The sequence below is a fragment of the Cygnus atratus genome, chromosome 1 (genome assembly GCF_013377495.2).
Source record: "Cygnus atratus isolate AKBS03 ecotype Queensland, Australia chromosome 1, CAtr_DNAZoo_HiC_assembly, whole genome shotgun sequence".
Lineage (NCBI taxonomy): Eukaryota > Metazoa > Chordata > Aves > Anseriformes > Anatidae > Cygnus > Cygnus atratus.
The window spans coordinates 59,600,733-59,844,525 of record NC_066362.1 but is presented as its reverse complement, the minus strand read 5'-3'; the positions used below and the strand labels follow the sequence as shown (position 1 = coordinate 59,844,525).

The 243,793-nt window shown below is 39.0% G+C and overlaps 6 protein-coding genes across 10 annotated transcripts in view; 4 read left to right on the top strand and 2 right to left on the bottom strand.

The window, feature by feature from the left end:
• The first annotated feature begins 2,075 nt into the window (after window positions 1-2,075).
• SPIC (Spi-C transcription factor) lies at window positions 2,076-9,030 on the top strand. Its single transcript, XM_035561436.2, has 5 exons — window positions 2,076-2,114; window positions 2,221-2,314; window positions 4,023-4,135; window positions 5,079-5,187; window positions 8,603-9,030. Exons 1-5 carry the CDS (start codon window positions 2,076-2,078, stop codon window positions 9,028-9,030), a joined length of 783 nt encoding a protein of 260 aa, XP_035417329.2.
• A 10,034-nt stretch (window positions 9,031-19,064) lies between these two features.
• Window positions 19,065-129,781, top strand: MYBPC1 (myosin binding protein C1). Its single transcript, XM_050709615.1, has 28 exons — window positions 19,065-19,216; window positions 68,376-68,452; window positions 77,867-77,971; window positions 79,382-79,530; window positions 79,730-79,847; window positions 81,099-81,150; window positions 82,799-82,855; window positions 86,481-86,647; window positions 91,468-91,600; window positions 93,323-93,447; window positions 94,455-94,560; window positions 94,872-95,038; window positions 96,695-96,857; window positions 98,199-98,305; window positions 99,554-99,687; window positions 100,857-101,013; window positions 101,836-101,940; window positions 102,547-102,735; window positions 104,059-104,193; window positions 108,877-109,044; window positions 109,523-109,611; window positions 110,893-111,088; window positions 111,874-112,013; window positions 113,876-114,035; window positions 115,543-115,679; window positions 116,460-116,646; window positions 125,242-125,312; window positions 129,635-129,781. The coding sequence occupies exons 1-28, from the start codon at window positions 19,065-19,067 to the stop codon at window positions 129,779-129,781; spliced, it is 3,693 nt and encodes a 1,230-aa protein (XP_050565572.1).
• Window positions 129,782-130,294: 513 nt separating this feature from the next.
• On the top strand, window positions 130,295-151,871 carry CHPT1 (choline phosphotransferase 1). 3 transcript variants are annotated; one of them, XM_035561412.2, is made up of 9 exons: window positions 130,301-130,637; window positions 139,361-139,508; window positions 140,458-140,599; window positions 144,156-144,240; window positions 145,877-146,008; window positions 146,396-146,554; window positions 147,800-147,925; window positions 148,378-148,488; window positions 151,712-151,871. In XM_035561412.2, the coding sequence occupies exons 1-9, from the start codon at window positions 130,395-130,397 to the stop codon at window positions 151,754-151,756; spliced, it is 1,191 nt and encodes a 396-aa protein (XP_035417305.1). In that variant the 5' UTR covers window positions 130,301-130,394; the 3' UTR covers window positions 151,757-151,871. The 3 variants fall into 3 exon arrangements, with proteins under 3 accessions (XP_050569981.1, XP_035417305.1, XP_050569980.1); XM_050714023.1 differs by lacking the exon at window positions 145,877-146,008; XM_050714024.1 differs by lacking the exon at window positions 145,877-146,008 and having other exon boundaries at window positions 130,295-130,637; window positions 148,378-151,871.
• Window positions 151,738-161,714, bottom strand: SYCP3 (synaptonemal complex protein 3). Its single transcript, XM_035561424.2, has 8 exons — window positions 161,254-161,714; window positions 159,629-159,704; window positions 159,201-159,235; window positions 156,673-156,790; window positions 155,558-155,657; window positions 154,635-154,733; window positions 151,928-152,032; window positions 151,738-151,791 (listed from the first exon to the last, which is right to left on the bottom strand). The coding sequence occupies exons 1-8, from the start codon at window positions 161,381-161,383 to the stop codon at window positions 151,738-151,740; spliced, it is 717 nt and encodes a 238-aa protein (XP_035417317.1). The 5' UTR covers window positions 161,384-161,714.
• A 3,922-nt stretch (window positions 161,715-165,636) lies between these two features.
• On the bottom strand, window positions 165,637-217,497 carry GNPTAB (N-acetylglucosamine-1-phosphate transferase subunits alpha and beta). Of its 2 annotated transcripts, XM_035561403.2 has the most exons (22): window positions 217,279-217,459; window positions 212,474-212,559; window positions 201,800-201,919; window positions 199,749-199,790; window positions 198,680-198,885; window positions 197,927-197,991; window positions 197,514-197,648; window positions 187,919-188,080; window positions 185,987-186,166; window positions 184,795-184,965; window positions 183,026-183,149; window positions 180,530-180,733; window positions 177,981-179,107; window positions 176,801-177,000; window positions 176,321-176,540; window positions 175,216-175,329; window positions 173,386-173,471; window positions 171,505-171,603; window positions 169,354-169,521; window positions 168,031-168,121; window positions 167,398-167,455; window positions 166,750-166,899 (listed from the first exon to the last, which is right to left on the bottom strand). In XM_035561403.2, the coding sequence occupies exons 1-21, from the start codon at window positions 217,393-217,395 to the stop codon at window positions 167,408-167,410; spliced, it is 3,765 nt and encodes a 1,254-aa protein (XP_035417296.1). In that variant the 5' UTR covers window positions 217,396-217,459; the 3' UTR covers window positions 166,750-166,899; window positions 167,398-167,407. The 2 variants fall into 2 exon arrangements, with proteins under 2 accessions (XP_035417286.1, XP_035417296.1); XM_035561393.2 differs by lacking the exon at window positions 167,398-167,455 and having other exon boundaries at window positions 165,637-166,899; window positions 217,279-217,497.
• Window positions 217,498-231,095: 13,598 nt separating this feature from the next.
• DRAM1 (DNA damage regulated autophagy modulator 1) overlaps window positions 231,096-243,793 on the top strand; it is a 24,180-nt gene continuing 11,482 nt past the window's right edge. The window contains exons 1-3 of one of the 2 annotated variants that reach the window (XM_050710971.1): window positions 231,096-231,614; window positions 240,669-240,736; window positions 241,969-242,111. In XM_050710971.1, coding sequence (XP_050566928.1) covers window positions 231,457-231,614; window positions 240,669-240,736; window positions 241,969-242,111 — 369 coding nt within the window. In that variant the 5' untranslated portion in view covers window positions 231,096-231,456. The remainder of the gene's footprint in view (window positions 231,615-240,668; window positions 240,737-241,968; window positions 242,112-243,793) is intronic. The other variant, XM_035561380.2, reaches the window with a different exon arrangement.

Below are 243,793 nucleotides of genomic sequence, written 5' to 3'. Positions count from 1 at the left end.
CTTAAAATCAGCTATTTAATGCAGCCCCTTTGCCAGCCCATTGCTGTGGGAACCCAGACCTTCATTTATTTATGAAACCAGACAGTTTCTTCTATTGTGTGTGAAGCTGAAATTCTAGGTAAGTGTTTTTATTAAACTTACTTAAGGTGTAACATATTTTTTTTACCCTATGAATTCAACAGTGTAAATGGTATGAACATTCAACTGTGTCTTGCTGATACTGATGTCTTTACAGGCTTTGAAAGGCATCATCAGTAGCTGCTGATGTTCTGTCAAGGTTACCGTTTGTCATTTTGGAGTTTGAGTTAGACAAATGCATTTTAGAGAAAACAGTAACTCTACACTAGGATATTTAAGGAGATTCATATCTTTAATTTATACAGCTCTATATTCCAAGAATCTGGGGCCAGCATTGCAGGTAAAGTATTAATTTGGTTTGTTCCGGTTTTATAATTAAATTAGTTTGTTGAAATACTTGCTGCACTGAAATCAAAGAGAGAAATCCCATCAACTTCAGCAAGATCAATTGACTGAATCACCAAGATTTCACTTCACATGCTGATATCCTTCAACCAGGTATTCCTGGTCATCAAGATTTAAAAAAACTTTAATAAATGTTGATAGTACTTTATAATGTACTTTAAGATATTTGTATGCTATGTGAGGCATAATTAGCCAGTTAGAATATTTATGGTGAGTCTTGGCTGAAAATATTTCTCATTTATATTCAACCATCTTGTCTCTTCTTTGCATTTAAAACATCACACATAGACAAATTTTGTCTGCTAAAATTACTACCAAAATGCCCAGTATTTTTCAATAGACTATAATCAAATCTTCAAATAATAAAATACTGATTTATTATTATTATTACAACTTTGAAATAAAAATGTAAGTGAGAACAGGAACAAAGATGCAAGGTAAAATAAATAAATAAATAAATAAATTATTATAGACAATGCCAAGAAGAGTTACTAAGGAATTGTTTCTGAGTAATATTGTATATAAAAGTATACTCCATGCTAAGCTTGCTGAAAATTTGTCTATTGTCACTGTTTATTAAAGAACAACATTTGCTCCTGGAACTCAAAATTACTCTGAGGGTGTATTTTCAAATATATTCAGATGCTAAACTGCGCTATGGAAAATGCAAGCTTGTTTCTACTAGGTCTGAAAAACAAAGGGATTTAAACACTTGATTTTAATTCTGGTCAGTATTTTTTGGAAGAAAGGAGTAGTTGAGCTAACTAGAACAGAATGTCAGCAATAACTCATTTTCACTTCATAATATCTATAAATGTTTATACAATGGTGTGGATAATAATTTAAAAGTTACAAGGTTAAAGGTTGGAAACATTACTAATGAAAAATAGTATGAATTATAAAAAACACAATGCTACAAGAATTTAATTGCCTTAAAATGCCACTTCCTACGTAGATTACTTTTATCTGTATTATTATCTTTAATTTCATCAATGGAAATAATATGGAGGTATTTCATTTAGCTAATTTTATTTATGCTGAGGTAATTATTATTTATTTTGAGATATATAACAATAATAATGTTTATTTTAAACAGGATTGAAGCTTTGATATCTAAATAATGGTAAGTCTACAGAGCCTCTATTCTTTCATTACTGAGAGCTTCACATACCCTATAGAAAACTTTTAGGCAAACTCAGATTTTGGGGGGATTTTTTTAGCTTTTACTGAAATTATGAACTTCTAGAATGACAATAAAGTTTTCTGGAAATCCACATTGATTCCTACAATGGCATAGTATAGCATTATGTCTACGTAAGCAACTCCTATTTTTTTTTCATGTCAATGTTACTGAATGATAGTGTTGGCTTCATTCATCCCATTAAACAAGTAACACACACCTCTGTACTAAATACTACAAAGCAGTCCAATAACAGTAACACCCTTTATGTGAACTTCTGCTGCAAATGAAGGAAATGAACTTTGAAATCTTTGCACGAGTGAGTAATGTTACCCATGAGAGCTCTCCCACTGACCTCAAAGAGACTACACAAAGGAGTGAGAACTTTCTTATAACAGCAATGATTCTGGTAATGCTTAATTTTCTGCAAAATACATATTCCAGGAGGATGGCATGATACATATGTATTCCGTATAATCACTATATTTTCCAACTGTCAATGTTGAAGGAACAAGCCTGGTCTTTTCTGACTCTTGACAGAAAAAATGTTCTTGCAGAATTTTCCTGATCAAGACATACTGGGCCAGGCTTTTGAAGATGCACTAGAAGTACTGCAGCAGCAATCTGACAAAGAAATGCAGTATTCACAAGGTAAAAGGGGCCATTATTCCCTTTCACTACGGCTTTATATTTTTACAGGAGAGTATGTCTTAAAACACGTAGGTGGGAGAGGAATTTGCCAGAGGTGGATTAATGCCACAGTACAGGGAAGTTGTTGGACAGCTCCCCCTTTCCCTTTCCCTTCCCCAGGTGTACTGAGTTCAGGTTTCCTACAACCAAAAGATATAAGGCCACAGTGCCACAGCCATTTTCCAGTTTTAAAGTTTTAATTGAAAAAATGCCCTTCTGTTACGCTGTAAATTGCTGTAAATAAACTCATATAGCAACAAATTCCAGAATAGTATTAATAAAAAAGACAAAGAATTCAACATACAAAATTCACTTCCACAATTACTTCCTCAATTACTTTTTTTTTTTTTTTTTTTTTTTTACATTAAAATACAACTTAAACATTTTTAGGCAGAAATGTTAGTTTGAGTCTGGGTAATTAGAAGAAAAATTATTTTATTGACTTCTAGACTAAGATTTTTACTTTACAAAACTTAAAGTATATGAAAGCTGTATAAGGTTCCAGTTCAGGCAAGACTGGCAATTAAAATGCTGTAAAACGTAAAGTCTATCTGTGTTTGGTGTTTTCACATCGTGAATAGAATTGGGAGGAAAGCAAAGTAAAAGGCTACATCATGAACGCTCTAAGTCCAGAAGAATATGCCTACTGTCTTCTGTGTGAATGTGTTTCATACAAGGAAGTTTATTTACATATTTATCTATGATATACTGAAATGCAAATATGAGCAATCAGGCCACACCCTCAGCTGTTGTAAACAAGTTTTTGGCCCCACTGCAGTGGTAATTTACACACTGAAGGATCCTCTATATATAACTTCTTGCAATGTTCTGGCTTGTATCTGTTGTCAGGGCCAACAAAGAGATGTTTAAACACTTGCAACTCAGTGTGTAGTTATGTCCCATTGCTCACACATATTTCCACTTGCAACAGATGTGCCCTCCAAAATCTTCTTCTGACCACCCACAGTGCATAATGTCTTCCAAGTGCCGTGGTCCAATATCCTTTTCTGCTTCTTTTAAACATCCTGAGGTCTTGGGCTCCTTCTGTGTTGTTCTTTCAGGCACTGCAGGTACTCTGAGATTTTTTTTCCCTGTAGCTGATTTGAAGCAATCATGTTTTTGGACAGCTGAGACAGTATTGCCCAGACTCATGTTTACCAGCTCCTCTCCTTCACTTCATTCACAATTCTAGACTCTTACTTGCATTGTACTAATGACCTGCTGAAGAATTGCATGACATTCCCTTTTTCTTTCTAATACATGTATTATAATCTTCAATAATTCTCCCATTCCCTAAGCTTGGTGATCTGTTTGGCTCTCCCTTTTTCTATTTACCAAACTACTTCACGATACTATGAAATAACTGAAATTTTATCTTAACAAACATTTCTTTACATAATGAAGGTAAGAAAAAACAGCCTAGGGCATGGTTACCAGTACCACTATACATACCTCTGTGCAAATTATATTGGATAACCTCCTGGTTATATATTGGATAAACATCCTGGATCTGGAGAGTTTATTATTTAGACAGCAGCAACAGGATAAATGCATTTTGACAGGCCCAGTAGCATGTTAGGTTGTTTGCTGCTGCTGTTCTTGTTTTTGTTCTCGCCTTCTTCTCTCCCTTTTACTCACAAAGTTTTTGCTCCTTCCTCGTAATTCTCAGGTTATAAAAATTGCCTGACTCTGATCAACCATCACTCTCACCTCCGAGCAAGTCCCAGCTACTCTGCAGCACCATCTACAGAAGACCCAGGATATAGTTGGAGAAATATGATAGTAAGTGAACTGATTACTACAGACATAAATGGAAAATTAGATGAGCATCTATGATTTCTAGTAGAAATCATTATGCTAACTCTAACACAAATTTAGTCTGGCCAGGCATAATTCAGATAAAACTGCACTGGGAAATATTTGCAAAACATATTTAATAGGCTCTTTTTAGGAATCATCTTAGCTGTTTGGTGCTATTCTGTGGTTCATCACGTAAAATGACAACTAACAAAAAAAACTACTAGTACAGCAGGGAAAAGGTCTTCTCTCTGTTACCCAGAGAAGAAGAATATTACACAGAAGAGGCAGAGAACAATAAATTCCAGCCCCTACACAGCTTCTGCCCCTGTGAGTAAGAACCATGCTTTTGATTTCTCCTCCAGTGATCTGCTTTAAATTGACTGGAAAGACCAGCATGGTTTGCACATCGAGCTCAGCTTCAGCCTGCAAAGCCCATCTTCATTCTTAAAAGCACTGGAAATGTGGCCTGCAGGAGTGATGGAAAACGGGTAGTGCAGGGGAGAGAATTTCAGTTAAACAAATTCCACAAAAGCCCGTTTTCAACAAGCAGATTAGCGAGAACGTTAACACAAGAACTACAAAGCCTGTCGAGAGGCACAACCCAAGTGGCCCTTGTCTTTTATTAACTCTGGAAAAGGAGTTCACAGCTCCTCCAGCAGAAAGGTTGAAGCCTGTGGAGTGAGGTAATTACTCTGTTATCCCTCTTAACTTCTCCCCTTATGGGCCATCATTCCCATTGGACATGCTGGTGGTGCTCTTTACTGATAATGTGCACTGCAGGCCTTTGTGGGTGCGAAAAGTCTTCTGTGGGTCAGGTGATAAAAGATTGCATTTCTTCAGGCTTCAGGCAAATAATTATTACAAGCTTCTTTTTCCTCAGAGATTGTACACTATTGCTAACTCTTCATTGTCTTAATTCTTGAAGAACAGTTCAGGGGATCTTTATGCAGATGAGACTGTCTACCGTATGCTGCAGAATACTCCAGAAAGCCAAGTGATGCATGCTGCTGGTGGCCAGCCAAAAGCAGGGAAAGGTGTGTAGAAAGAATATATCTTGACAAGTGCATTGCGTTAATTTAAAACTCCTTTGGTGAATTGTGCTTTCTCTGTATCCTTTTTTTTTTTTTTTTTTTTTTTACTTTTAACTGGAAAAAATAAGTCAGTTTTTAACAGTAACTAGAATACAACTGCTAGTGTTCAGTTCCTATCTACTAACAGTAAGATAAATCTGCTAACTTCTCATTCTCTCCTCTTGTTTATTATATAGAGAAACAAACCAGAGATGGGTTCACTCCAAATCATCTGGGTTGAAGTCTGATGCGAAGAATTACAATAACATCTTTATCCACTTTAATAACTCATTTTATTTCTTTTGGTCAAAGCAGTGGTTTTCTTGAAGTTTTTCCATATATGTTAATATGTTTGTACTAGATTTTATGCCTTTCTCTGTTTACTGTTCAAATTACTTCTTAGCTTTTGTCATTTCCAGTGAACACTTTGACAGCTGTTTTTATGCTCCTTTTGGTTGACTTTACTTGAGTGGATATCTGTTCTGCCAAGAGTAGGTCAGGTGCCATTGGCCATCACTGTACATCAGTTGTTGCATTCATTCTTTGGCTTTCATTTGGGACTCGGCATCCTTTGTATGACTCTGCTAGATGAGAGATGCACAGCTTCCACTCCGAGTGTTGTACCTACTTCTGACTGTGAGGTCTTTTTGAGTAGCTTCCTGATTTTATTGCTTTTTGAAATCCCCTTCTCTCAATGTTAACCACACGGTGTCAGTTTTTGTATCATCCCTTACCATTGATGCTGAACACTGTGGTTTCTGTTGCTTAATAGCTCAGATACTATGACTACTACAAGTTCCTTGGGACAATGGGAAGACTAACCTCTCCTTTTAAGTTCTGTACTTCTAACTCTTGAAGTTCACTACTACAAATGCAAATATGCCAATCAAAAAATGTTACTTTTCTAAGTCTTACCCAATTTTACATGATGTTAGCTGAAGCCACCTTCAGTTGTTACTGCTCTGTTAAACTTAATTTCCTAATTCATCTTCCTTTTATATTATTATCAGTCTTCTTTTCCAGAAGGCTATACTGCACAGCATTTCATAATGGCTGCCTATTCTTATGTTTTTTTTTTTCTTTTTTTTCTTTATTCTTCCTTTTTTTTTCTTTTTTTTTCTTTTTGTCTCCATGATAATATCCTGCCAGAAACTATGATTTGGGGAACTATTTCCCCTATACCTAGATAAATTTAGTCCTCTTGTCCTCTTATTTGTGCATGAGAGGTTATCTGTACACTAGCATGTAGTGTTACCCTTTAGGAACAGATCTGTAAATGAAACAATTAGCACTGAGGATGCAAAGTCTGTGTTTAAAGTGTTTCATGGGGGTTAGGGCTATCTCTAGGATGGCCACAAGTTCTGAAATCTGCAGTGAACTAAATATGCTTCTGGAAAGCATCTCTGAGTTTGCTTTCTTCTGAAAGGAGTCCAACTCATGCATTTCAAGGCCAGTCCTTGATAAGAACAAAAGCTCAGTAAGTGGAGACCATCAAGAGATGTATTTCAAGAGACATACACAGAGAGAATTAGGCTGCTTCAGGCCAATTTAGTGCAGTAACCTAATGCAGGTGCTCTGAAACACCTTCTGGAGGAGCTTCCTCTCTCCAGTGACTACATAAGCAACCTGCAGAAACCAGGCAGCTGGCTTGGACTGATGTTGTGCAGTGGTTTAAAGGCAGGTAATGAACACTGCTGGCTTATGCAATGCTATGCAGTGCAAAGATCCATGCACTAACCACACCTCAAACAGGTGTGTCCGCATGCTGTAGGGCTTTGGAAATAATAGCTGGAATCTAGAAACATAGCTTCATTAGCACATATAAGCCCATATGCCCTCTCAAACCAATGCATCAGCTGGAGAAGTCTAGACAGCAGAACTGAGGCTGGACAGCATGACCTCTGAGATGCTGGTAGAGAAGTGGCTACACTATTGTTTTCCTGCAGAAACTCAGTCTGCAGTAGCATGAGGCTCCGATGAACAGGAGAGACATCCAAATGTCCCCCAGGTCTTATTCATTCTAGCATTGGTTCGTAGGATTATGGGATGATTCTGGTTGGAGGGGACTTAAGAATGTCACCTTCTATTATTCAGAATTGCTTACTGTGACCAGGCAGTCTCCTTCATGTTTCTTTTAAGCTTTTCATTTTGAAAGTATTATAGGTATTTCTAGTAGAATATGTGCTTCTAGCCACAGGCCAATTTTTATTTAGATCGTGAAACTTTATTATTTTTTTGGAAAGTACCTCTGATTTCAGGATCTTCTTCTTCCTAGTCTGGCTGTCACTTCTCTCCTATTTCCTTATCACCAGATGCAGAGTTACTGTCATCCCTAACAGATGTTTTGGCCTGACCTCAGTGTTCCTTAGCTACTGCCGCTTTTCCCCAGCCCCTGTTTTAAAATAGCCATGCAAGACAAGACTTTATGAACTTTAGGTGCAGCTGCTTGTATCCACTTTGGTTAAAGTGGAAGCCGTTCTTCTGCATAGACTCTTCTTCCTGCAAAATGTTCCTCTTTGTCTCATAATCTTCAGCTCTTCCTCCTTATGGCAGCTTCTTGGTCACCCTTTGCTCTGTGAAGGGAACTGGGAGCACTTCAGAGAGAGGGACCCACAAGACCTAAGTGAAACTAATAAATCTCACTAGTAAACTTGAGTGTGAGAGCTGAACCTGTGGGGAGAAGAACTTACTTGACTGACAAATATTGCTCACTGAGCTTCCTTTATTCTGCATTGGATGCAATTTGACATTTCTGCATGTGTTTAGAAAAATACAGTGTATGAGAAGGTCTAGCTCCTTAGTGACTAGGTGAGGTTTACAATTCAAAACTAGCTTGCTCTTCCTGAGCATTCACTCCCTCTTTCTTATATCAGAGACTACCTTGCATCCCCAAAACAGTCCTGAAATGAATCCGACAAAATCAATTCATCTCAAAGTCTTTGAGTTTTGATTAAGTGGGGTAAGCATTTATTAAAAAGCATTCAGATTGGCTCTCCAGGGTCTCTTTCCAGCGCTGCCTGAGGACGTGATTCCCTGCACAGCATGTGTCTTAAGATTGCTAAAAGTGGCTCCTCAGTCCTAACACACAGCAAAGTCAACACATATTTGTCATGATCCACTAATAACCTGCTCTTAAAACTCTAATGACCAAATCCCTTCCTGTCACCACAGATCTGTACATTGTTTCAGAACTATCATCCCATTTGCTACTGGTAGTCTTCTGTTGAATAGTTTATATCGATCTTTTAATTTCAAACAGGATATTAGGTTTACATATGCTTTTTTCCCTTAAGATCCTTTCCAGGAAAAAAGACAACTGCTCATCTTTTAAAACCAGCATGAGTTCTATTCTGACCTTTTGTATTTTATTTCTTAATAGGTAGAAAAAAACTCCGTCTGTTTGAGTACCTCCACGAGTCTCTGTATGATCCAGCTATGGCAAACTGCATTCAATGGGTGGATAAGCCCAATGGTGTCTTCCAGTTTGTCTCCAAAAACAAGGAGAAACTTGCAGAGTTGTGGGGAGAAAGGAAGGGAAACCGCAAGATCATGACATATCAGAAAATGGCCAGAGCACTGAGGAATTATGGAAGAACAGGTGAAATAATCAAAATTCGAAGGAAGCTGACATACCAGTTCAGTGCTGTTGTTTTACAGAGACTTGCTCCAGCCTATTTCTTGGGAAAAGAAACTGTTTATCATCCATACATTCAGCCTAATCAAGAATATCAGTGTGCAGACGACTGGATTAACTACAACAGTTACATGTATAACAATGGTTATGCATTACAGCATGCTAACAGCTAGACATCTCTCTCATATAACCAGGTCTTTGTTAGCTTGCAATACTTTCCAGCACAGGAACTCTTCTCTGCACATAGCTTTTCCTATATGATATCATACAAACAAACGAAGAGGAGGGTTTTAAAAATTACCTTTACCTAGTTTTGTTCCTTTTGAAGGTACTGATAAAGAGCCATTGAATATTGAAGAAAAACAGCAGCTGTAGAGTAGCTTCTGTCCTGACGTTAATGAAAGGAATGCTTCAGATTCAAGCTCGTATATCCAGAATGGGGATCAAGACTTTTGTCTGCTGTCTGGATCAAAGATCCCATTCTGATAACACTCGCTGCCTTCATTGGAAGCTCTGTGTATATCCTCATCATTTCCAATCAGAAATTAGGTGCGGTTGTACCACAGAGCACATGCTCCCTATCAGTTGGATGCACGTGAATTATAAAGGGGAGAGATTTGCCAACTGCATGGAGTTACTGTCTGCTTTTTCATCAGTGCTCTTTATTAAGAGCAGATTTCTGAGTAAATGCCTGGCTGAACTATAGAGTCCACATGAAGGTGCACCTGTTGGCCAAGTTGTTAATCCTTAATCGCTTATATTAACATATTTTAGCATAGATCCTAACATATGGTATTAGGATAGCCAGGTGTACATTTCACTGTTGGCAGTGGATTCTTTGGGAAACTCACCATACCATGACAGGGTTAGTAAAGGATTATGCTTTTTATGAAGTTATTTACAGTTCTGCCCTCACTAATACATGAAGCTGCACTTTCATCCATCAGTTCTGTACTCAGCTGACAAAGACAGCTTTGTTATTTATAACCTCTTTTGGAGTTATAACTTTATATATAGAAGATCAGTTTCACTTCCCCAGCTCTTTTTCTAGATGGTAATGTTGCTGAGAGGCTCTGATTTTACACTCTCTTCATAGGAAGAAGGAGTAAATTTAGGTAAAAAGAGAGTGCTATCCCCTTATGCCAAGATGATACCTGTAAGTCTACATTTTCTGATACTTCTGTTCCTTGATCAGCTTGTATCATCATATGAATTGGGTGTTGTGCCAAAATGCTTCCATTTGACTGCATTCAGTTCCATGTTCTGCATTTTGCTTCAAGTGACTTCAGGTCCAGGTAGAAATAAAGGCAAAGCTGATTGCTGTAGAGAGATACAAATGGTGTCCTGATACGTTTCGTGAAATTCACTGATTTTGATTGTTACCCCCTGTTCTAAATCCTGCTTACTTCTATAGGAAAATTATTTTATGTAATAGACACAATGCAACACACTCCACTCAAGCAAAATTCAAGTTTTGTAAGCTTGAATCCAATGCTTTGTTAAGATGAAAGATGTGTACTCTCAGAAATCTGAGGTTTGTTAAACAGCACTAAAAACAGGCCTAGATTTTATGTCAGTGAACATCTACCAAAATAAGGTCATAACTGTGTTGGTAATACTTCAAGTATAGTATTTCATAACATGTAAATTTTCTACAAAATAGATAAAAGATGTCTCTGGTTTTATAGAATTAAGCCTTGAACATGCTGTAGCACTGAATGTGCTAGGATTTTTACTCTTTCAAAGGACTGAGAAATTTAGGTTGGGATGTCTTCACTGTGTGAGCATGTACCCAACTATGACTTTTCAAATAATCATAATGTACATAAATTTGACAAGAAACTGCACATTTTGGTTACTCCACATCTGTCACTCATTGCACACTGACTTTATGCTTAAGGCTGGTAACACACACCAGGATAAGAGTTTGCTTTGTGTAAAATGTTTACTTTATCAGTATGTTTAGTTTCACTTTCCTCAGCCTCATCTACTTGTTAAGGAAATAAATACCTGTTCAGATTCTGTGTTACCTTTTTAACCTGTATATAAACATTAACATTTGCTTGCTATAAAACTGGTAACCAGATGAGAAGTTACAGCTGTAGCTGGGAGAGCAGTACAGAACTGGAAAAGAGTGCAGGGGTAAGAAGAACTGGCAGGAAGTTCAGGCAGAGAAGAAATGAGGGAATCATGGTATCAGTGGACAGAAAGAAAGGGAACTTGGAGTTAAGTAAAGCTGAGGAAAGAGAACAGTACGAGCCAGAAACCTAGTGGGAGAATCAAAAAAATAAAAATAAATAAAAATAAATAAAAAATAAAAACAAGGGAACGTCAGGGTCTGCCTTTCTCAGCTTGTGATTGCAGATATGTGGTAGGTAGGAACCAAAGAGCTTAGGTATGTGGATACTATTGGAAGGGAAGAAAGATAAAGGCTACAGTGCACACAATGGAGAGGACTGATTTCAGTCACAGGAATAACCATGTGGACTGGCAGTGTTAGAAAAAGATTTATTTGAAAAAATATATATATATAAATATAAGTACCTCCCCAAATTAAGTACCTGGAGAGATTTCGGAAGTTCCTACAGTAGTTCTGTGACTATACAGCAGGATATTTAACTGTACAATAAACCAACATTGGGCACACATACAGAAAATATTCTTGTCTGTTAGCAAGTCTTTAAACTAGCAAAAACAGGTTCAATCATAAGCAAAAGCATAATAAGACCATATAGAATCATAGTCTATCCCGAGTTGAAGGGCCTCACAAGGATCATCGAGTCCAACTCCTGGGTCCCCAAAGGACCACGCAAAAAAATCAGACCATGCATCTGAGAACATTGTCCAAATGCTTCTTTGAACTGCGGCAGGCTTGGTGCTGTGATCATCACCCTGGGGAGCCTGTCCCAGTGCCCGACCACCTTCTGGGTGCAGAATCTTTTCCTAACACCCAGCCTGACCCTCCCCTGTCCCAGCCCCATGCCGTTCCCTCCGGTCCTGTCGGTGTCGCCAGAGAGCAGAGCTCAGTGCCTGCCCCTCCGCTCCCCTTGTGAGGAAGCTGCAGGCCGCCATGAGGCCTCCCGTCAGTCTGCTCCAGGCTGAACAAACCAAGTGACTTCAACTGCTCCTCGTACGTGTTGCCCTCCAGACCATTCAACATCTCCATAGACATCTCTCTAACAGTTTTATATCTTTCTTACACTGTGGCGCCCCAAACTGCCCACAGTACTCGAGGTGAGACCACACCAGTGCATAGCAGAGTGGGACAATCACTTCCCTCAACCAGCTAGCAATGCCATGCCTGATGCACCCCAGGGAAGGGTTGGCGCTTTTGGCTGCCAGGGCACACTGCTGACTCATGTTCAGCTTGCTGTTGACCAAAACCCCAAGATCCCTTTACTGCAGGGCTGATCTCCAGCCTCTTGTTCTCCAGTCTATATGTATAGCTAGGGTTGCCCCTTCCCAGGTACAGAATCCAGCACTTGTTTTTGTTGAATTTCATATTGCTAAGACTTACTGAAGTCTGAAGTAAGGCGTATCTATTTCTGAGTGTTTAACTACCAAAACAACACACCAAAGGAAGTGGTGGATTCTTTGTTGAGAAAATCTTGAAATAATTTTTTTTTTGAAATCTTCAAACCAAAGCCATATCCATTTCTGAGATGTATAGTAATGGTGTTATCCAGGAGTTAAATACACAATTGGTGGTGCATAAATCTACCTGGGGATGATACATCTACCATTAAAATGGAGGGCTGAGATGGCTGGGTGGCAAAGTCATAGCCATATCACAAGACACAAGATTGAATGTAGGAAATTGGACTGCTACTAGTCTCAATATTTGCATGAGTCTGTCATGTAACACCATGGAATAAATCCAAGGTTACACACAGAGATCTAAGCAGAACCAGGATGGGTGCTTGTAGCCAGGTAAGTCAGTTTGATGCCGGAAAAGACAACACCCCGTGCATCTCTTACCCTCCAGCACTGTCCTCCCATCCTCAGCCTCTGCATCCATCCCCTCCTTCCTGTCTGCAAAGGCTTGGACACGAGATGTGATGGTGCCAAGTACCCAGAGGAAACAAAAGCAGCAGCTCCTGGAACAGCAGCTTTATCCCAGATGTGTAACTCTTGATAACTGGCCCATTGCTGCCACTGCTGACTTCATTTTTATCTTGCTCTTGGCTCCCTCCTCCTCACCCCAGCAGACAAACTGGGCCAGAAAGCAGACTCTCTGACCACCCACCTGCCTAATTTATGCACACACCTCTGATTTGGACACTGCATCTTGAAGAGGTTTCCTTGATTCAGAAGAGCCTGGAATGGGGCCTAAGGCCTGGAATAGGGCCTAAGAAGGAAGCTGTGCTCCTCCTGTCTCCCACTCTCAAGGCTGTCCCAGGCAGAGCTAGGTGCCCTGTAATGAAGTAATGTGTGTGCCTCCTGATGCTTCAAGCACTTACTGAGGACATGAGCCTGCCAGAGCGAACTGTGCCTCTTAAAGGGATGACAGAAATCCTCTCATGCAAGTGTGACTAAGCATTTGGATGATCATCTTGCTCATCCCCTCATTCTGGGCCAGTGCCTCTCTCTGGCACACATTTCTTGTTCGCTTCAGCGAGCCTACCTATGGAGGAAGCATATCACAGGTAGGGTGTCTTTTCTTTTTTATTTGCTGTAGCTTCAGCCTTATTCCCTGATGGAAGGTCCCTATGCTACGAGCCAGGATGGTGTTAGGTGGGGTCACGGCCTGTCCGGAAGAGCTTTGCCTCTGGCGTGGGGGTGGCTCTAGGCCCACCAGATGGCACCAACACACAGCTTTTCACACTGAACTTGCAGGCATTGCAGTCCTCATGGTCATTTGGTCTTCCCTGCACGTGAAGAATACATGAGGAATAAAAGAATAAACAAAGCTATTTTTTTCAGATTTAGGCTTCTGAATTCCTGTGAGTAGGAATTGCAATTGATAGCCTTACAAACTCTGTGAAGGATACAGAACCAGACTATTATTGTTACATACTATATTTACTCCATCTCGCTCTTACTATGCCATATATCCTTTTCAGCAGACAAAGGCAGGAGGGGTTCTTAGCTTCCAGCAGAGAAAGGTTTTGGTTTGATTTGATTTGATCTGCTTTAATTCAAAGTTGATTTCTGTGAAACTTTTCCCTCCGGTAGCACTTTGGGCATGCATCAAGTACTTACCTCCACCCTTTCAGATGCTTACCAGACGTGTGTTCTGGTGGCAAATGGATCACACTTTCCCACTGTGCCAAGCATAGATGGATGCACTGGGTTACCAATTCCTACCTTTACAAGCTGAGATATTCTCCTATCTCATCATACAGCTGCATGCACTGGTTTTCCATTAGTACATTGCCAGGTGAGTATAAAAAGAATGGAAAATACTACAAACAGTGATGGGCTTTTTTACAAGAAACTGCCTCATGGATTGTTTAAAAAAAAAAAAAAAGTTTCCTGGCTACCAAACACAAATCTATTAACGTTTTTTTTTGGTTAATGAGAGCTGCCCCTGCATTCTTGACAACATCTAAACAACCAAATAGAAGAACAACTGCAAACACACTGATGTATCGGGATAACACTTGAGACCAACTTGGTTGTTCAGGCTCTTCGCTAGTTAGGTTTTGTTGACATTGGCAATTCTTATGGTTTCCTAGTTCAAAAACATTCTTTTACAAACAAAGTCAAGACAAACTCTCAGACTCTCTCTAATCCACAGGAGCAGACTCCTGCATCTGTGCACAAACTGAGGGTAATGGCTTTGCATGTTCCTGCTGCTGTCTGCATGAACAGATTCAGTTGTGGGACTGGAGGGACACTAAGACCATAAAACACAATTTGTATTTTTTTAATCTCTTTTTGTACAGTGCCTTTCAGTTCTGCTTTCATTCAGGTTTACAAAGATGCTGTATTTCAGACTGAAATATTTCCTGTAATAATACTCTATTAGACAATGCAATTAAGGACTCATATTCTACAGAAAAGTTGGAACACTGGAGTCAGGGCAGCATGAACAAAATCACTTGACAGTGACAGCAGAGGGCGCTTGCCCAAATGTAGCATTTTCTTGGTGTTTTGTTGTTGTTTTTTGTTTGGTTGGTTTTTTTATGCCCACCAGAAGTGCCTCTGGGTTACCAACTGGCCTGCAAGTGGCACTTCACATGCAGTCACTACCTACCTGAGTAAGGCATTCTGCTGAAATCTGCCACTGACGTATTTTATCTAACTTCTATCTGTTTTACATGGAGGCATACTGTCAATTTCCTCTGGTGTCTTTTGGACCAAAAACTGTCAGAGTTACCTGTGAACTTACCATTGGTTTACTCAAAAGAGGCCTAGATTTTTAAAACTGGAGTAAAGTGCCTCGCCACCACTACAGTTACTATCTTACATATGGTAGTTTTATCATGTCTCTTATTATACCACTTTCACCAGGAGATTTCACAGTGCTCTGAAAAAACACCATTATCCCCACTATATATGTAGTGTTAGAAGAGCATACTTGAGGTAAGGTCTGTGGGCTCGTGGCAGGTGAGCAATCAGGCAGGAAGGAGAATGTCAAGACCTTGGGCCCATCTTGCAGCCAACAGCCAGGCTCAGTTTGTCCTGGTCTAGCTTTCTGGTGTTCCTGAAGCATCAGAAGAGATAAGTAAAATAATTAGCAGAATCCAATCCATTTGTTAAAAGTGCCCAAAAGAGACAGTAAGCAGCCCTCCACTGGCACACCTGGAGGCAGTATAATTTTTTTCATATTACTCAACAACACACCCCAGATTTGAGTTGCTGGACGCACTAGAGAAGAAGGGAAGTTCTGGAGCAGATGGGCACTTTTTGCCAAAGCAGCGTTTCTTCTGCTTTTTCTGATAAAGGGAGATATTTCCACATGTCCAATTATGACAGCAGGGAGCTTCAAGTCAGACAGCCTGGGTGTAGGGGGAACATCTTAAAATGCCACTCTCCCAAAGCACTATAGCGCCTAAGAAACACCAGCCACCTTGTTAGGAAGTTGCACATTGAACAGTCAGTGTTGATACAATGGATTATAAGGTGAATTACAGTGCAACCAGGCTGTATTAGCAAGATGCCATCAAACTGCATGCAGAGTGTAAACTGATGGATGGAAAAGTAAATTCCTTATTTGACATTCCAGAAACACATAACCTAATCCAAGGGTTCAAGAACCACAATGAAATAAAAAGAAAGACAGCTGGTAGTTTGTCATGATATCTCTTTGTAGATTTAGAGACATTCATTACATATGGGGAATATTAATGATAGTTTAAAGTGGAATGTAGCTAATCATTATGATATGATCTCCAAGCAGAATGCTGGTGAAGCCATGTAATATTTTTCCTTCGGGCAAAAAGAAAACTCAGCAAATCTATGTGGAATACTATCAGCTTGTACTGGCCCAAGGGTCTAGGCTGACTTCTTTGCCTCATGAGAGCAGAATTCAACCACAATTAGAAGACATTTCTTACGGATTTGGCTAAGCCTGTTAGTCTGGCTGAGATCCAGAAAACACAGGAGATGGCTTAAAAACCTTGAGAATACCTTAAAAATAATAATATTTGAATTATTTGATTTGTCTTCCAGTTTTTAAGCCCCTTGATTTTAGGTTTCCAGTCTGGACCCAACAATGTTGAGGCTAAAATCTTTTCAAAAAACACCCAGACTCTCGTAGAGTTGGGGTGGTTGGAAAAGTAGCACATTTGGAGAGATGCAGAGTAGTAAGGAAAACTCCATCTCCTGTACAAACAGCAATGTGCTTCACAGTGGAGATAAACCCATCTGTCACAATGGGTTAGCTGCTTGCAGCCAGAGACAAAAGCAGAAAGATACAACTGTGAGATGGTGAATGGCCAGTAGAAGATACTAATTGCTCCTTACAGTGTTTCAGCAGTCCACAGTAGTTAAACCAAATGAGAATCAGGATTAAACATTTCAAAAGGCCTTGGAAGGTCTAAGCTTATCACTAAGAGCAGTCCTGCAGAAAAACTGTGGTTTTCACTTGGTGTCACTGAAAGGTTATGCCACGTCCTGTGAAAAGACCAATAGAGCATTTTGAGAAGATGCTGAATGAAGTCTCAGCAGGTGCTCCCCTCTTTATCTGGGAGTTGCATTTAAGCTGAGCACCAAACTCCCGGGTTCTGCCTGAGCTGTGCTACAGTCATGCCCTGCCTGGCCTTGTACCTTGCTGATCCAGATGCTCACCCTAATCCATAGACTGATTTCTTGATGTGACTTCAGACCTTCCTCATCTCTATGAACGTGTCTGGCCATCACTGAACTGTCTGACCTAGTTACTGCCACCAACCCTGCTCTGCTCACCTCAGTTAGGTGCTGTCTGGTCATGTCCTTGTCTGTGAGGTCCCTTCTTGTCCACCTTGTTATGCTAAGCATCCCACTCCCGTTCCATTGCAGATTGTTGTCATACTAATATTATCTTCTCCTCTTGAGAATTCTTCTTCCTCTTAGGTCTCTGACAAATCCACACTTGCTCTAGAATAAGATTACAGGAGTATAGTTGTGAGTAGTGTAAGAACCTCCTTATGTACAGTAACCAAAGAGAAGCTCTAAAGAAAAAGCTCTGCAGGATTTGGGCTGTTGCAGGCTGTAAGTAACAGGAAACGTAAGCCTTTCTGCTTTCTGAATCGATTTCACTCAGATACAGCATGGTTTAATTTCCAGTGTGCATCCATCGGTTTGATTTCTTCTCATGTTTTGGAGTCCCTGGGTAGCTGTAATTCACCCCTTGGCTTGCCCTCTGACATGGTGAGGACAGCAGCATATAATCAATGGCAGACTTGCTACTATTAATCTTGTTCAGTAATGGCCTGATCTTCTTTCTGCGAAAAGCAAGAGGACGGTTCATGCCGACGTCAGTGTAGGAAGGACGGTGCCCCAAACATTAATGGCTTCAGCAGCAGGTGTTCCAGGAAACCCACATCAATCTTCCCTTTTGTTGAGATTAAGACTTTTGCCACCCTTTGCTGGGCTGGAAATCAAATACCCGTGCAACCTGACTCTCCAACATTAGGTGTGAAAGGTGTTGCATGCAAAGCTCTCCATTCATTTTAATTGAAAGAAAAATGAACAACTAGCCTTCTTGAAAGATGAACACCTTTGAAAGTGATCACAGTTACCTACAGCTCTTATGTTTAATGATATTTCAAGACTGGAAATAAGAAACACCATGAGAAAGCTGAATTTCCTATTTTCCAATGGCAAAAATCTCCCTTTCTTAGTTTCTTAGGCATGAAACCAGGTAAAGATGTGTTTTGGGGAACAAAGAAATGACTTGATTTTCTCGACCTGAGTCTTGGATTACAGCAATTTGGAAGTACAGGAGTCCTCATTTTAGATTCTCAGTCCGCCAAGACTTTGAACTACCTTTAGCGGGTCTGGATGTAAGTCTTTGTGCTATTGTGTCATAGTTATTTTTTTAACAACAGCTGTTCAAAGCTATTCAGAGGCCTGGAATGCTGCAGTACTTCCTGAGAAGGTAGATTAAGCTCGTCATACAGGGATATTGGTCTGCAAGTCTTAATTTTTTATTGCATAAAACTCATGTGAATCCTTCCGGGCACGCCCTGGTACAGAAGATACCCATGGAATCAGTTAAATGTAGATCAGCTAGTTAGGAGCTCAAGAAATTTGCAAGTTATGTCATTACACAGCAAAACATGCCATTTATTGCAAAGCTGTAGAGTTCTAAACATTTAGGGGAAGATATATATATATATATTTATGCATATCTTAGTCATCTACGGTTTTGGGTTTCCAGTTTTTGTAGGCTTGTATCATTTATGTAATAATAATGCAGAATGCAGAATGTGTATGCCTGTAGAAGTTTGTGTACACAAACAGGCACTTATATAGTAAATATTTTAATTTGCTGTATAGATTGAAACAGAAAGAAAGAAAAGTATGGACTCTGCAGACTACTTTTACTCCTTTAATATGGTATATGATTGTTGAGGTTTGATTAACTGTAGGGAATGAAGCAGACAGGTGAACTGTATCTCATAAAAATATTTTTCATATCACATTGCCTTTTGAAAACAAATCTATTTAAGATTTTGATATGATTTATGCCTGGTTGACAGGATCAATTTTTAATTTCAAGGTAGTGAGAGGTGTGAGTGACTGCAGAGACATAGTAATTTGCTTACAGTTGGGCACAATGCCCACGTGTGAAGAAGCTGCCAGGTTTACTTTTATTCCCAAGGAGTATTTAAGTAATGGTCACTTTACTGCTCTGCCCCTAGATCCTGCATTGGCCCAGAGAGACTCTGGTTGCCCTCCTCCACTGGGAGAGAGCTCATCCAGCACCAGGTTTGTAAGCAGGAAGGTGTCTGAGAGGGGAAAAGGTCCAGGCTGCACTGAGATGCTCTGTCTCAGGGATGTGGTGAGCTGAACCCCCAGATGTCTTCTGATGACTTTTGTTCAGACACTAAAATAGAAGTAGGAGTTTGCTCCGGTTAACTAAGTGTTTTGGAGGCACCAAGATATTAGTTCAGGTCATGTTTTGGGAAAGAGATGAGATGGTAAATATCCAGTTGTGTTTCGTGTCTCCCCAGGATGCTGAGGTCCCCAGCAGCACTGACAGGGCTCCCAGGGCAGCCTGTCAGGGTCAGACACTGCAGTTTGGGGATGCACAGGCACAAGCATTATTTTTCAGTTGTTTTTTTCTGTATGTCAGCAGTTGTGACCTCCTCTTCATGCTGTAACCAACTCTCATGATGGGTGTCATAGAGACTGTTAGTCTGGGCTGCTTCTGTTTTTTCCTTCCAGCACTGGCCCATGCCAAGACTGTGGGGAAAGGTGCAAGAAATGCTGGCAGTGGTTGATGGCAAGGATAGCCTCTTCATCAGTGCTATTTAGTAGCAGCTGCATTGCAGGAGGGTTGAAGTTCCTTCCCAATTCTGGAGAAGTTATGATTATTCCATCAGCATATTTCATAAAGAGATGTACAAGGGCTTCATATAGTGCTTAGATCATGATCTGAATGATCCCAGTTAATTAATTCTCTGGTTACGACTGTTTGGCCTAGAAGTCACAAAATCAGCATTCCAAATTCCAAAAAGCAGTGTTGCTCAGGCTGCTCCAATTAGAGATGAGCATGCCGTGAAGTCTTGTTATGGACCCACTTCCCTTGTACTCCATGAGATTTTGAGGGGTATTAAAAATTGGTAGTTGCATTTGAGCCACTCTTCCACTTAATTTCACTGTGGAGCACTCTTTTAGATAGGGGTGTTTATCGCTGTTTGTTTTTCACCCTTTTCCTCTCTTGCCCCGTACTGACACTTGTCATGCTCCTAATACCTCACAAATATACTCACTAGGTAACAGAGAAACAATGCAGACTCTTGCCAGTTGTCAATCATATGATCAAAGAGCACAGCACTGTATGTCCCAGGTCAGTGATGAATTTATATCCAGTCTTGTCTAGCACTTTCTTACTCTGGATAGTAAAGAGAGTATTTAGATGTGGAAAACTGGACCTGAGAGTCTTTGTCACAAATTTATGAGCCTAAATTATTCACAGGTTGCAGAGATCATCACTTTTTTTCCCTGAGCCAGGTAGGAGAAATAATGTCACCTTCACCACCTCATCCTGCATGTGACTTCAGTTGATCTTGACCCACAGCCAAGATGCTAGCTTTATGATTCAAGCTATGGCACGCTAAAGATGGGAACAAAAATGTAAGACTTCAGATTACACTTTGGCAAGGCCTGTAAAATTCAACACTAACCCCCTTTAAATCCTTTTTGCTAAAGCTTCATTTTTTTAAAGCTTAACAATTATTTGATCATCAGAATGAGTTGCTTTGTAACTGAGCATAAGTCAGGTCACAATGAGGTAAATAGCTTTTCTTTCATGTTCTTTGTTTCTAATTCAAGCTTTAGCTTTAAATGATTCTTTTACTCAGCTGGACTGAAGACTTGCTCTACTTTCCTCTTTAGGAAAAAGGCATCTAGCTACTTGACAACTCCTGCTTGTAGTGAGCTGAGAGCTCCGTTACAAGCTATTGTCTGGTGACCTTGGCTTTAATGTATTTCCAGTACGTAGGATGGATAGGATGCGAACAGTGCTCCTTTGTTTTGCAAAAGATTTAGCTCAGAGGTTTAGGAACATAAATATCTGTGGCAAGGAAAGATTCTCCTTTTGGTATAAAGTAATTTTTGCAGTGTTATAACTGTGTCCATGAGCTCATGTCTACGGCACTTCTATGAAGAAGCTTAGGCTAATGTATGCTTGGCTCACTGTACTGTTAACGTTGCTCCTAACAGCTTTCCCTCCATCCTTTCCCCTCTGCTCTGGTCATCTCCCATGCTTTGACATTTCCATTCCAAGTCCCCTTCCTCCAACAATAGCTCAAGCTCGCTCTCTGCAGCTCTCCCCAAAACCCCTAGTCTCACTGTCGCCCAGCCTTCAATAGTATCGGTTCATGTTCAACATTGGATGGACAAAGTTTTAGCATGTCTTTTATCCACGACAAGTGCTCGGTGTACTAGCAATGCTAACATATCAGCTTTTTACTTTTCCAGTAACTGCATCACATATCTATGTGTAAGGTACACCTCATCTGTTTCCTCTTGCTAGACATGAATATTTTATAGCTTTGTGCAGAAATTTTTCAGCAATAAAAATAGAAACACTGATGTCAGTTCTTGATAAGTAACTCATATCAAATCACATCCCACTGGTAATCTGGCATAGCTCTTTCTTACAAAAGTATTATGTGAATGGATGTCCAAAATAACATTTGGTGTTATTAGGAGTACCGAGGTCTCATCTGTAATAACAATAACTGCTGAAAATCCTGCAGGAATAAAACAGATGATGGTACTTATATAAGAAAACTCATGAGTTTCTTTTTTATTTCCTTGTGCAACACAACTTATTGAGATTATTCAAACCTCATAATTAAATCATTAAAAATAATCCTTTGTGAAGGTTTTCAGGTCTTTTCTCTAGTTGTAAAAATATATATAAAAGGTATTTCACAAATACTGAGATGAAGTAAAAATTGCATTAGTCACCTTCTTTCATAGTTCCTCCTTAAGTTTTCCCTGAAACCATTATATCTGCCACTTATAAATCAAAATTTACCACCATGTTTCCAGGTATGTTAGCACAGAAGATTTAACTGAGACATTAGAAAAATGGTGGGAGTGTGAGGGCAATGAAGCAATGCAATACATCTTCAAGGAGGGCATACATTCTTCACCATTGGAGGATTTTATGGTCAGTTTAGAAAGAAAATAATAGGAATAATACTAGGGTAGGTGATCTTGCTTTAGCATAGGAGATGCAGGAAATCATCCTTTAAGATTTTTTTCAGCTCTATTTTCTTACAATTTTATTTTGTAGCATTTCCTGTCATGAGTACGTTATAGGAGTAATAAAGTATTTCTGGACAGGAGCTGTCAGTAACCATTGAAACCTCTCTAGGTACTAGAGAAAAAGTGCCAAAAATATGAAAAGACTGTAATTAGTTACTAGTGTAGCTGACTTGTTTGAAATGAAATGAAATCCAGCCCAAGAAAACTGAAATATAATTCTGAGGAGACCTCTAGAAACTAATTGGTGATTTTTTAAGCAGTCACTGGAATATGTGTACACATATATAGGGATTTTTATTTGGACCAGATGTAAGGATGTAATTATATGAACATAGGTCTTGTGAGACACCTTTGATACCAATTTGGGTCTCAGATCATAGGCTGGAGAAATGAATATTCACACAGTTGTGGTTCCTTGCTCAAAATACACTCAGGCCCTGCTCTACTCAGCTGTGTGATACATGTAAGAGAAGGCTCTCTTAAGCCTGGCAGGGCTCTGACTACTTAAGAATGGTTGGGAATCAGTCTGGGGTGAAGGCTTAGTTATTTAGGGAAGGTATTGCTAGGCTGCAGCTAAGAAAGCAACTTGATCTTACTTGAATTTGGCAATTTAATTTCCATCATTGGGCTCTGCAAATGACAATGTACCGACAATGAAGGAGTCTGCTGCTCAGAAATTACTAAGCAAACCTTGGTGGAGAGGTAAAATGCAATATACCTGTGTGGTTCATGGTTATTCTTAACTGAGTACTTGTAAGATTTCCTAGAACAGGGAAATACTACACTTTTTTTTTGCCAGCTTACTATTGTTTTGGCTTCGCTACCAGTTTCTGGAATAAAGTTTCCATCTGGAAGAACTATTCAATGTCCACCACAGCCTCTAGCCTGAACTGTCACTTCCAATTTTTACCGTGTTGCAAGTCCTGCACTGAAACTGCTAAGCAAAGAAAGCAATTTATATTCACACCAGGGCAGAGGACATGAACTTTCCTTCACGTACCATTACATCTGTTACAGCTGTGACAGCTGCTCACACTGTGGTTCTGCATTAAATACAAGACAGAGGGCACCATCCTGCAAACATTTGCTCTAGTCAGCATAGCTGTTCCTATAGAGAGTCATTAAAGCTGATTTTGCACAGGATTGTCTGCAATAAAGTAACACTGTTACATGAGGCAACCAGATGGAAGAGCTCCCAAGAGGACCCATCCCAAGGGTTTTCTGCAGCTCTCTACAGCGTTCATAGAAGCAACTGGTGTGATAAGTCACTGCATACATTTTGCAGGTGCTGGTGGGGATTCGATTCTCTGTGGCAGACAGAGTAATTTTTGGAACCTTTTCCTGTGATTTTTTTTTTCTTCTTTCATAAAGGGCAAAGAAATTGATAGGCAGAGATTAAGCACAGAATTATTTCTAATCAGACAGTCTCTATGTATTAGATTTCTGTATACAAATTCATAAGCAATGATGACAGTTCAAGGGGTTTCCTAGAATTTCAGTAACCTTTCTGTCTGGATCGACTGTGTATGCCCGTGGAGACATGAGTATACTCGCTGTAACACCAGCATGGCCATTCTCTGGTAACTCTGTCCGTGGTTTCACCCGTCTAGCCTTTAGAGGTATCCAGAAATCCTAGAGAAATATATCAAGCTCTCAGACTCTCTCTGGGCAAAAATACTAGAGCAGATAAGTTGTGTCAAAGAAAGCACAGATATACGAGAAACTCAATTGTTCAGAAATACTTATTAAAATGTCTTGCACCTCAATAATGCAGGTGTAATTACCTTGTAAAGCGAAAGCAAAGCAGAGCACCTCAGAAAGAAGGGTAACCTCCTGGAGGCCTGCTGTCCTCATGGCTTTGTGTGAGGCACCAAGCTGTACCACACAGATAAAGCTTTGTTTGAGGAGAGTGGGGTGGGGGAAACTAGCAGGCCCACGGGTGAGCTATGGTGGCAGCTGAGGCCAGTGCATTCCTTTTCGATTGAATTTTCCTGGCATGCAGCTTCTAATGCATTCTCCTCTAGAACTGCAAGAAAAATCAAAGTGGTTTTAATAACTTCCAATATGAATTCCAAAAAAAAAAAAAAAAAGAGAGAGAGAGAGAGAGAAGGCATTACCATGCCATTCCATTGCTTTATTGGCTTAGGAAAAGAAAGAAGAATTTCTTTTGATCCCACGCAAGAAGAATCATGTCTGTTTCTCATTTTGAATTCAAAACCCATGCAAAAGGAAAAGGAAACCAAACTTACCTTATCTCTGATCAAGCATACGCAGAGTCACGCACACAATGCCTGATTTTACTAGGAAATGCTTCCTTCTGATCCCCTCCCATACAGAGAAGAGCAGAGGCTGTCCTGACTTAATTCTGAGTCACTTCAGTAATGTTGTGCGTTTATCTTAACAAAAAGTTTGGTATGACCATTGTATCCTCTGGGTGTAATTCCTTAGTAAATTATACATTGATTCCATCTCTTGAGACTCTGAACACTGAGCTTCTCTTTATCCCAAGTTCTTGTAAATGTCAACCTTTACTGTAGCTGGTCTCAACAGCCTGCAGCCAGCATCTCAAAAAAACTACTAACACTTTTCTGTCAGGATAAGCATGAAGGTATGTGTTTATATGCAAGAGTGTGTGAGAGAGGGAAAGTAAGAGAGGAGTAAGACAGAAAGAGAAATGCTGGGAGAGTGGGAGAGTCTGCTGTCTGTGGCCTCTGTGTTTATTTGCTGAATTATTTCGAGTAAAACCCATTTTGTCTTATTGTAAAGAAAGCACCTAGGTAAAAGGAGACTATTTAAGGAAGTACAAGGACTCTCTGTAAGGACACAGTATGCATGTGGAGTTCTTGCTAGTCCCTTTATTGAATTCTTGTCTAGGCATTATTTAAGCTGTTTCCATATGGCACAGGTCTTTTAGAAAAACAAAAAACAACAACAAAAAAACACAACACCCACTCAGATTCCACATTAAAAAGCCTATCAGATTTCTTTGGCATTGTCTGATTTACAAATCCCTCATGGCTTTAAGCCAATAGGTTTGTCTGCCCTGTCCATCTAAAAATAGGTGCTCCTCTCAGGTTTTGCTAATATTTTACCTGGAACTGAAGTCAGGTTGCCAGAGCTAGAGTTACCCAGTTCTCTCTCTAGTCTTTTTAAGGATTGAATCATTTATTTTGCTTCGTATCTTTTCCAGGTTTTGAAATTTACAGAAATTAAGCATTCATGTGGGTATGTTTAGAAATGTTAGGGTTGCGAGAATAATTGATATCACCTCTTTTGTAAGAGCTTTGGCTTCTTTTCTTCATTATTAGAATTAGAGCTGATGTGTTCAAAGTCTCCTATTGTTGTCATCTTCCTGTGCCAGTGCCATGCTGTGCTGTTGTCCTCCTCAGAGCAGCAAAAAGTCTTTTCCGATTTCCCAGTGCCTGTGTAATGTAAGAGTTTCCATCCTTTTTCTCCCTTTCCCTTCTTCTGATGTAAGTGGATGGTACTGTAATTGCAGGGCAGAGCTCTGGGGAACTGATGGCACCTAAGCTGGGCTGGGACAGGAGAGAGGTGGCAGTCTAAGCTGGAGGCAAACCTCCATGCAGGAGGTTCCTTCTTGCATCATCCTTGCTCCCAGGTGTTACAGAGAAGAGGGGAGTAATTTGTTACTAATCTTCTTTCTCATGCTAGCTTAGCCACTGTGTGTGGCAGATAGTGGGGAGGGGACGGAGCCAACCATCGCCTGTCTGCTTCTTACTCACCAGCTCCAAGTTCACCCAGTTAAAGTCTGCTGTCTGAATTCATGGACACAACTGCCTGTGCTGAGTGGAGAAGGTTTCTCATTTCTCTGTGTAGATATTCAGCGTGAATTAGACAGCAAGAGAAGTGTCTAGTTTACGTAAGTGCCAAAGTTGCAGTGCTTATTCAAACCTTATCAGAGCCTCTTGATGGGAGTTACCATGAAACCTCTCATGGAATAGTTGATCTTGTGTTTTTGGCATGGTGTGTGCTTTTGGCTTCTAGCAGGGAGGCCAGAAATAGCTATCCTTCCTCCAGAGCTCAGGCTATGGCCAGCAGTGGGGAATACAGAGATAAAAGAAAATTAAAGACCTTTAAAACGGAATGCAAGAATGCCAAGGGGTATTTTGAATCTATTCCTATTTAATCTGACTTCAGATATATTGCCTCTGATTACTCCATTTCTAAGAGTACAGTGGCTACTATGCAAGTAGCAGCCCTTGCCTAGAGCTGCCCAGAGAGCAAGTGCCTCCTGCCTTGCAATTCCAGGGACAGTATGAAGACTTCAATCATGCCATCACCTTGACGTCATCAGGAACAGCAACTGCTTGTTTTCCTTCTGATATATTACTCTGAAACAACGTAAATGTCAACTTGCTGTCTGCACATCTTACTCCAAGAGACAACAGTATTGCTCTGAACCTCTAGCTTGGTTTACTTATTTCTTGTGCCACTTACCTTTTCATACTGCTAGGATGATAGAAACTTTCCATACGTTCTTACCTCTTGATTCCAGCCAGTTTCACCTTGCTTGTGCTGGTCCTGACCATCAGCAGAAGACTGTATTTATTTGCCTCTAAGGAATATTCATTTTTGAAAATTACAGTCAATTCCATCTCAGAGAGGATACAGTAAACTAAGTTGTTTTTTCTCAGACCTCTTTTAAAAAATGCCGTCTTACCCCCCTCACTGTAATGGGTATCTTGAAAATCCATTTGATTTTATGGAAAATGGCTTAGGAAAAAAAAAGGTGAGAACTAGTTTCTGTATTAAACTTCAGAAAGAAAAACAGCCCAAGGCTCGGCTTGAATGACAGGATTCTCCTTGGCAGGAGAATATATTAAATCACTGAAATTAAATAGGAAACTTTGAATGCTCCGGCAAATACTTGTTATATTGTTGTAATGCCTCTCATAATTTTGTAAGGGAAATGTTCTTTTACAGAAAGATGTGTTTGATCCAGAATTGTTACCTTAGTTTGAAATCGTGTAAATAATTGCACATGATAAATGCAGTTAACTTTAAAGAGTGCGCTTTGATTCAAAAATATTTTTAAAATTAATTCTTAAGAAGGCATAATCTGTCTTCTAGCTTTGAAAGTATATCTGTCTTCTTTAAAAAAAAAAAAAAAATCTGCCTGGAATGGTAGAAATAGATTCAAGACTATTCCCAGGAGAGTTTAGAAACAGAAGTTAGAGGTGAACCACCATATATTCAAGGATGTATATACCCTGTTGGGTCTGCAGTTTTAAGAAAACTAATTCAAGGGCTGATTGTGGTAGTCACAATATCATGGAGCTCTGTACAGCCTGCAAAGCCCATCCAAATATCTATTCAACCTCTTGTGTGGGTTTTGCAGCCTGTGTTGTGTTCCTGGCTACCACAGCAAAGCCTGCTAATGCTAGCAGGACCCATTCTTGCAAGCCAAGTTCATACACTTATATGTTTGCTAGCGACTGATATTATACATGGGTCTCTTTTAATAAATGGACTTCTTCAGCATTTCTTGGAGTGCAGTTTTCATGTACTTATCTGTAATGTATACGCATATGAAAACTTTCATTCACTGTACATAAAAGAAAGATATTAAGGCTTCCAGGAATTATGCAGAAGGTAGGAATTGTTGTTTGTCATTGTCCCCTTAAAAGGAAATGATAAATTAAAGGAAAAAATAGTACACTCTTGAAACACTCCCAGTGTACAGTTAAAACATGTTCAAGTAATAGCAAAATATTCAGTTGTAGATGGCCACATTATACTATACATTACATTATGCTGTATTATATTTTGCTGTTCTACTGTTATATTTTGTCTGAGTTGTTTTTCTCTTCACCCTGTAACTGGGTATTCACTTTTGGTTTGCAATTACTGATTACGGTGCAATTGCTCAAAGTCAAGCAAATATGGGGAACCATGACCTTAACACATTGCAAGAGACTTCATTTTTTATGCCTTTTTTTTTTTCTGATAACATGGAGGCTGTGTTTAATAAAATAATTTAGTAAGTATAGTTTTATCATAATGTTTCAAAGTAACTGCAAACCTCTGACAGCTGCAGCTGTTTTCAGGCCCTGTAATGAAATGGAAGATGAGTCAGACTGACTCTGTGCCAAGGGATACTGCCAGTGCAATACAACCTCCGTGATACCTCCAGTGAGGAAAGCAATGTCAGTGAAGAGGAGGTGTCTAGAAAAGTTGAGCCAAAATATGCCTCAGTGACAGATCTCAAGAAAGGAGCTACATCCCCTAGAAGGGATGTTGGTAGATTTAAACCTCTTAATCTGGGTTTGACACCGTCAGCCTCATCAGTCAAGTAGCTTCTGCTAATGATCAGACTGTATCTGCCACACAGTGCTCACTGTGGAACGTACTTCGAGACGTGCACCTCTGCTGGTAGCAGGAACAACGAGGCTGAAGGGCCCCCTGACTTAAAGATGTGTCCTCCTGTGCCTTCTTCCAGAAACTTCACTGGCTATAACAGTGTGAAAAAGAAATGTGGATAGATTTGGAAAGTAAGGCAAGTGAACAGGATTAAAGTGGTGGACTGGGCACAGAGTATAGAGGATTCCAAGATGGAGATTTTTAACTTCTAAAAAAAGCAGAGGAAGGAAACTGTAAAAAATGACCATGATGGGTTCCATCAATACCAGAACAGCATATAGCAAATTAAATCTGGGAAATTCTAAAGCCACAACTCCATAATATTTGCTAAGTAGAAAATCTAGAACTATACATTTTTTGAAAAAATATCGCTCAGTTCTCAGCATTGTGAGATTTTATCAAATGGCATGTGTGACCTGTTAAACAACTCAGTACGTGTAATCTGAGAAATATATGCAACTGTCCAAAGGGCATCCCAGATGGGAATTCCTATAATTTTAGATATTAAGTTGATATTAAAGGAGAGAGAAGGCACATTTTGTTCCCCCAGTCACCTCCACCAAGTGCACTTTGCTCTTTGATGTACTCTCACTTGCTGAGTAAGTAAAATTGTAACTTGGTGGGAGATTTCTGTCCCCTGATAGCACCCTTTACTAAGTAGCAACAAAATGAAAGGCTAGTTTTATTTACAGGGGACCTTTTCTCAGTAAGTTAGTCAGTTTTTCCATGCAAAAGGCTAAGGGCAGGAAGGGCAATTTAGTGTCTAAGACAGGATTAGAAACTCCCTGTGTGAGAATGCAGAACTTGCATCATATCACATTCAGTCTGCAGTGTTTGCTAGCATGAGATCCTACAGAGAGAGGGTTAAAATCCTGTCTAAGTCAGTCTCTTTCCAAACATGGGCAGTTGGATATTCCTTTACGTCTTGAAACCTGACAACTGATATACCCTGGGGGTCTTAGCTTGTGGATGAGACTATTTTGACTTCTAGGGAAATGGGCAGCTTCAGGACCAGCTGGAATTATTCTGACAGAAACCTTTCTGCCTGTGCAAGGATCAAGAGCTGGACACCTCCTCCCTACTCTCTGCAAGTGCTAGGACATGACACCCTTGCCTAGAGGGTAATACTTTTCTTTAGGGAATGATGGATTTTTACGTTTTCCCAGAGGTCTCCGCATTCATCCCCACCCAGCAACCGTGTCAAAGGACACTAAGTTCTGTGGGAGAAGTACTTGGGGCACAGAATGGTTTTGTGCAGATAGGATTGCACACCAGAACATCATGAAAGAGTGTGGTTAATCTAAAGTATTGCTTGGCCTCATTGTGACCTACACTACAACTATTTCAGTTATTCAGTTGTTCACATCATCTTCAGACTAAATTTCCCTTTGTGCTTTAGTCTCACGTAACAACCTTGAATCAGCCCACTCAGGTACTTTACATCACTTTGAATCTCTTCACTGCCTCCTCCTTCTTCACCATGGCAAATTACATTTCGTGTTCTTACCCTCTGAGCTGTGAAAGTGCCATAATCCAACGTTAACTTTCTTTATCTGTAGCTCTTTCGTCCTACCTATCACAACATGCAAACATTTTCTTTCACTACTCCTTTTTCTGAGGCTTCTTGAGAAACAGAATTACCTGTTAGTTGTATAACACTGTCTTCTTCGTGTTCAAATTCTTCCTTAAATTCTTATTGCCCTGATATCACTAATTCCTCTATGTGTGTGACACTAGCTTTCTTACAAATTTCAGAGTATCTTACCAAACTGTCTTATCCTGAGATTTATACAACTCCAAAAGATCAGAAATTCTTGGGGAAAAATCTACATGGGGAGGAATTCAGAATGTTCTTAATATACAGTCCATGTTGTTCACCTTCTCTCTTTGTATTTGAGTTAGAACAATAGACACAGGCCAATAGAGCTTTAGCAGATTTGCTTTAGCAAATTTAGGATACACATTGACCTGTGTGATGTGCCACAGAACTGCATGGCAACAGGGAGAAGACACATGGGATTTTAAGCTTCTTATCCATTGTATGTTTAGCTCAATTCCTGAGGATATCATCTCCACTCTACTTGGTGGGCTAAGTAGCTTTAAGTGACCACAAAGCTGGGGGTGGACTTGTGCCAGTTAAATGGTTTTAATTGTCACTTGCAAAGGGAGTGGAAAACCTCATTCTTTTATCTTAATTCCTTAAATATGAAAGCTAAAGCAGAGAGAGACTGGCTTGCTTAAACCAAGTGTGGGGTTGCTTAAACCAAGTATGGGATTAGAAATTCAGGTCTGTGTATTCTTAATTAAACATTATGAACTCTGTTTGTGTACCTGTTCAGTTTTAGTAAAGTAAGACCAGTACGTTAAAATCTAGGCACCTGCATTCAGGTTCTTAAGCCTGTATTTGGATTATTATGACTTTGACAGCACTGCGTAGACAGCAGCTCCCTTCAACAACATTGGGTTTCTTAAAACTAGACTAAAGTTTAAAAATTGTACTTAGTAGACATCTTTAAATTCTCTCTTTATTTTTTTTTCTAACCTGGCAAAAACATATTCAGGAAATTATGTGACATTTATCCCTATTCATAAGCTTTAATGCCAGGGAAAAATGATAGTGCTATACACAACCTACTGGCTGATCCTTTTGACATTGCAGAAATCTGATAGTTTGTGTTTTTTTCCCCCTCTATTTTTATAGTTCTCTGCAGCTTGATCCTTGGCAAAAGCACATGACAGACAATAATTGCAGAACACTAACAAAAGAAACAAGAGAGGGACAGAGATTTGAGACAGGAGATAAGAGTGAGCTGGAATATGAAGGAGAGACTTAATAGCCTCTCCTGGAACACCCTGCAAGACCCTGGACATGTTAGCCAGGTGGAAGTTGATTAAACTAGTAGGAGGGTTTAAGAAGTGATCATTTTCAGGTGCTCCTAAATATTGGACAGCCAAAGGTTGTCATTGCAAAGACGAGAATATGCAATGGAAGATGATAGTAGTGCTCCTGGTCCACTTCAGAGTGCAGCTAGTGTTATTAACTGCAAGCACTGCTGAAGCTGCCAAAGGAAGGTGAGAAGAAACCCGCAGAGATAGTAACTGCTTGAACTGCTACCCATACCTGTGAGAAGGCAGTAGTAGAGGGGGTGTTGAGTACCATCCAGCTGACTTGGCCAAAATGCCTGCAGGAACAATTCAGGGTGTGAATCTCAAGAGGAAGAAGCGTTGTGACTGACAGTCTGGGACCATGGCTGGTTCCTTCTGGGCAGGGCAAGGGATGGACTGCCACTGGCTGCCTGAGAAGTTCATACAAAAAAGTATTTTCAACCATATAAATGATATTTCAGATATTTTGCAAGCCACAAAGCTTGCTTGCTTATTTATTTATTTATTTATTTATTTCACTTAGCATCACAGAATGGTTTACGTTGAACCTTAAAGACCACCCAGTTCCAACCCCCTGCCATGGGCAGGGACACCTCCCACCAGCCCAGGTTGCCCAAAGCCCCATCCAGCCTGGCCTTGAACACCTCCAGGGGTGGGGCATCCACAGCTTCTCTGGGCAGCCTGTTCCAGTGCCTCACCATCCTCATGCTAAAGAATTTCTTCCTAATGTGTAATCTAAACCTACCTTCTTCTAGTTTAAAGCCATTACCCCCTGTCCTATCACTACAATCCCTGACACAGAGTCCCTCCCCAGCTTTTCTGTAACCCCCTTTAGGTACTGGAAGGTCACTATAAGGTTTCCCCGGAGCCTTCTCTTCTCCAGGCTGGACAACCCCAACTCCCTCAGCCTGTCTTCATAGGAGACATGCTCCAGCTTCTCATCTTTGTGGCCCTCCTCTGGTCCCACTCTAACAGGTCCATGTCTTTTTTATGCTGAGTGCTCAAAAAAATAAATAAATCGTACTTAATTTGAATGCCAACAGATGGCACATATTCTTCCTGCTTATGCAGTTAATATGCAGGAGAAAAGTCCCGAGAAAGCAATCCCATGAGGATTATTGAACTGGCAATAACAAAACAGTGACAACATAGTGCACAAATGCCATTCAGCCCCATTTGGGCTTCTCAAATGTTTGTATTGTTGTGGTTCCAGGCTGCTAATGCCTTAAGCCTCAGGCTCTAACTTGAGCAAGAAGGGTCTATTTTTGGATGAAGAATTTTTCCCATAAATGAGTGCCTGCAATACCAACTTAAAAAAAAAATACAGTAGAACTTATGCTAAACTAAAAAAAAAAAAAAAAAAGGGCCCTAAACATCATTTTTCCACCGAGAAATGACTCGTCAGAACCCAGGCAGTAATGTCTGTGCACCGAGATGCATTGCGTTGCCAACCAAGAGGAGGTGTTGGGAGAAGAGACACATCTGGATGGCTCATATGTGCATAAATGAAAGACTTTGGACAACATGTAGTTCTGTGGGTGCACAGCCACCAGCAGGGTGAAAGGCCAAACTGATCTACTGTGGCCACAAGGGAGCAGCCCCACCAGCCCTGGGGCTTGCTGCATGTGAGGCAGCAGAGGGGAGCAGTCTGTGGAAGAGGAAAGGAACAGGAGAGAGCCCGCTTTTGGGCATCCAAGAGCCAAGTGGTCTTTCGTAATCACTAATCTCTCTGGATATCTAGAGTGGAGATACCTATCAGGGCTCTCTGGATATCTAGAGTGGAGATATTATGTGGGCTGGTCATTATAATGGATGTCACCAGTAAAATACAAGATGTGAGACATCTTTTTCTAAATTCACTTCAGCATTGCCCTCTAAACCCCATTTGTTAAGGGCTTAGTTCAGCTCCCTAAACATATGTGCCTAGTGCCATCAGAGGTGCTTGAAGTTACTAAAACAGTCATATGGAATAGGTGGGTATGACAGCAAACCTACTGATGGCCCAGATGTTCTGCAGGGGCAATGGGATGCTAAAAGGAATACCAGAGGGCACTCTCACATGGGTCTGTTTAAGCATCTGAACTGAGCCCAGTGGCTAGACCTCTACTGTCTGCAAGTCTGGAAAAATGAGTTCAGGTACAGAAAATGTCTCTGTGCTTACTAAAATTTAAACACAAGGGATCTCACCCAAAAAGTCAAAACAAGAGGTATTTGTCCTGAACTCTGTATGTGCAGTCCATGGCAAAAGAGAAATATATTCACATGGGATTCCTCTTCCAGGGTTCACAGATCCAGAACGAAGGCTATTCCTTAGAGCCAAGGACGAGGACTGAAAGCTATATCTCTGGGATCCTGTTCTTCAACCCAATACCTCACTGAAGCTGCAAATCTCACGACTTGTCTCTGTTTGTTCCTTTATATATAACATATTCTCACTAGCCTACTTTCTTCAGACTTTTCATCTTAATTAATGCAGTAAGTCCTTGTTAAGTGATTTTAACAGTTTTTTTAATATTTAATCTTACCCCTTCATGTAATGTTTTGATTTACAGCCAATCTTTAAAGTTCATGCTGGATGTTTTCCAGAAAATTCAAACCAAAATCCTCCACACACAGGGTTTTCCCCAAGAAAATCTACTCATCACTCAATTAAAAGACATCATTAATTTCCAGCCCAGTGCTGACTTGGAGTGACTGGAGGTTACAGTGACTTTGGAAATATTAACAGAAACCAGCACTGTATTCCTGTTACAGCCAATACTTGTTCCTAAATGAAGCGAGGGTGGTGTGAGTATGTTCCTGGAATTCAGACATATTAAGTATGTTATGTAAAAGATTATATTTGTTAGCTGAGAGAGGGAATACGCAATTCCTTTCATTGCATATTGTTCAGAGGAAGAAGGTAAACCTACAGCATCTGATGAGTTCAAGGGTAGCCATAAAGTTATAAGGCCTGATTAGGCTTGCAGAACAAATGACAAAAATAAAATAAAATAAAATAAAACTAATTTCTTAGTGAGAAGGACAAGGACTCCTGCTATTAAAGTGGAGGTTTGTAGCTAATTATTGCATGTTTGCTCTGTGCTCCCAGTGGATGGTGTTGCCTTTGCAGTTATGTGTCAGGCAGCCCATGCCCACTCTCAGTGCATCTGAGAGACCCCTCAGTAGTTCACTGAAGGCTGAAAGGAATTTGATTTATTTTATCCGAAACAAAGGAAGAAAGAGTCAGATAAGCTAAAGAAAACTTATCTCTGCACAACAGATGTTATTGGAATTAAGAAATCAATATGCAGTATTTCACGCGTATCTCAATTATCGTCCAGAATAGGAAGCGGATGTTTATAAACGGTGGATCTCTGACACAACGAGGGTCTAATTTCCCGTTAAACCTAGCACTATGTGTGTGTAGGTTGTAGCTAAGAGGGACAGTCCCACTCCCCTGCCTGCGGCTGTGTGCTCCCGTTGCCTCATGCCTAGCTATCATGGGGCTGCTGGAGGGTGTTGCTGCAGCTAGCTACACCAACAGAAATAAAGTATATCCTGCTCCAAATGAGTAGGATTCTTTCAGATCAGTAAGCTGAACTGGCTCATCCTGCATAGTCAACAGGTCTGATGCAAGACCTTCTGGCTGAGGAAGGATAAAAGAGGGGAGAAAGGGCCCATCTTGCTAGCAACAGTCTGCAGCTGCACTGGATTACATGTAACAGGAAACTATACCATTAGTATGTCAAACAAATTTGTCCAGTGTATTATGTGATTATAATTATACTGCAGTTATGTGAAGAACAAGTTATTTAATAGGTAAAGAGAATAACAGCCCTAGAACTTGATACCCTTTATTCCATCTATTCACACAGCAGTAGTGTTTTAGTCAATGTAAACAGTAATAATATATTGTAGTAACAACAGAGATTAGAGTGCCATAGCTATCAGGCAAAAGAATGGGCTATCGCCCTCACTTTACAAAGAGGAAACTGAGGTATGCCCCAGTTAAGGAAGCTGCTAGCATGAACTCTCCAGGACATCTAGGAATTGAATGCATTTCTGTTAAAAACCTTCACAGAATGATCTGAAGGTGATTTTAGATAGTGACAATCTGAATGGGAACAGCCACTTTGACAACATTTCCAGACTATCAAAAAATTAGGGTGAATTTTAGAGTTGTATTTTCATCCTCATCATGACTGGAACTTGGATGCTTTTATTTGAACGTTGATGAATTATGACTCTTGGATTTATATCACTCATCTTTATTTGTGGAAATATTTATCTACCTCTGTGAAGTATTAAAGTTTGTAAGACTGCAAGAGTTAAAATTCTAAAGGAGATATTTTAATCTCAATTTTTTCTATTAGTTTAATTTGGTGTCTTGTGATGATTTTAACATATAAGACTGGTATTGTAACCACTAATTATGAGCTCTGCCTCTGCCATTGCAATAAATCTAAAACTGTCTCAGGAATGTTAGTCGAAGTTATTTGGAATCCACTAGTCTAGTGTTTCCCATAATATAGGGCATACATCTTTGGCTGCAGGAGGTTCCTGGAGAGTTTTGACACTGGAACAACTCAATTGCAACCAGGAGGAAATATCCCAGGAAAACTGGGATATTCAGTTATGGATTTCAGGAATTTCCAGGACTAAATTTCTACAGGCTTCTTTTTGAAATTCTTCTAACTTCTAGACCAAATACTCTGAAACTAATTTAAAATTAATTCATCAAATTTAATGGCAAAATGCTATATTTGCATCAGAAAACACACAAAAAATGCAATACTGAGGAGATCTGAATCCCAGTTTTTAATGACAATGGGGTGTTTTGCTCATCCCATATTTAATTGGGCAACACTGGAGACACCATACCAGAGTGATTTATTATAATTTGCTGTGTCAATCATGTGCTCTTTGTAAACTGTTGTTATAAATTTCATATGCTTAATGAACAGATCAAATCTGGGCTGAAGAGAACTCTGTTATTCTGCATCAGGCATTCACAACCAGACAGTTTGCTGTATGATGGAGCATGTAAACCCAGCATGGGTCTTGCTTACCTAGGCATAGCTCAGGTGAGTAGTAGCTTCCAATTTCACCTGTGGAAGTAAGAACAAAAATCTGGGCTGCAATGTCTCTTTCCTCTCCTGGTTGCAGATTCCTCTTTCAAGTTTCCTCTTAAAAACAGAGTGAAATAAGCTTTGGCTCTCTTGAAGTCAATGGCAAAATTCCCATCATTTTTCCTTTCTTAGGAAATATATATATATATTTATTTTTTTTTCTGATTGATTCACCAAAGTAGTCAAAAGAAAGAAACTGCTCTCCTTCTTCCTCCTGCTGTTTTGCCTGCTGCCCTGACCTATGGACTTGCTCTTGACTTTGGTGCAGAGTGCCTCAGTGCGCTGGAATTTACTGTCAGAAAGGAAACACTGTGACTGCTATAGGACACCATGGGGCATGTATTGCTTACACAGTAATGCCACTCTTTGGGTCATTGTAAGGCAGAAGGTAAAGCTGACAAGTGGTGTTTATCTGTCAACGACATCTTGTACGTGCCTTGAAGTGTCTCCAAGCCGACTGTCTTGGAAAAAAATAAAACGCAATCTAGGCTTTAAAGATTAATCTTCCCTCATCTTGCTGCATAGAGTAAGACCCCATTTGTGGATACTACATCTATACAGAAAATATTTCTCATCACTTTTCAACCAAGGTCACATCTTATTTACATGAGAGAAAAGAACAGAGTAGAAAAGTCTTTTTCCTGGCAGGTCTACAGTGTAAGGCTGTGATCAAACTGAGCTGGCCAGGTAAATCCTTATGTCTTTCATCAATACCTGTAAATTCTGTAAACATGTAAGACCAAAAGGACTGCCTTCACAAATCAGATAGGGACTTAACAACAGCAGTTACGCTGAGATGAAGCATTCTTCCATGCTGAGGTATTTCCCTCTCTTGCAAAAGTAGAATTTGTGCATTTTTCAGTTTTACATTTTTAGTCTTCCACTTGCCAGTATGGTAGAAATTGAAATAATTGATTTGTTCATTTTGTTGGCAGAAAAGATGCTCTTCAGATTATCAGTGACACCAAAAGAGATAAATGTACCAAAATCTAGAATGACCTATGTTAAATAGAGTATGTGGCAAACGCAGAAGCTGAGCACCAAATGACATCCCTATGAAGTGATTCTGCTGCAGAAATGGAGAATGGGATTTTCAGGCTTTGTTCCAGTGGGAAGGGATGTGGGACTTAAATGGGGCTTGAGCACTGTCAAACTTCTTTCCAACATCCTCCTGGAAATGCATGTTTATTGGTCCTTCTGGATGGAAGGGAAGGCTCGTTTGCTGCTGCTTCATATTGATTTTCCTCAGACACAATAAATAACCGTTTCCCAGATGTTCCAAAACTCCAAATATTATAACTCATGAAAAGTGTTTTTCTGTTATAAGTTTTTATTTTATTTTTTATTTTATTTTATTTTATTTTATTTATTTTTTAATCAGTACAAAATGAGATACTATTCATTTTTTAATGAAAACTCATAGAGATACCAGCATACCAAGCAGTCCATCCACCCATCTACCTGGATTGAGAGAAATAATACATTGCAAGCCAGCTCCAATTAATTTTTAATGATTTCAGTGAATTACAGTAGTTCCAAATACAAGACTAAAAAGAAATAATCCTAGCAGTCTGGTAATAAAGACATTCCCATGCAAGATAAGAGCCATATTCAAGACTGACTTGAATGTATCAAAGTAGAGACCTAAGTGTAAGTTTGTTGTATCTAGTTGAATCCCCTGGCTACAAATTGCATGCTGTTTTGAGCTGTATATCAGCATTTTGGGGTTCAGTTCCAGATTTTGTCTTGTGTATACTTGGGATCCTTTCCCATTCTCTGAACTGATCATTTCTGCCCAGCATTCTTGTTTCAATGGATCAGCTTTTGTCGATATCAATAAAACATTTCAGTGGAAAATTTTTAAACACTTGAGTTAAAGATTCATTTCTGAGGCCTTGCAAGAATCAATCCTGATCCTTTGGCTGGTTGACAAGATGAAGATTTTTCTCTGGTAACAAATAGACAGTGACTTACTAGAATAGAGATTGAAGTCAGTGAGAGAGTTCAGTCCTAGGAATAGCAGCAAATAAGAAATTATGGATGCAGATCTAGCAGCTGCAAGAACAAATAAGGGCTTTGGATGTATGACCAAGGGAATTTATTAAAAACAGACGAGACAGAAAGATTTAATTATCTGATGCCTTGTTTAGTTGCAGTTTGGAAACCACTGAAGGAGCTGAACAGAGTTAAAATAGGACACTCATGCTTTGGAAAGAGACCACAGAAGGACAGCAACATTAATTGGGACAGGAATGGAGGTGAAGAACTCAAAAAGTTTATTTTTGGCCCCTGAGGTCAGTGAGATGAAGGCTTATGGTGGTACACAAAGCAAAAGTGCGATGCAGACAAACCCTGGTCAGAAGGCCGGAAAGTTTCACAGGAAATCAAAATAAAAGGTCACAAGCCAAGTTATTGAAGGAGAATATCAAGTTATGAAAAGGTACATTTTCACACAGAGATGTGAGACAACCTGTGCAAACTAGGGGTGCTTTTAGCAATGGGTTATCTTAATGAAAGGATAGCTGGGGAAGCCAGATCCTCCAGTTCTATCTTTTGAAGAAGAGGAGGTGGGCTAGAAACAAAATGGAGGTCAGTTCTTTCCATATTGTGATTCCTGTGAAGGGTCTGGCTCAGTCATCTAGCAAGTAGGCTAGCAGCTGAATCAGAAGGTGCTTTGTGGCCATTTCACTTGCTCAGAAGTTGTGTGGTCAGCACGTAAGCCCTAAGTGCTTCCTTTTTTGCCTTAGCTGCCTCACAAGATGAGCTGCAGTCAAATCAGCAGAGTGATTGTCAGATACAATGACAATTGTATATGAGGAGCGGAGCAGAACCCCAGGAAAAAAAATGGTTAAAAATTTTAACCTCATAGAAGAATAAGAAGATGCATTTGCTAATAGAGAGTATACAGGTTAGGTGGACAGATAACTGTAAGTGTGCTTAGCCATCTGTGATCCATGAAGCCTTAGATCAGAGATAACCCAAATAGAAGAAAAATAAACACATCAAACAAAACTTACAAGAAACTCAGGTGTTTCCTTCTTTTCAGGTTTTTCCTTCTTTTTTAAACAGTCATAAAGCAATTTGGGCAATTTTTGGCCAAAATCAACACCTCTCACATATGCAGTGATGAGGCAAGTTTGGTGACTACCATGCACTCTGCAAACGTGGGAAAGAAGTATACAAGTGAAAGGCAAGATCTGAATAACAGACATCTAATAGCACTAAAATACCAATAACTGTTACAGCACAGCCAAGATGGGGTCACCTTTGAGACAGCATTTGTGCAGGAAGAAAAACAAACTACACTGCCTAGGTAGTCTTAGACTGGAGTCTTGTATGTTGCACAGCCACAATTTCTCAACTGAGAGAAAACACAGCTTGCTCCCCTTAAGTGATTTTTTTTTAAATGAATTCCTAGCACTGTGTCTGTCCAAAGAAACTTCAAAAAGTAAATGAAAAGTATCTGGGGACTGTAACCACCACCAATCGTTTAAACAATGGCCCAGAAAGACTTGAGAGTGTCTTCTGACATTAGGGGAAAGCACACGTAAACTTTGTTTTCTCTTTCCTGTATGAAGTACCTGCAGATGCTTGAGGCATGGATTCAGATGGAAATTGAACTGAAACAATTAAAATATGGTTTATTTGTTATTTTTATTTATTTTGTATTTTATTTGTCTATTTATTTGTGAAAATAAATGTTTTCCCTGTTATTGCTACTGCTAAGGTACACTGAGACACCACAGCCTAAATCTAACCCTTTGGCATCTTTTATAATACAGTTTAAAATTACATTACAGAAAAGTTGTATCACTGGAATTTTTGGCCAGAGTGAGGGAGAACATAACATCAAATGCAATGAATTATATAAATATAATGTAAGGGTAGGAAAGAGTGAAAAGGTGGGCAAATTTTCAGATGATTGCTACTCCACTGTTTTGATTTATTCCATGCAGTTGAATGGCCTTTTGCTTGCACTTTTGACTGGCCTTTACGTAATAGACCTCAAGAAAAACACATCTTTCCACATACTACAAAGGCAACTATAGTATTTTGTGATTATTTTCCTACACATGATTTTACTTTTTCTTCTGCTTCCTAGAAGAGTTTATAGAGCCAATATAGAGCCTGACTATACTAGGGCTAGAATACACACCAGGGCATGGGCTGACATGTCCTGTAGAGATTGTTAGCATGTGCCCTGCTACCGTTTTGGTTTATGCCAACAAGCCCTCTTCCATCTATGCCTAAGCACAATTCAGGCACGTGGCAGCAGCCATACCCTGTGGACATTTTGGTTGCAGTCTGCTTCTCTTGGGGCAGAGAGGAAGTTTTTACTGTATGTATGAGAACTATGTCCTTTCACTTGGCCTCAGAGCCAATGAGTGCTCTCAGCACTGATTTGCTTAGTAGTATAAAGGTAGTCCCTGACTTACATGCTGTCTTGCTGTAGAGGAAGCCCTTCAAGAATGTAGAGGTATTCACTGGCCTTCAGTCCTTTCTCACTGTGAGATTCTGAAGGAGCTCCACTCTGTAAACCACCTGGTGCTACTCTGCAACCATATTTATTTTTTGTATTCGCAGGAGTGTCCAAACACACAGTTCTCAGCACCTCTTGGCTTTTGATGGGTGAAATGCAAAGCAAACTGTAATTATATCTTACAAAGGCATGCTCAAGAAACACCATACTGGAGAGAGTCAGCAGTTGCTCTTCATTCCCGTCTGGTTCCAGCCATTGCAATGTTCAATGCCTGTGTAGAGACAGAAATAGAGGGAACAGGAAAAAAACGGTCTCTACAGTGTTATTAGGTCTGTACATGCACCAGTTCCCCGGTGTTACTACAATCGTACACAGACATACAAAATCCCCTGTTACCTAATTAAGGTGGCATCCTGTTTGCTTTCCAAGCACAGGAATTATTTCAGTGATATAAGCAGATTTACCACAACAGTGATATGAAAACAAGGGGAAAATATCTTTAACATTCTTTGTTTAGGTTCTTGCAGGCTGGAGTCAGTGTGAGTCATGTCTTTGTATTTTATAGGCACATGAATTAGTCAGATAATAAAACACCACAATGAGTATGGCAGAAAAAGCCTGATGTGGAAAAATGCTATGTGATAGTCTGCTCTATTAAAGAAATGAATGAAATGACCACCCCTTATAAAATGTATATGGAATTTCTAAATATCCAGAAAACATAGAGGAAACAATCATGCACTGGCTAGAGGATAAACAGGCACATGACTACTCCAACTTCCCTAACTCCTATGCAAAGTTGTAAAATATGATTTCTATAGCATTTGGGTGTATTTAAACAGTGTGCAGGCTGTCCAGTAGCCTAGTTCTTACTGGTACATGACAATGATGTGAACACCTTCCTGTGTTTTAATAGCATGAAACCCTCCAGGACCACTTTATCTATCGCACTACAGTTTTGTCTTGAAATCCTAAAAGTGCATAAGAAAATAAATCCTGTACCCCTGTTTAACTTGACCTGCAATTCTATTGCCTACATATTCATAGTTTAGGTAGGAGTTTAAGAGGAGGACAGCCCAGTGGCTTAGTATAGTGGCTCACTGTGTCTGCTGCAGATTGGATTTCCATTCCTTCTGTATGGCTTCCTGGCTTGGCAAAGGCAAGGAGTATAACATCTCCTGGATGGGTGGAAAGGAGAACATCTCATCTCTCAGCAGTGACATCTCCAGTTAATGAGGTAGAAGTGCTGAAAGAAACTCTACAGTCCCTACCTAATCCAAAATAAGGATGTCTCTTCCTCAGGGATCCTCAGACAGGGAAAGGACCCAAGAAAGTGTAGCAAATGTAAACAGAAAGGAGGCATGGAAGGTCTTCACTGCTCCAAACAGGAGCACAATAATCATTTTTTTCTTCATTAGTACCACTAAGTACTTTACTACGCACTTCTTCAACTTTGCATCCCACTTTCTTTCCAAAGAAGGAAGTGAAGTTTAATCGAAAGCATCCTGCTAATACTTATTTGTCCCTTTTATGTTGTGAAAAAGAGGTAAAGCTATTTAGGTGGTTCCTATTAGTTCTGCAGGCAGGAGGGGCTCTTCAATAGCTTGGCAGTCACTTTTTCAACCTCTATCTGCATGTGTATGCATGTCTGTGTGTTACAAAGAGAGACGCAGGGAGCGAGCAGTGCAGCTGAATTTAGAAAGTTATAGATGTTCTCATCAGCCCCATGCAATGCAGCAGAGATTCCTTCCAAAAGCCAAGGGAGCAGAGGCTGCAGACAACAGATGTGAGAGGGGTTCCCATAACTGTCAATTTTCAAAGTGTTTGCATTGAAAAGAGAGGAGGTGCTATTTTGATTGATATTTCAGTTGCAGTATATAAAGCAGAGGAATTCTTCTCACCCTCTGCTTGTCATACTGATCTGCATACTCTCTCAGCTGGACTTGGGGCTACTACTTACTGCATCTGAAAGGCTGAAACTCCCTGGGAATAAAGAGTTCTTGTAACAATGCCGGAACCCACCAAGAAAGATGGTAAGCATAGCAAATATTACCTGAACATTTCTTAATTACAGGAAAACTGAGTATGTGCACACACATACAAAACACTTTTTAGACCATCTTGCACATTTCAACAACAGTAACATCTAATAGTGAAAGCCTCATAAGATCATTACGTCATGACAGATCGTTGATCCTTTTAAACTAAGAATACTTTCAGGTAGAGGTATAAGGCAAAACTGCTTTGACCTCCAACTGTTTTAGAGAATGAACAATGGCTTTACAGAGATACTAAGAAACTGCTTCATTGGGCACATACTGTATTCATTTTTAAAAGACTGCAGAATTTTTGCAGTGCAATCAATAATTTCTCTATAGGTAAGATATCTAGACTCTGGAAAACAAGGTATAAGCATTTCTTATGTTTTTAAAAAGCAGCATGTTGATATGCATTTCATTATTCTCTTGAAAATTAGGTTGTAAAAGTTATTCAGCAGAAAAGATATGTTCATGAAAGCTTTAAGTTTCTGATGAAAATGCATTCTATATGTCAAATGCATAAGTGAAGAATGTAATAAGTTTTTCTATACAGATCAAACTAGAATCATACATTTTGCCACACAGAAATTATTATTTTATGCTTCAGAAGGTTAGTTACGGGCGGTAATACCAGCCCCTTCTTTGTACTATTAAGTTGACAGCAAACAAACTGATTACATAGTCTGATAGCAAGATACAAAATCATGTACATTGGAGGCTGTCCAAACAGATGAAAAAAAAAATCAGGAACTATTAATTTATAACATTTTAAAAACTAGCATTTATTTTTTAGTATTTTGGAAATTTCAGCTAAATAAGCCTCTTATACTTGCAATACTTCAATAGCTCTTCACTATTTTTCGTTCAGGTTTAGACATTTTTGTTAGAAATTTTGAAAACTGTTGTTTAGCATTGGTGATATTCACAGTTTCTAAAAAGCCACAAATGTGCAGATTGTATATGCGTTGAAACTACTGGCAAATAAGAGGTATAAAGACACATTCCCTAATGCATTCCCAAATGCAAAACTGAATTTAATCTTAAAGACAATCTTGTGGAAAGAATAGAAGTCATTAAATACCATTTGTTTCCCATCAATTCTGAAAGGTCTGATAAGCCCATGTGTGTAGTTTGAATAAGTACTTTTAAAACTGCCCTTTATCTAAAACTGACCGAAATTTTTTAAAAAAGATTTTAAACTGACCTATCAATAGAATTTGCTTTATTTGAAAAGTCTTTTTGAAATATATTCTATTTTTTGTGGAAGACGAGCAGAGCAGAGCAACTATCAGGAATATTAAACAGTTTAAGTATCTTGTTGGGGTGGTAACGTGAAAACTAAACTTTTTGCATGACTGAATCTTAAGCAAGTAGTGTTGACAGACCAACACGATCATTTTATTTACTGGTCCTCCTCAGTGCTCGAGGACAATGATGGATGAAGTATCCATCTGAAAATAGTTACACCAAGTGCACGTATTAATGCTAGAGCCTAATCCTCTATATCAAACCTAGAGCCAAGCCACTTCTAGAGTGTCTTATTTGTAATTCAAATGATTTACACATGTATTAAGTGTCCTTTTTATCTGATCTGTTATTTGACTGGAAATTACACAGTGTAATCAGAATGCATTCTGTGACTGACATCTAAAAAAATAAAATAAAATAAAAATTAAATATTTCTGCACTTTCGAAAGATGTATGTCTTGGAGAAAAAATGGTTTGGAGGTTTGTGTTTTAAAGATTATTATTCTATTTAAGACTAGATTGTTTCACAGATGTTCTTACAATACAGTGAATATAAAAGTGATTCTGGGGTTGTGCTGTTATTGACTCTGAACCAAAATACCTTCACATTGGAACAAATATGTGACTTCTGATGAGTCAACATTGAGATACATAAACAAAATCGAAGCCTTATGTCCTGATGGAGCTAGAGTTCACAGATAGGAATGACCTCTGGAGAAGTGATAGGTACAGGTTGTACAGTGGTTCTTCTTCATTGCAGTCAGATTATTTGCAGCCACTAGCTAAAGGTGATAACAAACTTACACTAGTGTACTGAAGAGATTAGCTGCTTCCTAAAGATTTTTGATAGATTAAGAACTCACCTGAGCTACTGGCAGTACTTACTATACTAGTGCCAAGAGTGTTTGTAGTGGTACTGATGCTATTAATAGTACTGTACCAGTGCTACTACTGGTAGTAGCTCTACCAGTAAGAATTCAGATACTCAACTGTCCATCAGATGTCTGTTCTCAAGGTAATTTCCAATGTGCGAAGTATTGGAGACAATTAAGTAATAAAGATTATCTGTGGACTGACCACATTCTGGCAGGCACAGGTGGAAGGACTCCCTAAGAAACCTTTGTGGGCTGACTGCAGTAGAAAATGTTTCGGCATCACAGAAGTACCTAATCAGTATTTTGCTAATATTTCCAAAAGAAACAATCTACATGAATGTTCCCACACTCCTTATTCTCACAGGACATTCCAGTTAAAAACAGCGTACACAAGAGCAAGTAGCTGTGGAATCAGAAACTGGCTAACAATTGAATGTTAAGAAAATCTCAGCGTTACATTTTTTTGTCACTGCAGTCTCTAAAGTAAATAGATATTTCAGGCAGTGCTGCAGGAAGCACTCAGGCTAGTTTTGTGTGGTGTTTGTTTTGTTGTTGTTGTTGTTGTTGTTTCAAGTCAAATGCTCTTTGAGATATTTTAAGATTATTAAATTACCAAAGTGAGAAATTTCTTGACTTGGTGAGAGCGTAGCCTCACAACATGCTCTTAACAAATAGGATCACCAAATTAAACACGCCACTTGGCTTAGAGAAGGGTGTTGGAGCACTTCAGCCTAATCAAATTCATAACTGTAGAACCAGCCTGATGTAAGGCCTTTACTGTACTCCTAAAGAGTCAAAGTCAAGCTACATCAGCTGTGGGCTCCTTGAAGTATATGGTCATGTCATTGTAAGATAGTTTTGTCTTGGTCTGTTTAAAATTTCACACTCGCAAGGCGAAGACTAAATCAATGGGTGTCCCATTAACTGATCCCAGCGGACGACTGGAATAAGACTGTGATGCCAAGGACCTTTATCAGTGCATTTAACTTTAACAGCCTTTAGTTTTCCTAGTGACTAATAAAATAACCCTCCCTCACATAATTACTTCCTGTAATTTATTATAATCAGTCAGCCAATCTTTCCTCTCGTCTCCTTTCCTTTTACCAATATTCCTAATAAGAGCTGCCCATTAATTAAGTGCCCTCTTAAACTGTCACAGGCCATGGCATTTGGATATGCTTTTGTAGAAGTGCCAAGTCTCTCAAGAGCAACGGTTGCAAACTATTTCTGGGCAACATCCCACAGGGACAGCTGCAAGTCATTCCCCAATAGGCAGCTCTGTAAATTTGCCTTATTTATTCTCCCCAATCTAGGAAATAACTCATGGCCATGAGTTAAATGACCATTCCAGATTTTAAGCCAAAGCATTTATCAACTGTCTGCCAGCTTCATTTTCTAAGGGTCTGCAAGCTCTGCTTGAACACTGCCTGGAGCAGCCACATACTGGCAAGGAATCAAAATAAAAAATCAGTGTGTCTACTTTTGCCAGTGCTTTAGTAGAACTCTTTTAGATCTATAAACAGCAGAGATTAAAAAGTTCTGAAGAAAGCTATGTGCAAATTTTGTCTGTTAGAACGGTGATCTTTGAAACACGTAGAAATTTGTGAAAGGAGGTAAACAAGTGCATCAGTAGAGACTGCTTTGAAGATGTGACAACAGTGTTCTCTCTGAAGAAGCCCAGTTGAAACAGCCGTTACTTTGAAACATGACCAGTTTTTTTCATCATATCTCTTCTGTAATTATATTTGCATTATATTTATAGCATTTACATTATTTAATAGCACGATTAGGTATATCAAGATAACTGTGGCGCTAGTAGCCAAGTTTTATCAAGGTTAGTCATATAAATCATGTAAGTAGATATTTAAAGCAGTGTTCCAGAGGGAAATCAATCTCAGTATAAGGGATGGATAAAAATTAATTAAAGTGGGATTTATCTTAATATCAGATTTTCAAGACTAGACAATTTTTTGGAGCTGAACAAAAAGTTAAATGGAAATTTTGCTTAAGCATGTGAATTTGGCTTTCACCAAAATTAACATATCACTGCTGATCGAAAGTTTTCCTGAAAATTCAAGAACCCAGCATGTCAACATTGTATAACATTGCTTTTTGCTTTTCATGCAGAAAGTTGAACGTGTATTATCATTTTATTATGGCACCAAACCGGGTAGTGCAGCTGCTGTTGTCCTTGCTGCATAGACACATGCTTCAGCAAGGCACGAGGAAAGCATACAGACATTTATCTTCCGTCATTATCATTGCCCCTCTCCAGGACTGACTGTAAAATGCATTCCTATTATTTCTAACTACCTTCAGTTTTGGAGTCCAGTCACGCTCAAAACCAGGCCCATATGCATCATTTACAAGCACTGTATTAAAGTCACATGTACACAAATTTTGATGGGTGAGGGAAGGAGGAAACCCTAACCCCTTATCTTTTTTCTCTGACAATTCTTCAGAAAGTTTCTCTTCATCACCTCTAACTAATAAATTCAGATCTCTTACAAATGGAAAGCAAACTTACTCCTTACTGTTATAATTAGCTCTACTGGTGTGGGCATTGCTCCCATCCCAAACTCTATAGAGCCCATGTCCTCCTGCATTGATCTTGTTGTATGTTAGGATCTGAGTTGTTCTTAGACCGTCTTTGCCCTCCCATAGCTAATTTCTAAGTGTTGCTCCCACACTTCCTTCTGAGATACTAGTCCATCTTGGATTTGTTCTTTGACCTTCTGCCTCCACTGCTCTGAAGTTTAAGACTACTTTTCCAATCAGATTAACTTGACTGATAGGGAAAAAAAAATGGCAAAGACAAATCTCAAAACTGGATTTGGTTTGGTTTGGGTTTTTTATCTTTCTTTTTATTATGATGTAAATGAAGGAACTGCATTGATTTTTTTTCCTTATACAATGCATTGATTTTATTTTAATATTAGTGTAGGTGGATAATGCAAGATTGATCTGGTTTACTGTTGCTCTTACTGGAGTTGAAAATCTCTTCCACCCTGTGCAAAAAGCGGTACCTCTATGCACTGGAAAAATATTTAACATTGTCATACTAAAATCAAAATTCCATTGAGTTTAGAAGGAAAGAAAGGAAATGGCTTTTTAGCAGAGCAGAGGGTACTTGTACTTGGCAGAACTGAAATTAGCAAATGCTGCCTTTGTGCCTCCCTGTGCTGCACCTGTTGGGAAGATAAATAAAGGACTGCCCAGTTCTTTCCCCTCATACCTCCTAAATATATCACTTTAAGAGAGCTTAAAAACAAACAAAAAAGTGCTATAGTGTACTTCTGGTACATGAAAAACTGGATGAGTTTCTTCATTTTAGTTTTAAGAGATATATTAAACGAAATGGGAGATTCTGTGGTCACATAGCCAGGAGGAAAAAAATAACAGTGAACATGAACATGAACAGTCCTTGGGAAATATACATAGTACAACATAAAAGAATCTGTTTTTGGAAGGGACATCCAGGGCATTCTTTGAACAGAAAGCACAAAACAATTTTGAAGAGAAGTTATCTGAGTAAACTTTTCTTGGTATAGGGCCAAATACTAGACTCAGGAAAATGCAGAGATTCCAATGAACTGGACATCCTAATGTAATAATTGATAATTGATTTAGAGTGAGGGCAAAAAGTTTGCTCACATCCAGACACCAATGTGGCTTTGCGCTGAATATAAAAACATGTAAAAGAAAGGAGAAGGAAAGAGGATAGAAACGTTAACTTCGGCTCTAAGTAGAGTTTTCTCAGTCTCACGGCAAGCAGCTTTGTCTCTTGAGCCTTCAGAACTGTGTAGCTGACTCACAGACACTTCTCATCCCCTCCATTCCCCTCTGCTGTCAGTCGCTACTGAAGTAACATTTCTGAAGACTCCCCCCAAAAAAGGTCTTTTTAGCCACTATTAGGCAACCGATATGATAATATTTGGATTTTTCTGTCTTTCACCAAGGGACTTTGATGTACTTTATCACCACCAGAAGATTTTATTCTTTGGTTGAGGAATTGTTGGTATTTTAGGAGTTAGGAAGAGACTGTCCTTTAAAATTTTTTATAAGCTTGCAATCATACAAAGAGCTTAATGTTCTCAACACTGCAATGGAAGGAGTCTGGGCTAGGAACCAGATACCCAAATGGAAGCGAGGGCAAGTGAACTAGGTGTCCCCACTGCCACCAGAGTTGCAGAGAGCAGGCCATTACAGTCAGGGGAGCCCAGACTGCTCTTCAGCTGACTACCCAGCAGTTGCCTAAACATAGATGCCTACTGCCATATGAGACACTCTAGGATACAAGAAATATCCATGTGGGGCTGGCAGATATGACTCAGGAGCTGAGATTGCAGATCTGCAACATCCTGGAGTGGCAGCTAGAAACCAGGAGGGTATGCTACAGAAACTGAGTGTTAGTGAACAATAAGGCTGCAGAGTTATTCTCTATAACTTGATCAATTAATGTTTAAGGATTTTCAGCAACAGACAGTTTTATGAGAAGAGAAGGGGAGTGTTCCATTCCAGCATTATTTGCATGTGAGACTAGGATTCACTTTGCATGTGGGACTCTGCCTCAATACATGAGCATTTGGGCCCAGATTACTCGGAGCAGAGGAGAGTGCACCCTTCTGTAATCTGCTGGGTGCACTGATTAGCTGGGTAGTTGTTAAAAAAAAGGTGCTACTACTGCCACGTTTTTGTGACTTGGGAGATCCAGCTGCTTTTACTTGCTCTGCTTTTTATAAGAAAGTGTCATTATATTTTTGTGCACGGCTAAGATGAATGTTTAAATCAACTCAAAATGAAATTTATTTTTTATATCACTGAGGAAAAAAAAGTAAATTACATTGCTGTTCAAATCAAAATTAACTGATTTAACTCCCCTAAATTTTGCTCAGTTCCTAAAACAGCTTTAAGCTTTTAAATGAATGAGTGTTTACATCAAGGACATTTCAAGCTATGAAGGACAAACACTTTTTATGTTTAATAATGAAACATTTTTTAATATTCTGCAATGTGTTCAACAAAACACATGCAGAATTAGGAATCTCCATGAATTCCAATTTCTGGAAGTTCCTCTCCTTAATTTGTCATGCATAGTTTTAGCTCTTTGAGCTCACTGAAAGAGTGGATCAGCAAAGACAAAGGCTCTTATAGAAGAGAGTGAATTAGAGCCAACATTCAGTTCTGTGCCTGAAAAGGTTGTATGGCTTCAGAAGCCATTCTAGCAAGAAGGTTTTGAAGGCAGTTTCAGTCAACCTTCTCTGCTTCCTGAGACATTGTAGGGACAGATACGAAGTAACTGTGGATTTCAGAAATATGAAGATAGATAGATTTCTGCTCAGAGACCTCTCAGAACCTGGAAAAATGCAGCATTCTCTAAACGGAGTGGTTTCTCTCCCCCCTTCTCCATGTCAGTATTGCTAATGGCATCTCCATAGAGCAGTCAGTGGGACTCAGGCTATGCAGTGCAGGATGGCTTTCATCCACACTGCTTAGAACTGCCTTCTGAAGAAGACAGTCACATACACAACCCCTTACTTGGCCCAGTGCCCTTACGTGCATTTTCAATTAAAAGTGCCAAAATAATCTGTGGCCTCTGCTGCAGTTAGCCATGATGGTTTAGATGTCATAACACTGAGACGTTGCATGCCCTGCTGTGGGGTTTTGCTGGATGGGGGTTGATTTAGGATGTTACACCTTCTAGAGAAGTGTCAGCACATTGTTTAACAGACAGTCATCTATGGCACAGTCTCAGCTGTGCTGCCTGTAGAGAGCATCAAAGGAGTAAACCATTCAGAAAACTGCCTTGTCTTGGAGGAAATTTATTTCTTCCAAGGAAGACCCTCAGGAGCAAGGTAACTTGTGAGTGTGTTAGTGAATGTGACTGTCATGCAGTACAGAGAGTGGCAGTACCGGGACATGGAAACATGGCTGGGTGACTCATTTCGCAGCTGAGAGGCGCCCCCCCCCATGTCATCTCCATCTTCCCCAGGGCATAGAGATGCCACAGCGTGAAGGGAATCCTACTGTGTCTTGCACCAGTGGGACATGTTCAAAACAGTCATCGCTCTCCCTTCACTGGAGATTAGGAAATATTTCTTACATAATTTTCTATCCTCTGGCCCTATGTCCAATTGAAAATAGCATGTGATATACTTCTCAAGGCAGTTGCCCTTGTGTGTGGTGGCTACAGCAAGTTATTTTGATCAGGTGATTATTACAAAAAGCTCTGTTCTAATTTAATTCTCCATAGGATCAAATGGTGGTTTTAGTGAGTGTCTGAAAGCATTCAGTCGCACCATGATGCTTCCTGAGAAGCATCTGTATTAAAATACACACTCATCATGACTTACAGTCTCAGAATACCTTCCTAATTTTGGTCATAAATGCCAAGAGTAGGTTGTAGTCACACACAGACACAGATGAAGAAAGGTTCCCTTTCCATACAGATTTATAACTCGACGAGTAATATGCATGGCCATGAACTGCAGAGATATTTGCTCCACTTCTTGTTATAGAACCAACTGGATTATAACATCCTAGGCACCAAACAAAAGTAAATCACACAGTAGCTCAGACTGTTTTTTTTTTTTTTCCTTCAGTGGGAGCCATGCCTTGCACAGCCAGAATGCAAACCCAGTCTGAAAGCCTGTTCCACATTTTGTCTTCTCTCAAAGCCCTGAAGCTGTGATGAAATTAAACTGAACACAGTTGCAGCTAAACCTGAAGGAGACTCCAAATGAAAAACTTACTGATTCAGCTGATGGGCTAGGTCTTTCTTCTTAATCCTCACCTACTCCAACATGCTAGCAGACTAGAAAGAGCAGTAGGACACAGTTGTTGAATGGTTGTTGAATGTCTTTGGACAGTTTTGTGTTCATTTTCATCACTTTCTGCCACAGGATCTTTTTTTGTGCAAGAAAAGTGCACAAGTTATGTTCCCTAGCAGCAGTTCCAACTGTTCTATAAAGAAGAAATCTTCCCCTTACCAGCGCTGCTTTGTAGCAACATTAGGATTCTCAGAATCTGGGCAGATTGTGCTAGTTTGGTAGGGCCTTTCACTATTTTTTGACCTGTAATAAGACATTTCAAGCCATTTGCACATCTGAACGTACATGACATTACATTTCTGGCCCTTTTCAAGAGCTTTATTAGCTTACAGTACAACTAAAGAATTATTGTTCCTAGCAAAAATTACAGAAAACTTTTAAACCTTGGTGATGTGGAAAATGTCTCTAGCTAGATATATGTAGGAACAGACACACAAGAAATGCCATGCAGATCGAGTAATTCACTGACTAATAGCTTCTGGGTCTCGTGCTGCGATATTCACATAGATGCAGATATACATATACACACCATAGCACACTTGGTATCATCTGTTTTTATAAGAACTTAGTATCTAGGCCAAAAACCTTATTTTAGACCCAAAGAGAAGCAGTAATACCAATGGAGGCTGTGGCTGCCACTCCTCCACAGATGCAGACTTCAGTGAAGGCACAGAGGGTCAGATGCCTGATGACATTTTTTCCATGGCATTCCCTCCAGCCTTACTAATCTTTCATCTAAGCTTTCCTTAGCCCTATTTTTAAAGGGGAAATCTGACCTCTGTCCTCTGCCCCTTTTTCTTTGCCCTTGTTTTGCATTTCCATGTTTTGCAGTGAGGGCTTTTTCTCTTATCCAAATGAAAAAGCTTTTTTAGCTGGACAGAAAGTATATTCAGTAAGCTGTGACTGTTATTCACAGCAACATCTCAAATGCATTCTGCTGTGATGCCTTGTAAAAAATTTTCTTTTATACATAACCGACATTTTGATGAGACCCTTCGCAGTTGGTCTGCAAACATCCTCTAATATAAACCAAGAAAGTGGATGCAAATACCCTCTTTTTCATCTTGATTGAAGAGAGAGAAATAAATTCAACTCTGTTGGTTACCCTAAAGGCGAATTAAATTATTTTTTTAAGTGAAAGCTTAAAATTCTCAGTTTTCTGATATTTTATCTTCACTACTTCAGAATGAGATCGAGAGGTAGAAAAATTAACTGTATTAACATGGAGTGATATATGTAACTTAGCATGCCTAACAATCACAAAGGGGCATATGTGACTGTCATGTATATAAACATTGGTGTGTGATCCACCAAAGATTTGCCTAGTGCCACATGTCTGCAATACCTTAGATCCCCTAAATGTTTACCTGCAGAAAAAGTCCTTTCTCCCTCCACATGTGCAAAATACTCTCAAATGTTTTACAGTACAATGCTTAATTCCAAACATCTGAGCCACAATAAATATCCATATGCAATCATACTTACAAAACAAAAACAAAAACCAAAAGCAAACCAGAGAGACAGAGAGAGAAAAAGAGAGAGAGAGAACTCCCAAGGTCAGTACACAGAAATGCCATTAACTAAGTTTCTGCTTTTTAAGGTAAATTCTGATTCTTTTAGTGTTTGGCATCAGCAACACTGCAACTCTGATACAAACATTTCCTGAATTACCAGTTAATTTTTTTTTGAAACGTTCTTCTCCAGATTTAGTTGCAAATCATCTTTGGATGCCATGTAGTGGAACAATGGCACTCACAAAAAACAGCAACCCCTAGATTTCGTAGCCCATGAACATCAGTTACCCTTAGTAAACTAAGAAGGTGGATGCTACTACCCTCTTTTTCACCTTGAGTGAAGAAAGAGAAATGAATTCAACTGTAAAGCTACAAATGTTGGCTTTTTTTTCTTTATCACAAGCCTGATGAATGCAAATTAGTATTGTTAGCATCACATAGACATACGCAATGTGTTATTAGTGATGCTATTTGAAATGATCTCTAATCACCTACATGCCTGATGGCCTTGGGCCACAGTTCCTTGTTACAGAACTTGTAAGACATTGTCTCTTAACAGGAGGTTCAATACTAAAGTACAGATGGCAGGAAACTGTTCTTATCTGAAGGAAGTCTGAGAAGACTCTCCCTTCTTGAAAAGATCACAGAGTATCAGATTATCTGTCACCCACTGTCAAATAGACTCGAACCGAATGCTTTTCTTATTTGGTATTTGGACACACTGTTGACACTATAGTACTTATTACTTTGACAAAGAGCTGATAACAAGCTGAGAAATTCATTCCTGGGGGAATCCCAACGTTTTCATCTTGTTTTTAGTGAACCTCAAAGAAATGTTGATGTTTTAAAAAACTACAAAATGGGAATACCAGCAGATTTTCATTTTAAATTGTTGATGTTTCACTCTGAAATTTGATTAAAATGACACCTATCAGCACATCTCAATAGTTTCCTTGTAATTTGCTGAAATATGTTATGTGATTCATATCACCACAGTCCTATGCTGATGCTCTCATTTCCCCATAACAGTCAAGTGGAATGGTTCCCCACTGACAGGCACATACTCTCATAACTCTCAGGACCAACCTGGGAAAAGTGCACATGAGATGTAGTCCTCTCTGTGACTCAATCTAGTTACAGAGAGCATCAGGTCCACAATGTAACTCCCATAAAACAATAGTGTGAATGATTTCATTGATTCAGAGTGAAATATTTCAGGATATCTTAGCAAGAAAGATGTTGAGGTTTAGATCAAGAAGGAGTGAAGACATTTTACAAATTAGGAAAATAGTTCCTAATCTGGTTAGGAAATTATCTCATGATCTGAAAGGAAGTTCTCGCGGTTAAGTACCCATCTATTAGAAAGGCTGGAAGGAAAACCCAGGGAACTAAAGGCCTGTCAGTTTGACTTCAATGCCAGCGAAGGTTATGGAGCCGATTAGCTTGAGTGCCATCACACAGCACATAGAGGACAACCAGGTGATCAGGCCCAGTCAGCAGAATTTCATGAAAGACAGGTCCTGTTTGACTAACCAGATCTTCTATGACAAGGTGACCCATTCAGAGGATGAGGGAAAGGCTCTGGATGTTGTCTACCTAGATTTTAGTAAAGCTTTTGACACTGTTTTCCACAGTCTTCTTCTGGAGAAACTGGCTGCTCATGGTTTGGATGGGTGTATGCATCACTGGGTAAAAAACTGGCTGGGTGGCCAGGCCCAAAGAGTTGTGGTGTTTGGGGTTACATCCAGCTGGAGGCCAGTCACTACAGGTGTCCTCCAGGACTCAGGATTGGAACCAGTTCTCTTCAATATCTTTGTCAGTAATCTGGACAATGGGATCAAATGCACCCTCAGTAATCTTACAGATGACACCAAATTGGATGGGAACGTTGATCTGCTTCAGGGTAGGAAGGCTCTGCATGGGGGGGTTCGATGGACTGGACCGATGGGCCGAGGCCAACTGTATGAGTTTCAACAATGCAAAGTGCCAGGTGCTTCACTTGGGGCACAACAACAATGCTACAGGCTGAGGGAAGAGTGGCTAGAAAGCTGCCTGGTTGAAAGAGACCTGGGGGTATTGGTCAATAGCTGGCAGAACATGAGCCAGCAGTGTGCTCAGGTGGCCAAGAAGGCCAACAGCACCCTGGCTTGTATCAGAAATAGTGTGGCCAGCAGGACCAGGGAGGTGATTGTCCCTCTGTGCTCAGCTGTGGTGAGGCTGCACCTTGACTACTGTGTTCAGCTTTGGGCCCCTCACTACAAGAAGGACATCGAGGTGCTTGACAGTGTCCACAGAAGGGCAATGAAGCTGGTGAAGGGTCTGGGGAACAAGCCTTACGAGAAGCGTCTGAGGGAACTGGGGTTGTTTAGCCTAGAGAAAAGAAGGACCAGGAGACATTACCACTCTCTACAACTACCTCAAAGGAGGTTGTAGCAAGGTGGGGGTCCATCTCTTCTTCCAAGCAACAAGCGATAGGAAAAGAAGAAATGGCCTCAAGTTGTGCCAGGGTGGATATTAGAAAAAAAAAACATCACTGAAAGGACTGTGAAGCATTGGAACAAGCCGCCTGGGGAAGTGGTTGAGTCACCATCCCTGGAGGTATTCAAAACACATGTAGATGTGGTACTTAGGGACATAGCGTAGTGGTAGATTTGGCCATTCTAGGTTGATGGTTGATGATCTTAGAGATCTTTTCCAACCTAAATGATTCTATTATTCTACAATCTTTTGAAATAATTGCCCTGGCAATTTTATTTCTGAATTTTATCCTGTAACTGAAAGTGCAATTGTCATTGAAAATATATTGTTAAATTTGAATAATAAATTAATGTAGTTCCTGAGCAGCACTTCTTTGTTTTCTGAAGCATTTAATCTAATAACCTTTAGTCTACTTTATCATGTTTTGCAGCTTTCAGAGAGGAAGTTAGCACAGCTCCGTGTACTGCTGTCATTGGTATCATATCGTGGTGCCTTTTGCTTTCACTTTTCCCCATGGCATCTCTTGAACTAAGTGAAAGTCTTTGCTTTCACATAAAAAATAAAAATAAAAATTACCAAACTATTGCAACGAAAGATATGAAACTGAGAAAAACATCTATCTATTGCTATATTTTTTTCACATAGTCAAACTTTTCTGATGAATGACTTAATTGCTTTTAGTAAATACATAACAAGGATGAATTAGATTTGGGATATTTAAAGCAGAATTTCACTTGGCTGGACTAGGAGTCATTTTGAAAGCTTGATTTCTTATTAGCATCTGAAACCAGAAATAAGTTATAAGTATGAGCAACTTATTACATAGAAAATATTTTGCAACATTCCATGAATTTAAAGAAATCAAAGCTGTGCTGTGTTCATACATTTTGTGTCTATGCAGAAAAGACTGTCTCCCAAACACTGGAGATAACAAAATCTGCCTTTCCACAGATTTGTGTATTTTGATCCTGCAAATACTAAGACGTGGATTATTAAATTTTGACATATGAGCCAAATTACTATTTTTTAACGTGAAGACAAGAATCAGACCTGCTCCTTCTCCTCCTTACTGTGTAGAAAACACAGCCATACCTGGGGCTGGGATCACACAGGCAGTGATGCTGGACATATGCAATGTTGTTAGCCAGCAGCGCCACTTACGGGTCACTAGCAAATACAATACAGACCATCAGGTTTAGTAGCAGTGTGGATCAGCTTACAGGCCTTAATGGGACTTTTTTAACATACACTATAAAAAAGGCAGTGTGAATACTCATGAACTATAGCATAGTGGGGGTGGTTCTGCAGAGCTTCCAGTGCACCTACAGCCCCTTCTTAAAATAGAGTAAGGAAAAAATCTGTGCTAACTGTTGAGACTTAGTAGAGCTCCAGGCTTTCAGGCATGAAACTGGAGCGGTATCTCTCTGAGCTTGGGAAGCTCAAATCAGGTACTTCAGGGCTCTATTACTGTTGCTCTTACAAAGTAAAAATAGGAGATTTACTGCTATTCTTTAGACATAGACTGTTTAACTGGAGCCAGAAGCATGCAGTACATTAAATAAATCAACATTAAAGAACCGCTCAGATCATCAAGAATAGGTAGGTGATGAATATAAGAGTTTCTGGAGTACGGAATCATTTTGAATTTATGTTAAATTACTGATAAATAAACTGAAATGGTGTCATAAATGGTGTCAAAAAGTTTGAGGGCCTCCTTCATGGAGCATATCCTTTGCTACATTTAGTAGAAAGAAGCTCACTCTGGGTTCCACAGTTTTCACTATGAAAATATTGTGACAAAAATATCAGCTAAGAGTTTTTTTCAGTGACCTTTGGGATTGCATAAACCACATTTTATCACAAGTTTTGCAATTATAGTTCAAAATAAAATGTTTTTATTTCCAACCTTAAAAGTAAAACCTACCATGGCAAGACACGGAATAAAAGATCAATCGGTATAGTCACAGACCCATGCCTGCAGAATTTTTCAATGGCTTTGCAGGTACAGCTGTGCTGATAAACCCTTCCCTTAAAGGTACAGTCATGACGGCAAACAACACATCTCAGCAAAGTTCTTTTGCTGTGTAGATAGTGTAACCAGCAAAGGTTTGCCCACAAGATTTTTCAGGATAGATAGCATCACAAAAATTTCAGTTTTGGAAGTTAAAAAACAGGACTTTGTTTTTCATGATGGAATAAGTTAGAAAACTGCTTAATGGGGAAAAAAAAATCAAAACCATGCATGGCCCTCAAATTGTAGTCTACTTCCAGTCTGTGATCTGTGAGGTACAACCATGAATTTTATTTTTTTTCTCTCTTAGTTGCACAAGTGCTCAGCAGTCCTTTTTTTTTTTTTTTTTTTTTTTTTTAGTGGATTTATCTATTTTAAACAGTCAACTCTTGGCAGCTGCCTAGTTCCCAGTTACAGTACATATGCAACTTCAAGCTTGCCAAGGAAGTCTTGCACCATCTGATGAGGGTGCTGACTGCTGATGACTACCTCCCTCCTACCAGAGATGAGATATGTGTTTTATTGTTGTTGATGTTGTTGATTTCTTTGTTTTTTGTTTGTTTGTTTGTTTGTTTTTAATGCATGGGTGATGTAGTCCCTTACTAGATAGCCTACTTGCACAAACTTAGAAGAATTCAGTTATGCAAACATATATTTTATTAAAGAAATTGTTGAAGGTCATGGTTACAGTGTTCTTTAGTGATTAATCAAAGTTATATAATGAAAGCAAAGTTCTCATAAGAAATTAGAAAGTTGTGGAAGCTCACATAAGATCAGATTTGTTCTAATAACATCATCACAGGAGAATGGGAACTGCAAGGAAAACAAACACGGCCCAAGTGATGGTTGTTTTATCATTGGCAATGAAGGCAAAATCTGGAGTCAACAAGTAAAGCACAGCTCCTCAAGTAGATCTATAACCTGTTGCTTTGGTGTCTGCTCCACAGAATTCAATATTATTGGGCATTTCATTCCAACTGTTCACCCAGTTTTTCAGTCCTTCTTAATCAGGGAACATTCTGCATTCAATATATGATAGTTTGATCTGAACCCATGGCCCCTAAAATCCAATATAATTGGAAGTATACGGACATTTCTTGAAACAGAAGTATTGTAGGTGAGATTGTGTGTGGGGACTAATTATTATTCTTCATTTTGGTTTTCTTTACTCCCCACAAGCTGAAACTCTTTAGGAATGGTTTTGAATTTTAATCATATATAAACCTAAATCTAAAACTAAATACTAAGTTTATTTCTGCTCCATTCTCCACCTGAAGATGCATCAGTGGATTATGAAACTTTTAATTGCTGGAATATACAAATAATTTCAGCTTCAGTGAACATGCTGACTCGTTCAATTTTTTGCAGTAAGGGATAGCATTTAACCCAAGGTTACTGCTTTTATATCTAACCAGAAACAGTCACACAGAGCCAAAACAGACAGCCCAATCTGCCTAAACCATCATTAAAACTGGTAATGGAAAATAGAAATATATTAATAAATTTTATCAGTCTGATTCCATCATATTTTTGGTCACAATAATACTAAGGTAGGCAAGGCATGAGGGCACCATTGCTTTTTAACTTTACCCTTTTAGACTGAAGTTTATACTAAAGTCCAAACCATTTTTGCTCCTAGGACCTAGGACTGAAATGTGGTTGGAATGTTTTCTGTACCTTTATTTTAAAAGTAACATAGAAAATGCCCATGGGAATTCTAAAAAATAAGGTAATGATTTCAGCTGGGATTATAGCTTACTGCTTCCACTCAGATTGGGAACTGTCTATAAAATTTATATGCAAGTAACATTATTTCTCTGTGGATAATTCAAACTCATGAGGCAGAGGGAAGACCCTGTCTGTATGATTGTGTTTCTGTTTTGCAAACTGCTAACTATTCTACTTTTTATTGATAAGAATAGATATTTACTTCAAGTTAAGTCCAACTGAATGCAATAGGAGAACTTTTATTGATTAGAAATTATTTTGGATCAAGCCGCCTGTCTCCCAGCTCATTTAATCTGTGGTCTCCTAAGGCTACTGTTTACCAATGAAATGCTCATCATGCTCCATTAATGCCTATGGTTTTGTTGAGCAAGATTCTGTTTTCCGAAAGATGAGGCTATGGCTTTCAGTCACATCACTGATGACCCTGTGACTCTCTACTGGCCTGGGTGAAGTGACCTATAGATAATGGTCAAATCATTTTGAGTTATTTATCTTCTCCAGAGTTTTGTTTTGGTTTGGTTTGGTTTGGTTTGGTTGTTTGTTTTTCCAGGAATGTAAGCAGTAGTGAAAGCAAGTAGCTTTCCTACTTTTCTCTGTTGATTGTCTGGACGTGAGGTTTGTCTGGCAACTGTTCCACATCCTTGGTCCTTCCGTGCCCACCAATTTTGGTAGAGCACTTTCTGCCCCCAGAGAAAGCAATGTGCCACAAACGCAGTTCTAGTGTTTTTTAGGGACTGCACACAGAGAAGAATCCTTACATACAACAACTGCATAAGGGTTGCAGGGAGCCATGTTCTCTCCCCAAACTAGTATTTTGTCTATTTTTGTTTGACGAGCAGAGTCAGCACTTTAGGAATGCCTACGTAATAGTTATATTTGTCTGATCCCTTGAAGCTATGTCCACAAGCTTAATCCACCTACTTAAATTTGACACAAGTTGACAGTCCTTTGTGACAAAAAGCATTAAGTGATTATCCTCGTGCTCTTTGACATATGAAAGTCACTTTAATATGCTGCTGTTACACAGACAGATATCATACCTGTATCCATGGTGATGCAGTTACAGTCCCGGTTTCCCTTTCAGGTAAATGGGAGTAAGCCCTCTGGTCAGACTGGGTGAGATTCTGAATCCTTTGGCTGTTCCAACCAGAGTCTTTGCTGGGTTATAACCAATCTACATTTAAATGCAGGAAGAAATAAATGCAGGAGACTTTCCTCCTCCCTCTTGTGAATGTTCCAGCCCAGGGACAGTGAAACGCTACCTTTAGACTTTGTGCAATCCCTTATTTAATGCTCAAGGTCATTTTCTTCACCTAAGGGGCGGATGTGTATGTGAGGGGGGGTATGCATTACTCTTTTTTTCAATACCATTGAGCATTCTTCTTAAGGCTACCCAAAACAAACCTGGTCATGAGCACAGAGTCACAAGATTAGAAGGATTATACAGCCAGACCTCTTTGCCAGTATGCTGGAGATAACCTGCAGCTCTCAAATGGTCTGAACTGCAAGACTTGGGATACTTTGACTTCAGCACAGTAGTAAAGTAGGGCCTGGGAACTGTTTTAGAACTGTCAGCATGCCTCATTATGTTTACACTCCAATGTGAAAAGTAATATATATGATGTCAGGGAGTTTCTATGCTTGTTGCTGTCACAGAAGCCAGTGGAAGTGGGAATTTAGAGACTTTGAAAACTGGCCACTACACATAAGCACCCTGTCAATTCCCTGCCAAAGCATCTTGTGGTTATTGCAGGTCGGATGTCAGTGCAGCCAGACCTAAAATGGAATTGGAGTTTTAAATAATGATAGTCCCAATTTAACATGGTTCTTAAGCATTTCCATAACTTTAGCACATGGGTAGTCTCATGGAACTTTTAAAAACAGTTATGTATTATGTATAGCAAGAGACTTTATGTCTTATTTTGTCTGAAAAACTGAAGATGGAAAAAGTGGGACAGTGATGGAAAATAGTTGGTAATGGGTCAAATTGCATCTCCTGCTGATTTTCACGGGTGTATGTGCGCATGCATAATTATAAATCACACATAAAAATCTCTTGGCTTTAAGTGCTCATATCCTATGTCAAACTGGATCCTGAATGCATCTCATAACATGGATGAGACATGAAAGCATTTCTGGAGATGCTTTCCTAAGTGACCGTTGTGTTTTCATTTTATTTGCTAACTGCACTTCTTAATATGTTATTTTTTCTTAGCAGTCACGTAGAATGTACTGATAATTCCTTTTCTTATTGTAGACATATATAGTCAGCTGCTTTACAAGTTTCAAATCCAACAAAGAAATCAAGATCTGTGTTTAGCACAACACAACTCACTGAAATGCAAGATTCTTGGCTCCTTAAATAAAGAAGTACATAGAAGAGATCATCACTTCTTGTCTTAGGAGCTGCAAGACAGAAAATAGCTTTAGTTGCTTAGTAGAAGACCAAGTTCACATTATGATATCAACCCAGTTGTTTATTGGACCTTCAATGGGTTCTTTTCCCTGTAGCTCAAGAGGCTTGATCCAACCCAGTGAAGAATGGTGCTTCTCCTAAGGGGCAACACTTTCTCCACCATCAGCCCCCTGACATTGCATTGACAGAGCACCATATTAGGCAACATGGCTGTTGAGAATAGCATTTGGGAACTCCAGTGAGCATGCCTCCTAGAGAAAGACCACAACAGTAAGCTGCTGGTTGAGTGCACGGAGCCCTTTCCTAGCTGACAAGCCTGTTGCAGAGGTCAGCCAGAAAGGGCTATCATTCTCTGGGGAAGTGGAAATTACTCAGTGCTATTAATGTTTTTTTCCTGGCTGTCCTCGGGAATGGAACTGTAAGCCAAGCATGACCATGAAAGGGGTTGCACATGGCCAAAAGATTATGTTGAAGTATCTTCCACGTCTTTGCCACCTCCAATGCCTGGAACCACCTCCCTTCCTTTTTTGCCTCCCATTCCAAACTTCAGGTCTCTCCCCTCAGCTCAGTTTTCCTAGCAATAGCCTGAAGCCTTGAACTGTGGTTTCAGAAAGAAACCACTGACTTCCAGGACTGGCTTCAGCCATCTTCCCATGACAGAACTGCAGAAGAGTTGAGGCTGGAAAGGACCTCTGGAGGTGGTCTAGTCCAACCTCCCTGCTCAGAACAGGGTCAAGTAGAGCATGTTGCCCATAACATTGCTCAGCCTTTGAGTACCTCCTTGTATGTCTGCATATGTGAGATTAAGTTTGGACTATAACAATAGTGGTTTAAGTCTGGCCTGCACTGTAGGATTTGGATAACACTTGTGCCTAGTGCTAGGTAAGCCAGGACTGCAAAGATGTGTGATTTCTGACCGACACCACTGTATGACAGGAGACTTTGCGTATTTGTAAAAATGTACAGTGGCCATAATATCAAGTTTTGGTCACAAAGCGTGACTATATTATATCACTGCAAAGCACTGCTTTGTGGAGCAGCCATATCTAAACCTTGAGTGTATAGTACACTGATAGGTTTATACTGGCAAAAATGTTTCTAGGAGGAACATGTATTTATTTATACAGTAAACTAAAGATAGTGACTATGTCTAGTTCACTGTGTTGAGTTGATTGCTGCCTTTAATTATAACTAAATGTTAAGTGTGATTTTTCTGACAGCAAGATAAAATCTTCTACAAAATAAGACCTGTGACATAGCTGGTTTTGAACAGAATACAAAGTTATGCCTATTTTTTCCTGGAAAAACATTCACACTTGCTAAACTACTCTTATTATCTGTTGATAATTAGTAGCAACCCAAATGGGCAATCTTTTATAAAAATCATCAATAAATGAAACAATTTGAGTGAAAACAATTAAAAATGCACTTACTTTGAGGACATAGCAGGCCATGAAATAACTTTCAAAATGAAAGAAAAACTCAAGGGAAGTCCCTCAAAACACTCATAACCATGCCATCTGAGACTGGATCAGTGAGCTGGGGAGAATTTTCTAATTCAGTGGTAGTAAGAATACTCCCTGTTTCTAGCAACCAAATTTCCAAAAGATAAGTATAATTTCCAATAATTTCCAATATTTTCTGCTATTACTTTTTCATACAAGAAAAAGACTTCCATACCACAGAGATGAGATTCTATTCATAGCGGGCGCTGTCAGAAATTTCATGATAATGAAGGGGTGATGTTCTAAAAGGTATTTTTCCTTATGGAAATTTTCATACTGTCCTAGGCCACAAAGAAAAATTTACTATGTTAGTAGGTAGAGCAGTAAGACAAATTGCTATAAAGCTAAACTTTTTTTTTTTTTTTTTTTCTCCTAATGAGACTCTGTGTCTGCTGGACTTTAATACACATTTTCCTTTTTATTCCATGGTAAGTGCTGTGACCAGGCTTACAGCATTGAGCCCTTTCCCTCTAGTGAGGGATTCTGTTTGGACCCTCTACAACAATTTATAGTGTTTGTGTATGTGACTGGAAGTTCCTAAAGCATATCATTTTCACACACCCAGCTTAAAATTATCTTTGCACTAAAAGCATTTCTCCCTTTTAAGCATTACATGAATTTGTTAAGAATGAAAAGTATGTTTTCATTATATTTAGACCTGTGTGCAAAGGAACAGCCTTACCAGCATTTGTGTGTGACAGAAATTGAAACTTTATTTCCTGAACATGAGCTGAGATGGGGTTCCAAATGTTAATGCCCATAAGATGACAAAAGCTAGTATCAGCCTTCTACTATTACACTTGAGGATTTCACCCTTCTAAATCTTTGCTTGTTGCAAGTAGTTGAGCTGTAAGTCAATAAACTTTCTCCAATAAATATTCCATTTTCAACCAGTCTAGAGTTCTTATGCTTTTATAGGTTGACAATAAGCTTCCTTTAACTGTTTAAAAATTAAGCTTTATCCAGTTAATTTGTTCTTGTTTTCAGATCAGAGCACATGACATCCCAAAGGATAACATTAAAATAGGATAGAAAGCCTACCTTCTGTATTACACAAATGAAAAGGGAAGTGATTTAGATCAAAACAAACAAACAAACAAAACCATAAGTGAAAAAAAAAGAAAAAAAAAAAAAAGAAACGAACTAACTGTAGGTTCTACACAGAGCAGCTGGACTGATATTTTTTACTTTCTGCTTGCACTGAACACTGAACTCTAGATCTGATGTTGTGGTGAAAATGAGGTCTCTAGATTCTCTGTATATGATCCTTCTCAATTAATGTATCCATTACACTTCATGGTTAAAGATCTGTCAGGTACTATCCCAGTTGATGGAAAATTTGCTCAAACATTAAGGTATCATCTGACAAAAGTGTATCAGTTATGATGTTGGCTTAGTAAGTTGTAGATTTAAGTACAGGCTCGGAACCAATTGACTTTAACAAATCCAACCCAAACTTGAAATTCAATTTGCATTCCATGATATTCCAGAGCTGTCCTAAAGCAAAACTGCCTAAACGCACTAGGGTACACCTATGCAAATTATTATGGAAACATGCATGTAGATAAGTATTATATATCTCCGGACTGAACAAGTTCAATTCCCTCTTTTCAAAGAATATAAGCTTTAGGCTTCTGACCATGTCATTCTGAAGATGCCAAGTATCACCTGTGTGAAAGCCAACAAAATCTGAGAACTGCAATGAATTGATTAAACCAAACTGTGTCCAAATTCAAAAACTATACACCAAATATACAAAAACTATTTGCTTTTCTTGAAGCTCAATAGCTGTCTTCTTTCTTCATTTTTCAGAGACTGAAACTGAAAATGCACCACCACCTCCAGGTTAGTGTAAAAAATGCTAATTGGTGCTGTAATACTAACAAGAGAATTGCACGAGATTAGATACTGCTTAGACATACCATGTTTTGTGTTTGTTGTCCTTTTGAAAGTAAGGAGCCAGTAAGAATGGCAAGAAAGCCTGCCCAAATATTTGTGTTGACTTTTCAGATTCAGTTTTTCTTTGGGAGAGACCTGATATTTGCATAATGATGCAAATGAACATTTTCCTGTATATGTCCCTTCAGGGTACAGGAAAATGATGACTGCTTAAATTCTGTAGCTAAATTATGCAGTCTTCTTTGATGCCGAACAACATCTAATTACCTAAATATTCCTTTCCATTTCCCAATGAAGGTACAATGTGAGCAAAGATGACAGAATCAAGCATTGGATTCATCTCACCTAATATTAGCCATCTGAAAACATTGCTCCACCTGTAAGCAGTGGAGCAGATCCTGGGATGTATCTGCTCATCTAATGAACGTTTCCTGGATAATGTATCTAAAACATCACTGGTTGTCTGTGTTTAGGCTACTAACCCAAGGAGTCCAGATGTCTAGATTGGAGTGGGTGAATACCTTTGAGGAAGCCAAAGTTAGCTGAGATGAAACTCATGCATAGGACTAGGGTTTCAGGTAAAGCTGAAACTCTGTGCAAAGCTGCTACCTTCTCTTTAGTGGGAGATGAAAAGTTATGCAAACCTTTGCCTCATGGATTTGATTTGCATTGAGAAATTTGTACTGTATTCTCAGATGTTGGTTAATATATATATATATAATAAATATATGTGTTACAGTTGTCTAATTTAACCATTTGGTGAGTTTTATTCTCTGTGTAGCTACCTGAGCAGCAATACCAAACAGAATAAATAAATTTCCAGTTCACATGTTAAACCTGCATGTACTTACAATCTTGCAAACTGTCATTTTACAAGGCTGATTTTGTTTAAATGACACTTTTGTTTAAATGATACATGCTTTCACTAAGAAATGGTAAAGTCTGAAGGCAAAAGTATCATTTGCCACAAGGAGTTTCGCATTTAAATAATACTATAATATTTTCATGCTAGTATGAGCTCTTTCATATTGCATATATTTACAATTAAAATTAATATTTCAGTCATGATGGTTACTTTTTTTTTTTTCTTATTTTTACTCAACAGTAAGATCTGTACAGTTGATACTCCAAAATATTCACACTGGTGTTCTAAGTAGATACACTTTGTACTTGAATTCATGTTCTTCATCAACCTTAACTTTTAAGTAAGACTGAAATGGCAGACAGGTTTCTATAGACAGAAAGAAATATAATTTTTGAAGCATTATTTGAAAATTTCTACCAATCCTGTCCAATAAATAACATCTTCTTCATTTCTTTTTAAATACACAGGATTAAATATGAAAACATTTCTATAACTACCTTCCTTTTCCCAACACCTTTACTTCTTACAGTCTTCTGTAAAACAAGTAGGGTGTCAGTAAGCCTTTATGATTAAGAACAAAACAAACTTTGGGGAAGCCATTGTAAGAACTTCTAGATCTCAATGTCAAGCTATCAGGATGTTATACTCAGCCATGAATAATGTTTTCAAATGGGATTTAAACATGCTATCACCTTCCAAGAACAGTGAATTCTCCTAATCCCAGCTATTAGTAGGAAAGGAATGCATTACTGTAGCAAACTTCCCATTAAAAAGGAATGAGTTTGACCATCTGTCCAAGACAGACAATATTGCAGACAACTGGAGCTTTGAAATTCCTAACAACCAGAAGCAGCTAAGGGTCTGTCACACCTACAGAATATGGCCTTGTCTTCCACATTTCAAGTTTTATTTTTGTAGTTAAAACAGCTATGCACATGTGAGCAAGAAATTAGGAATAATATCCACTGGATCTTTCGAATTTTTCCTCCATGACACGAAAGTTATCTTAGCTTCACCTTGAGGGTATTAGTCCATTGACCTTCATCCAAACCCAAGTTATACCAAGTACTTGACAGGTAAGTTCACCACACAAAGTCATTTTTCACAATAAATAGAGTATTGACTGCGTATTCCTTGAAGTCAGTACAATTCATATGACTTGATGAGCTTCTATGGAAAATGGTCTTGTATGCAAATTGAATGACATAAAACCCAGAAGAATAGGAATCATAATAGAAATCCAATAGTGAAATGGAGAAAACTTAGAAAATTTGATTTTGTTCAATCTATAGTTCAAGTTTTCTCACGTATACTGGGTTAGAGTTATTTCACATACACCTCATTGGAGTACATGAGAAGCTATCGACTATTCTGATCAAAAAAAACTCAAATCAAAAAGTCTAGGTAAGATGAAAATGATAATGAAGAAGACAATGAGAAATGAGAACATTCTCAATAAACTCTCTCTGTATACTGTCTTAAGGATAAACCACTTAGGGAATGGGATTCTGGATACCGTTAATATTTGGAAGTATCTCATGTAGGATCCAAGCCCATTCATACTAACAATGTTATCTAATTCTTTTCTAAGGCTTTTGTAAATAACCCCAAGAACAAAAGACTAACAACTACTTACAAACAACAACAGTATGTTGCTTTCACTGAGTACAAGAACACCTTTTTTTTTTATAATTCATTCAAAACACAGAAAATGCATTGATATGCATGCGTCTATAACAAATGCTTTATGGAATTGCAATTGTAAATGATGTATACATGTATATTAATAATTCTTTAACCATGGTTTTTCAATACTAGCAAACCTACACTATTGATGTATATTTTTAATGCTGTGTAAGTTTTTCTTTTTACTTTAAGATCCTCTCAAAAATATACTTGTACTTCCTACACAGAACAAAAAACACCACAGGATGGTGGAACTGAAAAGGGCAAAGGTGAGTTCAAAAATATATTTCAAAAATGTGCAGTAAAGAGAACATTCCTAAATGCTGTCCTGATGCTGGATTGCTTGAGTAGAAGCTGGACTCAGGATCTTGGTGCCAAATTTTAGAAGTGTGATGTGAAGCTTTCAATATCCTTCTTCTGCATGACTTACCCAGTACAAGCAAATTAAGATTCTTATGAGTATCTTCAAAACTTCCTTGAACTGACACTGTTTAGCAACAATAACTATACAGACTGTTTTTCTTAATAGATCAAATTTCAAGTGATTTGCATGAGCAGAAAGCCATCTTTAAGTGAATGCGAATGCTGGCACTGACCAAGCTTGCTTAAACTCGGTTACTACACACATTGGTAGCTTTTAAATAGTGGGGAAAATCTATAATTCTAAGCTGTTTCTATTCTATCACAGAAACTTTATATTGCATATTCTACCTTCCAGCATATTCCTCTTTCCTTCCTCATTGGGAGCTCAGATGCTGAGGTCATTAGAAGTTCTGAAAAAAAGTCTTTGAGGACTGTCTACTGTGAACAAACACATCACCGTTCCATTACCAATGCGTGTAAAATCTGCTCCATTTTCAATGCATATTTTGTATTGCTGAGATTAGACTCCAGCTCTTTTGGAAGTTCTTCCAATTAAGAAGATACATTTTGAGGGAACTGGGTCAAATTCCACTCCTTTTTGTACTTCCTGCTAAAGTAGAATGCAAACAGCTCATCAGCTTATTTTGAAAAGAATGATCTTTTTTATTTTTCATTCCAACAAAAGGTTAAACCAGAAGAAAATATACTTAAACTGATGCTTCCTTTTTATTTGGCACAGTTTTGCTTTTTCATGGCAAATCAAGAAATGGCTTGCTTGAAAATATGTTCTGCCTTTTGGTCTCCTAGACAAAATCTTGCCTTCTAGACACACTGGATTCACACACTTATAATTGCATATTTATTTAACAAAGGCATGCATGGCCATTTTTCTCAGCAAAATCAAAATGCACTGAGAATATGTGATTCAAATACTCTTTAGAATATAAAATTGCTGAACCAAGCTTCAGTGCATGTTATTTTGCTAGCTATCTTTTCATTGAGCAATTATTTTGACAAACAACATTTTGTGTGAGTAATCAAATCTGTCATCTTGGTAATGCAAACACAATTCAGGAATAACTTGCATGCCTAATGATAGGAACAAAGATGAAGTTCTTGCCTTGGGCTATTCTAGAAGTTAGTTCTGCTTGGTTTAATCTTGACACGAGAAATGGTTGTCCCTGAAGTTAACATGTACGGTGTTCTCTCTACTGTTCACAAGCCTACATTTTATTGAACTAAAAAGAAAACATGGTAGGTATCACATCAAATACTTCTATTATATTTTTATACGCGATTATACCATTTCTGTTTTGAATTTAGAGAAGAACACAGGTATTTCCTAAAGGTAAAATTCTTTATTGGTGCTTATCCTATCTAGGAGGATTTGCTGCCCAAAAATTGAGATTTCACTGTGGGAGGTGTTTCCAGTTTCAATTCACAGTGGCAGCAGCCACCTCAGTAAGAATTCCAGTGAAAATCTGAATACTGATATGTAGAAAGAATAACCTTCTGTCATGCTCCAGTGGAACTGTTAACTTTGCAAAGCAATGTATATGTCAATGCCAGACACTCAGCATTTTCAGCAGCAGTATTTGTGTCTTTTTTTTAATGACACAAATATATTTGTTGAACAGTATAATGCCATTGTTCCTATCAGCTACTGCTTTGTTGCAAAGTGTCACCAACAAAGGAAAAGTACATTTTCTGAGAGTAATTCCTTCATGTTTGATTGTCAAAAGAAAATCTTTATAATGGTGATCATGATGCACAAATCAGGAAAAGGTTCCATTTCTCCCATTTGTCCATAATCAACAAGGAAATGAGGGCAGAACCAGCCAGAGGTCAGCTTTGTATAAGCTACTTATAAAACTGTCTGTAATTTCAGAAATAACAGATTTAGGTACTTCTCTGAATGGGGAATGAAATAGAAAAAAATTCATATCTGAGTTCTACAGTGATCCTAAGATACCTGGGTGCTAGCAGTTGTGACTCCTTTGTTGATAATTTACAAAAAACTGCATGTAGGAATCTGGGATGGCCCTCTTCAGTGCAGTCAGACAATGCCTGAACCTGGTGCCTAGGAAAGAAAGCTTGGTCCATAATTATGGAGCACAGGGTCCTAAATTTTCCCCTCATTTCTAAGATGATGTTAGCTGCAGAAGTTAGCACATGAAGTATACCTATCTGTGTGTCTGTTTTACTGTTCTATTTCTTTTTAGTAGTTATTGTCTGTGTGAAATTAAATATTTATGTCCCTTTATGTTCACTGTAAAGTTAAGAAATGAAGGACTGTGATAAACTCTTTGTTATCCTGTCATTTTGCTGTAACATCAGTAGTTCACAGCAGTAATTTATTTGCGTGTATGTGTACAATAACAATTTATAGTATTTCTAGTTTGAAAAACATCTGAATTTTGTGAAAAAAATAAGGATACACATGAGCATACCTTTTATCTCCAGATCAAAAAGTGACTCAGCAGAAATCCTGCCTAATTTACTATGTTATCCTGAACCCATTCATTTTACATTCTTCTGCTTTTGTTTTTAATTTCAGTATTATCTTACACATTGGCTATTGTTATAATTGTGTTTCTAATTGTTGGAATAAATGAACTTTAATATCAATTTGCTCATTCCTTTTTAGGTCCAATCCAGCTATTCAGATTTACTTATCTCTTTTCTCTAGGTTACATCCAACCATCTACTAAAATGTCTGCATGTTTCATTCTTGTATTTCTTCAGGTTTCACTTATCCATTCATGTCTCTACTAAAATTCCATTGCTGACGTATGTACTTTAGTTTCTGAAGGGACAAGTCCCATTGATGGGACTGGTGAATGCTCTTTGAAAATCAGATGCGTAACTGAAGGCAACTAAATTTCAAACTATTTGTCTTAGGAGGCTTAAAGTGTGCTCAATAATTCCAGCATAAACTAAAATGACAGAACCTGTTGATTGAGTTACTCTCAAATTATTTATGTAGAGTGAAGACGAGGGTTCACTCTTAGTGATGTTTATCTACTTCCTGTCTTAACCCTGAAGACTTACTCCAATGTGCAGTAGTACAAAAAAAAATGTTAAGGTGCTCTAAAGTGAACTGCAGCTGCAAAACAGTGTCTCTGCCCTGGCCAGAACTCCTGCTTACATATTCCTGCCGTATCTCTCGTGCCAGCTCCCTTGGTCATCAGTGAGTGACACCAAGGGAACACTACAGAAAGATCAATAAGTTCACCAGGTCTGTTCACCAATTAAATCAAGTTTGAGATGATGCTCAAGTGGAGAAAATTTCAAAATTCACATGTTCAGTTATGTGGGACCAGACTTTTGACATTGACACATGGCTTTCAAGTATTCTTTTTAATGGTTAAAATAATAATAATAACAACAATAATAATAATAAAAAGTAAAATAAGAGCTTAGAATGATTTTGCCACTTCTGAAAAACATTAAATTTATCAACAATGTGACTGATGGCAGAATCTCAGCTTCCATTTTTGTGTAACAGATTTCAAATCAAGGGAAAGTAGGTCTAAAATTCCACAGACACATTTGCAGTGGAATTACTTAGCCTTGCATTAATTTAATTGCTAGCACGATATGTTAAAAAATCTGACATGACTTTGTCATTATTTTGCTTTCATTGAAAATGAGTATCTTCAATGTCTGCTGACACCAATGGAAGATTCAGGTGGTGAGAACTTTTCCACTTAATGTATGCTTTTCCTTCCCCTTCCCCTTCCCCTTCCCCTTCCCCTTCCCCTTCCCCTTCCCCTTCCCCTTCCCCTTCCCCTTCCCCTTCCCCTTCCCCTTCCCCTTTCCCCTTCCCCTTCCCCTTCCCCTTCCCCTTCCCCTTCCCCTTCCCTTCCCTTCCCTTCCCTTCCTTTTCCTTTCATTTCCTCTCTTCCTTTTCTCTTTCCCTTTTCTCTTTCTTTTTTTCTTTAAAAAACACATTTATAAGATAACGAATTAATCCTTCATGTGCAAGGCTTCTATTGCAACTGACATCCTCTTCCCAAGGGAATTTTTAAAAGAAGTCTAATGAATCATTAAAAAGGAATGAGTAACATGTCAGGGATAAGCATTTAAATTCGGCTATCAGACCAACCAACCTTCAGTGGTCTATCAAGCATAAAATTTAATACAACCAGAATTCTTTAAAATGCAATTAAACCTTATGTGTTTTTGCCATAGGTATTGCATTTGTCCTTGAAAAAATAAAGACAAATTTAAAGATGACTTCAGAGTTAAAAGTTGATTCTGGAAACCCAAATCTGGAAAAATTCTAATTAAAAATGTGGGTTAATATTATTCTAGTTCAACTATCTTTTCCTCCACTTTGAAATGTTCTCCAGCTTATTTTTTGTTACATTTTAAAAGACATATTGTTATCTTTGCTTTACATATATATTAGATCCTAAATATACCTAGTTTATTCCAGCCTTTCTGCTAAACATGTCTTTATTTTATTTTATTTTTTTAATTATTTGACTTTTAAGACCTTTCATGTATTTTTATCAGAAACTGGTATCTCTGGGATTTCTTGTCAACATCTAAAATTCAAAGAGATTTAGGGGATTGTTATAAAATTAGTCCTTACCTTATTCTAGATTTCTGATACTCATGATTACAATATTTCAGGTTTAATGTCATTTTCATGTTTCGTAGGCTTTTGGTTTATATAAATACATATATATCATTGTACTTTATGAGATTAAGCGTTTTTTAAATGCCTGGATTTTGATTTCTTCTGGTTATTTAATACCTGATGATTGTTAACATTCAGTGTGCTTAAAAGGAAAATCCAGTGTGATGATCATAGTTCTGTCTCTATTTTAAGGCATTATCTTATAACATGGGGGGGGGGAACAAGTTGTTTATTCCTTTCATTTTATATTAGTATTCCAATAAAGAAATTATTAAGTATAAATACAGGGGACTGTTGCATATCTTGACTTAAATGTTGCTGAATGCATATATGGTGCACATTTTAATTGCAGACATGGACATCAGAGAAATGGCATCTTCCTCAGAAGGTCAGATATGTGATTGACCTTGATTTCATTGTGGCTTTTTATGTATTTACTGTGGATTACATCTCTAACAAACAGAACCACTCAGCAGCTTCCATATAAACTCATGATTTAATAATAGATCACTGTTCACATCTCATTTTTCTTTTACTTGCTTGAAACATTAAGGTTTACCATTTCAGCTACTGAATTACGCAAAGCTTTCTTCATCAGTTTGAAGTTTCCATTGTGAGTGCTCCTGACTATTACGATTTTTCCCTTTCTTTTGCAGGTTTTACATTTTCACATAGTTGTTTTAAAGCAGATGATCGCCTGTGCTTTGAGTTTCTTTACGCAGCTTTTTTTTTCATTTGTATTTCTTTTCACAGATGAAGATGACACTTCAGTTAGTACACCACCAGCAGGTTAGGATTGACTGTGATAGTGCTTTGTGTGTGTATGTATGTATGGATTTTTCTCATGACTATTAATGAAGAAAGAGTCCAAACTTTTGGACTGAACTCAAAACATACTCATTAGAGAATAAGATTTTTGTGGTACCCAAAATTAAAGTAATCCATGTTCTGAAGTACAGGACCTTCATACCAGACAAGTTTCTTTCTGGTCCTGTCTTGAGGTTTTTGTTAGAACTTCTGCCATTGGAAGGTAAAAATCAGTAAACATCTCTGAAGGCAACTCCCCTTGTCTGTTACTATTGACAAATACAGAATGCATTTCTAGGTTAATCTTGAGACCAAATTCCAGAATTACAAATAAAATAGTTGCCTTATAATTTCAAAATAAATTTATCCACAGAATTGTCTAACACCGCTCCTTAGGCCATATGTCTTACCTACAAGACGGGTAGTTTTAATTTACCACTCCAAGCCATCACTGCCAAGCTGGCAGATAAAATGCCTTGGGTAGTTGGCAGGAGAAAAGCAACAGTACAGGGGTCATTCATGGTAGATGTGACATGGGCAACACTTCACCATTGTTTGCTTAAAGAAAGCAATGTTTTTTAAAGAGATTAGACTGTGAATGAAACACAGATTTTGGACACTAAAAAGGCTTTGCAGTGTGTCAAATGAAAAACTTTTGATCTTTCTTAAAAAAAAAAAAAAAGGTAGTTAAAACTTTTAACTAAAAATACTTTGAATCATCTTCACTGCCTTAAATGATCACATTTTCTTTGTCCATTCCAAAAGACTTTGTATTATTAACCGTGGGCTGAATGCTATCTGGAAAGTCAGTAGCAGTACATTGATTTACACTGTCAGAGCTCACTGGTAAGAGCTAAAAATATAAATAAAGTTTTAAATCACAAAACCCTAACATTTAATTTCAATTATTAATAATAAATTTTTTAAACATAATAAATAAATAGACTATTTAAACAATTCAGAGTACTGTTCCCTCAGAAAAATATTGAAGAATATAAAACAATCTCTTATCTAAAACCACCCTAATCATGAGGAAAGTATCAGCTTCATTGAAACCTTCTAAAAATGAACCACTAAAAATAAAATCTTGAATGGGAATTGAACTGAATTTAGGTTTTCTAGAGAAAAGGGGAAAAGATTTCTGATTTTTTTTTCTAAGCTGTCCACTTCCTTTTTCTGGTGTTCAACCTCATGGGTACAGTCCTAAATATTTATTCTAATCTTCTTGCATGAAGAATCAATGTTCTTAAAATCCCAATGACCTGAGGTCAGTTAAACTGTGATCTCCAAGCTGGTGTCACCTAAATTGCTCTTCCCTTTCAGATGGGATGTCTAAGCCAGCGGAAAGAAAAGATTCAGGTGAGAACTCCTGAACAACATGTTGAAATACTCCAAATTTTACATGATAAAATCATTATTAATGAGTTATTTATTAAAGATAGTACTTAATTTTAATTCCACTGTTTATACACATTAACTTTTCAAATGCTTTTAAATATCAGATTCTTAAATAGGTTTCTAGCAGCTAAACCGAGAGAAGGCTTTGATGCACCAGACAGGACATGTATCAGTCTTTACACATACATACATACCTATCTATCTATATATATTTCCATATAGATAGATATGCAACTATTCCCTTCCTCAGCCTACAGGGTGGCAGTGGCATACCTGAATCCCATACACAGTCCCCAGGAGACTTGTAGGAGAATGGCTTCTTCTCACAGCTCAAAGGATGGTGGGGAGAACTTAGCAAAGTCATAACCTCTTTCTTCCTACTCTGCCAGGTAATGCATACTACACCCAGTTTTGTGGTTTCAGGATTTGCAGCCTCTGGAACAAAATGAGCAGCAGGTACTTCAACCATGGTTATTGACCCGGCATAGCAGCCTATGCCAGGCCCACGAGGCAACGTCAAACCCACGTTTTGTTCTGTTTGTTTAATAAACAGGAAAAAGCTAATGTCCAGAGGTGATGATAATATGTATGCATTATTTTATGTGGTACTGAATTAATGAGTCTATGTAAGTTTCTTCCATTTATTAATATCCTTTTTTCCATTTCACCCTGTGGTGTCTCAGGTTCATTATTGCACGTGACAAGTTCCTGTTCCAAGCGCTGTTAGATCCTTCTGTTCATATCAGTAACTCTCACTTGTTCTTAAGTGTTTCCATATACTAGTATACTATATCAGCATAATCTAAATATCTAGAGTATATAGAGTATATATAGATATGTATCTATATATATTTGTGTGCATGTATGTCTGCATATGTCTTCATATATGTGTATATACATGTGTGTATATACATGTATGTCTTTACATGTGAAAAATATTGTACAAGCAGAAATATACGGAGGTATTAGGCACACCATACATAATTCATTGAAAGAATTAAAGGCAAAGATGTTACAACAGAGCTATCCAGCATTTTGATGTCTTTTTGAAATTTCTAATAGACTTCAGGATAATAAAAACAGTTTAGATGCATTTTCTATGGTTGTCATGGCAATAGCAACATTCATGAGTTAAAAAGGTTCCCATAGTATTAATCTCTATGAGACAGAAAGACAATTTTGACTTCTAGCAAACTAGTTTCAACAGAAAATACTGAGCAGGGAAAGGATCTTTAAATTTCAGAACATGGCTTGAGAAGATTAAAAAAGTTGTTTAATTGGCTCATCATTTGTAGTAGTTACAAAACCAAAATCAAAAGAGCGTTGGATAAACTACAGAAAGCTATCTTTGATTCAGAAATAACTAGAAGTCCCTTGGGAGCAAGGGATGCAGCTCTGGTTTGAAAGACATGGCCGGCTTTGTTTGGTATAGCTGAACATTTCCACATTTGCCCTGCTCTTCAGTACTGCCAGGGTAGCACTGACTTTACTCAGTTTTACCTATGAACTGACCAGAGCTCCTCAAAAGAAAAGAGATGTGACAAGTTCTTTCTTGGAATGAGACGTACTTTGCCTTTCGGTAGACAGGTACCCTCTCTTGGTAGAGACAGTCACTATCTTGCTCTCCCTGCCTTTTCTGTTAGGAATTAGCATTAAGCATGCTTTTGCATGCAAGAAATAACCACACAACACAAAGCCCTGGATATTCAGATAAGCAGAAACACCAGGAACACAAAGCTGTGCTGGCACAGTTTTCTGCCTTGGGAACATTGCTCACTTGCTTCTTCTCTCACTACCATTGCTCCTTTTCAGTTCCAAAATCTGTTTCTAGAAGAGAAGATGCTGTGCCTGAACATGTGATGGAATCATTTGCATCTGATGAACTATTTCTCTGTAATGATCAATTCCCAAACTCTTTGTCTCTATCATGGTAGAAGAGAACAAAGCTCAAAATTAAGCTTCATCAGTGGCCTATTTTGGAAGCAAAAAGGACAAACTAGCTTGTACAATCAACTGAGCTTGAGTTTGGGAGACACTCACAGAAACGATGCATCATCTGTGTTTTGTGTGTTGTTATAGCTGTTTGTGTTTTCAGAACCTCCATCTCTGGTTTCCCTTCTGAAAAACAAAGAGCTGACCTTTGTGTATTGCCTCTGTAAAGCACTCATGGTTGAATGCTGGTGCCATTCAAGTTGCGCAGTACCCACCCTGGCTGATCAGGTTGCTCTCTCTTCTTCCGTAAGAGTTTCATTTTCTGTCACCACAGAAGTAGCATTCTTTCAGGAACTGTACACAATGTGACAGCCAATCCATGGATGTCAGTGTGAACAAAAACTTACATATTTTTCAGGACATCTGAAGAAAGAGGTAATAGGGTTAGACAGTTTAGTGAGTTCAGGTAAGTGTATTATGGAGGGAGTAAAACATGCTCAGATAATTGATATTTCCCTCTCTCCCTGCATCTCAGTATGGTCAATTGGAGATGGAGCTCCAGAGGAGACAGAAAAACGTGATGACTCCCAAAGATCCACCTTATTCGTCGAAAAACCTCAGAGTGGTTCAGTGAGTGTTGGTAAGTGCTTGGAAACAAAATTAAAAGCCACTTCCTGAGAGACAGAGACAGAGACTGAAAAGAAGTATGTGCATTTCATACAGCACTCAACTTTCTGCCCCCAGCTACAAATACTTCCACTGATTTTAGTTGGATGTGAAGTCCACTCTTTGAAGGCAAAACAGAATTTAAAAAGAGAAGCAAAAATAAATAAATAAATAGAATTCAAAACTAACTTAAATAATTTACTGGGCACAATGGCTAGGAGTTACAGTTTCTGGAGAAGAGAGCTTATTACTATGATGCTGTTGGTTGTAATGTTATTGATATGTCAGGAAGATCTCATCTACACAGAGACCTGCGGAGTAGCCTAAAGATTCACAGGTCAACTTTTATGCACTGCAGCTGCATGTAAATCAGCAAGTAGATTGAGCTGATTAATAGGAGCAAATTTGTAAGGAGGCTGGCTGAGTGGAACTGTCGCCCCTAATATAACCATTCTGGGGGATTTGCTCTGGATTCTCTCTAGTCTGCTGGTCTAAGTACCTTCTAGCAGTTGGAGCACAGGAGGTAAACTCTCAGAGCACGTCTTTGGTTTTAATTTCATCCCAGAGGAATTCACTGCAAGCAGTCTGCGACCCTTCTGTGAAGTAAGCCAGACCACAGTAAATGGGGAGAGCAAGGAGGTTCAAACTGCACTTCTGAGCCATACTAACATGTCAATGTAAGCAGTGTAGCAGCATAGCAGCAGTGGTGCCAAGTTCAGTACAGGTTACTTAAAATGTCTGTTATGTACAGAGATACACTAGTAGGTGGGCAGATGGGTTTTTCTTACACACTCCTACTATTTTTCTCAGTTTCTGAGAAGAAAAAGAGAATTTTGAGCAGATTTATTTGGAAAATAAATATAAAGAATTAGCTGTATTCTTCTCTGGAACCCCTGAATGTTAGGATGGAAATTCCCAAATTACTGTTTACAGAAGAATCTTTTCCTTCCCTTTTCACCTTCCAGAATTAATGATAGAAATAGATGAAGAGCTCCAGACTTTCTTTTCCAGACTGGAGTTTATGTTACAAGTGGCTGGCAGCCTAGGAATGTGCATGCTTATTTTAAGCAAGGAAATGCAAGTATTGGGAACAATTCGCCCATGACAACATGGAGTTTTGCCTCAGCTAATTTTTCGTGCTTCTTAGTTTGGCTCAAGCTCCACATCGTCACGGGCAGAAGGCTTCCAGACCCCAAATAATTAATCTTTGTAACACTCTGGAGTGTATATTCTCATAGTCTCTGTCACCCCCTCTGATTCTTACTGTCATGGTAGTGCTAACACATGGAGACTGGAAGGAGCCGTTGTAAATGAAACTTATACAACTGTGACTGAGCTATCGTGGTCCTCAATTATTGTCTTTTTTTTTTTTTCTTTTTAAAAGGTGGGAATATTACATTTATAGCCAAAGTAGAAGCCAAAGATCTTCTCCGAAAGCCAAATGTTAAGTGGTTTAAAGGAAAATGGATGGACCTGGCCAGCAAAGCGGGGAAGCACCTACAGCTGAAGGAGTCATTTGAGCGTCATACTAAGGTTTGCCTGCTTTTCCTTTTCACAGACAAAGCTCCAGAGAGCTTAAAGATCAGTTTTAGACAATAGGCAGAATTTCAAGAGAAGCGGATTCTAACCCTGGCCTCACCATACTGGTTTAGGTCTGGAAAACAAAACTTTTAACTTCTGCTTTATGCAAGCGTATCCCCCATATTAATAAACAATTATGTTTTATTTTTAGATTCACACATTTGAGATGCATATCATTCAAGCTAAGGAAAACTACGCAGGGAACTATCGCTGTGAAGTATCTTACAAGGACAAGTTTGACAGTTGCTCTTTTGACCTTGAAGTCACTGGTAAGATTCCACTTGCATCTGTAAAGCTTTATAAATATATATGTATATTTACCTGAAATACCACATCATTTTGTTCAAACCTTATCATAGATGGCAGAGAATTAAGCATCTGTGATTTCTTATATAAACATTGGGATAAATACTCTGCTGGACATTTAGGTTTGATCCAAAAATTAGAAAAGCTGGCAGATTAAACTCCCATTGAATTCAAAACAGGCTGCAACACACAAGACAGAGAACCAGGCCTAGGGCTATTCAGAGAGTGAGGTTTTGTCTGGCAGCCTCTGAGGAGTGGGAGGTGTAGAGGGCACCGCTCTCCAGTGCTCGCACCCTGCTCAGGCATGGTGTGATCATACCTCAGAAAGCCAGATTTCTTCTACACCACGTGAAAACAATGAATAGCCCAACAAGAAGAGCACTGGAGATTTATATCTTTGCCTGTTTCTGCATCCTAATAGGTCTGACCAGCAAACATTAACCCACAGTCTCATCTTTTCCTTTGAGAGCACTTCTGCCAGCACAACACTGCATGCATACCTGCACGATCAGCCTGAGAAAGACAGATTGTCTTCCGAAATTCCAGGGACAGCAGCCAGCAGACCAAATAGTTGTTCAACCGAGTAAAACACGCCTACGAAACGGCCCAGACTGGGTTGTTTTTTCACCAGTCAGGGCAAGTAGGCCACAGCGAATGGGATGTTTAATGGCTGACTGACAGCCCAAGGGGCACAGGAAGGCTGTGTACTCAGAGGTCTGCTAGCCAGGAGCCCGTGTGGCTGCATCCAAGCACTTGCTGTGGATCAGAACCTCTTAATCCGATTAAGACTGGCACAGAGGAGTAATTCACACAAAGCCAAGAGTCAGCATGGGCCTGTAGCCATAGAGAAGAGTGCCCTTTTCCTCTGAGGCTCGGCATATTGAGAAAGTGAGAGATGCAAGTGGGAGAGAAAGGGTAGGGAATGGGAAGAAAAAGGCCAAAGCCTGTGTACAGGCAGGAAGGTGTGTGAGAGAAACACCGCTGAGACGGATCTCCTATGCAGAACTGCAAGAAGTAGGTCAGGGAAATTCATTAAGTAAACTTGGTTTATCACTGAGCAGCTTCACATCTATCAGAACTTATGTCAAAGGTACACAAACTGTGATCATTTAGCTGGAAACAGAAGAAATTTCACATGCCAAATCGCATTGATTACATAAACTACATCAATTTCAAATTATGTTTTTAATTCCTGTATTACTGTTACTTCACAGAATCTTCTCAAGCTGCTCCATCCATTGACATCAGATCTGCTTTCAAAAGAAGGTAACTTCAACCGGTGATCCCATGAAACTCCTCAGTAATGGATGCTGGTAGCGTGTACAGAACTTGCATCAATCTTGGCAGGCAGTTGTATCAAGTAACTTCGCACTGGTTTTGGAAATAAAAATTTAAAAAATGGAGCTTAAGGTATTTGTTAGTGGGTAAGAATGAAATAGCTACAACACAGACAGTACTCTTCTGTAAAACTACAATGCCATTGCTTTAAGAGAAGGTGCGATATTTAAGGCAATTCAATATCTGATTCTTCAGAGGTTTTTAAAAACATATTTTCATTCACTAAAATATTTCACCACATTCCTGAAAATTGTCAGCTATGACATGAAAGACCCTGGTCCCAATCCTATACTGATCAAAAGCAGAGACAAAAAGGACACTGATTTCAAGAAGACAAGAGCTGGCCTTATCTTATCCTACAGTAAAAAAGTGTCATAAGGCCATCTTTAGAGAAAAACTAGAAATAATATATATAAATATATATATATAAATATACATGAAATATGCAGAAGATATAAAAAAAATAATATGTGCACAGGCTGTAAGGTATTGTGTCTGAAGTTTTTTTCCTTCTTAGTTACCTTTGTTATAAAACAACAAATAAAATCATCTTTATATTTTATTGTGAAAATTGTCATACAAGGACAGAAGTATTCAGACTGAAAATGTTTTATAGATAGAAAATGAATGCAGTTTATTAATTTACACGTGTAAGCAAAGTTGTGACTAAAAAGTAACTGCTTTTATTTAGAGAGATTTGATTTAAAGAGTAAAGACAAAAGATGTTACATTAAAGGCGCACACCTCTCTTCAGCACATCTTTTTTAAAGTGCAATATTTTTTTTTAAAGTGCAATAATTTTTAACTGCAATAATTACTGCCCAATCAGATGAGGATATCTCTGAATATTGTCTGTTTTTCTAAGGAATACCTAGCATGCAAAATCATGGATAAAATACTGGCATTGTTTGACTTACCATTCACAGGATTTTACCCTTCCTGTTTGCAAACATTAAGGGCATTATTTTGTTTATATTCATTTGTATAATAAGGTTTTACTGCTTAAGGTTACATTAAAGAAAAATATGCACCTTCATAATAATATGATTTCATCTGTAAAAATATACAATGTACTGTTTTTAACTTTCTCCCTTCATTTAGAAAGTTAAGTCTTAAGTATAATGTCAAATGGTATTTGACACAGACATACATTGTTAAAAGCACCACGCAGCAATACAAATCTTTGTTTTACATTCATAGCAAAAGATCAGCACAAGCCCTTTGTTTTTATACAGATACACGATGTAAATGAAAAACAAAGCTCATTGTGTTGACTAGCTCACGTTCATTTGTGTTACTGAAATCTAACACAAATCTTGGCAAATTTATGTATGCAGTTACAAAAATTTGTCATCAAAGTATAATAACAAGCAATACAAACCTTTGTGTTATTTTTCACAAGCGTCTAAAGTAACATAACTTGTGTGAAAAAGAATACAAGTTTGTGTTGATTTTATACCATTAGCTGTGTGTCTGGACAGTGTTGAGTATGAGAGATGTGCAGAGAGTTTGCAATGTGTGTTGTCTAAGTTTTTGTGTATTAAACAAAGATTTGATCTTTTTCTATTAATAACAGCGGTGATGGACAAGACGATGCAGGAGAACTTGACTTTAGTGGTCTCCTGAAACGTAGGTGAGAACCAAGTGATGCAGTGAGCAGGTGTGGATTGCAAACCATTAGGTTCGCACACAGAAAGAGTCAGGTGTAGCATTAATAACTTTTTAAGACTTTTCTGACCTTTCATTTTTTTCAATGTTTCTAACTATCATTCTCATAGTATAATATGCAAATATTCAGTTAATTGTACCTTTAAGTGTGCTGTAAAGAAAACTCAGACTTGAGTGTACTGGGAAAAAAGTGAGCCACAACCTGAAGAGACCAATAACATTTAGTCTACTTGCTATTTCTTTTGTGTTTGCATGGAGGCTTGAGGGGGAGAATTTCCTATGCAGGGATGAGCAGTTCAGAAAATTGGGTCTGTTGCAAGAGCAAAGAGCTTCAAGGGTTGAATTTATCTCTTTGGGCACATCTTAATTTGATTTCATAAGCATTGCAATACAAAAAATCATATTATGCTTTCAAATCATGGAGACTGGTATTCTTTGTAGCTTTCTGTTTCAATATGTGCACACTAATATTCAATGGTGGTTTATTCACCTTAAATACTGTGATGGAGAAAAACCTGGGCCTGTGTTTCTCTGGTTCACCTTGAAAATCTGGTGATATAGTAGCTATGCTGTTAGCTATTTCAGACTTTAAACCCAGGTTAGTCTTTTAACAGATTAAGAAAATTCCAGGAAAGGAAGAATTGACCTTACCCAACTTTCATCTGCACCAGTTAGTCAGCTCCTCTTTGTTTGTTTTTTTAATTTATCAAAAAAAAAATGTATATGCCATGGAAATCAATGGTAACTGACCACAGAGATCTGGGAAAAGAACCATATTCTTTATTTTATCTACCACTTACTCTGAAAGAGAAAAACCCAATATACAGTATTAATTACATTTAAAAGTTCACAATAGGATCATGGACTATGATGGGGAGAAGAGTATTTTGGCAACTAAAGCAAGACTGAAGTGAAAACAGGAAGGCTGAAGATAAATGTAGGAAGCGAAAGAATTATGTGAACCAATTCAAATATACCAGGTCTTTGGTTTTTTAATCTTCTCATCCCTTATTAGGATCTTCAGTTTGACTTTTTATCATACTCATACAACTTACCATAAGAGTTCTCATGACTGCCTGGGGGGTGTTTTACTAACAATGTGAGGTGCATGTAAGAGGTCTTGGTGTTTTCGTGGAAAGAGAAATGTGAAAAATACTTGTTATCACTTCACTAAAAAGTTACTCACATGTTTTGTAAGATAAATACTGTATAGCCATATAAATGTATTATAAATATCATGCGGTTAATGGGCAAAGCAAACTTTTACTTTATAAACACCGTTTAATTGTGGTGAAAGCAGTGTCTCACCTCCTTGCTTCAAGCACTGAAATGCAACCTCATACTTATGAGCTTAATTAAATGATAAGGCTGCTACTTAATCCACAGTGTGGATATTAGTAGCCATTTCAATTACAAAAATAAATGTTTTCATTTCAGTGTTTCAAAAGGCAGCGTTGCAGGTCCACTCCTTCTCATTTGTATGGCCATACTACCAAGAAGAGAGCTAGAACTTTTCACCTGTCATGCATAATAGTCAAAACATGTTTGTTCATTTAAAAACAAACAAACAAAAACCTAAATGCACAGAATCTGTATACTGCCCACTTCCTAATTTCATGCTGGTCTTGCAGGAAGACAAACCAGTTTTTATCTCAGTAAGCAACTCTGTGACTGGTTATGCTTCATCAATGCAATGAATCAATAACAGCATGAAATTCCAAAAGGCACAAGATCTCAAAAACACTCAAACATTTACGTGCTTTTTTAATAAGTATATCTTTCAGCAAAATGCACATTTTCAGGGAAGAAGTCTGAAAGCAATTTTGTGGAGAGATCAATCTGCTTAGAAAATGTGTAGCATTGTTTGCCCACTATCCACAGCAGAAACTATTATGGTCTCAGAACAAAGTTGGTTTGCTCTGTGTCAAAATTTGTTCTCCCATTACTTAAGAGGGAAAAAAATAAAAATAAAGCACCTGGAACAAATTACTTAAACTGGTTGAAAATCAGGATACTCTAACTGATCCTCATTCTCAACTACTGCCTGATTTAAAGGGGTACATTGTCATAATACCCACAGAGCATAACTCCTCTTAGCACCGACAGGAGTTGCATGGCAAGCAGCCAGCCCTGGGAGAGGAGATTGCCACCCCACTGAGTGTGTCAGCTTTTACATATGTTTGCAAGCTGATCTTGACTTGCCACCATGCAGCAGGAATCTCACCAAAATGCCAGCGTTCGCAGTACATAGTCACTCTCCAGAAATCCTGAGCACAGACAAAAGTAAAAAGAACAAAATATGAAGTTAGATACCAGAGATTTTCTAAGAATTATTCTAATCTAACATTGTATTTCAAAGACTCCTCAGTAAGAAGGTTTTTATTCCTTTTTAAAATAACACTGGCGTATTAGGAAAATTAATAAATCTCATGGATTAAACAGAAAAGTGGTTTCCCATAGTCACTCATCCAACCATGCTGGGATCCCCAGTGCTTTTTTTGTATTCTTGTTAAACAAAATTCTCTGACTTGATCACACTCAATTCTAACAGTGTGTCACTGCAAAGCTCAGTCTTTTTTTGTTTCTCAAATGTTTATTTTCTCATTCTGTTCTCAAAAGAACTGATTTCATTAGACTGGCTTGATCAAGGCAGAATGATCCTGGTCTGAGTCTAATGAACTCACAGGAAAAAAAGGTCTACATTCCTTCTTCATTTCCTGGTTTGTTATAGCAGTTCAGTTTGAGCTAAGCTTTCATTCTCAAAAATTGCCATTTTGTTTAGGATACTTCCATTTTCTCTCATCTAATGGTTGCCAGTGTTACTTTTCTCTGTTGTTTTTCTTAGCTTGGAGTTGAAGATAGTAAATACGGTATTGAATCGTAAAGCACAGGCCTCTAAAAACATTTCCCATTCTTAAGACTGAGATAAACATGGAAGCCATCAGATCCATCTTGCAACTCCAAGCTGGTGTGGGAATCTCTATTTCCTATCCATATGCCAAATTTCAAGTGATTCTGAGAAGCACTGGTGTAACTATAAACAGACTGAGATTCCCTTAGATTTCAATATGTCATTTCATAGGTCACCACCTGCAACAGTTACAGGGACTGAGTTTGAAAACATTTTTGTATAATTATGAAATGTAAGGATTAGACTTAGATCTCAGTGGTGCCATCATAAATTTCCCCTGATTCCAGTGATTTAAACAGGATTAGCACATATTCTATTATAGTACTACATTTTCAAACTGTTTCGTTTTATAATGAAGAAATATAACATTTCTAATAGCTGATTACATCAAAAAAGGACAAAGTAAAACATACACCCAAATTCTGCCATGGAGAATGTAAACTAAGTTGTGAGCGTCATTCTGAACTAATCCACTCATACTGAGTGGACCTAGGGCTTGAATTCACTTACTTACAGATGTATGGAAGACTTGATGTCAAAATGAAAAAAAAAAATGATGGTGACCTTCAAATTTTCATCAAAACATTTCTAACCTCACCATGGATTCAGTTCCACCCTTTTCCTGGTATGATAAGGCCTCGCTAACTCTTCTTCCACAATTTTATTTTGCTACTGTTAGGGAGATTAAACAGCAAGAAGAAGAACCTGAGGTAGATGTGTGGGAGCTCCTGAAGAACGCTAATCCCAGTGAATATGAGAAGATTGCTTTTCAGTATGGTATCACTGACCTGAGAGGCATGTTAAAGCGTCTGAAGCGCATGCGCAGGGAAGTGAAGAAGAGTGCAGGTATGGATAAGGCAGAATATTTTTATGCTCAGTAGTCAGACATGACCATTCACCTTATAAGCCAAATCTAACTGCATTTCCATGCAAGGGCACATGCATGCTACAACTCCAACCCTGTCCAACACACTGCAAGGAGTTAATCAGAGGTGGACTTGGTCCACTGCTGGTGTAAATACCCTGTCCCATTCAGTGCTTACCAAAACCACCCCTCCCTCTTGGCCAAACAGTAGTCCTAACTGGAATTAAGTCTCCAGCTGTGTGAAGAGGTTTTTACGTGGTAAAACAATATGTAAATTAGACCTTGTGTTATCATTAATATCTTTTGCTCTAAAATGGAGTCATCATTGTTTGCTCTTTTAATTTCATTTTGCTCTTAATCTGACATTTCTTAGAAATCCCAGCTGAACTAAAAACCCTTCACCCTCTGCTGAGTAAGCGCATTCAGAGCTATCTTTCTCCAGCTACCGTACTGAATAATATGTGCAGTACAATATGTACATACATAAATATAGATATGTGCTTATACATACGTGTATATAAAGTATAGATATATTTTTAACAATATGTATAGACACAGAAACATACACATACAAATACATCATGCTATCCATAATACTATTTTGTCATGTGTCATCTGCATGTTCCGGGTGAGCATTTCAGAACTGGATGCAATATACATCTGCTGCTCCACTGGTTTCCTGGAAGATTCCCTTTTCGCGTAGATGAAATCCTCCACCCCCACATGAATGCAGGAACCTTCCCAAAGGAAAGGGAGCTTGGCCAAAATTTCATTAACCCATGATGATTGTCACCCTGTAAAATAGTTACTGGGATCAATAGCATATGGGTGAACCTAGAACAGTGTTCAAGCAACCATAACTTCTGGCAGAGACTGGACCAAGACTTGGCTTGCTCCAAAATGTGCTGAGTATAAAGATGATGCAAAACTGTCTTTGCTTGATATTTCTAGTTCTGCACTGAATTTTACGGCCATATTAGATATTCTGAATCAATATATTTGATACATAGATATGCCTATTTCAACTTGTCTTAAATTCTTAGAAGTAAAACAAACTGTTGTACTTCAGTCTTCTTTGGAAATATTCAATTGTTTATAGCCAGCTGGATATTCAAAGATCCATAAATTTCCTTGCTTTTAGAGTAATTTATTTTATAACATTCTAGTCTACAAACTCATAACTAATGATACGGGATATCCAGTATAAAAGAAAGAATAACAGATTTTAAGTTATGAAAAGACAACATCTTTTTAGGCATATACTTAGTAGAGATTTCCCATCCAAAAAGTGTTGTTGAGACAAAGTCTGATTGAAAGAGTTCATCTAGATAAGAACGACAAAACTTTCTCTCAACAAGTACAAGAGCTAATTTAAAATATTTTGCAGTAATCCAGCTGCCTGATACACCCTTTCTCCTCCTCCTTTACCTCACATCATCACACTTGTGATGCTACTACAAATTAACCTTTATGGATAACCTCTTCATTTGCTGGTATATCTGATTCTAGCCACTGTTGGGAGAAATGGAGTTGATGTTTTTTGGCTGAGACACTGTGGCAGTTTTTGAATCCAGTGGAGATATCTAAGGGGTTGAAGAACAGGGACACTCCTCACCTACCCCAACCCCTACGAGTCTGGAAAGGCCTGGAAGCTAATGCAGGAACTGTGCAGCTGGCAGGAAGAGCTGCTCCCTACCCAGATGCATCACATGGAGGTGCTGGAATGTTGTAATGTGGAAAGAGACACAGACAGACACAGACACAGATTTCTAGGTTGGAAGAGACCTCAAGATCATCGAGTCCAACCTCCGACCTAACACTAAGTACTCCACTAAACCATATCACTAAGCTGTACATCTAAACGTCTTTTAAAGACCTCCAGGGATGGCGACTCCACCACCTCCCTGGGCAGCCCGTTCCAATGCTTAATAACCCTTTCGGTAAAGAAGTACTTCCTAACATCCAACCTAAAACTCCCCTGTCGCAACTTTCGCCCATTCCCCCTCGTCCTGTCACCAGGCACGTGGGAGAACAGACCAATCCCCACCTCACTACAGCTTCCTTTAAGGTAACTGTAGAGAGCGATAAGGTCGCCCCTGAGCCTCCTCTTTTCCAGGCTGAACAAGCCCAGCTCCCTCAGCCGCTCCTCGTAAGACTTGTTCTCCAGACCCCTCACCAGCTTGGTCGCCCTTCTCTGGACTCGCTCGAGCACGTCCATGTCCTTCCTGTAGCGAGGGGCCCAAAACTGAACACAGTACTCGAGGTGTGGCCTCACCAGAGCCGAGTACAGGGGGACAATCACCTCCCTAGACCTGCTGGCCACACTGCTTCTTATACAGGCCAGGATGCTGTTGGCCTTCTTGGCCACCTGAGCACACTGCTGGCTCATATTCAGCCGACTATCAACCAATACTCCCAGGTCCTTCTCTGCCAGGCAGCTTTCCAGCCACTCATCTCCCAGCCTGTAGCGCTGCTTGGGGTTGTTGCGCCCCAGGTGCAGGACCCGGCACTTGGCCTTGTTGAACTTCATACAGTTGACCTCAGCCCATCGCTCCAGCCTATCCAGATCCTCCTGCAGAGCCTTCCTGCCCTCGAGCAGATCGACACACGCACTTAGCTTGGTGTCATCTGCAAACTTACTGAGGGTGCACTGGACGCCCTCATCCAGATCATCGATAAAGATATTAAAGAGGACCGGCCCCAGTACCGAGCCCTGGGGGACACCACTTGTGACCAGCCTCCAACCAGATTTGACTCCATTCACCACAACTCTCTGGGCCCGGCTATCCAGCCAGTTTCTAACCCAGCGAAGCGTACGCCAGTCCAAGCCCCGAGCAGCCAGTTTCTTGAGGAGAATGTTGTGGGGAACGGTGTCAAAAGCCTTACTGAGGTCAAGGTAAACCACATCCACAGCCCTTCCCTCATCCACCAAGCGCGTCACTTTGTCATAGAAGGAGATCAGGTTCGTCAAGCAGGACCTGCCTTTCATAAACCCATGCTGACTGGGCCTGATCGCCTGCTCGCCCTGCAAGTGCCGCGTGATGACCCTCAAGATAATCTGCTCCATGAGCTTTCCTGGCACTGAGGTCAAACTGACAGGCCTATAGTTACCCGGGTCTGCCCTCCGGCCCTTCTTATAGATGGGCGTCACATTGGCTAGCCGCCAGTCAACTGGGACCTCCCCCGATAGCCAGGACTGCCGATAAATGATGGAAAGCGGCTCGGCCAGCTCCTCCGCCAGTTCTTTCAGTACCCTCGGGTGCATCCCATCCGGCCCCATCGACTTGCGCACATCCAAGCTCCTTAGCAGGTCGCCAACCATTTCCTCATGAATAGCAAAGGCCACATCCTGCTCCCCATCCCCTTCCGCCAGCTCAGGGCACTGGGTATCCAGAGAACAACCGGTATTGCCGCTAAAGACTGAGGCAAAGGCGGCATTAAGCACCTCAGCCTTTTCTTCATCCTTAGTAACTAGGTTTCCCCTCGCATCCAGTAAAGGATGGAGATTCTCCTTAGTCCTCCGTTTCGCATTGATATATTTGTAAAAGGATTTTTTGTTGTCTTTAACGGCAGTAGCCAGGTTGAGCTCCAGATGAGCTTTGGCCTTTAGCTCCAGATGAGCTTTGGCCTTTAAGCATTTGAGCATCCCTCAGCACCTGGTACCAGTCTGTCTGGTCCCTCTCCCCAGATCCATGTTGAGTAGGATGAGGCTGCCAGTCATATCAGGATTTTTCTGTAGTCAGGGTTTTCCCTACAGAAGCATCTTTAGATAGTATGCAAAAAGTCTATATGACAGGCTGATAGTAGGGTGCTTTTCCCCTTAAGCTACCTTTATTATTATCAGTTGAAATCTCTTACACTTCAGTAAGATCTAAAAAAAAAAAAAAAAAAAAATCCTGTTCAAATGTAGTAGTTCTGTTCCTGCTGTTTCAATATCCTCAGTCTCCTGCAATGAGACATGCATAATATAAACTTTATCAGAAGTTGATTATTTAGCAGCTGGTGATGCGTTTGAGGCATCATTGATTTTTGAGCCATAGGTCATCTGCTCCCCTGGGTCTAATATTTGTAGCTGGCAATAACTAAATGTTGATGCTAAAGTGTTTTGAAATGTTTGAATTCTGGCCTTACCTTGCCCAGAACAACTTGGCCTACATTTGCACATTTCAAAGAATTGCTTTGAAAAGCTCCGCTAGGATTCACAGACGGACAGCTTTTGACTGGTTTCAGATATTTTTGCAAATGTTTGGCAGCTGGAACATTTATCACAAGTGGAATTGCAATTTACACTTTACAACCTTCAAAAAGAATCAGGAAAACTAACTTGGCTTTTAGACAACTCAATGTGTTTATTCTGATAGTGGGAATCTCAAAAGAAATTTTAGCTTAAAATTCCCTGTTAACTTGAGTGGCGGTGCTGATAGAGAAGTCCTGTTTAACAGATTCTAAATGATTCCACCGCACCACCTGCATACAATTTTACTCCAAAATAGTGATTCTCAGCAAGCTGTCAGAGCTACATCTACCCAATCCTGTCAATAACAGGGTCATACTGCAAAGTCATGAAGAGATACTAACTTTGTCAGGGTAATCAGAGTTGCATAGCTCTACACTTTTGCTGATACTGTTTCTAGAAAATAAACTGATTTGTTTGGACCAGCCCAAGAATTGAGAGTGATGCATAACATGGTGTGTATATATTCTGATAGCTCTAATGAGTATTATGCAATGCAATTTCAGCATTCATATTCCCATTTGTTTTCTGATCTTCTTTTATAATAACACTTCTCTTCCGCAACAGCATTTGCCAAAGGTCTTGATCCTGCATACCAGGTAGATAAAGGAGGCAAAGTAAGGTTCATGGTGGAGCTAGCAGATCCAACAGTAGAGCTCAAGTGGTATAAAAATGGCCAAGAAATACGACCAAGTACAAAGTAAGTGGTTTTATTGTATATGAGCAATAAAATAGGTACATATGTACTTCCTTAACAAATGTGTTGTATAGATCTCTCTTTGCCAAGGTTTGCACAGATTTTATTTCTGGCATTTCATTATACTTGAAAAAGTATGTAAATGATACCATACTGCTCATGGCCCAAAAATGTTCACTGTATGCTAAATGTTAACATAGATTCTTCTGTTTTATCTTGAGAGAAGAGAATTAAAGATCCTCAACAAAACATAGATCCATTTTCTGCTTGGTAGTTTTTAAAAAGTCAGGAAGCTTTGTGAGTAAATAAGTTTCTTGTCGTCAATTCTATGTCAGAAGAAGGTCAAAATCTTTCTATAGTAATTCATTACTAAGAGGAGCAACATTTAATATTACACACTTGTCTACCTGGCTCATAAGCAACCTGTAAAATTATCTCTAGGCAACACTATCTGTTAATTAGATAATTAGTGTTAGGGAGGAAAGGGGAATGAGGTGTGTGTCACCTTCCACTACCCATTTATCACTCACAGTGAAGTCAGCAACCTCAAAGTGACTTCAGCCACGTGCAGTTTGTCTGCTGTACCTAAGCTTCTCCATCATCTCTATCACCTACATATTGGTTTATACTCTGGCTTCGCATACAACAAGTGGCTTTTTGGGTGCAGACATGAGTACAGGTAGAACAAAGACTGGAACTTGAGCCTTATCCATAATGTTCACAAAACTAGCTTGTAAAAGTTTAAAACTGCTGTAGAAAATCCCATTCCGAAGTCAGGTACAGCTAAGAACAGTAATGCACAACAGTGTAATGTTCCTCAAATGTTGCTTAACTGTCCCAAGTCCTAGCAAATCTTCCTGGCCCTGTAAAAAAATAAAAATAATTTTAAAAATAATAATAATAATAGTAAAAGCCCCCTTACAGAGAATGGCAGGTTTCCCTTATTCTATTGCTAGATAAGTAAATGAAGGATGTGGATTAATATTCTTCTGACAAATAAGTGGAACAAAGAGAGTATCTTTTCTTTAGCCCCTTTCTTTGCCATGAATAGTTTGGAACTGCTTTGCAGTCAACTATATATGTACACCTCCAGTAGCAGGAGCTGGATTGAATGCTCCAGTTCATTTCTTCCAAGCTGCTGAAACAGCTGTCAGATGCTAATGAGCTTTGGTCACTACAAACCTGGAGCAGATCTAAACTGGTGACATGAAGGTGAAAGGCTACATATCCCATTACCAAAACCTCATATCCCATTACTGATCTCTTGTGCCATCTGGCCTACCAATAATATTAACTTCTTAACTTTAGCTATTATTATGCTTCATAAAAATGTTAAGAGTTTTGGAATGAAGATGGTCTCCTGTTACTGGTTATTTTCATCTTTACTCATCTAGAGTTTCAGACTCCATTTTATTCTGTCATCTCTCTGAGCCTGTTAATTTTTTACTTTGAATTTTTTTTTTTCTGAACATCCAAGCCTGGGATGTTGGAGCAAGCCAGAAGCTGATTGTTATCACGCTACCTCATAGCTCTTTTTGCCACAAGGTCTTTGATTGTTTTTATTCTTCCTTTTGAAACTTGGAAATTGCTTTCCAGGACTGCTTTTCCTGTTCTGTGTAAAAAACAGGGTTTTCCCCTCTCATAATCCCTGAAGAATTTGTACATAAAACAAAAAGGGTCCAGCAGTTTTTCTAATGTATTTTTGTTGTATTCCTGTTTAAATAGATACATTTTTGAGCACAAAGGTAACCAGAGAATTCTATTTATCAATAACTGTACGATGACAGATGATGCTCGCTATTACGTAACAGCTGGTGATGAGAAATGCTCCACAGAACTGTTTGTGAGAGGTAACTACACCACCTGGCTCGTATTTCACCTGGTGTAAATTTGTGTGGCTTCTTTGACTGCAACAGAAATTAACAGGGAGGATCTGGCTCAGTGCATGCTTGTTTTTGTGTTAGCAGCCTTTACAATCACTCCCTATTTGTGTGATTCCTCACTGTTTTTTCTTCATCCTGTGTTTGGTACTTTAGTGAAAAATCTCAAATCAGACATTCTAGCAGTTAGTTTTATCTCCATCTGCCCAGATTTAATGGAAGACTATCAAAAGCCATGAATAGGTGGCCATTTGCTTACAATTTTTCTCCCATAACATTGGTAGTCTAACTGATAATATTTATGGCATCCCTTACACACACAAAACAAACTGAGTTAAAAGGGTCCTTTTGGTTAGATATCCCTTAGAAAACAATTGGGGAATTCCTGAACTTGGGAAAATAAAGTTTACATTGAAAGAAACATCATCAAATATTTCAGAAAGCTATTTAAAATAATGGATCCATTGCCCCTGTGAAAGTAGGATAACCATTGTGCTACATTTCTATTTCTAACCATGTGCACATTTCTATTGTCTTGTCAAACTTGAGTTTTGACATGAAGAAGGGACTAAAGCAGTAAGGGCACAATGTTACGCCATCAGGTCATCTAGTTGTGCATAACAGGCTGCAGGATCTAATGGAAATATTGCTTTCTGAGAGGGATCTGTGTCAGGCAAGTGATGAATCTCAACTTCTCATATCAACCTGTCTGCACAAGCTATCAATAAAAGGGGATGCAAGGCAGCTATTAATCTGAACAGATTTTTTTATTTTATTTTGTTTTTAATTTAGCACATTTCCTACTAGCATCTTAATGAGCAATCTCCTTTCTGATTTCAGGCAGAAAATAATGCTACAATACTGGCTTTGTAATTTTAACTTTGAATTTGTATTATCTCCTGTACCATGATTTTGAAAACCTCCTGAAATTAGTTTTCTCTCTCAGATTGTAAATCTGTAATTTTCTCTTGTCAAAGATCCTCCAATTTTGGTGACCAAAGGCCTGGAGGATACCAATACCTATGTTGGTGAACGAGTAGAACTGAGCTGTGAAGTGTCTGAGGATGATGCAAATGTGAAATGGTAAGTCACAATTTGAACAGATACTGTTTTCCTTGAGAGAGGTGGGGGACAGAGTATTTTAGTTGTAGGCAAAATTGTGGACAACGTATTCTGTATCAGTAAGCCTGAAATTTCTTAAGAAAATCGCAGAAGAACATTGTTCAGAAATGTAGTAACAGCAAGAAATATCCTTATACATTCATGGATGAATTTGTTTAACATTTTCTTGTGTCTTGAGCCTTATAAAGTCTTCTCTGGAAGTTTCAGTCTATGAGAATCCTATTCACACGGGATTTTTATTGGGAAAATAATTACTCTTTCTTTCCTATTAGGTTTAAGAATGGCGTAGAACTTACCAATGAACCTAGATCTCGATATCGAATCAAGGTTGAGGGTAAAAAACACACACTAATCATAGAGGAAGCTGCAAAAAATGACAGTGCAACTTACTCAGTAATGACAACAGGAGGCCAATCAGAAGCTAAGCTTTCTGTTGATTGTAAGTATAATACATCTTACTCTTGAATTTGTTTGTCATAGTTTGCTATCTTACACAAATAATTTACTTGCCTTTCTCCGGGGGTTTAAAGAAAGACTTATCTTCCATACCAATTTCTTAGCTGCAAATATCCAGTTTGCAGTAATAGGCAATGAATTAGTCACACTTGAAAAATTTCTATCACTCCATTAAGATGGAAAACAAAGCTATTCATGCAAAAATATAATGGGTCAACAAAGTGAAACTTTCAAGGAAAGTACTTGCTTTTCTTGAATCCTTTTTAAGTTTTCACAGGAAATCCAAACCAAGTCTTTTGAGTCAAAACCAGAAAAAAGGAAGTATGTTGGAAAAAATAAACAATTCTACAACTAGGCATACTGTTAACATGCATCAGGACCAGAAGTAAACTCATAGGCACAAAAATATGGCTATGTAGCTCCCTTGGTACTGTTTGTATATCTCTTTAAAACACTTTAGAATTTTATGAATCCTTATAATCTTCTGCCACTTTGGTTTTAGGCAGACTAGAATTTGTTATAAAATATCAATGCTAGCTTTGCAAGTAGATATATGTACACTACTAGATTTGGCCTTGCTGGCATAGATGAGCCAGACAGTGTTTGAGTTCATGGTTGTGGTAAGTTTGTCCTATGCTGTAAGCTTGTCATATATGCATGCACTCTGTTTTGAAATACACATATTTCTTTTGACTCTCTTATACAAAATGACATTCTAAGCACAACCAGCTAATGCTGTTCTACTACCAAGTTGAAAATTATCCACTATGGCTATTGGACTCCATCACCATACCTGTCACAGTGATAGATTCATGCATCTTCTGCTGAGTATTTTCCAACTGTCTTTCTGTGAAATGTAGCCTTTCCCATCACTGTTTCTTGTGTCAGATTATAGTCAGGGATATTTACTGCACACACATGGTACTGTGTATTCAGCCTGCACTCTGGTCTACAGCATCGATTATTCCAGAAAGAGGAAGCTCTTGGTCTCAAGTTTTACAAAAGCTAGTAATATCTGTGGGTATTCACAGGATGAATTAAGGTAGTTTAGCAAACAGAAGAGCCAGTAGTGTATGAAGTAAGTTTACTGTCCGGGTGGCCTTTGATAACAGCCTGACAAAATAGGCTCAGAATTAGTTCCTACTTGTAATGAACTACTTTAGTAAATCCCCAGATTATCTTGTGTTCACCTGGGGGAGCTATGAGAGCAGTTAAGTCACAGGAAAGGTAGGCTGTAATCCCTTCAGGTGCATAGGTATGGGGACACAGGTCTTTCACATGTTGAAAGTTTCTTACTGGCCTTTAGGGGATAGAAACACCCTCCTCCAGCACCTAAACACCAGAGGGGAAAGAATTCAAATACGCTTCTATGGGATATATCCATGGAATTACCCTAGTCAGGGCATGGGTATTTTGGATCACCCTTTCTAAGGCATCAAACAATGGGGAAATTAAACATTAAAAGATATATACTTAAGTGGCTTACATGTACATATTGCTCGTATATGGAGTTCAGAGTTTTAGTATTAGAGACATATTTCTGATTTGAAGACTTGTGATTGCTAGTAGCAGCTCAGTGACAGAATCATAAGCTATTATTTGATATTAATATTAATATCTCTATTTCTCTTTTCCATAGTGAGACCATTGAAGATATCACTTGCACTAGAAGACCAGACTGTGAGGCTTGGACAAGAAATCCACCTGAAATGTGAGATATCTGAGAATGTGCAAGGGAAATGGTACAAAAATGGACAACTGGTTGAAGCTAGTGACCGTGTAAAGCTTTATCACAAAGGAAGGTAAGCATGTTGAGTATTGACTTGACTTTTGATAGAGTGACATTGTAAAGATGTGCCAATATGTGTATTATTTCACTGAAAACTATCTGTTAATCACGTCTGATCTCTGTCCTTCAAACGGACTTACTGTTATGATCTTAAAAGCCATGTCTCCTTACCCTCTTTATCCTGTGTCTTTTGGCTGCGGAGGACAATAATCAAATCCTTGATCCATCTAGTTTCAAGCTGTTCTTTTTTCTTGACAATGCTGTTTCTCTTAGTATGGGATATTAAGCAGTAAGGTCAAAATGATTGTCAGATAGTATTAAAATTATGTAGCTTTAAAAATGTCAGGTTTTCTGATTTTGTTTTTGTTTCAGCTCAAACTCTGTATCTCTGCCAATGCAAAGTATGTGGAGATATCATACTTTGCATTTACAATTTGTCCTTTTGCATTTATTTGCAATAAATGCAAATGCCCTTTGCATTTATCATTTGTCCTTTTTCAATGAAAGTTTTTCAGTTAAAAAAAAAAAAGAACTTTTTTTTTTTCCTATCTTTAGCTACAACCCTTTAAAAGATCTTATCTTTAGCTGCATCCCATTGACTTCAGCTCAGCAGGCAGTTCACACAGCTGGGAACTGGGTTTGTGAAGATGTTCCTAAACAGGCTATGAAATGTTTGCATTAATTGTGAGTCCCAGTAAGGGACAAGTGCCATCTGTCCAATGACTCCTTAGATTGACTTAAGGTGAAGGTGCTCCCCACAACCAATATAAGCCTATAGGGTGAGGTGAGGGAAAGAGGAGCAGGAAGGGCACAGAGGTGAGTCCTACCTTGAACAAAACTTAGAGCAGAATATAGGAGAGCAAAAATATCACTGTACTCCTGGAAAATGCAGTTAGGCAATAAGAGCAGCATATGCTTTTCTCACAGGTTTCTTTGTTCTGCCGAACAAACAGTAGATTGGCTCCTGTCATGAAGATGGTCTAACAGAAGTTAGACCATTTTCACAGTGGGATCACCAGAAGATTTCTTCTTAAACAACCAAATTACAATCTAATGGTGGCAGCACAGAAACCAAGTGTCAAAGAGCTTATACTCCTGTATTTTTCTATTTCTGTGTTCAAACAAAAAATGTTAGAACTGTTTACATTATTTGATGATCATCTCAATAATATATTCTATAATTCATGAAGTATGCACTAAAGTACAGCTAAGCATCCAGCAAATGATTTTCAGTCAGTATTTTTACACTTTTTTACAGATCTCCTAAACCTTTTTCTTTGCAGATTTTTCTTGATAGCCTTCAACAGTACTCAAAAATAATTTACATTGATTTCTTTTTCAATTTTTTTTACAGAATCCACAGATTTATTATAGCGAGCGCTGCTGTTGATGATGAGGGTGAATACATGTTTGTACCAGATGCCTATAATATCAATATTCCATGCAAAGTACATGTTGTGGGTAAGTACTTGGCACAATGAGTTATATATAACATTTCTGACATTTGGAAAGTAAAAGCAGTGTGAAATATCCCTGATTACAATCAGCTCATTTCCTCTGACCGGGTGTCTACCTCAAAAAGCAGAGCTGCTATTTTGGCAAAGTGCATGTGAGCTATTCAGAGAGTGCTCTGCCTGTGCTCAGGATCCAGTCATATTTTACAAGCCCGGGGCAGCCCCCAGGGAAGGCTTCTTAATGTTGAATTCCTGAACTTAAACCGCTATTAAGAGTTTGTGTAAAACACCTGTTATAATCCATTTTCAGACTTAGTGTTGTTGTCTTCGAAGAATTGGCTTGTTAATATTTTAAAATATGGTTTAGTTTGATAAAATAGTAGAGTAGGTACATATTTACTTATACCCTAAATATGTTAAATGATATCCAGAGAATTAAATGTTTCTGGCCATCATTTATTCAGTCAGCAGAAAAGAAAGCTTGTTAATGAGGCCATTCTTTCAAAAAGAATAAAAATAAAGAATAAAACAAGGCATTGACTCTTCCCCTGACAATACCCCACTGCCTTTTAATTTCAACCAGTGAATTTGAAGTCTAAAGGAAAGCAATATAAATGATGAAAGTTTTAGAAAATATGGTCTGTAATTGAAGTTGAAAGATGTGGGATACTTGTAATAGAAATAAAATTGGCAAGGGTTAAGAAAGAGGGGAGGAAGTATGCTCACAGATAAAATCTTGTAATAAAATAAAGATAAAATCTTATTTTGTAAGAGTATATTCATCAGTTGTTCTCCATACCCATGGAGTACAATAAAAGTAACCATTTCATTTTCAGAAAAAGGATTTAGATTAAGACTGTGACTGTAAAAAAAGTGATGTCTGGAGTATGCTAATTCCAGATGAAGAAAGCCTACAATGACCAGATGTAGAAAGCCGTAAGTGGAAATTTTTGAGAGCCACTTAAAGGAAACCTGTCAGAAATTATTTTAATATACATAATTCTGCCTCGGGATTATAGAATATTTTTCTTTTATGGTCCTACTATTCCAAATTTTCTATGGTTCTATTATTTATTTTTCATCAATTATTTTCTTTGATTTTTTTCCACAAATTTATTCGGAAAAAAAAAAGTTGACTAAAAATGCCAGGAAAATACAGACTGTAGAGCATGTTTCTCTGTGTCCAAGACTTGTGGTTCTTGAACTCACAGAGTGGCAGCCCTATGAAAAATTTGTACAATCTCTCATTTTTCAGATCCTCCTAAACTCCACCTTGATGGTCTTGGGGAAGATAACACTGTGACAGTAGTGGCAGGAAGCAAACTACGACTTGAAATCCCTATCACTGGTGAGCCAACTCCAAAAGTCATGTGGAGTAAAGGGGATAAGGTATGTTGTCGTTATACATATTTCTTTAGCTTAATGAGGGGCCTTTTACTTCAAAAAATAATCTTTAGTCTACTGAAGACATGATTTTGATAGCAGGGAATAAGAAGGGGATATGTTTTATCTCAAAAACTATTCTCCCTCAAAAGTGAAGGGTAAAAAAAAGGTGAAAAAAAAGTGAAGGGTGAAAAAAAGTGAAGGGTAAAAAAGTGTTTAGAATCTTATGGATCTCTTTGAGGAAAAACTGAAATTATGAAGGAAAAAAAATCTTTTTTTGTTGTTTGTTTGTTTTTTCTATAAATAAATTGTAAAGGAGAGGGACATATGAGATGCAGAAGAAATCTAGTGAAAATCTGCCAGACAGCAAATTATTGCGTACATGGTGCCCAGAATGGCTATTAGGTTTTGACAGGAAGACATAGTAAAATTCAGTTTTGGAAAATAAATGATAAATTCTGATGGAGTGTCAAATCTGGAATAAAATGGTAGGTTGCGCAATTGGTGTCTTGCATCTGATGTCTTCATTGAAAACTTTGCATGGACCCATCCCTGACTGTATATATCAAAAAGCCAGAATTTTCACATTTAAATTTTCATTGTGGTATGTGGAAATGGGAACATCATTTTTGCTGGATTTTTCAGACCTATCTGGTCAAATATCTGACTAGTATTTTTCAAATATTAATGATATTATCAACACCGTGGGCTTGTCCAAATGAGAAATTACTCCATTGATTATTTGAAATCAATGAAGACAAACTTCTGACCATTGCAATCCATCTGAGCTTTAAAACTGTATGAATTACATTTCAATCTGACTTTTGGGAAAATCCACTACTCTCTTTTCAAAAATTAACGTCTGATAGTGTTGATATAAGCATGTTCTTGCTCACAGGGTAAGTGAGACTAGTGACCTTTCCTTTGAGATGTAATGGCCAAACTGAGTACCAAACAGTTACAGTATTTTGAAGTTAATTATTTATCCCTTGGTTATTTTGTCATTTTTGTGATATTCTGCTGACTGAAAACCAGAGCTTTAATATGATTTTTCATATGGACACTTTTTGATTAAATGTGAAGCGTCCTGTACTGCACTTGGATTTTGATTTTTGAATATTTTGAATCTCAAATCAGAAGCCATGACTTTTCCCTCAAATTACTTTGATTCCTAGTGGATCACAGACAGTGGAAGAATACGGGCAGAAACATACCCAGACAGCAGCTGTCTGGTCATTGACACAGCTGAGAGAGAAGATTCAGGTCCTTTCAGAATAACATTGAAGAATGAGGCTGGAGAGGACACAGCTCTAATCAACATTAAAGTGGTTGGTAAGTCATGTGGAACAGTGCACACGGGTGATGTCTTTTATCATGGCCCTTTTCAATAAATGATCCCTGAAATGATCCTGCTTTTCTGCACCACAACTATAGCCAGATTTTTCTTCCTGTATCTGAAGGGTCTCTCCTGTAGATGCTGTCCTCACTAGCTACCAAACTGTTGAAGATTCTCAGAAATCTTCCATTTTCCTGTTTTTGCTCATTTTCAGATATGGAAATGAGGTGCAAGGATACTAAGGCACAGAGTTAATGAAGGACACATGAGCTCAGCCTGGGATTTAAGTAGGAGTTAATTACTGCTCCTGCTGCCACCTCACTTTACTGGGGTCAAGCTTCTGCTGTTGTCTCAGGCTGCTTTTAACATTCTTCATTCTCCTGGTAACTGTGGTCCTTGGCACATGCCCTCAAGTGCACCTAAGGTGTCTTGACTGTACTGAAGAACTTGGCATTTATTCCTTCCTAACCACCTGCCATGAAGGATCTACAAAGACCTCGTTTCTCTTTCTCTCTCCATATTAGAAACTCTTAAATCATGTCTGCCAAATCAGGATCCATACAAAATAATGCAACAACTGCTTACTTAAAAAATAAAGTCAATGGCTTCTGCTGATGTTATCACTGTGCTCTTGCCTGTTGGTCAGAGGATTTATTCAAGATGGGCAAATTTAGTTTCAATTTGTTTCTCTGCCCTAAAGTTTACAAAGCTGTATCTCCCATAGAAGTGCCTTAAATATCAGGCCTGAGGGCTCTGCACTGCTTCTACTGAATCCAGGAACTGTGCAAAGAAAAGTTTGTTTTTGTTTTTTACAACAGATGTGCCTGATCCTCCTCAGGCACCAAATGTGACTGAGGTCGGTGAAGACTGGTGTGTTATGACCTGGGAACCTCCAGCAAATGATGGTGGATCACCTATCTTAGGTACATAATTTTCTTTTTGGCTGGCGATGCTCTAATAGAGACAAAAGAAACTCACTGCAATTATTGGACATCATAGTATCAGAGCTCAGCTCAGGCCTTGGAGAGTGGCCCTCTGAGTAGTTCACTGCAAGAATGTTATATTCAGTCTTCAATTTTATCACATATCTGGTTTTTTAATGCTTTGAGATTTTTCATTTTGTATGTTGCCAAATTATCAATCCCCCTACTTAAAAAGACAAGCTCTTATAATACCAAAACTTGATAAATTAGTCTGTTTGAATGTTAGCAGGGATTTCAGAAATAATTTACTCAGTAAATTGAAATATCTTCTAATATGATGAACCAAGAAGAAAGTCAAAGAGCAGCAGAATCAGGCCCTTTGCACTCTAAACTAAATACAGCAGTGTTGTAAGTAGAGTTTGGAAAAACTTTGTATGTGGCCATGAAGGCCAAATGGGTGACTATCAGATAATCTGCAAAGAGAAAAATTAAACAATAATCCCCAAACCACTCTGAAGCTAGAAGAGGATATTGAGCTGTATCCAGAAAAGGAGATATTGACCAGTCAAAAATGGCCTCTCTAATACTATTTTGTTTGGTCAATAGGTTATTTCATTGAAAGGAAAAAGAAACAAAGCTCCAGGTGGATGAGGCTGAATTTTGAACTGTGTAAAGAAACAACTTTTGAGCCAAAGAAGATGATTGAAGGTGTTGCTTATGAGGTCCGTGTATTTGCTGTTAATGCAATAGGCATTTCCAAACCAAGTATGCCTTCAAAGTCCTTTGTTCCTTTAGGTAAGTAAACAAGAATAGAAAAATGGCTATGCATTAGACAATAATCTTTGATACATTATTGAAGTCATTTAAGTATACAACTGCAGTTCTTTCTGTGCTTGTGTTGCTCATGAGATGTCTTTACTAGATGCTACATAAATTTTATGTCTATCCCTGAAGGATTTATAGTTTTTCATAAACAAGAAACAAATAGGTATAGGCATAAAATGCTGCACTATGATAAAGCAGTGACATGCTATGGGTGAGCCCAATATACTACAGTCAATGCTTTTTAAAGATAATAATAGTTATAAATTCATAGTTTTATGTCTCTGTGTATTGAGTCAATAAAATCAAACTACTGGCAATTTAGAGAATTGATAATGATGGAGTATACTCTTGGTTGTTCTGTTTCTCCTGCTCTAAGTTCAATCAGACAATGACTTTTGGTCAAAAATACCCAGAAAAGTGACCGGAAGTCTGAAGATCACTACATATTTTATTCACAAAGAGTCTATAGATTTCCGTTTTTAAAGAACAGGTATGTAATCTATCTATGGAAATAAAAAATCAGTGAATTTGCTAAATATCTTATAATGAATCATATTCTAAGATAGATTTGAATAGTCTCTAATGTGAATTAATCTATGCATCACTGATCCCCATTAACTGAAGTATGGTGTTGTATGTTTTTTTTTTCCAGAAAGGAATCAAATATTTTTGATATCCTTTTGCAAGGTTAGATTAGGTTAGGTTATATTTTACCTTTTAGTAAAGGTAAGGTTATGCTCACATGCACTTAGGTTAGGTTATATTTTACACCATTTTACATGTCCTATTATTATTTTTACTTTATATTAATGTAACAGAGGGCCTTGTCACTCATTTAACCAGTGACTAATTTGGTGGCCTTCTAATATAAAGAAACTGTTTTTCAAACTATTGTGACAATCACAAGTCCTTATAAAAGAAATTGCCTTGTTCTGTAGGGTAGCAAAGGTCTCCACCTCGCTCAACAGCTCCCCATGATGCACAGAAGCAAGAAGATGGCAGCTGTTATTGCTACAGCATGCTGTTGTGTAATATGCTACTCAAAATGTCTCTACAATACCCTTCACTGCTCTTTGGGTTAGGGTGCCAGCAAATACAGAATGAGGTATCTGTTTCTCCTTGTTTGTCTCCTAATTGGGAGAGAAGTGCTAGGATGATTGGAAATGCCTGGTAGGCAGGATTTAGCCTGTTGCCTGACAGCTTGATGATGCTAAATTTGAGGAAAACACCAAAAATGTGAACTTTTATAGTAATATATTTTTCTGCCTTCTCTTCACTGCTAACTTGTTTCAGCTGTTACCAGTCCACCAACTCTCCTGGCAGTGGATGGAGTAACTGATACCTCAGTTACGATGAAATGGAGGCCACCAGACCACATTGGAGCAGCAGGTTTAGATGGCTATGTTGTAGAGTACTGCTTTGAAGGAAGTAAGTGACAATGACTGTGGTATGTTACTCATAGTGAAAATAGGTGAGACCTCCATTGTTTTCTCTACAAGTGTCTACTGCTCTCACTTCAAGGCAGAGATTAATCAGTCAGAAACCTCCAGCAGTAGGGTTGTGTTTAGGTTTCTCTTTAGGTTGTATTCCAGATCCCATCTGCTGTTGTAGTTCAACCCATTTTACATCTGATATGAACTCCAAATCAAAAACTATATAACCTGTTGCAGTGTAGCAGGTACCATGGTAATCCCTTTTGTCTTCCAGAAGAATGAAAAGTGGAAGCAACAAAGTGAGTGGATGGGTGGATGGATGGGTGAATGGATGGATGGGAAATAATAAATGAGTATAAGCATGACCCAAAGAATGTGCAGGTCAGCCAGGATTTAGGGACAGGAGTTCCTCAGTGTGGTAATCCCTATCTTGACATATTACTTCAAGTGCCAGTTTACAATACTGAGGATGGACAGCCTTCCCAACAGCTGGCTGTATAAGTTATCTAGGCAGGCAAAGTTCATGTGTGGATGTTAAATTTCCCCAACATTTCAGGCTAGTTATATACAAGATCTTTAACTATGTCCATCTAAGTCTTAAAGCTACACAGAACTGAAGGAGAATGATAAAGATGTAAGAAACAAAATAAATTTATAAGACTGAAATAGCAAGGAATAGGCAAACATAACCTATGTTTTACAACCAGAGGCTTTGGTGACCAAGCAGCAGCAGTTTAGTATTTTTCAATAGATTTTATTCTGAGTTGTCATCAGATGAAGTCTGTTTTCAAAAAGTAAAGTCCACCAACTCATGAGCGAGTACCAAATAGGCAGGACTGTGTAAGCAAATGGCAGACAATGGGACTCCAGCAATGTTGTATGATTGGATGAATGGGACTCTGTTATGTTCAGTTCTGCTAGCTGCTACTCTTCACTGTGTTGCAAATCAAGAGACAAGCTGGACGTGTTTTTTCATAACATCTATTTCAATGAAAGCATTTCATGAATACAATCCACAGCCTGGAGACGAGAGGTAGTGGAGAGAACCTGTCATTCACAATGTCACGTGTTTCAGATTCAGTCAATCCAGGAAAACAATAGTTCACAAAAGTGGTCAGATACCACAGGAGCAGAGTGCCCTCAGCTCTCACTCAGGCGAGTGGGAAGGGAGTGAAGAACCACTGTCTTTTCTCAGGACCACTCAGCATCTTGTAGTATTGAGATGAATATCTGTAAGGAACAGGAACAGACTACAAGAAGCTCAGAGGTTTGGAGAAGATTACCTGAAGGCAGACACAGCTGGAATGGTAGGAAGGGTTTTTCTTGTGTATTGGGAGGGAGCTGCGGGAACAGCTCAGAAAGAGTAAGCATGCAATCTAAGATCAAGATGCAGCAGTCCTATAACGTTTCCTTTGCACAAGCAAGATGTGTACAGCTATAAAGGGAACTGGCCTTTGGTATATGTTATATATTAGGCTTCATTTAACATTTGTAGGATGGTGGAGGAGAATTAAAAGTGTTTGTAATATGTTACAGTCATATGACCCTTGTCATTGCAATACATTAATTGGCAAATAAGGCGAAAAGAGAGGATAAGATATATATACATGCTAATGCAAATTAGGGTGTTTAGAGGAATCTTCAAAATTTATCTTTTAAGGACTGTTAGAAGATCACTGTATACCTGACGAATGGGACAAATTCTTTACATTTTATTTTTCAAATAGGTTTAAAATATATGAAATGCAACAAAATGGCAGTCAAGACTGTCATTTCACTGTTACCTACCTCAGTTAAAATACAATGGGTACAATGTATTTTACATAGATTTTTGAGTGTTTGTGTATATCTATATATGCCTCCTATACATTCTTATATATCTATATATACACAATTGACATTTATGTATATATGTTATGAAAATGGCTAGGAAGAAGCAAGCTTAGTAGAAAATAACAGTAAGAAAAGTTGTATTATTGAAATATACATCCTTTTCTCTATGTTCAGTTCTTTTTTCCTTCTTGCAATATCTCAGTGCCTCCTTTTCTCAGTCCTTTCAGTGCCTTTCTGCTTTGGACTAATATCTTCTATACTGTTCAATAACTTTTTAATTTCAAGATACTCTTTACAACTGTCTATATTCATTCTGCTGTATTTTTCTTTTAGTTCTTTGTTTGTAAACTCATTTGTCTTTGACTTCTTCATTCCTTCCTTCACTGATGTAGCTTTAAAGAAGGCTTTTTGGAGTTTTCCTTATCATAGCAATCAGTAGGAGAAATCACAAGCTGAAAATAGGAAGACAATATGTACATGTAATCATAATTTAGAAGATACATGTACCATAAGCATCAGTTTGGCTTCATGAAAATTGGTATTTCCATTTAGTCTGAATCTCATAAATTAATCAACATGGTGGACTCTTGTACTTCATTAACTGTGGTAACATGTTTGGCAGCTCTCTGTGTATTACTGAACTGGAGTCTCATCATGAGTATCTAGCATTGCATAGGGATGAATAACATGATAGGTTATAATAATAAATATGATAATAAAGAACTTCCCTTTCCAGGACTGGTTTACAACATCCAGCTTGAACCTCTTATTTTGGCAATGTGGAGTAGACCACATCTTTTTAATGTTGGAGAAGTCAGTTCTCAGTAACATACACTGCTGAGTGGTTCTTCTGTGATATTTCGAAGATAGCATAATTCTCCCTTGGACACTATGTTTATCTGCATTTAAAGGGCTATTGTACCTGTAAATCATCTGTTTTCATAGCTATTAAATAGGCATTTCAGAGAGTCTCTGTTGGCTGAGATATTTGCCAGTGTACCCATCCAGGAGCATGTACAGACACTAAAATAGTATTTTTACTGTCCTGAAAATGGCCAAGTCCAGACTTCCAGGAAATCCAGGGCAGTGATAGCTTTGAGCAGGAAATAAAGCCTTAGTGATTACATATTTGTCATTATTCATGACTTTGGCCTTGTTTAGTTTTCTTTCTATGTTTCCTTTAGTTAAGTGTGTTCTTTCTCTGTCTTCCCAATCTTTTTTTTATCCCAAGACTTCTTTTTTCTGTCTCTCTCTCAAAATTATCCTCTGAATTTCTTCTCTCTTCTATGCCATTTTCTTCTCCACCTACACTTTCTCCCATCATCATTTTGTTTCATTTCTCTCTCCCAAGTGTTCCTTTCATCTCTATTTTTCATCTGTCCAGGGCTGTGATCAGGCCCAAAGGAAAAACAACTTCATCTCCTTCTCTTTCTTTATCCTTTACTTTTCCTGTGAGCATCCTGCATAACTGTTCTTGATCTAGATGCCCCCTTCCTACCTCTTTTCTACTTGCAGACTCCCTAAGTACAGGTTCTCTAAATCTTTAAAGTCCAGCATCTATCTTTGCATACTTACTAACAGGAATTGCTAACCACTGACAAAATGCTCCATCTGTGTGAAAGTGGGTGTCTCTGATTAATTTTAAAGATGGATTCTCACAAGGTATATCGACAGATCTGTCTGAGGAATTGGTGGAGCCACCTTTTAACCTGGAAGGTACAGTACCAACAAAGGATTTAAAACTTCTTTAATAAAAGAAAATTCTCATTATAAAATTAAAGAATTTTCTGAGAGTACATGTACTCTTAGAATTTGCTGCAGAACATGTATAAAGGGGAGGGGGAGGTGTTCAGGAAACAGTCAATGATTGCAATCCTCTTCTGCTAGAACCTGAAAGAAGCAGCTTGAAGGAGAACTTAATTCCTAAAAGTAAGACATACCCTTATGAAAATGTTCCGCAGTGTTGTGTGCTAAGTCTGCTGGGCACTTTATCTTATAATAGTTTGCTTGTCTTTTATGGCAGTATTATAGTACTATCTTTATAAGATGTGGAAGGTATTGAAAATGACTTGCTACTGCGTAAATCCGACTCCAAAGGTCAAGGTGTTAGCAGTGCAGCAACCTATGTTTGCAGGACAGGGTGGAAAAGAATCATTTGTATTGAAACTGTTCTGAGAGACTGTACTGTTGTGTAATCTTATGGAGTGATTGTGTGACCGCTTAGGGTTAGGATAAAAATCTAAGAATGTTGTCATTATGTCATATGTCATTTATATCAATATGTCATTATTCATTATGTGAATAACTTTCATACAGACTTCTTATAAAGGCACCAGGAGAGATGGCATATCATTGCAATTTGTAAATATTCTGTGCTTCTCTGATCCCTGCACTCTCAGTAGTATTTTCAAGAGTACTCAGTACTGGTTTAATTGTGATATTGAAACAAACTGAAAAGTCCATTTCTCTCCAAGAAAGCTGTTAAATCAATGCTGAGTGCTTTTGGAAATATATTCTATGCCCCCCTTGTTTTCTATCAGTTAAATTTAAATACAAATCAGTTTTCTCTCTGGTACAATTAAATGATAGACACATTCTGAAAACATTTATTTCTTTAAATGAAAATACATAACTGGCAGAAATACATTAAAGTTTGAAACTTTTTCTATATAAGATTGAAGTGGATCAGTATTACATTTTAGCTTAATTGGAAGAAAAAAAGATGGATTCATCTGTATATAATGAATCAATTATCTTTCTATGATTTTCCTCATCGGTACACTGGATATATTTATAATTCCCTGTTCTTTTGGTTCGTCCTCCCCTCCTCTTTTCCCTAAACTAGCTGATGAATGGATTGTGGCTAACCCAGAACTGACAGACAAAACAAGGTTTACAATCAATGGTCTTCCGACTGGCTCAAAAATCCTCGTGAGAGTAAAAGCTGTGAATGCTGCAGGTGAAAGTGAGCCTAGGTACCACCCACAGCCTATCTTAGTCAAGGAAGTTGTAGGTAAGATCCTCCTGCCTATTCCCACTCACAGATATACTCTGCTTCCGTACTTAGTTCTGTTTTTTAAGGCTAATACTTGTAGCTGGAAGCTGATGATGTGGCCTTACAAAGCCATTTTGTGGTGGCTAGAAATCATGCAACTGTCTTTAAAAATATTTGTAATTCTTTTTATTTCTTTCTTTCATTTCTGAGCCTTTATGGTTCAGGCTTTCAAGGCTTTTTCTACAGAGTTTGTATTTGATATTCCTTTTTTAAGTAGTACTGAGTATCCCACCTACTCCTACCACCACAGAATTTGGTGTTACAGCAGTGTACTGAATGTAATGTTGTGGAAAAAAGATATTTAAGATACCACACTTAGTGGTCACTTTTGGGAATTGTAGACCACACGGTTCTGTTTATAGTGATGCTTACCAGTACTGCATCAGTTAGAAAAGAGGATAAATGTCAAACATAAGCTTTTGTTCTTTTTTTTCAGAACCTCCGAAGATTCGCCTACCAAGACACTTAAAACAGACCTATACTCGAAGAGTTGGAGAAACTGTGAATCTTGTGATTCCCTTCCAGGTAAGAACTTTCACTGACAGGAAATTACTCAAGACTCATTTTTCTTATGTTGCTGCTTTTTAACTTCTTGCCATGCATTTTTGGTAGGCCAGTGAGTAGATATAAACAGATGTGGACACGCACAATCTACACAGGTGCTTGTTTCGATGTCTCAAAGAAGTGATGTTAAGCCAATTACTGAATTGGGTAACCAGCTTAGACAGACTAATTCATCATCTGTCATCCACAGAACACTTATAAATCCTCTTAGTAGACATTGCATGTGAGATAATCACTAGCACAATGCAAAATGACTACATTGGCAATAATTAGATATGGTATCATGAGTGTGACTGTAGCATTTGATCACTGTGTGTTCTTGAGAGGGAGGTGAAGAGTGGGCAGAATTTCATTGTCTCTGATAGAAACTGCAATTTTTAAGTCATTGAGATCACACCAATAATATGTCCATTTGCAAGGATATAGCACCTCTCCCAACAGTTAGTGCCTCTCTATCCACAGAGTCCTTATTCTTCTGAATAAAAGAATTGCAGTTGAATGTCTTCTCTTCACACAGATACTGGCTTCTACCAGGCTGTCAAAAGCCTAGTAAAATCTTGATCAGCAATACAGTACAAGATACACTGCTCCAGAGAAGTTAAAGGAATATTGTATGGTTATTCTATTCACTAAGACAAGGCATTCAAAAAGGGGTAAGAGTACCCTTTTGGACAGCATTTATAAATTGTTTGCCTCTGGAAGACAAATCCAGTGGCAAAGCAGGTGGAATTTACTTCTGTTTAAGTACATAAACTGGGTGCTACCATGCCAAAAATGTACACAAATCCCCCCCAAAAATCTCAAGCTGGTCTACCTAACAACTATTCCAACTGCTTTTGCAGTGGAAGAAGAGAGTTCAGGATCCCTGGAGCATTAGTCCACTACTTAGGTGCCCTCCTCTTTCACCAGCAGTATAGAGAATGGGAGATATAGAGTATAGAGAGTATAGAGAATGTCGCTTCCAGAAGGCAACATATTGTGTTGTGCATTTTCTGACTTGTTTTGAAAAGAAACAGGTTAAAAGTAATTGTCCAGTTTAGCCAGAATATGCGAATATTTTTGGTCTCCTGGGGAGGGGGGAGGATGCATTTTAGGTAAATTAATGAGATTGCATCTTAAATGCTCTATTATTTAAAAACGAATTTTCTCTGCTCCTTTCAGGACAGTTTTGATTTCCCCTTTAGGACTTACACTCTTTTCTTTCCCAAAAGCATACATAAATTGTTTCCTGGCTTCTTATAGGGAAGACCAAGGGCAAAAGTATCATGGCAGAAAAATGGTTCTCCAATAGACAAGAACCAAATCAACATCCGCAACACTGAAAATGACACGATCATCTTCATCCGAAAGGCAGAAAGGAGCCACTCTGGAGAATATGACATGAAAGTGGAAGTAGAGAACTTGGAGGACAAAGCTACAATAGATATTCAAATTGTTGGTATGTTTTCAGAAACAGAAATGCATGCATGCCAGAAAAGCGGACTCTAGCCATTCCAAGGCTGTAGGAAAACAATTTTCTACATCCAATTACTTGTCTATAGATTTGCAGTCTCTAAGTAAAACTCCCTACACAATGGCAGGTGCTCGTTTGCTCGTTCGAACATGACAGTCTCTTTTTTTTTTTTTCACTGTTTTGCTTTTCATGTTCTTGTTTATCCAGGATGCAAGCCTTTACCTGTTGAGTGGTAGCCATAAATGGAAATGGTAGTAAATTCATAGTAAGTTTGTAGTAAGTGTAACGTGAAAGAAATCCTAAATGTTGAAACTATATGTAGGCAGGAGAGACAGACAAGAGAACACATTTACTTTTAATTTTTACCAACCTATTTCTTTACATAATAGGCAAATCTGGTAGCAAAGCCTTTATGATGATTGTCTGACACTACCCATTTTAAGAACATTTTTTCAACTGCTAATCACTTTTTCAAAATATCATCTCCTTCTGCAACTAAAGAGCGTATGCGCATTATAAACCATACTCACAAAGTGGTCCAGTTAGGTTTTTCGTGATTCTGACATGGGTTAACTGTTGAAAGTTTCATTTTGCAGCCTCATCATTCTTTGGACATTGGGTTTAGCATATGCATGTGTAAGAAAGAGAGATAGAAAATAAAGTGGAAGGTGTGTGTAGGAAAGAGAGAGCAACAAAGTGGAAGGTGTGTAGGAAGCAGAGAGAGAAAACAAATATAATGGAAAATGTCATCTCCCATATTTTCATTACAGATCGCCCCGGCCCACCAGAAATTGTAACTATTGAAGATGTCTGGGGAGAGAACGTAAATTTATCATGGAAGCCACCAAAGGATGATGGCAATGCTGCCATTACTGGGTACACTATTCAAAAAGCAGATAAGAAGAGTATGGTAAGTAATAAGATGCTTAAAAGGCTGATGTACTTATGAAACTCTTCTTTTTAAAAATAAAAAGCCTTACAAGTTTAATGTAGGGGGACAAATCATTGGTTGATGTTCAGAAAATCTTCAAGAAATATCTAAAAGTTCTAAGAATCTCATCTCTAAAACCTAGAAATGGAGATGTTTTCAGATGATGTAAAAGAGGTGTACTAAACAGGAAAGGTCAGGTGGATTAGAGAGAAGTAATTCTATTTTTTTCCCCCCTTTGTCTCAGTACAAGAATAAAACCTAGAATCATTAATTCTGAAGGCAGCAGGTTGCTAGTAGAATCAAAATGTAGGGCTACTGATTTCAAACCTGTAATGGCATATTGTATTAGTCACTACAACTCCTTACGACCCGTGGCAAAATGGTACAGTGTCATTTGTAAACTGCTTTGAGATTTAGAGATAAAAAGAGCAATATTTTATTTTAATTTTTTATTATTTTATTATTTTTATTATTTTATTTATTATTTATTTTAATTTTTATTATTTTCATTAAACTAACATGAATTTTATGCTTCCTTAAAAGAAGGTATTTGGATTCTTACATTTAACACCTATTGCAAATTTAAACACAGGAAATTTAGGATGATATTTTGGGCATTGTCTAACGGAACACTTTTGCACACGCCCGAGAAATTCATTATGTTGATCTGCTTCATGGTCTGATCAATGAATTCCTCATGTTTCTCTGTTTCCCTTCCCATTCTTCTTTTTTTTTTTTCTTTCTCTTCAAATTGTATGATGAGGTAATCTCTGTACAGTGACTAGAAAAATGATGCCCCCTGTCCTTAACTTACTGTGTTAAGGAGAAAACAACAACAGCAGTGTCTAGGGGCCAGTGCGTCATGGGTCATTCTGGTCATAGTTCCCCCATATTCTCCGGTGCTGAAATTTGCATTTCTGCCACAGCTGGCCTTCTACAGAAAACCATTTTCTCAAAAGACAGCTCATTAGCCATAGGTCCTCAGAGGAGTACAGAAAACACCTCAAGTTACATGGGATGATGTTCCATCGATTTCTGAGAAATCTGAAGTAAATGAAGGCAACCAAATATCAACACAAACTGTGGCACAGGAAACTTGGCACAAGTGGATTTTCAGAAAAGCAGGAAAACTCTGCAGGGTAGAGTAAGGAAAAGCAAAAGCATTGTTGTGGTCATACTGCATTTTATGTTAAATGTATTTTTAGCATTAACCTCTTTTATATCAGTTGCTATGTAGGTATTGTGTACTAGGATAGATTAGGATAGACGTCCTGCTACTGCTGCAAGACCAAAGCGCTAAAATTCATCTCTCCATATGAGCCTTTAGATATGTCTTTTGCTCCAGAGGAACCTAGATGAAATTATATTTCTCATGAATGCTCAGCTTGTGGAAAAGTGGGTAGATTAGTGTGCTGTCCTCATGTGAGCACAAGTTGCTGTGGAGGGCTATTCCCCGTCTGCAGGTTTTTTTGTCCACTGCAGTATTTTCTCTGTCAGCAGTGTGGAAGAGGAATGAAGGACCTTGCCACTGCTTGCACAGGACAACATTTGTAATATTAGATTTCCTAAAATGAACCCTTCCAGCTAACAGAACATAACCATTCAGCAGGATTCACTGTCCGTTTGGCCTTCACTGCACAGTGTTTAACTCTGATATTCTCATTACCACTCACATCAGATGGAATAGTTAATTACTGTCAGCTTCACTAACTTAGTATTCATTGACATTCCTTTAAAAGAAAATCTTACTCCCACCAGCTTGATGGTCCTTCCAAACAGTGTCTGGGTTAGAAGCGTAGTGTGCTGCAGGGAAGCTTAGCCTCTGTGTTTGTGTGTTTCAGGAATGGTTCACAGTAATTGAGCACTACCACCGCACCAGCGCCACCATTAATGAGCTCGTCATAGGAAACGAGTACTACTTCCGGATCTTCGCTGAAAACATGTGTGGCCTCAGCGAGGATGCAACAATGACCAAAGAGAGTGCTCTGATTGCAAAAGATGGTTAGATAATTAGCCTTTCCTTATCAAAAGGGTTGGGGTGTGTTCAGAGTCTGGAAAGATACTAGAGGTAAAGGCCGTAGATCAGGTACAAGCAACAGCTAGTACATTTCATATTAGGACTTTTTTGTTTGTCTGTATAGTTAATAGTTTTTTGTTTTTGTTTTAATCAAGATATTTCTTCCATACTCTGTCACTTTCTGTGATCTTGGACATCATACTCGTGTCACCACTGGCAGACTTCAGTCACTGAGCTGGAAGAGGAGCAAAGCTCTGTTAGCAGCAGTGGGCCACTGCCTCCCAGTGGAGACTCAGCTCCAACTGTGCAAATGCTCCAGTCCATTTCAGGGGGCAGGATCCAACAGTTAAGCTTAACTGCCTGCTTCACATCTCTTGCAGGTGGAGCTGGAAAAACTGAATCTCTGCTGTCAGAAGTCCTGACATTTCAGAAGTTGTCAGCTTGGAATGGCAATTTAAATGTTAAATAAATAAATATATCATCTAACTGCCCTTTTATGGAAGGGAAATTCCACAAATGGGTGGTTTAGCAGAAGAAAATCAAATCAGATCAGCTCTGTTTGTCTGAAACAAGTGCATGACTGCCATGATGCAGAGGACAGACAACCCATACCACCCACACAGACAGGTTGAAGGATGGGAGATCAGGGGTACTGGAACCCACTTCTATTAGGAAAAACAAACAAACAAACAAACAAACAAAACAACCACTGCTTTTCTATTAGAAACTGGATCACAAACAAAATCAGGGCTATAGGAATTGCTTTTCATCTCTGCCTACTTGCTCCTGTCATGAGAGTAAGTATCAGGCTTAAGCTGCATTGAAGCCAGTAAGAAACCTTTCATGTTGAAAAAAAGATGTTTAGTGTTGGCTGTGCACAGGAATAGATGTCAATCTGTTCAGCTGGTTTAAATGCCAGCTTAGTTTATGGGCGAAGGTTATTTACTGATGTTAATCTGCATTACAGAGCAGGGATAAAGTGTCAGTGGGAAACTGGGTTTTACTTCCAGGCTTTTCTTGCATAGAAACAGCATCCATGAGGGCATCTGTATTGTTAGTGGACTGCACGAAGCAGAAGGATTTTCAGATATGGAGCCAGTCAGATCAGAGCAAACTGTGAAAAGCAATTGGCAGCAGAGTGAACACACTGAGACACACGGTGTCAAGGCAGGCATTCTGCAGTGCAGCAGACAGGACCCATGCTGTTCTGTAATACATAGGTCAGTCAGGCAAAGAAATTGAATATATGTGTATTATTTTTTACACCACCTACTAATGAGACAGACAAGCCCTCAGACCTCAATCCTACAGCATGACCAAGGGGGATAGTCACTTCCAGGCCCCCTTCCAGCCTCCCATATGAGTTCAATTACTATGGCAGGCTGGTTCCTGGCATCAGGACAGGCAGACTCTCTGAGTTTTTTAAGATGCTTGGGTATTTAGCTACACTACAACACTCATCTTTATAAATGTATTGTTTTCATTTCATAGGTAAAGTCTACAAATACCCAGTTTACGATGATTTTGACTTCAGTGAACGACCACTGTTTACCCAGCCTCTCATTAACACATATGCTGTAGCTGGTTACAACGCTACTTTGAACTGCAGTGTTCGGGGCAACCCCAAGGTACAGCAAGCTCACAAAAATATCCGTTAACACAGAGAAAGTTAACCTAATTTGTCTCACAAGCCAAGCTGAATTAAAGAGTGGTGTGGGCTCTAAAGCGTACAAAAAAAAAAAAAAAAAAAAGAAAGGACTAACCCAGGCAAAGGACAAAACTTCAGGAAAAGGCTGGGCTGTACAGGGACCAGAACTGATGATAGTAAAGGTTGTTACTAAAATAAAGCTATAATTATTCTAAAAAAAGCTAATTATGCTTTAAGTAAGTGCATTGCAAAAATACTCTGGGAATACCACATTGGTTCTCAGATGCATTGTCTCCCAGATTATTTTGAGTTTTGCCTTTTTGAGATTTATTTTCTGATACGATTGATTGATCTAGTAAAATGGGAACTCTAGAGAGTTTATGTCCACTCTTCACAGTTTCTGTCTGTTCCTTCTGTAAACTGCAGTTGAAAACATCCTTATTGACTTAGACTAATTGGAAGTCAAAAGCTATGGCTGAGGTGTTTGCTATTATTACACAGCACCCCTTATATCAATAACAGGCTTATATTTATGACTTTAATGATATGATCGAAACTGCACTGAAAACACATGCTTTAAAACAAAGGCATGATGTAGCCCGTGTTTGTTTGAGTTAACCATTATTTATTTTCTATGACTGTTTTATCTATTTTGCATCATTTCTGGATTATTCAGCTTTAACAGAACATCACAAACAATGGTAAAAATATTTCCTTTCATAGATCTGTGCATGTGGGTTTTCGTTTGTTTTTACCACAGCCCAAAATAACCTGGCTGAAAAACAAAGTCATTATAATGAATGACCCAAGGTACCGAATGTTCAGCAACCAAGGTGTCTGTACCTTGGAGATCCGCAAACCCAGTCCATATGATGGAGGCACTTATACCTGCCGAGCAGTCAACGAACTTGGAGAGGCAGAAGTTGATTGCAAACTGGAAGTAAAAGGTAAGAGTTTTAAATCATTGCAAATGCACTGTTTGTTTGAACAAACTCTTCATGGCAGACGCAAGAAGTATGCAAGGCAAAAGGGAGTTTAAACAATTTTTTTTTTCACAGGTGAAAATAATAACTCGGTGTTAGTACAGAATAAACTACATTGGTAGTTTTGTTTTCTTTTTTAGGGCTGTGTTGTGTTTATACTGCATCATTTTTTATTTATTTATTTATTTATTTATTTTCCCCAACCCCAATTCATACATTCGGTGTTTGCAAGGACTCTTTCACAAGTGACACAATGTTAGAATATAACTCTCAGAGCTCTGACACTTACCTGATAAACTGTAGTAAGACTCAGCCATAGAGCTCTTTGAAAACACATTAAAAATCATCTCGAATAGGATACGGATCTCTAAAGGAAATGGCAGTTTTGTCTGCTTTAAAATGATGTATTAAACAAAAACATTTGTTTCCAAAGGAAAATTCTTAATGTAGTTTGTTAGCAAAGCCATGCATCAAAAAAAAACCAATACTGTTCTCAAGGACACAAGCTAGTTGATATAATTGCTGTATTTGCTTTAGGAACAAAACATTTAAAACTGAATTTTCAAGCACAGGGAAGGGGAAAAAAGTAGGTCAGACCTTTACCACTGAGAACAAATCTTTATTTTCATCAATAGAAACGTTCTTATGAATTCCAGGTGATTTGGCATTGTCTGGGATACCATGAATGGCAATAAGATTTGGATCGGACTACTAATGAATAATCTTAAGGCTGTATTTTTCAGAAAACTACTTCCTAGGAAAAGATGGGGTCATATTTAGTTGGAACCCCAAAGGCTTTTGGTTCATGGAAGTTTGAGGTTATATGGGTGGAAAGCTGCCTAAAGCCAGCCAGTAAAAAGTGTCTCAGTCAGGAATTTAGAGAGAATTTAGGCTATCTGAATATTGGCCTAATTTTATTACTGTCATCATGCTTGTCTGTAAAGAAAGCCTTACTATTTAACATCCTTATGCGCGGCATTGTGTTTATTTTAGATTTCATTTTCCATTTTCTGATGTATCCTGTCCCACAGCTCAAATTTGCTAGCAAGAAGCCATTTCAATAAATGCTGGGTCTACTAATTTGAACATTTAACTAAGATAATGGAAGTATGTGTAATATCATGTTTCTTAACTGTCGTGACTTATTCTTAAGTTGTTGTCTTTAAAAGGTAATGTACACATCTTGAATGTATGAATCTTTTCCATGATCACAAGCAAACTTTCTATTTACAGCATAGCAGAAGACCTCATCACCTGAGAAAGTTGCTTCATCTATTTTTTTTATACTGAAAGGCAAAAGCCAATGTAGTTTTGCTATTCCATCAAGCTTTCTAGTATTTGGACAATGCTGTCAGATACACGGTCTGATTTTTTTTTTTTTTGGGTGGTCCTTTGGGGACCCAGGAGTTGGACTCAATGATCCTTGTGGGTCCCTTCCAACTCAGATATTCTGTGATTCTATGATTCTAAGTCCCTAAGCATTAAAATCCTTTCCCACATTTACACTCAATTGTAACATTTTAATCTTTCAGCACTTTGCTTGTAGTACAACCGTATTTTACATTTTAAAAGTATATATCTGTTTAATTATTTTTCCTTTTTACATTTGATGTGCAGAATACCATAAAATGTTTTTAAGACAAGGAGAAAAAAAGCTAATCTGTCAAGTTTAGGAACTGAAAATTTTTTCCATTGATTATATATTATTCTTCAGTAACTGCTTTTACAGCTGTTGTGAAATACAGTTGTTTCTGTTCATCTTGAAACTTTTTTTTTCACTGAATCGGGTTGAAACACAGTTTGATGCTTTTGAAGCATGATATACACCCAATGTCTTCACTCAGCCTCTCTTTATATGCAAGTTTCCAAGATTTTGTTCACCATCAGTAGAAGTTGCTCTGTGTTAGTGCTCTTAAGAGCCAGGCATGGAGTGATTTTGCCTTTCACCAATACTAATAGGAATTTAATTTCTTACTATTGCACATTTACATACTGGTATGTGAAATACACTGAAAATGGTTAGATGCTTTTCCAGTCAATTAAAAGTAATTTATCTAGGGGGAAAAACAAAACCAAAAAACATGTTCTATTCACTAAAGTAGTTACTAGGTGCATTTGAGATTATGTCCTTGAGGATTTTTGCTGACAAGTATTCATCTAATTTTCCTACTTGCCGTTCTCTGAGTAGTGTTCTGAAACAGAGAGCACACGATCCACAATGTTTGCAGGCTGCCTACTTTCCCATCTGCAGCTGATTCTTTCTACAACAGTTGCATTAAAGATTTTATTTAATATATATATATATATATATATATATATATACATGGCAACATGGCAACAAATATTTAGGGTAGATAACACAGAGTAGTGAAGTGTGAGAATTCCTGTAGAGGTTGTAGAGCTTTAGGTACTATGAGCCTTTAAGAGCAGCTTAGAGGAATGACTGCAGAAAAAATTTATTGTTTGGGTTATGGTATGCACTAAATGGTATCTCAAGATTGCTTCCAGCTCTGTGATTTTAAGTCAGTTCTTAACATTGTCAACATACCCTACCACCTCAGTTAAATTCAAGCATCCCTCCAATCATTTATCCCAAAGGAAACCTTGGATTGATGCATGAGCATGATATCATGTCCTAATGGCTGCAGTAGTCATCCTATCAGCTGGTTGCAGTACATCCTACAGTCTCACTTGCTCTGGCACCACACCTCTGGGTTGTAGTTGAACCTACCAACATTGATTGCTACAGTGAGAATGAGGATGTAAGAAATACTTCCTGTAGACAAAATTTAATCGATCCTTCCTATCTTTTAAGCAAAATCCATTGATTGCAATATGTTTGTAGCATAGACATTTCTACATTCATAAATATCTTTTTTTTTTTCTTAAAGAAGTAATATTTTCTTGAAAAGATCAACTGGAAAATGGAATACTATGCTACAGACATCTTCCTCAGAACATTTTATTCTACGGTGTTTTGGGTTTACATCACGTCTGAAGGAAGTCCTCCAAAATTCAGTCTGCTATTCAGCATCCCACCCAGACTATGTGTTGTCTCTCTCTTCTTAGCTATGTGACAGGGTGCTTCATTAACCCAAAATCCCACCTTCCCTAGTTAACTGTTTTGGAGCCCAGTCTCATATCAACCATCACCTACTGTAGTACCACTTCCTACCACGCCTGCTTGGTCTGTGTTTCTCTCCCAACAACTCCTTGCCCTCGCTGAGATTCCTCTCTGCATTCTGGCAGGAAAATTGGCCACTGTTTTAAGTGTCCTGTTTGAAGACTGCTCAGATTAGCAATTTGTGGGGTTTAGACACTGGACATCTGTTGTAAGTGTTCAGTGCTGACGCTCTTAATGTGACTGGCAGTTCAACTGATGAATTCAAAGGCAATAGGATTAAGCACAGACAACAGCTGTAGCTTGGCAAACCAGAGTAGGCTCAGGGTTTGCTATATGATACAGACAAATACAACTGAATATTAAATGACCGGAGCATAAAAACATAATTGAACCTTATTTCAACCTTCTATTGATTTTTATGTTGAAGTCTCCTTCCCTTAAGTTTCCCAGACTGTTTGTTCATTTAGGAGCGCTCTTCAGATGACTGCACATCACAATGACGCGCAGTGTTATGGATTCTGACTCACTGGAAATGGATTGCAGTGTGTGTGTGTGTGTGCACATTTATATGTATAGCTTTAAACTGGTTCAGCTTTAGTCCAGCAAGTAACAATCAGGGTACTAATTCGTAATGTTGAGATACAGTTGAATGGTGACTGAATAGGATCAACAGGCTCAAGGCAATGCTGCGTATCTGGTGAATGTATGAACTACAGTGGTATTACTATAAATCCTGGTGTAGTAAGTCATGCTAAGGATCTCTATACCATGCAACAGTATACATTGCAGTAAGTAAATCTTCCTTATGACGGAGAAAAGAAGCTCTAGCCAACTACTTCTGAGTTGTTGGAGATCTGAAGTTTATTATTTTAGGTGACAAAACTCCTAGTTGTTATTAAATTTAATGCCTATTTCTTGAATGTTTTCATGATAATTATTTAATAATAATAAAAACTCCTTATTTTATCCTCAGAAAGGTTCTACATTTACTGATGTTATTTCAGACAGACATTACATCACTCTTTTGTTTTCAGTTTTGCTGAGTGAACTTAAAGAAGGCTGCTCAGTGAGCAGCTCAGTACAATTGCATGTACAATGCCTTTTTTATAAATATGCTGTGCTGAAAACGTCATGTAATAGAACTTAGAGATAACAGTAACTCTACCTTTATCTTGAAAGATAATGTGCATAAACTGAATTTTATGATTTATTTTTTCATACTTGTCTACTAAGGAAAATAAAAAATGTATGTCTTAAGTTTGTTGAGGTAGATCCTTAAATATGGCTATAAATCTTTCTTTATTGTAAGGAAATGTTTTCTTTTCATTGACCTCAGTGAAGCTGATAAGATTCAGTTAAAGAACTGTGCTTTTTATCATGAAACATGTTGTTGGAGTATGTCTATCTTAAGAGTGAAATCAAGGTTGGTGATCACTGATAGGTTGATTATAGCTAAGATGCTGTATGAGAAATATTAAGAAATATGGTGTTAAAGTCAACTTGGAAGAATTTCAAATGCAAATAAATACCACTATAAATATTCTAATTCTGCAGTGATATATCAAGGAGTAATTAACCCAGGAGAACCATTCTTCTTGGCGGGGAATAACCAGGTTTATAATAAGCATACTCCTCTGGACATTCCATCTCATTCCCTTCCTCTCTTTTCATATTCAAATGCATTTTCTGCATGCAAAGTGTGTATTTATTTGCTTTTTTTTTTTTAGAACAAACTAGCTGGCGTCTCATGGCATACAATGTTTATGTCACATGAGCAAAGAAGGCCAAATTAATCAAGGATATAGGAATTTAACAACAGAGTTACAAAAATTTTAGCCATGCTTCTGCTATGCCACTGGGCATAGAACTACTTGTATGTATGAAGAATTATTTAATGACCGTGATTACCATTGACCAGAACACTTAGACCTTTCCAAGAGGCAGAATTTTGCACCTCAAAAACCAGATCTTGGTTAGTTTGCAGAATTACTGAAATATCAGAAGTATCATAAAGTCATTTGCTGTGCTTAAAAGGCATTCTTTATTACAGATTTGGTTTTGGTTACAAATTAGTGCTCTGAATGATAATCTATGCCTGAACTTAAACTACAGGATCTAGGGAAAAAATCCTGATCCAATTGAAATCAGTGGAAATTTTATACTTAAAAACATATATTTTTATTTCATTGCCTTTACAGTTTATTTTAAATTTGGGTTCATTGGGATTACAATGGCAGAGAATTTGGTCGTTTCAATAGAATTTTTTTTTTTGCTTGCAACCTTGCCCAAATCCAGAATATTAGCAGAGCAGTTTTAAAATTGTAGAAATGCCCAGAAAGTAGTCTCCAGTATTTTATACATCCAAATTTACTATTTCAAAACTAAAATATGCTAAGAAATTAGGCTAGATAATGTTCTTGCAGTATTTGAAGTAGTAAGGTATTTTTTTTAAATGGCTACAGTAGGTATAAAGTTGAGTGCTTTTATATATACACATATATATACGTATTATAGAGTCAAAATGTTTAATTAAAGGTAAAGACTTCTATAGAGTAAATGGCATGTTTTAAGTAATGCAAATGTGGATATGTGACAAAGTACATACTTTAGTACACAGGTATGTAATTAGTCTGTACTTGATTATTTTGCCTTACAGAGTTTCAACATATATATATATGTTTCAGTGTTATGTGTGTGCTTCTTTTTCCCCTGGTGGAAAATACTATATATATATATGTGTTAGCTTCTCTGAAGCTACATTTGGAAACTATTATAATAAATGTCAGTTGCATAATTTGGTTACCATCTATACTGTAGACTAATTACAGGATTTACAGTTACTTGTACATATTAATATAGCTTTTACATATTAATGATAATTTTGAAGTGGAACTGGATCCCTACCTTTTACTCTCCATGTGTTTCAATTCCCACATTATTTTACATGACTAAGGATTAAAACATCATCTTGGCATAATCGTAAGCATAATTTCACTCAACATTTTCTCTCTACTTTTGTGTTTGAGATTAAATTGTTACTTCTCTTTCTCTCTCTCCCTTAGTTACACAGTAAGGATTTTTGAATGTATATTGTCATCTAAGGTAAGCTTTCATATGGTACTTGCATATGAAGCTTATGTCTGTTTACACGTCATACAAAGTCTTGCCTAGTATGGCATGATTTTCATTACGTCACTTAATGAAAATGTTTTTTGAAATGAGTAGCATGATAGTTTTAATGCATGCAAAGTCAGATTTGTATAATAATTGCTTACAGTAATCCCGGTTAGTAGTACCTCCCACTACTTTCTACCAGTGCATGTTTCAATGGAATTTAACACAAGCACAAGTTAGCATGAATAAAACGTATTTTGCATTTACAGACAGTTATTTTCATATAGGAATATACCTCTACATAAATGAAATATTTATTCAACATTTAATTCAATTTAAAAATGAATGATTCATATCACAATTTGCACTACATGAGTTGAAAAGAATGCTAAAAAGCATGCATCTTTTTGTCTGCATTGTGCATCTATCTAAGTTCGGGAGTTTTGCAACAATGCAACTGTTAAATGAGACAGTACAGTCTCAAAATCACTAGTAACTAATAACACCTTAATTGGTTAATCCTTGTGTCAATAAAGGTTATAAATACCTAAAATCAGCACTCAGGATAAATGCTGTATGTAAGTATCAGCTCAGTTGCATTTAGCTGAAGCATTCACAGACAGTGATGTCTTCATCCTGACAATGTGCTTTTGCTTTAAAACTATATCCGTGTTCCAGAAAAGGCTGAGAAGGTAAGTACAGTTATCAGTGGGTGATTTTGCAGCTTGTAGAACAGAATATCTATGCAGAATTATACAAGGAATAAATATCAATGGTATGTTGCTCTCTTACCACAAATGCCACCCTTCCTCTTGCGAAAGGAGAGCCTCTATTATTTTTAGCAAAATATTTATCTTTTTTTCCCATTGTTTCTGCCACATGTCATTTGATTTCAATGAAATTTACAGAAATACCATGTATTTAGTTTCTGCTACAGGTTTCTGTAACGTTTTTTTTTTTGTTGTTTGTTTGTTTTCAAATGGCATGAAATTTCAGTTCTAATTTGGATTCTTTGTATTAAATTACTAATTCTACATCAGCGGGATCTGGGGTGCCCTAGCAGGTGTGTTAGACACTATGTGCACATTTTTTCTGGGCAGTGAAAGGAATATTTTGTTTTGGAATCATAAAACTATTAAACCTACTTAAAAAAATCTTTTGCCTTGTCCATTTTTCCAGAACATCAAACAAATCATTGAGTACTTCTACTAGATTTCTTATAAGCCTAGGTTTCTGTTTTAGCGCAGTGATTTAAAATAGGTTTGGTTCAGCTTTTTACTCACAGTGGCTAAGCCACAGTAATTAAGCTTATGGACCTAAAAGGCTGGGGGTGTTTCTTCTGAATTGACTTTTCAGTGAATATTGATGCTAACCACCACAAAACTGCAAAGTACATTTTTTTTAAGTTTCTTTTTAAAGACAGGAAACAAAGTTTGGGCAGGGCTAGAGGAAACAAAGAGGGTCTTGTGAGCATGCATTCACTGCTGCAGTTAATGATGACACAAACATGGAGCAAATCTTCAGCTCCCACAGCTTTGAGATCAACCATCACCAGCTCCAAGCTCTGAGAAAGCTCCCCTATGCAGACACCATACGCTTCAGTACAACGTACAGCTTGGCTGGAGAGCAGGGCAGCCCCAGCAGTAAGCAGAGCTTTCAGAGAGGCAAGCTAATTTCATGTCATCTGTTTTTCATTCACAAGTGAATCCAAAATCATTCTTCATACTTCTGCTGGAAATGAAAATTTTGACTTCTGCCAATTCTCTCTGCAGTCTAAATTTAGGCACCTCTGTCTAAAATCCTATTTTTTTTCCATATATATATTTACATGTGTCATTCCAGCTGTTACTTTCAAGCAAGGCGGTAAATATTTTGCTAAATACTTATAAACCATTATAAGACCCAACCCTAGAAGAATTTGAATGTCTCTGCATGTATCCCGCAACTGTTTGGTATCAGGTGTTTTCTCCATTGTTCCTTCTGTGCTGACTTCCATCTCCAACTGCGCTCCACCCAGCCTAATGGAAATCCAGGAAGGTCGCTTGCAGTGAAGCTATTGTGTGGTGAGCAGAGACTTAGCCGAAATTAAATTCACCCTGTGCAAGAGGACAGGAAAGTTCTGTGTAATACAGAGATTAAATAATGGCTAATTCTTGTGCCAGGCTTTTGAACAGGGATGAATTTTATCCCATCTTAAAATGAGAGGTATACAATAGGGACTGATTAAATCTTTGCCACTTAAGCCAGAAATTAATGGTACAAACCTATTTATTTCTCCAGGGATCTTCAACCTGAAAAATTGTCTTGTCCCTTGTTTGTAGGTGGACTTTCATTCTTCAGACTATTAATGGATGGAGTGCCTCCGCATATCATCGATTCATATATGCGTGAAGTACAGGGAGACAAAACTGAGGGGAAGTGAGAGTCCAACCACAGTGCTTCCTGCCGCCACCCTGGAAACTGGTAGCCAAATTACAGCATTTTAATTCTTGCAATGACAGAACAAATGTGTGGCTGCAGATTTTTTCTTCTTCTTTTTTTTTCCCATCTTTCTCATTTATTGTTTTGTTTTCCCTACCTGTTCTTACTGAAAAGAAAGAATACGCATGGATTGCTTTGGGGTTGAAATGAGATGAACTGAAGACAACACACACTTTGTAATGTTCAGCTTTGTTTTCTGTTTGATATTGTGTTTGTGTTTTTTTTTTTTTTAATGAGGAAAGAGGAGAAGCTGTGTAATAATAAACATGAGGAAGCGGTCAGAGTTGGTACTTGGTGGTACAAAACATACTTTTGTCAGACTGAAAGTACATGGACTAGCCAGTAGCTGTGCAATAAGACCTTTGGAATACATACCTCTTGGATAATGTATCTTATTCACTTGAGAATTGTTTAACAAAATACAGTTTTACTATAATATAATTAATACATATGTACTTAATGATCACTTAAGCTGAACATACCTTCCTTTAGAAGTTTTGATTTTCTAAATCCGGCCCATCAGTCTCTCAACTGAGCTGAAATTGTTTTATTTAATGTACAATAAATATGAAGTGTTTAAGATCTATCAAGTTGTTGTTTCCTTGTTTGCTTTTTTTTTGTCTCTGTATTTCTTATTTCTTATTTCTTACTGTATTTCTTATTTAATTTACATGTACCATAAAGCAAGAAATTGAGCCCACCACACAGAGTGGGACACTTCCTTATCATCCTATCACTTATGTACCTGTTCTCACTCCAGCCATATAGATAGTTTTTTTGATTACTGACTAGTGATTGATCCTCAATTATGCTTTATAAAAGCAAGAGTCTACTAAAAACAGTAGTACCAGTAGTATCTTTTGATGTCAGTACATTTCCAAGCAAACATCTAGCAGTTAGTAATTATGCAATAATAAATGAATTTGTTACTATGAACTACCACTGCTGAAAAGGTGTTTTTGCATTAGAATTAACATTTCTTTCACTTTGGGAATCTGAATACCTTTTCTCACTTTTTTTCTTTTTTCCTGTAAATCTCACTCATTCTGATATCCTTTTTCTTCCTTCCCTCCTTCCTGTCAATTTCCTCTATGCTTCTTTCTGTGCAAGGAAGCAGTTCCCCATTCCCAGTGATCCTGGACACCTCCCAGTCTGCATTTCAATCTGCCCCTGCAAAAACCATTTTTGTTTTCTATTCACACCTACACATGAAAGAAAACAACATGACTACTAAGAAGAAAATTCCATAAACGATTATTAATTTCTCTTTATTCTGTGTCTCACAAGTGAACTGGGTCTTCCTTCATCTGTTTTGATGCCTAAGAGGTTGTGGGAGAGGGTCAGTTTGAATACGTCATGCAGCTTTAAGCACACCCCAGATTTAAAATAACATGAGTCTGATGGGATATATCATGGTTAGCACCAAAACTACAGTTATTGTGAGTCTGTGCTTTTCACTAAGCTAAGGAGGATATGCATAGCCAGCTTCAAGCTTATTAATCTGCCCCATCTGTCTTAATATACCACACATAATAACCTGGTGGCCAGCATGAATCTCAGCTTCTGTAGGCGCTGCTGATGGAATTAGCCACTCTAATTTGTACCAGATGCCAGCAGTGTTAGCAGACAAGCTGAACTAAGCTACTTTTCACCGTGTGAACAGCAACCATTATATTCAGATGCCCTTAATTCCTTCCAAGTTGCACTTACCAGTGGCTGCACATCAGGCTTGAGATGCACACGCCAATACTAAACACTGGCTATTGGGCTGTAGCTGGAGTTCAGATGAGCGGGTATTAGTATGTTATAAATTCATGATTTCACTAAAAGCACTGACCAGCCAAGCCTCTGGATTAAAAATTAATTGAATATGACTTTGAGAGGAACGATAGTCTTGGATGGGCTAGGAAAGGAAATTCTAGTAAGTCTAAAACAGGTTGCAGAACCTTCATTAGGGAATAACAAAAGATAGAGTTTTGATTTACGATGAGTTGCCTGATGGAATTCTCCAGGGATGGTGTTCAATAGATGGAAGTGACCAAAACCACAGAGTTAATATAAAGCTTAATTTTGAAATCTATAATTAATATCACCTTGGGAGAATGAAGACACAGCAAAGATAAAAAATACAGGCAAAACAACCTGAGAGAATGGAAGCAGCAGCAAAATATCATGCCGTAGAAGACATGGCCCAATTCTCCCAAGAAGAAATTTCTCCAAAGTAAGCTCACATGGAATTGCCAGGCGATCGGTGAAGTAATAGAGGACAGCAAATAAAACTTGGTCATGTGATATAAAGTAACAGCAAAATGTTAGAGCTCCAGGAGAAGCGAAACTAGTAAAATGATTTTATGGCTTATGGTTGTATTCTCTGATGTTCAATATGTGAAGCTAGTTTAGTCTTCAAGTACTCTCATTATTCACACCACCTGTTTGATATGTACTCTTGCCAAATGACTGTTAGTGTTGAGGTTAGAGTTCAGCTCTCCTTCAGTAGCACAATTTATATGGATTCTCTTTTCCACTCACTTTCACAAACTGCATAGGAATTTAGTACTTTTGAAAACTTTACTTTGGTGTTCAGTTTGACTGAAATAGTTCAAGGAAAGTTATCTGGTATGAGTAGGCAGACCCAAACACATATACGTGTGTATACATACACCGAAAAAGAAGAATCAAAGTTAATTTAAAAAGTTTTATTTATTTTTAAAGAAGACAGAATACAATATTTTTGGCTTATTTACTTCTCTTGGCTTGTTCTTCTTGCTCATGAAAGGGCATTTGGCTTATAAATGTTAATGCTGCATAAATAAGCATCTTTTCTTAAACAGCTGTGTGTGGAGCTTGATACAGGCACTGTAGTCACCCATTAACACTGAAAACTCATGGCTAGTGTCAGTCCAGTTTTTCCTCACTGAGAATAACGTCACAACTAAAGAAAATGGAAGAGAAAAACAAGCAAATCATTTAAAGAATGCTTGAGTCAGGATATTCTGTTCATAAGGAGGTCTTCACTGAGAGTCAGATTTATTTATTTTTTTAATATTCCTTTAAAAACAAAAGTGTTTCTCTAAGCTTCCTGTATTTCTTTTGGGGTGGAAGAAAAGTATAACATTGCTACATTTACAGAGCATTGTTAAGGGAGACTTATTTTATGAATGTCGTTTCTGGCATTTAGAGATTCTGGAGCAAAAGGCATTCTATTTTAAGCACAGTATACTTACTGTCACTCTGTTTTCATGGCTTGCTTTTCCAATTGACAAGTAAAGCTGCAGCTTTGCTGAAGCAGACAGCATTTAGAAACTAAAGTGTATCCTGAATATTGAGGAAGTGCTCGAAGTCTAAGCACGCTGGAGTTTAAGTTCTGTGTTCTCTTGTTCTGTGCATTGTTGCTGAAAACCTTTGAAAATAAACAAAAAAAGCCTTCCCCAGGCTCAACGATAAATTCAATAGGAAATATATGTTGTTCTCTATTCATTTCCTTGTTTTTTTTTTTTGTTTGTTTGTTTGTTTTTTTCCCTCTTCTTTTTGCATTTATTACTGAAGCTTAAAATAACAAAAATGGATGCAGTGGTGGTTTGGTTACAACTCTTACAAACAATATTTTTTTCTTCTTTTCCTCTTGGCATCACAAACAGCTTGAGCAATCTCTCCATAAATACCAATACCTTTAAGTTCCTTGACAAAAGTAACGCAAAAGGAATTGCAAGCAGCAGTTTCACCTTTGTTCAAACCCAGTGATTCCAATTCACTGGAGATCTGGCTGGTTTTCAATGTCGTGTTTCCATTTTGCCTTTCTCTACTTGGCTGTCATTGAATCTTTATTACATTATGTATTACCCCTTCATCTCCTGGTGGTTCTTCTCTTCTCTGTTTTGGCCCCTAATCCCAGCCACCATATTTTACAGTATTTACTGAATTTGGGACACACCTACTGCGTCAAGAGATTTTGCAACCCCCCTTTTGCGCATGTCAAACATTTTTGACCCTTGCAGTAGAGAAACCTACTCATAAACATATTAACTCCACCAGACAAAGGGAATCAGCTTATTTGCAATAACAGGAAACTGCTCTGTCCAGGAAACAGTTGTGTCTGGCCAGAAAGCTCCAGCCTTTGTCACACAATGGAATAATTTAGAAAGTGACTCCACCTGATTCTAAGGAGATGCCATTCGGGTATATAATCCTCACTACAGGTTGCATTTTATACTGTTTGCTTCATCTTTCACGCAGGTATACGGTGCTTATCTTCTCTTGGCCACATTTGAAAAAGTCATACCTCCACAGCGACTCACGGATATTTCTAAAATTGCTCACGTGACCAACTTTAAGCGCCATGCTTTCTCACAAGGCGTAGCCGCTCTGAAGCGCCTTCTCTAAGCATGTCAAGGAGGTAAAAGAAACCCTGTGCAATATGGTGTTTGGATGCTCCATAACTGACTGCCGCTCCCCAGGCACAACGCTGATTACCTCCCAGAGGCTGCAGCGAATGCGGGGATCAGAAAATGCGATAAACACAGAATTTAGCATGAAAATCACCAGGGGGGAGGGGATTCAACCCACCCCGGGGCGGGAGGCCGACGCCCAGGCCCCGGCACCGTGCCCAGGGGGCTAGAAAATGGCGGCGGGCGGGAGGCACGCGGGGCTCTGAGACCTCGACGGCCGAGAGCTCCCGAACCGGGGTCGGAGGAGCCGCAGCGGCTTAGGGCCACCTGCCCTGAAACGGGGCGGCCGTGAGCTGAGCGCCGCGGGGGAGCGAGCCTCGCCCTGGGGCGAGAGAACCGACAGTGGGAAGACAGAGGAGGAGGAAAAGGGCAAAGACACCAAGGGCCTAGCGAGGCCCCCTCAGGCGGGGCGGCCGCGGGGCGTCGGCCCCTTCCGCCTCCCGCCGCCGCCTCGGCCCCGCCCCGAGCGGCGGCGGCGGCCTGACCCCAGAGCCGTGCCCGGGCCGTCCCCTGGCCGGGCGGTGCGGAGCAGAGCTGGAGGCGCCGATATGGCCGCGCCCTGGGGTCTGTCCGCGCCCCTCAGCCCGGCGCAGCTGAAGCGGCTGGAGCAGCACCGCTACAGCGCGGCCGGCCGCTCGCTGCTGGAGCCCTGGCTGCAGCCCTACTGGGCCTGGCTGGTGGAGCAGCTCCCGCTGTGGCTGGCCCCCAACGCCATCACCCTCGGCGGCCTCCTGCTCAACTGCCTCACGGCGCTGCCGCTCGTCGCCTCCTGCCCCAGCGCCACCGAGCAGGTACCGCACGGCGGCCTGCCCCTGCCCCTTGCCCCCCTGCCCGGGGCCGCCCCCTGGGCTCGGCACGGGTGCCCCGGGGCGGCCCCGTCAAGGAGCGTGGCTCCGGGCCGGGTGGCAGCGGGGCGGGTTCCCGCGAGAAGCCGGGGAGGTGGCAACGCGTGGGTGTGCGGGGAGCAGTGCGGGGTTCGGGTTAGCAGCGGGCAACACTTGGTGTCCAAATGGCTAGGGAGTCCCACGAAGGGGCGAGTTGGGCTTGGTGGGAGCCTCTCCCCTTGGTGCCCATCACCGAGCGGAGGGGACCGGGGCCTTAACTGGCCCTGCCATGGCACCAGCAGGCACCACGTCCCACCTTGCATCCCACGAGTGCCTCTGCTCAGGCGGCTCGCTGGGAGAGAGCCGTAAGGCTGGTAGCCCCTTGCTCCAGCCTGTTCAGTTTCCCAGTGCAAAATTTTCATGGTAGTTACTGGTGGGAAATATCAGGGGAAGATTATTTTGTGTAGGGTCTTTGTGTCTTCGAAGGGTGGCTGTTATATTGTTCTCAAGGGCTTAAATCTTAATGGCAGAAATGGTAGTTGGTTTGTGTTTTTTTTTTTTTTTTTTTTAATAACTTACACATACTTAGGTGAGTATTCTTGTTGACAGGAGCATCCTTCTTTGCCCCTAATTCCTTTTCCCTTTGTGCTAGAAGAGGTATTTGTGGTAGTCATATTGAGAAACTGATCTGGGTCAAAGCTAACTTTGCTTTGGTCTGACCCTAATTGCTTCTCTTATGCACATCAGCAGGTAGATGCACTCTGACGTTACACACAGTAAGGAGAAAGGAGGATGGAGTTGAGTGAATGGCTGGAAACCACAGGTTGTCGTCTTCTAATGGCACTTTCAAACTTAAAATACTTGTAGAACAGTTACCTGGAGTTTGCTTTTGTGATGTAGATATCGATCCTGTGCCAGCTATGTGCCATGATGTTCATTTTAGCTTTTTTTTCGTTGTTGTTCAAATTATTTTTTCCTTTGAGGACTCATACTAAAATAAAAAAAGATTGCCTTGCAGACAAGAAGAATTACTTCTTCCAGGAAAGTTTAGGTTGAGTTTTAGGAACTTTTGCATTTTTCTTTTTTTAATTGCAGAGGCTGCATTTTATAAGAACCTACAGTCTAAATTTCTCTGTTTAGATATCAGTATATCAATTATAAATATGTAGAATAAAACCAGACTTCTTCTCCTGTTGTTTTATTCTTAGAGTGAGGACAAAAGTTCTGTTGCCTCCACGCTGTGAGCAGGCACTGACTTTTTTTTTTTTGCTGTACCCCTTGGTCGTCATCATCTCTTTCCTGCTTGTTGAATGATTCAGCTTTTCTCCCACCTAAGATGTCAGATGTCTGGATGGCTTTTTAAAAAAGCTAAAACCGTTGCAACACTAATAGGTGTTGGATGTGCTATTGTAATACCTACTTTGTACTTTTAATTTGAATGCGTGGGCTGCAAGGGCTAGGGGGAAGGTGGTCATCATGTCAAAGATGACCAAATCACAGACTGAACTAATAGGATAGAGCATTTCTACATAACCTCACTGCGCTGGCAAGCCACTTGCTCCATTCATGAACAAATCTTGATCGCCTGATGCAGCGGATTAATAAGGATGTGTCATGTTCTCTTGGTGGAAGTGTAGGAGCACTGGATAGAAAGAAGTAGCAAGCAGGTTTTTTCTTGGTTGGCTTGTGGTTTGTTTTTTTTTAAGAGTTGTTTTGTGTGGTTGTGTTTTCTACCATAATGAGTCTTAATTGAGCCATTTTTAAAAGTCCTGCTTCGAAAGCACTGAAGTCTTGATGTCTGTACAAGGCATCCGAAACAAATAAGACTGGTAGTTGGTAAGCCACAAAAGTAAGTCTTACGAATAAAAGCATCCTCAAGCCTGGTCAGACTGGAGTCCCACCTAGCTCATGCTGCAAACAGAGCTCTTTCCTGTGGTGTGCCCTTCCAGCTGCCAAAAGACAGCAATTTAGGAGTTTCCCAGCAATGCGTTCTACTCAGATACTTGTTAGAACAGCAACAGATGGATCTATTTCCCCACAGGCACCTACCCCTCCATGATTTTGCCTTCTGAATTCTTTGTTTTGAGCCTGTTTATACTTTCAGTTTCCATTATGTCCTATTTTAGTGAATTTCCACGATTTAATAATTCTTTCCCTGCCAAACGCAATGCAATTAATGTCTAAAACCGTACAACGCTCCCTTGTCCTCTTACTGTGTGGCAGTTATTTCTTCCAGTCATCTCCATCAGCATCAATAGCTACTGAAAGTTACTGAATAAACACAACATGTTCTGGCTTTATAAATATTCTCTGCTTTAGTAATGTCGTCCTGTCTAGAAGCAGCATGGGTTGTATCGCTGTCTTCTGTAACTGCACACTTCAACATAAGCCTTCTTATCTCTGCCTGAGTCATTAGCAGGCTACACCCCTCAAGCGCTGCTGGAACTAAAATCCACGCCTGTAGATTTTTATAGCGTTAGTCCCAGTTTCCTACTCAGTCCGTGTAACTGAGGGCAGGACAACAACCTATAGAAATAACATATGCTACACTTGCTGTGGTGGGTGGTGGGGACACTTTCGTGTTCTGTAGAGAGTTGATATATCTTCCTTACTGTGATTGCAGGCTCTTTTTTCTTTCTTCCTTTCTTTTTTTTTGGATACTAACCATAGAATATTTAAGAATTAAAAGTTTTGCTGACTTAAGGTAAGAACAGGGTGTGTTTCCTGCATTAGAGTGTAAAAGGAGCACATCTTATATGAGGATTTCCATTTATGCCACCCTTTGTTAGTGAACAGTTTATTTTTGCCAAGAAAAATGCTCTACAGCAAGCTGACTTCTCTGAAGTAGCTGCAGTTACTTCATTAGATTTTGCATGTGAAACCCTAGTACCCCTTCCCATTCTGAGGAAAACTGACATGTTTTTTTCCTTGCATCAATACCGGGAAGAAAACTGGCTGAAGATAATTTTCCCTCTATCTTTTTTTTAAAAAGAGAAAGAAATCTCTGCTCCTGCCCCTCTCATGGTTGCTCATTGAGGGACCCAGCTTCAGTAAACCTTAGAGCTCAGCCACAGGTCTCTATAATATTATGGGGAGCTAGAATGTTAGCATAGCATTTTCATACTAACAGTTAACTATTACTTTGTATTCAATTTACATCTATTAAAAAATCCTCTAGCAGTTACAGCAGGATCTAAGCAAAGAGTGGCCAAAAGTGATCGCAGGGAATTTCATCCAGTGATAAAGATTTGTCCCACATGCTCTCAGCTCTTGTGTTCCATCATGTCTCGTTTGGTTGTGTTGTTTAAGGCTTTTCTTTCTGCTGTCCAGAATTTAATGGAGGTCCCCGGGAACAGAGGACAGGCAGGGAAAAGCATAGGTCATGGACTTGCAGTTTGAGGAGTGATGGGAAAAGGGGTAGGGGCTTTGGCGAGCTTGTGCAGGGAGCAGAGCTGGGGAGGGACAGGAGGCAGGGATGGCTGACTTGGTAGAGTTGAGTTGCTTTAAAAATGGCACAGTGACTTTATAAAAGGGTGCAGTACCTTGCTGCAACATGCTAGCTAGAAAGCTGTATGTCCAAAGAGACCAAAAAGCAGGGGAGGAGCCAGATGACTCCAGCTGACCCTACTATTTACTGCTTGGAGGGAGAATAATGTTGGCAGGGTGCTGCCTCTGCTTCTCTCTCTTTTAAGACCTCACTCAAAACAAAAACATCAACAACAAACTCTAAAAAAGTAAACCCTTTAAACTGAAATCAGGGTTGTCTTTCTTTATTTTCCCCCCTGTCAGAGGGAAGGTATTGACAGGCATGGCACTGTAAATAGAAAGGGCGCACCGGAGCTTTGCAGGAGAGACAAAAGAGGCGGATACAAGGGTGCGGTGGAGCAGTTGATAGGGACTGAGATCCTGGGGGCTGTGAGGGAAGAAGCTCTTGGCCGGGCAGAGGAAAGGCGTGAAGCACTGATTGGGGTGGGGAACCCACCCAACACCCAAGGAGTGAAGAACAGAGTGCTCCAGGAGTGAATGGCAGTAATTGCTATTTGGCATAAAAGAAGACAGCAAGGTTCGGGAAAGCCTGGCACGGAAGGACAGAAGCTCTTTCAGAGGGAGTTTGTTGAGGAGAGGAGGGTGCTGGAGGAATGCAGGGAGTCCCCAGGTGCATGAAATGTACTTGGGCTGTACTATGATTTTTTTTTTCCTCCCCTTGTTGTAATGCAGATTTAAACAGCCCCTTCCCTTCTGTTATTGTTAGTCTGGTTGTACTTAGGGCTTCGTGCTGAAAAGTGAGGGAAACGATAAACGTTTTTGGGGGGAAGGAGGAGGAAGTTCCATAAAAATGGCTAAGATAGTGTATGGCTAATTTCAAGATAGAGCAAAATAAGGGCTGTGTCGTTGGACTGAGGAAATGAGATTATGACTGAATATGATGTGTAATGAAGGGGGGGGGAGGGCAGATATTTAAATGTTGCAGAAACTCAGGCTGTTGAACTCCCTGGGCTTGAATTTTGCTTGAAATAAGTGGTGAGGGATCTTCTCAGCATATCTAGTCTTCTGCAGCTGTCCCCATGCTCTTCCGTGGTGTGCTGTCACACGAGCAGGAGGCTCTGCGAGGACTGCTCTCCAACCTACGCCTTCTCCTGAAGGCAAAGCATGCTGCACGGTCCTGTCAAACTCCGTATGCACATTATCTTGGCATCCTTTAACACCGGTATGACAGCCTCTGGTTCTGCGGGCAACCTGACCTGTACCAGACCTACATTTGACAAGATTCTAGAGCTATATAATCTTTCAGACATCCCTTCTAATTTAAGCAGAGACGCTTTTTATTATTGTTATTATTATTCTTTCTTTCCAGCAGGGTTTGTGTTCTCTCCCTAGTTCTATTAGAATAGCATCTGGCTCTGGCCAAATAATGCATTTGCTTGGACAGGATATAACTTTGGGCAGAGATAATAAACACCTCTTCAGTGGAAAGCTGATGGTTACTGGGAGCCTCCTGACCTTTCTGCCGGGTCTTTGAGCCGTGTCAGCATTCTCAAATGCTCCCGCTTCTCTAATTTGCAAACTGCTTGGGCCCAACGTGGGAAGATGGCCAGGGACATCCCTGGGTGGAGGGCCAGGCGTGTGAGAAGGCGGAGGAGATGGCAGCTACAGCTGTATCGAGAAGGTGGATGGCCGAGAATCGGTGGTGGTTAGGAATTTTGGAACCCTCGGTGTACCTTTGGTGTTTGGAAAACTGTTTTACTGTATAAAAATAACATCATCCATTTAACCTGCTAAACGCATAGCTGATGAAAATGGTCTTTGGTCCTTGCCACCTTGGGTTCAATTTGAACTGAGAGGCCAGGGATGAAATGCTCCAGATCGTGTTTCTAAGCCCTCTGGCAGTTCGGATGCCGCTGTCCCTGCTCTTAAGGGGATCTTCCGCTCCCCACAGCTGTGGGGATCCTGTTACAGGTATTAGTGGGTACAGGTGATCCTCACTGGGAAGAGGAGGCAAGCTCTCCCCCTCTTTCTGGGTTGTTGAGGAGAATTGTTGTAGTTTTTGGAGTCTGGGGGCTGGTTGGTTTGGTGTGCCTCAGCAGGAGCTAAGGCAAGCAGGCTTGGGTCAGTGGTCTTGGTGCTTATGCCCATCATATAACTTGCAAATAGACAAAAGCCCTTGTTTTGCCAAAAGATCTAACAGAGAGGTCAGACTTGTAGCTGCTTTGCTTTTTTGAGGTGCAAGGTAAGGTAAACATTGACAATGTTACCTTGAAGAAGATTTCTTACATCACATATTGTGGAGCTACGGCACCTTTCTCATAAACTGACGACAGTGACCAGCGAGCAAACTTCCTGTTTTCATTAGGATTGAGTCTGTATGTCATGGAGCTTGCCTTTCAAAAGTCTGTGATAATACCAAGCATGTGGCATAAAACATTACAGCTAATGATAAAAAAAACGTGACACAACAGGTTTTTGTTCCTGACTGTTTCAGTTATGGAAATGATCCGGTTCAATGGGAACCTGCCCAGATGCTGGCATTTGACTTAGGAGGTGACCTGAGCCTCAGGCATCCAGGAAACCCATGGTGGCCTGGGCAGAGCTGCCAGGCGTGGCCTGGTTTTCTTGCCCTGATCCCGGGATTACCACAACGAGCATTGATAGATCTAAAGCTAGCTTTTTGTAACTTGCAGGAGTATGTCACAGCAAGGGGCGCCTCATAAAACCCTGAGAACAATCGAAGTGATATTTGTGATAAATTTGGGAATGTCTTTAAAATTATTGCAATGAATGCCTACAATGAAACTGTCGGCTTCTCCCAGCCTTTCTGCTCGTAGAGCTTCATCCATAAACCTGCGTCAGGAGTTGGCTTGTTCGAGAATATCTGTTTTTCTCTCTACAGCAAAGTTACTCTGCAGAAGCCCGTATAGCTGCTCTGGTACCTTTAATATGTGGATTGTGTCACAAGTAAAGTGATGTTAGCTTCAAGAGGGTCCTAACTGCGCTTTTACCTCTTGAAATACTGACCTGTGGTGGACAGCCCACTCTTGTAGCCGCTGCCTCCCTGCAGGACGTGTGCCCAAATGAGCTCAAACCAAAGAAGGCCCTGGGGCTCTCAGTTCCTCTGCACAGCTCTGTCATTTACTGAGCCACCACAGCAGTGGACTCCTCCTGCTGCTGGTAGGCTCTGTCCCCTTCGTTACAGGAGATAAACTTTTTCAAAAAACAACTAAGAACTCACTCCCTGGTTTAACCAAAAAAGAAACTACTTTTAGTTGAACTGGACTGATAAGGGAGAAGAAACCTAAACACCTGGACTAATTCCACTGCTAACCATCAAGCGCATATTGCTATCATCACCTGACCTGAATTTCCGTAGTGTGATCTTTGGTGTTTTGTTGAGTTTTGTTTGTTTGTTTCTGTCCCATACCTGTATGTTAAATATCAGTTAGCGTGCAAGTGTATACTCACCCTCTTTCACCTGCTCAAGGCTTCCAACTTTACCTGTGACTTACAGTTTTTTCTTGGTTTCCTTGGGGAGAGGTGGCCTGGCCAGTTTTGAACAATGTTGTGACTTTTCTTGATTTGTATGAACATACAAATCCAGATGTCCTACCTGGACTGGAGTCCCTAATTCTCTGACTGTTGCTTCAAAGCTGGGTGAAGCAGCCCAGCTTTTCTGACTTCTAATGGAGGAATTTTTAGGTAATGAAATTATCCAAGTAACAGGTAGCAGGAAAACCATAAATTTGCTGACAATACTGTTTCCATATTAGAATCACAAAAAAAAGTGAGAACACACAGCCTTTGATACATGAGGAAGTCTTAAATAAAAAGCTATGGCTGTTTTCAGGCTCAGATCTGAACCTCTCTTAAGCGTAGTTCTCGGGAAGGGTGTTTTGTGATCAGTGTAATTTGAGGCATAACGTTTTCTAACGAAAATCCTGGAGTACAATGATGAGGAGGAAGAATCCTCTGGAGAGGCAGCTCATGGCATCTGTGTTCTTATTGCTGCCTTCTCCTGTCCCTTGTAGTAAACTGATCGGCAACTGTCAATTTTTGCTTTTCCCCAACGGTGGCACTGGGCCCATCTGAGTAGGGACAAGCCTCAGCTCACTGAGAGGTTTGATCAGTTGTCTCTAATAGCCGTGACTAGGCTTACGAAATACATACGCATAATCGTACTGGTCTCTTTGCACTACAGGAGAGGAACTGTAGAGGTGTAAAGCCGGAGCAAGCAGCCTCTTACCTGGGAGTGGGAACGAATTAAGCATTGTGGCTGCTCACTTATTTAAGCTGCAAGTTGCATTTCCAACATTTATACCTAACTTCAGTGCTTTCTTCATGAACAGCACTTCCAAATGTTAAGGATACCGCTGGAATCCACTTGAGGCAAATGTGTAACCAGTATTTTGTTCGAGAAGTGTTGGAAGTAATTTTTAGTAAAAACAAATTCCTGCACAAATGAAGACATACTGACTTCGTGTATGAAAATGATCCATTTGAAAGGTACTAGTGTGTAGGATGATTCCTTTGAACCTAAGACTGATGTTAATATAGCTGAACCACAGATTGTTTTGAAACTCTAATAGTCAATATTAACCAGATAGTTGTTCGTTTGTATTTAGTGAATGGTTTAATTTCTTCAATTTAATTTCCAAAATGCATATATATTCAGTCTTTGTATGTTGGAAAAGAGCTTCTTCCATAAGAGCTAAAGTCTTTTATTTAGTAAACTGTAACAGGTTTTAATACTTATGTTGTAAATCTGAGCAAATGATCCGGGTATCTGTCACGTGAACTGCTGAGAAGGTTCATAAGTGTCTTGCTACTACTTTATTTTTTAAATTAGTTTCACTTTCATAACATTTTTCAGCACAAAGCATACAACAATAATAGAAATACTGCAGTCTTAAGGTGGAAAAATAAGAAGGGGCACTAAAGTTTGTTTTTGCTCTTTAAAATAAGAATAGAAAGACCTCCGTTTCCCTGGGGTACCTGGAACAGTTCATTATGGTAGTTACTATACGTAGTAGTTACTACAACTCACATAGAGACTAGTGCACAGAATTTGGTTTGTCCATTAACTAAACAGCACAATGTAGTATGGTTCTGTGTTGCACGATATTTTACTTTTAATGAAGTAGATTATTGGCTAAGGATTTAGGAACTGCCTAGTGACCTTTTATATGAATCTCTTTCAGGCACCTTTTTGGGCATACATCCTGGGTGCGTTAGGACTTTTTATCTACCAGTCGCTGGATGCCATTGATGGGAAGCAAGCGAGAAGAACAAACAGTAGTTCTCCTCTAGGAGAACTCTTTGATCATGGTTGCGACTCTATTTCCACAGGTAGCCTTAATCTACTGTTACCCATCCTAGTTTTAAAAATGTTACCTGTTTTCAAGAGGAGCTGACTAGTCACAGACTTGTTGAAATTGGAAGGAACCTCTAGAGATTGTTTATTCCAGATCACTGCTCAGAGCAGGATCAGCTAGTTCCCTTCTTTTGGGATAACTCCCCCATCTCCTGGTCACCTTTGCATCCCTGACCAGTATCAGGGAGGATATTTCAGAAGTACGTTTAGCAGGTATTGGGTAATACACAATCTGCTCTTACTGGTTGTACATCTTCATCTGCTTTGAATGAGCTAGATGATGAACAAAATATTCACTAAGAGGATTTTAAGTGCCTAAAAGACTGACATTGGCACGTGAGACTAAGGGCTTTGCTTTAAGTAAGAGGTTCCAAAATATCATTTGGGTAGTAGGGCATCCAGCCTGGTGGCTAGGAGGAGGATTTATGTTACTTGTAAGAATGAATTTTTAAAAATTTGGTTTGGAGTCCTGAAAAAGCTTTGTTCAGTTTTACTTTCCATAACCTAGCTGCTGTTGGTGGCAATACCTTCTGGTAGCACTTCTACAACAGCTTAATGGCCAAAACGTTTGCCTTGGGAACTGGTATGTTCTTTATGCCTCAGTTTCCAGCACAGTACTAACTGTTGGTGTCCCTGAGCTGGGCCCTGCAATTGGAGCTGTGTCTGTGACCTAAAAATGACGAGATGACAGAGCCCACAGAGGGAACGACCATTGTAGGCTGGAAAGTGTGGCCCTCACGTTGAAGAGCAGGAGTCCTGTGTCTGGGTCTCTCCCACCAGGACTGTCCCTGATGTTAGCTACTTATTAAAGTATCAGTCATATAATTGTTTTTGTTATAGTGATGTAAAATGCCTTGTCATTTAATTTCTCTTAACTGAAAGCAAAGAGTGTATGCGACTAACATGTTCATTTCTGCTTTTCAGTTTTTGTTGTCCTTGGATCCTGCATAGCAATCCGACTAGGAACAAATCCTGACTGGTTGTTTTTCTGTTGTTTTGTGGGACTGTTCATGTTCTATTCTGCTCACTGGCAGACATATGTATCAGGCATATTAAGGTTTGGAAAGTAAGTAGGTATCTTTAGAACTACATGTGACAATGGGGCCGCTAGCTACTTGATCTCCTTTTCTTCTTGTTCTTTTTTTTTTTTCCCCCTGCTCTGTATTCCTATCACCTGCTTCCTTATCTCCCTTCTGCCCTAGCAGACTTGTGTTTTACCTGGCCAGAACTTTTAAGACACTGAGCTATACTGTGTACAGGACTTGTTCTGTTAGCAGCTGATTTTAGCTATATATGCTTTGTTTGCATGCATTTGGCTCTTGCCTGCGGATTTGTTTACGGAACCCATACAAGCACGATGCAGGCCAGAACTGTCTTGCCCACAATGTAAACAAGCGCCCTGTGTAGGAATAGGAACAGAGCAAGCATCTATGCTACCTCTCTTCATAATCTCCATGACATGGAACAGGTTCAGCCCAGGGGACTCTGAACCACATGAATTTTTAGAGAATTTTCCCTGGCAATAAATACATTTCTCTTCTACAAACATGTTCAGTTTCCTTTGAACAAGCTCTGCATCCAGCACAGGCTTAGGCAGGGAGTTCCACCGAGTTATGCCAGTGCTCAAAGAATTACCCCAGGTTTATTTGGGGGTTTTGCTTTTAATCTGGCTCATAATTGGCTTTGATGTGCATGAGGTTTTGTGTTAGTTCACAGTTCTAGTGACTTCTGTGATGCCACTCATGACTTTGTAGAAATTGAGTCTGTTCTCACTAAATTGTAGGAGGAGGGGTCATTGACAATCATGTAAATGATACCAATTTCAATTTAACTTCTAATTGTGTGGGGAATGCTGTACCCTCCTGTAGCCGTGGTGGTGCCTAATATGGTCTTTTGCTGTCTTTAAACAAAGAGCTGCGCTTTAGTGATTTCTCAAAAGAGGAGAAGCGACATCCTTCGCAGCAGTGTTTGAAACGTGACAGATGAAGGCTGTCCTTGTGATAATCCTCATTGTGTTGAGCTGCCTGCTAGCTCTGTCCTGCAAGAAGCACCTTTAGCACATCAGAGCATCGCTGGTCATGTAGGCCAGTGGTCAGCTATCTTTGCGTGCTGTTTGGTGTCTATCTCCCAAGCAAGCTGCCTCTGCGGTAATGTTAAGAGATCTTTTTCTTGCTGATAATGCGTTTTGCCACACAGACTATAACTCTTGTACCTGCTTACCCATCCTGCTTTTTTTAAAGGATATCTGTAGACAAAAATAGATGCTTTTTTAGAGTGATGGTTGAAAGAGGATAACTTCTGTACGTGACAGTGGACTGCAGTGGAAATGGACTATGCTGTAAGCACAGGGATTTTGTACCATTGTTTTTCTGTGCCTTCTGCTCCTGCATAAAATGTGAGAATGATTTCCCTATATTAAGAAGGCACTGGGGCTCGCATACTATGTAAAACTTCTTCACTAAAAACTTAGTGGCTTCTGTGTAAATACAGCGGTAATGCATAGTACAAGCAGTTTGGAATGGTCTGGTGTTCCATGCTTGCTGTTTGAAGCTGAGCAGACACAACTTTTCTCTGAGATAACTTATTTCTGTTTAGTGAAAGCAAATCAGAATTTTTTCAAGGCTCGCAACTTTCTCTCCTAGGCATAGAGATGAGAGTCTAAATGAAGGCAATAGTATACAGCTGTAACTATGATAATACATAATATGGATGGAAGCTCTCACTGATGCTGTTCCTGAATTAGTGACATTTGATTTTGGAAGTTAAATGCCAGGTGAGTCTTAGCATTGGTGGCCAGGAAGGATCAGAGCAGCTGGATACCATGCCACTGTCAGGCTATGTAGAATACTGTCTCGCCTGATAAAATCTTTGGACTTAAATTTGTGCTGTGTTGCAATCAACTGTCTGAGCCGCTGTAAAATTTAGTACTAAACTTTGTCACATACAGTGTCTCAACTCAGAGTTCAAGCCTCCTTCCCCTCCAACAATAAAAACTGCTGTACAGCTCAGAAATCCAGGTTTAATTGTACAGAGTGCAAAGTCTGAACACTTGAATTTGCATCTGAATGCTTCTGCGTGACATAACAGACAAACTCAGTGTGCATCTGCAGCAGTAACTGAGCAGTTGTGATGCTTCTTCCCTGGTAGAGGAAAAGCCCACTCCCAGCAGCACTGTCCTATTTCCCCCACGTGCTCATGTCATTGACTTGGAGCCAATTCACTAAACAGGCAGAAAACAAAAACTTGCACGAGGAAACAATTCGGCTTGCTGGCACTTCGTGGTCTGGTGAGTACTACAGCCAGTAGAAGTGAGGGAGCAGAATGGCACAGGAGGGAGAGGACGGCCTGTTCTTACAAATTTGAGCAGTGACGAGCACCTCAGCATGGCATCTGGTTGTGACTTAATGGCTCTTCTAAGACTAAGAGTTTGAAATCTGTGGTGAAACTTTGCATATTTTGTCACTGTCTTTCATTTGAAAGTTCAACGTTACTGTGAGTGTCAAGATCAGATAAATGTTTTCCATTAGCCAAGAGCTGATTCCTATCTCATTTTTAAAATGCACTGTTTTCTGTGCAGATAGTTTGCATGCTAAGCAAGAAATGAAACAACTTGACTTTGGTCACAGTACTTTAAAATAGCAAATCTGTTTAACTGCTTACGGGAATGTCACATTTTAAATATCCATTTTTACTGCTTGCCAGTAACTTCAGTACAAAGATCCAGTACCTGTCTCAAAACCTTCACTAGCATAAACAGTACATTAGACATGCACTTTTATTTACTTATTTATTTAAAAGCTGTATGGAAAGTATTGACTCTTTCTCTTGAGCCTCTGATGTTCTTCTTGTTTTTGTAAGTTTTGTAGGGTTTTTTGTTTTTGTGTGTGGTTTTTGTTTTGTTTTTTACATATTCACGTCTTCTCAAAATAAAGCATTTCAGTGATCAGAGACAGTAAGATAGTAAGGCTGTCTTGTCTGAGAACAAAAAAGGTGGAATTCAGAGTCTAGAAGGCATACAAGGCCACCTGTTTTATAAAATGTTTTACGGGAAAAAGCACCATGTCAATTATGACCTCTGAAACACAACAGATGTTCAGCTATCCACTAACTCAGTCCTCAAAATACTGCCCTTATGTTTTGCAGGCTGTATCTGTCAAACTGTCATGATACAATGGCTTAAAGAAACCTCTTCTGTCCCATTCTGCTCTTCATGGTTCCTACTTCTGTATGATATACTATTAATGGAAATGTTTGACTATGAGCTTGCCTTAACGTTTAACTTTGATTTGTTACTTACCCAAGAAGTCTGTAGATTTATTCAAAATTCTAAAATAGTTAACAACGTATTCATTAAGCACTTTTTTTCCCCTATTAAAAATGTATGTAGCTTGTTCTAGATAGGCTTATAGGTTTAATTTTAAAGGTTAACCAAAGATGTGTGCCTCCAGGTAGATTATCTTTCTCAGTCAAGGAAAATCATATTCTTTATGCATTTCATGGCTTGAGGAGGTAATTTGAAATAACTGGGTTTTGATCTGTTCTCCCTGCCCCCATCCCCTATACTCAAAGGGAACAGAACCTTTACTTTCAACTAAATTTCTATTCTATTCTTTTCTTCCTAGAGTTGATGTAACTGAAGTTCAGATAGCCATAACGCTGCTGCTTTTGATATCAGCGTTTGGTGGAACAGCAATATGGGACTATAAGGTAAGTGTATTAGGTATGCAGTGTTCGGGTAGAGTACAGAGCTCCTGTTGAGTTCCCAGTTTCCATGGTATTTGAAGCCATCCTATGCAACGATCCCCTTCTAGTTCTCTAATGTTCTGTTTTGTTGTCTTGTACAAACAGAGGTTATATTTACATTGTAGTTAACTTAGATATAACAGTGTGACTTCCTATACACAAATTTAGAGCTGTGTAGAGGAAAAAAGACCCCATCTTCCATACATAAACTTCTGATCTTCTACTGATACTCTGTTTGTAATCAAGCTTTAATACATTTTTTTGTTAGCTTTCCTTTGTGTATTTTATTGTAAGACAGACATATCTGTTCAGCTAAATGATTTATAGGATCATTTTATTGATCCTATATTTAGGATCAATATTTATTTTTAGAAAGCTTTATTTTAAAATTGAAAGATTAAATGCATTAATCTGTCAAAACTATGGGATGAAATAATTCAGATTTACATGTCAGTGGAGATGTACTGATTTTTAATGGGTTATGTCAGAGCTGACATAAATGTAAATACCTATATTTAAAGAATTGTTTTCTGTCCAAAACAGAAATAAAATATTTTTGTCTGGCTTTTATTCTGATCTTTAAAGATGTACTTCAGTATGCATCAAAAGTATATGAGACTAACATCTTCATCTTTTGTAGTATCCTTACTTAGAAATAAATAGTTCTGTTTGGTCATAGGAAACAGAAGAGCTGAGACAATTCCTTGGTGTTGATAACCCATGGATATTGATCTAAATATAAACCACCAACTAATTCAAATTATTTCACCAGTTTGCACAGTCATTAGGAAATGTTTAGATGAACCTTGTTTCCCTCCTCCATCCTTTAAGGTGCTTTTTGCTCTGTTTTCAAACAGCATACTTTTGTGTTGCTAAACAAAGTAGGTACATTAAATTTTAAACAGTAGTGAAGTATGATTGTTTCTTCTTCAGCAATAAAATCTGTGGTAGTTATGCCGTATCTCAAAAAAATCTACATTCAAAAATATAATCAATGGTTTCAATTTATTGGTACTTTTTTTTAATCCTCTGCTGCCTTTGGAAGTTTCCTTGAAACTGCAATTGATTCTGAAGGTAACTGTTTAACTAAAATTTTTATCTGGAGATTATCCTAAGTGCAAAGATACAGCATACAAACAACATGTACCAAAACACAAGGCAGGCAGATGGTGTTTGTGTTTCCTGGGGTTCAGTATTGTTTTACCCACTGAAATGGAAGGATCTATCCTTCCTGCCCCTCCCATGTCCTGGCGAGGCAGTAGTCTATGTCAAGTTTTTTGCTTATAATGTTCTTCAACTATTTTTACTACATAAGGATATACAGAACAAAATCTAGCTTAACTTCATGACCAGAACTTAAATACTCAAAAGTTGAGTTTAAACATTCCCAAAAGAAATTTGACATCTCCTAAATAAGGAAACAAATTCCAAATACTGTCTTCCAGAGCTTGTTCCCAGGAAAACAGTAGTTCAAATAAAATGACTGCTTATAAGGTTTCAGTAGCTTTTTTTAATCACTTCTTTTCTTAAAAAACAAACAAAAAACAACAACGCTCTTACCATTGACCTTTACTATCTTTCTCTTGTTTTTCTTGCTAAGGTCCATTTGGTAGGCTTAGAGCTGAAGTTTTTTGTGGTTTTTGGCATACTGTGTGGAACAGCGCTTTCTTTTTTCAATTACTTCCGTGTCATCTTCGGTGGAGGGGTTGGAAAGAATGGATCTACAATAGCAGTAAGTTACGCCCATAATTTATTGGCCTTCAGATAATCATAAGGGTTTTTATCAGTTTAAGCAGACAAGGATATGAATTTCACACCTTGATGATGCTCATTTGTTGTTTGGAGTGTTTGATGGCTAAAGCAAAGACTTCAGTACCTATCTGCTCTCTTCCTGTTCCTGGATTTCTTCTGTCACAGGAACAAACAGTGAATTTTCTTACAGAATTGCATAAAAGTCACCATAAGGATGCCAACAGTATTAGCATAATGCAAATGGTCTTTCCCTGAGTTTTGACAACTCTAATTACTCTTACTTAGTGGGTGTTGCAGTATTTGTAAAATGTTGGTCTTATGTTGTGATTGAAGCTGAAGATGAGTTTTCTGTCCCTTTGTATTTCAGGGAACAAGTGTTCTTTCACCAGGCGTCCACATTGGGCTACTTATCACACTGGCTGTTGTGATCTATAAAAAATCTGCAACCCAGCTGTTTGAAAAACATCCTTGCCTGTATGTCTTGACATTTGGATTCGTGAATGCTAAAATCTCACAGAAGTTAGTGGTAAGTAATCTTGTTTCAGTCGTAAACATAAAATGTTTCCTGGCTTAACACTTGCGTTCTGAATCAGTGAGCATTATGCAAGTTTTCCTGCTCTGCCCTGCCTCCCTATTACCAGTTTCACTATGACCAATACACTGAAATAGACTCAGGCTCCTCCAGAGAGATTATGGTATATGATACCGATTTAAAAATAAAAATAAAAAAATAGTTCAATGTATTGGTTAGAAATTTTGGTTTTATTTAGCTTACTCCTAGAAATAAATTGTAGTTTATACACTGACTTTAACATCAGAAATGCAGTTACTGCCTTAACTAGCAGTGCCATGACTTCTGACAATTATAAAACATGAATTTACATCCTTATTAAAATGAGGAGATAAGTTTTTCAACCTTTTGTCTCTTTTGTAATTAATAACCTTGTCAATGTATTGAAAAACAACAAAACTAAAACTGGTATTCTGCAGGCTTTCCAGCTAAACAGGAATTCACCTACTTGTCTACATTACTAACTTGGTTCAAGAGAACTCTGTTAAGAAGACTGAGCCTTAAGATTGAACCTGAGGCAATGTATATCAGCCAGTCGGGGGTGCTTCTGAGCAAAGCATGTTTTGCCTTGATGCTTTATGCATAGCTTTGAGGACCATCTGCTCCAGAGGCAAATCGGTACAAGCAGCGGGGAAAGGCTTTTGCCAGGTTTAGCTCCCCCGGTTTTCTGATACTAGTGCAGGTCTTGTTCTTAACTCAGTGGAGTGAGGAAACTGCAGTAAAAACCTCTTAAGCTGTGCCAGGGTGTGAAGCTGGATGGAGAGCTTCCAATACAGCACTTAAAAAGTAAGAGTGGGGAACCCAGTCAAATAGCTAAAATGCACGGAGATAGATGTAATTAACTGTATTACAAAAGAACACTGAAGGACCTTTGTACTGCTTTTTTTTACATAATAGTCAAGATATACTGATTATTGAAATAACTGATATCACTCATTGAAGTGCTACATATTGACTGAGTAACCTGGAAAAAGGTTATTTGGCCCTTAAGAAAAAGCCTGTCAGGGAGCAGCAGGCTCTGGAGCATTTGTGAAGCCCTTGGCCTGTCTTCTGCTTATTTCCCAAAGGCCCCTTTGGAGCAGGCAGCTGATGTTTAAGGACATCATGCTTTCTCGCAACTCAGGTGGAAGCTTTCTGGTAGATACAGTGATCTTGCAGTAGTGCATTCTGTGTGTTGTGTTGTTGTTTATTTTTAAATAGGTGGCTCACATGACAAAAAGCGAGATCTGTCTTCAAGACACTGCATTTATTGGGCCAGGTCTTCTGTTTTTGGACCAGTACTTCAACAGTTTCATTGATGAATATATTGTTCTATGGATAGCATTGGTAAGCATTTTGCTTTGTATTTTTCATGTGGCGCATATTTAAAGGAATGGATTCAGAACTGGCTCTGACATTCTGCTCTGCCATTTTGGACTTGCTCGATTTCACCTGCCATTGTGGAAAGAATGCCAGGATACTGTGTAAATACATGTTTTGAGAGCTAGCTGGCTTTCTTTCCTTGGAACGGAGATCTGAAAGTAAAATGACAGATCTCTCCTGTAATTGTGCTTTAATTCAGGTGGTTTGTTTGAAGTTACTCTAACTGCAGACTAACCTTGTTTGTCAAATTTTCGTAAGCACTTAGTGCTGTTTGTTTTTCTTCTTCTAAAGTAGACTAGTGTATATCATAGTGCTAACATGCTTCTTAAAATTGGATATATACTGATCAAAGCACAGCTGGGATAGTTTTGAAAAACATTTGTTTTTAACCTGTTGCATTTTTGTTTTTTTTGAAGTTCATATCCTTGTTTGATATGCTGAGATATGCCACTGGTGTATGCCTACAGATCGCTGCTCATCTTCATATACATGTCTTCAGAATTTCATCTCATCAAGCTCCTGAACAGGTTCAAAACCATAATGACTGATTAAATAGGTCAAGGAGAAGAAAAACAGTTAGGGGAATGTTGAATGAAGCAGCCTCTCTTTTTGAGAAGACAGCTTAAGCTTTTCAATAAACTAGTGTTGTGAGAAAGCTCATACTATCCCAGATATTACCAGATGTTAGAATTACTAAATACAAAGTCCTGCAGATTATAGTGTGATTAATACTTTTGAACCAGGATCTACTTCCCCCTATGTTCTAGATCCTGCAGCTGTTATTTTAACCCATGAGTACCACAATCGAAACCTTTGTTTCCAGTTAGGTAACCTTAATTCTGTTCTGGTCTGGGGAACGTAAACTGCAAACCATGGTGCTACCAACCAGAATTCTAAGAGGAGTTTCACTTTTTCTTAGACCAAGTGACTAATCTAGCATTAGTTTCTAAAGTCTTCTACTGTGAAGTGGTAGTCAGAGGCATCAATGAATACAGTACTGCATTGTCAAGGCTGGTAAAATGAGGCATCCATGAGGTAAAACTAGTAAGGTTTTGGTATTAGGATGAAGAAGTATGGAACAGGAAAATTATCCTCTACTCCAAAATACCGTTGTGAGTGCCTATAGGATTCATGCATTCTCTGGTATCTAAGTATATAACCTACTGTTACTAAACACAGTTGTAGCTTGGATATTTTTTTTCTGAGCGCAGTTTCTGGTTTTGTGGCCATAATAAGGTTTGCCTCCTTGTGCTCCATTATCTAGACTGTAGTAGCTGGGTACTGTGAGGACACTAGCTTTACCCACCCTAATTTGTGTCTGTGAAACCGCACAAGTTGAATGACTCAGTTCTTTGACAAACTTTAGTGACTGTTTAACTGTGACAATGCAACCCACCCAAATGTGACAGTGCAACCCACCTATGTATAATTAATTCCCTCTGAAATATGTTTGCTATTGCTGTATTAATATATCTTGTAACTACCACTGTACTTTATCCAAACAAAACTGCAAGGAACTAAAATCTAATGCAGAGTAAAACTCTCCAAAAGAGAAAGTCAGGCATAGTATCAGTCTTTCTTCTTTTCATCAGCAAAAAGCTGAATAAAAATAGCTTATTGTCTGTGCTAGCAAATCACTGCACACAAATGCAGCTTAAGCTCAAGCTCCTTTAAAGAGGTAATATGTGAATATTATTTTTGTAAAAAAGCTGTTGAATGTAAGTGTTCGTTACCACTTTTATTTGCTGCCATGTAGCTGAGCTGTAAGTTCATAAAGACCTTCCTGAACTGTACAATAAAGAATGCTATAATTTGTTTTAAAAATATTACTGCTGCAGCTTCCTAGCTGCTACATATTAATCCAAAAAGACTGCCTGAGGTGTTCAAAGAAATTCAAAAGGGGGGAAAAATACTGTACATTTCTGTCTAAGAAGGAAATACTGATATACTGGAGGGATAGTTGTACAAGTTATGCCAAAGAAGCAGCATGCCAATTAAATACAGATTAGGAGTTCAGTCCTTTCCAGATGAGCCCTACTGTTTCTGTTCAAGGCTGGGAAAGATACAGCATCTACACCTGAACTTAACCTAAATACAGGTCATGGCTAAATAAAAGGGAAAACGGTGAAGACCACTTCACTTTGTCTGAATGCTGTAAAAAAGAAGTTAATCACCAATCACCTGATAAAAGCACATGCATAGGCAACTTTTTAGAATGAGGAGGTTTAGTTCCCCTGAAACCTCAAAAATGTAGTGTAGTAGTAGGTGTAAGTGCTTATAAAGATATGGCAGAGCTAAATAAATGGTAGGTAACTACTGCAGAAATCAGAAAAAAGAATTAATAGTGACAAATAACCTAGTACTGAAGATTGGAAGCAAAAACTGTTAACTGTATTTTGTGACATCATCTAGTCATCCTTAAATACTGAACCTGAGCACCACAGCTCAAATTAGCATTGGTAGTTACCTGATTCCCACCACAGGCCCATACTACCTCATACATCATTCTAGCAATATAACTTCTGTGTTTGCTCTACCTCTGAGTCCTGTGAGACACAGAACAAAACAGCTCCATACAGGCTACTTGCTCAACTTCAGTTGCAAGCTAATAGCTAACTAACAGAAAATTTAGCTATCCCTAATCTGGCTCCCAGAACCTATGAACTGTCATCAGATAACTGGATTCTGCAGTAAAAACGCTAGTAAGCTGGGGAGAAGAAGCTGTATGGACTGGTTTGGAAATACATTGTTATAAAATCATCACATTTGCATGTATTGGTGGCTTCTGTGTTATCTATTATTATATTCAGTCTAACAACTAAGTATTTTAGGAACTACCTAATTTGTAAAAGCAGATATTTGGACATAATGGCTTGCTATAAAAACAAACTGCACACAGGCTACTCTGGCTGTTTAATTTATACTGATTGTAATGAGATACATGAAAGATAAATGCTTTATCCTTAAATCAGGCCTCCCTGAACTATTAGTCATTTGAAATTGCAAAAATTAATATTCCATCTCAAGCCTTTTAATAGCTTGTACCAAATAAATGAACTAGATTACTTTAGCAGTGGTCTACAAGAAATGCATAGCAATGTTTAATTATGTTTACTTTAGCAGAGTCATGTAAAGCTGTAGCATTAAGCTCATTGTTCAACTAAAGAAACCTACATTTGGACAAATAACAGCAGTTCATAAATCTTATTGGTACAAAGATACTGCAATGCCTGTACCAATAAAAGGCCTAACAATTTAATTTACTATAATACACGTCATTAAACAATCTTACATGAGCTATGTCTATGAACTTTTATATCTGCTGACAGCTCAGGAGGCTAGATGTTGAAACAACAAAAGTCTAATCTGTAGCTTTTGAAAAAGGCTTCTATTTGCAATGCACATAAATGTCTAAACTTATCATATACAATTTAGGGAACGCATTTTTCATCAATTCTACCTGTCTGAATTTGGCATTATAGAAAGTGAAACAATGCAAACAGTCCAATGCCATTGAAAGCGAATATTAAGTAGTTAAAGATTAATTGGACAGACAGGAATTGGTTCAGGGTTTGCTACCTCTTCCTCCCCCCGCAAAGTAATAAATTTGCTAATATGCCTTCTCACAAAATTATCAGACACAAGGTTAGAACAATCCACTAAATCATTTAATAGGAACTTTAAAACATTTAAATCATCTTAAGGTAACTTCTCTATGGTTAATGCCTATACTTGTATCGTGTTACTTAGGTACAAGTTGTTTCTCCATTGAGCCATCAGAATAACATGGACTGAAGAGACTTGCGAACAGTTGCCATCTCTTGCTGTTGCTGTTACAAGAAAAGGAGATAATACTGAACAAATGCCAAACCAATGATTCCTTAATCTAATTAAATGAATGTCAAACGACTTCTTTACAGAATGTTCTATTTTTGTATTTAAGTTCTTGATAAACCTGATACTTACAGTGTCCATCATAATCTTCTTCTGCAACATAGCCATTTCTTTGCGAAGTTCATTTTGTGCACCAACTAGAAGATTTTCATTGTTTTTCTCTAGTTCTTCCATGCTCTACAGATAAGGATAATCTTAATTCAAAACTGCTTGATGCCTCAGGGTTAATTTGAAAAAAAAATAATCTATTTTTCAGACTACAGTTCAATTTTTATAGCAGCAGTGATAATTACAGATGAGTTTTGTCATGAACCTGAAAGAGAAATTGTGTGGGACTTTGTGCTCCACTCTACATTACTGTTTAAACAATATGCACATGGCAAAGGAAGCAGTCCTTTCCACTCAGCATCTCTGAGGTCCCAGCTACTATCCTGCATTTCAATAAACATAAGGGTTCTACAAGAAAAAAATTGGACGCATACCTGTCAGGAGTGATAGGGGTACAGTTTAATGTTATGACAACCTTAGAGACTCGACATAAGGCCTATAGAAAACGTTGAATTTGCTCCTCTTTGCACACTTGACTCCAAATAAGCTAAGGTGAAGCTCACTGGTTATCTTCCCTTTTGCACATACAGTTATGCCTAACTGATGTACATAGCTGCATTTTCTTTAGCTTGTATTTAAAGTTAAGCTGATTTGAGGCTTGATATTTTTTACCTGTTGATATTCTCTCAGGAGAAAATTCATAGTAATACAGTTTTTCATCTTTGATGAAGACATTGTTGACATTTTGAAATAGTTATTACTAAGATTTCTGTAATATCCTCTGCAAATTTCAACCATCTTAAACTAAGCATTGAAAAATAAATTTAAAATAGAGTGACTGTCTGACTTGGAAAAAAACAGATACCATAACTAACTAATTTCAAAAAAGGGACAGTTAGGAAATGACTCAAATAGAAATTAAGGCTTATTAGAAAGTGCCAGACTTTACCCCCTGTACCAGTATGTGCTGGGGGCTGCCCAGCTGGGAAGCAGCTCCACAGAAAAGGACCTGGGGGTCCTGCCAGAAGCGTGTCCTTGTGGCAAAGGTGTCTGAATGTCCCAGGCTGCTTTAGGCAAAGCATCACCAGCAGGCAAGGGAGGTGATCCTTACCTCTGCTCAGCGCTGGTGAGGGCATGCCTGGTGTACTGCGTCCAGAGAGACATGGACGTGCTGGGGGGAGTCCAGTGAAGGGCCAGGAAAAAAGATAGTTAAGGGACAGGAGCAGCTCTCCTGTGAGGAGAGGCCGAGAGAACTGGGACTGTTCAGCCCGGAGAAGGGGAGGCTCAGGGGAGATCTCATCAATGCGTGCAAATACCTGAAGGGAGGGTGCAGAGAAGAGAGGGACAGGCTCTTTTCAGTGCCAGGTCACCAGCACATGGGCACAAACTGAAGCACAAGAGGTTCCCTCTCAACATCAGAAAACACTGCTTTACTGAGTGTGTGACTGAGCAACGGAGCAGGTTTCCCAGAGAGGTTCTGGAGTCACCATTTTCAGAGACATGCAAAAGTTATCTGGACATAGTCCTGACTTGCTGGACCAACCTGCCTCCCAGTGGTCCCTTCCAACCTCAACCACTCTGTGATTCTATGATGCCTTACCCCTGTACTCATCACAAAACCAAGTGTTTAGGGTGCTTACATTTTTCCCCTCACAGTGTAGATTTCTAATAACTTACTTAGAAATAGTGGGGGAAGGAAATTCTGGGAATAAAGTGTTTTGTTCTTAGTGTACAATGACAGGGAAAAACTTTTTTTAACCCAAAAGAAGCAAAAGTTTTAGTAGTAGTACTCAATCATTTTTTTTGTTTGCTGTCTAGCATGTCAGCCACTTTTAGAAAACGTTTGATCATTATAACTCATGTTTAAAACACAATACACTTCCATAAGCACTGTCCAAAAATGGTGTTTATAGGACTGCCAAGAAATCCAAAATAATGCATACATCAACAGTAAAGTTAAACTGGATTGGTCATATAACCATCCAGCAGGACCTGTTTTCACTGTAAGCCATTATTTGTCAAATTCTTCAGTTGACTTCTTAGTGAACATTTAGTTTTAATAGCAGCTTATAAGAAGGAAAACCCTTTCTAGTCAGTGTTGCTCAGGAAGCAGAGGAATTGTAACTAGGCAATTTTAAGAGAATTGCCACTTATTAACAGGCACTTCCCTTACAAGAAGCAGCAACAGCTAAAAAGGTTAATGACAGAAAAAAATTGGCATCTAATTCTCTTTATGGAGGATGCATGTGCCAGCAGTAATAGAAGTTGTATGTTACAGCATGAAGTGTATTTTTAATAGATTAACTTTTCACTTTTTTCAATATGCACCAAAAACCTAAGGGACAGTTAAGACAAAGGCCTGTTGATTTGACCAACTTACATAAGCTTTGAACTGGTAACTGGTAAACTCAGCTTTAAGCTGAGCTTGGTTTAGAAAGCATGCTCTGAGGGTTATGCTTAAATATGTGAAACAGGAGAGCCAATCAGATCCCTGTGAGAAGACATTTAGGTAAAGCATTTATAAACAGATGTAACGTGTATGCATATATAGAAAGAACAAGCCATGTTTTAACCAAGAAGGGAAAAATAGCAACTAGCATGAATATTCACGCAAAGCTGTTGTCTTCTTAAGTAAACCTTAAGTCTGTATTTCATAAAGGCTGGATTAATATTGCCTTCCTAAGTGATATGGTAAGGATCAGCTGCCTTGTAAGAAGAAAATTTACTGTACCTTTAAGAATTGCTCATACAGTTGCTTAATGGTTTTCAGTCTCTGGCTTTGAACTATTCTTGCCTGTTGAAAAACTTTTTGTTGCTGACGAAACATATTCTGAAGCAAAAAATAATTAAAAAAAATCATGTTATTAGTTTACCAAAAGTGCTTTGACAGCAACACTGATGCCATTTGTCAGAATCAAAAATTCTGCCTTCACTGGCAGTCCGGGTCATACAATGTAGATCCCTGCCTGGGGAGGTATCCTTGTTCTCGGTAATAAAAGAAAGACTGAAGACTGGATTAAGCCCTGAGTCGTCCCCTGAGGTCCCTTCCAACCTGAACTATTCTCTCTGGGATACTGAGGGCTGCTAGCCAACACAGTTGTTGTGTATCCCAGGGAAATGTGCTGACTAGGGAAGAGCACAACTTGCAAACATGCTGGGAGTACAGATACAGCAATAGCATGTGTTTACATTCCACTGTGTAGCTTCTATCACCTTTAGTCATCAAATTATCATGCATTTGTGATATAGAGGCATACATTTAAGCAGTGCATGCTTAAGGACAACTACTTTCCAGTATTCCTTTGTCTCCCTACCCAAAGTCTGCAGATGCACAGATTCAGCACATCTGGTTCTTCTCCATAACCATCTTGGCTTTTCTCAAGCCATGTTCTGGCTCAGGGCATCATTTACTCCCATCTATAAACTTGAAGTAAAGTACTGCACCCCTCTTCACTTTGAAATATATCCCTAAACTTAAACATTTATGGTTTAAGAACCACCAAACCTGAATTAAATTTTTAATCAAGAGACACATGTTTGTTTAAACTATATAAGGTATTTTTAACATTTCTGCACTTTTACATTGGTTGTCTAAACAACACTATTCTCTCCTTGTGATTATACTGTGAAACAATTCCTGTGCTGGAAACCCACCGCAAGTTTTTCTTCCTGTTCCTCTGCTTTCTGCACGTCTACATCCCATTGCTGAAATAAAGTCAGGAACTGCTGGGAGAAATCATGATTGAGCTTCTGCCTATAAACAGACACTAGCTGTAAGTATTACAAATGCTGTGAAGAAAGATAAGGTTCTGTGCACATGGAATAGAATAAAAGGAGTTGGCATAGATAAAGATGCTATTTTGAATCAAGTCCTAACCTACTGGGTGTTTTGAAAAAATTAACATTCATACATATATTTTTCCTAAGTGAATGTAAATTATGTACATATAAAGAGACAGCACTCTTATACAAAACTCAGGTTAAAAAATAATAACAAGACAACAAACAACTTTCTTCCTAACAGAGAATGTCAGCTTTTCTGAGGTTTACTGTGTTTTTTTTTTTAATTCCAGTACAGATCTTGGCTTTAACACAAGGTGTTTATAATGACAAATCGATCACGTCATTCATTAGTTCATTATGCTCTAGTTTCTCTGTGTACATTTACAAAGTTTCAAAATTATATATAAAAACAAAAATATATATAAAAACAAAAAGTTGCAAGCGTTGCAGACTTTCGGTTTTAGCTGTCTCCTTTTTCAATTTGCTCTGCTTTTAGTATCAGGTGTAGTAACTAAACCTTAAAAGGAGGCATGTTATTAGTTGAGATGAATCTCATCTCCAATATGAAAATTATTTTCTTTCCTAACCAAAAGGTGTAAAACTTTTCCTAAGCAAATATCAGTTTTCAAATAGAAAGTTTGAAATTAAATGAGAGAAAAAAGTTTTGAAAGACAAAAATCACAGAAATCATTTTCTGTAACAACAACATTAAAAAAGAAAGAAGTGAAATCAGTTGTATAAGGTATTTACTCTCAGAATTCCAAACTTTAAACTTAATTCAAAAGAGAAAGTGTTATGCTAAAACGTTACTGACAGTTTAACCCAAGAGGACACAATTGGAGGCAGCAGAAAAGGGGACCGCAGTAGGTGTTTAACTACTAGATATACTACTGCTATTTAACAGCAAAAAGATGGATCAACTCTTAATGCTATGATGCAAAAAAGAATATGACTTCACAGGTTTAAAAAACAATGGTAAATGTTACCTTTGCTCCTGCTGTGTTTTCCAGACATGTTCAATCTTCTGGTTACTGGTTTTGAGTGAAGCTTTCGTATACATTTCTAATCTTTTCCTCTTAGCTAACAGAGCTTTGTTAATGTCAGCTAGAATTAAAGAATATTTAGAAATTAAGCATACCAAGATTTGTTGCGCGTTTTCTTAAAGATGCTGATGACCTTGTATGCTTTGGAAAAGCAAATGAGGTGTGTTCTAATAGGAAGAAGCTAATATGATCTGGGCTTCTAGCTGCCATGTAAAGAATCTTTCTCCACCTGGTGTAGGCACTGCTACAAGAGCTACTTCTCAAGGCCCCCCACAGACTCTATAGCTTACACTGGGCCTCTGGAGTTGCACCTGCTCATTGCCCAGCCCCATGGACTACTCCAGCAGCTGCTTTGAGTCCCACCTCTCCGAGGGTCCAGGCCTGACAGGACCCACCCTGATGTCACTCACCTTTAGCTTCTTTTACTCTGGTCAGGACAGGATGGGTACAGTGTCAAACTTGCTCTGAGCAGACACATACAGTGGACTGAAACCGTTTCATGGCTTCAATCCCGGGCAGCTGCAGTTCTTTCCCATTTAAATCAGTTCCTTACACGCTGTATCCATCGTGTTCCCTAGTGATCCTTACCGTCTAACGTGCTTCTAACACATACAGTAAGCCCACACACATTTGAAACACTAGCAGCATTATCTAATCAGTTCACATTACGCATCTTCAGACGTAGTATTTGGACGTTTCACACCGTGAATTCTTCCTCATTCAAACCTAGAGACGTCTTGGCCAAACCTCGACTGAGTACAGACATCCTGCTCTTTTCTCTTGTACCTCATGATCTGTTAGTTGCACTATCAAAATCCTCATTTGTTTGGCTGCACAACTGCAGTACCAGCTGAGAGTTTCCAGGCCTTCAATTTACTTGTCTAGGCTGACACTTTATGAATGTCATTTTCCTCTCAGAAAAGCACTAGCTCAACTGTTTTAAAAGTAATATTCATTCACATTTTGTAGATTTCAGAAATAAATTAGAGGTAGCATGGGATTACTATCACTGTCAATATATTGAATGACTGAATGACAAACTATTTCTCATACTTCAGAAAGACTCCTTAAGTACTTTTTAAGAAATATTTGGGTTAATGTCAGTTAGTATGTCTATTTCATTTTAATTTATATTTGGAGATTTAACAAACAAGTCACAGTTAGTTTAAGGTTAATACAGGAATTGCTTTCTCTTTCCATTGTAGGTTTCAGGAAACATCTGTCAAATCTGTCTCTAACTTGCTGAGGCATCTGCCTCTAATGCCAACCCTATTATTTTTGAGTAGAGAGCATCCTCTCTGTGTTTCATTTAATTTCCATCGTTCTTTTTTTAAGTCCTCAATAACAAGCAATCCCAGCTTTTTAAAATTAAACTTTGAAATCCTCCTCCTGTCTAGATTGCTAGATCTACAATAGCATACTAATACACACCTTAACTGTGAAAATTCTTAATTCGTGAACTAATAAATTCCTTGAACTCTTTCACCTTAAGCTTTACATGCAAACAATGACTGTGCACAGCATTTTCATACACATACAAGAATCAACCACCTATTGAGTAAGTAACACTGGCGTTAAGATGTTTTCCCTTCTTTCCACTCCTTTTTGATGCTTTGTTCCACTATCTGTGAAGTGTATTACAAATTCTTTGCAGGTGAAATGTGCTTTTTCTCTAAGCTGTCAGCTATCTAGAATTCAGCTCGACACTTTGAATTTTAAGTAAAGCCATCTGAGGATTTCATTTCACTATGACTTAATTAAATCCAAGTAGGCAAGGTGAATAAATCTCTCATCTCTAGATGACTGGCATTAGCCTCGTTGTTTGGCTCTGCTAGAAACTTTGTACTCTTCTTCCTGACTGCAGAAATTCTCATTTCTACAGATTCCCTATCCTCTGGATTCCTGAAGATGCAGAGTACAAGCTACTCTCTAGCTCAGTCTTTTCACAACTACAGGCTGCAGCTGCTCCTTACTGTGAATTTAATTTTTTTTTCCCTGTTTATCTGCTTATCTTCATATTTACATGCCCCTAATTTCTCACTCCTGTGTGGCACTCCCCAGTCTCTTTTGTTTCATTGTAACAACTTATTTAAGTAAGAACAACAGCTTTCTAACTCACAGTCTCTTCTCTTTGCCATATAATTACCACCTCTTAAACTGCATCTTGAAGTGGAAACTGATAATCAAAAGCACTCATGCATCTTTCCCTTTTTCGTGTATAATTAGTTTACACCAATACTTTTCTCTCTCTTTATATGCAGTTATTCCCTTATCTTCCTTCTCTTTCCGTCTGGTCCATTTAGATGTATTAAATATTAGCTCTTTTCTGAAAACTGACTGTAACCAATGCTACAAACACTGGCTATTTTATGCAAAAATCTCAAAAGTTATTTTATGATAATGGATTACTGTCAATTCTGTATGTTAAATATTAGTTATTTTTCAACTTATTAGAATGTAAATGTACTTACCTCCAAATCTTTCCAGCATATTCTGTACTTCACCCCTAAAAAATATTGTTTAAAAACTTTTTTTGACCATTTTTACTTAGGAATAAGACCAAATATGTATGCTTAAAACTAATTTTATTCACGTGCCTGATAGTTTAAGCAATGATAAAGCTGCTACTGTTTTACAAGATAAAAAATAACACTTACTCCTCTTCCCCTCCTACAAGAGTTCTCTTTTTAGACTAATTTATTGATGTTCAAAAAGTTTACTGCAATCTATTAAATTACTTCCCGATAGGAAAGCAGTATGAAGCCTTTAAAGGGTCCCGAATGAGGGAGGATGGTAAATAAAGTGGAACAAACCCCAAACAAAACAAGCTTACTGACTAACTGAACTAAGCGTCTACTTAAGACTCACTTATTTTGAAAAAAGACTTTCTAACCCTTACCCTACATCATCTGGAACCACATGAGTAGTCACCAAAGGTCTTTTCTTGCCATGCTTCTCCATTACTGGTGTTTCACCTTAATGTAAATTTCAGAAAGATTAACAAAAATATATTTTTGTATTTTATATATATTTATATTTTGTGGGGACCATGGGAATTATGAGAAGTGTAACTATTTTTCTGTAACAGCACTTCTTTGAACACATCTCAAGGGTCTCATCCATAACACATACAGCTCCTAAAATTTTGAATGTGAAGAGTTGACAGATGGTGATGAATTCTACAAGACTAGATATGAGTTGGCCCTGCCTTAAGTTCCTTGAGGGTGGTCTCAACCAGTTTTTCAGTCCACTACTACACAAATACCCCCAACTCACAATAAAACAACCATTAGAAAGCTAAAAATAATCTAAAAATTGAAAAAGCCCAATCTGCAAGAATTTAAATGTACTCTGACTGTTAAAGTAGCAAAACCACAGACAGATATATATGTTCTTTCAAAATAAATTAACAAATCCTTGGTTGACAGATTTCCATTACTGAAGGGGAGGGTTGGCCTGGGGGGAATCAAGATTCTACCCAATTCAAGACAGAAACATAGGGTACCCAAAATATGAAACAATACAAATTTAACAAATAAAACTATGTACTGTTTCGAAACAGTATGCATTAGCGTACACAGCTATACAAGCTGTCCTGAAAACAACAGACATTTATATAGCATAAAGTTGCTCAGCTATCCTTACAGAAATTTGGTTGGCAGATTATATAAATAAAAAGTGAAAGAGATTCTCCCCAATTCCACATTTTGCAAACCCTCTCATTCAAGAAGTTGTAGGAATGTACGTTTTGATCCGTATAGTAAATAACATAAATCTGATAGCCATTCCTATTTAAAGTTTAGAACACGCTGACTAGACTTGTCAGATGTTTCACAGAAAGCAGCATAACAAAACTCAGTGGAAATATTCCTGATGCTGGTTTTATTATTTACCCCCACATTTCAGTATTTAATCTGGACAACTGAAGAAGAGGAGAAACAGAGAGAAACAAAGCCCAGACATGACTGCTGAAAGACAACATCCATCACTTGATGAATGAAAACTGTATTTTTAAGCTAAGTCCACTCTCCATGACACTCCCTCAAAATTAAACAAGAAGTCGTTGGTTGACTTCTATTCTTTTTCCTCAGCTGGCTCTCTCTCTTCCTTTCTTCTGTTCATTCTTCCTGAAGTATTCTTAAACCTCCCAGCATAAAACTCCTACTAACCTATCCGACCTCACACTCCACACAAGTGAGCAGGGCTTTTCTCTTCTGTCCTGATCCCATAGCATTATATGCAACCAGGTGATGGAAGAACATGGCATTAAAATAAGATAACAAAATAAGGTAACAAGATTCTACTCTATTGCAGGCGTTACCTGTAAGTTTGAGACCTAACTGGGTACTACACAGAGCTATTCTGATGTGTTCTCTTACCAATCAATCAACACCATGCACTAGGAGGCTGTCACAAACAGGAACCATGTTTGCTCAGGCACTCGCTAACACATGATATCTTCTCATCTATTCATAGTCGGAAATACTATAAACTTTTTTTAAAAAATAATATTAATGTAAGCACCTTCTCTAATATCTTCCTCTGATCCACTCAGCTCTTTTCTTTCTTCTGGAAAGCCATAGGGAGGTATCGCTTGATCCTCCTGTGCTGGTTTACCAGCTTTTCCTGAATGCTTTCTTCCCGATGGTGCCATAACGAGATTTTCTTCCTATTGAAACATAGCACTGAAACATAACTTTTCCCACAGGAAGATGAATATGTTTTCATATTTACATTGATCTGTTTGTTTTGTACACCCCTGTAACAGTCTCCACCTGTAAGGACAAGAAGCAGTCAAACTGTTTTATTTTTCAGGTACTTCACAGGATTAACCATCAGTGGTGCTTTTAAGAACAGGGTAAAAAATAGCAGGGCTAGCGGGATCATACTTTCTTACGTTGAAAAGTAAACTATGCTCTTAAGAAAGTGCTCTTAAGGTGCCTGTCTGCTCAGTTTCCATGATGTTTATTTTATGTTTTATCAGATTTGATACCAGATTCCCAAAGAGCTACACTAATGTTTTGTCCTACAAAATACATAAATGATAAATGATGAAAAACAATCTGGTTCTATAACCCATGCTACGCTAGACAGACAAATAAACACACATGTAATTTTTAAAAATCCTGGTCAATTTTCACTTTCTGAATTAGCTTTATTATTAGCCATTACACCTCTTTATGTGTTTCTGATGTAGCTTGCATATTTGTGTTTCTACAAATGCACTTAAAAAAAAACCACTTTAATATCACTTATTTTTATATAGTATGTGTACTATTTTACAAGTATTTATGGAGTAGATATTTATTTAGAAGGAAAAGAGAATAATTGTAGCTATTAAATGCGAGAATGACAAAAGCGAACCTTTTCCTTAGCACTTCATCAACAAGAGAAGTAATATACCAAGGTAACAGAAAATAGCAGGATACAGTATCCTTACTGCAATATTTCTTCTCTTATCTTCCCCTGATAGAAGGAGGTATGAAGCATTTCAATATAAATTTAAAATGACATACAGTTTTAAAAATCCTGCCAAAAATAACATAGGATTATCTGGAAGATGGAAAGAATAAAGGAAAACAAACAAACAGCAATAAGTACCCTGTCTTCCAAACCAAGCAAGACGTAATTTACCAGTGGATAAACTTCTCATTCTAGATGCAATTCAACACTAGAAATACCACCGTTTTCCAAAAGTAGTTCTGAACATTAAGTTCACACAATGAAATTGAGAACTCCAGTAAAGATCTTTTGACTTTCCATGACAGTGAGGTCCCCCTAGCATTAATAGCTGTCTCAAACAACTGAATTTCCTATTCCCTTTTTTTTTTTTTTTTGAGTTAGCTGCTCATAGCTATAAACGTATCAGTTTTTTTAACCACATTACATGCGATATATACAGCATGATCACACTAAGCTGCAAAGTGAGAAACACTGCTTTCTAATATCTAACTTCTGTGATTGATGCTTCTCTACTTAGTGTGAAGCAAAATTTTTTTTTTACAACTTAAATTTCTTTAAAGAAAATTAAAACTTCCATTTTAATTATTTCTTGGAAGATCAAAACTTGTCCCATTACAATTATCCTCAAATGAGAGAAAAATCTAAGGCAGCTCCAGCACTCCTCAAGACTCATTCTGATTTTCAATGAGTGCAGCTTTGAAAATATGATTTAAGCAGGAAAGCACTGGTATGGTATCTGGCAGCGCATGTCTGATTGTGCTACCAAAAAAAAAATCCCTCTTCAACTTTAAACTGCAAGCATGAAAAGACATTTACTTATATATATTTCATCTTGCATACAGACGTGTTTCTTTGTACTGAAAAATCTGTGTGCAAAGCACAAATACACCAATTCCTACAGACACCGTAAAACAGCCTTACAACCCCACACAGCCTTCACCTATCCTGTGTAGCTCCTTGCTTTAGCTGATGCAAACGTTAACATTTTTTTTCAGAGGAACTCACCTCCTTATTTCTCCCTGCACAAAAAGACCTGAAAAAAGTATTAGTTGAGTGAGTCTCACGCGTGGGGTGTTTTACCAGGACGACCCACCTGCTTCCACCACAGCCTTGGTGCCCTGGGAGGAAACCACAGTGGCCTCAAAGGCTGAGGGGCACGGCGGCGTCTCAGCCCCGGCCGTTACTTCCCGCCCTGCCACCTTTCCCCATCGCCATCCCCATGCCACTGACGGGTCCCTTTCCGACTCCCTCTGCCTCACAAGGTGGGGACGCCCCGGCGGCAGGGATCACCTCACGCCCTCGCTCCCTCAGGCAAGGAGACAGCCTGCTGAGCCTCGACCCCTCATCCCCGGGGCCGCAGACCCCCCGGCAACCGCCTTGCAGCCCCTCACGCTCCCTCCCCAGGCCGATGGCGGCTGCTGCTGAGGCGCTGTCCCACCTCAGCGCCCCCTCCCCCACCCCACTCACCAGAAAAGGGCGGGAAAAATGGGCGGGAAGGGGCAGGCGGCCGGGGCGGCTGCCATGGCTGCTGAGGCGGCGCTGAAGGTGGTGGGAGGTCGCCCACCTCCGGCCACCTTTCCTTTGGTTAGAAACGGCTTCCAGCTCCCCCTCAGGCAACAAAATGCCTGCTAAACAGTTTGTTGTGGTGTATGTAGGCCAGGGTTTGACGGCTTGCGAAGATTTTTCAGTAAGTGAATGCAAACAGGCAGTAGTTCTCTAGCCAACTTAATTCAATGAATTACATGCTTTCAGATTTTTCTACTGTTCTCACATGATTTTCTGTCCTCCTAAATGATTTATTTTGCTCTTCACTTATGCATACTAAATACAAAATAAAAATAAAGAAAATCCTAGAAATATTTTGTCTCGTCCTTACCCCCAACAACTTAAGAAATCTTACCTGTTGTCATTTCCATAACTGAGTTTAAACTTTTTCCAAGCTTGTACTTACACTGGGCCTGGCTGGAGTAGAGTTAACTTCTTCACAGCAGCCTGGATGGTGCTGTGTCAGGGCTTGGTGACCAAAGCAGCGCTGGTAACACAGGGATGCTTCAGCTGAGCAGTGCTTGCAGAGTACGCAGGCCTGTTTCCCACTGTGCCCCCACAGCAAGGAGACACAGCTGACTCGAAGAGTTATCCCATGCCCAGTAACATCGTGCTCTGCAATAACAGCTTAGGGTTTAGTCTTTTCAAGGCAGCTGATCCTCAGTGGCTGGGGCTGCCTGTTGGAGTTGATGAGCAAACCCCTTCAGCTGCAGTTTGTGTTTTTATCCCCACAAACCCTTCACATATTCATGTCTTTCTCTTGACCCACAGGTTTTTCTTCCTTTTACTCTTCTAGTTCTCTCCTGCATTCCTGCTGGAGGCAGAGCAAGAATCTGGGGGTGTGATTTGTTGCTAGCTGGGGTTAACCCACTGCAACCCTCTTCACCTATTATCTTGCTTTGCTTGCTTGTTTTCTTTTTCCATCTAATATGCTCACAAATTTTAGCTGTGATTTTCAGTGGATACCTGTCAGAAGGTTTATCCAACATCTTTTAGCCATTTTTGCTTTAGTTAAATGAAATGCTATATCTCTACTTTCAAATTTTGCTTAAACGAAAAGGTCTTGCCTGACCTACGTATGCAAACTATTTTATTTGTACACCACTTCATCAAGAAGACTGCCTTAAAATTTCAACTCTTTTTTCCCCCAATTATTTTGATTAGAATGGCAAATATATTTTTTTAAAAATCCTAATAAAATTTGAATATCACTAATAATATTTTAAAGTGAAAGTATCAAAGCTTTCTTGTATTTCTTGAAAGGTCTCATTTTTTGCTAGTCTGAAGTAGAATCACAGAATCATCTGGATTAGAAAAGACCTTCAAAATCACAAAGTCCAACCATCAACCTGACCTACTGAGTCCCATCACTAAACCATGTCCCTTAGTGCCGTGCCCACATTTCTTAAGTGCCTCCAGGGATGGGGACTCCACCACTTCCCTGGGCAGTCCATTTCAATGCTTAAACACCCTCTAAATAAAGAGATTCTTCCTAAAGTGCAGTCTAAACCTCCCCTGACACAACTTGAGGCCATTTTTCCTCTCATCCTATCACTTGTTACCTGAGAAAATAGACTGACACCCACCTTGCTGCAGCCTCCTTTCAGGTAATTGTAGAGTGATGAGGTCTCCCCTCTGCCTCCTCTTCCTCCAGACTAAATAACCCCCTCATAACGTCTGTTTTCCAGTCCCTTGGCCAGCTGTGAATTAAACTATGTATTTACATTCTATGTTCCAGCATTATATATAAGGTTATATTTCATGCTAGCAATGTACAAGTGTGCTTATATCTTTACAATGCTCAAAAAATTGATTCTACTTTGAGAATCCATTCATGCATCAAATATTAAAATTATTACTGATGGACATTTAAGAAAATAAGAACTTGTAACACAAGGCTTTATAAGCATTAATGGCTAATTTATCAAAATGAGTGAATTTGTCTACTTTAAAACAGAAACAGACAAACCTTTTACCATATTTTAGTTGATTTCAAAGCAAACCGAGTATTTTACAATACATGTGCACATACATTTTGTACATCTGATTACAAAAAAACCACTAATGCATTCTTTGAATACTGCTAGTACAATGAAGATACGCCACTGAAAATTTGTGCTTGAATACATACGGTATCTTTTCCCACATAAAATCATACTAGTCTGATGTCTCAAGACAAATACAGGGCCAAATCCCATGAAATTTAAAAACACAAAAGCTTCATTTGTCAGTATAAATTTTGTTTTCTGAAGTGAAACATTGCTCCCATTCATTGCTACATTAAAACAGTTTGTTAACCATTCATATAGAGAGGCACTTTTGCTTTTATATTTACAATGCTTGTAAAATGTTATACCTTAATCATTTTCATTTGATTAGAACCCTCTCTTTGTAATCAAGAAACAACAACATTGTATTCTTTGGAATATAATACATCAGATAAGATATAAAGTAACTTCAAAATAATAATTAATTGTTCTGTTATTGTATATTTTAATTAGATTGCATTTATTCCAAATCCCAATTAAATACTACAAATAATGTTGTGAATTGTCACTGTGCTTTAAAGAATGCCAACATCATTAAGGGTAGACTAAAGGTAAATGACAAGTTACATAATTCCCTTCGTTTTCCCATAGGGCTGAAAAAAAAAAAGCAGCAATGACAGAAATTTGCAAAATGTTTTGGAATGCAAGATCAAGGACCTGTTGAGCTCATCCCAAACAACTTTGCCTTCTAACATTATATCTAGTTGGCAACATACACTGCAATAAATGCAGCTACATTTCTTTAGGTAACCCTTTTTATAAAAAAGGATAACATGGCCATGAACTAACATTTGTAAAGTAAGATCAGTTGAAATCTGCCTATGTACAGGTTTCCTGCAATGTTTGTTTTGCTTCCTGTCACAGCTCCAGCAGCTTGTATATCATAGAGTACTGCAGAGATCGTAACTGTAGATGCATGATTTTTTTTCTTCATATCACCTTAGTTAAATATCAAACCATAAAAGACACTTATGAAAGAGAGATTTTGAATGCTTATCACATCTTGAGGTAGACTGATCTCCAAAATAAAGCTCTTCTACACTTTTATTCGTTCATGACCATCTTCCTTTTGGATCCTTCTCCTTGGAAAAATCTTTCGTTTAAGTGCAATTAGCTGAGAAGAGGAAAGAAAATACAATATTTAGTTCTCTGCTGGGCTAGACATGTGCAGCTGGTCAGCCTTTCATCCTAGAAAACACAGAAACTGTACCGTCCATGGTAATTCAGTCAGTACTGTCCATTCTTTTTTTTTCCCCCACTGCACAGGAAGAAAGTTATTCAAATGCATCTATTAGGCATAGGCACGCTTGCACTGTACTTCTCAATAACCAGAATACAAGCAGAAAGTGAAAGATACGGTATACCTATATTCTGATTATTTTAAAGTTAATTTGTGTGTGTAATATAAAACCAGACTACATTATGTTTCTGAAAGGTCAATGCAAAGCTGGCAGTATTTACATACCTAGCTGTCCTACTGAGCTGAATACCCCCTTCCAAAATAAAATTACTATGCAGGGGGAGTTTTTAATGTATGCAGAAGGCTGAAAATTAAGGGAAAGATTCATGCAAAAAGTTACAGGCGGAGGAAAAAAAAATTTCAAAAGCCAACCTTTTAAGAATTACACCCTCTTCATCAGACCACGGAAAGGGTTACTTAAGGCCCCAACCTGCAAAGAATTACCCATATGATTTGTTCCATTGGCTCCCTCCATGTTTAGCAGGATTAATCATGTTCAAGAAAACCATTTTATGCTTGCAGAATGAAAGTTTTTTCTTTGTGTCTGATTCAAAGCATTTTGAATTCAATAGGAGTCCTTGCTGTTACTTAGGAATTAGATTTGTATTAGGCACCTACAATACCTTACTCAGGACTAAAGTGTTGATATTACTCAAGTTTTCTTCCTATTGGCTTACTTTGCGCTATCAACAACGCATGTTAATAGACCAAGACTTTCAGAAAAAATTACTGAATTTGAAGTTCTAAATTTAGCACATTTATGATGTTTTTGACCATCACAAAACAGCTGACAAGGGAACACAACTCTCCTCCCCACAGGTATGAATATTTTCCAGGAATTTCAACATGACAACTTAAAAATTGAAGCAACCTAACCAGTAGTCATGTATCATCCTTATTTCTTTTATGAAGGAAAAAGCCTAGCTATTCTATTAAAAATCTGTTTTATATTAACTTGAAGGTAAAACAGCGTATTAAATGTTATAGATTTGATAATATTTTTACCTGTTCAGCAAAAAATGAGATGACTGTAAATACAATAAGTGTTACTAGAACGCAGTGGGTCCAGAATTTGAGCTTGTCTCTGTATGCCCTCCTGCAGAAAGATGGAAACAAAAAGACAATTGCATATATTATAAATCAGATATAAATTTTAAAGATTTTCCATGAAATAGACAAAGAAAATAAATATGGGTAATTTCTCTCGTGTTATAAAAAGCAAAACACTTATTTATTGTATATAGCTCAAGCTCTGCGTATTTCATGACTCCCTTTGCTTTCAGTGTAATCTTGAACCTACTGTTAGCCTTGAGCTATTACGGGTGTTGGTTACGTTGGAACCAATGCAAAAACCGAAATTGAATACCATACAAGATAAAGGTGGAAAACTCATCTGAAGCTAAAAATGGATTTCCACCAGCATTTCAGCATGCTTTAAACCAATCCGGTAGAAATCTGCTTTGACCACAAACAAGTCAAAATACAGTGTTCTTGTGAAGCTAACAACATCCCAGTGGTTGTCCTCAAAAACAGAGCCAACGATATGTCTACAGCACCAGCCCAAGTTTCTACAGCTAACTGCTGAAGTCAGTTTGCCCCCACTCCCCGTGCCACTGCTACTGTAGGGCTTGTAGCACTACAATCTGCACCCACTCTCGTCACCTACAATCCTTCTGATTCCTTCTACAGTTCCTCTAATATTTTCTCTTCTGTCATGAACAGTTATTTCCCATAATTTGCTGATCAGGAACAAAATTACTGTCTTGTCTCATTTTTATCACTACACCTGCCAACCTTTTGCTTGTATTCTATAATCAACTTTCCCAATTTCTAAGTTAAAATATTATTTATGAAATGGCAAGAGAAAAACCCACATTATGTAAAAATGTGAAAGAGGCAAATGTATCTTCTGTGATAATTATCCAGCTGATTATTTCTGCCAACATTTCTCACTAAAGTCACTTAGTGAGAAGTGGTACCACCAGAATTTATGTTGCCTCTTTGCAATACACATTTCAATTATTATTTAAAAAATTAAAAAAAGCCCAAAGTCCTGATTGTTCTTATTAAAAAAATAATAAAAATAAAAAACCCACACCTTTTTATTTGAAATAAGTTAGGGATAATCGAAGAAATGTTAAAGACTCGGAAAAACATGAAAACACCAATCCTGCAAAAATTAAATTTTAGTCCATTTAAATCTTTTCACATCATCTTCATCTGTAACTCCTTCATGACAATACTGGGAAAAAAAGGGCTTGTACCACTATGTTCCATAATAATATGCCAGTACAATAGAATAACTTGAAGAGAACCTATGTAGCATACCATTCTTGGAGCTCATGCATGTGAAGGAAACGATTCCGATATTCTCTTGGCAGTTCAAATTGGGAAGGTATAGGAAACATTGATTCATAAAAATCCCTAAGCACTGCTTTCACCGTCTGTGCATCCTTATGATTGTGATCAATATTGTCATTTAGGCAAACAAACTTTCTAGAAAAGAAAAATGCTTTGTTAGCATATTTCCTTTAATAATATGCCAAAGGTGTTAGCAAACCAAGAACACAAACAGAAAACTTTTAAACAAAATTGATGAGTATCCTTTTAAAACCAAATTGATACATTTGATACTGTTAACTACATTCTTTATTACTGCATTATTTTAAGTTAATTTGGTTTCAATTCAGAGGGCACCAAGGCTGATAGTGAATCAAAACCTCTGAGGAATGAAGTAACAAGCTATGGGTCTCTCTCTTCTATTTATATTTAATGCTGCCATCTAATGGGCACTAATACGCATCATCCCAAAACCTACCACTAGATACTGACAGAAAATTAGAAGGCCGGGATTATGATTTCAGTAAGGGCTTTGTAGTTTTAAATAAGTTATCATGAGTAAAGTACCTTAAATAACAAGATGAGTTTCACTGTAGAAGGTAAACATAGTAAAATATTAACGATTTAGTATATATTCTATATTCTTAAGAGAAATGTATCATAAAAATTATTAGAAGACTTTACAGAAGACAAAAGTTTTGTCCCTAGGTTTTAAGTTACTGAGAACACAATATAAATGGGTATATCACAGACCCAAAACTGACCTCATGTAATAAACCAAAACACAGACAACAAGAACCTGGATAGTATTGATATGGAAATCACTGTGACCAAATAAACATGCTCCAAATAATGCCTCCTGGAGAGTAATTTCTCACAAAATAAACTCACAAGTATTTAAGTTACTGAAAATTACTGAAACTAAAGCAGCAGCTAGTATGCTAGACTGCTATGTCCCCTTGGCTGCTCTGACCAAGTGCTTGCTGACAAAAATTCCCTTTCCCACATATGGACAAGGTTATGTGCTTTATTTATATTGTGAGATACAAGACCTTTACATTTTCCCTAGAGGGTGAAATAATATCTGATGACATATGCCTTGTAATTGCTAACCTTTGTAAAGAAGTGGTTCTGGTCAGCTGCATTCTCTATAGCATGGTGTGCCCTTTCAAAGGGCAGAGCAAAGTTCAGACTTCCTCCATGAAGCTGGAAATAAGTAGAACTCTGCAACATTAGAATTTGCCTACAGAGGGCATTACCGTTTTTCCTCAGACTGTAATGAATCTGGCACAATTGGTAACCCTGCTTTAGACAATTACACGCAGGGAACAGTCATGCATTCAAATTGCCACATATGAGAAAAACAAAATATGCCTCCCCTCTTCAAAGAATAGCCAGCTATATCTATGCTATCAAGTAGCTATGCTATGCAGAGCATCTGGTTATGGCAACCAGATGTCTACGCTATACGTGTTTTGAGAGTTTACTCTGGACTATCCCTGCCTGGTTCCTGTGGACTGGCAGCTCATTAGCCCCAGGAATGCAGTAGCTGCACTTCTGAGTCTGCTCTCAGAATCGGGTATCAGCTTCTCCACTACGATGTAAAGAAACGAGAGGACTAACCTCCAGCTTTGGATCATTTCTCATCAAATATAAAAAAAAAAAATTAATACCTCTTGTGACATTGTAACAGAGCACAAAAGCAGGGTGGATATGCAAAACAGATTTTGCGATAAAAAAGTCCATGCTTAAGTTTTATTTTTAAATTGCTGCATAAAGCAGATCAAAATTTTCTCTCCTTTAAAATAAAATTGCCTGCGATATAAACTATATAAACTCTAGAACGACAAAATGAAATCCTCAGAAATAGTTGAAGTTTTTCAATACAACTTCAAAGGTTTTAGACATATAAAAATATAATAGAAATCAATTAAATAACCCCCAGCATAAAAGAGAAAACAGTCACTTCTGTTAAATAGAAAACAATGAGAAGTATTTTGATTAGAATTGATCTTGCTCTGTAACACAGTATAGAAATACACTGCAATAAATGACTTACAATACACAAACATATTAAACAGTTGAAGCAGAAAATGAAAACAAATCTCAAAACGTTATACAAATCCAGAAATAGGATACCTGGGATTTTTTCGTATGTCATCCAGCTGACCAACTACATGAGACACATTTGTGCGAATCATTTTGAAGGCAATTTCCTCTTCTCCCATGATTTCAAACCTTATTATAAAAAAATAGTATTTATACATTAGTAAAACAGCCTATAGTCAGGTTCAATAAGTATTAATATTTTAAGAACTTATTTCTAATCTGACTGTCCAAACCATTAGAATTTGACATTTGATTTGTGTTTACATTTTTCAGCTAATGCTCTTGCACAGAGCCACTGTCCAATAGATTTGTTAGTAGCCTATTCTAGGCTGAACAATTTTAATGCACACTTAATAAATGAATACTTTTGTCATAGGAATAATAATGAATCTGAAGGTAGACATTACACTGATTTCCTTATTTAAAAAAAAATTTACAACTGCAATTTAAAATTACACTACAGACATGAGAAAATACATTATTTTCCAATCACTGGCCCCAGAAAAACCTTAAAGTTACAAAAGCATATATAAAACTACAATCTTAAATACAAATGCAAGCCTTCCTCACCCACCTACCTACTCACTGACCAACTTACAGACAAAACAATGAGCTGTATATGAAATGCAGAAATATCGCATCTCTGAAGGATGTCCCCAGTGCATTTGCCCCCTATTTAGGGGTCTTACTAGAGGTACCATACTTATTTTTCATGTGGAGGTGTACATGCACCTGTCACATCTTTATGTTCATACAAGAAAATATATTGCCTGTTTGTGAAGTCTCATGTGAGAAAGAATTCTAGTTATAAAGCTCACCAAGTTAATAATGCAATTATTTAATATTAAAGCTTAAGAACCACATGTACCTTAAGCTGATTTATATCATTAAGCACAGCAAATCCTTACACCCACCTCAACATTTTTCAATCTCATTTGTTGTATCAGCTTTTCAGTTTCATTGTAAACTCTCCTGGGAAGGGAATTATTTAGAAAGCATACAGCACAGCTTGAGGTACTGTGAATGAGTGTGTAACAGTGCCCCAAAGCTGCCCTAAGCAGCACCTGTAGCCTTCCTTCACCCTACAGAACTACTTGACTTTGTAATTACTCCTGGGGCAAAACCACATGCTTCAGAGGAGCCCTACCACTCTGCCCATCCAACACTGCTGGTAAGGCAATGGACAGGAGACAGCTATCAGCTCCATGCCAGCAAACAGCCTCAACATCATGTCATCGGTTTGCAGTTTTCAGAGAGCACAGATCTGCCTGAACCTACATCTCAGGAAGATCTGCTCAAATACAATTATTCAAACAAACCTAAGTCAAGTCATGGTTTGTCCTGCTCTTTCCAAAAGGGGATGGGAATCATTTTGTTTTGCCCCTGTCCCAACCTGTCACTTCTCTACCTTGCAAGAGAAGTACAAGGCAGTTAGAGAGAAAAGGCTTTCTTTTTTAAAAAAAAACAACAAAAAAAAATCTAAACCACTTCTGTAGAGGAAAGGAGGACGAAGCAGATTTACAACTTACAATTTCTAAGTATGGGAAACTTTTTCACTCTTCTATGCTGCTCTAACTGCCCTCACTAAATGTATATAGTTGATTAATATAGTTATTATTATAGTTTGTTATAGCTGTCTAAAGATAGTCCAGCTTCTTACTGTTGTACTACAGAGTTGGGATCTGGCCCAAGGTTTAGCATGGAAATCTTTAGTCTACTAAAGCTACGGAAAAAAAAAAAAACCACAATCTTACACAATGAAAGAGACACGAATAGTTAACAGTATGCTTCTCCAGTTCCACTGTTAAACCTTAGCCCACTTTATTTTAACGTACCATCTTTGGTCATCTATGTATTCACACCTTTTCCTATTGCTCTATGAAAGTTGCTTTTCACAGGACTGTAACATACCTATATTTGTTTTTGTCCTTGTATGCCTTACGAATTCTGTCAGTCACAGGTTTGCAATTAGTTACTAGGTTTTTAGTTACTGGAGGCTGGAAAAAAAACATTGTTTAGATTATAATTTAATGAAGAATAGAATCTGTTATAAAGGAATACACTGTAGAAAATTTATACCACAGCTATGAAGACCTGCATATTGCTTTTCATTCCAGGAGAATAAAGCATATTGTTTCTTCATTATCTTTTGGAGTAAACAATACTTATATATACCAATATTGAAAAATATATGAAAAACACACTTTTTTTTGCAAAAGTATTGCAACTTCTAGATTTCATCCTCAGTACAATATTCATAAATTGTAGCTCATTTGACAGCTGTTTTAACATTCTTCTGGTGGAAATCACCACTAACACTGGCCAGGCATACTCCACAGAACAGATGATACACATTAGCCTTCTTTATATCATTACCTATGTTGAAACAATTCTGGGAAATAAAAATCCATGTTCTCAAGGGATATTTCTATGGTACTAGATTCAGTCCTATAAATTTATCTGTTGCAGACAACAGGAAGAAAAAATTGTGCTTGTGTTTAGCACAGGGGTCTAATTTTGTGACTGTTTGAACTGATAAAATTAGTATATTAGACATTAGCGCTTAAATGAGTAATATTTTATTAACTCAACAAGAAGATTTAATCTGACATTGTTCCCAGAGACTTATTTTTAACCCTGTCCTAAAACAAATTCACGGCAACCATCCTTTATTAATACTCTTTAAAGTTTTCACTTCAGAGAATTTTGCAAACTGAATTGAGAGTCATAAAGAGGTAAAATGAAGTACGGTTGTACTGGATGTAATGTCCTCAGATTATACAAAATTTCAAAATCCACACTTCAATTTTTTCAAATCAGACTGTCAGAATGGTTTTACATAGAGTTTTGCTGAAATGTAGACTTAGGGGCAGGATAGGTGTCCAGTGTAATAAAAAACAATAAGCGTAGCATATATCAATAGTCAACAATCCATATACATTTAACTACACTAACACTGTAAATCTCTGCACTCTGGTTTGCACGATGGGGATTGACAATGCTCTTTTACTACCCAACAGCTCATGACCTGTACTGACCAATTTTTTTATTTTTTTCCCCCCTTTGGTACAGTATTGGTTTTAACCAATAAAACATCAGGTCATCAATTTAGCAAAGTTCATACACAAATCTTTTCAAAAGCATGGACTGATGCAGGAATTCAATTTTATTTGCGAAAGAAATTTAGGAATCTAGAATATTTAGATCTGACATTAATACCTAAATTCCCACAGATTTCAGTGAGAATTTAACAAGCAAAATAGGAATTAAGGACATAAATTCTTAATGAACATCTAGTCCTAAGCCTTCCATTTTTGAAAGTTAAAAGGAATTACTCAGAAGCCTTTGAATTAAGACGACTGACTTTGAAGATATTGATGATATTTATTTTAATGCATAGAATATCATTCAAGCAGATTTATCAGGAAGTTCTAGTTAGAGACGTATTGGGCATAGTATCTTTTGGGTTCACACTAGTGCATTTTCTTAACAAGGATGACTTTTTATATCCCATATATAATAAAATTCTAAAGCTCAGCTTTTCCCTGTGGTAAATTTTAATAGCTTTAAAAGTTAGCAAGTAGCTTGTAGAATTTTCGTATTTAATACACTTATTTCATGTACACACAAGTAGAAATTTTTGTGAATACTTTCCTTCTAGAAATCAAACCAACATTTCAATCATAGTAAATACATGTTCAGGAAAGAAATCATCCACCTTTTAGGACCAATGTTCCTTACCAGATTGGGATCATAATATGCTTCCTGAGTTGGTGGAATAACATGGATCCGAGTGATGTTGGCAGGAAGAGATTTTGAGCAATTTATTAGCATTTGTTCTAGACCTGTCAAATCCTATCAGGAAGGAAAGAAAAAAAAAAGATTGTTTTCTCATTAACATAGTTCTAAAAATCCAGGGTTCACATATTTAATGTTATATGCATAAGAAGTTTCTATATTACTGTAAAAAAAAGAAGACATTCATGTAGCAGACCTCAGTTCAGTAACTTAAAGTCAGTGGGAATCTCCATATGCTTAAAGTGAAGCAAATGCTTGGCTGAAGTGAGACCACATAAAGCGTGACTTGTCATTTTCATTTGAAAATTGAAAACACATCTTTACTGATGATGTAAGTAGAGTACAGAATTCCCGGACCAGAAGTGACGTTTTAAATCCCAGATCAAACAAAAACAAAAAAACGAACTGAAAGGACAGGAAGATTTTCTGATTAAGGTACAGGCCAGGAACACCTGAAAGCAAAGCTGTGTTCCAGCTATGCCAGTGATTTTGTGTGTCATTTCAAGAATATTATTTTATTGGTTTGAGCCCTGAGGTACAATTCCCTCTCTACTAACTGTTTATAAGAGCACGAGTCCTACCAAAACCATGTCCTCTGCTTATCAGGTTCCTAGAAAACCAGGAACGTGAATCTTTGTGTATGGTCATAGTATTTATGGGTATCACTTCTTTGCTGACCTTTTTCTTATTACTTTCTTTAGGGTACAAGTTCTTCAGTCAACAACAGTCTTTTACGATGTGCAAGAACAAGAGTAAGCACAACAGTGTCTTTTACCAGTGAATATCATTTCTAACAAATTCACACCAAGTACTTTCTTGAGATCAGATACCAGTGATACATTTTTCTGATGCTGTTAGAACTCAGCGTAATTGTTGAGTCCATATAAGAACAATAAAGAAGTAGAACACAATGTTAAATTCTCCAGCTAGAATTGACAAGTGTTATAGATGTTGAAGCAAAGATAAATAAAGATTTGATTCATTTTAATGTAACAGATGTGGACTTTAGGACCAAAGTTACTCTAGAAGTTATTGCTGAGGAAAGTACCTGCAAACTTAATGGCAGGTCGTGGATTCTTGTGGCCAACGTTCGAATCTCTCGGTCAGACAAAATGCCTGACTGGTCTGTATCAACCTCATCGAAGATCTGAGAGATGTTCAGTGGCTGGACTGCACTCATAAGATAGTAGAAATATGAAAAAGCAAACTGCATATCTTCTGAGTGCCGCACTTTGTGAAATGACGTCTTGTCAAACTCCTCAGGAAACCTACATAAAAGCATACGTTAATTTAGTACTCCAGCTTCTAGTAAAACATTGCTTACTTGAAAACAAACTCTCACCTGAATTTTTAAAGGTCCTCCTTACTTTAGCAGAACTATCATGTTGTAATAAATTCCCCATTTTCCTTTTCAAAATATAATTTCAATGAGTAGCCATCAACGCATTGGAAATAGCTATAACAAAGCTTTACCAGAAAGATAGAATTACCTACAGTTTTACATTATTTCAAAGACAGACATACTCACATATCCTGTAGCTCTTGCATAACAGTGCGGTCAATCATGTGAGGCATATGAGCAGGGACTTTCCGAGATGTAAATCCAAATTTACTGTTTAAAAGCTTATTTACATATCGAAGGGAATCAGCAAATGTATCTTTCAGCTGCCTTCCAAGATGTTTACCATCAGTAAAGTATGACATTTCTTTGAGTAATGACTCTTCTTCCTAAATAGCAAGACAAGCATACATTAAGGTTACATTATCAAAAAATATTAAATAAATAGGAAAACTGACATTTCAGGCAGGTAGCAGCTCTTTTTTTAAATAGGTAAAAATGTAAAGAGAAGTTTTGAATACTGTTCTTGATGTTCGTTTGATGCGTCTTTAAAAATAAGAGGAGAGAAAAGGAAGGTAACTTCATCCTTAAAAATTATATGCTCTGAAGAATAGTGGTCTACAAAAAAAACTTCCTTAATATTTTTCTTGTGACACCTCACGCACTCAACATTAACTGTTTGCTATCAGATATTCGTAATATTGCTTGTTTTTATTTATTTTTTCCTGATTACTCATCCACATTTGATAACTGAAATCTTAGATAAACAGAAAGAGGTAATAGCACCTTTGCTATTAGGAGTAGTGCAAAACAGTTGTACCAACTGAAGCATAGTCTTTATCTTCTTTTATAGAAGTTTTCAAAAAATCCTCCAAAATGCTTTGGCTAGAAGCTTCCTACATGTTTTCTTGACATGGTCTGGATATTCAGTGTTGTTGGCAGCCTTTCAATTTAACTTTTAGAGCTTGAATACTTACCACTATACATATGAATATTTTTACAATTTATATATAGTGTATCCACATTTGTATAAATGCATCCAAAACAAAATCTAATCTCTTTTGCAATACTGTATATGTGAATATCATCACTGCATCAACATACACTGAATAAGAAGCGAATCTGACTTAAAAAAAACACTCTGCAGAACAGGAATAGAAATGTCTATTCAGCTTTCATCACCTAGCTAAGAGAGGCCCAAATCAAACAGATTAGATTTTATGTAAAAACTCAGAAAGAGCTTTCAAAAAATCTCAGCATTTACATCAAAGGCAAGACACATTCTAAATTTACAAATAATATTAAGAGTATTCCACAATATGCAGAAAGATGCAATTATTCCACTAAGCAGTGACGTTAAGATACTCACATCAAGAAGGTCCTGGAAATACTTCTTTTTCTCCCATGGCAAAAAGCCTTGGTAACTTCCAGCATAAGACTGTAATTTTCTTCCCACTAACCCCTCCCTTCCATTTGTATCCAACTGTACATGCCCTTTTCTGCCCTCCATTCCCTCTGTATCTTCTCCAGCCTCAGAATTCCCAATATTTTTTGACTGATGTGTTTCCCTTAACATGATGGAATTCAATATTTTTTCTTGAGATTCATTTTCATTTCCCATGGGCTGGATCCCATTTCTCTGGGCTGGATGCGTGGATTTAGGCTTCATTTTGGAAATAGGTTTATTTGTATTCATTGCCACATCAGTCCTTTTTGTTCCGGTAAGTCTTGAAGGAACTTCCCCATTTGCTTTTATTGCTGTTTCTGTTTTGCTATTGTTTACGTCTTCATGAGGCTTCTGCCAGCTGGTTTTATTTTTCTGATCTTGTGAATTATAATGCACACCATTCTTTTCCAGACCTACAATCTTCTTTACTGTAGTTAAGAACTGATAAGGTCTCAGGAGAGCAGCCTTGGATAGGTTAAATCCCTTCTGAGTGATATCACCATTTGCTAGTTTTAAATCCAGGTTCTGCAGTGCTATCTGAACGTTTTCAGGAAGGAGAGACATATTTACCGATGGTATTATGATCTCTTCATGGAAACTCCCTCCTGTTTCATTTCGACGTCTCCTGACTCTTGGAAAGCGTTTTTCTTCAGGAATATCTTCAAATATCATTTCAGCTTCTGGTATTGAAGTTGGAGTTTTAAAATCAGAGTTGGATTTTTGCGTAGAACTTGTGTTCAGTTTTGGCTCCTCTCTAGTATCGACTTCAATAGCCACCTGCATTTTAAACTCTTCATCATTTTTATTTAGAAATGTAAGATTAAAATAGATCACAGTTGTATTCATGCCACTGTGCATTATGAGGTGGATAGTCTTCCATTTGTTCGCAACTGAAGCATGCCGAATAATTGGATTATCGCTATATGAACCCTCAATTCCTTTCTTGGCTATTTCGCTGAAGCTGAAATAGGGCAGACATTCACCTTTTGGAATAACATAGTAGGTCTGATTAAGCTGAAGTGTCACCTTGTACATCTCTTCAAAGTGATCTGGGAAAAAAAAATGTGAATTTTCAGTGTGAGATTTTTTCTGTATTTTTAAATAGTAATATATCCAGCAAGATTCACAATTTTAGCAGTGAGACTACGTTGTGAAAGAACACTTACTGTAGCTTCCAATCTCTTACTCACCTATCTTAAATAACCCATTATTAGAATATACTCAGAATTATAAATCTGACGTACATTCCAATGGTAATTCTAAAAAAAAAAAAAAACACGCTGTAATTTATCACTCCTACCTACAGAGCTTAAGTTGCTTATTATCACACCTCACTTAAAATTATGTGTCGTAACTAACAAGCTCATACTACATTTTTGCCACATTTTAGTAGAATCACATTACAGGAGTTAGATTTCACTACTAGATTGAATCTTGATTTGGAATTTCTAAAACTTCTCGCTCCCACAGCAGAAGACAGATCTGTCAGCTCTTGTGAGAATGAAGCCTCACTGCCAGCAATGCATTTTTTTGACCCGAGAAGTAGGGAAGTCTCTACTTTTTCAAGCAGGCCAAATTATCCCATTTCTTTTCCTTTATCTATACCAAACAGAACTCTCAATCTTTCCATTCACTCCTGCTAGCCTTTCATATCAAAATAAAATTCTGACATCTCAACCTCCAATTTCTCCATGTTTTCCTCGTTCTACCTGCTCTGCCTCTATACCTCTTGCTCTACAGTTTCCATGCTTTCTTCACTACAATTCTTGCAATTCTGTATCTTCCCTTCTTCAGAAAAATAGGTATGTTAGACTGCGCTGGGAATCTTCTAATATTAGCACACAATAAAAGATGACTCTCCTTTTTAAATGCAGTGAGGTTCAAATGCCCATCTTCAACCCAGTTGCTCGCTCCACTGGGCTAGCACAATTAAAGGATGAAAGCCTCTGTAGCCAGCAGCACACAAGGAAAACACATTTAGGTAACTCACACTCCTCAGCAGAACCCACAGCTGACTACAAGTAGCCTTTGGCAAGAGTACAGAGCCAGACTTGAACTTACACCCTCAGCATCACAGAGGTCCTTTAATTTATTAACCACTACTAACATCATAAAATCAGCTGTTCTCCTTTGGAGAACATCTGTTTGCATAGCTGAAATGTAATTTCTGCATTTAAAGTGTAAGCCTCTTGGGTAACGAATTTGATGCTTGCTGCTCCATAAAACATCAAGCACTCCACCCGTGCTTGGCAAATACAGATTTTATTAACTAAAGCAGCACACAAAAAAATGACTTAGGTTTGGATCAGTGAATAAAGGAAGTGCCTGTCTTTTTCCTTCAGCTACTAGCAGCAATTTTTCATGACACTGCAGGGCTCTTAGAACTACTGGAGAATAATGATGAACCAAAAAAGGTATGACAATGCAAGAAAAATTCAACAGAACATTTATCAACCATGCATTTTACATACCTTGCCCACAGTCACCAGCATCAAATCCACAGGAGAGAACGTTGCAAGCCTGATCACAGAATTTGTCTGCTAGCCAGGAATTAGCACAACCTTGGTTACAATATGAAACACCACTTATTCCTGCACCAAATTGCCATGGTGGTCCATTCCCTATACCTCCAACTGCACCACCACCAGCAACATAGCGACTGCCCCCACTGTTACCTAAAGGGAGAGAAAAGAAAAACAAAAACGACCAGTCATTTGAAATTCACATTTCTGAGGAAAGGTACATTTTAAGCCACAGCCCTAAAGCTCAGCTGAGAAGAGTCAGCAGAATTTTATTTACCAACAGTAAAATTAAAACAAGGCAACTAACTAGCTCCCTGAGAGCTACTGTAAAATGTATAGCATACAAAATCTCACTGCAGAATATTGCAAACCAACTTAAAAATGCAACAAAAATTGCAACATATTTTATCTTAACTTCAACAACGTAGGCAGAAAACTGTTTTACCTCTCTTGCTTGCATTCTTGACTTTACAGTCCCCTAGAGCAGTATGTCACTTTCCCAATCCAGAAGCATCACTTCATTTTCCTAACCTACGGTTCTGAAAATTCAATTTAGGAACTAATGGTGCATCTTTGCTATGAGGTTAGACTGCTCTGTTCTTGCGCTGAAGTGTTCACTCACCTTCTCTGCATGCTGCAACCATTTGCTAATATTAGCATCCATACAGTGTACAGGAAGTCAAATCTAGCTTAAAAGTAACCCAAATTCTCTCCTCTGTCCACCCTGAAAGAATAACCATGCAATCAAGGTGATGGAAACATGCGATAGGATTGGTAGGGCTGCCCATTTTGCCACTAGTGTGGTCTTTGTTGCATTCATAAATTCAGTTTTGAATCTGACACTAAGACAACATGGTTGACTATTCCTATCTTGTTTGCCATCAATACTTGTTTCTACAGGTAAAAGAAAATTGTCTTGCTTATATCTATTTCCCTTGATTTTCATTGAAATCATAACATCAGTCCCTTCTCACCAGAAGGGGCATGCAAAGTTAGCACCAATAATAAGGCAACAATTGGGCAGAGTGACTGAAATCTCTGGAAGATGAGAAAACAATGCAAGTATTTTTCAGAAAAGTAATAGATCCTCAGTGAGCACAAGTCTTGACAGCAATAAAAATATTTTCATATCTTCATTGCTTTGAACGCACGTGGAAAATAGCCTTCTGTTAGAAGTGTTCCCCCCCACCCAACACACACACAGGTCGTTCTTAGACCAGAAATATGTGAAAAAAAATGACACTGAGATTTAAGAATCTTTACATAGCATACACTGTTTTAAGAATACAGTCCATCTTCTAATCCTCTTCATTCATTTCTGGATAAAAGCCTAAAAAAAACAGCCTTCTCAGGAAATGAAGTGTGCCCAAATGCAGGCCATTTCTGGTTTGCAGAAGCTTATTTGTTCCCACTTCACACTTCCTTTACAGGAACTATTGTTCAAGGATAAAAAACAAGGAAGGAGACAGCCCTGAACCTCGTAACAGCCACAGGTTTCCCTTCCATGGCAAGGTCTGGTGAACAGGCATTTCAACCACAGCTATATGTTCTCCTAAAACTAGTGCACCTACAAGGCAGACATTTGTCTGTGGCCAACTGAAGTTTAAAAAAGAGAGGTAGAAAGGAAACATGTAAGCAAAGTTACCCAGTGTTGGCATTAAGGAGATACAAGACATGAAAATAGATCAAAAGATGGAAAAGAAGTGGAACGCAGACTAGAGTTAGAGGGGACACAAAATCTACTTAGAGTATGTTTGAGCAAGTGAAATCTAGGAGCAGAGCATATACAGACAGCCTCCTCCACGAAGGGAAAGTGGGGCAGAACTTGGAAAATAAACCAGTATCATAAAGCCTTGCAAATAAACTTTCCAGCAAGTTCTCTGGTCAGACATTTAAATGCAAATTCAGCTTAAAATTTAACCTTAATATGAAGCAAGGAATACTTAAAAAGTGGCAAGTGAAAGGAGACATCAGACCTGTACCTCTGTACAAGACACTACCATCACATCCACAGAAATTTTTAACATGCAATACTAATTACCTCAGATACTGTTATTCCAGTAATATTTCTTAGTTGTTCTACCTATACCTCTTTACTTACTTGTTTTGTTATCTGAATGACAGATTTAGTTCAAGAATAAAAGAAGGACTGAAGTTCCCCTGAAAGTGCAATATTATTTGGACTTTGAGGTTCAAAAATTTTCCTGTCATGTAGTCAAATTTGGTACCCAAAGGAAGATTTTATTGTACCCTACTATTTGCCGTCATTTCCCATGGAAATTTACAGCTTGAAGGAAATAATTTTTTTAATATGTAAGATGAATCTTTTTCCCCCCCGCCATTGACGAAGGCAAATTTTGTAGTTACAGGAGAATTATAAATTACAGAATTATAACAAGAAACAAGTCAGTTCATTTTTGTCTAAATTTAACATCGTTGTCTTACCAATGCAATCACCTCCATCCCAATCACAAGCTGAGTTATTACAGGCTTTATCACAGTAACCATCTTTAATCCATGAACCAGGACATCCCTCAGCACAGTTTGGCACAGGCCAAGTCAAGTAAACCTGGAACAACATTACAGTCTGAGTCAAGGACTGGCAAATAAAAGTCAACTGAGCTTGTTTCTTGGAATACAGAGACTTAAAATAATGCCATCCTGTGCATAGTGCCTTCAGTGTTTTACAAACAGCATTTAAACCTTGTCACCTACTAGGTAAATGTTATCCCTTTCAAAGAGAAGGAAATTAAGTCTCAGAAGTTAAATGAATTCGCAAGGCTATACAGCAAGGCAGCAATAGAAAGCAGGACTTCCCAAATTCATTTCTGCAAACCCTATTCAAATGAAAATTGGTGTTATATTTTTTTGTTTAATCAGATAAGGAGGGGAAAACTTCAAATTTAAAATAGCTCTGCAGTTCACTTGTTCTCCTGACTCAAAATGTTTCTTCATCACTAACCAGTCATAAGATAAGTAGCACATGTTGAACATAATCCCTTAAGCATCTGATCCTCTATGACTTAAATAATACTAAGAATTGCCAAGATACAAAATGCATGTGAATGTATTTTTACCTGGGAAAGCATTAAAAAAAACACACATTTTCCTCTAGACATTTGAAAATTTTAGTAGTGCTTTTGCTACCGAAGCACTGATCAGGTTTATCACAAACATTTCATCTAAACTCGCTTCATTCTCACAACAGAGACAACTACTGAAGAACAATAAAAGTGCAATAACAACAGGATTCTGCAATTATGTGCCTACTTTCTCAAAGTCTCCTAATGTTCTCAAGTACTAAAAGTTAGTAATTTTACAGTAGCTTAAGCTTATTTTGTACAACTCTTTTGTGTGTGCGCGTAGGTGTGTACACATCTGCCTGCATGAAGCATTTAATTCAGTGGTCTCTAGCATCTGGTGTTCCTTTCTATTTATTATTTGTATTAAAGCAGTAAGAATTAAGTGTTTCCCTCCATGTTCCTCATGTAGATCAAGCTCATGGTTGAAAACTCTGCTGGCAGCCACATTCTTTATGCATGGCTATTGCTAACATTTCCTCAGCCTGCTTTCCTCATTTAACCCCAGTGATGATAATAGGTCAGTTGAAAGACTAAATCACTCCATGTTCATGAAAATCAGTATCTTTCAGTGAACAATTACATAAAGATTTGGCAAAGATATTGTGGGTGTCTGGAATAGAGATGGTTAGTAGTAAATTTTAATATTAAACCAGTTTGAGCATTATCAGATTTCAGCGTTCCCATGGAAGAATCGATTCTGTTTTGAACAAAACATGTCCCACAAAACAAAAAGAATTTACAAGGGAGGAAAGACTGACAGCTTCCAAACACCAAATCAGTCTTTCCAGTGCTCAAAGTGGGGGAATTAGGGAATGACATTGATAAAGTAAAGCATGAAGCCTGACAGAGGACCATTATACCCCCCAAAACCTGGGAGAGAACACTGAGAAGGGCAATTCCAAACATCCACACAGCACAAATACAAAAAAAAAAAAAAAAAAGTCCTCCCCACCCTGCATCTTTGCTAACAATTGCCTAGTTAAGAATAATGATCCTTTACAGGTTAAAAGGTGAGGGAAGGGAAAGTTTCTTTCACTTGTTCTCCCTTTCAAAGTAGCATTTCTTCAGTTTTCGTGTTATTAGCACAAAAAAGTTTTAAATCTACTTAAAAATCCTTTCCTGAGAGCTTACCTTCTGACCTTTAGAGTGACTGTAAAAATCATCAGGCCAAACATCTTTCCCGAACATAACATCATCATTGAGATAGATAAACTTCTGAGAGAGGCCACTGATACGGTGAATGTGGCTTTCAATAGCTGGTGAACTGAAGGTAGGTAAGTGACTCACATTCTGAAATATTTCCTAAAAAGTAAGAAGAGACAGTGAAGTTTTTCTTCTTTGCTAATGTATTTTCTTTTTTTTTTCCTTTCAAATATTTCCTTTTCCAACATAACACCATTTTCAGTTCTGCTGCTTAACTAAAAAACTGCACCTGGCTCAGTGCAAAGACACAAACTCCTGCTTATTTCACTATGTACTGGATCAGGCCCAGTGTAGATATATTTATACTACTTCTGCAGTACAGGCCGCACAAAATTTCAAGAAGTTGAACCTGCTCCAACATTCAAACAGCATTCTTCCATTTCTTTCAAGTAACTAAGCAAGCAGACAGCAACAGAAGTTGAATTAGTATCTTGTTACCACTTAGGCTGCTCAGGGCTCCTATGTCATGCTCAGATACCAAAATTACTCCTGAATTTATAATAAGAAGCTACTACTATTATTTTTTTTTTTCAGGAAACTTGAGGGATTCCCTTTCTCTTTTAAATAAGCTTTTTAGAATACATATCTACTTTTTTTTTTAAGCCATCTTCTTAGTTCTAGTAATTGTAGTCTATCCTGTCCCAACAGAAGTTTATTAAATTAGCACTGGTCCTGAGACAATGTTTATAGGTTTGTATTGCCTCTTCTTGCCTCTAGGTTTTTTATAAATAGACTTTATACGGAAATTAGACATGGGTATACACTAGCTGAAGCCTTGTTATTTGGAAAAATGACTGTGTTGAGGCTTGATCTATCTTAAGTTATCTGCTTAGTTATCGGCTTAACCAAACTGAAATACAAAGACATATTGGGGCTTAACAAAACAATGAATGCGAGAGGGGAGATGTGGTCACTTCTTCCTTCCTAATAAATGCAGCTTTTAGCTGACAGGGGATAGCTGGACTTCAGAACAAACAGAATCATTATCAGCAGTACTTCTGTGATTTTTTTTTTTTGTTGGTGGTTGGGTAGATTTGTTGTTTCTCCACCACCACCTTGGTGTTGTTTTGCTTTTTGTTGGTGGTGTCTCCTTGCTTTCATGTTTGTTTTTTGCTTTTACCTGGTGGGTCACTATGGTTATCCGGGGATTATCCAGGTTAAGCCAGGAAGGAATTTGCCCATTAGTGACAATGAAAATATGTCGCACCCAAGGAGCATGCCTCTCTATTGATCGTAACGAGTATCTCAGTTCTTCATTATCTTCAAAACGGCTGGCAGAAATATCTTCATCCTGTTTGGACTATAAAAAAAATCCTTTAGATTTAAATAAACCATTCAAGTTCTGATCCAGCTAGATAACAAGAGTGTCCTTTAACATATGGGTCATAAGTATTTTGAGACTTAGGCATTCAAAAATAAAAGATGCATTGATCAAGTGCTGTTATTTCTCTAAAGGATCATGTTTTACTAAATTATCAAGGTGAACAATACATTCTTCTAACACCAATGGCTCACCATAAGGTATCATTGGGTCATCTGCTGACCACAGTGCAAGACGACAGCGCGTTGTACAATCCCAGCTCTTGAAGAAAGAACCCCAGTTAAAAAAATGAATAAATCCTGTTTTCCTAGATTATTAATCTTATTTCCTGATCTTGATCAAAAGCCAAGCTGCATTTCAAATCTGTAACATCACCTTTCAGAACTGCTGCTTTAAGAGGCTGGGGCCTTCCAAGTTCATCATGTCATAAACCATATATAATGTGTCACCTAATATAGACACTGGAAGGTGATGATGTAGCTGCTCTTCAATTATACCCTGGTCTTTCATTTAAGAAAAAAAATAGGCAGGAGACAATCAACAAAATTAAGCCTAATATTCACTACCAAATAACTAAAGGTTTCCATATGTTTTTTGTTAAAAGGCAACATTTTAAATTAGAAATTCTTCAGGCAAGTAACAAAATTAGGTTATATGATACTAACATACGTTTCTTTCCTATTTACGAGAACTTAATCGCCTCTTCCAAAACGGAGGATTAAGGATGCCGAAAAGGAGTATTTCTAAAAGAACTATACCCAACTACAACAGGAAACTTGAGGGAAAAAAAAAAAATTGAACATTTAGCAATTACTGTTTTCACTGCAAATTCTATGCACAGTAATTAAGTCTCCTTTTCCAATACGTACAGTAAACCAACATAAACAAAACATAAACAAAAACATAAGTGAAAACATTTCACTAACAACAGCATATATTGGCTAGGTACCCATCTACAAAGTGTATAACGCATACTTAAATATGCGGAAGTATAAATTTAAAGTGCAGGGTTTGTATCAATAAGCAGAAGTTCCCCAAAGCCAGGTTCACAGGGTACAGAAACAGACTGCAAGTATTATTAGAGAGGGCATATTTACTTTATCCATTTTTAACATTTATGGTAAAATTAAATTCTAGCAGGAGAAAAAAAAAATCAACATTTTAGAAGATCTTGTGATTTTTTTTTCCTTTTGATAAACTTAACATTCTTCCATGTAACATTTATTCTCTTTAAAACTTCTTTCTTTACAGATAACTGCATTTAATTTCTTTGATTTTTTTTTGAAGAGAATTAATTAGTATTTGTTCAGTATGCGACACTGCAAATCAAAAAACCTTAAGAAACATACTGAGAAGAAGGTAATCGTGTTTGTTAAATAAAACCCTGTCTCCCTCCCACGCACAAGAAGCCTGCTTATCTGCCAGTCAGTATCAATTAAGCCTTTCAGGACTTGACAGCACATAACTTTATCAGAACATGCACAGAGGGCAAAATTTTTCATTTAGTAGAGAACAAGAAAATTTCAATTAAATGCCACTCTGCATGATGCTTCCTCCTTCCAGAATCTGGCAACATTCTTATGACATTTTATTATAACAAAATAAATGCTGGGTTCTTAACACATCCAAACTTCTGAAAGAAATCCCCTGTTCCTTGTCATTAACTAGTTAACTGCAAGCCTCTCCCTCTGCATTCTGCAACCTTCACATTCCGTAACAGGATTTACCTACCTGACTGACAGAGCTGAGGTCCCACAGTAAGTAAGCAGGATTAAGCATTAATTCTTTTCCATCTATAGTCATGTTCTTCTTTGCTTGTTTGCTCAGTTCATGGAAACCCTTAGGGTTATTCAGTTGCAAAAGAGCCACACTGGCTTCTGAATAGAGCTGCAACTACACAAGCAGAGAAAATAATTTCCAGCATGCACCCATGGCAGTTCTATTCCTTGGCCAATTTAATCATTTCATTATATTTTTCTTACTGGAGTTACTAATAAGAATGACTAAACACTGTTTATAAGGCAGTACAATTTCGTAGGAACACAAAAAGGGGGCAGTAAAACAGGAAATGAAAAACATTTAAAGATACAGAACACTTGTAGATGGTAAGCCTTAACGTTCCAAAAAAGAAATATTTCACTTTACACAGTAAACCAGCAAGAGTAAACCTGGCTATATTAGAAATATTCCTTAAGTGATTAATAAGTCACTCTCACATCCAACAATAAAATTTGGATTTTATTTCAACTTTGTTATATGACTGAAAGAATCACACTCTCCCTCCCCCCCGTTAATCAACCAATACTTTTCTGAGAAAATTAAAGTCACAAATTCATCATTGCTGTCAGAAGCGTGAAATATTCAGAATGGTTTAGAGATCAACATACAGTTCAGAAATCTGAGATACAAAGGGCTCCAGAACTAATCCATGTGGGTCTCCGAGTCCTTAATGATGGTTGCCAATAGGCTGTTAAGGTCATTTCTTAGTTGGGGACTGTTTGATCTGTTTGCTGTTTTTATCTCTTGCCACTAGTAATTCTGGATATCAGATTTCATAATGCACAGGGCAAGAAGCAGCTTGCACTCAATGCCCTCTCTAACAGCTATTATAACTTACAAATTGCAGGGCAATGAAACGTTTCAGTAAAAACATAGCATAACCCAATAAAACACTGTGTTTACCGTATGCAGTAGTGTGAGAAGACACTGTGCTGAAAGTACAACTGTACATTGATTCTCCAAATGCATGCATTCAACAGACTGAGAATAAACATTGTTAATAATTAACTGAATTTATTAGATGCAACAATTTTTGTTCTTTCATGCAACATAAGACTAAAATGCACATCTACCAGATTTTCAGTTGAATATCCATAAAAGCAATAAATAAAATTTTAACATTTTCAGGTTAGAAAACAGAAAAAAAAATCCTTTTTTTTTCCTGATAAAATCTGACCTTTTCAGCCCATTTTAAAACAGCACTTGTCCCAGAGTCAGTACCCCATTCCCTTAGCAAGACCAGCTGTCCCACTTGTGACATTTTAAAGCTGTTGATGCTTTGACTCATATGCTATTTGAGATCTTTCAATCTGACTTATGAGGCCTGCCATTAGAAAAATCTGATAAATCTCAGACCTTCCAGGGAATCATTTGAACCTACGGGTGGAAAGGATGGCTTCAGTAGTTAAATGGCTGAGGTATAGTTACGGACTGCAACCAACAACCTCCAAAAATATCAATATCTAAATGCTACAGATTACAAAGCTGCCATTAGCGGGTATGTACTTTATTTAGGAATACAACAGTGTCACACAGTCCCTTAGAATCTGTCATATAAAATATACATATAACAAACCAAAAATATTGCCACTCTAGAGCTTTGAAAGTGTCTAATCATTTTGTTTCTCTTTAACTTGTTTCCACAATGACTAGCTCAACAAAATAGGTACACGTACTACAGATCCCTAACTAGATTTATTACCAAAACTCTCCCTTTGCTCCCAACTAATACAGCGTACATCTCTAGGTTTTTTAAATATGGAACAGTCCAAGCACAAACAAGTAAAAATATGTACCATTGCTCAGTTTGGGAGTTAAAGTGCACAGAAGAGAGAAGGTGAAGGAGGTAGGGGGGTTGTTTGTTTGTTTAGTTTGGTTGGTTTTACACCAATAGCTTTTTTCAGAACCTGGTATTTTCATAAGCAGAGCTATCAATAATGTTAGATTTCAATGAAGTCTCCTGGGACATAAATTATCTAGCTTCTAAAACACTAAAAGCTCTGATCAGAACTTTCTATTGCTGGTATTTTCAAAACAGCATTCTCCCCTGCAGATTTTCTTATGTCTCACAGCTATTACCCTCCTCTCAGCGGGGAGTCACGTAATTACCCATTCTCTTTAAATATGTTCTGGAGATCAGCTTGATCTTGGCAAAATTGGTCAGCAGAACCAAAGATGCTGTGAAAGCAGAACAGGCACAAACAAGCATGTAGATGCAGAGAGTCAGCATGATCAGGCAAGTCTTGGCTTCCAGCACCAGTGGGCTGACAAGACACCCTGCAGTCAGGAACATCGACCACCACCCATGCACGTTTATATAACGTACTTGAAAATGAGACAGAAAAACTGCATGCTCCCAACATGGTAAATTTAAATGCAGGTTCTCCCTTGGAAGCTTTGGCAAAGCTTAGACTTAACAGACTAGGAGGCAGGCCTGATGGGCTGATCCACCCCAAGCAAAAGTAAATACTTCATTAACATGTTCTCAAGCTAAGAGGCCTCACAAGTAGATTTTTTATTTTTTTCTGAGGTGAGACTTGGAATCCTAACCAGTCTTTAAATTATTATTCTCTTTCTAATGGCCAAAGTTGATCATTATGAGAAGTTGTGAACACCCCATCCCTGGAGGTGCTCAAAACCAGGCTGGATGGGCCCTTGGCCAACCTGATCTAGTGGGTGGCATATGCAGATTAAAGAGGAAGCAGTATTTCACAAAGGAAGAAAATCTTCAAGCTTTTACCTTTACCTGAAGCAATCGGGATATTGAATCTTGAAAGAAAGTCGCCTTTCTCCAAAAATTTCACTATATATCATTTTAGGGGAGAAGTGTTAGCATAATAACCTCAAAAAAAATCAAAAACAAATCTTTCAAAGTAAAAAATATTTTTCCCAGCTCTTGTTCAGCGTGCATAAATTCAATGTAACATATTTCCAGCCCCTAAAGAAATAAGGCTTAGCAGCAACAGATGCATAATCAGAGTAACACCTCCATCTAGTGGCTTACTAATGCACTATTAAGAAAGCACAGAAAATAAAAAGCAACCAAATACTAGTTTCCAACCACACCTGTCAAAACACACACAATACAAAACAAATGTCGATCAGAGGATATACTGCTGCTTACATTTCATATGGAAATAAGCTTCCATATTATTACACTGCAACACAGGCCATAAATACAAAAAAAAATGGAGACTTTAACACACATAACTAGAAAATTTCAAGGGCGTATTATGTACTATGTAACCTCCTCTTGAGCTCAACTCCTTCTAGCAGAGAACTACTGAGGATTTTTAGATCAAGAAACACATGGCCCAGAGGTCAGAGCAATTTCTAGTCCTTTTTGGATTCAGAAGTAATTTCAATCAAATTAAAATGATCCAATTAAAGCATCATAATCAATATTCAACACAAATATATCAACAGCTACATTCCTCCCTTTCTCTCCTTCCCACCTTTCTTCCTTTCAAACCGTAGCATTGATGAAATTTTAAGTTATTTTTTCTGTACTTTCAGCATTGCACTAAGAAACAGCCACTTAAAAAGAGTACGAAGGAACCCTTTAAGAATAAGGAGGCAGCTAGGAAATAAGTCTAGCCTAACTCAGGTGCAACTTGCCCTCTCTCCACCAGGCATCCAACAGTACTTTACAAACCTTAGATTGTTGAAGTGGTAACTGCAGAGGAATCACTGGAAATTTCAGTGGAGATTAAACAACCAACCTTTCTTCTGCTTAACAGCAGCATGAACCAAGCAGCTCTCCCCTAGGTAAGGGGAGCACCACACTTGATGACATTTACCACAACTGCCTACCTACAGCTTCCACTGAAAGAACTGATTCTGAGCAAGGGTCTTAGAAAATGTTTCTATAAAAACAAATCACATCCACACTTCATATGTAAGATTTTTGACTTTGTAAATAAGCATCTTACGTTTATACGCTTATATTCTATTATAGGTTTAATATGAATAAATTGCTGCTAACAAGACTTGAGGACTGGTCGGGGAAGAACCTGCTACCTACCTCACTATAACCAAGCAGTGTATACTAATCTCCATTTAATTGTTCTAAAGCAGCCACCACTAGAGGAGAGACACACACACAAACACCCATACAGACAGCAATGACATAATGACAACTGGATGGTGAAACTGCAGAATGCATTAGATACCTGAGAAAAACTGTGTTTATAGAGAGAAGTGCCTAACCAAATCGCAGAGGAGCAGCTCTTAGGAACAGATAGCGAGCACAGTGATAACATCTATAGGAAGATAAGAATGCACGCAGGAGAACAGAACCAGCACAAAGATCAACAATCGACTGGTTGACACATAACTGTCAACAAAGATTAAAAAACAACCTAGGTGGGGTAAAGAAAAATCACGCAGAAAGATAATATGCATGCGATATCACTCCCATGAAAACAGACAAGGGAGATACATCCAAGGCACCAGAGACGTAGCCTTTACGTTCATTTGAACAGCAAATCAAAACCCCAAACTATAGCATTTTTCATATTTGTTAACGAGTTAAACTAGAAATGAGCTTGCCCGAGGGAAGGAAGGCTCTGCAGGAGGATCTGGATATGCTGGACCGATGGGCTGAGGTCAACTGTATGAAGTTCAACAAGGCCAAGTGCCGGGTCCTGCACCTGGGGCGCAACAACCCCAAGCAGAGCTACAGGCTGGGAGATGAGTGGTTGGAAAGCTGCCTGGCCGAGAAGGACCTGGGAGTACTGGTTGATAGGCAGCTGAATATGAGCCAGCAGTGTGCTCAGGTGGCCAAGGCGGCCAACAGCATCCTGGCTTGTATAAGAAGCAGCGTGGCCAGCAGGTCTAGGGAGGTGATTGTCCCCCTGTACTCGGCTCTGGTGAGGCCGCACCTCGAGTACTGTGTTCAGTTTTGGGCCCCTCACTACAAGAAGGACGTCGAGGTGCTCGAGAGAGTCCAGAGAAGGGCGACAAGGCTGGTGTGGGGTCTGGAGAACAAGTCTTACGAGGAGCGGCTGACGGAGCTGGGGTTGTTTAGCCTGGAGAAGAGGAGGCTCAGGGGAGACCTCATTGCTCTCTATAGGTACCTTAAAGGAGGCTGTAGAGAGGTGGGGGTTGGTCTATTCTCCCACGTGCCTGGTGTCAGGACGAGGGGGAATGGGCTCAAGTTGCGCCAGGGGAGGTTTAGGTTGGATATTAGGAAGAACTTCTTTACTGAAAGGGTTGTTAGGCATTGGAATGGGCTGCCCAGGGAAGTGGTTGAGTCGCCATCCCTGGAGGTCTTTAAAAGACGTTTAGATGTAGTCCTTAGCGATATGGTTTAGTGGAGGTTTTGTTAGTGTTAGGACAGAGGTTGGACTAGATGATCTTGGAGGTCTCTTCCAACCTAGACGATTCTGTGATTCTGTACAGACAACAGCTTAAACAGTTGCTCGGACACAGACACAGACAGACACAGACACACAGACACAGATTTCTAGGTTGGAAGAGACCTCAAGATCATCGAGTCCAACCTCCGACCTAACACTAAGTACTCCACTAAACCATATCACTAAGCTCTACATCTAAACGTCTTTTAAAGACCTCCAGGGATGGCGACTCCACCACCTCCCTGGGCAGCCCGTTCCAATGCTTAATAACCCTTTCGGTAAAGAAGTTCTTCCTAACATCCAACCTAAAACTCCCCTGGCGCAACTTTCGCCCATTCCCCCTCGTCCTGTCACCAGGCACGTGGGAGAACAGACCAACCCCCACCTCACTACAGCTTCCTTTAAGGTAACTGTAGAGAGCGATAAGGTCGCCCCTGAGCCTCCTCTTCTCCAGGCTGAACAAGCCCAGCTCCCTCAGCCGCTCCTCGTAAGACTTGTTCTCCAGACCCCTCACCAGCTTGGTCGCCCTTCTCTGGACTCGCTCAAGCACGTCCATGTCCTTCCTGTAGCGAGGGGCCCAAAACTGAACACAGTACTCGAGGTGCGGACATGAGAAACAAAACTGAAACACAGAAATAATCCATCCAGCATGCTTTCTGATGGAGTAATACTACTAAGGGATGCTGCTGGAATGAAAAAAGATGATCATCCATAGCCATGAATGGCAGTCAAAAAATTAAGGTCTAGGTAGAATCATTATACTCTAAAAAGTCTTGAAACCACAAGAGAATAAAAATCAGCAGATTGCTCATAAGTAATAAGGATGAATCTGGGTATTTCACTCTTCCAGGGCATTCACAAAAGAAAGCACCTCCTGATGGAAGGTCCATTATAACTTAAGAGATATGGGCTATGAATAAGGTCTGTGCTTTACAGATTTATGGCAGAAAACCTAGAGAGTTAGGAACTTCTCAATCCTGGAAGCAAAATTCCACACAGGAGTATCAAGGAGAAAAATCATCAAAATTCACTGGAATAATAGTTCAATAATGAATTACAGAAATAAGAAAGTGTCTTTTGGAAGGGAAGAAGAAAAAAAACACACCACTATACTACAAATAATGACAGGTATTCCAATACTCAAAAGAAAGAGTAGGTGGGGAGAATGTTCCTCAGAACTATGTTATTATAAGAGCTTGTATCTATGAAGTTAGACCAGAGAACAAACATTGTCTAGGATGGTGTTCCAGTATATTCCCAGATGTGGAATGAGACAGATATCTTTTCCACCAAATTATCACTGAAGTAAGGCATTATTATTTCAGATACCAATCTGGCAATTAATGAGGACGTTACAGAAGAGCTGCTCCTAGAAAATAACCCTGGGTGAGGAAAACATGAGTCAATTGATTTCAAATTAAAACAGAAAGACAAGTGAAGGAACATCTTGTTACTAAATTTCTTGATTGCTAAGGGGCAAGTTGAATAAATGAATAGAGCTGGTAATTTAAGTCAAAAGGTATTCTGAGCAATTCAGCTTCACTAAGTCAAACGTGTTACAGCTACCAGCAAACTGTAACTTACTCTGTGCTGAGGTACTAGAAAGGGCTCCATGCCCAAAAGGCTGAACTTGCACTCAAAGATCTTGAGATACTGTATGTCCAAGCAGATTTTCAGTCTTTCACTGCAGGGGAGACGTGCCAACAGGGAGAATAGCAAAATTCCAGTCTGTAAACTGGTGTTATTAATTTACCATTCTTATTGTCTAGAAACAGACACAGGTTATGACAACCACAGGACTATGTACAGGTTCTTCGGAAATAAGAATCTGTTGGCAGCAATTCTCAAAGAACAATTGTTGTATGAGCTCAAAGATGTTTCAACTTGCTTTTAAATGCAGAATAGTATTTTAGCTCAGGGATTTCCAGTTACCATGACTGTCCTACTAATTTCATTCTTTTTATTCAAAATGAAGGCAGCAGTTAGACAAAGATATTTTCAGCAAAGAAATTATGCAATTTTAAAATTATTTAAATGTAAATGTGTTTACATATATTTCACTTTCAGGATCCTGTTTTAAGTTGTTGGCTTTTTTTTTTTTTTTTTTGGTTCATTTAAAGCAATTTGAGCTCTGAACATTTTAGAATTTTCAGTATAGCTCTATCTACAGTAAGAATCAAACACTATCTTTTCCCCTTCAATGTATTTACATTTGGATTCTTCCAATGTCTCTAGGCCAGGAAGCATTCAACCAACATTCCTTATTCAAGCTTGAAACAAAGAAACTAGAATCTCAGAGAGAAAAACCTAAGTACCACCTCCTGTTGGACAGCCATTTATTTCCCTACAGTAAACACCATTTCTTTAAAGCTATTTTAAGAAAACATACTGAAAGCATTTAAAAGAAACACAGACTGGTAGATGGACCTCATGAGTATCCACTGCAATCTTACCAATGTACCACTGAGAAAAAAGTGGAAGGATGCCACTAACACATCGGAATACACTTCTTGCTATTTTTGTGAGTGATGGTAGACTATTTTATGAACAGCATCAGTACAAAGCAGTGGTAGAAGGCAATGGAGGTCATGTAGAAACACTGGCAACGTTGTTTACAATGAGCATAACATAGCATACAGCAAGTCTGCTGGCCTTGGGTTAGCTACCTACTATGAACTTGTCACTGTATAGAAAGTTCTGGTGATGCTTCATTTAAAATACAGTACAAAATTCTTGTTGATCATGTTGAAGACAGACAAATTCACAGTGGGAGTGCCAGGAAAGGGCTGCCAGAAGGATGAGAGGAATGGAGAGCCAGTGGTGTGCAAATAGCACAACATGATTAACTCACTAAAACAAAAGCTAGGAGAAGCTATACATGTACTCTCTACAAATACACAGGAGATGTCAACAAAACCAAAGAAGAGCTATTTAAGCGTAAAAAGCTATTTAAGAGCGGTTTATAGTAAGCTACATAAGAGTGGGTAGGATGAGAGGTACAAATATGTTTACTTAACAAGGTTTCTAACCATTGTTATTGAGATTCTAAAACAACCTGCTTGTCTTGCTAAGACAAGAATGAAGAAATTCAGCTTGCATTAAACTGGAACATGACCAGTCTATGAAACCATTTTTAAAGTATCCTTTCAGCTGTAGCTGAATACATGATTTTATAACCCAGCCTGCTATAGAGAGAAAAAGAAAGCAAGTCATACTCTTTCAAGCACCAAGAACAAGTCACAAAGTGAATTATCACATTCTACAAGTGGACAGCCAACTAACCAAGATTTTTTTATGGATTGACATCCCAAGGCTCTACATACCCTTAGCCCTGCTAACTCCCTTCTCCTCTACAAACTCCCTGGCCTCAGCCCCTTTCACATCACCATCTTCCCAGAGCTCCCTTTACAGAATACTCAGCTTGGTTAACTAGCAGCAGACCAGCATACTTCATCCTGTTGAGCACTTGCTTCAGAAGGAAAGCTCACTCACATCTCTCTGTAATTATGCATTGTCATGCATAAAACAATGATTTTGACATATTTCTGAAACTTTTACCTGCCTGTTAAACAGGTCTGTAACTGGAAAAGTTGTCCAAATGTTAGGAGAGAAAGGAAGGCACAAAATGTTAATGGATGGCACAGTCACAGAAATTGTGTTCTACTGTTGTCTTGCAGATGGATAAGTTAAGCATAAATCGCTTAGTAGCATACAGAGTACTTGGCAGAAAGAAATACAGCATTCAGCTGTGAAACAATTCATTGCTCTTACTGTTAAGACTATTCTTCAAAAGCAAAGAAGGAATAAAAAAAGCTAAGAAATCACACAAACAAAATTCTGTCACATTAAACAAACCAGTAATACAATACACTTCAGTAAGACAACAGCCTATAGCAAATGGCTGAGAGAAACTGGTAAGTCTGGTATTTTTCAACTAGTTGCAAGCTAAAAATCTAAAGCCTAATAACTTGCAGTCACAGAATGGACAATTGGCATTTGGAAGGCAACAATTTGAGCCACTATTTACTATTCTTCACAACTCAGGAAAAGGGTCACAGATGACTATCAGAAACATCCTAAGTCACCTGCAACAGTTCTCTTGCTAGGTAAGTAAGGTCTGTATGTGAAGTACTTAAAAACAAATAAAAAACAATACAAATAAATTACTTTTTCCTCCACATCCTTACCAGTTTTACTTTAGAGGCCAGACTCTCTGGTAGTTTTGTTCGTAGCTGATTTGTTTCTTTGAATGTAGCTGGAAATCCACTAAGGAAGGCCAAGTCTTGCATTAACACTAGGCCTGGAACTTCTTTGTCTGTAGTCTAAAAAACAGGATGACAGGGTAAAAAGTCTTTTCTTTAAATTTACAGTGATTCACATTATCTGACAACCTTTCAGCAAATGACAGATTTAATAGAGTGTATGTAGTTCTGTCATTTAACCCAAACCTCAACACTGAAATAAAGGTAATTTTAAAAGCTTTTATTTATCACAACATATGAGTTACGAAGGGTGTATAGCACAGAAATAATTCCTAAAAACACAAAGTTTAGGACATACAAAAACTAAAAGCTAATTAACAGATTTTAAAAGTACATACCAAGTAGCCCCTCCATACTATCTGTTTGCTGTTGTCTTTTAACATTCCAGAATGGGCAGCTTCAACTAGAATAAATAAAATACATTGCAAATCAAAAACTGGAAGTCACTTCTTTTGTATATTCCAGAAACTAAGACAGACTTTTGCAAATTAAGAAATTTTGGATGTTTATAGAGTGAAGATTTGTCTTTATACTTGTCAAATAATCTTGCCAGTAAAATAAACACCTGTGTTTGGGTAAGTGGGTGGTAGTGGGTTGGGCACTATGTATTAAAATAAGAAGCCTGTACCTGTTCTAAGATACTACTTGTAAGTGTTGAACACACAGATAATTTTGTTTTATGGTGTGCAATCCTTTGAACAAAGGCAGAACTTTTTGCACAGTATTCACCCTTCACATCACAGCAATTAAAAGATGATTTCTAAAACTAATCCGCAGTCTTAGCCTCAGTCTTCTGAGATCATCAGTGCAACACAGATTTTCAGATATCAAGTCTGTTTTGCAACAGTACTTTAAGAGTACGGAACTGTTTAATCTTTCATAATCAGATGTCTGGGAGATAAGAAACAGTATCACTGATGTCATCATTTAAAGAAACAGACTGAGGGGAAGAGACACAGTACAACTTGCTAAAGTCAAACAGAAAACTAGTGGCAGAGTCAGTGATGGAAGACAATACAATCTAACTCACAGCAACTTAGTGAAAATCTTTCCCTAGAAGACGATATGGAAACTGTCAAATAGGTTCTTACCATCCTTAGGGCTATCAAAAACAATTACTGTCACATTGGTAGAAGGATTTTTTGGTTTTGCTACAAAGAACATATTGTTAGCAGCTTGTAGAGCAGGATGAATGGACAGGAGGTCTTTCAGCGTGACGTTGGTCGGCAGCGCAGGATCCAGGACAAGCATTGGCACTTTAACGCAGTGTGTCAGCAAACATTCCAGTTGCTTCTCACTGTACCAAAATACCAAAGGTGTATTTAACACCACTAGAAAATTTACAACAGAAATCAATACTAGGTGCAATGAGAGATGTTTTTGTAAAATCTGATCAATTATTTCCAACATCTGTTGAAGAAAGGGTGGGAACAATTAAGAGCATACTTATTTTGCTGTAGAAAACAAATATCTTACTATTACAGTTCAGCACATTCCTGTAACTTGTTCCCCAGTTCCTTGCCTCCTCTCCTCAAAAACACATCTCTTTTCTCAATCGTGTATTTTTATTTTTCAAAAATTTCAAAATTTCAAAGATTTTTTCAAACATTTCAATGTTTGCAGAGATTCAACTACAGAGGACACCTTATAAAGATCTCTACAGAACAACCAGGCCAAGTTAAGAACAGGACAGAGCAGGCCCTGCTGCTTCCTGGCAGTGCAGAGACACATGAGCCTTGGCCCCTCCACAAACAATGACTTACAGCACTGTGTACACAAATGGCAGGTAAAGGTACTGCTGGAAAAAAAACAATCTTAATACTTTTAAATTATAAAACTCTAGGTACATATGCACTAAAAATCCACACTCAGAATATGAACTATGCCTAACTAGTGACAAGTAAATGCTTTTTGAATTTCAGAAACTGTCACACTAAGAGGCTCATACTTCACAACTGCATTACTGTTATTCAACATATATATTATCATGTTGTCAACTTCTCTTGAAATGACACAGAAGGAAAGTGTGCTCACGCTAGAAAAACAAACACAATACCCCTTTACCCCACCTCCCCAACAGTTGCTTTCAGCTAAAAATGAGTAGGACATAGTTTATTTCAATTTATAGCCAAGACAAAACAAAAACCAAAAACCCCTTACCTCTTCTTTGTTGGTTCTGTTGCATTCTTTCCAAGGATTTCCCTATTACAAAATGAAAACAACCACATTAAGTAACTCTGAGTTGATGGTAAAGAATTAAATCTAATTTCAGAGCTCTGAGTCAGGAACATGTTGTGAAATCAGCGACAACCCAGCTATAAAACTGCCAATCCCTTGCCATTAGCCTACTTAGGCAAGCACAGGCTGACACGTGCTCCCCCACTGTGCACCCTTGCGCAGCAGAACCCAAAAATCCTTGCTAGTGCTGGGAGCTGCAGCAGTGGGACTCTGCTAACAAGATTTTCAGGGGTTATTATTAAATTATTTAACGAAACTGCTGTTAATAGGAAAAGCACTGATAAAAAAACAGGAATTACCGACCTGAAACTGGAGTGAGTTCATAGTTTTGTCTATGATACATATTCTGTTAAGGTCTACCATGCATTGGCCGTGTACATGCAGAAACTGATGAAGGTTAATGCACAGGTAGAGCAATGATGATGCAAAAAAAAAAATAATGATAATAATATGATCCCAAGGGCACCTCCTAAACATGCCAACAAAAAGGGAAGCACCATCCATCAAGCTACTCTCTCTCCCCATGAAGAATAAAGCACCTGGACAGTGACTAATTTGATTCAGGTGGATCAATAAAAAAGTAACAAATTACTAAGTTTTACTATGCAGTACAGAATATATGCTCATTAGCAGAGATTTATAGTCTTTGCCTTTGTCTTCCACATTCACCCTGATCCTTTGAACCATTTTTTTTTTTTTTTTAAACTGTGCTAACCAATTTCAAAATACAAAGGGGGTTGGGGGGTGTTGTTATCTACAAGGAGAGAACCAGCTGTCCCTGTAGTTGATGAACATGACATGGACATGAGTCTTACCCCTGAGTTTGATATAAACTTTCCAGATCAGTGTTATGGAAGGACAAAATGCGTGGTCTTCCCTTGCTAAAACAGGGATCACAGCAGCTCTTTGCCCATAAGTATCATGGAGCTGAAACCACTAATGTTTGCTATGTAAACTGCTAGGGAATGATTAGTATAAACATGAAAGGTCTTCAGAGCAGAGACCATGTCTTTATTTACGATGTTTACACTTAATGTATTTTGCAATATAAGTAGCAAACCAGAGGCCTAGAACTTCAGTTGTGATCACACTGTTAATGGTACCTAATTGCAAGTCATAACATGCCAAAAATCAGATCAATCGTTACACTCACTTGTGGATTTCTGATTATTCTGAATTGACACTTAAACACTTAAACTAAAGTCTTGTTCTTTCATTTAGCATTCTTCTGTCCAAAACTGATCACATGACCGTGGAGTTGCTAATAAAGAACTAAATCAGTGGTTACAAAACAACCCAAGGTATCTGTAGCTGCATGTGTTTGCTAGAAAACAAAGCTGTGCACTAATTGCAGTCTTCAGATCAGTGATTTTACAGACCAGTACAGCGCAACCTCTAACATTCTGAACGCAGCATTACATCGCCCTCCCTGTTGCCTTAGTTAGAAGGTTGAACAATATGTCTATAACCTGAATAAATTATTTTCCTCTTCGTCAGTTTCTGTGTTTAGGAGACTACAAATCTATTTTTAAGGAGCCTTTAAGAAACATACGCTCAAGTATATGTTATTAAGGCCAGTATAAAAAGAAATATTGGGGGATGAGTAGGAGGGGGATGAAGAGATATTAAACATGTAAGATATAGTTTTATTATTATCCAGGAACAGTTACAGAAATCCATACAACATGACAAACTAAAAAGCACAGTTTTCTGCACAGCATTTTTACAAATTCAAGACAGAACAGCCTTAATTACTTTAAATTATTATGCTCTATATTTTAAACAGTTTTCTGATTAGACAGCACTTCATGGCTAAATGTAGAACTGAAAGAAGGGTTTTGAGAATAATCAAATGAAGACAGAAAATCACTTTGGATTTTCATGTTGAGCAACAAGGGAGAAAAGAAAGAGGGCTAGTACCACATTAGATTGCTGTTGTTAGTGCAAGGGAAAAAAATACATGAGATTATTACCTTATTATTTTCTGTTCTTCCTCCATCTGTTCTCTGACCTGTTGCAATTCTTTGATCAGTTCAACATCTGTGCCGTTCACCCAGGTGTATACCACATCAATCGGCATGGGTAAACAAAGCCTACATAATTCAAATGAAAGCTACATGAGCTGTTTAATATTACATTACAAGTGTTTGTGGCATCCTACAATAGCAGTTCCCGTCAAGGAACAAAAATGCTTGGTGTCTGAGCTGAAGAGACAAAGAAAAAAGCTTCCCTTTAGCTATAAATATATATAATTTCGTAATTATACACAAGCCTTTGACAAAACAGCACAGACATAAAACCAAAAGAAGACCTACAGAGGCCATAACAATTCACAACAATTCACTAACTAAACGAAATTTGCCATTTATACTCTAAATTTCACTGACATGTTAACCTATAATCAAAAACCTAGCAACCCATTAAATATTTCTCAAGACAGTACCAGCATCTAGGCACATCTTTAATTCACCAGCTAACAAAATTAGACAGGGCAGCACAAAGCGTAAAGACTTAAATCACACTTTGTGTTATTTAATTGCCCACAGCCAGTAAGGTCTCAGCAGAACCACATCTTTACCCTAATACCTCTTAGATCTCAGTAATAGAGCATCTCACAAACTAACAACCTATGTAGGATACATGAATTCGGACACTAGACACAGCAGTCAAACCCATTCTTGACACAATTTAATACTGTGGAACTGTTGCTGAACAGTTACAGATGTCCTATCGTACCTAATGCAGAAGCAGCAAAGAAAACCTTTGAGTACTTATTTTCTATTTGTCTGTGGTTATCTCCTCCCTGAGGCCCACAGCTCTGTTTCAGCAGGTGCTCCAGGCTGCTGCCAGAGATGAACCTCTCAGTCCCTGAAAGCAGGGGGATGCCCCAACCATTATTTTCGTAAGTTCCAGCGTCAAGCTATAATACCTTCCTAAACTGCAGAAGGCCTTCACCCACTTTAGCAGAATCCAACAATCCAGCCTCCTGCCAAGCATATTAAATTGAACTTAAGCTTGGACCCTTGGGTGTTGAATTCTCTCTCTGTCATTTGTTTTCATGAAATAGGCAAGTGAAAACAAACAGGAGAAAAGCAGTGTTTGGATAGTAAACACTGAGCAAGTGTTTTAACACTAAGATCCACTGGGACACACAATGAAATATCCAAGGAAAAGGTGTTCCCTCCTGTTGTGGTTTAGCCCGGCTGGCAGCCAAACACCACACAGCCGTTCGCTCACCCTCCCCCCTCCCTCTCCGGGATGGGGGAGAGAAACGGGAAAGTGAAGCCTGTGAGTTGAGATAAGGACAGTTTATTAAGACAGGGAAAATAATAACAATAACAATAATAATAATAATAATAATAATAATAGTAATAATGTGTACAAAGTGATGCACAATGCAATTGCTCACCACCCGTTGACCGATGCCCAGCCTATCCCCGAGCAGCCGGCCCCCCCCACCCCGGCTAGCCACCCCTATATATTGTTCAGCATGACGTCAGATGGTATGGAATACCCCTTTGGCCAGTTTGGGTCAGCTGTCCTGGGTCTGTCCCCTCCCAGCTCCTGCTGCACCCCCAGCCTGCTCGCTAGCAGGACAGAGCGAGAAGCTGAAAAGTCCTTGGCTTGGTGTAAGCATTGCTCTACAACAATTAAAACATCGGCATGTTATCAGCGCTCTTCTCATCCTAATCCAAAACATAGCACCCTGCCAGCTACTAGGAGGAAAATTAACTCTGTCCTACCTGAAACCAGGACAGATATCCACCCCTTATTCCATACCATTTATGTCATGCTCAGGTTACACTCTTTCCAATACCTTCTAATTAGTCACCATTTTCATCTATGATATATAGCAACCATGGTAGTGATGACATACAGTGTTATATGATAATTAACATACTACAATTCAACTCATGGGCTATTCTCACCCAGTATTAGGTCCCCTTGAGGTACACACCGAACCTCCCCATTCTTTTGCATTACCCACCAAGTGCATCCAGGTCCCTGGGCAAAAGCAATCCCACGAATGGGCTTGCCTTTTCCTGAGGCAGGAGTAGCCCAGACTGTCTTACCCAGCATGTTTCTTACGTGCACTACAGGAACTTTATCCCCTTCTACAGTGCGTAACAGGTTTGATTGGGCAGGTCCAGCTCGGTTGGCAGATCCTCTAGTATTGACTAACCAGGTGGCCTTTGCCAAATGTGTTTCCCAATTTTTGAATGTCCCAGCACCCATCGCTTTCAGTGTAGTCTTTAACAGTCCATTGTATCGTTCAACTTTCCCGGAGGCTGGTGCATGATAAGGGATGTGATACACCCACTCAATACCATGTTCTTTGGCCCAAGTGTCTATAAGGTTGTTTCGGAAATGAGTCCCATTGTCTGACTCAATTCTTTCTGGGGTGCCATGTCGCCATAGGACTTGCTTTTCAAGGCCCAGGATAGTGTTCCGGGCGGTGGCATGGGGCACAGGATATGTTTCCAGCCATCCGGTGGTTGCTTCCACCATTGTAAGTACGTGGCGCTTGCCGTTGCGGGTTTGGGGGAGTGTGATGTAATCAATCTGCCAGGCCTCTCCATATTTGTATTTCAGCCATCGTCCTCCATACCAGAGAGGCTTTGACCGTTTGGCTTGTTTAATTGCAGCACATGTTTCACAATCATGAATAACCTGTGCTATAGTGTCCATGGTCAGGTCCACCCCTCGATCACGAGCCCATCTGTATGTTGCATCTCTACCTTGATGGCCTGAGGTGTCATGGGCCCATCGGGCTATAAATAATTCACCTTTATGTTGCCAGTCCAGGTCCACCTGAGCCACTTCAATCTTAGCAGCCTGATCCACCTGCTGGTTGTTTTGATGTTCTTCAGTAGCCCGATTCTTGGGCACATGAGCATCTACATGGCGTACCTTTACAACCAGGTTCTCTACCCGGGCAGCAATATCTTGCCACAATGCAGCAGCCCAGATGGGTTTGCCCCGGCGTTCCCAGTTGTTCTGCTTCCATTGCTGTAGCCACCCCCACAGGGCATTTGCTACCATCCATGAATCAGTATAGAGATAGAGAACTGGCCACTTTTCTCGTTCAGCAATATCTAAGGCCAGCTGAACGGCTTTCACTTCTGCAAACTGACTCGATTCACCTTCTCCCTCAGCAGCTTCTGCAACTCGTCGTGTAGGACTCCATACAGCAGCTTTCCATCTCCGATGCTTTCCCACAATACGACAGGACCCATCAGTGAACAGGGCGTATTTCTTCTCATTTTCTGGTAGCTTGTTGTACAGTGGGGCTTCTTCAGCACGGACCACCTCCTCCTCTGCTGATATCCCAAAGTACTTGCCTTCTGGCCAGTCCATAATCACTTCCAGGATTCCTGGGCGACTGGGGTTTCCTATTCGAGCCCGCTGAGTAATCAGTGCAACCCACTTGCTCCATGTAGCATCTGTTGCATGATGTGTAGAGGGGACCCTTCCTTTGAACATCCAACCCAGTACCGGCAGTCGGGGTGCCAGGAGGAGCTGCGCTTCAGTACCGATCACTTCCGAAGCAGATCGAACTCCCTCATATGCTGCCAATATCTCCTTTTCGGTTGGAGTATAGCGGGCCTCAGATCCTCTGTATCCCCGACTCCAAAACCCCAGGGGTCGACCTCGAGTTTCCCCAGGTTCTTTCTGCCAGAGGCTCCAGGTGGGACCATTCTCCCCGGCTGCGGTGTAGAGCACATTCTTTACGTCTGGTCCTGTTCGGACTGGCCCAAGGGCTACTGCATGAACTATTTCCTGCTTAATTTGTTCAAAGGCTTGTCGTTGCTCAGGGCCCCATTCAAAAGCATTCTTCTTACGAGTTACTTGGTAGAGCGGGTTTACAATCAGACTGTAATTTGGAATATGCATTCTCCAAAACCCCACGACACCTAGGAAAGTTTGTGTTTCCTTTTTGCTAGTTGGTGGAGACATAGCTGTTATTTTGTTGATCACATCCATTGGGATTTGACGACGTCCATCTTGCCATTTTATTCCTAAAAACTGGATCTCTCGTGCAGGTCCTTTGACTTTATTTTGTTTTATGGCAAAACCGGCCTTCAGAAGGATTTGGACTATTTTCTTCCCTTTCTCGAAAACTTCCTCTGCCGTGTCACCCCACACAATGATGTCATCGATGTACTGCAGGTGTTCAGGAGCCTCCCCCTGCTCCAGCGCAGACTGGATCAGTCCATGGCAAATGGTAGGGCTATGTTTCCACCCCTGGGGCAGCCGATTCCACGTATATTGGACTCCCCTCCAAGTGAAAGCAAACTGTGGCCTGCACTCTGCTGCTAGAGGGATGGAGAAAAATGCATTAGCAATATCAATTGTGGCATACCACTTGGCTGCCTTTGATTCCAGTTCGTACTGGAGTTCTAGCATGTCCGGCACTGCAGCACTCAGTGGTGGCGTGACTTCGTTCAGGCCACGATAGTCCACTGTTAGTCTCCACTCACCATTAGACTTTCGCACTGGCCATATGGGACTATTAAAAGGTGAATGGGTCTTGCTGATCACTCCTTGGCTCTCCAGTTGACGAATTAGCTCGTGGATGGGAATCAGGGAGTCTCGGTTGGTGCGATATTGCCGCCGGTGCACAGTTGTGGTAGCGATTGGCACTTGCTGTTCTTCAACCCTCAGCAGCCCCACAACAGAAGGGTCCTCTGAGAGACCGGGCAAGGTAGACAACTGTTTAATGTCCTCTGTCTCTAAGGCAGCTATGCCAAAAGCCCAGCGGAACCCTTTTGGGTCCTTGAAATATCCTCTTCTAAGATAGTCTATGCCAAGGATGCACGGAGCATCCGGGCCAGTCACAATACGGTGCTTTTGCCACTCATTTCCAGTTAGACTCACTTCAGCTTCCAATACAGTTAACTGCTGGGATCCCCCTGTCACGCCATAAATACAGATGGGCTCTAGCCCTTTACAGCTTGATGGCATTAGAGTACATTGTGCACCGGTGTCTACTAAAGCCTTATACTTCTGTGCGTCAGACGTGCCAGGCCATCGAATCCACACAGTCCAATAAACTCGGTTGTCCCTTTCCTCCCCCTGGCTGGAGGCAGGGCCCCTCTAGTCCTGGTCAGAATCTTCGTTTCTGTGTTTAAAAGACTGCCTGCTAGAAGTTGGAGCAGCAAACTTTTCAGAGAAACCCTTTCTCCCGATTGTTTTCTTTTGTAACTCACGTACCCGTGCCTCTAGGGTCTCAGTAGATTTTCCATCCCATTTTCTCATGTCCTCTCCATGGTCACGTAGGTAGAACCACAGGGTGGCGCGGGGTGTGTACCCACCATATTGTCTTCTTTGCACGGATGCGCGTTTACCCCTAATAGCCGAGACGCTGGTTCGTACAGGGGGGGAAGAAAATACACTCTCTTTAAGTTGGTGGACCTCTTCAAAAAGTTTCTCCAAAGTATTCTCTTTTAGTTGGTGGCCACTGGTTCGTTCAGGTCGGGGGGAATATAAATTCTCTTTAAGTTGGTGGACCTCTTCAAAAAGTTTCTCCAAAGTATTCTCTTTTAGTTGGTGGCCACTGGTTTGTTCAGGTGGGGGGGAAGATAAATTCTCTTTAAGTTGGTGGAACTCTTCAGAGAGTTTCTCCACAGCCGAGACGCAGGCCTGTAGGGAAGAGGAGAGATTTCCTTCGTACTGCCGGAGTTGTTTAGCCATGTCACCCACTGTGGGATCTTCACCGTCTTTCCAGGATATTATTGCCAATGTGCTGGCCCATGTTGATGGTGCATTATGTACAAACTTCCGCCATATGGGTCGAGTACACTGGACGTCATCTGGATCTGTGGATGTTTGTGCGTCGTCTAGGTCCTTATAAAATACTTCCCGTACGGCTAATTCCCTCAGGTACTGGATTCCCTTCTCCATGGTGGTCCACTTGACTGGTAGACATACAAGTTCTTCCTTGTAGGGATACCTTCCCTTCACAGCTAACAGGAGACGCCTCCAGAGGCTGTGAGATCGTGCTCCATCTCCAATTGCTTTGTCAATGCTTGCATCTCTAGCAAGGGATCCCAACCGCTTGGCTTCCCTGCCCTCTAATTCCACACCATTGGCTCCAGTGTCCCAGCACCGGAGCAGCCAGGTGACAAGCTGTTCACCTATACAGCGACCAAAATCTTTTCGCACATCTCGTAGCTCACGCTGGTATAGGGTTCGGGTAGTTACTGTTGATTTGTCAACATCCTCATCCTCATCGTCATCCTCCTGCACACTTGATGGCCCAGCCTCGTCTTCTCCACGCCCAGACTTAGCAGAAGACTTTCTGCGTTCTAAACGACCTGAGTCTCTATACCATTTTTTCACCTTTTCTACAGGGGCAACTTGCACTGCTACAGCTCGCCTCTCCGACCCAGCCACAGGGTCTGCCACAGGGGTTGGAATACCCTCTGCAGGGGCAACTTGCACTGCTACAGTTCGTTTCTCTGACCCAGCCACAGGAGTGGGAACGGCTGCGGGAGCTGGAACGGCTGTGGGTGCTGGAACGGCTGCGGGAGCTGGAGCTGGAACGGCTGCGGGAGCTGGAACGGCTGTGGGAGCTGGAACCGGGACGGCTGCGGGAGCTGGAGCTGGAACGGCTGCGGGAGCTGGAGCTGGAACGGCTGCGGGAGCTGGAACGGCTGCGGGAGCTGGAACCGGGACGGCTGCGGGAGCTGGAGCTGGAACGGCTGCGGGAGCTGTCACTAGGTTGATAGTAGCATCAATTGCAGCTCGATAGGCACAGGCCAGACCCCAGCACGCCACAGTGATTTGTGTCACTTCGGAACTGCCGGAGTCATGACACCTTTTTTTCAAGCATTCTACCAGTTTTTTAGGATTTTGCAGTTGTTCAGGGGTGAACGTCCAAAACACTGGAGGTGCCCACTGCCCTAGAAACCTGCCCATATCCTCCCACACTCCCTGCCACTCGCAAATATCCCGCCTCAAGACAGATCTCCGGATGAGATTCCTAAGTAGTTGTTTAACCTTAAACAAAGGAGATTGACTCCCTGATGAAAAAAGGCAATAGGTGTAATTGCTAATAGTTTCTGAGATATGGTTTCCGAAGTATAGAGTCGACGACAGTGCTGAGTACAAATACCAGGTTAGAGTCATGACCAGATATCTCATCATTTCATAAGCCATCGTTACACCACACAGTACCATAACAATCTTGAACCAGGGCCCGGAAAGGATAAACAGCACGACAGGGAGCACATACAGAAAGTAACTTGCTATAAAACTCAATCTGGGAAACAGGTACAGCAGACTTGAGATGAAAGCAATCAACATTGTGACTAGCAACTATTAAGCAGGTCGAATACTTATACCAATTTTAGTTTAACACACTCGGGTCAAATCTGTCGATATCTCAACCCTTCGTGCCCCACGTTGGGCGCCAAATTGGCTGTTGTGGTTTAGCCCGGCTGGCAGCCAAACACCACACAGCCGTTCGCTCACCCTCCCCCCTCCCTCTCCGGGATGGGGGAGAGAAACGGGAAAGTGAAGCCTGTGAGTTGAGATAAGGACAGTTTATTAAGACAGGGAAAATAATAACAATAACAATAATAATAATAATAATAATAATAATAGTAATAATGTGTACAAAGTGATGCACAATGCAATTGCTCACCACCCGTTGACCGATGCCCAGCCTATCCCCGAGCAGCCGGCCCCCCCACCCCGGCTAGCCACCCCTATATATTGTTCAGCATGACGTCAGATGGTATGGAATACCCCTTTGGCCAGTTTGGGTCAGCTGTCCTGGGTCTGTCCCCTCCCAGCTCCTGCTGCACCCCCAGCCTGCTCGCTAGCAGGACAGAGCGAGAAGCTGAAAAGTCCTTGGCTTGGTGTAAGCATTGCTCTACAACAATTAAAACATCGGCATGTTATCAGCGCTCTTCTCATCCTAATCCAAAACATAGCACCCTGCCAGCTACTAGGAGGAAAATTAACTCTGTCCTACCTGAAACCAGGACACCTCCCCACCCACTGCATGGCATCCTTCAAACAACAGAGAGACAGGCAGTTCGTAGGTATCTCCTCCACCTTCCCTTGCACAGCATGACATGCAGACAATTTCCACCCATCTTTGTTTTCTACTGGCTGAGACTCAGTAACTGAAGTGCAAAATTTGGCAAACCGGCAGGCAGCAGCTGGTCACAACACAAGGGATGTGAACGCTTTGCACTCAACTCACTGCAGTTCCTAACAACTTAAGCTAACACCTAAGGGCTGCTGGAGGGTCATCCTAAAGACAGCTTGAACATCTAGCAGGAGGCACTGCCTTCCTCAGCAGCACCACAGAGAAAGCCTACCTCACTTCTGAGGTGCAATACTCTGCAGGAGGCTACATTCTCAGCTGACAAAAAAGTCAATTTGCAGATTACAGCTACTCCTCCTAATCACTTATTTTACCTCTTTCTCAGGAGACACAGTAGCTCATTAACAGGTGCAACTCACTGTATGTTTTGAGTCTTTCACAGAATTAGAAATTCAATGGCAGAAGATCCTCCAGCTTTTCCATGCTTGTTGTGATCAGTTACATTATTGGGTTGACAGTCCCTTGATTTCTACAGCTAGGAAACCTGTTTTAGGTGGAAGCACCTGACTCAAATTAACTGATCTCAAAGGTGCACACAACTCTCAGTCTCCTGGGCAAAGGGCAGAGTTTATTTACACAGCCTTCATTTAAGAACATAAAATGTGGAAAAAGAAAAGCCTAAACTCCAACTCAGTCTAAGCTATGACGCAATTTTAGTACTATTTATACTTCTGTAAAGCCACTCCCCAGTTTATAATTTGCTAATAGCTTGTTTCTATACAATAGCAAATAGAACTGTGTAATTTACTAAACTTAACTTGCAGCATTGAAATGTCAGCTCTGAATTAACCCCGGTGTGGCTTGATGTTCATTAGTAATGTCTATAGAGACAATTACAAAAAAAAAAATTATCAAAGCAAGTGAACTGTTTGCTGATCAATTAGTTCACAATTTATCCAAATATAAGTTAATCTGAAATTTTCTTAATGTATTTTTACAGCAAATTAACACACACTGTTTGGGAAAGTAGTGGTTATCAAACATAATAATAAAATAAACGTATCATACACAATTTTTTGCTCCTAATTAACACTGCTACCAATTAGTGTTTCACCTTGTGGTCTCTTTCAAAGCTTTCTGATTAATTTCAAAACCTCTTAAAAAACACTGAGACTTTCTATTTTGAGAAGCGCCTAATGGCATTTTGCTTTAAAATTAAAAAGGAACAGGAAAGCTACTTCCACATTATCCTTCTCTAACATTATTTTAAGTACACAAAGTCTTTTGCAAGTTAAGGTCAGAAAAGTTCAAAAACTTTCTTCACTTAAATTCTGTAGCTATGTTTTTCCTTCATGTGAGTTTACGCTTTTGGTCTTCATCACAGATACCAGTCTGGCAAACAGATTAGGCCCAAGATGAGCTGACTGAAATGAAATATGAAAATAGACCACAGAAATGTAAGTTGACTATTTGACTGATTTTGACTATTACATCATGACAGTAAGACTTGCAATTTTGTTTTGGAAAAACTCTGCCATTTTGTAAAAACTGTGTACTTAATTAACACAAAGGCAGAACTTTAGTACTGACAGAAACAACCATGCTTTCACTCCAGCACTGCAGAAACACATACAAGTTAAGTTAATAATCTGTACAAGTTGTGTCACTCTGCTTTATCTGTCTTCCTTTGGAAAATAGAGGAGGGAAGTAAGAGATGAAATAGCGAGTAGTATTCACAAATACCGTGCAATGTACTTTTAAAGAATTATCTTGCACCAGCTAAAACATGATGAACTGATTTGATCATTTCTACTGTCTCATGATTCAACAAACCTCAAGGCAGATTACACATCTGCTTTCAGGGCTTTTTCCAGTCAAGTGCATCAACACTTAAAAGAGTCAGATGATATCTCCTTAGTAAGCTTCTTCCACCTACCAATTCACCGTCCACTGACTTCCTGAGCAACAGACCCTGTGACTATTCAGATATGAACTATGAAACCACAAGCAGCCACACAGAAGTTAGCACAGCTGAAGCAAATGACCCATATGACTTGGTTTCCAATTTGCTGTGACTTCTCCAGTGCATTCAGCTTGCTTTAAAAAGCTTTTCCTTGCTACCTTTGTGACTTTTCTGCTAAATAACGTCCCACATAAGATGCCACAGAAAACTCAAGGTAAATCAAAAATAAGTTTTCCAAAAACACTAGAAGTGGGAATTTTAAGTTCACAGGAACAGTACTTCTATTTTCTTACCTTAATATAGAAAATATTTCATGTCCCCCCTTCACTGTTAACATTATTGCCATTCCGACATCTCCTTATAGACTGGATGAATTAAACGCATTTAAAACAAACTGTTATATATGACTAGAACTTCCAAATTCCAAACACCTTCTAAGTTGGGAAATTAACCACTTACTCACGGTTTTAGAATCTCTAAGTTAACAATTCATTGCAGATTTAGAGCCCTTACAATAAAGTACTACTCTGCAGTACGTTACTTCATCTAGAATATCTGATTTAAATGTTTGAGAATTCATTGAACAGTAAAACATGCAATATGCTAACTACAAGTATAGCTCACCGATTTTGAAATGATTTGCCAGCAACGTTGTCTCTGTATGAATCGAACATAACATGATATTGGTCTCTACTCCACTCCAACACAACCTGAAAAGAAAAATACTCGATGTCACCATCTTCTAAAATTAGACACTTATTTTTGAAACTTTTACTCATGACCGATTTCACTCAAGTTGATCTACACACTAATGCACATCTGACTTAATTAATCCAAACTAAGTTATTACACTGAGTCAGCAATCAGACATAGAACTTAGAGTGCACAATTACAATAAACATTGTTTGTTTCTCTGCAAGAAAGGACTTCATGTTTTGTGGACACACTTTTTAAGTTACTATTCACTTTGATTACATCCTCCTTGTCTCTGAACCTTTAGGGACATGGTCTAGTGGGTGACATTGGTCGTAGGGCGATGGTTGGACCAGACGATCTTAAAGGTCTTTTCCAACCTTAATGATTCTACGATTCTATGATTTATTTATTTTTTTAAATGCAGCAGCATCTTCTCAAAACTGAGGCCCTAAAACAAATATACTTCAATACAAGCAGGACCCCCCCCATCGATTTTCACAATCTTCAATTTTCACAATTTTCATCATCTTCCTTTCTGTTCTCATATAGGACATACTGGAGTCTATCTCTGCACTCTGAGCTTTGAAAACAAACAGCCAGCCCAGGGCATATCAAATTATGCAGATTAACCTGGGCACAAACTTAAAACACAATAGCTATTTCCCAGTCCAGGTGAGTCTAACATGGCAACCAAACTAACCCAACAGCTCTTTATTCCTGTGGGCTGCAGACTCTTCCATCCCCCTGCATTTCTGCCCCTCCCTTTAACTTGAAGCTGGCATTCGCCAGACTCTGCAGAGAGCCAAGCCACGGAGCTAAACCAGCAGGGAAATGAACACTCAGAAAACAGATCAGCTTAGCCTCCCCAGCTCGGATGCTGGGGCAGACGAGGAATGGTGGCAACACACAGCTGAAGGCAGGATTGTCTCCCCCAGCTTCATCCAGCCACCAAGATCGCTTAGCTAAAATGTCAATCTTTTGCCAGCAAGCCACATTCAACAGCATATTCACACATTAGCTCTATGGGAGCACAATCACGAAGATTTGTACTTTAGAAAGCTGCATGTTTACATTCCAATGTTATTCTTAAATGTGTGTGTATATATATATATACACATACACACACACGTGTATATACACACATACACACACATAAATACATAAATATTGAACAAAGGCACGTGGTTGCACCTCTATTACTAACAGAGTATCAATCATGGTTCCAAGCAGAAAAATCACTTTCCAATACTAAAAATGTTTCATATGCTTTGATATATCAAAAAAGCATGAGTAATTTGAGATAAAAATCTCCTATGTATAGATGATCGTGCTCTTAGATAAACTTTCCACATCTTTTACAGCTGAAGTTCAATCTTAAAAACTACAGTATCATCTTGTGTTGCTTTAGAGAGATGAAAGGGCAGTGGTTTATTTTATGTACAGAAGTACATATAAATATGTACTGGGAAAAAAAAAATTACAGTGCTTGTTTCACACCAGTCTTAGATTTAAATGTCACTGTTGCTTATGTTTTATGGCAACTATAAACTCTGCCATTTCTTTAAAATAGCACTCAAAACCGTAATTTTAGAGGCTACCTCCCTCCATTTTAAGAAGATACACATCTCTATACTCTCATGCCTGCTAAAGTAAATTAAAGCCTTCTGAAGAGTATACAGAACAGGGAAGTCCCATCACGCGTCAGTGACAAGCACACAAAATATATTTCCAAAGCTGCACAGCCTCTTTGTAGTCCAAATCACATCTGTACAAGCTTGTTCCTCATACACAAAGGACACATGATTTACAAGGTGAGCATAAAATCTCCTTCCTTAAATATCAAACACGCTATTACACTTCTTCATGCCCAAATCATTATGCCCTTCTGCCCAATACGTTAGTTTAAAACAGTACATAATGAAAGCTATCTACGCATTAACATCTGTAATTACTGCTAATTAAGAATTGACACACACTGATCTGCTTCTAGGAGAAATACTGAATTATCTGAGCAAAAACAAAAATGTATTTTATTGTATGAATACAGCTCTCTGGAAGAAAAACATTAACCAGTCAAACATTTGCTTTCTGTATTTGTGCAACTGTACTAAAAAAGAACCATGGTAGCTCTCTTTGGATAGATGTTTAGGAAAAGAAGTTATAGGCTTCCCAGCTGATACATTCCGCTTCTGTTTTCTCCTCTCATTGCTTATATTGCAATAATGCCTATGGGCCTCTATTTAAACTTTACATACAGGTACTTAAATCTAGTAAGGAACAACAACAAATGGAGAGACCCTCTATCATGAGATACTGTATCAGCAGTGTAACAACAGTGTCTCACTTCTTCCATTTATAAAACATTTTACAAAGCTAAATAACCTATGGAAGATCAGCTAAGAATGGTTTACAGGCAAACTGGCATAAAACTCAAAACTGATCTTAAGACTAGGCTACAGCATTGGCTTACACCTGGCTATCCCATACGTTACAGCTGAATCATGCTTAGTGCACTGTTATTTCACTGGGATACTTTTTTTTTTCTCCTCGAAATCACTCATTTTCATCTTGAGGCTGTTAGGACATTATTCCCAGTCCCATTTTTTTTTGCTCTAACCATCCATTTCCATGTCAGCACTAATATAAACATTAGTATGACTCTAAGCAAGCAGATGCTATTTTGCTTACTTGGACAAAAAAGCTGGCTCTGGGGGCAGGAGAAAAAAGGAACCGCAATCTCTGTTCAGACAACAGAGGCTGATAGGCGTTGCTGCTTTATTGCTTAAGAAATCTGCACGGAACATTAATATGGTCCACCTGATGATTACTAGAAAGATTTCTTGGTTTCAAGTTCAAAATTCTGATAAATTTTATTTGCTGCTGCTTTGCAGACTGTATATTGAAGAACAGAAATCTTTTCCATTCTTACTACTGCTGCCAGAAGAGGCCTGACAGTGTTTATTTTCACAAGCCCAGTCTCTCCTAAATCCTTAAACTACTACTGTTTACCAGGACAGGAACACTTTAAATCATAACATTCGAAGGCAAAATGCATGCAAACATCTCTCACTGATCTTATTCCTCATCATCCATTTATTTATTTTTAAAGAGCTTTTTTGTTTGTTTGTTTTTGTATTTATGCAGACATTTGATTTAGTTTGTTGCTTTTTTGGGTGGTGTGCAGGGTAGGAGTGTTTTTACCAAGCACAATTAGAAGATTTCTGGTCACTTTTCTTTTATTCTTGAGTGAATTCTTGAGAATTTGAAAATTCACTCCCACAGCAATCTGCCACTTATTTGTTCACTGTCTAAATAGTGTCTAAGCTTTCCAAATAGTTCTGGTATTAAAAAGACTGGAAATAGCAAACTCAGATTTGGTATTCTGAGAAGTGACTTGGACTCATTCTCAGCAAAATCAGTTGTAACTTGGACAAGTACTGAAGTGGTTTATAAAAGCTCTCAGAAATGCTGAGGTTTGCCTTAGGTCCCGATTCTGAGGAAAAGCAAAAGTTTACTTCTTTGCTTTCATAGCACCAAGAGATATCTATCAATCAGCTTTAAAACAAAAGCTGACAATCACATATAAACAGATGGCTCAACTATCTCACTCATGGTTTCGAAGCGTTTCAGCAACTTGTGACCACTGCAAGACAGCAGACAGGAAGCACCTTATGAAAGACAGCGAGCATCCAGACAGAATAAACTTCTGATTGTGCTCCACCATAGTTTCAGATAATGCTCTTCATGGCTCTTCTTTCTTTTTTTTTTTTCTTTTTTTTTTAAAGTCTGAAAGAGCTCATCAAATTAAAACGGGGAGGGAGGAAACACCACCAAAACAGCAGCAAAATTTGTCTGGAGAATCTTGAGAAATTTAGGAATCGGGAAATACCTGTCTGTTTGCATTTAGCACAGCCATCCTTTTACACTGACCAAGTCTTTTCTTTAATTCCATGAATGCTTCTTGAGCACTACAGTGAGCAAGATCTTTCTTCCTCTCCCGATATTCTCATTGGTGGCTTCCAAAATAGACAGGGTAATATGAAGTGAAACTTCGAAATATACCATACACGTGTATAAAATCTTATATAAGAAAAAGTAGAAGTCGTATCACATCACTTGCACCACAGTACTGACTGATCAGCAGCAAGCGGTGTAAGACAGACTGCAGGAGGCCAGGTTTAACTCGTTAAACTCTAGCGGGGAGAAAGCTCCTGTCACTCCCGATCGCTGTCTGAAGGCTATGCTAAGCACAGGCCCTACAAGAGTCCCGTCAGGCTATTCAGAACAAAAATAATACAGCCCCAATAAATCACCTGGTGCTGGAAGGGGGGAAAGTTGCACAGGTCAAGAAAGCAGGCGCTCCCGCAGCATTTTCCCCTGGAAACGATCTAACAGCAGCCCCGGGCACGCTTGGAGCCGGGTTTATCCTGCTGTGCCGGACCGGGCCAGGGGCAGCACCGCAGCCGTGCCACTTCCACCCGCCCGGGGCCATCCCGAGCCAAAGCGGAGCGGCACAAGGACGAAATAAATCAGTGACAGCGATGAACGTGCCCCCCTCCGCGGCTTCGTGCTGCCTGCTGTAGGAACTCGCTTCTCGAACAGCAGGGCCACAGCACGCTAACCTCATTCAAAGCCGCCCGAGCCACGGCTCGGCACGCACGGCACGGCACGGCACGGCTCGGCTCGGCTCGGCTAGAAGAGCAGGATGGAATCGCGCTGCCCGCCGTACTGACCTCCCCGAACTGCAGGGCGGAGACGATCATGAGGACGAGGCCGCCGAGGCAGAGGCAGGGCCCATAGCGGTGCGACAGGCACGTGTAGGTCTGGCGCTGCAGCAGCTTCAGCAGCATGGCCCGCCGGCCGCCGCCGCCGCCGCCGCCACCGCCACCCGGGCCGGCTCGGCCCTGCGCGGTGCGGCCCGGGGCGGCCCGCCTCAGCGCGCTGCCATGCGCCGGGCCGGGCGGGCGGGTCCCGCCGCCGCCGCCACCGCCACCCGCGCCCCTTCCGGCAGCACCGCGGCGCCACCTGGCGGCGGCTCTCGGGCCCCGCTGGCGGCCCGCTAGGCCCCGGGCGGCCTCCAGGCAGCTTACTGGCGAGAGGAATTTGTCTGCACGATTTTCTCCGCAGGGGTGTGGGCAGAGGCGTGCCGTCCTGGCATAAGGTGCAATAGAGCTGCGCGCTGAATTCTCACTGAAGCGTTTCTTGGTGTGATTCAGCACAGAAATTAAGTGCAGGGAGATAGGTTCGTGAAAGGAGAAGCGGCAGGCTAGAAGAAGCTACTCGTGGATTTCTTCAAGAGTGGTTCCTGAGACAAAAACGTGATAAGAACCTAATTAAAGGTCCTGAATCTGCATGCCTAGTTTCTGCCATAAAGTTCAGATATCTACACCAGACACTGCTGGTGTCATTGTTGTCCAAAGTTTCATCAGGCAGAGGCATTTCTGGTTACCACAGTGAAATAAAGTGGTGCCATAGGCCCTCATGAGGCCAAGGACAACAGCACCTACCTCTGTAGTCCTTTCTCACTGCACAGAGAAGTATTTCTGACAATTCACTGAAGTGACTTTTCCAAATAATGAACATCACCCATATGTTCTTCTTTTTCCCTACATAAAGTAACAATGCCTGACCATTCCCAGAAGTTTGTCCTAGCACATTTGCATGGCTGTGGTATGAGAGGACTGCACCCTTTGTAGTTCTCAAGGATGTGACCAAGGGTACAAGGCTCTTTGGCACAGATTTATCAATTCACTGAGCCCCACTCCCATTTACCTTTTTGGTGTCACAGTGTTTTCCCTTTCTTCATAGGTCACTGGATGGCAAATTTGTTAGGCGTTACCTTCAGAGTTCAGAGCCCACCACACAGTCCTGTGTTCCACCTCCTTGCCATATGTTATCAGGGTGATTATATTTATTTGGCCCTTCATGACAACTAACCCTTACAGTGTCAAGATGTAGAAGCCTCTAGCTAAGCTTTCATCACCTGTTGCACACTGCAAGCCCCTTCTCTTCATACATGCAGTCTTCATCCTTCACATTTTCTCACCTACGTGCCAAAGTACTGCCCTGGAGGAAGATAATCTTTAGCTTTTTAGAATCATAGAATCATTAAGGTTGGAAAAGACCTCCAAGATCATCTGGTCCAACAATCACCCTACTACCAATGCCACCCAATAAACCATGTCCCTAAGCACTACATCCAACCTTTCCTTGAACACCCACAGGGACAGTGATGTCACCACCTCCCTGGGCAACCCATTCCAATGTCTGACCACTCTTTCTGAGAAGAAATGTCTCCTTATTTCCAACCTAAACCTCCCCTGGCGCAACTTGAATCCATTCCCTCTAGTCCTATCATTAGTTACCTGTGAGAAGAGGCCAACCCCCAGCTCCTCACACATTCCTTTCAGGTACTTATAGACAGCAATAAGGTCTCCCCTGAGCCTCCTCTTCTCCAGACTAAACAACCCCAGTTCCCTCAGCCACAAGTCCTCATGGGACTTGTGTTCCAGGCCCTTCACCAGCTTTGTAGCCCTTCTCTGAACACACTCCAGGGCCTCGATGTCCTTCTGTAGTGAGGGGCCCAGATCTGAATACAGTACTCAAGGCGCGGCTTCCCAGAGTAGAATACAAGGGGACAATCACCTCCCTGGTTGTGCTGGCTACACTATTGCTGATACAAGCCAGGATGCCATTGGCCTTCTTGGCCACCTGGGCACACTGCTGGCTCATGTTCAGGCAAGCATCAACCATCATATTCCCATTTTGTCGAAGGTTAATACACTGTAGCCATCTCCAGTGCAAGAAAATCTCAATTGTTCCATGCTGCATGATGGAAAATTGATGAAAACACAGCCACCCTCAACTTGCTAATTATTGGCAACCTAGTACTATCGAAGATGCAGATTCAAATCCCCTTAGAGAAATAATTTGAATCCAAATTGCTTGGATACTTCTACTTCTATAAAGAACAAATCTTTCCAGGCTCAAAACCAGAAACCAGATCAGGGACCTTGCAGCTTTGCAACCAGCTTTATGAGCATGTATCTAAAAGGGGCACAGCTCAAGCTGAATTTGTTTTCACATTTTATCTAATTCATTGGTTAGGCAATTGTTCACATGAGAATCTTGCTATTTTGTCTGAGAATGGGATATTTAACTTCCTTATTTTTCCCCAATCACTCGACAGGCAAATGAACCCAGATATTCTGCTTCAAGCAATAAATTCCACTAGGTGTCAGGATAGCTAAGAATTACATACTGCAATTATAATTAGGTATATACTTAAGGGCCTTGCCAAATCACTTTCTATGTAAACTGTTGGGCTCTTGGAATAATCTAGTTAACTGTACTTGTACTTGTATTAACTTTAAGACGCACGTAGCAGCACATAAAGCAAAGATGTGCCTTTCACACAATCTAACGAAAAGTCAAATAATTATAAAATGAACATATTTCATCTTGACCATGTTTTTCTGCAAATTGCCTTCACCAACATTTTCTATCTCTTAGATCTCAGAAAGCTCTCTAAATTTGAGATGTTTTTCTTTCTACAGTTAGGCCTGATTTTAAGAGAAGAGTGGAAGCTACTTTCAAAAGGCAAGTAATTACTCATTCTTTTATATGGGACTGGAGATCCTGTGATGTTCAAAGACTTGAGAAAGGCAGGAAGAAAAGAAGCCTTGAGTTGCTACTACTCTTCTTCTTTTCTGCCCTGGGACAACAGCAATCTACTACTCACACTTTTCCTTCCTTAGAAAAGCTGAAGTATCATGGAATATTCCCTCCAAATCTTGTGCATCAAAGGGAGAGGAGCAAGAGCTAAACATGCAAGGTAATAATGTAATTATCTTTTGTGGAGACAGAAGACGAGAAACAATCAACCTAGAATCTAAAGCATCTCTGTTACCGGAAAATAATATTAACTGCACACTTCTCAAATATTGCTTTAAAGCAAAGAGAACTAACGTCCTCAAGGGCTTTCACAAACATGAATTCATCTTGTAGCACCTCTGTGAAGCACAAAGGCAAAGAAAATTCTGCAAACTTCATGCCTGCTTCTACTTTAGGACTGATTTTTCACAGTAAAGGATCTCACCAGTAGTGCTGTGAAGGCTCAACAGTTAGCTTTTAGTGACTTCAGTTACATTTGTGAATGCTCAGAACTTCCAAACATTAAAGGTGTCTTAAGTCAGGCAACCAAAAATAAAGGACACAGAGGTAATGATTTACCTGTGGCAAGTTTGTTTGAAGTGACTTGGCTGTCATTATAGAAGTTTTGCAACATAGGCCAATTTGTATTTGCTTATGGCAATTATGCAGACATCATTTCTATGCCTGCCCTACTCACAACAGATCTTTTGTAAAAGTATTAGAAGTTCTTCTACACAGCTGTGAACAAGTTCACCCAGCACACTGAAGGATGGAGAGGAAAAATGTGGCCAGTTATTTCACCACTCACTGTATTGTAATGCACATGCTCAGGATTACAGAAGCCTTAAACTGGCATTTTCTAACTTCCGAGTTGTTGCATTCTTAACAGTGTGTTTTAATAGATGTACTTTGTACTAGGATTTTCTTTCCTACATAAAACTCCGTTCAGTTAAAGTACAGAATAATAGTTGAGTACAGAAAACAAACAGATGTCATTACCCCACACCCTGTAGTCTTGGTGGCAATAACCTTGTCATGTGGTGTACACTTTGATTTACAGAAGTAATTGAGAATCAGTTAAAATGCAATGGGGAAAGTCCTCAGAAGTTACTGTGAAAGTGTCTAAATTCCTGTTAATTTCAAGGGCAATCTAGACACCAGCCTAGAATTGCTATGTTATTGCCTTTGTGCTTCTTTTCAGTAACATTTAAGAACAAAGATGTAATGAAAGCAATTTCATTAGCATAGTATAATACAAAAATCCTCTGAATTTTTACTTGGTTGTCAGTACTCATTATTGAAATCACATCTATGTATCAAGCAGAGACATTATATATAAGTATCCAGGGCAACTTTGCCAGCATGGATTTCAGGGCAGGTTATACAAGTTCCTGGTAAGAAGTATGTGAGTTCTTAGTCCACAGTGAAAGCTGCATTGCCAGGTCTTCACATCATCTATGGCAGCTGGGTTAAAGCCAGCTGACATTTTGGCATCTGGACACAGCTGTTGATCCACCAACATGGACCTACAGCCCTGCTCTACAGCTCTGGCTCATTTCTTCCCCACCAAAGCCTGTCAAGGGTTGGGTTTCTCTGCTACACTTCCATGTTCATTTATTATATTAACATATTCCTAATGACCTGCTCTTCTACAAAGTCACGTTTTTCTTTATTATTATTATTATTTTTTTATTTTTCCTGTGCTCCTGCAAGCTAACAGAGAATTTTGTAGAGGGCTAGGCCCTAAACAACAGTCAAAACAGGCTGGTGTACTTGTCAGTACTTTGAAGAGCTGCATTAGTACTTTCTGTGGAAAGGAGGTGGGACACAGAAGGGTGTTCTAGGACTTCTCTCTTTCCCTCCCCCAAATTATATCTAAATGGTAATATCTATGCTTCTGAAACCCTATTTAAAGCAGTAGCCTTAGGCATATTGGAACGAGTAGCGCAGTGAATTTTGCAGTGCTACTATCTATCAAATACAATAATTAAATCAACATTAGTCATTTGGTACGTGACAGACTAAAAAAATAGTCAACAGGTATTTTATCATTCAAAAATATATATATGTTTTGACTTACCATTTACAGAGATCTTAGCCCTTGATAAAGACTTAATCCCATTGACATCACCTCTAAATAGAAAGTATAAGTGACCAGGATGTCAGTTTCTGAGAGATGATATTAGACCCTGATGCTGTATCTTGTAGTGGATTATCTCTAAATCAGTCTGTAGTCCCATGAGTGTATGCACTCTAATTAGAAGCAGCTATTGAGAGTTTTCACTTTAACACAAATTTGAAAGTCCTGCTGTGTACTTCAGTGTGTCACTGGTTTTGAAAATCCTCAGATGTTCAACTCCTAACCCTCAGAATAGTATGCAAGGAAAATTTATGGCTCCTTACTTTTGAAAACATTGTTGATAGAATATAAAGTCCTTTTGTTTTTTGTTTGTTTGTTTGTTTGTTTTCTTCAAACCTCATTTCTCTACTGACCCCATTTTTCCACTGGTGAGGGAAAAAAAAAACAAACAAACAAAAAAACACGTTTTGTTCTCTCTTAAACAGCAACCAGTCATCCTGCCCTTTCTACTTCTGAGGTTTTTCTATTTGTGCAGATGCTATAAAGGGTATTGACAATAAGCTGTAGAGCATGGCTGGTCCATACTAGGCATAATTAAAGATAAAAGGAAAACAGTAGATTCTTAGAAACAGAAACAAAGCACTCACTGGAGAACAAAGGATTACAGCAACAATATTTTTAAAATCTCTTAAGATGAAAATCTTGATGAGGCTGAGGCAGCATGTGCACCCAGCACTGAAATCAAAATTTCAAAGCATAACACTCATCAATATTTTATTCCAAAAGACCCCATTATTTTCTGAGCACTTCAAACTAAAATAACAAATGTCTGCACAAAGCCAGAAGAAATCTTTTGAAACTTTGCAGATAGGCGTTATTATCTGTAGGTAGTGCAGATAATCTATGGCTAAATTGGTAGGCAACGTGGTCTGGTGCAGTTCTTCTGCAGGATGTCAACTGCCCTTCTGTGGATGAGGGGATGAATATCCATCAGGTACTGAAATGAGTTAAACTGCTCAGGGAGATAGGCTGCAGTGTATTTCTCAGAGTAATGTCTAGTTCTCGGAAGTGTTGGATTATTCTAAAGAGTAAAAAGGTATTGTTTTGTATTTTAACACTAAAAACACAGAGCCTTTAGTAAATTGATGTCATTGTTGCAAAGCAGCACTGGGACTTACGATTCTTTTGCCAATTCCAGCAAGTCTTAATAGCACAGAGAATGGACCGTATGAATTCAATGGTTAGAATGAGCAAGGTAATCTTTTAAATTCACTCAGCAGCACACTAAGGAGGCAAAAAAAAGGGGGGGGGGGGAAAGGGAGCAGGAGAACTAGGGGCCTTAAAGGATGAGGAGTGGTCGAGAAGGTATTTTGACAATATCAAATGGCACCTTTTTTTTTTTTTTTTTACATAATTGTGCTAGGGTGGAGGTTCAGAACACGAGAAGAACTGCCATTGAAATAGAATTAATTTTGGTTTGTTAGTTATCTGGTATGAACCATAGAATAAGACAGAAAGATGAAGTAGGTAAAGGACCTGTTTAGGATGAATAATTTCCTTTGTTGCTTAGAAATACACTTTTTATGCCCCAAAATGCTTAAGAGACTACAAAGAGAGTAGAGTGGACATGCTTACTATAAGATCTTTCAAGAAAGCCCTATTGACTGTAGTACTTATGTCTGTTTCATGTCTGTTTTATTTCAAAACAACCCAAGAATGCATCCTGACACTTTATTTTCATATACTCTACAACTGCAGTGAATTACTCTGTTATCCCCAGAAAAGCTATACTTCAACTTCTTGCGCCTCCAAGGAACAATCTGAATCCTCTAAAGCCCACCCAGGTGAAAGGACCAAGTGGGGTTTCTCCAGCAGGGCAGTGGCAGGTGGCCCTGTGAGAGGGAGCAACTCACTCAGGTAGGCTCTTATGGGCAGCCTCAGGCCATGCCTGCCTATGGTGCCACTTCACACCTCCAGTTAACCCTTGACAATGGTCTGCAACAATGCACAGCTCTCACACACCTGGAAAAACTGATGCCTCTTCCTGCCATCATGGGTGTGGAAACTCTGGTACAGACAACTCCCAGGTATAGCTCATGAGCTTGTGCTCAGTTTGGAGCCCCTCACCACAAGAAGGATATTGGGTTGCTCAAGCATGTGCAGAGAAGAGCAACAAAGCTGGCAAAGGGAGTAGAAAACAGAAATTATAAGGAGTGGCTGAGGGAGCTGACGCTGTTTAATCTGGAGAAGAGGAGGCTGACAGGAGACCTCATTGCTTTATGACTACCTGAAAGGAGGCTGCAGCAAGGAGGTGCCAGTCTCTTTTCTCAAGTGACAGAACATTTACGAAACAGCCTCAAGTTGCACCATGGGAGGTTTAGGCTGGACTTTAGGAAGAATTTATTCATGGAGAGGGTGGTGAGGCATTGGGATGGACTGCCTAGGGAAGTGACAGAGACCCCATCCCTGGAAGTATTTAAGAAACATGTGGAAGTGGCACTAAGGGACATGTTTTAGTGATGGGACTCAGTAGGTCAGATTGGTAGTTGGACTTGATGATTCTGAAGGTTTTTTCCAACCTGGATAATTCTATGATTCTGTGATTCTATGATCTTTTCCTTTGGGACTCCAAGAATTGCACCTATTTTTCCTTAACCAAAATTTCCTTACGTTAGTAAGAAATGGTGTCACTCTGCTCCCTCGAGTTATCTTAGCGCCCATGGCCCAAGTACAAAGCTGAGCATTTGCTGATGACTCATGATGCTGACATCACTTCACTTTTACTGAACAGGAACAATCCTCCTATCTTTACTTAATATTTTTTGTGGTCTCATCAGAGTTATTAGGAAGCACAAACCTTTGTTATCAAAGAACCATGGAGGACATTAGCAGAGGCCAAATAAGGATGGAAAACACAGCTTGTTAAAAATGAAAAGACATTCTCAAAAGAGATAGGACAAAATATTTAGGTTTTGTAAAATTACATTTTACTAAGTAAGTTTGTATGTTATCAGCTTGGAACAAACAGTTCCAACATAAACAGTTTTCACAATGTTACCCTGAAGCTTTTGTGGCTGCTCTCTGTGGCTATTTTAGACCTTGTAACCAGACACAAAACAACTAAGTTTATCAAAGGAGCAAGCACTAAGGCCAACAATGTGCTATGCACAGTATAAACAGGAAGGAATAATTGAAAATTCAAGATTTAGCAAAATTCTGTGGAGAAGACAGAGCAATCAACACTCTGAAACTGAACAGAGATTCCAGTTCTGGCAAATCTAATTTTATATATGAAAAAAAAATCTGATTTTTCAGCAGTTGGCACTGCCTATTTCCTGGAAGCTTTATGTTGGACAAAGCACATCATTAGCCACTTCTAACAGTGGAGGCTATGGCCTGGAGAAAAAGATATTTTTTGTAGCTTTTCCTAGTACTTATCAAATCCTCTCAATTTAGACTCTGATTTCTTTCAACCCTCCACATTCTAATTGAACTCAAGGTCATGAGGTTCATCATTTCCTCTCCCTCTTCACCAAACAACTTAATGTCAGTTACCATGTTCCACTAAGCAAACTGCAAAGGTAATTCTCTCAGATGGCAAAGCTGCATAAAAAGCTACAATTTTTGCTTTGAATGATTGCTTCTTCCCTGAAAATGTTCTTTTCTAAAAATGTAGAGCCAAATTAAAATACTAGATACAAATTCACCCACTGCGTGCTTCAGGATGTTGACTACCTCATTCAGAGCAAGGGAGCACAAAGCCACTGCAGAATGCCTTATCTGCAGCTGAACAGCCTCTCTCTCTTTTGCTGCTGATAGCCCACATTGGTCTACAGCTTGTGCATTCTGGAAGCAGAGATTTATCCCATTAAACCCTTTATTTTGAAAACAATCACTTAAAAAGCTATATAGTGAAAATGGGGAGTAAATGAGTTTAAAATACACATTTTGAGAACTAATCTTTTCTAGAAATTCTGGAATAAAAGTTCCTTGATCTCAGTATTATTCAGAGATATCAATCCAAATCTGTTCTGTTACTACAGGAAGATTCTATCCTTTTTTTTTTTTTTTTTTTTTTTTTTGTAGAAAACTACACAATTGCAACTCAGTCATTACCTCTCCTAGTTCTTTATGAACTTGGCAATATTCTTTATTTGACTGCTCCTTTTGACAGCTGAGAGATCTTTATCTATGTTGTGGTTAGACATTTGGTTAGATATTATATAGTCTAGCTAACTACATAGGGAACCAAAACAAACTGAGCAAAATAAGCCATCTTTTCAATGATAACACCTGACAACTATTTTAAAATTAAAGCACACTACTTGCCAGAAGTGCAATGGCATGAATGCATCACAGCGTAAGACTTCACAGATTTTGTAAGATGTTAATTACTGCCATTCCTGAACTTTACATCAGAAATGAGAATAGCTTACTCGTGTTTTTTTACTGAGAGATGGTTACAGAACTTGCATGTGACCACGGGGGAAAGGAAGAGATACCACAAGCCAGCCTGAACCCTTCATACACTCCTCTACAGAAGTTACAGGTAGTGTGTTTGATTTCTCCTGTAAATATCCAGTTCTGGCACAACCTGTTGCTGGCAACTGCTTTCCTCTTTCCAGTCTATATTATCTTTTCTACAGTGGTGCCAACTGCTGCACAGCTGTCACACCCTCCTTTCCCTATTTAACCATCCACTGCTTCTGTCTATACAAGCAACAAGTTCTTCCTCTTCTCTCTCACAGTTCCCTGGGAGGATCTAGTTCTGCTTATGAGCAGTCATAAGTTTGTGAATTCCTAAGTGTTGTTACAGAGGAGCTCCCTAGATATCCGGGTCTAGTTACATATAAATAAATCCAACAAATTATCTCTGAGTGCAAAATCTGCAGACCTTATGTTTTTGTATTCTAAATGTAATCCTATCGCAGATTTTTTTTAAAGCTTTTTGTTTTTCACCGGAAACACTTTCAAGTTTAAGAAAAGGATGAAAGTGCTAGGAGAACAGAGAAGTAGCAGGCCAAAATAAAGCTATGTTTTCAATTTTATATGAGGTTTCTGAATGCCTGTGTATGATGGCCAGAGGATACTTAGTAGATATCCTTTACTCAGATTTAAAAAATACATGATGTTAGACAAAAATCACTTGTTTTTGCCGTAGGGTTTGCTAAAGAATTGGTGGAAGTTAGTAACTATTTTTAAGCATTCCATTTAAGGGTCAAGGCTGATGAGCTACTAACAAGTAGCTTTTTTCCTAGTGCTTGTGTGTAGCAAAACACAAGGTTTTGAACAGTAAGTTAAATACTTAACCTCTCCCTTGTTCAACTTCCAGACTTTCATCACTGTCATGTTCTCATCTCAGTTGTTCTTCCCTCTTCCAGTAAGTTCTTTATTAAATCAGGGAAGTAAAAGCTGCCATAGCAATTCTCCACAGGATCTGGCTGACTGCTTTGCAAGATACTGAGAAACCAACATATTTGGGGAGGGGGTGCCCTCTAAGTAGGTCTTTCATATTCCACATCACTTTACAAGAAATAAGCTCAGAATTATACGTTGCAAACTTCACTTTCTTATTTTATTGTCCACTGAGTTTGCATAGTCCGTGACTGACTGTCCCCTCCCAGCTCCTGCTGCACCCCCAGCCTGCCTGCGGGCAGGACAGAGCGAGAAGCTGGAAAGTCCTTGGCTTAGTGTAAGCACTGCTCTGCAACAATTAAAACATCAGCATGTTATCAACACTCTTCTCATCCTAACCCAAAACATAGCACCCTACCAGCTACTAGGAGGAAAACTAACTCTATTCTAGCTGAAACCAGGACATTTATTTATATCTCTTTCAACAACTGCCTAAATTAAGCTATGGTGCTTCTCCATACCCTTATTTTTAAATAGTTTTCTTGTAAGTGCAACTTATGCAATTTATTTACGTTACTGTTTATAAGCAATGTGAAAAGAGGTGAATGGCACATATACTGAACTTCTGTCTACATTCTTTGACTTATCTAACTACCACAGCCTAAATCTTTCCAGCTAGAGATCACTCTGATGTCTGCTACTTGCCCAAACACTTTGCTTTCTCAAGAATTGGCTGCAAGAGCACGGCAGCTGTGCTTGCAGACTTCTCAGACAATGAGGAGTTTAAGTGCATAAAGTATAACAGGGGAAGGAACAAAGCAAATCGGTATCAGGACCATGCTGTTACAAGAACAACCACTGCAGTGCCTGTCTTAGCTTCACTCAGAGGAAATAAGGACTACTTACAAGCCAGTCCAAAACACCCCCCAGTTCCACTGTTTAAATGCCAAAATGGATTCAGAAGAAAAAATGGTCTGGATCTGACAGGTACAAATACCAGAGAAGTGAAATATGCAACTAATCTGTCTAGATTTAGAAGGTACTCTTCCATATTCTTTTTGTCAATGGTCAAAGTGGGATGCTTAGGCAACTAGAGAATGTGATTGCCCAGCTTCAGTCCCTTGCTTCAGTCCTTCAATTCCCCACAGATTGTTTTTAGCTATATATGTCTTCACCCAGAAAGAGAATGTCATCTAATGAAAAATAAACAAAAATTTCATCGACAGGTCAAAAAGTCCATGGAGTACCACCCACAAGGCAGCAGGAGTTCATTCAAGTAACAAGTACATTTGGGGGGATCAAAATGCAGTTATGGACAGTAGAAGAAGCAGAATGGTAAGGAGATGGGACAGCTGGTTTGAAAATCAGTATATAACTGGTCTCAAATTGGAGATGCCAAGGCAACAATGATTCTACTAGGAAACAGTATCTAAAAACCCTAGGTATCTAAGAGTGCTATTTAAGTGTTATAACAAAGCCATGAGCTTCTTACATGACACTTTGCACAGAAGAACCATTTATGCACCTCCGCTAATTGACATAACCTGACTTTCCCTAGAAGGTAAAGTGATAAAGGACACAGTTGTATACAATAAATATAAAAACAATGGAGACCGGACTGCAAATGAAATAGAAGTGGGGATACAAATACCAACGGCATAATCTATTTTAGATCTCTTCCGTGACTATTTCCTTTATCTTAATATGTTTTCAGCTCACAGACATGTATGTTACTATTTGCACACATTAACTTTATTTTTCTAATAATTCTAATATGATATTACACTGACAAGCAAAAAATTATACCGAAGTTTTAAACATATAAGAAGTAGTCCAATCACTTTGTTAAATCCAGTGCAGTAACACTGAAGACCAGTTATTTTATTTTTTTATGCTCATGGTGTTTCAATATAATTAGTCCAAAGCACAATAAATCAAAATACAATCCCTGAAATACCACACTGATGTTCTTTAACTGAGTAAATAAAATGACCCCCCCATGTTTGTGAGTAACCTGTATCTATTACTCCTTGCAGCTCCTAATCTTCTAAAGAAGTGTAAAAATGCTGTTTACAAATACAATTTAAAGATCATCATTTACAGATTATGTGCTGATTCTGACTACTTCCTACAATAAATGTATAAAGAAACATCACATGACCTGTAATAAATGTTTACATAGCAGCAAAGTGCCTTTGCTAGTGATCGTCATACAGCAAATTACTACCAGCTTGAGCCAAAGACGTGTCTTTTTCTTTCAGCCCAAATAATGTCCAGGCACTGCAAAAAGTCGTGAAAAATTTAAATACTCAACTCTCACTCAAAAGTGAGTTATTTACTACTTACAAAACTATAGTTAGTATAACGCGATTTTGCAAAATGTGATATTTTTCCAATGTTATCACCTAAATGTTGTTGAGGTAAAATAAAATGAATCTTATCCTTCTTCCACAAAGAAACAAAATGGAATACTATGCTATTGATGAAAAAAAATCATTCTATAAGTACAATTAACGTCAACACATTTCTGCAGTCTGTTTATTTACTGAAGAGGCTGGATACAGAGCCTGAATGGAATATTTTGTTTCAAGGAACAAAACAAAGATACCTGTCATTGAGGGGTAATCAAACACAAAGCTTAAAATCAGTATATATTAAGGCAGCTCAAATATTAATTTCAACCCATTACTTTTGCATCACTAGCTCAAAAAGAAATAGACCCTTTCTTGCAGCCAGAAATTTCTGCCACTTGAAATTACTAAACCAGATTATCTATGGAAAGTTTAAATACAATCTTTTAAATTTATTTTTCCAAGTCCTTGCAGTCCCTATATCTAAAATGTCTGTCTTTCAGTGTAGTACAGAAGAATTAGCCAACACAGAAAGGACGGGCTTTTTTTTTTTTTTTTTTTTAAAGTGCTCCAATGTAATCATGAAGTATCAGTAAATTATTAGACTCGAGTTACACATTAAGAATGTGAGCAACATGCTACTGCCAAAAGGCATTGAATATAGCACACCTCCACTATCAGCCTTAGAACAGTTTGTGATTACTTTCCTGTCTTTACACACTAAGTGCCTTTATTATATTTCTGGCGGTTCCTAGCATCTTCAAAGGCTTGGAGAGTACTCGGCTTCTAACTCATGATGTTTTCAGTACAGGGAATGTCTACTGAAACAGACATTATGCGCGCTTTGTCTTCATTTTGGAATGGTGACCGTGCGTTTGGATGTTAGTCTGAAATGCAGACAAATAAGAAATGTCAAAGCAAACAGAAATAAACTTGACAGGTTAAACCAAAGCGAAAACACAGAGCGGTGTGAGTTTGACTTAAAACTATTTCCCCAATGCGTGTGAAGAACCAACCCCCAGGAAATTCGCAAGCCAAGGTGTGTTCGAAAGCCCAGGGCGGGCGGGTTTTGTACACGGGGAGGGACCCCCAACCGAGGGCGTTAAAACCCGGACACCCCCCCGGTAGCCGAGGGGTCCGGCCGGGCCCCTCGCTCCCCGCCGCCACCGCCGTTGGCCAACGTTGGCCGCCGTTGGCCGCCGTTAGCCGCGGTCAGGGCGGAGCTCCCGTCGCCCCCAGGGCGCTGCCTCAGCGGGAACCGAAAGCGAAGGAAAGGCGGCGGGAAACGGGGCGGGGGATCCCCGGCGCCACTGGGGAAAGGCGGCAGCGCCGCGCCGCTGCCTGGCGGGGGAAAAACACGCGTGGGGCAGGACGGTGGGAACCGGGCGGAGGTGCGTGCGTGTGCCCCGTGAGCCCTCGGTGTGCCCCCGTGTGCGTGTGTGTGTGTGAGACTCTGGGTTGCTCCCGCCCCGATGCCCCGGGCAGGGCAGCCGCGGGCGATGCTGTGCTTTATGCCCGGCGTGGCTTTCGTCCCCGCTTTGCTCGTCACCTGGTCCTCGGCCGCCTTCATCATCTCCTACGTGATCGCCGTGCTGGCGGGACACGTCGAGCCCCTCGTCCCCTACATCAGGTGAGAAGGGGGACAGGGGACCAGGAAGGGGCGGTGGGCTGAGGCGCGGCAGGTGCCGGGGGGCTCCCTTGAGGTTGGGGTGGTGAGACCCCGGGGTGTGGGGGCACCGCTGGCACGGCCGTACTGGCACCCCAGATTGCAGAGAGCAGCCAAGGGAAGGTGGGGAGGGAGAGCGGGGGGCTTCTGTGTGCTGCTGCCCACCAACCCGAGCACACCTCAACACCCCCCAGAGAACCTGGGGTCTCAACACGTCTGTCACACAGGGCCTGAAGTTCTTGGCTGGAGCCAAAGTATGCTATGGGCGTACGAACATAAGTTGACCACTCAGTTATAAGTAGTGTACATGTAGGGTTTTGTTTGCATAACTCCAGAATTGGGCCAAAGTGCAGCAGATGATGGTGTGACTTGAAGACCTCCAACAGGCTTTGTAGGAGACACGTAGGCATGCATTTTTACAATTTCGGCATAGCAACAATGGGTGTAAAGGGAGAGATGACTGGCATGCTTTTTTCTAACATCTATTTTCCTGATACCGAGTCATACTAGATAGTAGGAAAACTTTCTTTTCCATGAGTGTGGTCAAACACTGGAGCAGGCTTCCTAGCAAGGTGGTTGATGTCCCATGCCTGTCAGTGTCCAAGAGGCATTTGGACAATGCCCTCAATAATATGCTTTAACTTTTGGTTAGCCCTGAAGAGGTCAGGCAGTTGGACTTTATGATCTTTGTAGGATGCTTCCAACAGGACTAAAGTGTTCTATTCTGTTCTATTCTATTCTATTCTATAACCTTAGTCATTTAAGCACAGATTTGAATAAATCATTGTTTATATAGCTTTAGTTAACATTTAAATCTGAATAGTGAAATTGCTAACATTTAGCTCTTAACGGATTAAAGGTGAGACACAAATCCAAGAATGGTTTCAGATATATAAAGGATCTAAAGAAGCTTTTCAAATACGTTTCAGATAATTCTAGACCTAATTCCTTGACAGAACCTATGAACATGCATAATTTTTTAAGACTGATAACTTGAGTTGTACATACTCTTAAATTTGCTTGAAAGTTCAGGTCTATGATCATAAGCAAGTGAGATGGTGCAGATAACATTGCAACCCACAAGATAGTTGAGCTTCATTCAAACTGAGCCAAAGAAAGCTGTACTTCATTCTTATGTCAGCAAAACTTGTTAAGATTATCTGCCCGTATCTGGACTCAGCTCTTAGAAAGCCTTGTTCTTGTATGTGCAAAAATATTCTACTGCCTTAACAATAGTGGTTACAGTTCTGCTCTTCCATGATTACATACTGACACAAAAGTGCTTGTAACCAGTGCAATTTATCCCTTGTTATCCAAGAAAAATAAACTGTTTGATGCAACTGTGTCCACATTCAGTACATGGTTTGTGCTCTGAAGGACTTTGAGGTTTTGTAGTAAGAAATTTGACAAATGGTGTTTCTTATTGTTGCAGCTTATGCCAAGTTCTTGAATGAAACATGAGTGAATAGGACTTACTTTACGAATTACTGTACTTACAGTCAAGTTTTTGACAGCACACATATGTTGCTTGTAAGGGTGATTCTTTTTAAAGTTGTAGACTGAACAGAGAAGTCACAGCTGTAAAGCTCTGATGAAGGTGTCACCACTGCCATAGTTAAATCAATAAGAAGCTCCGTGCAGGTAATATCTAAATGGAAAAAAATAATAATTCTTATCCTTTAACTAAGGAATCACTGTAAATATCCACATACCCTAAAAAAAAAAAAAAAAAAAAAGATGGATGAAACTATGTCAGTAATAAAATAATAAACAAAACAAACAACAACAACAAAAAAAACAGAGCATTTGCTAGTAAAAAGGTTTTTTTTTAGAAGAAATCTTGTTTATTTGAAATCCTTTTACTAGTACATTTTTACTAGGGATATACATTGACTGCTGGTGAACAATTATTAATAGTTCTAAAGACATATGATCTAAGCATATGATCTTCATAGAAGGTGCACTTGGAAATAATATGATGATTCCTCCGGTGTACTCAGGCCAATATTCATAGTTTGTATTCTTATGTTGTAGTTTATTGCTTTAGCATAAGAAGATGAATCATGGGATTAAGAATGTGATTTAGTGAAACTTAGAGTGATAAAAAGAAAGAGGAAGAATGTTGCAAGATTTCAGTTGTGCAATGTCTTAAATGAAATGAAATAGAATTTGTGTGGGGAAATTCCTGTTAGACAAAGGAGAACAATATAGACAAATTTTAGTTCAACATTTGTCTAATTCTTATTTAGATTATTCAAGTAATCTATGTATGCCTTGAGGTAACTTGTTAATTAAATTTGTTTACCACGTGACAGTTTTTACAGTGAGAGAAAGACCACATCAATATTTGCCATTGAAACTGTGCTGATGTCAGAACATAATCTTCCTACTTTAAAAATTTAAGGCTTCAGTTTGGTGTTAAATAGTTTATGATGTCTATGCAGAAAATTTGATGATGATGATGAGTCTTTTGGCCCCAAAATATTTGTTCTCCATCTGCTTTACTTTATCCTCTTTCAACTCTTCAGAAGACTATTGGACCTAGAAGAATTCTGCCACATAATAGTGACACAAATGATGTAATTTTCATACTGGGTTCTTCATCTTGTCCATGATGTGCTCACCTATGCATCATTGCAGATAAATGAGCATAAGTATTTGTTTCATATCATAGAATCATAGAATTACAGAAAGCATGCACTGCTGGCTCATGTCAAGCTTTTCATCCACCAGAACCCCCAGGTCCTTCCCTACAGGGCTGCTTTCAGTGAGTTCTTCTCCCAGTCTGTACTCACATCTGGGATTGCCCTGACCCAGGTGCAGCACCTTGCGCTTGGACTTACTGAACCTCATTAGGTTCGCATTGGCCCACTTCTCAAGCTTGTCCAGGTCCCTTTGGATGGCATCCCTTCCTTCTGGAGTATTGACTGCACCACTCAGCTTGGTGTCATCTGCAAACTTGCTGAGGGTGCACTTGATCCAACAGTCTATGTCATTGATAAAGATATTAAACAGCACCAGTCCCAAGATGAATGCCTGAGGAACACCACTTGTTACCAGCCTCCATCTAGGCATAGAGCCATTGACCACCACTCTCTGAGTGCGGCCTTCAAGCCAATTCCTTATCCACTGAATGGTCCACCCTTCAAATCCATATCTGTCCAATCTGGAGATCAGGATGTCATGTGGGACCATGTCAAAGGCCTTGCAGAAGTCCATGGGTTGGTCTTCCCTTGTCAATTGATGCAGTCACTCCATCGTAGAAGGTCACCAGATTGGTCAGGCACAATTTGCCCTTTGTGAAGCCCTGCTGGCTGTTTCAGATCACCTCCATGTCTTGCATGTGCCTTAACATTGCTTCCAGGAGGATCCATTCCATGATCTTGCCAGGCACAGAGGTGAGGCTTACTGGTCTGTAGTTCCCTGGGTCCTCCTTTCTACGCTTTTTAAGAATGGGAGTGATGTTTCCCTTTTTCCAGTCACCAGGGACTTCACCTGACTGCCAGGACTTTTCAAATAAGATGGAGAGAGGTTTGGCAACTCCATCAGCCAGTTCGGGGCTGGAGATGGGGTTGAATGCAGATGCATTTACAGCATAGTTCAAGCAGGGTCCAAAAGCCCAACTCTGAGATTAAATGGAGCTCCTGGCCCATAGGCAGAGGTGTTCCAGTGGAGGTCCTAGGAGAGGCTGGTCAGGGCTATTAGTGCCCTGGATAAAGGTGTAATCCCTCTACGTGCTGGAATCCACCACCGTTTACCTTCCATAGCCTACTCCCAAAACATTTTCCATTGCTATTTGCCCTAAACCATCTATGTCCCCAAGTTATGGTCTGCTGATGTCTAACTCAGCCCTCCCCACTGAGGAACAGGAGCACTGTCACTCTACCATCCCACGTCTGCTGTGTCTGGTGTTGTGCAGTTAGTGACCCTGAGCCAAAACAGGATACACGAAGACATCAATCATGCAAGAAAAATAATATTGGAAACAGGAAAACAATTTCTGCCTGAACACACTTCTACTGAAAACCAGCAATTTAACAGAACCTAAATCTTTTTACGAACATACCAATCCCATTGAAACATTATATCAAAATGGCTTTCTACCATCCAAAGCTCCTGAAATCTCAGAGAACTGGTTTCCTGTACTATGAGTTGCCTGCCAGGTTTCAAGCTGAAGGATGGTAGAGTAAATATTTGCACTGTATACAGGGGGATGACACCAGTTTCACCCAGAAGAGCAAGTTCAGAGTAATAGTTTAGTTCAGTTCACTAATAGTTCAGTTCATAGCATTATGTTTTTCTCATACCAGCTTTTTCCTCATACCACTTTTCAAATCAGGATGCTTTCTTATGCTAAACAGTTATCAGGCGTGCTAGTTAAGCAAGAACTACCTAGCTATCCCTAGCAAATGGAATGTAGATTCACTCAAAGAACAGCTTGCATATCCGAAAGCTTGTCTACTTTTTACAGTAATACTAGATATTAAGATATATTAGCTCTACCTAAAGTCTTACATTGTCAAGTCCTGAAGGCGCATGCTGAATATAAATAAATAAATAAATAAAACACAATCTTGTAAACAATAGCTGCAGCCCAATACTGGGGACCAGTGACAATAAGCAGAGTGTCACTGGGAACAGAAGTAACATCCTTTGGCTGATGGGTCAGGCCCAGAGGGTTCTTGTAACCAGGGTTACTTCAGGATGGCAACCTGTCCCTAGTGGAGTTAGAACCAATCTTCTTCAATGTTTGCATAAATGATTTGGATGAAGGACTTGAAGGTTTTCAGACGATACCAAATTGGATGGAGCTGTTGACTTCGTCGAAGGTGAGGAGGCCTTTCAGAGAGATCTAGACAAATAAGAGAGCTGGGCAATCACCAACAATATGAAGTTTAATAAGAGCAAGTGCTGGATTCTGCACATGGGAAGGAGAAACCCTGGCTATACGTACAGGCTGGAAGGGGGGGCAAGATGCTGGAGATCTGCCACACAGAAAGGGATCTGGGGGTTTTGGTTGATAGCAAGCTGAACATGAGCCAGCAGTGTGCCATGGTGACCAGGAGGGCCGACCGTACCCTGGGGTGCATCAAGCTTGGCATTGCTAGCTGGCTGAGGGAAGGGATTGTCCCGCTCTGCTCTGCAGTGGTGCGGCCTCACCTCAAGTACTGTGTGCAGTTCTGGGCACCACTGTATAAGAAAGATATAAAACTGTTATTGTCCAAAGGAGGGCAACAAATGTGGTAAAGGGTCTAGAGGGGAAGACATATGAGAAGCAGCTGAAGTCACTTGTGTTGTTCAGACTGGAGAAGAGGAGACTGAGGGGAGGCCTCACGGCGGCCTGCAGCTCCCTCACGAGGGGAGCGGAGGGGCAGGTGCTGAGCTCTGCTCTCTGGGGACAGCGACAGGACGTGAGGGAACAGCATGGAGCTGGGACAGGGGAGGGTCAGGCTGGGTGTTAGGGAAAGGTTTGTTACCGGAAGGGTGGTCAGGCACTGGAACAGGCTTCCCAGGGCAACGGTCACAGCACCGAGTTCAAGAAGCGTTTGGACAATGCTCTCAGACACATGATCTGATTTTTTATTATTATTATTATTTTTGGGTGGTCCTTTGGGGACCCAAGAGTTGGACTTGATGATCCTTGTGGGTGCCTTCCAACTTAGGATATTCTATGTTTCTGTGATTCCCTCAGGATCCTGAGATGCATGGCATTGGGCCCCATAGACTTGTACCTGTTCAGTTTCATCAGGTGGTCTCGAGCCTGCTCTTTGCTTGCAGTGGGAGAGACTTTGCTCCCCCAGCCCCTGCCTAGAGGTTCAGGGACTGGAGAGACCTGGGAAGACTGAATGTCTGTGAAGACTGAAGCAAATAACTTGTTGAGTACCTCAGCCTTCTCCATATTTGTCATTACCAGTTCTCACTTCTCATTTATCAGAGGGAGCACACTCTCCTTGGCCTTTCTTTTCTGGCCAATGTACCTGTAGAATCCCTATCTGTTATTCCTTGCCAAGCTCAGTTCCATCTGTGCCTTGGCTTTCCTGATTGCATCCCTGCGTATAGGGATGGCATCCCTGTACTCTTCCCAGGCCACATGTCCCTGCTTCTGCTGCCTGCGCATTTCCTTCTTGCACCTCAGTTTGACCATCAGATCTTTGCTCAGCCTTCCTGGTTTTCTGCCCTCCCTGCTCGCTTTCTTACGCAGGGGGATGAAGAGTTCTTGTTCTCTAACAAAAACATCTTTAAAGAGTTGCCAGCTCTGTCAGCAACTTTGTCCCTAAGGACAGCGTTCCAGTGGATCTTGTCCACTAGGTCTTTGAACAGCTGGAAGTTTGCTCTTTGGAAGTCCAAGGCCCTGACTTTGCTCTTTGCCAGGCCCATATTCCTTGAGATCACAAACTCAACCAGGGCATGGTCACTGCAGCCTAGAGACTGCCTCCAGTTTTAACCTCTGTAATGAGTTTGTCTGACTGGGAAGCACCAGGTCCAGTATGTGTCTTTTTTGTTTCATTAAAAACCAGTAATTGCTACATGATACTTTTTTTTTTTCTTTTTTCTCCAAAGCAGTAGGCCAGAAGTAAACTAAGAATGTATCTAAGTCTTCCTTTATCCTTAGGGATATTTTTAGTAGAAAATATGGCATTAGAAAGATTGTGTCCTTAAAAATCCTGTACAGTACTTTGTAAATACACCACAGATATGACATAATATTCTTGGTATGAAATTACTTGGAAGTAAATGTCAAAGGTTATTGAGTTTAAAAATCAACAATAGCAAAATTCACCTGTAAAACTTTAGCTTGAGAACAGGTTTAATTTAAAAATGACTGGAGTTCAATGCAATTTCAGGCTATTTGGATTGCTCTTATGATGTGAAGTGTTCCAAGAACTTCAAATGGCTGCTTTCTTTGCATGTGCTGCTTCCATTCTCTTCTCACCTAAAGCCCTTCAAAAGCTTTGAAGTGATCACAATCCTGTACTTAGCATAGAGTAGTCTCTTGATTTGCAAAAGTCCTTCAAGATTGTCACATGTAGCCCACTGTTTAAATGAAGCCCTTACCAGTATTTGTGAAAACACTCCAGAAAGATGAGGAAAAGATGTGAAGTTCAAGGTTAAAAACTCAGCTAAATGAAGTGAGGATTCAGAAATGTCAAACAAAAAAAATGAGAGTCACCCTATTGTTTTCATCAATTCTACTATCAAAGAGAAATGACTAACACAGAGTATAAGCTGTAACAAGACTTCAGAAAGCATTGCAACAGGAAAATAAATGTCAGTAGGGATTCTTAATGTTTGAGAAGTTGTAAAAACTTGTATAAAAGCCTAGGCATCCCAAGTTTTTGTTGTCTGAGGATTTGGAACCAGTCACATCAAAAGGAAATACAAGATTTTATTTTTTTCATTTTACTTCAGTTTGTCATAGAAAAGGATTCTTCCTGCACTCTAAGCTTCCTCCCATTCTTGATAAATCACCTTAGCAACTGATTACACAAATGCTTCTGTGACATATAAGGGGATTGAGAGAGAATGTGATTTTGTAAAAAAAAAAAAAAAAGATATTTTGATATGGTTATAGTTTTCTAGCTTGAAGTTAACAAAATTGTCAAAATCTTTAAAAACATTTTCTTATGTAGAGAGAGATTTCTCTCTTGGGTACTAAAGCACCAGCATTCAGGATGAGCACCTGTCATGTCTGCACACAGCGGTCCATTCAGATGTTTGGCACTAAAATCTAATCCAACCTCACTGTTGGAATGAAGAGGATTTATCTTCTTGAATCATGTGAAAAATCTCTAGCTAGTACCTACTTGTCTCATCATATAACTAAGATAAAGTTTCATTCTCAGAGTCTTTGTTCAGTTTCCACTGAACTTTGGCACAGGCTAAAATCCTTACCTGTCTGCGTTTCTGACAGTAAAGTTCCTTGAGTGCCTCTGTTTACATGCCCAACCATCTTAGTTCTGGTGAGTGTGTTACCCCACAGCCTCTTAGTACTGGTGAGTAACTAAAAACTCAGCTCACACCCAAGTTGTATAAGACTTCGTGAGCTACGTTTTCCATTGGCTTGACAAACAGAGCCTGATATTCTCAGATATTCTCATCTGGCTGTGCCATAGAAAAGAAAAAATAACACAAAGAGGTGATGGTATTGCAGTGTTCTTCTTTCCACAGTTCACTCTCTCTCGGCATAAAGGAATCCTGCTTGAGGAGACTTGAACCCACATCCTCCCAGGAGTACGCCCTTCCTGCTAGGCAAGGGCCTCCTCTGCTATGGGTGTTTGTGTGGGTGTTTGCAAATAGGTAGGGAAAAAAGAGGGAAAAGGATTCTGTGATGAAGGTATTCCATTTTCTACATAACATACATCTTTTATATATGACATTTTTCACCTATATATATTTATGTATGCTCCATTTGTCTGGCCCAGTCAACTCCTAATTATCCCCTATGAGGGCTATTTGCTTCAGTGAAAGATAACACCTTGGGCTGAAAGTCCTCTTATGCTGTACATACATTAGAAAATTAAACAGTGCCTCAGGATGTTCCTAGGCATTGGAACACAATTGCTCTCCTGGGGTAAAGTCTTTTCAATGAGATCAGGAAAGTAAGTGTAAATTCTCTAACATTTTAGGATACTGAATGCCATTAGATATGTATTTTACAGTGTTAGTTTAGTGGATAAAAGAAATGTCATTTCTAAAATAACATTTATATTATCATTTATGTAATTCATGACCACGGTATTGTAATCTCTCACATCTTTGCATATTGCATAGAGAAAATGAAGGAATACAATTCAAATACTGTGCTCTAAAATTGTTATTACTTTCTAAAACAAAGATTCAGTACTACAAATATAGCTTAAGCATGCAGCAGGTGACATTCCAATTTATACATTTAAATGTCTTACATAACAGCAGTTCACACAAGTTACATTTCTCTTGAGGTTTCATGTATATGTCTCATTTATGTTTCACAGACCTCAATTAACTTTCAATTTCTTCTTTCTCTTCTTGCTTTAGTGACACTGGAACTAAACCTCCTGAGAGTGGCATCTTTGGCTTTATGATTAATATTTCAGCACTTTTAGGTAGGTATACATTACTTGGCCTAACACAGAAACGAAATGTAAACTAAAAATTATTGTCTGCTGTATTGGAGTCCACACAATGTTCTGCAGAAAAAGTACTCCACACTTAAGTGGTAATATGAGCTAGATGGAATTCATATCCAGAGGGCCAGGTGCTTGAGGAAGCACAGCCTTGGAGGCTCTTCTGTCTCTCAAGAACATCTCATCAGTGCAAAGTAGTCAACGTAACTGGAAATAAAAAGAGGAAGAAAGATGGCATAATTAGTGTGCACCGACTTTATGTTTGATATAGGGAGACATTTGGTTAAAGAATGCTGCAGCAAGGTAAAACAGTATTGAAGCAACACTTGGCTTCCTCTGTGAAGATGCCTACTCCACTAAATTTTTGCTGACCTTGAATGAGGAGGTTTGGGACTTCCTATTCGCTTCTAGGGGATGGAGGATGAAAAGCTCTGTAATGGTATATATAGAGGCTGTGAAGGCCTTCATGCAAATTAAAATCCCATATCTTACCTTTTCAAAGAATGTTTCAGTCACACTGTCTGGTTGCATTGCATGTAACATCTCAGTACCTGAACAAAGTTACATGATTTATTTTTCCAGCTGTAGATAGAATGAAACCATGTTTTGTGTTATCAATCTGAATTACAGTATTGGGGTTTTTTTTCATGGAATCCAGTTTACTGCTTGTTATATCCTGATGAACTACGATCTTAAAATTCAGTAGAGGTTTTTGTCAGGAGTGAACTGCATGTTGAGGTCATGTGGGCTGCAATAAAATCTATGAGTAGTGGTTTGGGGCCTCTGTTATACTAAAGAATAGCCAGAATTGGCCAAAAGCTTTTTGAATATTTTCTGAATACAAAGCTAGTTACATTTTTTTCTGTTTACACACTGCAGAAATATATTCATTCTTCAGGGTGTCAATTATTACAGTGATGTAGTTCTGGTACAAGAGTGTATATCAGAGCAGATTGAATTCTCCCACTTTTGCCTGTAACAGCTGTTCCCGATGTGGAATGCCAGTGCCTGGTATTTAATATGGTATTTAAAATAGCTTTTTCTTGAACTGATTCGCAGCAATGTGGAGTTTAAGATGTGAAGATCCAAAATTAAGGCAGTATTATTTATTGCATTATGCTTATAATTTCATTCTGTATGTAAGTGTGTTACAATGCAAGGTGTTGAAATGTAAGTGATATGTGAACACTGAAAAAATACTTTTTTTTCAGGTGTAATTACAATGTATATCAGATATTTAATAATAAAGAAGCAAAATGAATCATCGCACTTTATTAGGTCTTCATGCAACATGTTCTCGTTATGCATTGGATTGATGGGTTGTACTGGAATGGGCATAGTTGCAACTTTTCAGGTATGATTATAAATCTTATATCATAAATAAAACTAAAATTGTTTTAGCAGTTAAAAAATCAAATAGAATGGTTAATGTTATCTCAGTGTGGATACTTGGCAAATGGAGTAAGAATGTCTTTCTTAGTTCTGATATTTTCAATAGCTTTAAAATGACAGATTTGGTTTATCCCTGTAAATTAAATTTTTAATCTTATTTTTTTTTAATTTATTTTTTGCTTGTTTAGCTATGTCAGTAAGGGGTTTTGCTTATTTTGTAACATGTCTGTACTAGAAAACAGCTTAATATCATAAATTCTTCATCTGAGAATCAAATGAAGTTTACTTGGCAGGTAGTTTGAGATACTGCCTTGAAATCTGTGGAAAGAGATGAATTATTTCTTTTGAAGAATGGTCTACTTTGGGGAACATTTTGGTAAAGACTGTTCTGCCTTATGGTGACCTGACAATATACAGAGAAATTGAAAATAAAGATTGTCAGGGCTTCAGCAGCCAATACAATTTTGCAGGTCATTTGTGTGGTATTTTCAGACAAAAACCTTTCTATCTTAGACTGGTATCTTGCTGTTTCTAGTTTTACCTCCAAGCATTATGTGTGGATAGCAAACTCTACAGGCATTGCATACTATTCTACTTTTAAATATCTGTACTCTTACTGGTTAGATTTATATGTGGCACAAAAGAAGTCAGATGACAGGGGACAGTGTTGCTTGACTAAAATACACTCAGCTTCAATTAGGAAAAGACATATTTGGCACACAAAATAATTTGGGAGGGTCAAGGAAGTAGAGATCTTGATCCTAAAGTTTCAAAAGAGGTTCACTGAGAGTAATAGCATTACTTCTTACCTAATCTTTATTGGCTGTCATTGCCTGTTTGCCTCTTAATTTCTCCTTCTCTTGCTTTGATCTTACTTTGCATGTTAGGTGCAGCTTGTAGGAAAGGTTCAGAACACAGTAAGGATCCTATCTAGCTAAGGATTTAATATAGCAAATATCTGAGCATGCTTAATTGCCCATGAAATTAGAAATGGTGGCTTGCAAGTCTTAGGTCTTCTAACTATATAGTGAGCCCACTTACCAGCACAATAACTGAGACATGAATAGGCTGTGAGTCTTGGTCAAGGTCAGATGGTTGCTTCAGGTCAGAAGATAAAAGAAAAGTTGGAATTTGAAGTTTTCTTTGACATTCAGCCCAGTCTCTCTAGCAGTGCATCATGCAGGCAATTCATATTCCTGTGTACAATTTGGTTGTTTCTTAATGCTTATTTTTACCCAGCAGGTGAGCTAGCTTCATACCTGAGTACTTTAGTAAAGCTGACTGACATTGTTGGGCATCACTTCGTTTTCTCTCTCCCCTAGCAAAATATCTAGGTTGTTAAAAAGACTCCAGTGTGAAATATTACTGGAAATAGTTAAGGTTTGCATTTACTAACACTAATCTAACGCTACTTGTGATTAATATTTTAAGTAACATAATTAGTTGTAAGGGAAATTTTTTCAAGCTTTTGCTTCAAGGTGCAGTATGATAGGCAGTATGGGGTTTTGGTGGTATTGCTCTCTGAACACTTTACAAAAATGAGAATATGCGTGGTAGAAAACTCTAGGAGTGGGTTCTCTAAAAGCAACAGAGTTTCTGAGAAATTAAGTAATGATCATGAATGAGGTGTTTGTTCTCTGGTTT

Coding starts and splice junctions, on each gene's coding strand:
- SPIC (XM_035561436.2), top strand. CDS start 2,076: ATGCTTAATTTTCTGCAAAATACATATTCCAGGAGGATG. Junction 2,115..2,220: donor ATACATATTCCAGGAGGATG/GCATGATACATA, acceptor ATGTTCTTGCAG/AATTTTCCTGATCAAGACAT. Junction 2,315..4,022: donor AGAAATGCAGTATTCACAAG/GTAAAAGGGGCC, acceptor CGTAATTCTCAG/GTTATAAAAATTGCCTGACT.
- MYBPC1 (XM_050709615.1), top strand. CDS start 19,065: ATGCCCACGTGTGAAGAAGCTGCCAGGTTTACTTTTATTCCCAAGGAG. Junction 115,680..116,459: donor GTGTTCGGGGCAACCCCAAG/GTACAGCAAGCT, acceptor TTTTTACCACAG/CCCAAAATAACCTGGCTGAA. Junction 125,313..129,634: donor TCGATTCATATATGCGTGAA/GTACAGGGAGAC, acceptor TCTTTCACGCAG/GTATACGGTGCTTATCTTCT.
- CHPT1 (XM_035561412.2), top strand. CDS start 130,395: ATGGCCGCGCCCTGGGGTCTGTCCGCGCCCCTCAGCCCGGCGCAGCTG. Junction 140,600..144,155: donor GGCATATTAAGGTTTGGAAA/GTAAGTAGGTAT, acceptor TTTTCTTCCTAG/AGTTGATGTAACTGAAGTTC. Junction 146,009..146,395: donor AGAATGGATCTACAATAGCA/GTAAGTTACGCC, acceptor TTTGTATTTCAG/GGAACAAGTGTTCTTTCACC.
- SYCP3 (XM_035561424.2), bottom strand. CDS start 161,383: ATGGCACCATCGGGAAGAAAGCATTCAGGAAAAGCTGGTAAACCAGCA. Junction 156,791..159,200: donor TATGCTGGAAAGATTTGGAG/GTAAGTACATTT, acceptor CTTTAATTCTAG/CTGACATTAACAAAGCTCTG. Junction 154,734..155,557: donor AACAGGAAGAAAAACTTGCG/GTGGGTTTCCAG, acceptor TTTTTGCTTCAG/AATATGTTTCGTCAGCAACA.
- GNPTAB (XM_035561393.2), bottom strand. CDS start 217,395: ATGCTGCTGAAGCTGCTGCAGCGCCAGACCTACACGTGCCTGTCGCAC. Junction 175,330..176,320: donor ACCTGCCATTAAGTTTGCAG/GTACTTTCCTCA, acceptor CCTTCCTGATAG/GATTTGACAGGTCTAGAACA. Junction 166,900..168,030: donor TCTCATTTTTTGCTGAACAG/GTAAAAATATTA, acceptor TCCTCTTCTCAG/CTAATTGCACTTAAACGAAA.